Here is a 283,246-nt window from a genome sequence, read left to right as displayed (position 1 = left end):
GTCGGGAGTTTCATGAAATGGGTTTCCATGGCCGAGCAGCCGCACACAAGCCTAAGATCACCAATGCCAAGTGTCAGCTGGAGTGGTGTAAATCTCGCCTCAAGTTGGACTCTGCGGCAGTGGAAATGCATTCTTAAAATCTTGACGCTACAGTTTACAATGACATTCTAGACCATTCTGTGCTTCCAACTTTGTGGCAACAGTTTGGGGAAGGCCCTTTCCTGTTTTAGCATGACAATGCCCCATGGCAAAAAAGAAAGGTCCATTCATAAATGGTTTGTCGAGATAGGTGTGGAAGAACTTGCACACAGAGCCCTGACATCAACCCCATCAAACACCTTTCGGATAGAACGACGACTACGAACCAGGCCTAATCAAATTTTATTGGTCACATACATGTGTTTAGCAGATGTTATTGTGGGTGTAGCGAAATACTTGTGCTTCTATCTCCGACAGTGCAGTAATACCAAACAGTTTCACAACATATACCCAATTTACACGTAAATCTAAGTAAGGAATGGATTAAGAAATATATATATATATATATATATATATATATATATATATATATATATTAATTAGAGATTGACCGATTTAATCGGCATGGCATGGAGCCAAGGTAAGTTGCTAGCTAGCATTAAACTTATCTTAGAAAAAACAATCTTCACATAAACACTACTTAACTACACATGGTTGATGATATTACTGAGTTAACTAGCTTGTCGTGCGTTGCATATAATCAATGCAGTGCCTGTTAATTTGTCATCGAATCACAGCCTACTTTGCCAAACGGGGGATGATTTAACAAAAGTGCATTCCCGAAAAAAGCACAATTGTTGCACGAATGTACCTAAACATAAACATCAATGCCTTTCTTAAAATCAATACACAGAAGTATATATTTTTTAAACCTGCATATTTAGTTAAAAGAAATTCATGTTAGCAGGTAATAATAAGGAGGGAAATTGTGTCACTTCTTGCATTCATTGCACGCAGTGTCAGGGTATATGCAACATTTTGGGCCGCCATAATCATGACATAACATTGAAGGTTGTGCACTGTAACATCAATACTTAGACTTAGGGTTGCCACCCGTTCAATAATATATGGAACGGTTCCGTATTTCACTGAAAGAAGAAACATTTTGTTTTCGAAATGATAGTTTCCGGATTTGACCATATTAATGACCAAAGGCTCGTATTTATGTGTTTATTATGTTATAGTAAAGTCTATGATTTGATATTTGATAAAGCAGTCTGACTGAGCGGTGGTAGGCGGCAGCAGGCATGTTAGCATTCATTCAAACTTTACTGCGTTACCCAGCAGCTCGTAGCAATGCTTGATTCACAGCTCTGTTTATGACTTCAAGCCTATCAACTCCTGAGATTAGTCTGGCAATACTAAAGTGCCTATTAGAACATCCAATAGTCAAAGGTATATGAAATACAAATGGTATAGAGAGAAATAGTCAACGTGTCATAATTCCTGTAATAACTACAGCCTAAAACTTCTTAACTGGGAATATTGAAGAATTGGGAATATTGAGCCACCAGCTTTCATATGTTCTGAGCAAGGAACTTAAACGTTAGCTTTTTTACAAGGCAAATATTGCACTTTTACTTTCTTCTCCAACACTGTTTTTGCATTATTTAAACCAAATTGAGCATGTTTCATTATTTATTTGAGACTAAATACATTTTATTTCTGTATTATATTAAGTTAAAATAAGTGTTCATTGTTCATTAAGTATTGTTGTAATTGTCATTATTACAAATATATTATATTATAGTGTGTGTGTGTGTGTGTGTGGAATAAAAAAAATTACAACATTGAAAAATTGGCCGATTTAATCGGTATCGGCTTTTTTTGGTCCTCCAATAAGCACCAAGCACCATAAATCCAGAGACTGCCAGACTTGGATGACAAAGTTTGATGACAAAATTTGCCCACTAGAAGTACTGCTTCAAGTGGGCACAGCACAACGGTGACTCCAAAAATGTCTTGTAGTCTGCTGCATAAATGGTGTAATATGTCAGGGAGATATGTATACTGTAGACAATGAAAGTAATACTAAGTGTATGTTGTGTAATACGCTGTTAATAGCCCATGTGCTTCACCCTAATAATTTGGTGCACTTGTAGTCTATAGCCTGTTTTAGAGAAATGTCTTCATCGAATATTGTAAGACCTCTCATTGCTATATGCCCCCTTTATTTATCATATGGTTCTGATTTGGTGTACAGGGAGAATACTGTAAGAACAGCCAATTTCTGTTGCTGTACATTTTCAAAAGTGCTAAACAAATAGTTATATTGACTACGTCCATCTTCGCTCGCTCATTGTCTTGATCGAAATTACGCTCATCATTCCCTTATGCCATTGTTTGTATATGTCAATTGTCAGTAGAAGCCACATTTGTTTTAGCAAGTCAGACATATCAGCTATGTTTTTTTTAAAGGCAGTAAATGCGGCTGAATGAACTGTTTCGCTGCTAGACAAGGCTCCGCTGATAGCCAGATGTACCAGTGGTAAGGATTCACTCCATGGTGTTGAAAAGAAAGTTCTTCTGTTGGGACAGCTTTATGTAAGCCCTTACATTTTGTGGGCATCGTTTGTCACAGTTATAGTGCAGTTAATGTATTGTTTAGTGTGGTGTAGTGGCTTTGCTGGCATACATAAAAAATAAATAAAGTGACTTTAACCCACCAAGACGTACATGCTAAAATCGCAACTGCATTATCATTACACAGGCGCACCTTGTGCTCGGGACAATAAAAGGCCACTCTAAAATGTGCAGTTTTGTCACAGAACATAATGCCACGGATGTCTCAAGTTTTAAGGGAGCATGCAATTGGCATGCTGACTGCAGGAATGTCCACCAGAGCTGTTGACAGAGAATTGAATGTTAGTTTCTCTACCATAAGCTGCCTCCAATCATGTTTTAGAGAATATGGCAGTCCAACCGGCCTCAACCGCATTCCATGTGTATGGCGTTGTGTGGGCGAGCAGTTTGCTGATGTCAACGTTGTGGCAGTGGGCTTATGGTATGGGCAGGCATAAGCTACAGACAGTGAACACAATTGCATTTTATTTATGGCAATTTGAATGCACAGAGATACCGTGACGAGATCCTGAGGCCAACTGTCGTGCCATTCATCCGCCGCCATCACCTCATATTTCAGCATGATAATGCACAGCCCCATTTTGCAAGGATCTGTATTTTTTTATATATTTTTTTATATAACCTTTATTTAACCAGACAAGTCAGTTAAGAATACATTCTTATTTACAATGACGGCCTACCCCGGCCAAACCCGGACGATGCTGGGCCAATTGTGCGCCACCCAATGGGACTCCCAATCACGGCCATATGTGATACAGCCTGGATTCGAACCAGGGACTGTAGTGACGCCTCTTGCACTGAGATGCACTTAGACCGCTGCGTCACTCGGGAGCCCCCGATCTGTATATAATTCCTGGAAGCTGAAAATGTCCCAGTTCTTCCATGGCCTGCATACTCATCAGACATGTCACCCATTGAGCATGTTTGGCATGCTCTGGATCAACGTGTACGACAGTGTTCTAGTTCCCGCCAATATCTAGCAACTTCGCACATCCATTGAAGAGGAGTGGGACAACATTCCACAGGCCACAATCAACAGCCTGATCAACTCTATGTGAAGGAGATGTCAGACTACATGAGGCAAATGGTGGTCACACCAGATACTGACTAGTTTTCTGATCCACGCCCCTACTTTTTTTTTAAGGAAACAGATGCATATCTTCATTCCCAGTCATGTGAAATCCATAGATTAGGGCCTAATGAATTTATTTAAATTGACTGATTTCCTTATGTGAACTGTAAAGTTCACAAAAAAGTTCACAGAGTAAAATCTTGGAAATTGTTGCATGTTGCGTTTGTTTTTGTTCAGTATACTTCATTACATTTACAAAGATGTAACATGCATGATGCAACAATTTCTGTCACAGAAAGTAAAACTGTGTTTTAACTTGCAACTTGTCAAAAATGGAAAACAGGTTAAATGGAACCATTTTCAATTTTTTTTGACATGACCAAATGTGTTTAATTTTTGTTAGTTGTTGAGAGACTGAAGCTATCATCTTTGTCACCAAGCCAGGACCCTCTTCTGTGAAGTTGGTAGCTGTGTTCCCATCTAGTAATGCGCATCACCTGTCAGTCACAACCTTGAGGTTGTAGAGGCTTTTGAAATCAAGCAAAAGCCAAACCAAAAGCATCTATTATTAAACCATCACTTTGTGTGCATCATATGGGAATACACTGTACAATAAAGATAATGCTTATATAAACCGCATAATGTACACCGAAGATGTCCATCATGATCAATCAACTTCTGATGTTTCAACATGTCTAAGAACACTGCAAATGCAGTATACTTTTTTGCAGCACTCTTGTTTGTGGCACAGTTTATTGCACTTGTGCAACCACTTAATAATCTTGTGCAGAAATGTACATTACTTTTCACCAAATATGTATTAATTGGGCATGAGAAACAGTGGGAGTGGGGTCAGAAGAATCAACTATTTGAAAAACAAAATAAATAATTTTACCATCTTATCTTTACAGTACAAAAACCCTGACCAAAACTCTTTCAGCTGGTTTCAAGACCATTCTCTGAACACATCCTGTGCGGGTGGGTGGGAGGGTGGGATGAAGGGGTTCACACTGTTCGTGGCACAGTTGTTGGCAGGGATGCCGATGCAGCGGTGGCAGGTGAACATCTTGCGCAGCTCGGCGCGAAATCGGTTATGCAGCCAGGCATACAGGAAAGGGTTACAGCAGGATGAGCTCATGGCACACAAGTGGCACAGCAGCTGGATGAGCAAGAAGTAGCGCTTGTCGATCAGGTCAATGTCAATGTCCCGCAGTACGTTGAACACACTGATGGGCATCCAGCACACGCCGAAAGCTGCCACCACCAGGGTGATCAGACGGAAGGTCTTGCGCTTGCGGGTTCGCTGGGCCTCGGCCTGGCTCTGGGTGCGGTGGCCAGGCACCACACAGTTACGGAGCTTGACAGAGATGCAGAGGTAAGAGATGCAGAGGGCAGACAGAGGCAGGACGTAGGTAATGAAAAGTGTGCTGTATGCGTAGGCCAACCTCTCTCTCTTCTTGCCCATCCAGAACTCCTCACAGATGGTAAAGCCGTCATTCTTGAACTCCACATGGTAGGTGTGGGCCACGGCCGGGGCCACAAGCCCACAGGAGAGCAGCCAGATCCCAGATAGGAGGTAGGTACACGCCAGCACTGAGATCCGCTTCTTCAGAGGGTGAACTGTGGCATAGTACCTGGGGATAGGATCAATTTACCATGTCAAGTGTGGGTATCTTTTTCCTTTTTGATCTGACAATTGCACTGTCGTGCTTGTGTAAAGACATCTCATCATGCTTCTACTCTTGCCTCTCCATAATTTGATGTGAATGTCCCTGCAGATGATTTTATTTCCTGTTATTGACGTAAAGTATGAATCATCTATATGAGTTGAACTTTTAGAAAAGTCTTAAGGGTGCTGAATAGAGCTGTTAAGAATTATTTATGTGACAGTTGAATCTATACCTAATCATCGTTCCGGTCCAGCCACAAATACTGAAACACCATGGAGGAAATCTCATTAAAGGATAAATAATAAAAACTGTGAATGAAATGTAATTACGTAATGTGATAGAGAAGTTTACATAGAAATTTGATAATGTGCTCATTCTACTCCAAGTCTAAAAAAGTGTATTTAATGTAACCTCGACCAAGGCTTACCTGTCAACACCAATAGCAGTGAGAGTGAAGACAGACACGTAGACGGTCACTGGCTGGATGAGGTAAACCAGGTAGCACATGAACCTCCCAAAAACCCAGCCGCGGGGGTTGAAGGCATAGGCCAAGGTGAAGGGGACACAGGTGGCACACATCAGCATGTCGGAGAAGGCCAGGTTTCCAATGAAGAAGTTAGTGATGTTGTGCATCTTACGGGTGTGGCAGATGACGTAGAGCAGCAGGTAGTTGCCGAACACCCCGATCAGCACCACCAGGATGTAGCAGGGGATGATGAGCAGCTTGAAGGACTTCAGCAGCTCCACCCCCACAAACTGAGGGCTACGTTTGGACGAGGAGCTGTTCTGCAGCGCCACCTCAAACACCTGCCCACTGGTGTTCCCCTCCATGCCAGCCACACACGGCCCAGGGGAGGCCAGTTCTACAGTCAATCCACTGCCACTGCCCTCCATCACAGCACTGGAGAAAGGGCAAGAGGTGCCTAGAGAGAAAAAAGAAAGCGGAAGCTTAGCTTATCAGTCCTCTTGTTTCTGATGTGGCCAGGTCAACTTACATTCCTCATAACCAAACAAAATATTTTAACCCAAATGCCTGTTTTTATTATAGCATTGTGGTGATGGTGAACAGATCTCTGAGAGGTCTGTGTTGCCTGTATCCCTTGATTGCAATGATATTAAGTTGTTCTGGATGAGATTAACATCCACTGAATAACTTCATCAAAATGTAATGTATTATATAAACCGTTCAGGAAACTCTTAATTTCGATTTTCAAAACAGTTGGGTTGAACCACAAAAACTATGCCCTTCAGAGTCTAGAGGGAATAAAATGCATTATGTATATTTACACAGCGCATGAATGTCTAGTCACTGAAATGATATTAATAATTGTGATGCAAATTAGCAGCACTCAGACACTGACACATGAGTGGGCCAGAGAGATGCTCTTTATTTCAACAAGCCTCTAAATGTGTAATCATGCTTTCCTTGACAACAAATCGTGACCTAATCAGTCTAGAACAAAATAATTTTGCTGAAATAGTCACAGGAAAATTAGGGTATGACAATAGAATCTATAGATGACTGCATACAGTGCCTTCAGAAAGTATTCACACCCCTTGACTTTTTCCAAATGTATTGTGTTAGATAGAGACTGAATTTAGATTTGTTGTCAGTGGCCTACAAACAATACCCCATAATATCAAAGTGTAATTATGTTTATAGATTGTTTTAACAAATTAATTAATAGCGAAAAGTTGAAATGTTTTGAGTCAAGGAGTATTCAACCCCTTTATTATGGCAAGCCTAAATAAGTTCAGGAGTAAAAATGTGCTTAACATGTCACATAACAAGTTGCATGGACTAATAGTGTTTAACATAATTTTTTAATGACTACCTCATCTCTGTACCCCACAAATGCAATTATCTGTTAGGTCCCTCAGTCCAGCAGTGAATTTCAAACAGATTCAACCACGAAGACCAGGGAGGTCTTCCAATGCCTTCCATAGAAATGCACCTATTGGTAGATTCGTAAAAAATAAAAATAAAAAAATAAAATAAAAAACACACACATTGAATATCCATTTTAGCATGGTGAAGTTAATAATTACACTTTGGACGGTGTATCAACACAGAGTCATTACAAAGATACAGGCGTCCTCACTAACTCAGTTGCCGGAGAGGAAGGTAACCGGTCAGAGATTTCACCATGAGGCCAATGGTGACTTTAAAACAGTTCCTGAGTTTAATGGCTGTGATAAGAGAAAACTGAGGATGAATCAACAACATTGTAGTTACTCCACAATACTAACCGAAATGAGTGAAAATGAGGCCTGTACAGAATATTCCAAAACATGCATTGTGTTTGCAATAAGGCACTAAAGTTAAACTGCAAAAAAATGTAGCAAAGAAATTAACTTTTTCTCCTGAATAATAGAAGTGTTATGTTTGAGGCAAATCCAACAAAACACATCACTGAGTACCATTCTTCATATTTTCATGCATGTTGGTGGCTTCATCATGTTATGGGTATGCTTGTCATCGGCAAAGACTAGGGAGTTTTTTTTTATGTATATAAAGAAAGGAAATAGAGCTAATTCACCTTCTAGCAGAACAATAACTTAAAAAACAACTCCAAATACAGTGCATTCGGAAAGTATTCAGACCCCTTGACTTTTTCAACATTTTGTTATGTTACTGCCTTATTCTAAAATTGAATGAATCATGTTTTTTGCCTCACCGATCTACACACAATACCCCAAATGAAAAAGCAAGTTTTTAGATTTTTTTTTGGCATAATGTCATTTAAAAAAAAATGAAATATCACATTTACATACAGTGGGGGAAAAAGTATTTGATCCCCTGCTGATTTTGTACGTTTTCCCACTTACAAAGAAATAATCAGTCTATAATTTTAATGGTAGGTTTATTTGAACAGTGAGAGACAGAATAACAACAAAATAATCCAGAAAAACGCATGTCAAAAATGTTATAAAATGATTTGCATTTTAATGAGGGAAATAAGTTTTTGACCCCCTCTCAATCAGAAAGATTTCTGGCTCCCAGGTGTCTTTTATACAGGTAACGAGCTGAGATTAAGAGCACACTCTTAAAGGGAGTCTGAATCTCTGCAGTTTGGACTGATCCCACAGCCTTGCTTGACTCAACAACCCTGAAGCAACTATCAGCAGACAAAAAATAGAAATCACCCAAAAATAAATATTAGACACCGTTAAATCTTTCACACTGAGAAAAGCACCAGGTATGGAAGGCTTTCCCATAGAATTGTACTTAACATTCTGGGACAAAGTAGCGTTCGTATTTACTCAAATGACAACACATGTCACTCAGTTCAATGCTTCCTACTTTGGAAACCTTAAACTTTCCAGTTGAAATAATACATTAAATAAAAATATTATATGAATATCCTAAAGCAAAAATATACACAAATAATACATTATTTGCTGAATTTGCTTTAGAAAGGGGCACAGGACAGGGATGCCCTCCCCTCCTGTTTTGGACTGCCAATTGAACCAATTGCAGAAAGAATTAGACAGGACCAAAAGACAGGACCAAAAGAAAGAATTAGACAGGACCAAAACATAACAGGTATCAGTATTGGTGAACATGAGTATAAACTAAACTTATTTGCCGAAGATCTCCTGATAAATATTGAAAAGTGAATGCCCCCTTGTTAAAAATATTTTCAGAACACTGTAAAAAGGATATAATAAATGTGGAAAAAACTGAATGGCAATAGGAAAAATAAAAATAATAACTTGCAATTTACAGCAATCCTTTAAGTGGACCACAAAAAAATATTAAATACTTAAGATGCTTAATAAATGACAAACAACAAATATATAAAGATAACTTTATCCCATTATTCAACAACATGGAAGCAGATCTAATTAAATGGAACAATTTTCCCAGAAATCTTATAGGTAGAATAAACCTTTTTAGAAGGGTATGGCTCCCAAAGTTTTTAGATTTATTTTCGGTAATACCAATTACCCCACTGAAGACATTCTTTAAAAAAGTATACTTGGTCATAGCAGACTTTATATGGGCAAATAAAAAAGTTTTACATTTTCCTAAGTCTCTGAAGGTTACCATAGTAAGAGGTTATTTTCTATGGTAGAGTAGGTCAGGGCGTGACAGGGGGTGTTTTGTGTTTTTCTATGTTTTGTATTTCTATGTTTAAGTTCTAGTTTTTCTATTTCTATGTTGGTTTTTTGGGTTGATCTCCAATTGGAGGCAGCTGGTCCTCGTTGTCTCTAATTGGAGACCATATTTAAGTAGGGGTTTTTCTTCCTGGTTGTTGTGGGTTATTATATATTGAGTAGTGTTTGTTTCTCTCTGTGTCACGGTTTGTTGTTTTGTTAATTCAGTTATTTATGTATTGCAAAGTTTCACGGATTTAATAATATGTGGAACTACAACCACGCTGCACTTTGGTCTGCTCCTTTCGACAGCCGTGACAGAAGGTGGTTTTAACCTTCCGGACTTGGAATTGTGTCAACTTGCCACTGAAGGCTTTTATTTATGACATGTTAAATGCACTAAAGAGGAACAAATGGTAGATATTGAAGATGTGCATGCTCATCCCCAGAATATTTTCACGTGTCTATTTTCAAAGGATAAAGCTAAGAACATTAAGAGGTTAACAACTTCATAGTTAAGAACACTATAACAGCATGGAAGAAAATGAAATGGATATACAAAAACCAATAGCACTCCCTAAAAACACACCTTTATGGAAGCTTGGATAACTTGGAGCTTGGATAACTTTTCAGAATTAATCGATAAATTGGCCCACATGGAAAACTAAAGGCCAAGAAATCATAAATTATGTGGTAATAGGAAATACAATTATTTCCATGACAGAATTAAAAAGCAATTTTGGACTGACCAATGTAGATAGTCATTTTCAAATATATGCAACTTAAAAGTTGTATACCATGAAAGTTTGACCTGAAGGCTTTTGAACATCAGAGCAATGGGAATCCTATTTGAGTCAGAAAAATATACTCATATGATGGGTAAACTATACAAAATCTTTCAGAGAGCCTAACAAACTGACAATCTCTTTGAAAAAAAATATAAATAGACTTCAAAATATTGATATTGGCACACGATACACTGATATTGGCACACGATACACTGATATTGGCACACAATACACTGATATTGGCACACGATACACTGATATTGGCACACGATACACTGATATTGGCACGCGATCAGGGGCGGAAATCCCGGGGGGGACGGGGGGGACACGACCCCCCCATCCTGGGAAAAATATGATTTGTCCCCCCCAATATATCACTGAAACATAACTATGTAATTTAAATAATATTAATAATACGCAATGAAAGCAATTGTGCTGATTATAGACACTTAATAGCGCGTTTTTAAGTTTCAAAAGATTGCTACCCCCCCGCCCTTTGCCTCACAATGGTTTGATCCACTGCCAGTTCCTTAGCTTGCTACGTAACTGCCGTGAGGTTCATCCAGTCAATCGCGCACACACACACTAGCTGTATATGCAGAGCTAGCGCGCAAATATTAACTATTAAGCTAGCTAGTACCTATTCCATTTATGTGGCGTCGTCAAAGATGGAATCAGCATGCAGATGATGTAAGTTAGTGCTTCAAAGTCCCTGTGATAAGGTTAGCGATAAACTGAAGTCCAAACTGAACAGAACTACACTCTCATCTACCATTGTCTTAAATATATTTAATGGTCTCGTTGCAAAAGCTAAATTGTCGCAAGGGAACTTTTATTTATTTATTTTATTTCACCTTTATTTAACCCGGGTAGCAAAGATTATAGCAAACACCACTGAAACTGAATTGGTGCTCGCTAGCTTTGCAAATTCAGCTATTGTTGGAAGCCAGCCAATATGAAACAAACTATTAAAATTACAAAAGGTTGCAGCATATGTTGTGTAAATGGTGAACTCATACAGCTGTCAACTCTTGTCATTTTAATCCGTTTCACATTTGCTAGCTACCTTTTAGATCGAAGCCCATATAGAATGATTGAAGATGATAGAAGCCCATCTCCTACTGTAAATAACCTATACAATGTGTGTGTAGCCAGCCAGGTAGAAAAATGGCAGAAAAATAAAAGACGGACATCAGAGTATTTTTCAATACACCAAAACGCATAGTAAGAACCATAATATCTCAAAGACTAGTTGATAAAATGTTCATAAGAAAGAAATGAAATTCTAATGGAAATGTTTTACAATGATGTCATTAGGCAGAGCAGGCAACAGATGGCACACAGACAGCAGAGTTGGGGACAGATATGCAGGGACAGACTGGCAGAGACAGGGAGTCTCAGGTAAGTTTGTTGAGTCTTTGTTTGGCAACATTATGAAAGGTTCTCAATTTTTTTGACTCGTAAAATAGGAACATAATTGGAAAATGCCATGGATACCCCCACTTTCAACTTAAACTGGTGACTGAACTAAGATTTGTTAAAGGCAATGGTATTGCTGTTGTGATTAGTTGTGTAGTTTTGGGTACCGGTAGTTAGGAGTACGGCAAACACCTTATTTCTTTGGTTCCTCAATATACATTTACCATATTACAATGTAGGCTATGTGTTACAGCACTACTTTTGGTGTCCCCCTCAGGAATTGCTCTTGAGAAAATTTCATGTAATTGTCCCCTCCAAAGTGGATATCAGATTTTCGCCCCTGCACGCGATACACTGATATTGGCACAAACACAACTGATATTGGCACAAGATAGACGGAGTGTTGGAATTTAACGAACAAAATTACAGTTAACGAAAATGCCCGCTCAATCCAGTGTAAACTAATGTATAGAATGTATTATACAACGAACAATATTCACAAATTCTACAGCACAGCGGCAGAGTCATGTCTTAAGTGTAAAACTAACAATGACTCAATAATTCATGCCTTCTATGAGTGTTATAGAGTCCAAAACTTAGGGGCAGAGTTAGAAAGCTGGCTGTCAGAAGTTTTACAGTTTATTTTTAATCCGTCTATCGGCATGCTACAAGACATGCATATGAGGATGTGGTGAGATACCCCAATAGGCTGGACAATATTATTTTGGTCACTTATATTAAAAAAGCTATTGCTTAAATACTGGCAGTCAAATGATACTCCAACATTAAGAGAATATAAGAATCAAATGCTTTATTATTTAAATATTTCAAAAAAATCTGGCTACAGACAGAAACAACATAACACAATCTGAAGTCTTATGGGGCACAGTCTTACAAGCATTAAGAACAATATTGTGTGTTGTTACGGTGGGAACACGTGAGTCTGAGAAAGTGAGATGTCATTCATGTTTGTTCAAATGTATGTAAATGTCAAGTTGTCTATTGTTTTTGTCTATATATGTTTTTTGTTTATTCAAAAAAAATGAATACAAATAAAGTAAAATAAAACAAAATATGACCAGAAAATAGAACAGGTACACAGATGGTGTGGTGGGAAGTCATCAGTATGAGTTTGATCAACTGGTCAGATCGCCTTGTGCATTATAATGCTGAAGGCAATCACGCACTGAGGCATAAACTGTAATCACTCTCTTTCCAATTAATGTTGGCGTGAATGAGGGAGGATATTGTCTCGTCTTTTCAGTCTGCCGTGTTCATGGGAGACACTGTGCCTGTGAGGGAGGGCAAACCACCAGAGCCAAAACGGATCATGTACATAGCTGAATGTCTCTCAAATGTTTGAAACATGGATTCATCAGGAAGCATCCAGTGCAGGTGATGGACAGACATATCATATTTTAGCCCGTATTTGGTGTCTTTCTCTATTTTGTATTCAGCCATATTGTGGAGTAAAATAGGATAATGTACTTGTTGAGGTCCTCCTCAGATTGCATAGTGCTGGCTGTGCACCAACAGAAGAAAATATACTCATGACTCCTGCTGATCAGGTGGAACAGATCTGTGAATGTGACTGTGAATGTTTTATCTTTATGTCTCCTCATCACATCTGAGAACCCACAGGTCGTCTAAACACTCACCCACTCTACTGGGAGACAGACAGGGCTGGAACACTAGACAATCTATATCCCTCAGTCAGGCAATATCTGTTCTGCTAGTCTCATAACTCAACTCAGGACAGAACATATTAACAAAGAGGATATCTGATTCAATATGATACTGTATCTCAATAGCTGAAAAACACAGGATTCAGTACAATAAAGGCACATTGTGCACATGGGTTTCACTCTCTCTGCAATGAGCTGGAACAGGTATTAGCTTGGAACATTTTGGTTTAATAATTTTTTAAGCCTTCTATTTCTAAAGCGAGTGGCAACATGTTAGAATGGTTTTCAATGGCAGCTAATGCAGGTCTTTCTCTTGGTAGTGCTGATGGTTGTCAACCTGTTAAATACCCTGTCTAGGTAGAACCCGGTTATTATTAAAGACAATAGAAATACATTCTACTACGAAGCCTATTTCCATTTCCCGCATAACCCATCCACATCTGATACAGCATGTATAGAAAATGATGTGCTCCTTAAAAGAGATGTCTAAAAGCAAACATTACTTGACTGAGAGCTAATTTGTTTTAATTTGTAAACCTACTGCTATATGCACACTAAACCTATGTGTGCTGACATAATGTCCCTTATTCCATTATTTGGAAAACATTGGAAGGTAAGATTTTCTACCCTAGAAATTGTGATATTGCTAATTCCGTCCTTTGAGAAAAAGGATTGTAACATGATTTCCTATTAAGGCTAGAAAACAGGAACATTCATAGTTTAAAGCTTACCTATTCGTCGAGAGGAGCAGGTGTCGAAATTTCAATTCCTACAATATCAGCGGAGACTGTCACAGTGAATCTGTCTGTGACTGTCAACTTTACCACACTTGGAGACAGCGAAGTGCGCGATTCAACGGTCTCCACCGTTGTTTCCCGCTCCACTTAAGAGGAACAAAGTGAAATAAATACCTTTCGAACTCCCCCAAATATATTATTCTTCTGTTTTACATCATAGATTTGATAAGTTTCCCATCACAAATTTCATAACGGTACTTTGTGAAAATGTGCACCAAAGCTTCTGTGTGCGCACAACTGCTTCCGAAAACCAACCGGATTGCTAGTAGCTTGTAAGCAACAGGTATTCGACAGCGTCTGTTGCAGGCTTGAAGCCTATTTGACCAATACAGTTGGCTGTTTGTGATGATGTTATCAAATAGGTAGACAGCAGTATCATAGGCTACATTTTCTATACACTCACCATAGCTAAAATGGTTTTCTTTTTAGAAGTGGCTATTGGACTGACAGAACAACCTGGACTCAGGGGTAGACGTAACATAATACATGTAATCTTAGCCACTCCAAATACTGTTATATGAGACACTCTGATTAGTATTATGTAGTATTATACATTTTGTATGGTAGGCTATGTATTAATTTGTGGATGCCCATCATCTATTTTGTATGATATGTTATGAATTACAATGTCTGATATGTTACAAATTGCAATTTGTGAAATATGTTATGAATTTAAATTCATACAATACGTTAAGAATTTGCAAAATGTATAATATGTTTCGAATTCCAATTTGTTGAGACTCACATTATCTAGGTGGCTACGTGTTTAATGCTAACATTACCTAGGTGGCTAACGTTAGCTAGGTTAGGGTTAAGGGAAGGGTTAGCTAACATGTTAAGTAGTTGCAAAGTAGCTAATTAGATAAGATGCAAAAGTTGTCCATGCTGAGATTCAAACACGCAACCTTTGTGTTGCTAGATGTTCACATTATACACCTAACCATCCATTCCGACCAACCACACTACTTTCGTTTTTTCCTTAAGTAATCTTCTGTCATGAGTAACCATACCAAACATAACATATCATACTAATTTGAGTGCCCTCGATTTACATTTACTATGTTATGTCTAGTCTATGAGACCAGGCTGGGCAGAAAGGTTAAGGTAAAACATAGAGATCAAACCTAGTAAAGGTTATAGTAGTGTTGTAGTACGGTCTCGTGTCCGGATTTGAGACCACATATTTAGTGTCTTGGTGTTGTCTCTGTGTCAGACAGATTTTTACTCGGTCTTGACCTGGTCTCGGACAGTGAAGACTCCAAATTTTTCCCGAGACCAGCGAGTGAAAAACTCGGGAATTATCAGCTTCTATTCAGAGGAAATTGTTGGAAAGTTGCACACTCAGTAATAGTAAGGGGAGACCGGGGGAAATTATAACAGTTTTATATCTATTATAGACATGTTTGTGCAGTGGTGAACCTATTGTACCACGACTAGGCTTTACGTGTGTGACAGGCTCATGATGATGAAGGACAGCAACCGTAATACAAACGCAATGATGTAGGAGTGCACGTTTTGTAAAACACAAAAGGGACTGTGGTGTGGTGGAGGCTATACGTATAATGTGAATGTCTAGCAACCCAATGGTTGCGAGATCAGTTCTTATAAGCAATGACAACGTTAGCATTTTAGCTAATTAGCACTTTTCAACTACTTACCACTTTTTAGCTACTTGGCAACTCCTTGGCATGCAGGGTTGGGGAGTAACGGATTTACATGTAATCCGTAACATGTAAGGGTTTACAGCAAAAACTGTAACTGTAATCCATTACATTACCAGCAAAAATATTGTAATCAGATTACATATACTTTTGAAAAAGTAAATGATTACTTGGAGCATTACTTTTAAATTCAGAAAGGATGTTTGCGAAAAAAAATCGGTCACTTCTCTGTTTTCTCAATGACATTGAAATCATAATTGAAAAAGGCGCAAGTTTAAATGTGTTCAACGTGAGCGAGTCTGACCATAAATCAGAGACCACTATGATGACACACTAAATGTGTTTGATGGATCGCAGGAAAAGAGCAAGAATAGGCTTTTGTAGGCTACAGTCAAAGCTATGTCTTCCAATGGTGCGACTGCTGTCGGCATCCAAAGATTATCCAATTTCAATAAACGTTTGGAGGTAAGGATGACAGCAGTGGTGTAGTCAACGGCGATACAGATATCACGTATCTACATAGCGCATTGATGTGAATCACACTTTTGCTCTCTCGTTTTTTTTGCGCCTTACGGATTGTGTTTTTGTGGATTGCTGTTCACAAATCTAAATGTGTATTTGAACCAAATAATGGTTGAATTGAAGAAGGTTAAGTTCCCTATCAGTCATTGTTTTATAAACAGTAATTGTTTTAATCATAGGGTAGCCTGTGAAAAATGCGCTCTTGTAACAGCTGCGTAGTGCGGATCCCAGCCTATGGAATAAAAGTGCGGCTTTTATTGCTCAATCTAATTCATGCTGATAAAATAAATAAATGAATATGCCTAATGGACAAATTCTCAAACTCGCACACGTTTGAGAGACTTAAAGGAGCAATCTGTAGTTGCTACATCATTTTTTTGGACTTATAAATTATGTATATATATCCATTGATTATTGAAGAATATAAGTTATAAATGCCTCATGAGTTTAGTTCAACTATCACCCTCCTTGAGAACCCAAAATATAAGTTGTTTTTGTCCAATGTTTTGTAAACATTGTAAATGTAAACAAACACTATAGCCTCACAACATGATTCATTAAAACAATAATTTTGATATCATGGATGACCAGTCCTTGCATCCATAGATCTGTCTTTTAATCTGAGAGTGGTTACATTTCTCCAGGCCCATCGCTCAGGTTTTTACCAAAACAGAAGTGGGCAGCCGTTTTGTTATTCTTTCATTTGTGGATTTGCCCTTTAAACAGCTGCATATTATCAAGATATCAAAAATTCACCAACAAAAACGTAAACAATAGGCCTATAGAAAATGCAGCATATGGCATTCGTTTTTCACATGTAAATAGCACTTTTCAGTAGTGCTCAAAGCATGCCATTCCATGAGTGGAGCATTTATTTTTCAACTCGAACCAATTAGCCCAATCAGTTCTCCATGACAACAAAATCATAAACAACAGAGTAGGGCTGCTCAGGTAACTATTTAGCTAATCTATTCTTCCATTTTTCCAAGTCCTATTCTTGAAGATCAAGGGGTATAACATTTATTGGAATGACTGGAATTCTGATAGACTTTGGTTTTTAATATAAAGATAGAATTTAATCATATTATTATATGTAGTAGAAAGAAAGCGATGGCTTAGAAGCAGCCTACATAACCAACCCATAAAGTAAAATTTAACATCCATATATGGCTAGCTATGTAAACTTTAACATTGATTTATTCTGCAATAGATGTCCTTCAATTGGTAACATACATTTTTGTCTTCTTCTAATGCCTCTTAAGGGGAAAGTAATCTAAAAGTAACTCCATGTAATCAGAAGACGTTACTGAGTTTGGGTAATCCAAAAGTTACGTTACTCATTACAATTTTGGACAGGTAACTGTAACGGATTACATTTACAAAGTAACCTACCCAATCCTGTTAGCATGTTAGCTAACCCTTCCCCTAACCATAACCTTAACCCTTTTAGCTAAACCTTCCCCTAACCTTAACCCTTTTAGCTAACCCTTCAATTAAACTGAACCTTAACCCTAACCCCTAGCGTAGCTAACGTTTGCCAGATAGCTAACGTCAGCCAGATAGCTAACATGCAACATGCAGCAATTTAAACGATTTTACTGAGTTCAGTTCATATATAAGAAATCAGTCAATTTAGATAAATTCAATAGGCCCTAATTTATGTATTTCACATGACTGGGAATACAAATATGCATCTGTTGGTTACAGATACCTTAAACCAGAAAACCAGTCAGTATCTGGGGTGACCACCATTTGCCTCATGCAGCACGAAACATCTCCTTCACATAGAGTTGATCAGGCTGTTGATTGTGTCCTGTGGAATGTTGTCCTACTCCTCTTCAATAGCTGTGCAAAGTTGCTGGATATTGTCGGGAACTGGAACATGCTGTCGTACACGCCGATCCAGAGCATCCCAAACGTGCTCAATGGGTGACATGTCTGATGAGTATGCTGGCCATGGATGAACTGGGACATTTTCAGCTTTCAGGAATTGTGTACAGATCCTTGCGACATGGGGCCGTGCATTATCATGCTGAAACATGAGATGATGGCGGCGGATGAATGGCACGACAATGGACCTCAGGATCTCGTCAAGGTATTTCTGTACATTCAAATTGCCATCGATAAAATGCAATTGTGTTCATTGTCCGTAGCTTATGCCTGCCCATACCATAACATTACATTTGTCATTTAAAAGATGCTGTTATCCAGAGCGACTATACATTTTTTTTTCTCCCCGTACTGGTCCCCCATGGGAATCGAAACCACAACACTGGCATTGTAAGCGCCATGCTCCACCAACTGAGCCAACTAACCCAATCGCCACCATGGGGCACTCTGTTCACAATGTTGACACCAGCAAACCGCTTGCCCACATGACGCTATACATGCTGTCTGCCATCTGCCCTGTACAGTTGAAACTGGGATTTAAAAAGTGAGCATTTGCCCACTGAAAACAGTTACAATGCCGAACTGCAGTCAGGTCAAGACCCTGGTAAGGATGACGAGCAAGCAGATGGGCTTCCCTGAGATGGTTTCTGACAGTTTGTGCAGAAATTATTAGGTTACACAAACACACTGTTTCATCATCTGTCCGGGTGGCACGTCTCAGACCATCCCGCATGTGAAGAAGCCGGATGTGGAGGTCCTGGGCTGGTGTGGTTACACGTAGTCTGTGATTGAGAGGCCGATTGGACATACTGCCAAATTCTCTAAAACGACTTTGGAGGTGGCTTATGGTAGAGAAATGAACATTCCGGTCACTGGTAACAACTCTGGTGAACATTCCTGCAGTCACCATGCCAATTGCACGCTCCTTCAAAACTTGAGACATCTGTGGCATTGTGTTGTGTGACAAAACTGCACAATTTAGAGTGGCCTTTTATTGTCCCAAACACAATGTGCACCTGTGTTATGATCATGCTGTTTAATCAGCTTCTTGATATGCCACACCTGTCAGGTGGATGGATTTTTTGGCAAAGGAGAAATGCTCACAAACAGGGATGTAAACAAAAGCTTTTTCTGTGTATGGAACATTTCTGAGATCTTTTATTTCAGCTCATGGGACCAACACTTTACATGTTGTGTTTATATTTTTGTACAGTATAAATGGAGTGGCTCGAATTTACATACAGAATAATATGAAATGCTTTAAGACCAGGCTGCAGCTTCAGTGGAAAATCATCTGCAAGCAGCAAGAGCACACCGCTCTCAACTGGTTGTTGCATGGAGCAGCTCACAGAAGAACATCAGTAGCCGTTAGGGTAGGGAGGAAAGACATTTCAATATATGATATCTACCAGTAAATGCTAACCAAAGCAACAATGGGTATCCAAACCCGGTATTGAAAAAGTTTCCCCCTAAGTAGTTAGTTCAAATCAAATCAAACTGACTAGTCTCCCAGTCCCTGCCGTTGAAAATCATACCCCACAGTATGATGCTGTCACCACCATGCTTTACCGTAGGGATGGTGACAGGTTTCCTCCAAATGTGACGCTTGGCATTCAGGCCAAAGTGTTCAATCTTGGTTTCACCAGAGACCAATCTTGTTTCTCATGGTCTGAGAGTCCTCTAGGTGCCTTTTAGGAAACTCCAAGCGGACTGTCATGTGCCTTTTACTGAGGAGTGGCTTCCGTCTGGCCACTCTAACATAAAGGCTTGATTGGTGGAGTGTTGCAGAGATATCTGTCCTACTGGAAGGTTCTCCCATCTCCACAGAGGAACTTTGGAGCTCTGTCAGAGAGATCATCGGGTTCTGGTCACCTCCCTGACCAAGGCCCTTCTCCTCCGATTGCTCAGTTTGGCCGGGCGGCCAGCTCTAGGAAGAGTCTTGGTGGTTCCAAACTTCTTCTATTTAAGAATGAGGGAGGCCACTGTGTTCTTGGCGACCTTCAATGCTGCAGAAATGTTTTGGTACACTTCCCCAGATCTGTGCTTCGACACAATCCTGTCTCGGAGCTCTACGGACAATTCCTTCGACCTCATGGCTTGGTTCTTGCTGACATGAACTGTCAATTGTAGGACCTTATATAGACAGGTGTGTGCCTTTCCAAATCATGTCCAATCAAATTGAATTTACCACAGGTGGACTCCAATCAAGTTGTAAAAACATCTCAAGAATGATCAATGGAAACAGGATGCACCTGAGCTAAATTTCAAGTCTCATAGCAAAGGGTCTGAATACTTATGTAAATAAGGTTTCTGTTTTTTATTTTTAATACTTTTTCAAAAAATTCTAAAAACATGTTTTAATTTTGTCATTATGGAGCATTGTGTGGAGATTGATGAGGAAAAACATTTATTTAATCAATTTTAGAATAAGGCTGTAACGTACCAAAATGTGGAAAAACGTAAGGGGTCTGAATACTTTCCGAATGCACTGTATACCCATTTATCCAGGCACCACTTCACCACTACATCACTGCTTAGGGTTGATGGAAAGTCAGCAGTCACACACAGCTTGATGTTAAGGATAAATAGTCCATTCACTGGGACATAATAAGCCAGTAGGTAAAACACAACCATTAGGCTAAACATTTCCCAATTTAATTGTACAACTGTTACTTCCATTGCAAAAAACATTTCACAATTAGCACACAAAGTAACCGGTGATCTAAAGTTTAAATGCAACAATTTTTCACACACAAGTTATTTTCGAAGAGATGATTCCACTGTCACTCAAATTCTTTGCCCTAATACAGTTGAATGGCAGATGCTTTGGCTGACATAGCTACAGTAGCTAGATTTATATCCCCAAAGAAAATTCTAAGAAAAATCCTGATTGGATCTTTTTTTTCTGTTCAGTGTTAATCTTTTCCTTTCTAACAAAAACTGAAGAGATTAAATCAGAATGGTTAGGCATAGTGTTAATGAAATTGTACATACATTTTTAGCAGTATCATGTACAACATTGTGGATAAGCTACTGTAACTATTCAATTATATCTCCTCAAGGCTGTGATTGATGCTTCATTTATTATTGATTAGTTAAACAATCAGTCAGGGTTGATTACATTATCTTTGTTAGATACTTCAATATATAGCCTGTAGTTCTATCAAGCGTGGTTGTATTCATGGCCCATTTAGGTAGAGAAAAGCCTTCCTCTTAAGGTATCTCTCTAGGTTTTTGTTGAAAAACTCAGCAGAAACGAATTAATGGCTGTCCATGTTTTAAGGAATGACTATTGATTCTAAATCATTGGCCGACTGTGATTTAAGAAGACCATAGTTACAAGCCAGGCCTTGTGTGACCAGGAGTGGCATTCTGGTGTAGCATTCATTATATGTAAGAAGCATGGGGCTGTTCATTCTGTACCATCCTGTTGTGAGATCAATATAGGTTTATTCTTCCCTCACCTACGGGTACTAAACACTGCTCCTGGCTGTGTCAGCCACCTGGGAAGTGAGCCATAGTGACAGTGTTATTGGCCGACTGTGGTGTGAAAGCAGTCCTTAGGCAGTAGTCAGAGGTCTAGGCAGTGCTACAGTATGCACAATATATCCGGTAGCAGCTTTGACAGCTACAATTGCATATTTATGACTTACTGTGAATTGTGGGTGCTCAACATCAACAAGAAAAATGTTTTTGTTGGTCCTGTTTGGTCTGGCACTCTTGAATTTAGAAAACATTTTACAGAGGGGAGCTAACCATCGCCATCCACATACATTCCCGTTGTTCTGGCTGTGATGCCTCAGACATGTAATAGCCATATACATGAAACCTAATGAACACTGCAGGCACAGCAAGTAGGCTCAGGTGGGAGAAGAATCATTTGCAAGCACATAGCCACGAGTGGAGAAGACAACACAGTAGGGGAGAATAACAGCATGGATTCATGATTATTTCTGTCTTCTTATACTCTATAAGACAAGAAGATACATACACTGAGAGTACCAAACATTAGTTGCACCCCCTGTTGCCCTCAGAACAGCCTCAATTCATCGGGGCATGGACTCTACAAGGTGTCGAAAGTGTTCCACAGAGATGCTGGCCCATATTGACTCTAATATTTCCCACCGTTGTGTCAAGTTGGCTGGTAGTGGATCTCTATTCCGAAAAGTTTGTTCCATCTCAACCCACAGATACTCAATTGGATTCAGATTTGGTGACTGGGTAGGCCACTGCAGTAAGCTGAATTTACTATCACGTTTGTGGAACCATTCCTTGACAATCCTAGCCTTGTGGCATGGGGCATTATCTTGGTGTGATGAATCACACTTCACCATCTGGATTTGGCAAATCTGAATTTGGAGGATGACAGGAGAACGCTACCAGCCCCAATGAATAGTGCCAACTGTAAAGTTTGGTGGCTGATTTTCATGGTTTGGGCTAGGCGCCGTAGTTCCAGTGAAGGGAAATCTTAATGCTACAGCATACAATGACATTTTAGATGATTCTGTGCTTCCAACTTTGTGGCAACAGTTTGGGGAAGGCCCTTTCCTGTTTCAACATGACAATGCCCCAGTGCACTAAGCGAGGTCCATACAGAGATCGTTGTGGAAGAGCTTGACTGGCCTGCACAGAGCCCTGACCTCAATCCCATCAAACACCTTTGGGATGAATTGGAACGCCAACTGCAAGCCAGGCCTATTCGCCCAACATCAGTGCTCAACCTCACTAATGTTCTTGTGGCTGAATAGAAGCAAGTCCACCTAGCAGTGTTCCAACATCTAGTGGAAAGCCTCACAAGAAGAGTGGAGGCTGTTATAGCAGCAAAGGGCGGACCAACTTCATATTAATCCCCATGATTTTGGAACGAGATGTTCAGGTGTCCACATACTTTTGGTCATGTGGTCTACCAGAGATACCAGACATCAGAAGGTGAATGTCATAGTACACAATGCATTTTCGCATTGTCAGTAGAACCTATCTCTCTCCTGATTTCGAAAAAAGCCATGGAACATCTTTTCTCTTTTTCAGTCAACTGAGAGGAGATAATAGGGTCTGCTTGATGATTCCAGAATCCAGTGCATTATGTATTCAACCTCAATTTGATTAAGGTCTTCTTAATATTTTAGTATCTATCTTACTGAATAGAGGACTACCTCATTATTGGCTTTTTCCATGCCATCGTAGATGTGCGTGTTGTGATTTATAAATGTCAGAAAGATACCTTTTATTCATCTTAATAACCAGGTGTACTGTACAGTATTGTATGTTTTCCATTACCGTATGCTGCAGAAGAGCTTTTTGAGAAGGACTGATAATTTAGGTTTATGATTTCAATAGAGGATTACTCTGCTTACTAGTAGTTGCTAGTTATTGTTTAATATGATTTTACTACAATACCATAATATTATTGCTAATTTGATTAATCTGTAAAATAATATATGTACCCTGTCAAACCTGCTTTTGTATTATTCATTGTGTAACCTTCAGCTTGAGCTTTAGAGTTTATGCTATGCTTTACAGGGCCATCAGAAAGTATTCACATCCCTTGACTTTTTCCACATTTTGTTGTGTTAAAACCTGAATTTTAAATCTATTAAATGTAGATTTTGTGCCACTGGCCTACACACAATAGCCCATAGTGTCAAAGTGGAATTATGTTTGTAGAAATGTTTACTAATTAATAAAAAATGAAAAGCTGAAATGTCTTGAGTCAATAAGTGTTCATGTAAGGAGTGATGCCGGACAGGAGAAGCAGGTACGGGGAGTCAAACATTTAATAGGGAACAGACATAGAACACGACAGGAACAGCGTCAGCACACGGGTAAAAAAGAACATATGACAAACAATCCCGAAGCAGGGAACAGAGCTTGGGAACAGACAGATATAGGGAAGGTAATGACGCAAGTAATTGAGTCCACGTGAGTCCAATGATCGCTGATGCGCGTGACGGGAGAAAGCAGGTGTGCGTACTGATGGTGGCTTGAATGCTGGGGAGTCTGGCGCCCTCGAGCCCCAGAGGGAGGAAGAGCGGGAGCAGGTGTGACAGTACCCCCCCCCCCTCTCTATGGGCGCCACCCGGCGTCCCACCTGGGCGAACCGGCCGAGACATAGGCGTTGGGCAAGCCGGCTGGGGGAAGGGAAGGAAGAGCGGGAGCAGACGTGACAGTTCAATCCCTTTGTTATGGCAAGCCTAAACACGTTTAGGAGTAAAAATGTGCTTAACAAGTCACATAATAAGTTGCATGGACTATAATAGTGTTTAACATGATTTCTGAATGACTACCTCATCTCTGTACCCCACACATACAATTATCTGTAAGGTAGCTCCTTCAAGCAGTGAATTTCAAACACAAATTCAACCACAAATACCAGGGAGGTTTTCCAATGCCTCGCAAAGAAGGGCATGTATTGGTAGATGGATTTTTAAAAAAGCAGACATTGAATATTCCTTTGAGTAAAGTTATTAATTACACTTTGGACGGTGTATCAATATACCCAGTCACTACAAAGATACAGGCCTCCTTCCTAACTCAGTTGCCGGAGAGGAAGGACACCGCTCAGGAACTTCACCATGAGGCCAATGGTGACTTTAAAACAGTTGCAGAGTTTAATGACTGTGATAGGAGAAAACTGAGGATGGATCAACAACATTGTCGTTACTCCACAATACTAACCGAAATGACAGTGAAAAGAAGGAAGCTTGTACAGAATACAAATATTCCAAGACATACATCCTGTTTGCAATAAGGCACTAAAGTAAAACTGACAAAGAAATTAACTTTATGCCCTGAATACAAAGCGTTATGTTTTGGGCAAAACAACACATCATTGAGTACCACTCTTCATATTTTAAAGCATGGTGGTGGCTCCATCATGTTATGAGTATGCTTGTCATCGACAAGGACTAGGGAGTTTTCTAGGATAAAAAATACATGGAATAGAGCTAAGCACAGGCAAAATCCTAGAGGAAACACTGATTCAGTCTGCTTTCCAATAGACACTGGGTGACAAATTCACCTTTCAGCAGGACAATAACCTAAAACACAAGGCCAAATATATACTGGATTTGCTTACCAAGATGCCGTTGAATGTTCCTGAGTGGCCAAGTTACAGTTTTGACTTAAATCGGCTTGATTATCTATGGCAAGACCTGAACATGGGTGTCTAGAAATGATCAACTACCAACTTAAGAGTTTGAAGAATTTTCAACAGAATGATGTGCAAATATTGGGCATTCCAGATGTGCAAAGCTCTTATAGACTTACCCAGAAAGACTCACAGCTGTAATCGCTGCCAAAGGTGATTGTAAGTATTGACTCAGGGGTGTGAATACTTAGGTAAATTATATATTTCTGTATTTCATTTTTTTATGAATTTGCAAACATTTCTAAAAACATGTTTTCACTTTGTCAGTTTGGGGTATTGTATGTAGATGATGTTTATATTTAATACATTTTGAATTCAGGTTGTAAGACAACAAAATGTGGACTAAGTCAAAGGGTATGAATACTTTCTGAAGGCACTGTATGTTCAAAGGGAATCAAGGCTGGTAGTGCTCATTTGAGAACCGGGAACTGATAACATACTTCAAACAGATGACAAAGGGAAGATCCAGCATTGCCACTTCTATCCTTATTGAAGAAGCTGTAGGCAAGGCTTTAGGATTGGAGGATGGGATGTGGGGCTTAGACCAACAGTGTTCCATATGTATTCTGGGTGCACTGCTGCTGATTGCTGCTTGTTCATTGACACTTTCATCTTTACCACTGCAACAACCAGATCAAAGTTGTTCCCTGTCCCCTCAGCACCCTGCCCCCACCAGCACCCCTGCCAGTAGAGTGAGAGCTTGTTTGGGGTTACTTCGCTCAGAAATGGATCTGATCGCATGGGTATACACACTTCAGTTCAAGCTCAATATGAAGTGTACCCTCAGTTGTGGTTCTGTGGATCATCATGGGTGTGAACACCAAGCCCTCAAATGTCTCACAAACAACCAATGTAAAAAACATATATATGTGATGCTTATGTGAACATATGATATGTTGTGCTTATTACAGTTTCTACAGTTACAGTTGTTGTACTTAAATTACTTATATCATTTTTTTGTTAGCTGTGTGTCTTTCTCCAGACAAGACCCCAGAGGTCTCCCAGGGGAAGTTACCATATCTTGGATGATGTCCATCATCAAAGAAAGCTTGTAGATTCCTTTAATTTCTCTCACTGCATGACCCCACTCCAAATCTTTTCAAACACAGCATTCTAGTTTCTGATCCATTTACTGGACTGAGAGAATCTAATACTCTCTAGAGGTCAATCATATCAAAAGAATATATGATAAGTTCAGTTCCCTCTGATTCTTTCAAAGAGACTGTGCAGAGCATACAGCTACAGAATGAAGAACAGAAAAGAAGAATTGGCAGCCCCATTTATCTTATTACATTTTGACAGGGTTCTGTTGCTCTATAGAGATCTGGAGATAAGATAAATAAATGAACTATGAATGACTTGACCACATGTTTTTACTAGACCACAAAATTTAAATTAAACTGTTATTGATATAGCCTAGATAGGGGGGAATCTACAGTATGTGGGAGGGAGGTAGTCTACTTTCTGTGTTTGTCCTCATAGAGTATAGGGCCAGTAGTTTTGAATAACTTTTTGAGGCACTGTTCCCCCAAAACTGCCCCAAAATGCCTGGCCTTAGTATGATGACTACTAGTTATTGGTCTCTGCATCATTGTCGATACTGAGCATTCCCACTGCTGAGACCTGGGCTTGATGAAAGATCAATGAAACAATTTACCACAGTGGTTAGTGACCACAGGCTGTCACACTGCTCTGCGTGTACACTGAATAGTAAGTGATGTAAGCAGACTTCCTGGTTAGCTGTCTTGCTGTGTTAATTAAGGGAAGTGTTTTGATCTTGCTCAGTTCCATGAACAATCAGCTTGTCTACCTTGTTCCTTGAAGAGAGTGGTTAAGTCCCACCACTGCTGCTGAGATGGAGATGAGAGTTGGACAAGATGTCTGGTTTACTGAATTACTTGACTGGCATGGATAGAACCAGACGCCTGTCTCTACATGACTCTCTGCCAGCCAGGCCAAATCTCAATGCTCAACCATTTTATTAAAATATGAACTTTGCCTGAACCCACTCACCCTGGTTCCCTCTCACTATCCATGAAATACAGTTCAGGGGTGCTGCAACAGATGAGAACAGATTACATTTTTTCCTGTATGTGTTTTGAGAGAGAGATGTGAAAATCAAAGGGCTGTTTGACAGATTGCTAATGGCCATGCATTATGGTACTGTAGATGTTGATAATGGTCATTGTCTACCCTAAGTGCAATGGGAAGAGTGGGCCGATTGTCCATTACGTACCCTCCTAGTAATTTTTTCCCCCGGATGTTTTTGAGGTTACAGCACTGCATTTGGGCTCTGTCATTATGAATCTGGTGAAAGGGAATTTAACGCCAGACATGTTAACAGATTGTCTTTAATCTGCATGCGTTTCATTTTGAGTCGCCATGGTTTTCATTTTCTCACACTGGATTCAGTTTAACTTTTCTTATTGCATTATGAGCAAAGTATCAATCATTACATTTGAAACAGAAGAAGTTGTGAAAAAACTCAAGAGAAACATCCTACATTGTAAGAGCTGTAACATTTGATTTTCATAACCCATGGCTGCCAGTTAACATCTGCTTACACATCAAATCAGTATTGTATAGACAATGTAGGCAATGTAAAATGACCTAGATAGAAATATATAAGGCTCTTTTAATAGATCTGCCTGTATGTGAGTATTATCAGTGTCAGGAAGCATCAACAGGTATGACGATGTTCCTGCGTAGGTAATTTACTCAGTAAACCTTGTTTCTTGTAATTGGGTGCTGTGATCTGCTATGTACACAGAGTCTTTTGTCCTGGACATACAGTATATCTTGGTTTAATATACGTGGGTGATATTAATGGCAGCAGCGAGATTGTCATGGCTGGAGAGCATCTTTGCGCGTTTCAGTAAAACATTGATATATGCTTGCCTGTGGCTTATCAGCTCCAATTGTTTTCCTCAGGTTGTTTTTCTCCTGTTGATTTAACATATGATAAATTGTGTTTTGCAAGTCCCCGTGTCTAGAGGCACAGACTGATTTTTCTGCAGGCACACAAATTACATGGCAAAGCATAGGACATTTCGAATAGACTGTCTTATCTGTGATGTTAGGGATTTTGTATTAATATTACGACATCAGCTGTCTTCACAGAAAACATTCACATTTTGGATTATGAGTTATGCTCTGACATCTGTGATTGCATCTCTTATTCATACATTCATAATGTGGCTGTGTCACATTTATGATATGCTTATCCTTATAGAGGTGTAATGTATGCTTGATGAGCATACTGTAGGGCCTTACAGCTAATGCAAATCATTACCCACTCATTACCCACCAACCCAAATTTATATACAAAATACACACCAACTTGCCTGGGAAAATTGGCACGGTGTAGGACTGGGGGTTGGATTGATCTACACTGGGCTGAAACTATGTGTTATGTGAGGTGTAGGACTGGGGGTTGGATTGATCTACACTGGGCTGAAACTATGTGTTATGTGAGGTGTAGGACTGGGGGTTGGATTGATCTAAACTGGGCTGAAACTATGTTGTTATGTGAGGTGTAGGACTGGGGGTTGGATTGATCTACACTGGGCTGAAACTATGTTGTTATGTGAGGTGTAGGACTGGGGGTTGGATTGATCTACACTGGGCTGAAACTATGTTGTTATGTGAGGTGTAGGACTGGGGGTTGGATTGATCTACACTGGGCTGAAACTATGTGTTATGTGAGGTGTAGGTGTCTGCTGTGGTGGTTGTATATTTTGTCCTTTCCGCTCACATTGTCACACTGACATGTAAGGTTCAATATTAGGCAACAATAAAGCAAGGGCATTTCGTGAGGGGACGTGTTTAAAAAGAAGGGGCTCGACGAGCAGGTGTTCACATACTCTTGGTCATGTAGTGTATCTGCTGACATCTCTCTATTGGGAAAAGCCTTCAGTAACCTTTCACAAGATGGATCCTGTTGATTTAAGACTACATTATTAAGTCTCCATATCCATTTTTATTCCCTCAGATATTTTATATTGAACTAGAAATGTTATGTCTGTAATATTGTTGTGCATTTGATGCGATTCAGGGGTAAAAACATGAATGGATGTTATTTTATTTTCAAGAGCAGTTGTCAGTGTTCCCATATCAAATGCATTCGTAAATAACCCTCCCATGCCTAGGATTTAGCTTTTCAATATCTCTTATGCTCTGAATAGCTGAAATGTGTTGTTTTGTTCCAATCAATTTTGTATTGTGATTCCCCTGAAGGCACTAAAATCAGTCTGGATAGTACTGAAGGCTCCTCTCAGTAATGGATGTTGTGTTGCTCAGGGGCACAACAGTAGTTCCTTATGCACAGCTTGGAATTTCAATCCGCATCCTCTAGATACCACCTTTGCATTTGGCAAACAACTGGACCACAACATTGCCTGTCTACTGAGTCTCACGTCACCGTAGATTGCAGATTATATATTCAGAATTATTCTGAATAATACCATTGTTTCTAAGATACAACAAGGAAGTATTTTTGCACGTGCTGGCGCTGCAGACGGCTATATCGGTTGGCTAATACAGGACTATTAAAGGCCCAGTGCACTACTTTTCTTTGTGCAACCCCCTACTTCCCGCCGCTATGTTTACAAATACATTTAGTAGAAAGAAAACCCATCTATCTATCTACCATAAAAAAAACTGCAGAAAAACAACACAACAGCACATTGATCAGCAACATTTATTGTTGTCAGGGAATAAATACAGAACATTCTATGCCAGAGCAGAATTCTGCTCTCTAAAAAGATACAGACGCTGATGCAGCACTTTTTTAAATTGTCTGAAAGGTTGTCGATTGTTGCTATTGACCCGTTACTGTAGCGGCATCCTATTTATGAAAAGGGTATAACTCTAAAACATGTTAGTGCATGCCATTCTTTTTTTGGCTGAAACAACTGGACTCCAATGGGGAATCAGATTGTGAATGTACAAAGGCTGTAGTAGTGTATTCATGTGTATGACACTGAACAATTCACGTTTTAGATTTCGGAGGGCTGCTGTTCGGATTTTCTGGAAACCTGATTTACCGTGGCTAAAGATAAGGAGTTTTCTGCACATGTGCAGGATGTTTTATGCGTAGCTGCTGCTCACTCTTCTGCCTACGTAGATGCTGCTCAGTGCTACGCTGCTGCTTTCCCCTCCTTGATCGGCGATGAACGCCTTTGGTGTAAACTAAGCAGATTAAGATCAATTTCATGTTATTTTTTTAGTTGGGGAGTTAGGCTACATGTAGCTATTTACATGTTGTACACAAAAGACATGATCAACATGTTCATACAAACTCGCAGATTGTTTTTTTGCCCCAATGCAAAACTCAAGTGGGGAGTTACATGCAGCTATCTAGACAGTACATCAAACACAAGCAAAACAAAGACAGACAGTCTAATTAGCGATGTAATGTTATTTTTTAAATCATTGCAAACAATGGCTAAGCAGGAGGTAGACAAGCAGTCAGAGTAGTAGTGTTCTTTTTCAACAACTCTGGCTAGTGGCTACGATATGGCAGCAACTACAAAGACTAGCTTACATCATCACACAAAACGTAGATTGTTTTTGCTCCAATGCAATGTGTAGGGACTGCGTCCTGCTTGTGCAACTGCAATATCCGTTACAACAAACAGAAGGTTGTAGCCTTCATAATGGCCTTGAATGTTCGTTCAACTCGCCACAGGGTTTTTACTTCAGCTGTTCAGAAATATGAGACAGAGACATAGGCTACATCATCATGGTTCAGGAGAGGCTAAGTAAAGAGAGAAACGTGAAGGGAGATGGAGTATGAGCAGCAGCTGCGTAAAAAAAAAAAAGGTGAATAAAATAACACGGCGAACATGATCCAAATCCGTAGTTTTGAGAAAGAGGTTTCCAGAAGGGCGGGGTGGGCATGGGCGAAAACGTATTCGCAGCCATGCCTTTAGATTTAGGTAGTAAAAGTAACATAAGTCAAACAATCAATATTCAGGTAAACAACATGGATTTATTTCCTAATGACATGAGCACCATCTTATTATGAAAATTGGTATAGTACACTTCATCTTAAAAGTTAGGGTTTTTAGTTATTTGTCACTGCACATTTATTTGACCTTCTACCATGGAACTACCTGTATGCATTCAAAATAATATCTTTCAATGTGCCACAAACAATAGGCTACAGTATAAAATAAATTGGTCAATAAAAAACTAAAAAGGTTGACCTTAATAATTTCATGGTTACGTTATCACTACAGTTAAAATAACATGTTAAAAATTACAAAAGGGTGAAACTATCCAATTGGGCAGTGTTCTGTGAGTGTTCTGTGAGCACAAACAATAGTCATTGCAGTGAAGAGGATGAAGAATTCAAAGATTATTAAATGGCAGACTGATAGACCTACTAGAATTCGACTGGGAACTTGGCTAGGACAATCCCTCTACTACCGCCATATTGTAAGTGTCACAATAGTTGTCTCTATAAGGTCAGGATCTCTGTTTAACAACTCAACCAAAAGATGGACCCTTGTCTTGACTACACAAGAACCCTTTTACCCAACTAGGGCATTAGGATCTACTTGGACCAGAGGACAGAGTGCTCCTTACTGGACTACCACACCACAACTATATGCTGCCTACAATATTTTCCAGTTATGTAGGTTGAAAATACCATATGCCATAATTCATATTCCCTAATCCCTACCTCTAATTGAACGTTTGGATGTTACACTCTACATTCTAAAGTCAATTGTTAATTTGTTTCAATAAATGATAACTAACAGCCATTTTCCTTATGCATCCAGCCCTAATTCATTTGGTATTATATTGTGACATAAAGATGCTTCCTTCACATGATTTAGTCAAGCTGAATAAGGATTTTATGGAGACTGTCACCAGGGGCCTCATTTATACTTGAACTTAGTCGTAAGATCATTTCCAACGGTTCTGCTAACATTCGATTCATAAAAGATACCGAGCATAAAAAACCTTGCTTACACAGGTTCTAAGAAGCCCATTTTGTAACGTACTCACCTGTGATCTATAAATCTAAAATTAACTTAAAATTGACGGCACCTGAACGTGCCTTACAATCCGCGATTTCCCCTTATAGAATGCTAGCACAAATGAGGGTTTAGTCAGGAATAGCCATGGACCAAAAGAGAAAAGTTAACTTTTTGAAAGACGAGATCACGGCGATGGTAGAGGAGATTGAAGACAGGAAACACGTATTATTCGGTGGGTTGACAAACAAAGCCAAACAGGTAGCTTGGGAGTGTGTCGCCGCTGCAGTGAACGAGGTGGGGCAGCAAGACAGAACTGTGGCTGATGTGAAAAAGAAAGTGTCTGACCTTAAACTGCAAGGGAAAAAAAGAATAGCCCTACATAACCAGCAGGAAAAGCACTTACATCAAGTCTAGACTTTGCGTAGGGATAAGATAATTTCCACGTCAAAGTAAGGTTTTATAAATAACTACTTATACGTGGTTTTCTGCGTAAGTCATACTTAAGATCAAAATTGATCATAAGTCCGTTTTATAAATGAGGCCCCAGGTATTGTAATCGACATCAGAAGACAGAGGTCAATGCCAGGTGGATGGACTCAGCTACATAGTCTATGTTACGGCTGTTGATAGCACTCACATTCAGACAGCCATTGGGATGCAGGTAGATATGTCTCCTCTTTTCCAAGAATTCCACTTGTTGGACTAAAGGAGACAGGTGAAGAGATCATAATCAAAGATTAAGGACATTCAACATGGAACATAGCACTTACATAAATTACTGGTACCTACGTGTACAATAAACAGTATAGTGGACATGGACATATACTGTACAGTATAAATTATATGCCATTTAGCAGAAGCTTTTACGAAGCACGACTCAGCTTGGCTATAAGGGGTAGAATTCAGTTCAAGAAAACTGTACAACATGATTGCTAAAGATATAAAGAATATATTTCAGAATGAAGTGGATGAAAGCCAACTAGAGATGAAAATTGTGAGATAAAATTGCTGACACCAAAGGCTAGCTAGATAATGCAAAGAAACAAAATCAACTGTCTTGATGCAATGCATAAATTGTCTACATTGTTTGTGGAAACAATAAAAAAATGCTGATATACAGTGCCTTCGGAAAGTATTCAGACCCCTTGACTTTTTCCACATTTTGTTACATTATAGCCTTATTCTAAAATTGATTAAATAAATAAAAATCCTCAGCAATCTACACACAATGCCCCATTATGACAAAGCAAAAACGTTTTTATTTTACATTTTAGCAAATGTATTAAAATTATTTACATAAGTATTCAGACCCTTTGCTATGAGACTCGAAATTGAGTTCAGGTATATCCTTGAGATGTTTCTACAACTTGATTGTAGTCCACCTGTGCTAAATTCAATTGATTGGAGATGATTTGGAAAGGCACACACCTGTCTATATAAGGTCCCACAGTTGACAGTGAATGTCAGAGCAAAAACCAAGCCATGAGGTCGAAGGAATTGGCCGTAGAACTCCGAGACAGGATTGTGTCGAGGCGCACATCTGGGGAAGAGTACGGAAAAAATATCTGCAGCAGTAAAGATCCCCAACAGCACAGTGGCTTCAATAATACTAAAATGGAAGAAGTTTGGAACCCCAAAGACTCTTCCTAGAGCTGGCCGCCCGGCCAAACTGAGCAATCGGGGGAGAAGGGCCTTGGTCAGGGAGGTGACCAAAAACCTGATGGTTACTCTAGAGTTCCTCTGTGGAGATGGGAGAAACTTCCAGAAGGACAACCATCTCTGCAGCATTCCACCAATCAGGCCTTTATGGTAAATTGTCCAGACGGAAGCCACTCCTCAGTAAAAGGCACGACAGCCAGCTTGGAGTTTGCCAAAAGGCACCAAAAGGACTCTCCGACCATGAGAAACAAGATTCTCTGGTCTGATGAAACCAACACGGAACTCTTTGGCCTGAATAACAAGCGCCACGTCTGGAGGAAACCTGGCACCATCCCTACGGTGAAGCATGGTGGTGGCAGCATCATGCTGTGGGGAATGTTTTTCAGCGGCAGGGACTGGGAGACTAGTCAGGATCGAGGCAAAGTATAAAGGCACAAGGCGAGACCCAAATGCAGACACAGGAGGCAGATGGTTGGAGTTTAAGATGTTTAATAAATCCAATGGGAATAGGCAAGAGAATGGTTGTGGACCGGCAAACAGCTGGTGCATGATATCTAAGAGTATGATATCTAAGAGTATCTCATGATAAGCTGTAGACCACATTATCTACTAGAGGTCGACCGATTAATCGGAATGGCCGATTAATTAGGGCCGATTTCAAGTTTTCATAACAATCGGTGATCGGCATTTTTGGACACCGATCATGGCCGATTACATTGCACTCCGCGAGGAGACTGCGTGGCAGGCTGACTACCTGTTATGCAAGTGCAGCAAGGAGCCAAGGTAAGGTGCTAGTTAGCATTAAACTTATCTTATAAAAAACAATCAATCTTAACATAATCACTAGTTAACACATGGTTGATGATATTACTAGTTTATCTAGCTTGTCCTGCGTTGCATATAATCGATGCGGTGCCTGTTAATTTACCATTGAATCATAGCCTACTTCGCCAAACGGGTGATTTAACAAGCGCATTCGCAAAAAAAGCGCGAAAGATCAATACACAAGTATATATTTTTAAACCTGCATATTTAGTTAATATTGCCTGCTAACATGAATTTATTTTAACTAGGGAAATTGTGTCACTTCTCTTGCGTTCTGTGCAACAGAGTCAGGGTATATGCAGGAGTTTGGGCTGCCTGGCTCGTTGCGAACTGTTTGAAGACTATTTCTTCCTAACAAAGACAGCTTACTTCGCCAAACGGGGGATGATTTAACAAAAGCGCATTTGTGAAAAAAGCACAATCGTTTCACGAATGTACCTAACCATAAACATCAATGGCTTTCTTAAAATCAATACACAGAAGTATATTTTTTTAAACCTGCATATTTAGTTAAAAGAAATTCATGTTAGCAGGCAATATTAAACTAGGAAAATTGTGTCACTTCTCTTGCGTTCATTGCACGCAGAGTCAGGGTATATGCAACAGTTTTGGCAGCCTGGCTCGTTGCGAACTAATTTGCCAGAATGTTACGTAATTATGACATAACACTGAAGGTTGTGCAATGTAACAGGAATATTTAGACTTATGGATGCCACCCATTAGATAAAATATGGAACGGTTCCGCATTTCACTGAAAGAATAAACGTTTTATTTTCGAAATGATAGTTTCCGGATTTGACCATATTAATGACCTAAGGCTCGTATTTCTGTGTGTTATTATGTTATAATTAAGTCTATGATTTGATATTTGATAGAGCAGTCTGACTGAGCGGTGGTAGGCAGCAGCAGGCTCGTAAGCATTCATTCAAACAGCACTGTCGTGCGTTTGCCAGCAGCGCTTCGCAATGCTTCAAGCATTGCACTGTTTATGACTTCAAGCCCATCAACTCCCGAGATTAGGCTGGTGTAACCGATGTGAAATGGCTAGCTAGTTAGCAAGGTGCGCGCTAATAGCGTTTCAAACGTCACTCGCTCTGAGTCTTAGAGTAGTTGTTCCCCTTGCCCTGCAAGGGCCGCGGCTTTTGTGGAGCGATGGGTAACGATGCTTCGAGGGTGGCTGTTTTCGATGTGTTCCTGGTTCGAGCCCATGTAGGGGCGAGGAGAGGGACGGAAGCTATACTGTTACACTGGCAATACTATAGTGCCTATAAGAACATCCAATAGTCAAAGGTATATGAAATACAAATGGTATAGAGAGAAATAGTCCTATAATTCCTATAATAACCTCAACCTAAAACCTGGAAATATTGAAGATTCATGTTAAAAGGAACCACCAGCTTTCATATGTTCTGTGCAAGGAACTTAAACGTTAGCTTTTTGCCATGGCGCATATTGCACTTTTACTTTCTTCTCCAACACTTTGTTTTTGCATTATTTAAACCAAATTGAACATGTTTCATTATTTATTTGAGGCTAAATTGATTTGATTGATGTATTATATTAAGTTAAAATAAAAGTGTTAATTCAGTATTGTTGTATTGTCATTGTTACAAATAAATAAATAAATAAATATATATTTTTAAATCGGCCGATTAATCAGTATCTGCTTTTTTTGGTCCTCCAATAATCGGTATCGGCATTGAAAAATCATAATTGGTTGACCTGTACTATCTACCTAGAGAGTTTTCATCTGTATTTTTCGTAGCTGTCTACATACCACCACAGACCGATGCTGGCACTAAGACCGCACTCAATGAGCTGTATTCCGCCATAAGCAAACAGGAAAACGCTAATCCAGAGGTGGCGCTCCTAGTTGCCGGAGACTTTAATGCAGGAAAACTTAAATCCGTTTTACCAAATTTCCATCAGCATGTTAAATGTGCAACCAGAGGGGAAATACTCTAGACCACCTTTACTCCACACACAGAAACGCGTACAAAGCCCTCCCTCGCCCTCCATTTGGCAAATCTGTCCATAATTATATCCTCCTAATTCCTGCTTACAAGCAAAAATTAAAGCAGGAAGCACCAGTGACTCGGTCAATAAGAAAGAGGTCAGATGAAGCAGATGCTACGCTACAGGACTGTTTTGCTAGCACAGACTGGAATATGCTCCGGGATTCTTCCGATGGCATTGAGGAGTATACCACATCAGTCATTGGCATCATCAATAAGTGCATCGATGACGTCGTCCCCACAGTGACCATATGTATATACCCCAACCAGAAGCCATGGATTACAAGCAACATCCGCATTGAGCTAAAGGCTAGAGCTGCTGCTTTCAAGGAGCGGGACTCTAACACGGAAGCTTATAAGAAATCCCGCTATGCCCTCCGACGAACCATCAAATAGGCAAAGCGTCAATACAGGACTAAGATTGAATCATACTACACCGGCTCCGACGATCGTCGGATGTGACAGGGCTTGTAAACCATTACAGACTACAAAGGGAACCACAGCCGAGAGCTGCCCAGTGACACGAGCCTACCAGATGAGCTGAATTACTTCTATGCTCGCTTTGAGGCAAATAACACTGAAACATGCATGAGAGCACCAGCTGTTCCGGACGACTGTGTGATCAGGCTCTCCGCAGACGATGTGAGTAAGACTTTTAACCAGGTCAACATTCACAAGGCCGCAGGGTCAGACGGATTACCAGGACTTGTACTGTGAGCATGCGCTGACCAACTGGCAAGTGTCTTCACTGACATTTTCAACCGCTCCCTGTCTGAGTCTGTAATATCAACATGTTTTAAGCAGACCACCATAGTCCCAGTGCCCAAGAACACTAAGGTAACCTGCCTAAATGACTACCGACCCGTAGCACTCACGTCTGTAGCCATGAAGTGCTTTGAAAGGCTGGTCATGGCTCACATCAACACCATTATCCCAGAAACCCTAGACCCACTCCAATTTGCAAACCGCCCTAACAGATCCACAGATTATGCAATCTCTATTGTACTCCACACTGCCCTTTCCCACCTGGACAAAAGGAGCACCTATGTGGGAATGCTATTCATTAACTACAGCTCAGCGTTCAACACCATAGTGCCCTCAAAGCTCATCAATAAGCTAAGGACCCTGGGACTAAACACCTCCCTCTGCAATTGGATCCTGGACTTCCTGATGGGCCGCCCCCAGGTGGTAAGGTAGGTAACAACACATCCGCCACGCTGATCCTCAGCACAGGGGCCCCTCAAGACTGCATGCTCAGTCCCCTCCTATACTGGTGTCCACATCACCAACAAACTAACATGGTCCAAGCACACCAAGACTGTTGTGAAGAGGGCACGACAAAACCTATTCCCCCCCAGGAGACTGAAAAGATTTGGCATGGGTCCTCAGATCCTCAAAAGGTTCTACAGCTGCACCATCGAGAGCATCCTGACTGGTTGCATCACTGCCTGGTATGGCAAATGCTCGGCCTCCGACCGCAAGGCACTACAGAGGGTAGTGCGTACGGCCCAGTACATCACTGGAACCAAGCCTCCTGCCATCCAGGACCTCTATACCAGGCGGTGTCAGAGGAAAACCCAAAAAATGGTCAAAGAATCCAGCCACCCTAGTCATAGACTGTTCTCTCTGCTACCGCGCGGCAAGCGGTACCGGAGCGCCAAGTCTAGGTCCAAGAGGCTTCTAAACAGCTTCTACCCCCAAGTCATAAGACTCCTGAACATCTAATCAAATGGCTACCTAGACTATTTGCATTGCTCAGCCCCCCATCCCCTATTTTACGCCGCTGCTATTCTCTTGTCATTATCTATGCATTATCACTTTAATAACTCGACCTACATGTACATATTACCTCAATTACATTGACTAACCGGTGCCTCCGCACATTGACTCTGTACTGATACCCTCTGTATATAGTCTCGCTATTGTTATTTTACTGCTGCTCTTTAATTACTTGTTCCTTTTATTTCTTATTCTTATTTGTATGTTTTAAACTGCATTGTTGGTTAGGGGCTTGTAAATAAGCATTTCACTGCATTTCATTTCACGGCGTATGTGACTAATAAAAGTTTATTTGATTTGATTTGAGAGATCTTTGATGAAAACCTGCTCCAGAGCACTCAGGACCTCAGACTGGGCCGAAGGTTCACCTTCCAACTGGACAACGACCCTGAGCACACAGCCAAGACAACGCAAGAGTGGCTTTGGGACAAGTTTCTGAATGTCCTTGAGTGGCCCAGCAAGAGCCCAGACTTGAACCCGATTGAACATTTCTGGAGAGACCTGAAAATAGCTGTGCAGCAACGCTCCCCATCCAGCCTGACAGAGCTTGAGGGGATATGCAGAGAATGGGAGAAACTCCCCAAATACAGGTGTGCCAAACTTGTAGCGTCATACCAAAGGAGACTCGATGCTGTAATTGATGCAAAAGGTGCTTCAACAAAGTACTGAGTAAAAGGTCTGAATACTTATGTAAATGTTATATTTCATAAAAACCTGATATTTTATAAAAAACTGTTTTTGCTTTGTCATTATTGGGTATTGAGTGTAGATTGATGAGGGGAAAAAACTATTTAATACATTTTAGAATAAGGCTGTAAAGTAACAAAATGTGGAAAAAGTCAAGGGGTCTGGATAATTTCCGAAGGTACTGTAGGACTTGATTCAATCCGTATCCCTGAAGTACAGCGCTATAGCTCTGCGTTCGCGGAGACTACATTTACAGGAAACGCTGTATATGCCGGCTCAATGGAAATTACCTTTACATTTTAAGCGTTCTCTGGCGCTGAACTTCGGTGATACTGATTTAATTGAGCCCATAGACAGGTACAGTGCTCTACCACTGTTTGAATTGGTTGAATGATGACAAATCCTGAACTTAACATAAGCCCCATTCCCATTGGCAGTTTAAAGTCAACCCAGGTTGGGCTGGCCTTAGGTGGGCTAGCTCAAATTGCATTTCCACTGCCTCCAGAAATGAGAAATTATGTAATGTTGTTAGGTAGCCAATATGTGACTGCAGCTGGCTTCGCTAATGTTGCTAGAGAGTGTGCAAAGCTGTCATTAAGGCAAAGGGTGGCTACTTTGAAGAATCACAAATATAAAAACTTTTTTGCTTACTACATGATTCCATATGTGTTATTTCATAGTTTTGATGTCTTCACTATTATTCTACAATGTGGAAAATTGTAAAAATAACGAAAAATCCTGTAATGAGTAGGTGTGTCCAAACTTTTGACTGGTACTGTACATTAATAGGCTACTTGATGGCCAACAGAGGCAAATGTATCATCATTTTCATTGAGGACTTTTTCCCATAAAAAGAACCACGTGAAGGAGTTCCATAACTTCCATTTCAAATTTCCACTCGGGCAGCCCCCAAGAACCAAGTATGCATAAAACACTTTGTGTCACGTTCTGACCTGTAAAGGTGTTATTTGTTAGTGTTTAGTATGGTCAGGACCTGGCAGGGGGTATTTTATTTATATGTTTCGGGGATTGTTAATCTATGTGTATAGACAATGGGTGTTTGATTAGAGTGGTCTTGTAACAGCTGTCTTCAGGAATGGACCAAGGCGCAGCGGGAATGTGGATACTCATAGTTTAATTCAAAAAAGAGTAAAGCATCCACGGTGAAAAAAAACAATAAGCAAGACAGCAACAGTTTTACAGGCTATACAAACGCAGTGCAAAAACAACTACCCACAATCCCAAAGAAAAACACACCCTTCTATATAGGACTCCCAATCAAAGGCAACTCAACACACCTGCCTTCAATTGGGAGTCCCATCCCCAACACAAACCCTTAACATACAAAAAACCTGCCACATCCTGACCACAACTGATACAATACCTCCCTCTGCTGGTCAGGACGTGACAATACCCCCCCCCAAGGTGCAGACCCCGGAATGCACCTAATAAAAAGAAAACAAAACAAAATCCCCAATACCCCAACAAAACCAATAAACAATAACCCCTAAACAATAAGGGAGGGAAGGGAGGGTGGCTGCCGTCACCGACGGCACTGTGCTACACCCTCCCTCCCCAACCCACCTATCCTGGAGGTGGCTCAGGTGCAGGACGTGGACCTCGCTCCACCTTCGGCGTCGCCCACTTCGGTGGCGCCGATAGCTGTGCCGGGCAGACGGGCCACTCGGGCTGACCCTGGCAGACGGACCACTCTGGCTGGGCCGGAAGACATGCGGGCCACTCTGGCTGGGCCGGAAGACAGGCGGGCCACTCTGGCTGGGCCGGAGGACAGGCGGGCCACTCGGGCTGGGCCGGAGGACAGGCGGGCCACTCGGGCTGGGCCGGAGGACAGGCGGGCCACTCGGGCTGGGCCGGAGGACAGGCGGGCCACTCGGGCTGGGCCGGAGGACAGGCGGGCCACTCGGGCTGGCAGCTCCGGGCAGTCGGGCCACTCTGGCGGCTCCGGGCAGTCGGGCCGCTCTGGCGGCTCCGGGCAGTCGGGCAGCTCTGGCGGCTCCGGGCAGTCGGGCCGCTCTGGCGACGCCGGACTGGCGGGCAGCTCTGGCGACACCGGGCTGTCGGGCAGCTCTGGCGACTCCTGACTGGCGGGCAGCTCTGGCGACTCCTGACTAGCGGGCAGCTCTGGCGACTCCTGACTGGCGGGCAGCTCTGGCGACTCCTGACTGGCGGGCAGCTCTGGCGACTCCTGACTGGCGGGCAGCTCTGGCGACTCCTGACTGGCGGGCAGCTCTGGCGACTCCTGACTGGCGGGCAGCTCTGGCGACTCCTGACTGACGGACAGCTCTGGCGACTCTTGACTGACGGACAGCTCTGGCGACTCTTGACTGACGGACAGCTCTGGCGACTCTTGACTGGCGGGGCTGGACTGACGCACTAGAAGCCTTGTGGGTGGGGCTGGTACTGGACAGCCGTGTTCCAGCATAACGTTCGCGTTGGTTCCTCTGTCCAGCTGCCTCCACTCTCCTGAGTGCCTCAACCTGTTCCCATGGGAGGCGATCCCTTCCGGCCAGGATCTCCTCCCAGGTGTAGCATCCTTTGCCATCCAGGATGTCCTCCCATGTCCATTCATCCACCCTGTTCTCCTGTGGCTTCCTCCTCTTCCGCTGCTTGGTCCTTTTGTGGTGGGTAGTTCTGTAACAGCTGTCTTCAGGAATGGACCAAGGCGCAGCGGGAATGTGGATACTCATAGTTTAATTCAAAAAAGAGTAAAGGATCCACGGTGAAAAAAAACAATGAGCAAGACAGCAACAGTTTTACAGGCTATACAAACGCAGTGCAAAAACAACTACCCACAATCCCAAAGAAAAACACACCCTTCTATATAGGACTCCCAATCAAAGGCAACTCAACACACCTGCCTTCAATTGGGAGTCCCATCCCCAACACAAACTCTTAACATACAAAAAACCTGCCACATCCTGACCACAACTGATACAATACCTCCCTCTGCTGGTCAGGACGTGACAGGTCTAGAGTTTTGGTATATGTTCTATTTTAGGGCATTTTCTATGTTTATTCTAGTCACTCTGTTTCTATGTGCAGTTTTGTTCTTGACCTTCAATTGGAAGCAGCGGCTCCTCGTTGCTTCTGATTGAAGGTCCTATAATTAGGGGTTTGTTTGTATTGTGGATTGTGGGTAGTTGTATTCTGTTTTGTGCTTATCACCTGACAGAACTGTTAGTGTTGTTTCCGTTAATTGTATATTGTATATGTATATGTATATATATAATTGTATATGTGTTTCATTTGTTTGTATACACTTCCCTGTTGCGTCTTGGTCCTCCACACACGACATGCGTTACACTTTGCTTGATCATGTTTTCTTTAAGCAAAGTCAATGTTAGAATGCAGTTTAAACCACCTCCGAGCGAATTTATGTAATGCGCTCTAATGCACCCAAAGTCATTTTCCAGTGCTTTGTCCCCATTATTTCTTGATGTGCATCAGCTCTAGCTTATTAATACGTTTTACAGAAAAATGGTTGGAAGTAGGTGTCTCCATAATGACAATCTAAATAGACTACCTTCAACTAAAAAGTTGTCACAACGTGCGTGTGCTGCTCCCTCTCCTCTTGCTCACTCAACACACACACACCACTCACTCATTCACTCAGCAACAGCCTGCATCAATGCCTGACAGTCAGCAGCAGGTCACAGTGAAATATATATATATTTTTTTAAGAAATTACATGGCGGCCGCAGTGCAATTTAGGAATAGCTCAAAAATCCGCGACCAATGCATTTTCACCCGCGACATCATTTTCAAAGCCCAATAGCAAAAAAAAACGGGAACATGGAAACACTGTGTCAGCATCCAGCAGTGATCAGCTTGGTGGTTGCATAGTAACGGCATCACCAGTCCAAATTCTAATCGAGCTGGCACCAGTTGTGAAACGGACCCAGCTCGAATTTGGCCCTAATTTTAAGTGCCAGTGGAAACGGGGCTTAATATGGTTTGCTCACCATTCAGCCCAGTGCAACAGTACAGTCCACCTTGCTGGATCAGGTGATCCCAGCTGCCAGGACATCCAAGAAGCCTTAGCTTCTCTCTCAACCTCTCTCTGACCAGTATGCCCCTCTCCACCATACTCTTCACTCCTTCCTGCCTGGGACAAGGATTTACACAGAGGTCTATTTAACTTATCATGAAGCACTAGTTCCACGTACTGTAACCAGACTTTGTATTATCACACTTTATACTAGAGAAGCCTTGCAGACAATGCTATTGAAGCATAGACTAGCCATAATGACTTACCACTCCACATGGTGGGCAGGGTTACTGAGCACCGTGGCAACCACACGAGCTCCTCCGACAGATGGCCGGGACCACAAAGCCCTGACCTGCTTCTCGGCCTGGGACTGAACAGCTAGCAGTGTGGAGCTCTGCTTTAGGACACATAAGAGGTGTCCAACCCGCTCGCCTGCAGTAAGGACAATATAAGAAAATTCATTTCCGTACAGAGATTTACTGTCAATCTATGTCCTGGGGATCTTACAATCGTCACATTCGATGAATGTAAGAGACGTCAGTTGATAATACACTAAGAGACAAGTGAACCCTTGAATGGCTCACCGTAAAGCCCAAAGCTGTGGGAGAAGGACTGGGCACACAGAAGCTCCATCCCCAGAGAGGCACACAGACGCACTGGCCAGGCGTCTTGTTCAAAATCCCCATGGCATAGGCCCTGTGCAGGCAGTAGGAAGAAAGGGAAAAACCTACACCTCTGGGAGTGTAGAAGAGAGAAAGATGCAGAGAGAAGAATAGAGAGAGAGAGCATGAGGAGACTGAAGAGGACTACTATAACAAGTGTTTCTGCTATAGAAATGCTACTCCCTGGGATAGACTGATGCCAGGACCTCCAAAGAAGAAGAAAAAAACATTGATAAATGACTTTGCTGATAACTTCTTTATTGAGGAAAACATTTACTTACTACAACTGTAATATGTGGTTGTCTCACCTAGCTATCTTAAGATGAATACATGAACTGTAAGTCACCCTGGATAAGAGTGTCTGCTAAATTACTAAAATGTCAAATGTATAACATCTGTTACATTACTAAAGACTGTAAAAACAGTTGGGTTATGGAGCAGTACCACCATAAGCTGTGTGAGGAGTCTCCAGTGCTTCTGCGAGAGGTCTGAACCAGTAGGGCAGTGAGCAGAAGCAGACAGAACAATGACACTCTGCTCTGGAGCCATCTCCAGATCCTCCATCATTTTTTGCACACACACACCCCTCTGCTCTGTATCCCAATACCGATACCGACGGACATCCTGGATCCCTGTTGCCTCAAAGATACCAGCCAAGGAATCTGCAGAAAGGAACATGAACACTAGAGCTTCAGCACCAATATCATCAGCAATACCAATACTATATTGCTCTACCCTTGTGATTGTGCTTTTAACTATGTGCATGCTCTCCTCCCCCCGCTACTTACCATCACAGGGGGAGGAGAGATAGACTGGCCCACACCAGACACCGCTCACATTGTACCAGTGCTTCAAGAGCTCAGCCCCCAGACGAACAGCCCCAGTACAGCCCACAGTCTGCACACCCAACACCTATAGAATAATGAGCACAGGGGAGGGGAGTAAAATCAAAATAGTCACAGTCATAATGTATTATCCAATGCCACTTACAAGCTGATGTTGATTGATTACATAAAAAGTAGTGTGTGGATAGGGAAGGGGTGGCCAAATTGTAATTACATAGGTTACTCTGTCGTTGAGCTTGTGAAAGGCCTATCTTTGTGTCCAGATGGCTGTTCTTGACTGATGGCTTGGTGCAGTGCTTGTTTAAAGACAGTTTCATAACCTTGAGCTATAAATCAGCATGCCACCTACTGTATGAGAAAACTGTGAGGATCACACATGAGATCAAGTTGATCCATGGAACATACACAGTAGGCAGCAAAAATTACCCTGTTCTCCACGATGGCATGGCAGTCCCTGCCCAAAACCAATTCTGTTGCTCTCCTGGTGAATTCTGGAAGGCCAAAGGATGATGGATACTCTGGACAGAGAGTGGGGTCTGTGCAGATCTGATGCATTATTTTCCCAATGAGCGGGCTCACAGAGGTCTGACCTTCCTCGTTGAGATACTCTGAGGTCCCAAAAAATTGTTATGACAATAAATATTTGAATGCTTAGGTTAGAATAAGCTGTAATATATTACCCTAAAATAGTAACTTCACATTGAAGCTTAATTAAATAATTATAAAATATATATTATTTGATCAATGGTGATATTCTGCCATTTAGTCTAGTTGAACTCAGTCAGTGGTTCTTACTCAAAGCACAAGGACCTGACACTAGGGTCAGTGACAACAAACGCTAATGAGATGCATAGAAGTCAGCCAGCTGAATACATGAGCGAACTCACCTCTTCCCGCCAAGTACACTTTGCTGAGATGCGTGTCTTTCTTGAAGTCAGCCAATAGCTTGGTTTCAGGATTCGGTGCGGCAGTTGGAGTGTCGACGAATATGGAGAGAAGAGTTATTCCCCGGGCTTGAACATTTTCAGTGGAACCCACTCCACCATCACTATTACATGTTTGCCTCATCTTTTTAGTTTCATCACCCTGTTCTGTCAGCACTCAGCAAGCCCCCAAGCCATTGTTTATGGTTGTTGCTTAGCAACACAACATTGAATTTAAATACCGTATCTTGGCAACGTCTGTGAGGGATGGCTTCTACCGTTCTCTTATAAATATAAACGGTTTTCACTAGTTACCACAGCCATAAAGTCACATTGGCTATCGTAATAATTTCTAATAAAGAAATTGTTGCTTGTTGGTCTTAATTTAAGATTAGGGTTAGGTTTAAGTTTAGCAATATGGTTAAGATTAGGGTTAGGGTTAAGTTTAACATCTAATTTTAAGAAGATAAATTACAGAAATAGACCGGGTTTAGGATTTAGTGGTTGTGGTAACTAGTGACGACCATTATAAATTGACAGGTTTGAGATTTCGTTCTCATTGACCGCTGTGCTGAGTAGCCTTCGCATCGACACTCAGCTGCAATTTTCCTAGGTTAAAAAAATAATGTAATCTTCAACCTAGCGATTTTCCAGGAAGTGTTCAAGAACAGGTAAAGTTGTGGCGTTTGCTTTCCTTTAATGAAAGTATGTCCTTTTCACTTTTTGGCAATATAATACAGTAAAAATGTAGGCCTATGGAAACAAAAATTTGCTTTTTAAAACATGGGGCCCTGCTCCTGTTCCTCAAAACCAACTGTAGAAACCCACAGAAGAGAGGATTGAAAAATATGAATTAGGTTAAACTGAACCAAAATAATAGGCCACCCCTGTCAACAAGCTATACACTCTTTTGTGTGGTTTTAAATGTAAATGCTGCTTTTAAAATTAAATGTTTTACTCCATGTTCTAAGTACTCCATGCTCCTGATTGAACATTTGAACCATTCAAACCAAATTGGCCCTTTCTAAAGTAAGGCACAATTAAGCATTATACTCAAGGCCCTTTACTCAAAGCCCCCAGAGTCAGACTGCATTGATGATGCCGACACAGCAGTTTTCCTATTGAATCCCAGTATAGTAGCAAGTGTAGACACATGGTTTCTGACTGAAGCACCTTTTTAAGATTTGCAAGTTAGAGGGTGGAGACTTTTCAGAACTTTGCAGCTAGAAATGTAACATATAGAGCTACTGTCTCATCTCACGTTTACATTCAATGCATTGCATTTTGCATTCAACAAATGTGAACTTGGTGCACATCATTACAGAGCAAATAAAAGCTCACATTTGTGGTCACTTACAACATTTGAGGCAGATTGTTCAGACTCAGCTGTACACTAGGTGGCACTGCATGTTTAAGTAAATCATTTTTGCTCCATTTGCAGTAGGTATACTTGAGCCCCTGATTCTTGTTGGAACCCTTCTTCACGGAATACAACATGTTGGTACCCTTTTGATCTTGGGCAGTGTGAATGATGAAACTCATGTTTGTTCTCTCTTAACATTTGACCTAATTTAATCTCCTTTTGATGCCAATAGATTCACAAGATCCAATAGATTCACAAGAACCTCATCGATCATCTAGTATGCATGCATCACTGTTGCAGTTATGAGATGAATACTCCCCCTGACCTACTGTATGACTGCACTTCACTGTGTGAATACATTCTTGTGTATTATGCAAGCTGATCGCTGCAGAGAAGCTGCCTGACCTTCAGATGTATCAGATAGGCATCTCTCTCTGTACAGTATGGCCGTGTCCGACATCTGGCTGGGCTACCACTTACTTAAACTCCATACTGAGTACTAATTGTACAACATACTATTTAGAACATACTGTTTATTAAAAACAAATGCAGTAATGCTGCATTCATAACAAAGTGGGAAGGTAATTACCAGTTGTGAAGTCGTAAATACCAGTTAGATGCATTCACGTGCTTTGAACTTTGGCTAATGGCCAACCACCTGCTTCAAGCATAAATTACAGAGTTAAAGATGCATATAAACAATTTTAAAAAATAGTGACACAAGGAATAAATACACAAATAACAATAACAAATAATAATAAGGAGTAAAAATAGCATGGCTACAGTATGTACATATAGGTAGGGGTAAAGTGACTAGGCAACAGGATAGATAATAGACAGTAGCAGCGGCATACATTACGTGGTGTGTGTGTGTGAATGTGTGTGTGTGTGTGAATATGTGTGTGGCATCAGTGTAACTGGTGTGATATGGCTATCTAGTTAGCGGGGTGCGCGCTAATAGCATTTCAATCTGTGACGTCACTCGCTCTGAGACCTTGAAGTAGTTGTTTCCCTTGCTCTGCAAGGGCCGTGGCTTTTGTGGAGCGATGGGTAACGATGCTTCGTGGGAGGCAGTTGTTAATGTGTGCAGAGGGTCCCTGGTTCGAGCCCAGGTAGGGGCGAGGAGAGGGACGGAAGCTATACTGTTACATCAGTATGCATGTGTGCGCATGTGTGTATGGGTGTGGGTAGAGTCCAGTTTTTTATTTAATTTTTTTACATTTATTTCACCTTTATTTAACCAGGTAGGCCAGTTGAGAACAAGTTCTCATTTACAGCTGCGACCTGGCCAAGATAAAGCAAAGCAGTGCGACAAAAACAACACAGAGTTACACATGGGATAAACAAACGTACAGTCAATAACACAATAAAAGGCAATAAATAGGCCATAGTGGCGAAATAATTACAATTTAGCATTAACACTGGAGTGATAGATGTGCAGATGATGATGTGCAAGAAGAGATACTGGGGTGCAAAAGAGCAAAATGAAATAACAGTACGGGGATGAGGTAGTTGGGTGGGCTATTTACAGATGGGCTATGTACAGGTGCAGTGATCTGTGATCTGTGAGCTGCTCTGACAGCTGGTGCTTAAAGTTAGTGAGGGAGATATAAGTCTCCAATTTCAGTGATTTTTGAAATTTGTTCCAGTCATTGGCAGCAGAGAACTGGAAGGAAAGGCGGCCAAAGGAGGAGTTGGCTTTGGTGATGACCAGTGAAATATACTTGCTGGAGCGTGTGCTACAGGTGGGTGTTGCTATGATGACCAGTGAGCTGAGATAAGGCGGCGCTTTACCTAGCAAAGACTTATGGATGACCTGGAGCCAGTGTTGCTAACTTAGCGACTTTGTCGCTATATTTAGCGAATATTCAGACCCCTCTAGCGACACATTTTCAAAAGAATGGACTAGTGCCAAATCTAGCAACTTTTTCTGGTGTTATTGGAGGCCCCACCCCCGTCCCAAATCACTTACAGGCGGCCCAGTCCTCGCACAGCAGTCCCTCCCAGCTGCAGTCAGAGCAGGAGATGTTCACCCCTCCACATCCAGACTGCAAATGAATCGTGCATGCGGGAGGCCGTCGCTGGCTGATCCCGCCCTGGCTTACATTCAGGGCGGGATGTAAATGTAAAATGTTCTTTGTCTAAAATAAATCACAGCACAAGAATAAATCACTGTATTTGACTCACACAGCCTCAGTCACTTACTCACCTTGTCCACTGTGTGTGTGCCTCTCTGTGACATAAGCTAAACATCTAGCTGGCTAGCTCATCATGTCTCAGTCTAAACTGTACACTCAAAAATACAGAAAGGAGTGGGAATTAAACACTGAATTCAAAGGCTGGTTGAAGCCGTTTATTGGAGATGATACATGGACATACTGCCTGTATTGTAATGCTGATTTCTTTGCCAAACTTAGTGATGTAAAAAAACACATGACAACTCAAAAACAAACTCAAAAGGCAAAGCCTTATAACAATTCCACCCAAAACAAGCTGCCATTTATGGTTAAAAAAATTTACTCTGCAAAAAAGGCTGAGGCCACCATGGCATTAGCTATCGCTGAACACTGTCATGCTGGCATGTGATCACATTGGAGAAGCATGTAGAGCTGCTTTCTCAGACTCCACTGCTGCTACCCACTTCAAAGTGCACAGGACAAAGTGCACAGAAATGATTAATGGTGTTCTAGCACCATACTTTCTGAAAAAGTTGGTCGCAGATGTGGGTGACCAGCGTTTCAGCCTCCTCCTCAATGAGTCCACGGATGTAAGTGTTTCTATGTACCTGGGGGTTGTGATAAGGTACTTTAGTGACACCAAGCTGACAATTGTATCAACATTTCTGGGGCTTGTTGAGTTGGAGGGAGGAGATGCCAAATCTATAGCCCGTGCTGTTGTGTCTTTCCTCGAGAAGTGTTGTCTTAAAAAAGAGAAACTCCTGGGGATAGGGACTGACAATGCCTCTGTTATGACGGGGATTAACAATGGGGTCCATAAAATGCTGAAGGAGGAGTATGGCCTCAAATATCTGGTTCTTATTCGCTGTGTGTGCCACTCGCTGCAGCTTGCTGTAAGTCATGCTTTCAATGACACCATCCCCGTAGTGTGGAGTACTTGGTACGAGAGACTTATAACTGGTTTTCAGTGTCTCCAAAGTGCAGGGAGGCCTACAAGGCCATATATGAGACCATCAACTGTGGGGAGAAACCTTTACAGATAACCAAGGTGTGTGCCACACGTTGGCTCTCCATTGAACCCGCGGTTTCACGCATTTTGGACCAGTGGGAGGAGCTTAGGCTGCATTTCGCAGTCACCAAGTCCAGTGAACACTGCTACATGGCTGAGGTTTTATACTCCATGTACAGTGATCCTCAAAACATATTGTATCTGACTTTTTTGAAGTCAGTGCTGGGTGAGGTACAGTTGGCCATCAAGGCTTTTGAGGGAGAGCAAGTAGATCCTATTAAGCTACTTGACAGCTTGGTTATCCTGATCAAGTCTGTGAGCAGCAGGGTGCTGAATCCACTGGCAAATGTTGATGTACTCAAAGGGCCAATAGATGAATACATCAGTCCCAAACCGTACCTTGGTTACTTTTTTGAGTCAAAGGCAGCTGAGCTCCACCTTGCGCCTGAGGATGAAAGGGATGCCCGAAAGCGGTGTGTAGCCTTCACTATCTCCCTCACTAATGAGTTGAGGGTGAGACTGCCGGACAACATCGAAGCATTGCAGTACATGTCAGTTTTCAATGTGGAGGAAACTCTAAAGCACAATAAGAGCACTGGAGAAATAAAAAAAATAGCCAAGCTCCTTGGCTACTCCCCTGCAGAGATAGACAAGATTATCCAGCAATGGCGTGCCATCCATCTTAGTAAATGGAATGAGACAAAAAACACACTGGGCTTCTGGAATGAGATTTGGAAGTTTAGGGATGCAGCTGATATCAACCCATTTCAAGAACTTGCCATGGCTGCTGTGTCTGTGTTGTCCTTGCCACACTCGAATGCTGAAGTCGAGAGAGTATTCAGCCAGATGAGTGTGGTAAAAAGCAAAACGCAAACTTAGAAATCGGATGTCCTTGCAGACCCTTAACTCCATCCTGTACATTCAATATGGACTGAAGCTGTCTGGTGAGGCTTGCTATGAGCACCAGCTGCCTGATAATGTTTTGCAGCTTTTTGGCACATCAGCTGCTTACTCATTTAAGTCAGCTCTCTCAGTTGCTGAACCTGCCATAGACAGCCTTGACCAAAATGACGACGACCCACTCTTTCTGTGAGCCAGCACAGCCTGTGTGTGTGTGGAGGGGGGTCTGAAAAAAAACTATTAACCTGAATTAGGGCCAGACTAGTTACCATAATTTTCTCACATTGCCATTAACAGTTTTTTCTATTGTCTCTTTTTGGTCCATTTAGATTGTTAATGTGGATTGTATACAAAGAAATGTAAAAAATGATTTAGTTAAAAATGTTCATGTTTTACTGTGACTTGTTGTAGGTTCCTAAATGGACCATAAGGTTAAAAACCAAACCAAATTAAGAAAACTTAACTAAAAAACTAAAAAATTAAATTAAAAACTAAGTAACTCCGCCAGAGTGTCTCTTTTGGGTCACTTTTGCCGGTCCCAAGCCCGAATAAAGGAGGAGGGTTGGAATTGTGACATAAAAAAAACTAGTTAATTTGTAGTTCTAACCATATTTAGGGTGTTTTTTATTCACTTTTTGTCTCTCCCACGACATTGTTCCTCTCTCCTACAGCATCCATCACAATTACATGCACATGGCCAATTATGTAAATTAGGTGATGACATCATTTAGCGACTTTTAGGACTGCCAATAGCTACTTTCCTTACTGAGGAGTTGGCAACACTGCCTGGAGCCAGTGGGTTTGGCGACGAATATGAAGCGAGAGCATACAGGTTGCAGTGGTGGGTAGTATATGGGGCTTTGGTGACAAAAAGGATGGCACTATGATAGACTACATCTAATTTGCTGAGTAGAGTGTTGGAGGCTATTTTGTAAATTACATCGCCGAAGTCAAGGATCGGTAGGATAGTCAGTTTTATGACGGTATGTTTAGCAGCATGAGTGAAGGAGGCATTGTTGCGAAATAGAAAGCCGATTCCAGATTTAATTTTGGATTGGAGATGCTTAATGTGAGTCTGGCAGGAGAGTTTACAGTCTAACCAGACACCTAGGTATTTGTAGATGTCCACATATTCTAAGTCAGAACCGTCCAGAGTAGTGATGCTAGTCAGTTGAAGAGCATGCATTTAGTTTGAGGTGGATCAGAGAATCACCAGCAGCAAGAGCGACATCATTGATATATACAGAGAAAAGAGTCGGCCCGAGAATTAAACCCTGTGGCACCCCCATAGAGACTGCCAGAGGTCCGGACAACAGGCCCTCCGATTTGACACACTGAACTCTGTCTGAGAAGTAGTTGGTGAACCAGGCGAGGCAGTCATTTGAGAAACCAAAGCTGTTGAGTCTGCCGATAAGAATGCTGGGATTGACAGAGTCGAAAGCCTTGGCCAGGTCGATGAAGATGGCTGCACAGTACTGTCTTTTGTCGATGGAAGTTATGATATCATTTAGTACCTTGAGCGTGGCTGAGGTGTACCCATGACCAGCTCGGAAACCAGATTGCATAGCGGAGAAGGTACGGTGGGATTCGAAATGGTTGGTGATCTGTTTGTTAACTTGGCTTTCGAAGACTTTAGAAAGACAGGGCAGGATGGATATAGGTCTATAACAGTTTAGGTCTAGAATGTCTCCCCCTTTGAAGGGATGATCGCTGCAGCTTTCCAATCTTTCGGGATCTCAGACGATACGAAAGAGAGGTTGGTAATAGGGGTTGCAACAATTGCGGCAGATAATTTTAGAAAGAGAGGGTTGACACCAGATTGTCTAGCCCACCTGATTTGTAGGGGTCCAGATTTTGCAGCTCTTTCAGAACATCAGCTATCTGGATTTGGGTGAAGCGGGGGCAGCTGGGAGAAAGTGCTCTTTTTCTCCATGGATTTTACAGTGTCCCAAAACTTTTGGGAATTTGTGCTACAGGATGCAAGTTTCTGTTTGAAAAAGCTAGCCTTTGCTTTCCTAACTGCTTGTGTATATTGTTTCCTAACTTCCTTGAAAAGTTGCATATCTCGGGGGCTATTCGATGCTAATGCAGTACGCCACAACATGTTTTTGTGCTGGTCAAGGGCAATCAAGTCTTGAGTGAACCCAGGGCTGTATCTGTTCTTAGTTTTTTGAATGGGGCATGCTTTTTTAAGGTGGTGAGGAAAGCACTTTTAAAGAATAACAAGGCATCCTCTACTGACGGGATGAGGTCAATATCCTTCCAGGATACCCGGGCCAGGTTGATCAGAAAGGCCTGCTCGCTGAAGTGTTTTAGGGAGAGTTTGACAGTGATGGGGGTGGTTGTTTGACCGCGGACCCATTACGGACGCAGGATCGCTGAGATCCTGGTTGAAGACAGCAGAGGTGTATTTAGAGGGCAGGTTGGTCAGGATGATATCTATAATGGTGCCCGTGTTTACAGATTTAGTGTTGTACCTGGTAGGTTCCTTGATAATTTGTGTGAGATTGAGGGAATCTAGTTTAGACAGTGTGTGTGCATAGAGTCAGTGCAATAAAATTGTTGCATAAAGGGTCAAATTTGAGGCTATGATTAAGAAGTCGGAGCTCTTTTCTATCTGCATTAGCAAGGACAACACAACATTTAATGATTTTTGCGTGTGCAAATGAACTCAAGCTTACGGACAATATCAAATGTGATATAGCGAAGCACCTGAGTGAGTTGAGTGCGCAATTATGCAGGTACTTTCCCAAAACGGATCACACAAACAACTGGATTTGTTATCCTTTCATGCCCTGCCTCCAGTCCACTTACCAATATCTGAACAAGAGAGCCTCATCGAAATTACAACAAGTGGTTCTGTGAAAATGTAGTTTAATTGTAACGAGTGCGCTGATAGTCGGGAAGAAAGTACAGGGAGTGATTGTTTTAATAAATAAACAAAAAAATAAACACGAAACAGAAACAACGCACCGACATGAAACAGAGTCAATAACACCTGAGGAAAGAACCAAGGGGTGTGACAGATATAGGAAAGTTAAAAACCTCTCTGGGATTTGTGGGACGCTAGAGTCCCACCTCGATAACAGCCAGTGAAATTGCAGGGCGCCAAATTCAAACAACAGAAATCTAATAATTAAAATTCCTCAAATATACAAGTATTATACACCATTTTAAAGATAAACTTTTTGTTAATCCAACCACAGTGTCCGATTTCAAAAAGGCTTTACGGTGAAAGCACACCATGCAATTATCTGAGGACAGCACCCCATCAAACAAACACAGACGATCATATTTCATCCTGCCAGGCACGACACAAAACTCAGAAATAACGATATAATTCATGCCTTACCTTTGAAGATCTTCTTTTGTTGGCACTCCAATATGTCCCATAAACATCACAAATGGTCCTTTTGAGGGGTTGTTTATCCTTGTAGATGACCAGTACAGTAGGTTGTTTGTGATTAATGAAGGCTTTACCAGCCTGCCACTTTTAAAAAACCCAACTGTAACAGGAATTACCTGATAGGAATCGAGTTGAACTCCGGTCCGGATAATTGTTTCCATCCCAAGGAGTTGAAGAGATATGGATGTTTTTGTAGCATGAGTGTTTTCAACCCCACACAGTTACTGTGAGCGTTATGCGATCCCGGGCTTATTCCCCTAGAGTGAGAGACAGACTACATATATTTCTCTACAGTCAAAATTCTCTCTCTCCCTCTCACTCGCCCTCCACTGTCTGTCTGTCTGTCTGTCTGTCTGTCTGTCTGTCTGTCTGTCTGTCTGTCTGTCTGTCTGTCTGTCTGTCTGTCTGTCTGTCTGTCTGTAACTCTGTCTCACTCACTGACTCACTCTCTTTCTTTCTCTGTTTCTGTCTCTCTCTCTGCTCCCTCTCTTTCACACATTGATAAAAGTGAGAAGGATCATGGAAACCTTGTCATTTACTTCAGTTGTACAGTCATATGTTTAGTGAAAGGTTTGTAGAGGTACCAATTGTCAGAATTCATAATGACTTAGTTCATACCAATATTGAATTAATGTTCACTTTGGAAATTACATCACACTCATTCACTGCTTCACTGCTGTAAAAATAAAAAATGAACACATTTTTGTACTCGTATGACATTCTATAGCATCAACAATGACACACAATAAATAAGTTATGAGCAAATATGCTGCACGAGATGCAAGGAAGTGTTAGTAGATCTTATGGGTCAATGCAATGTCTGCAATCAGTGATGCAGATTGTTCTGCTGTGTGTACGAAGCACCATGAGGATGTAATTTGTCTGTGGGTCAGTACACCTGATAGGTGTGCTGGTAAATTTAGTGTGGCTGATGCTCCAAATCATCTTAGGTTTTCATGGATTAGTTGTCAGTCATTGCCTTACATTCGTAATTGAATGTTTAGTGCAAATGATGTCTTAGTTACATATCACTATTTCTAAAATAATATGTTAATGTCCTTGATCAGAACACTTATATTTCAGTTGCAGTTTTTAATTAGGTTGATTTGGCAGTGAAGAGGTTGACGATATGAAATCTGAATAGAAAACCTGTTGTTACGCTATGGATATTACTGGACAGTAAAGACATATGGCATAATATTCCTGTATTAAGTTGACAAGTTTTGCATTTACAGATAAAGTTAAGATATAATAAATAAATAAATAATTTGGCATTAGATAATGTACAAAATGTATTCTGATTCCCCTCTTTTGACCATACATCACACACTGTGTATTACTGCGTCACGTCCTAAGAGCTACTGAAATCCTTTCTGGTTGTCAAGGAAGAGTCTATCCTATTGTACACAGTATGCTGTGAGCGTGTTGGTGGTAGCCAATGCCAGGATAAGTCAGTTAATGATGATGATTTATTTAATGCTGTATTGCAGTGAACAGTGAGCTATCCTCACAGTCTCAGGCCTACCAACATGTGGCAGGGTGGTGTGTTAACACAGTTAGTCTTCGGGTCTTGTGATTAGCACCTTTAAACTGGTGCTACTCCCAAAGTCCAGACCAGCCAACCCAAACTGCCAGTCCAGTTCTCCTTCTCAGGGTTTTGACATCAGTCAATCTTCCTTGCCCATATTCACCAGGACCAGCTCGTCTGCCATCTCCTTTGGTTTTCCTTTGTGCAGTCTCATCTCAGCCGTTCCAATCTCTGCTCAGTCAGTTGTGAAAGTCAGTTTTTCACCCGTCCAATTCCTGTAATGTGAAACTGAGTTAATACGGAGAAATTAGTTTTTGGGCTTACTGTATTGAGTCATATTCCTGTCATACTTCATATTCTCTGACACTGTCATATTCCAGACTTTGTTAAAGCCTATGATTCACTGAGTACTAAGAATGTCATTTCGGTTTGCAAGATAATTACTTTTGAGGAATGTTGATGCCATATTAGCCAAAATATACTAAGCATATTTAACTGTAATAGTTGTAATAAAGACAAATTCAGAGACAGCAGAAAGTGGCTATTGTATCAATGGTGAAATATCGACTATAATAAAAAAAAATGTTTTCCCAGCCTTGGGAAGATGAAGAGATTTTTGCATTGATACTGTATATTCAAGACATCACCTTTTTGGAAAATATAATTTTTTTACAAAATGATGGAATGGAATTCAAAGCATTGAGACCCAACCCTGAAATTGATCCAACCATCTTATTTGATCGTGTCACTTGTCATTTACATTTAATTTGCAATATCAGACTTGTTGTTCACCGCATCCTCCCATTAAATCCCAAACACATGCTCCTTTACTGTTAAAGAATCCAGACATGAAGGCCAACTAACGGTCTCATCAGGAGATTATGTGTTTGTTTGACTTGGCAAATGCCCTTTGTGAGAGGTTACTCTGACATGGTGGGAGGAGGTTGAAATGTGTAGCCTACATAAATGTATTGAACATTGTGGGATTTGGGTTCACTTCAAACTGGGAAACAGTTTTACTGCTTATTTGAGTTTGAGCTTTTGAACACATCACTCCTGATTGATTACTTTCCATCCTATCCCCATCAATCACTTCATGGTATGTACTCTAGGGTTCTCTTTCCCCCAAACATATCCAACCAACCTTTTTTTCAAAATGCCAGAGATTCTGATCCTATCAGTTTTACAGTACATGTCTACGCAGGAAAATATAAACAATGCCCACCATTGCTTTGCTAGAGAAATCTACAGAAAAATGAAAACATTTTATGAAATATGACTCAAGTACCCTTAGCCCTTATAAAGCAAGTACTGTACTTTCACTTGGTCTTCTGAGGGAAATAATTGCCTGTGTAGTTTAAATCCTAGTTCAAATTTGGCTTTCGCTTCATCCCAAAGTCTCAGGCAGAGACATCCATCATTTGAGTTAAGTGTATTTTCTTTTACAGAACACGTCAACAGGCGAAGGTGGACTTTGTGGTCAGAAATCGAGGTCTTGCCTCTGGCAGGTATGGGGCCAAAGGGTTTATTTTGTAATCCTGTCTACTACAGTGGAAGTGCCAAATATGTTGATTTCTATGATTGATGGCACTAAAATATTTCAATCAAGTTGTTTGCAGTTTCTTAAGAACCACCTGGATGGAGCACATGGTTCCTCACCATTAAGAACATTCCAACACATAGATTTTTCTTTCCAGGCCTCAGGGCATTACTATGAACACTACAGTAAATTGGAAAGAAACAATCAATGAGATTAAGTTGATTTAAGTTACTTGCCAATTTTTTTAGCTTTATTCAGCTGCAGACAGTGCAGTAAAACATTGACTTCAACCTCCTCTCACCATTTTAAGATGTGTCCCATACTGAACTACTTACTCAACTCCAAACCACACCATTTAGGCATGCTCTATAATGCTGTAGGATTTGATCAAATACTCAGCTCTCATTGACAATGAGTGTCGAAGATTGTCATTACCATGCTTCTCTGATCCTGTTCCTAATTTCATGCTCTCTGAGGTAATATCTCTTCCTAATCCAACAAAATACTTATATAGAATGTGGTGCTCAGTTGATGGCAGTGCTCACATATTTAAAAGGAACATTTTTGTTCTGTCATGGTCGACTGTACATGAAAAGAGCTCTAGTTCAGGTAATTTCCTGGGGAAGTCGCTTCTGCTGCACTTTCTAATTGTATAGAATCCTGACAATTTTTTTTTTATACAATTCTTGTCACCTGCTGTAATCTGAAAAAGTGACCATTGTGTTAAAGATTGTACAATGTGATTTATTTGTGCCAGAATGAAAAGGCTTGCTTTCATCTGTCAACAGATCAATTTCCTGATTTATTCGTTTTACAAATATAACTTAATTGCTGCGCATATTTTCTGTAGCCATCCTGCATGCCTATAACTGAAAAGTATGTACAGTGTATTTCATTGATACCATTATAAGAAATAGATGCATAGACGAACTGTAATAATTAGCCTTTCTAAATATTGACTGGACTTTTTACCGTTGATATTGGTGATGATGACAAATGCTGTTTAACTGACAAATTATGTACAACAGAGTACAATGTTTCTGTTTATTCATAATAAGACAACGTTGCATTCCACTCTCCGGGAGAAAGGATTTAGATTTTACACATTGCTGGGTGGCATTACAAACTCAGCATGTAGCTCTATATCTAGGACTCAAGCCAGGACATCGCCAATGTCTGTTGAAAATAGTGCTGGTGTCACCTAATGTGTGTATAAATGTTTACTCAGTCATTTGGAGTAATAAGCCAATTGTGGCATGCACTCTGAGTCCCTCAGTATATTAGGCTGGGCTGCAGATGGACATATTTCCACTGCCTCTCCTCTTGGTGGATTCTCTCCAAAGCTATTTCTTGCCTGATATAGTTGCCATGCCAAACAAGTGGAAGCTGAAACAACAACACAAGTTCAGAGGGTGAAAATACAGTGTAATGTGTCTCTCTAATCTGTGCAATTCAATTTGCTCTGAACATATCCATTAGAGAGTTGTGTCTGAGTTCAAACTGCCACAACATGTTGGCCTTCATTGATTGTTGTGACACCTCGTGAGTGTTATTGCACTTAGTCCATTACTGAACTGAATATAGGTGCCGCACAGCAACTTCTTAACCCAGGACTTCTGTGGATTTAATGTAATATCCATATGATGAGAATTCTAGGAATATTTCATTTGCTGTATTTTGGGAGGTGAATTTGATAACAATGTCTGACACACTACATGTTTCTGTTGAGGGACATGGTGTTTGGATAAATATGTCTCGAGGCATTTGGCCCTGGATCACCCCAAGGGGTGAGATCATGCCTCAGTCTCAGTTGCTTGGTAGCATACAGAAAGAGAGTTTAGTCCATCAGTCATCAGATGGGCATTACTGTTCCAGGCATGTCCCACAAAGCTATTCCACTGAAAGCTGCATGACTCTGTCCGTTGGTAATATGCCAGGGCAAACACAAAGGTTAGTACCACTGAGCTAATGATTACAAAGCCATTGTAAAACAAACCTATCTTCTATCATGCTTTTATAGAGGCTCTGCCATTATTGATGCTTAATTAATATGATGATCACATGTTATTTTTTGTGATAAGGGCTTCTCTCTATTATACAGTCTTTTTGTCCCATGGAGGAATTGTCCTGTTCCATCTCAGTCTGTCTGAATTGTTAACAAAACAGGCATTCACTCTTTGCTGAATGGCTCAATTGAAGATAATGAAATAGTGCTCTAGAGGTTGAACCTGCAATCTTGATTGTGTTGGACTTGTATAACCAAACAGTATTAGGGCACATTTTAAATTAGAATGATATTTAGTTGAATTTCTATTAATTTGAAGACAAAGCCTTTTCTCAAATCTACGTCAAAGCAAATCCTGGCATTTTGCTTCGAAGAGTGGAACATTTTTAATAATCTATATGTTAAGTGAAGTGTTGACCAAAAAAATAAATCTTGAGTTTTCTCTGAAAAAAAATACATTCTTAAAAATTGGCACAGAACAAGTTGTGTTCTTCAATCATTTACTGTTTTCCCTTGCATTACAGTCTTATCACATTTCCCCTGACCCATACCGAGAAGACCACTGCAGAGCATACCACTGCTTATGAAAGAGAATGAGTATGTGATAACTATTACAAGATGCTGTAGTGCTGCCGCATCATGAGGACTAAAACAGTAGCAGCTGTTCCTCTTTAGATCTAAAAACAGTTTGATATGAGAAACTCTGAGGACATTAGCTACAGTAATTTGATTATTTTGCTGCTATGCATGCTAGTAAAAAAAAACTACTGTATAGAATGAACAAATTACACAGGGTTTAGTTAAAGATGTCACATTCCATGTATTTCTTAATGAAGGATAGCTTTGATATTTGTGATATGTATAATTTATAAAATACACTGCATGGTCAAGATTATGTGGACATCTAACTACCCCCATGTATTTCCCATGTGGCATCGACTTTGTTTGGAACAATGAATTAGCAGTAATTTGTACAAAGCTCCATTCCCTATTTAGGGCATTTTGTCATGAACAAATAGTCATAAGACTACATATAACAATAGTCATTACCCTGCTAGCACATTTATTTCGTTGGAAGTTGTGGGAACATAAGTTTTAAGTTTCCCATTGGTTCTGGGAATGAAGCCATACGTTTCCTGACTGTTAAAATTGATCGTTTTTTAAATCTTCTGAGAACGGAAGTGAACATTTCGCCTGTTCTGGGAACATAGATTTTTAGGTTGCAGGGAGGTTCTGAGAATGTTTTACTATGGTTCCCTGAAAGTTTTCCTGGGAGGCTTTATTGATGTTCTGAGAACAGAAATTATAGGTAATTTGAAGGTAATTAAATAACGTTCTGAGAACATGTTTCAATAATACCTTTAATAACACTGCTAGCTTAGTTTGGGTTAACTGTTTTGAACTCCAAGCACAGATAAGACACATTGAAATTCTTTTTCATAGGCATTAATCATGCAAACACATTCATTTTTTATTGTGGTGTGGCATCAGTGAGATTCCAACATACAGTGCCATCAGAAAGTATTCATACCCCTTGACTTATTCTACATTTTGTTGTTTTACCACCTGAATTCAAAATGGGAGAAAAAATAAATTCTCACTCTCTACACTCAATTCCCCATAATAGTGAAAACATGTTTTTAGAACATTTTGAAAATGTATTGGAAATTAAATACAACAACATCTAATTTACATAAGTATTCACACCCCTAAGTCAATACTTTGTAGAAACACCTTTGTTCGCTATTACAGCTGTAAGTCTTTCTGGGTAAGTCTCTAAAAGCTTTCACACCTTGATTGTGCAAATTGTGCCTATTTATTATTTTCTAAATTCTTCAAGCTCTGTCAAATGAGTTGTTAATCATTGCTAGACAACCATTTTTGGGTCTTTCCATAGATTTTCAAGTAGATTTAAGTCAAAACTGTAACTCAGCCACTCATTCACTGTCTTCTTGGTAAGCAACTCCAGTGTAGATTTGGCCTTGTGTTTTAGGTTATTGTCCTGCTGAAAGGTGAATTCATCTCCCAGTGTCTGGTGGAAAGCAGACTGAACCAGGTTTTCATCTAAGATGTTGCCTGTGCTTAGCTCCGTTCCGTAAATGTTTTATCCTGAAAAAATCCACAGTCCTTAACGATTACAAGCCTACCCATAACATGATGCAGCCACCACCATGCTTGAAAATATGGAGAGTGATACTTAGAAATGTGTTGTGTTGGATTTGCCACAAACATAACACTTTGTATTCAGGACAAAAAGTTAATTGCTTCTCCAAATTTTTTGCAGTATTGCTTTAGTGCCATCTTGCAAACAGGATGCATGTTTTGAATATTTTTATTTTGTACAGGCTTCCTTCTTTTCACTTTGTCATTTAGGTTAGTATTGTGGAGTAAATACAATGTTGTTAATCCATCCTCAGTTTTCTCCTATCACAGCTAATCACAGCCATTAAAGTCTGTAACTGTTTTAAATCACCATTGGCTTCATGATGAAATTCCTGAGCGGTTTCCTTCTTTTCTGGCAACTGAGTTCGGAAGGATACCTGTATCTTTGTAGTGACTGTGTGTATTTATATACCTTCCAAAGTGTAATTAATAACTTCACCATGCTCAAAGGGATATTCATTGTCTGCTTGTTCTATTTTTACCCATCTACCAAGAGGTGCCCTTCTTTGTGAGGCATTGGAAACCTCCCTGGTCTTTGTGGTTGAATCTGTGTTTGAAATTCACTGCTCAACTGATGGACCTTAGAGATAATTGTATATGTGGGGTACAGAGATGAGGTAGTCATTCAAAAATCATGTTATTAGTCCACTACGCCACCAGGATGGAGCTAGTATGCCATATTTTTTAAACTCATACAAAGCTGTTTATTTTAGTCTAGTCAAACCACAGAGATAGATAGAGGACTCATCTTTATATCTGTGCCATTATAGCGTCTTTGATGGCATGGGCAGTGCCATTGAGGCTAAAACCCATAGGAATCCCCAACCACTTAACTGCTTTAAAATGGTGGATGATGGCAATGTCTAATAGAAATGGCAATGTCCATGCTAAAACAGGTTATATCTATGATGAGTCCTCTATTTTTCACTTTGATTCAAACAGACCCTATTTCAAAGGAAACAAGCACTCATTAAGAGTGTGGCCAATTAGTGGGTGCGGCCAACACACCTGAACACACTTAACAAGATAGAGGATAGAGAGAGTTTTGTTGATGGTGAGAACAGAATGTATATGTTTTAAAATATCATTCTTAGAAAGTTCTTTGAATGTTATTAATGTTTTCTAGTGGTTTTTATGGAAAGTTTTCTTAATGTTCTGGGAACATGACTTTAAATAGAACCATGAGGAAACCTATAGAAAATGTTATGCTGAAGAACTGAAATTCCCACCTAAGAAACATATGGTTCTCAGAATGTTATGTGCTAGCTGGGTATCCTGCACAACTCCCAGAACATTGTGGGAAGGATTTATGCTAAATTACCATAGGACAACAATGCTCTCACCAAGCTCTAAGCCCTGGCTGATCACCACCTGCAGCAGACATAGGTCCCTGATTCATGCTGTGTCCTAGCCTATCCCCCCTGCCTGCCGGGGCTAATAGGGAGTTCACACATTATCACTCACATTCAATAGACTGTCAAAGCCATGGCCCGGTTTTCCTGATACACCTAATGATCTCACTGTAGTACAGTGAGCTATAGCCTTCTTACTCAGGCTGAATTACTGGACGGGCTATGCTGCTTTTAAGGAAAACTTTTATATGCTCTTAAATGGTTCCTATGTTACTGCCCAATTGATTGCATCTGTTAAAGAGCTCAGAGATTGCAACATTTCAGAAACAATTGTGACAATGCAAATGAACTGTTTAGATAATATATATATATATTGCATGTCACTGGCCTATTCATATTACTAGACTGTTGTCAGCTATATAGCTTTTAAAGTAATCTTTAGATCCAGTATTTGCATGTGTGAGAAGAATGTGCACTCATAACGATTCCTAACTGCCCCTGAAACCCACTGAACAAGATCAGCATAGATAACACAGCCTACTACCCTTCAACTGTAAACTGATGCAGTGAGAAGTCAGAAGTGAGTGAAGGCACTTGTTATGGATTAAATTGGTAGTCATTAAAAAGGTAACCTGATCCCAGCATCTGTATAGTATAAGTGACTCTCTGCAAATTGGATTGGTTTAGTAAGACACATGTTTAGCAGTCCAACCATAAACTATGCTCTAATGTGTGCTCCCAATGGCTATTTGTCTTGTAAACAGCCTCTCCCGGTGAGCGGAAGTCTTGTGGCTCAGTGATAAAGGGTTATCAGTGGTGGGCGGGTGTTGGACAGGCTGCAGAGGGGCCCTAGCAGAGGCATAAACACCATTCAACTCACTCTATTGGGAAGCTCCTCTATAACAGCTAAACGTTCATCAGCTCATATTTCTCTGCATCAGACATTCACACTTTTGGAGACTTTTAATTGGGTTTAGTTTTGACGTACAGTACTTTACTATAATGCATATTTTTTGTCATAAAAAAAGCTATATTAATTTGAAGATTTTATCAACCTTTATGTTCTAAATGGATAATTAATTGGTATTAAAGGTTCCAAGACACAGCAAGAGGAGGTGGTTAAGGGTATAGTAGAGTAAACAGCTACAGAGCACTAAATTACAGATGGGGATTTGAAATGATTTGTTTTTTAGAGAACCCTTGGAAATCTGTTATTAATTTGTATAATGTTGACATGTGCCGCATTCAAAGATGGATTACAGGTAACATAATACGGTAGCAGCAATTATAAGTTAATCTACAGTCTTGAAATTAATTACTTTGATATGGATCTACACAATGAACATTTGCATATTACATTTCACATTGCGTTATAATGTTGTAATATTCAGCTAATCTTTCAGTATGTAAGCATTGAGTACATTCATTGTTAGGCCTACATTGTTCCAGCACCTTGGTGTATTCAGAACATATCCAAATATATTGAACATGCATGCCCAGTGAGCTCTATGAAACCTGTGAGTGAAGGATTCAAAGAGATTGTTTGATTTACCAAATGTATCCCCTCTCCCAAAGGAATACCGCTAAACTACAGATATGATCCTAAACATGCCCTCTGGATTGCAGCAGTACACTCCCCTCCTGATGTCTTAGCATTGTTTCATTATTATTTTCCATTCAGAGATGTATTGAATGGTTGACAAATGACACACACACACACACACACACATAAATTGCTTAATCAACCTATGGTAGTGTATTTCAACGTTATGAAGGGAAAAGAGCAGATATCAATTAGCCTAGACTTGTAAATACAATTAGGAGTAACATTTTTTGAAGCTGAAGTAAAACATTTATACATCTACGGAATGTTAATTCTGGTACTTCTGTTGATTTTATTTTGTTCCCATTGTATTTGGTCGGTCCTTATTTTACAAGCTGAACTTTAAGTTCAGTGCTTGCTTTGGTTTACAGTATGCTTGTATATTTTGTCATAAAACTGTCATCTTTCAATTCACTTCTAAAGGGATTTTCTCTGTAAAACTTAAGTGAAATATATGTCAGTTAACTCTTTTAATTCACTTTGATACTAGAGGATTGAGAATTAGGTTAGTCGCCGTGCATGACAACAAAAAGCTTGTATAGACATGGACCATGGTGTCTTCTCAAGATAATCTATCACTACCAAATCGAGTAGTGTAAATGCTAAGTGCAAATTTGAGTTATCTGTGAAATTTAAACATAATTATCCAACAATGACCCCCCTCCCCATTTTTTTATGCATTGTGTAAAGTATTTATCATGGAATGAGAAAATGTAGTGTGCAAAATTTTAGATGATAACAATAGGAAACTTACAATTCATTTTCTGGTTTGGAGAATTCACTGAACTGTGTGTTGCCGTTGGAGTGTGGGGGTCCTGGGGAAGGCTCCTCACTCTTGTCGCTGCTCTGACTGCTAGCCAGGCTCTCGTCCCCCTCAGGCCTGGCAGCAGCAGGGGGCTTCTGGAAAGAGCTGGCTGCCCCTGCCTCAGGCGAACCCAGGAAGCAGGGGCAGTGTGTCCGCTTCTCCTTGTAGACACCTAAGGTGTTTAATCGTGGGGTGGAAAACCAGGGGCAGCCCAGCAGGTTCTTGAAAGCAGTGCGGAACTCAGGGCTCCTGCAGTAGATTATGGGGTTGAGGCCAGAGTTGATGTAGCCCAACCAGTTGAGCAGGCGGAAGATCTCTCCCGGGGGCACATTCCTGTGAAACACGTTGATGATGTTAGCCACAAAGAAAGGCAGCCAGCAGAGGGTGAAGGTGCCCATGATAATGCCCAAGGTCTTGAGGGCCTTGTGCTCCTTGACAACGGTTAGCCGTGAGGGTCTTCGCCTGGAGCTCCTCTTGCGAGCTGAGCTGGTGCAGCTGCTGCTGCCACCATGGCCCAAGGGCAAAATGTTGCAATTGTGGTTGCTCAGCTGTGTCGTCGTCGGCGCTGGCCATTCACTCTGGAAGCGCAGCCGGGTCTTGTCTATGAGCTGTACCTGTCGTGTAGCTATGAGGAAGACTTTGACATAGACAAATATCATTATGAGCAAAGGGATGTAGAATGACACTACAGAGGATATAATGGCAAAAGTGCTGTTGGTCATAAAGTCACAGCAGGCAGGGTCCTGATAGCACGCCATGGCCTCCGGGTCACCTTCTGCCCGCCAAAGCTGGTTCATGATGGGCACAAAAGAGATCAGAGCAGACACAATCCACACCACACACACTATTAGTCGGGCGCGCCACTTATTGAGCAGAACCTTGTGCCTGAGGGGCCTTGTAATAGCAATATAGCGGTCCACTGCAATCACGCAAAGAGTCTCGATGCTGGCCGTGACACAGAGCACATCTACGGAGGTCCAGAGCTCACAGGAGATGTCACTCAGCTGCCAGTTCCCCGTCACCACGATGGTGGCCCCCAGAGGGACCACCAGGACCCCCATGATGAGGTCAGCACAGGCCAGGGACATGATGAAGATGTTAGTCATAGTCTGTAACTGGGATGTGCGTGCTATAGCGATGATGACCAGCAGGTTGCCCACCACGATGGTCATGATGATGATCACCAGCAATAGTAAACTCCAGGGTCCCGCTGCAGGATGGTAGGGTCCTGTATTGTTGTGAAAGGGGTTCACAGTGGTGTTGACCGCGTAGAGCACTATGCTACTCAAGTTAAAATCCATCTTCATAAGCAAAGACATACACAAAGGTAAAATGGATTTTTCATGCATTAAGAGTAAAAAACAACATTTTGTAATAGCATTTTTAAAGTCAAACACACAACAATTTGGTCTCGCTATGTCACACCCTCGCGTTTTTGTTCATTCCAAGCAAATGTAAATCTCCCGCTGACATGTTTCACAGCTTTCATGTATCACTGGTAAGTGTCCAGAAAATCCAAACATGTATGTCTATCTCCTATGTCTCCAAACACCAAAAAAAGGCTGGTGAGAAGTTCCTCTGTCGGTGACAACATGTTGTCTTGTCAATGCAATGCATCCAAAGTGTCCAAATTAAAACCCTGAAAACAATCAGTTTTTGCTAATTTTGTCTTGGTTTTATACATCCCTGGAGAGGATAGTGAAAAAATGACAAATTCACGAAGTTAAGAAAAAGTTTTTAAAAAGGAGGCAAACCCATATTCCTCTGAAAGAAGTCCAATCATACATAGTGTAATGTTTGTCTGGAGCGCTTTTCGCTGTGTGTTATATGAGAGCGATGCCACACTGTCAGAGAGCAAGCAGCTGTGACGCTCCTGCAAGAACCACAAGAGTGCACCAAGTGGCTGCCCTCCCTCTTTGGCTGTATATCACTCCCTACCTCTCTCTCTACCCTGATCTCGCTCGCTCTCTCTCTCTACCCTGCTCTCGCTCTCTCTTTCTTTCTTTCTCTCACTCACTCCCCTGCTCTCTCTCTCACTCACTCCCCTGCTCTCTCTCTACCCTGCTCTCTCTCTCTCTCTCTCTCTCTCTCTCTCTCTCTCTCCTCTCTCTCTCTCTCTCTCTCTCGCTCTCTCTCTCTCTCTCTCTCAATTCACAATTCAATTCAAGAGCTTTATTGGCATGGAAAACATATGTTAACATTGCCAAAGCAAGTGAAGTAGATATAAACAAAAGTGAAATACACAATAAAAATGAACAGTAAACATTACACTCACAGAAGTTCCAAAATAATAAAATGATGTCTATATACAGTGTTGTAACAATGTGCAAATAATGAAAATAAATATAAATAAATAGTGTTTGTTCTTCACTGGTTGCTCTTTTCGTGTGGCAACAGATCACAAATCTTGCTGCTGTGATGGCAAACTGGTGTTTCACGCAGTAGATATGTGAATTTATCAAAATTGGGTTTGTTTTCGAATTCTTTGTGGATCTGTGTAATCTGAGGGAATATGTGTCTCTAATATGTTTATACATTTGGCAGGAGGTCAGGAAGTGCAGCTCAGTTTCTACCTCATTTTGTGGGCAGTGTGCACATAGCCTGTCTTCTATTGAGAGCCAGGTCTGCCTACGGACCTTTCTCAATAGCAAGGCTATGCTCACTGAGTCTGTACATAGACAGTTTTCCTTAAATTTGGGTCAGTCACAGTGGTCAGGTATTCTGCCACTGTATACACTCTGTTTAGGTCCAAATAGCATTCCAGTTTTTGTCTCATGATTTGGTTTGGTCTAATTCTCTCTCTCTCTCTCTCTCTCTCTCTCTCTCTCTCTCTCTCTCTCTCTCTCTCTCTCTCTCTCTCTCTCTCTCTCTCTCTCTCTCTCTCTCTCTCTCTCTCTCTCTCTCTCTCTCTCTCTCTCTCTCTCTCTCTCGTGTCTGTAACCCAGAGTGCCGGTCACCCTAGCTGTGGAGGTGCTGTGAAGTGTGCCTGCTGAGACACTGCTAGTCGGGGGAGGGGTTTGGGGGCACTCTGCTCACTACCACACACACTCAGTAGAATTCTAATTAAACCAGTCACGGGCCACTCATGCAGGACAAAACCCTCAACACTCAAAGATACTCCTACCACCACCATTCAATTTCTTGTATGAGGTAAGGTTTCACTCATTAAGATCAAGGTGTTACCTTTTAGCCTTGCCGCAGGTTACATGACTTTACTGTAGGTTAACCCATGACTTAACTGTAGGTTAACCCATGACTTTACTGTAGGTTAACCCATGACTTTGTTGCCATCAACTGATAATGCCCATGACTTGACAGACTTGTTCACTGCTGGCCATATAGAGATAGACATCTACCTTTTCATTCTGTGGCCTTTAAATGATTTAACCCATGATTCTCTGAATCACTGATACTTGCATGCTGTACAGACCTTTTTGAGTTGTTCCATATACTGTTACAGATGGTATTGGAATTGCATATAAAACATACAAACACATTCGTATTGTTTGTCACCCTTTGTCACACATAATTGTTTCACACTTTGTCACATATACCATCACTTCTCATTACTGAGGAAAGTTGACAGGTTTCTTACCTGGACAAGTGCATTATGTTGTTTGTTTACAAACTCTAACACAATTTGCGGTAAAAGTCTCACTAACAAGTGTAGACTGCAAGTCAAGACACCCCCAGCTGAAAAGGTCTAGTACGCCAACACCAAAAATAATAGATTGTTATCTTGACACAACTCACGCCAGCTAGTACATTGAGGGAGAACAATCAAGAAAATGCCTGGAATGCCATCCGCCATTTGCCATTTGTCATCGTAGTTCCTTCTATGGCCAGTTCTGAAATAGCAGTTTCCGAATGCCTTTTACTGACTCAGTGTGTATCTTTCACAATGACAATGTCATTTCCATTTCTCTGATTCATTGTGGTGAGGACAGTACAGACCCTTGCCTTTTTGTGCTCCAAAACAAAACAATGTTTACATAATCCATTGCCAATTAGGAAATTGTTCCTAGGAAATGACAACCAGCATCTGATTAGGATTTATCTTGGATAAACATTTTGATTTATGTTTGAATTAAGATCGTATTTCAAATGGTCAGAGGAATACAAACAGAACATAATGGTAATGGTAATTAATGACGATAAGAAACATCAGCCATATTTACTTATGGCTTCCATGGATCATCCCTTGTAAAACTGACTATCCTACCGATCCTTGACTTCGGCGATGTCATTTACAAAATAGCCTCCAACACTCTACTCTACTCGCCAAACCCACTGGCTCCAGGTCATCTATAAGTCTTTGCTAGGTAAAGCCCTGCCTTATCTCAGCTCACTGGTCACCATAGCAAAACCCACCCATAGCACGCGCTCCAGCAGGTGTATTTCACTGGTCACCCCCAAAGTAAATTCTTCCTTTGGCAGCCTTTCCTTCCAGGTCTCTGTTGCCAATGACTGGAACAAATTTCAAAAATCACTAAAGCTGGAGACTCATATCTCTCTCACTGCTCTGACAGCACCAGCTGTCAGAGCAGCTCACAGATCACTGCACCTGTACATAGCCCATCTGTAAATAGCCCATCCAATGACCTCATCCCCATATTGTTATTTCTTTTTTTGCTCCTTTGCACGCCAGTATCTCTACTTGCACATTCATCTTCTGCACATCTATCACTCCAGTGTTTAATTGTTAAATTGTAATTATTTCGCCACTATGGCCTATTTATTGTCTTAACTCCCTTATCTTACCTCATTTGCACACACTGTATATCGACTTTATTTCTATTGTGTTATTGACTGTATGTTTGTTTATTCCTTGTGTAACTCTGTGTTGTTGTTTGTGTCGCACTGCTTTGCTTTATCTTGGCCAGGTTGCAGTTGTAAATGAGAACTTGTTCTCAACTAGCCTAACTGGTTAAATAAAAATAAAGGTGAAATAAAAAAATTGATGCAGCAGTTTAGTTTAGTTTAGGTGCCTTGGTCAAGGGCATGCCTGTAGGATCAATCCATTGCTGATGCAGTAACTGCTTTACTGGCTGCAGGGAGAATTGGTGGATGTAATGGAATTTACAGTGCATTCGGAAAGTATTCAGACCCCTTGACTTTTTCCTCATTTTGCTATGTTACAGCCATATTCTAAAACTATTGAAATTGTTTTTTCCCCTCATCAATTTATACACAATACCCCATAATGACAAAGTATTAAAAATAAAAACAGAAATATTAATTTACATAAGTATTCAGACCCTTTACTCAGTACTTTGTTGAAGCACCTTTGGCAGTGATTACAGCCTCAAGTCTTCTTGAGTGACGCTACAAGCTTGCCACACCTGCATTTGGGGAGTTTCTCCCATTCTTCTCTGCAGATCCTCTCAAGATCTGTCAAGTTGGATGGGGAACGTCGCTGCACAGCTATTTTCAGGCCTCTCCAGAGATGTTTGATTGGGTTCAAGTCTGGACTTTGGCTGGGCCACTCAAGGACATTCAGAGACTTGTCCCAAAGCCACTCCTGCGTTGTCTAGGCTGTGTGCTTAGGGTCGTTGTCCTGTTGAAAGGTGAACCTTCACCCCAGTCTGTGGCCCTGAGCGCTCTGGAGCAGGTTTTCATCAAGGATCTCTTGTACTTTGCTCCGTTCATCTTTCCCTTGATCCTGACTAGTCTCCCAGTCCCTACTGCTGAAAAACATCCCCACAGATGATGCTGCCACCACCATGCTTCACTGTAGGGATGGTGCCAGGTTTCCTCCAGACGTGACACTTGGCATTCAGGATAAAGAGTTCAATCTTGGTTTCATCAGACCAGAGAATCTTATTTCTCATGGTCTGAGAGTCCTTTAAGTGCCTTTTGGCAAACTCCAAGCGGGCTGTCTTGTGCCTTTTACTGAGGAGGGACTTCCGTCTGGCCATTCTACCATAAAGGCCTGATTAGTGGAGTGCGGCAGAGATGGTTGTCCTTCTGGAAGGTTCTCCCATCTCCATAGAGAAATTCTGGAGCTCTGTCAGAGTGACCATTGGGTTCTTGGTCACATCCCTAACCAAGGCCCTTCTCACCCGATTGCTCAGTTTGGCCCGGCGGCCAGCTCTAGGAAGAGTCTTGGTGGTTCCAAACTTCAGACAATTCCTTCGACCTCATGACTTGGTTTTTACTTTGACATGCACTGTCAACTGTGGGACGTTATATAGACAGGTGTGTGCCTTCCCAAATCCTGTCCAATCAATTTAATTTACCACAGGTGGACTCCAATCAAGTTGTAGAAGCATCAGTTGTCAGTGGCGTGTCCAAGGAGTGACATGTCATATTCTTTTTGGGCAAACAGCATCGGATACATGAGCTTCAGACACTAAGACAAATGGGCGCTGTTTGCCTTGCTCGGATGCTTTCTCTTGTGAAATAGATTCAGTCTCTTGCGAATCGTAGACACAAATGAAAAATGGTTTATTTATTTAGCATTAACATTTTTGGAGAAGCATGGCTTCCTTTGGCATCCATAAATACACGCCACTTTGTAGGTTGAATGCCATTACACTCATGGTGTTTGTAATCGATGTCCCTTTCTATTCAGTGTACTGTTGGGATGCTGGACTTATTTTAGAATAGACGAACGTGCGCAGGTAACCTGGTTAACCTACCTTCAAATGAAAGCATGACTGGTTGTGTTCATGACCAATGGTAAAAGTACTTAAGCAAAAATACTTGAAAGTGCTACTGAAGTCATCTTTTGATATATCTGTACTTTACTTAACTAAACTCAGCAAAAAAAGAAACATCCTCTCACTGTCAACCGCGTTTATTTTCAGCAAACTTAACATGTGTAAATACTGTATTTGTATGAACATAACAAGATTCAACAACTTAGACATAAACTGAGCAAGTTCCACAGACATGTGACTAACATAAATGGAATAATGTGTCCCTGAACAAAGGGGGGGGTCAAAATCAAAAGTAACAGTCAGTATCTGGTGTGTATCAGTCAGTATCCCTCACCCTCTGATCCAACAGGTCCCAGACGTGCTCAATGGGATTGAGATCCGGGCTCTTCTCTGGCCATGGCAGAACACTGACATTCCTATCTTGCAGGAAATCATGCACAGAATGAGCGGTATGGTTGGTGGCATTGTCATGCTGGAGAGTCATGTCAGGATGAGCCTGCAGGAAGGGTACCACATGAGGGAGGAGGAAGGCCTTCCCTGTAACGTACATCGTTGAGATTGCCTGCAATGACAACAAGCTCAGTCCGATGATGCTGTGACACACCTCCCCAGACCATGACGGACCCTCCACGTCCAAATCGATCCCGCTCCAGAGTACAGGCCTCGGTGTAACGCTCATTCCTTCGATGATAAACGCGAATCCGACCCTCACCCCTGGTGAGACAAAACCTAGACTTGTCAGTGAAGAGCACATTTTGCCAGTCCTGTCTGGTCCAGCGACTGTGGGTTTGTGCCCATAGGCGACGTTGATGTCTGGTGAGGACCTGCCTTACAACAGGCCTACAAGCCCTCAGTCCAGCCTCTCTCAGCCTATTGCGGACAGTCTGAGCATTGATGGAGGGATTGTGCGTTCCTGGTGTAACTCAGACAGTTGTTGTTGCCATCCTGTACCAGTCCCGCAGGTGTGATGTTCGGATGTACCGATCCTGTGCAGGTGTTGTTACACGTGGTCTGCCACTGCGAGGACGATCAGCTGTCCGTCCTGTCACCCTGTAGCGCTTTTTTAGGCGTGTCACAGTACGGACATTGCAAATTATTTCCCTGGCCACATCTGCAGTCCTCATGCCTCCTTGCAGCATGCCTAAGGCACGTTCACGCAGATGAGCAGGGACCCTAGGCATCTTTCTTTTGGTGTTTTTCAGAGTCAGTGGAAAGGCCTCTTTAGTGTCCTAAGTTTTCATAACTGTGACCTTAATTGCCTACCGTCTGTAAGCTGTTAGTGTCTTAACGACCGTTTCACAGGTGCATGTTCATTAATTGTTTATGGTTCATTGAATAAGCATGGAAAACAGTATTTAAACCCTTTACAATGAAGATCTGTGAAGGTATTTGGATTCTTACGAATTATCTTTGAAAGACAGGGTCCTGAAAAGGGGCGTTTCATTTTTTGCTGAGTTTATTTTTGACAACTTTTACTTTTACTCCACTACATTCCTAAAGAAAAGTATGTACTTTTTACTCAATACATTTTCCCTGACACCCAAAAGTACTTGTTACATTTAGAATGCTTAGCAGGACAGGAAAATGGTTGAATTCACACACTTATCAAGAGAACATCCATGGTCATCCCTACTGCCTCTGATCTGGCGGACTCACTAAACACAAGCTTCATTTGAAAATGATGTCTGAGTTTTGGAGCATGCCCCTGGCTATCTGAAAGTTTAAAAAACAAGGAAATGATACCGTATGGTTGGCTTAATATAAGGAATTTGAAATTATTCATACGTTTACTCTTACTTTTGATACTTAAGTATATTTTAGCAATTACATTTACTTTTTATACTTAAGTATATTTAAAAACAAATACGTTTCGACTTTTACTCAAGTAGTATTGAACTGGGCGAATTTTACTCGAGCAATTTTCTATTAAGGTCTTTACTTTTACTCAAATTTGATATTTTTCCCACCGCTGTTCTTGACACATTAAAGGTAATAAATGTTTACAGTTGAATTACATGTCTTGACTATAAACATGTCTTGACTATGAATGTTGCGGTATAATTCTTACTTTGGATGGCACTTCCAAGGGAATTTACTGCTGTATGCTAATACCCTTATATAAAATACTGACCTTGAAGGCAAACATTGTATCAAGATGTATTTGAACAGGGAAATGTATCAAACCTAAGCTGAAGCATGTAATGTTTTGAACCATCATAATTATATTGCAAAAATCCACCTTGCATCTATTATGGTTCAAAATGTTATTGCCCCCCCAAACTGGGTCTGTACCCCACCTTGGCTACCCCATTTAAAATGTTCTGGACTGATTACAGTATGTTTATTACGTTGTCTTTATTAACCATAGTTTAAGAAGGGAAAAAAGGTTAATTAAATATGTACTCAGTGTTCTTGTGTCATAGTGGAAGTCTGACTGTCTGCATCCGTACTCATTTGTTACCTGCGCAATAAATGTTCTCTCTAAGGTAAATGTTCCATTAGACAGAAACTAATAGGTACCTTTTAGATGCTTAATTGAATTGTATTTAAAGCATGTACTTCTCTCTGTCATCAAGATGCATTACCACTAACTGCATGTGCCCTCTCCAGAGTGAGTCCCTCCCTCTTCCCCTGTAACCTCTTACTGTATGTCATTCTTTGTTCAAGGCTCTGTGGTGCTGTACGGCTCAGAGAGGAAGCAGGGTAGTGGGGAGGGCAGAGGGGAAAGGTAAGAGGGACAGAGCACTGAACACTGTGCTTAACCAGCTTTTTGCCGGTTTTGAATGCATCAGGGGAGAGACTGTGTGAACGAGATGACAGCTTGACAGCTACTCATTTGTCTTTGCGTGAGAAGATGCCATGGATGAATCCGGAGCTAGTGCTAGTCCAGCGGCTGGGCATGGTGACTGGCACAGTTTGAGCTGTTGATGGAGGAATGGGCCCGATAGGAGTACAGCTTTTTTACCCTTCCACACTGGACAGACTGTTGACATCATTTCTGGAGACTGCATTCCCCTGTCATGGCTGTGATTTATTTCACACAAATGCCACTTGGGCAACTTGTGGCATGTAGCCTAAGCCAAAGATAGAAAGCCTTTGATGGGTAACTGCACATGGTCTCCTAAATTTGGATCCATTTTTTTTGTGTTGACCTTCCACCTCTTTGCAGTGAACGTTTTTAAATTGGTTAATTCTAGAGACATTATTCTGAACCAACTAACTAGCAACATACTGTTCAAGTGGTGCAGTGGTCAAGGCATGGCATCTCAATGCTAGAGGTGTCACTTCAGACACCCTGGTTCAAATCCAGGCTGTATCACAACCAGCTGTGATTGGGAGTTCCATAGGGTGGTGCACAATTGGCCCAGTGTTGTCTGGGTTTGGCTGGTGTAGGCTGTCATTGTAAATACAAATTTGTTCTTAACTGACTTGCCTAGTTAAAAAAGGTTACACAGGTGCGTATCTGTTCAAGGTCTTTCTTAACGTCTACTGTATTTTTGCCCATGACAAACAAACTCTGCATCCTTGGAGATGTTAAAGAGCAGCAACTCAATTCTTCATAGGAGGGAAACCCAGTTTGCAAAATGCAAAGGTGCTACAGTAGCTGCTCAATGCAGTGTCAGCCAGTAAATCATGAGAGCTGTCAGAGATAGTTAGTTAAAGTTAGTCTTTTTTTGTCACATACACATGATATACGTGGAGTACACAGTGCAACGAAATGCTTATTTGCAGGTTCACCTCTCGACAATGCAACAACCATAGGAAAGTAATTAAAGTTATCCAGTCTCCTTTTCACATCATTTAACACCTGATTTACTTAACAAAAGGCACATCTCAACAGACATGACATGACACAAGTGCTCCTCTATTGTTCCTCAAGCAAGGGGAGGCTGATGACATCACATTTGACCATCAGATCAACTCCTTGAATGCCCTACTCCAGGGGTAGGCAACCCTGTTCCTGGAGTGTCGCAGGTACTGCAGGATTTTGTTCCAACTAGGTACCACACCTGACCAGCTGAGCTAATTGATCAGTTCAGTGATTGCCTGAATTCAACACACCTGGTCTTCCAGATTGGTTAAATTAAAAACATGAGGTGCCTGCGGCCCTCCAGGTCCAGGGTTGCCTACCCCTGCCCTACTCTTTGAAGTTTGCAGTTGTGTCTATAAACACAACTTTTTTTGCTCAAAACATATCCTTCAGTGTGTGTACTTTACTGTATTTATACTTGGGATATCGCTTTTCAACAGGAAAAGTTTAAAAAAAAAAATGCTGGTGGACCTCTTTAAGTGATTAAAGAGTATACAAAATAAAAGTTAAATGAATACAAAATGGGATAAAAAATGTGCAAAAATATAATAAGGCACTCAATACAATATATTTATACATGTTCTGGGGAATTATGCAATAGATTGTGCAATAATAATAGACATTGTGCAGTAATATGAATAGGAGTCCAGTAGCAGCAGTCATGGAGTGTGTTTGTAGTTAGTGTATGTATTTCTATGTGTGTTGGAGCCTATGTGTGAGTGAGTGAATGCATGCATGCCTGGTAGGGTGCAGGGAGTCAGTGCAAGAAACTGTTGTTGTGCCGGCAGTCTGTCCCGGTTCAAGAGTTCAGTAATCTTATGGCTTTTGGATAAAAACTATCTCTGAGCCTGGAGTTCCAGGACCCGATGCTGCGGTACCGTTTGCCAGAAGGTAACGGAGTGAATAGTCCATGGCTGGGGTGTCTGATGATGTTGCGGGCCTTCCTCAAGCACCGCTTGGAGTCAATGTCAAGCACCGCTTGGGAGCACGGCTCCAGTGAAGTACTGGGCCATCTTCACTACCCACTGAAGGGTCTTGCAGTCGTGAACGAAGAAGTTTCCGTACCAGGCCGTGATCCAGCCGGTCAAGATGCTCTCGATGGTGCTGCGTCACAATTTGGAGAGGGGTAGGGGGGGGCATGCCAAATTTCTTCTGCTGCCTGAGAAAGTAGTGCCTTGTTTATCACACGCCATTAAAGGAGAAGTTTTATGTTTTACAACGAAATCTCTATTTGCGATGTAAATGGAATGTTATAGAAGGGTCAAGACATTTTTTGGGGTGATTTCACTTGTTTTTGAGAAACTTACCCTAAACAACAAATTACTTCCTCATCCTAGTTGTGTAGTTGGCCCTGAAAAAAACATGAACAAAATCAACAAAAAAACTCCAAAGCGATCTTTTAGAAAAAAGCCATGCTCTCAGTATGGTGATGCAGGTCTTTAGATGTTGTACACATGAAGTTGTGTCATTCCACAATGTTATATTCCATGTTGTGCGACTCAAAGAGATTTACTGTTTGGGATAAATTTCACTAAACCTTGAAATCACAAAGTGCCTGGACCCTTCTACACTGAGTGAACAAAACATTAAGAACACCTTCCTAATATTGAGGTGCAACCCCTCGAAAACGTTCAACGGGGATGCTGGCCCATGGTGACTCCAATGCTTCCCACAGCTTGAAAAACCCAGCAGCGTTGCAGTTCTTGACAGACACAAACCGGTGCGCCTAGCACCTAACACCATACCCCGTTTAAAGGCACTTAAATATTTTGTCTTGCCAATCGATGTCTCAATTGTCTCAAGGCTTAAAATCCTTCTTTAACCTGTCTACTCCCCTTCATCAACACTGATTGAAGTGGATTTAACAAGTGGCATTAATAAGGGATCATAGCTTTCACCTGGATTCACCTGGTTGTCTATGTTATGGAAAGAGCAGGTGTCCTTAATGTTTTGTACACTCAGTGTATAACATGCTATTTACATACAAAATTGAGATTTGGTTGAATTTTTTTTTTTTTTATCCATTAAACAGGGTTAGAGAGCCTGTTTATTAAACCCCCTGCCCATGGCATGGGAATGTTTCCTTCATTACTATGGAAACCTTTATGATGATGTGATCCAATTAGGTAGTGCTCTCACACAACTGTTGCTGTCTCTGTTCTTAGATGACCTACTAAAGTGGCCTATTGCAATGGATCAATCAAAAGAATCTTGAAAACTTATTGGATTTGCAAAAAGTCAGCAACATAATGTCATTTAGTTCTTTTTTCACCCAACTTTTAACCTAAATCCAACGACATGGTGACATTTTTTGTTGATTTGAAAGTGAATTCACATTAGTTGACAACTCAACCAAATTGTAAATCAAAACTGGACGTTGAACTGAGATCTGCACCCAGTGAGATGTGTATTTTCATGAATTTATGAATATGAAATTGTTTTAGGCTTCCATTTTGAGCAATGTGCTTGACACAAGTTTGAGTGTGTCTGTGTTGCAATTGGACTTGAGGCATTCGCTTGTCAGCATGTTGTTGGTGAAGCCAAACTAAATAAAAACTGGTGTTTTCATACATTAATTATCTGATGGAAATGTTGTAATGGTATGCTGGGATGTACAGTACCAGTCAAAAGTTTGGACACCTACTCATTCAAGGGTTTTTCTTTATTTTTACTATTTTCTACATTGTATATTTTAGATTGTTCAAAGTAGCCACCCCTCAATTAACAGGTGTGCCTTGTTAAAAGTGAATTTGTGGAATTTCTTTGTAATGCGTTTGTCACGCCCTGACCTTAGAGCCTTTTTTATTCTCTATTTTGTTAGGTCAGGGTGTGACTTGGGTGGGCATATCTATGCTTCGATTTCTTTGTTGGCCTAGTATGGTTCCCAATCAGAGGCAGCTGTTTATCGTTGTCTCTGATTGGGGATTATACTTAGGTAGCCCTTTTTCCCACCTGTGATTGTGGGATCTTGTTTTTGTGTAGTGCCTGTGAGCACACCATTACTTTACGTTTTGTTTTCTTCTGTATTTGTTTTGGTGAGTTTCATTTATTAAATCATGTGGAACTCTATGCACGCTGCGCCTTGGTCCATTTCTTCAGACGAACGTAACAGCGTTTGAGCCAATCAGTTGTGGTGACAAGGTAGTGGTGGAACACAGAAGATTGTCCTATTTGGTAAAAGACCAAGTCCATATTATGGCAAGAACAGCTCAAATAAGCAAAGAGAAATGACAGTCCATCACTTTAAAACATGAATGTCAGTCAATGGGAAACATTGACTTTGAAAGTTTCTTCAAGTGCAGACGCAAAAACCAAGCGCTATGATGAAACTGGCTCTCATGAGGACCGCCACAGGAAAGGAAGACCCAGAGGTTCATTAGAGTTACCAGCCTCAGAAATTGCAGCCCAAATAAATGCTTCAGAATTCAAGTAACAGACACATCTAAACATCAACTGTTCAGATGAGACTGCGTGAATCAGGCCTACATGGTCGAATTGCTGCAAAGAAACCACTACTAAAGGACACCAATAAGAAGAAGAGACTTGCTTGGGCCAGGAAACACGAGCGTCTGCACTTGAAGAAACTTTCAAAGTCAATGTTTCCCATTGACTGACATTCATGTTTTAAAGTTAGACCGGTTGAAATCTGTCCTTTGGTCTGAGTCCAAATTTGAGAGAAGGTGAACGGATGATCTCCGGTCCCACCGTGAAGCAGGGTGAGATGGTGAGATGGTGTTGGGGTGCTTTGCTGGTGACACTGTCTGATTTATTTAGAATTCAAGGCCCACTTAACCAGCATGGCTACCACAGCATTCTGCAGCGATACGCTATCCCATCTGGTTTGCGCTAAGTCGGAGTATCATTTGTTTTTCACCAGGATAATGACCCAACACACCTCCAGGCGGTGTAAGGGCTAATTGACCAAGAAGGAGAGTGATGGAGTGCTACATTAGATGACCTGGCCTCCACAATCACCCGACCTCAACCCAATTGAGATGGTTTGGGATGAGTTGGACTGCAGAGTGAAGGAAAAGCAGCCAACAAGTGCTCAGCATATGTGGGAACTCCTTCAAAACTTTTGGAAAAGCATTCCAGGTGAACCTGGTGGAGAGATTGCCAAGAGTGTGCAAAGCTGTCATCAAGGCAAAGGGTCACTACTTTGAAGAATCTAAAATCTAAAATATATTTTGATATGTTTAACACTTTTTTGTTGCTACATGATTCCATATGTGTAATTTCATAGTTTTGATGTATTCACTATTATTCTACAATGTAGAAAATAGTCAAAGTAAAGAAAAACCCTTGAATGAGTAGGTGTGTCCAAACCTTTGTCAGGCACTGCATGTGTCCTAAAACATGAGGGTAATCCCTGTAGATTGTATCTTTATACTGACGTTTCCAGCAGTGCTTATTTCCCAAGGAGCCACCATCCCAAAGATTTCCTGGGAGGCTTTAGGTCAGTCAAACAAAAATGTAATTGAAATCACATCATATTATGGATTCAGTATAAACAAATAGGCCATTGGGGGAAAGTTTGTTATTCTGTCCAATTTATTTTAACAATTTCCAGCAGTTCACCCAAAATTGATCAGTAATCCCACTATAGGGATTCATTAAGAGCAGGTTCCCATGGGTTCAAAGACGGGCTTGACTTATCAGGACACTTAACTCCTTCCGCGGTTCTCGAATGCTGTGACTGCTGTTTATCTGAAGTTTACAAGTGCCCAGTCTAAGTTTGTTAGAGTTTTTTTTTTACACAGGAAATTCTCCATTAGCATGAGAAGCTAATCAAGACTACAGGGGGAAAAGAGGAAACTGCAAGTGCAAAACAGTCTGACCCTCCCACCCTGATATGACAACCACACAAGAGGCCTCTCCACTTATCTGCCATTGATCAGAGCATAATACCAGGGTCTTTGCACCACCAACTGAGAAAGCACGATAATTCTCAGTGACATATTTCTGTTATGGTTCCATATGTTAATCAGTGCTGACTTAAGATTCCTCATCAAAGTCAGTTCTGGGCCCTTGGGAGAAATGGCATGTAGTATGAATGTTCTCTCCAGCAAAGACCAGAAAGTGAATGTAACACAGCGTGTTTTGCAGTGCATTCCTAATTTTCTCGAGAAATGTTGCACAACACTCTATTGACTCATTGACAGTTTCTTTTTTTAATAGGTAGTTTTCCAAAATATCCATGTACTCTTTGGGAATTGTCACACTAGCATTTCATTTATTTAATCTGTATTACCTTCTATGACCTGTTCTTTACTATTATTGTATCTTGCATACCAAGCCCTCTGTAAGAAGCGGAGGACCCATCTTCTCTGATGTCAAGTCTAAAACTGATGCTGACACACATCATATAACACATCATATTTACTGTTCCAACAACAGACATAGACCTCCATTAGGTGGGTCGCTGTACTAGCTACGCTCTTGGTTTCGGCCCTGCTTGTGAATGGTTCTGGACAATGTTAGTGGGAGAGAACTGGCAGGTTTCCTTGGCCCGGGGTGTGAACCCTGAGGGGGTTAAAGCCCACGAGCAGAGTGGTCCTTCTAGTGAGAGCAGATGCTGAATGAGATCAGGGGGTTTAGGGGGAGTTCTGACAGAACGTTGTTTAGCCTTCCACAGCTATCAGGTCGTGGGGAAATCACGCACATTACCCAGTGAGTGGAACCACATGCTGGGGTTTCTGGAGCCCTCCATAGAGAAGACTGTGTTCCAGCGAACATTGTGTGCTCACCAATGCCCTCTATCGTTCCACAGTCCTCCCTAAAGGCAGTTCCAGGTCAAACAGCATGGTTATTATTGGGGTCATCGGACCATGGAGTTCTGATAACCACCTAAATGCATACATTTGGTTTCTCTCTGCATCATACAGTATTGTACAGTGTATTTACAGTGGGGGTGTCCTTTGAACACCTTGCACATGTCAAAGTAGGGTTTTCCTGTTATCTTAAAGAGGAATCGAATAAGACAAACAAAAGTTGACCACAGCGTATGCTTGTGTTGGACTTGCATGTATTTATGTGCATGTGTGAACTATGTGTGTGTACAGTTCGTATTTGGAGAAGGGCTGACGACCTGCCAATGAGCTGGGAAGTTGCTGTCAATCAAGTTGTAATCAACACAGGAAACCCCTTCTCCGCAGCTTGACTCCCTTACCTTCTCATTAGTGCTATAATACGTGTGGAGCTGGGCTTGTATTTTTGTTTTGAAGTAACAAGGTATGACAGGCTTCCACAGCTTCCAAGTCCAAAAGAGGCCCATGGGTAGCGCATATTAGACATAAAGCCAGTAAACACAGTCATCGTCAGGAGAAAATAATGCTGCTACACTAGTTTCAAATTAAAACTCATTCTCACAACATGTCATTTAAAACACCCAATGTGGGTAGCATTACTTGGCAAACAATGCATCATTGACCTGTAATACATTGTGATACTTTGTTCATTTCTTGATGTGGGTCGTTCCACCAATTCGGTGCCTTTTGAGAAGTGTTACTTGGTCAAAATAAATTTCACCAAATGTTTACATTCTGTCATAAAGAGCAAATGTTCAACAAGTTTTTCCATCTCAAAAGGTTATAAAAAAATACTATGGTAAGTGCCCAGTGCCAAATAAGTAGGGTTGACTTTAACAGGGTTGACCGTAACAGGGTTGACGATTTCATCTTGAATCAACCATCAATCCCCTTGTGACGGGGGAATGGAAGCTTGTTGTGTGCAACAGTGAGTGGCAATTGAATGCAAGCTCCACACCAAAATTTTTTTTTAAACAGTTGTAGCCTGTGTATCTATGGTAACAGAGTTAACGTGTTATGCTCGACCCACTCAGTTTACCACCATATAAACACCAGGAAATTGCCAAAAAGAGTAGAACAAGCTCACCTGCTTTTACACTATGATTTGACTATTGATATTCAATATTTATTTTGAAAAACAATATTTAAAAAGGAATAGTTTCACAGACGTAGAAGTCTGTCACTGGCCGCGGGCAGCATTTGGTACTTTAACGCACGCACACATTCATCACTCCTCCCTGCTCCGTTATCAGATAAGTTAACAATGTGGGTCGACACACAAGTTAACTTCTCTATCTTAGTAAATACTTTTCACACTTACGTCAGTAACCGGTTATGGTATAAAGAAATAAACAGACAAGTGTTCATATTTAATATAAGCAATATTTATTATACTTATCAATGTTATGGATGAGCGCGTTGTTTGTTTGTTCTGTTCCTCTCTCTCCATCTCTGTAGCTTCCGGGTATGCTGGATAAGGACCCGAGCTAAGGGAATTGGGCTGACCATGCAGCCCATGTATGGTTTGATTTCTAAGACATTCTAAGGTTTGTATCATTCACAACTAAAGTTGCCAAATAACTCTAAATCTAGCATATATAGGACCTGTTTCAAATGATCACTTTTACGCTCAACATTGCCACTTCATGCACCGAAGATCCCGCTCTGTAATGTTAAAAATACAGAAGAACCCGCTCTGTAATGGAAAAAATATATTTTCTATTTTATTCAGCCAAGCTCAATTATAGTCTTCTCACTATAAAATCAGATAAAATAAAATAATGGTACGGGACTTATAAGCGTATCTTGTCAGCTAAATGAACAAGCCTACAGCCAATGGCATGGAGCATACAGAGCATACAGCATACAGAGCATACAGCATATTGCTCTTCTTTACTTTTTTTTGTGTCGTCGTTAACATAGTATACAGCCAATTCTAGCTCCAAGACGGTGGCCATTTGAAAAAACAAAAAAGTCTATTGTCCTGATTTACAGGCGCGTTGAACCGTTTGGACTCTGACCTGGTTTATGAACTCTCGCCTGTCCCCAACCTGCCTTTGCCTACTCCCTTTGTTATAATACATTTCGGAGCTCTACCATCTGCTTCCTGTGTCTGCATTTGGGTCTCGCCTTGTGCCCTTATAAACTGAATCATGGCAAGCAATCTGAGTCAAGGTGAGATCCAGGAGCAATAACTTTGCATCAGGGGAACATGACAACTTAATAAAGCATGTAAAAAGGTCAAGGTAAATAAAGTTTAATTGACACAAGATGACTCCAGTGTACACTCGTGATGATAATTCTAATGTCAACATGAAACAAGGAGGGGATGAACTGAAGAAAAACATATTTAATTGAGAAGGGAAAAGAGGCAACAATAATGACATTAAACTAATGTTGGCATAGTTGTATGTGGGAGTTAACGTAGGAGGACAGTGTTCTACAATGTCAATGTTATTTTCAACAGTATTTAACAACTCACTGGTGTAATAGACAGGTGCTGTGATCAAGACAATGAAGAGGTTTGTTGGGTTCAGTGGAGGTTATTGAGACTCCAATGCAGGGATGGGCAACTTTGATGGAGGTGGGGGGCCACAAAAAATCTGAACTCTTGAGGGGCTGCAGTTGCCCAACCCAGTTCTACAGCTAATTCCCTGCAATTATACCCATTTTGCCATAGGGTGGAGAGAAATGTTTGTGGTTTCTAATATGATATCTAACTGAGATTGACTAACAAAATCAATGGGAACCCTCCTGGGCTCTAATTCGACCTTGATAGTTGTCCGCTAGACTAACTTAAAAAACTAAAACATGTTAGCTGATATGGGCCAATTGAGTGACTATCAAAAACTGTTGATGCACAACCAAATTTGCACGTTGTGCATTCTACTATTCCACCTTGAAACAGTAAGTTGAGACCCCGACTGAGTTCCCCCCCAAAAATAATAATAATAATAAATACATTTTGTATTGTTTTATATTTGTGGATATTGATACGAGGGCCTTCAAAAGGGGAGCGGCTCACGGGCCGCCAGTTGCCCTTCCCTGCTTCAATGCATTTCAGCAGAGGTAGGTCAGTGTTCTCTTCTACATGAGATCCAACTGGGTTTAAAGTTATCACGGTGGTCACTGAGAGGACACTCAGGGGATCATGGTGGTGTGGACCGACTAGAGGATTTATTGGTTCTTGCATGAGAAGGGTGGAGCAGATTTTGTCCACATTCCCAAAGGCCTGACAGTTTGCTCAAAAACATCACTACACAGAGGCCTAGTTCACAAATATCTACTTCTCAATACCGTACCATTTTAAATGGTTTTCCTCTTAGAACACATCTAAACCCATTGAACTGAGATGATCAGGCCATTGGGTATTGTTTTAGCCACAAAGTGATCAGATACGCCTGAGCAGTGAAATAACAGTTTAAGAATCTTAGACGGGATCCAACAGAATCTAAAATATGAAACATGTCCAAGATATCCAGATACGTGAAAAGGTCTAGGAATTGTCTTGTAAACACTTTATTCTTACTTATCCAGTATTCCAGATTGCCAGATAGCTTTCATGTTGTGTTCCACTGCATTTGTTCATTATCAGGTGTGTATCTTACTGTATCATGCTGTTCTGCAGAACAGCCATTCTAGACCAGTTCAGTGTTTCAGTGACCTAAGCAGGGACACACCCAATTCTCCTGCTCTCCTGCCCTGGTACGTTTAGCTCTCTAGACGTTACTGAGTCTAACACTTTGACATGCTCCTCTATAACAGGCAATGAGAGAGAGATTTAGACAATACATTTTCCAGTCCAATGTCATTCCTTAATATCGTGGAAGCCTACCTTAAAGTCTGACATCGCAATCATTCACTGCTGCCTACTGAGACTGGCCCCACCTTTACAACCATCACCACCCCTTTCTCTAACTGTTTCAATGACCCCCCTTTACTTTCAGCTCAGTTAATATGTGGGAAGCCCATAGATATAAAATGTTTGTACAACAGCAACATAAAAAGTATCTTTATTCAGGCTTACAGAGCTCCTTTTGACTGGCCTGGGTCCTGATCGATCATCCTCGCCACAGCTGTAAATGAATGTTTCCACTGACTTGGCTGGAGCTTGTGTGTCTTTTGCACAGTGCACAGGCTATAGCAGGTTAAGGTCAGAGAGTGTGTGTGTGTGTGTGTGTGTGTGTGTGTGTGTGTGTGTGTGTGTGTGTGTGTGTGTGTGTGTGTGTGTGTGGGGGGGGGGGGGGGGGGGGGGGGGGGGGGGGGGGGGGGGGGGGGAGAGAGAGACCAACCAGGTCTCAGAGCATTTCATATTATTCTTTACTTAAATCCGAGAACACTCCGTTAAGTATGATATGTTACATTTTGTATGGTATGCATTCATTTGTGGATGTCCATCATCCATTTCGAGTGAAATGCTACAAACTACAATTCATATATGTTACTAATTTGCAATATGTACAATATGTTACGAATTTGGCCAAATGCAAAATATGTTACAAATTCCAATTTGTTGTAGCTAACGCTGGCTAGGTGGTGGTAGGTTTAAAGGGTTAAGGTTAGGGGAAGGGTTAGCTAAAAAGGTTAAGGTTAGGGTTAGGGGAAGGGTTAGCTAGCATGCTAAGTAAACTCAGCAAAAAAAGAAACGTCCTCTCACTGTCAACCGCGTTTATTTTCAGCAAACGTAACATGTGTAAATATTTGTATGAACATAACAAGATTCAACAACTGAGACATAAACTGAACAAGTTTCACAGACATGTGACTAACATAAATGGAATAATGTGTCCCTGAACAAAGGGGGGGTCAAAATCAAAAGTAACAGTCAGTATCTCGTGTGGCCACCAGCTGCATTAAGTACTGCAGTGCATCTCCTCCTCATGGACTGCACCAGATTTGCCAGTTCTTGCTGTGAGATGTTACCCTACTCTTCCACCAAGGCACATGCAAGTTCCTGGACATTTCTGGGGGGAATAGCCCTAGCCCTCACCTTCTGATCCAACAGGTCTCAGATGTGCTCAATGGGATTGAGATCTGGGCTCTTCACTGGCAATGGCAGAACACTGACATTCCTGTCTTGCAGGAAATCGGCACAGAACGAGCGGTACGGCTGGTGGCATTGTCATGCTGGAGGGTCATGTCAGGATGAGCCTGCAGGAAGGGTACCACATGAGGGAGGAGGAAGTCTTCCCTGTAACGCACAGCGTTGAGATTGCTTGCAATGACAACAAGCTCAGTCCGATGATGCTGTGACACACCCCCCCAGACCATAACGAACCCTCCATCTCCAAATTGATCCCGCTCCAGTGTACAGGCCTCGGTGTAACGCTCATTCATTCGACGATATATGCGAATCCGACCATCACCCCTGGTGAGACAAAACCACGACTTGTCAGTGAAGAACACTTTTTGCCAGTCCTGTATGGTCCAGCGACGGTGGGTTTTTGCCCATAGGCGACGTTGTTGCCGGTGATGTCTGGTGAGGACCTGCTTTACAAAGGCCTACAAGCCCTCAGTCCAGCCTCTCTCAGCCTATTGCGGACAGTCTGAGCACTGATGGAGGGATTGTGCTTTCCTGGTGTAACTCAGGCAGTTGTTTTTGCCATCCTGTACCTGTCCCGCAGGTGTGATGTTCAGATGTACCGATCCTGTGCAGGTGTTGTTACACGTGGTGATCAGCTGTCCGTCCTGTCTCCCTGTAGGGCTGTCTCAGTACGGACATTGCAATTTATTGCCATGGCCACATCTGCAATCCTCATGCCTCCTTGCAGCATGCCTAAGGCACGTTCACGCAGATGAGCAAGGACCCTGGGCATCTTTCTTTTGGTGTTTTTCAGAGTCAGTAGAAAGGCCTCTTTAGTGTCCTAAGTTTTCATAACTGTGACCTTAATTGCCTACCGTCTGTAAGCTGTTAGTGTCTTAACGACCGTTCCACAGGTGCATGTTCATTAATTGTTTATTGATTGTTCATTGAACAAGCATGGGAAACAGTGTTTAAACCCTGTACAATGAAGATCTGAACTTATTTGGATTTTTAAGAATTATCTTTGAAAGACAGGGTCCTGAAAAAGGGACGTTTCTTTTTTTGCTGAGTTTAGTTGCAAAGTAGCTAGAAAGTAGTAAGTAGTTGAAAAGTTGCCATAATGCTAAAGTTATCCGTGATTAGATTCAAACATGCAAACTTTGGGATGCAAGACATTCGTGTCATATGCCCTCCTATCCACCTCGACCAACCACCCTTCTTTTGTTTTGGCTTTAAGTAACCTTCTGCCTTATCTAAGTAACCATACCAAACTTAGAATATCATACTAATTTGAGTGTCCTGGATTTACATTTACTTTGTTACGTCTAGTCTATGAGACCAGTCTGGCTAACCCGAGTGGGGCATTGTGTTTGCTTTTCCCAGCAGAGTACCCCAACTTCCCCAGTAAGTAGCCCAGCAATTACTGGCCAGTTTATTTATAATGATTGTATTGAAAGAGGCCAATGCAGAGTAACTCTACAATAACCACCTCAGGTGGGATGCCTGGTATAACCTTAAACCTTATAATGCAATGTCAAATGAAGGGGCAGATAATGTGTGGTTGACGCAGTGACTTTCATGGATCTGTGTATAGATATAGATACAGTGGGGGAGATAAGCATCTAGTATATTAGCATCACTGTATACCTAATCTGGGCACCATTCTTAACCTCCTGTAACCCAGTCTTGCCATCAGTCTGTCCAGCCAGGGGCACATGCTTCTCCTCAATCATCTTCCTCCACCCACCCGTTCCTATGTACCTCTCCATCTTCACACCAGAGCCTACCTGAATGCCCTGTCTCTGTCTGACCCCTTGGGCTCATACCACTCCAGGGATGGGCAATTCACGGGGCGCCTTCTCACAAAAACTAGCTCAGACAGTCAATAGTGTATGTTTACAACATAGTTTCTGTGTTTCTTTGAGAGTGTAGGTAATGTGTGGGTACCAGTCAAAAGTTTGGACACACCTACTAATTTAACATTTTTACATGTACATTTTAGTCATTTAGCAGACGCTCTTATCCAGAGCGACTTACAGTAGTGAATGCATACATTTCATTTCATGCATTTAAAAAAAAAAAAAAACATTTGTACTGGGTTTTTTTGTAAGGGTTTTTCTTTATTTTTAATATTTTCTACATGGTATAATAATGGTGAAGACATCAAAACTACGTAATAACACATATGGAATCATGTAGTAACCTAAAAGGTTTTAAACAAATAGATTCTTCAAAATAGTTACTCTGCCTTGATGACAGCTTAGCACACTCTTGGCATTCTCTCAACAAACTTCATGAGGAATTATTTTCAAACAGTCTTGAAGTAGTTCCCACATATGCTGAGCACTTGATGGCTGCTTTTCCTTTACTCTGTGGTCCAACTCATTCCAAACCATCTCAATTGATTGTGGAGGCCAGGTCATCTGATGCAGAACTCCATCACTCTCTTTGTTCAAATAGACCTTACACACCCTGGAGGTGTGTTTTGGGTTATTGTCCTGTTGAAAAACAAATGATAGTCCCACTAAGCGCAAACCAGATGGGATGCTGGGGTTGCCATGCTGGTTAAGTGTGCTTTGAATTCTAAATAAATCACTGACAGTGTCATCAGCAAAGCACCCCCACACCATCACACCTCCCCCTCCATGCTTCACGGTGGGAACCTCACATGCGGAGATCATCCGTTCATATACTCTGTGTCTCACAAAGACACGGCGGTTGGAACCAACAATCTCAAATTTGGACTCAACAGACCAAAGGACATATTTCCACCAGTCTAATGTCCATTGGTCGTGTTTCTTGGACAAAGCAAGTCTCGTCTTATTATTTGTGTCCTTTAGTAGTGGTTTCTTTCAGCAATTCGACCATGAAGGCATGATTCACACAGTCTCTGAACAGTTGATGTTGAGATGTGTCTGTTACTTGAACTCTGTGAAGCATTTATTTGGGCTGCAATCTGAGGTGCAGTTAACTCTAATGAACTTATCCTCTGCAGCAGAGGTAACTCGGAGTCTTCCTTTCCTGTGGCGGTCCTCATGAGAGCCAGTTTCATCATAGAGCTTGATGGTTTTTGCGACTGCACTTTAAGAAACGTTCAAGGTTCTTGAAATGTTCCGTGTTGACTGACCTTCATGTCTTAAAGTTATGATGGAATGTCATTTCTCTTTGCTTGTTTGAGCTATTCTTGACATAATATGGTCTTGGTCTTTTACCAAATAGGGATATCTTCTGTATAGCACCCCTTCCTTGTCACAACACAACTGATTGGCTCAAACACATTAAGAAGGAATATAATTCCACAAAGGCACACCTGTTAATTGAAATGCATTCCAGGTGACTACCTCATGAAGCTGGTTGAAAGAATGCCAAGAGTGTGCAAAGCTGTAATCAAGGCAAAGGGTGGCTACTTTGAAGAATATCAAATCTATAATATATTTAAATTTGTTTAACACTTTTTTGGTTACTACATGATTCCATATGTGTTATTTCATAGTTTTAATGTCTTCACTATTATTCTACAATATAAAAAATAGTACAAATAAAGAATAACCCTTGAATGAGTAGGTGTGTCCAAACTTTTCTCTGGGACTGTATGTGTAAGGTGGGTATATAGTTTGTGGATTGCTTAGTAGTTATGTGTATCAGAAATGGAGATATACTCGATATATTGCCTTTCTAGGTCCTCTAGTGAAATACTTTTTACAGGCTCTCTTTGTTAGAATGCTACATGCTGTATGTTTACATAATACTACTACAGGTAGCAGTTGGTTTGTTGTTGTTCAAAATGTCCTTTACTGATGCTGTGTGTTCCTGCAGTACTAGAACTTGATGCCCTGTGGCTTGGCAGGGGCTCGGAGGGAGACTTATCTCTCCACACTGTGTACAAGCTGATTACCAGGCTGTGTGAGACACTGTCAGGCCTCTTCTCTCACAGCAACAACACCTACACTTAGTCACCATAATCATCAACCTTAGGACTGCATGTGAATCCATATGGTGGGAAGAAGTAAATTGTATTTCTCACATTCACCTTAAAGTGAAATGCTTACTTACAAGTTCTTTCCCAACAATGTGGAGTTATTACAAAGATTCAGGCATCCTTCCTAACTCGGTTGCCGGAGAGGAAGGAAACCGCTCAGGGATTTTACCATAAGGCCAATGGTGACTTGAAAACAGTTACAGTTTAGTGGCTGTAATAGGAGAAAACTTAGAATGGCTCAACAACATTGTAATTACTCTACAATACTAACAATACTACAATACTAGAGTGAAAAGAAGGAACCCTGTACAGAATACAAATATTCCAAAACATGCATCCTGTTTGCAATACAGCACTAAAGTAAAACTGCAAAAAATGTGGCAAAGAAATTTACTTTTTGTCCTGAATACAAAGCGTTATGTTTGGGGCAAATCCAACACAACACATCACTGAGTACCACTCTTCATATTTTGAAGCACGATGGTGGCTGCATCATGTTATGGGTATGCTTGTCATCGACAAGGACTAGGGAGTTTTTTTAGGATAAAAGGAATAGAGCTGAGCACAGGCAAAGTCCTAGAGGAAAACCTGGTTCAGTTTGCTTTCCAACAGACACTGGGAGACAAATCCACCTTTGAGCAGGACAACAACCTAAAACCTAATGCTAAATATACACTGGAGTTACTTACCAAGATGACGTTGAATGTTCCTGAGCAGCCTAGTTACAGTTTTGACTTAAATCGGCTTTCTAGCAATGATCAACAACCAACTTGACAGAGCTTGAATAATTTTAAAAAGAATAATGGGCAAATATTGTACAATCCACATTTGCAAAGCTCTTAGAGACTCAGAAAGACTACCAGCTGTAATCACTGCAAAAGGTGATTCTAACATGTATTGACTGTAACGGCTGTCTTCTTCGTCAGACGAAACAGAGAAGTCATCGTCCGAGAAAGTGGACCAATACGCAGCGGAGTTAGTGTTCATCTTTGTATTTTTAATTACGTAAGAACACTTTACAAAACAAACAAGAAAACCGACAGCCAAACAGTCCTGTCAGGTGCAATACACTAAACATAAATAATCCCCCACAAAACCCAAAGAAAACACATGCTCCTTATGTGTGACTCCCAATCAACTACAACGAACTTCAGCTGTGCCTGATTGGGAGCCACACACGGCCCAAAACAAAGAAATACAAAAACCTAGAAAAAACATAGAACACCCACCCAATGTAACACCCTGGCCTAACCAAAATAAAGAACAAAAAAAACCCTCTCTATGGCCAGGGCGTTACAGTACCCCCCCCCCCCGCCCAAGGTGCGGACTCCGGCCGCAAAACCTGACACTGAAGGGGAGGGTCCGGGTGGGCCTTCTTACGGCGGCGGCTCAGGTGCGGGACGTGGCCTCTGCCCCACCCTTGGCATCGCCCTCTTAGGTGGCGCACCTGGCCGCGCCGAAGGTCTGGTGGGCGACCCTGACTTCGCCCGGCTGGCGGGCGACCCTTGTTGCGCCCGGCTGGCGGACAACCCTGGCTGCGCCTGGCTGGCGGGCGGCGATGGCTGCGCCCGGCTGGCGGGTGTCCCTTGCTGCGCCCGGCTGGCAGGCGGCGATGGTTGCGCCCGGCTGGCGGGCGACCCTTGCTGCGCCTGACTGGCGGATGACCCTGGCTGCGCCCGGCTGGCGGGCGGCGATGGCAGATCCGGACAGGCGGGCCACTCTGGCAGATCCGGACAGGCGGGCCATTCTGGCAGATCCGGACAGGCGGGCCACTCTGGCAGATCCGGACCGGCGGGCCACTCTGGCAGATCCGGACCGGCAGGCCACTCTGGCAGATCCGGACCGGTCGGCCACTCTGGCAGCTCCTGACTGGCGGGCGGCTCTGGCGGCTCCGGACTGGCGAGACCCACTGGAGGCCTAGTCCTGGGAGGTGGCACAGGACGGACCAGGATGGGGAGACCCACTGGTGGCCTGGTCCTAGGAGGAGGCACAGGACGGACCGGGTCCAGAAGATGCACTGGAGGTCTAGAGCGCACGGCCTGCACAACCCGTCCTGGCTCGATGCCCAACCTCCCCCGGCAGATGTTAGGAGCTGGGATGTAGCGCACCGGGCTCTCCACGCGTACTGGGGACACCGTGCGCTTTACCGCATAACACGGTGTCTGACCAGTACTGCGCTGCCTCCTGTAAGCACGGGGAGCTGGCTCAGGTCTCCAACCTGACTCTGCCACACTCCCCGTGTGCCCCACCCCAAATTTTTGGGGGGGCTGCCTCTCGGGCTTCCTACCCAGCCGTGTTCCCTCATACCGTTGGTCCTTTTTTCCTGCTGCCTCCACTCTTCTGAGTGCCTCTACCTGTTCCCATGGGAGGCGATCCCTTCCGACCAGGATCTCCTCCCAAGTGTAGGATCCCTTGCCTTCCAGGATGTCCTCCCATGTCCAGTCTTTTCTCTCCCTGGTCCAGGATTCTTGCTCCTCCTGGCGCTGCTCCTTCCTCCGCTGCTTGGTCCGTTGTTGGTGGGGGATTCTGTAACGGCTGTCTTCTTCGTCAGACGAAACAGAGAAGTCATCGTCCGAGAAAGTGGACCAATACGCAGCGGAGTTAGTGTTCATCTTTGTATTTTTAATAACGTAAGAACACTTTACAAAACAAACAAGAAAACCGACAGCCAAACAGTCCTGTCAGGTGCAAAACACTAAACAGAAATAATCCCCCACAAAACCCAAAGAAAACACATGCTCCTTATGTGTAACTCCCAATCAACAACAACAAACTTCAGCTGTGCCTGATTGGGAGCCACACACGGCCCAAAACAAAGAAATACAAAACCTAGAAAAAACCTAGAACGCCCACCCAATGTAACACCCTGGCCTAACCAAAATAAAGAACAAAAAAAAAACTCTCTATGGCCAGGGCGTTACATTGACTCAGGGGGTTGAATATTTATCTAATCAAAATATGAGTGTTTTATTTTCCATTAATTAAAAAAAGTCTTCCACTTTGGCATTACAGAGTATTTTGTGTAGATCGTTGACAAAAAATGACAATTAAATCCATTTTAATCCCACTTTGTAACACAACAAGTCAAGGGGTGTGAATACTTTCTGAAGGCACTGTAGGTATAGTTTCCATATTTACTGCATACAACACCACCAACATGATGAAGTTAAAAACCTGTTTTCTAGCAATCCTTTTCATTCACCCTCTCTCTGCTTTATTTGTTGTTACTCGTGAGAATGCCCTTTTATAGCCTACATTTATTCAGCTCTAATTGCCCCTACCCATACCCTATCATGCCCCATCAAAAACATTAGCCCTACTCTGAATCTATTGCAAGCCCCCATTATCACCAGCACTGCCTAATTCACTGAGGTTGAGGTCTATTACCGGTGCTCTCACTACATTTTCAAATGTCAGGCTATTTACCAAATACACTGAGGGCACAACCAGAAAAAACTGGATTTCTAGTCCGGTGCAACTACTGCTTAAACTTCTTAGTTCCTTTACTAGCTCTCTCACAATTTTTAAACGCATGATTAATGTGTGATGCTATTGCATTTTCACCGAGATAGACATTTGAAAGGAAATGAGGGCAATTTCAGATTGTGTCATGTTGCTCTCTCTGTTTATGTCAACTAAGCTCCTCAAAAGCTGATGTTGAGACTAGCATGTATTCCAATGGCAACATTGTGGGCTTTAAAGAGCGACTGCCTTTAAAAAGCAACAAATTCCTTTTAGAAAATGGCCTTTATGACATTGATATGAGTCAGAAACATTTATTCTATTGTCAAAATTGACTACAAAGTGTAAATAGGATAATTTTGGTTATAAAGTCTGTCTCATCTTAAACAGAGTTTGGAACATCTGTGCGTCACAACGGGTAAATGGAGGTTGGGTTTCGATTTGATAATGTCCATTTGCCCATTAACATGGGGTGAACAGTTACGGTGTTTGCTGTCTATCCAATAGCATAGAAAGTGAGACAGAGCTGCCCAGAAATACTGCACTAAACACCTTAGTTACAGTTGAAGTTGGAAGTTTACATACACCTTAGCCAAATACATTTAAACTCAGTTCTTCACAATTCCTGAAATTTAATCCTAGTAACAATTCCCTGTCTTAGGTCAGTTAGGATCACCACTTTAATTTAAGAATTTGAAATGTCAGAATAATAGTAGAGAAAATGATTTATTTCAGCTTTTATTTCTTTCATCACATTCCCAGTGGGTCAGAAGTTTACATACACTCAATTAGTATTTGATAGCATTGCCCTTAAATTGTTTAACTTGGGTCAAACGTTTCGGTTAGCCTTCCACAAGCTTCCCACAATAGGTTGGGTGAATTTTGGCCCATTTCTCCTAACAGAGCTGGTGTAACTGAGTCAGGTTTGTAGGCCTCCTTGCTAGCACACGCTTTTTGAGTTCTGCCAACAAATTTTCTCTGGGATTGAGGTCAGGGCTTTGTGATGGCCACTCCAATACCTTGACTTTGTTGTCCTTAAGCCATTTTGCCACAACTTTGGAAGTATGTTTGGGGTCATTGTCCATTTGGAAAACCCATTTGCGACCAAGCTTTAACTTCCTGACTGATGTCTTGAGATGTTGCTTCAATATATCCACATAATTTTCCTTCTCATGATGCTGTCTATTTTGTGAAGTGCCCCAGTCCCTCCTGCAGCAAAGCACACCCACAACATGATGCTGAAACCCCCGTGCTTCACGGTTGGGATGGTGTTCTTCGACTTGCAAGCCTCCCCCTTTTTCCTCCAAACATAACGATGGTCATTATGGCCAAACAGTTCTGTTTTTGTTTCATTTACATTTACATTTAAGTCATTTAGCAGACGCTCTTATCCAGAGCGACTTACAAATTGGTGCATTCACCTTATGATATCCAGTGGAACAACCACTTTACAATAGTGCATCTAAATCTTTATTCATCAGACCAGAGGACATCTTTGTCCCCATGTGCAATTGCAAACCGTAGTCTGGCTTTTTTATGGCGGTTTTTGAGCAGTGGCTTCTTCCTTGCTGAGCGGCCTTTCAGGTTATGTCGATATAGGACTTGTTTTACTGTGGATATAGATACTTTTGTACCTGTTTCCTCCAGCATCTTCACAAGGTCCTTTGCTGTTGTTCTAGGATTGATTTGCACTTTTCGCACCAAAGTACATTCATGTCTAGGAGACAGAACGCGTCTCCTTCCTGAGCAGTATGACGGCTGCATGGTCCCATGGTGTTTATACTTGCGTACTATTGTTTGTACAGATGAACGTGGTACCTTCAGGCGTTTGGAAATCGCTCCCAAGGATGAACTAGACTTGTGGAGGGCTAAAGAAAATTCTGAGGTTTTGGCTGATTTCTTTTGATTTTCCCATGATGTCAAGCAAAGATTCACTTAGTTTGAAGGTAGGCCTTGAAATACATCCACATGTACACCTCCAATAGACTCAAATTATGTCAATTAGCCTATCAGAAGCTTCTAAAGCCATGACATCATTTTCTTGAATTTTCTGGAATCCAAGCTATTTAAAGGCACAGTCAACTTAGTGTATGTAAATTTCTGACCCACTGGAATTGTGATACAGTGAATTATAAGTGAAATAATCTGTCTGTAAACAATTGTTGGAAACATTACTTGTGTCATGCACAAAGTAGATGTCCTAACCGACTTGCCAAAACTATAGTTTGTTAACAAGAAATTTGTGGAGTGGCTGAAAAACGAGTTTTAAGGACTCCAACCTAAGTGTATGTAAACTTCTGACTTCAACTGTAGATGTAAAATTGGGAAACTAAAACATCGTCAACAAAAAAAGGTAAAAGATAATTACATATTTCTTGATTTATTTTAGATTCATTCTGGGGACTTTGAGGATGTGAAATCGGCTTCCGCGTCTACAGTGTGTCATGGGGACAAACATCATTAACCAAATGCAGAATCAGTCAGGAAACACACCTCCAAGACTGAAATCTAGTTTTTCTAATTAGCAACAGAAAAACACAAGCGCCAATCGGCGTGGTCAGTTGCTCTTTAATCAAAGATTAATGCCCCCAACTACTTTGGGCATTAATCACAGAGGTATGTCTACCGAGCATCTACTCTTTCTATGTCTTTAGGGATTCCACAATGATGGTTTCAGCAGTTGTGGCTCTGAGCAGCATGTCTAAAGAGTTAGAGCATGTGAGGGCTCTGCCCCTGGCGCCAGGCTACGCATATTGTAATAAGGCTTAGCTGTGCTGATTGCAGATAAAGCTACATGAGGAAAATAGGAAAGGGGATTGAATTATATTAAAGGAACCAGTGAAAGATCTCTCACTTTAAAGCAACACTCTGTAATCTGTAATGAGCCTTTACAACCTTACATTATACATGTATTTTATGATAGTATATGTTTTCCCTCTCTCCCGTGGCTCTGGGAAAGCATTGTTTTGGTCTTTCTCAGTACACATGGTGATCCCAGGGGGCTTAGAGATAACGCGCGAGGAGAGAGGCTGGAAGACTTTGAGGCATCTGCCTTCTTTTGTTGTTGAATTCTTTCGCTGCACGCAAGTCCCTGAACATACTCACCTCCTTAACATGGGTCAGACTGCTAAGGAGCAAGAGACACACCTCAACATTCCTTTGTGATACAGCTTGTTGTTTTTCACCTGCATGCACTGAAGAATCTGGCCTGGGCAGTTAATGCTTGAGTTGATCTGAGGAGACAGAGAGAGCAAAATGGAGACAGAGAGGAGGGTGTCGTAAGATTGGGTTGTCTGGGGGTGGGGAGTCGACAGGCATGGCAGAGGAGGGAGAGACAGCCAAGTTTATAACCTACTGTAGGTTGAGACAGGAGGGGGTGAGAGAGAGGGGAGAGAAAACATGAGATCCTGGCCTGTGATAGCATTTCTGCAGCCCGCTTCCCTTTGCTTTGGAACATTACTCACATTGCTAATGGTATATGAAGGCTGGCGGCGAGCACAGACCTGTTCCTCTGAATTCTGAAATAGAACAGCTAGGGCTCTATTCAATCCTTATCACGGAAGTTCAGCGTTAAAGCCCAACTGAAATTTAACGGCAATGTTTCCGCGTTGACGGAGAGTATTTATTTCAAAATACAGAGTGATAGAGAGACAGTGGCCTGACATGAGCCTGTACACTCTGCAGATCAAGTCCAAATACCAGTGGGAGAAAAGGGGGTTGTAATCCCAAGGTTGAATTGCCAGTAATCACGTTTCAGGATGAATCATTTGATTGAATCCCTGACATCACTGTTCTTTGTCATTCTGCAAACTATATGTAATTTGTCCAGCTAAACAATTTTCCTTCCCATCCCGTCGGGGTGATGCAAGTGATGACATTGGGGCCAGGCACAAAGTAGTGCATTGGGACTTGGATCTGGCTTCATGGAACAATCTAGGATTACCCAATGTTCATTAAGGGTAAGAACACCAACAGTTGCAAAGTAGTAATACAATTATATGTCACTGAGACTTTCATTACTGTGTCTAATCAAGGTCTTATCAGCTGCAGACTAATTACAATGTAGACAGGTGTGCATAACACAGGTCAGCTGGTAGCCTAGGCTATTGAATGAACCAGAGATGGAAATGTGAGCGCTCATAATTTGCACCAAGGTGATCTATTGTTTCATGTAAATGACTACCCATAGCAATTTGATACAGGTTCCATCCTTTGATGCGTTTAGATGAGATTGAGGTTAAGATAACTCTGATACGGGTCTTACCATATGTCCTCTCAGTACCAAGTGAGAAGAAACATACATACACAGCTCATAATTGTAATGTTGTCGGTCTACATTACCCGTCATCTCAGTAATACTATCTGTGGCATAAAGTCAGAGAGAGAGAGAGCAGAACACTTTAGCAGACTGTTTGTTCTCATGGCTCCACCCTCGGTGGGCTGGATGCCCAGTCAGTCCCTCTCTGTCCACTGCAGCCAGACACACATCCCCGGATGTTTCCCATTGCTGCACCAGTTGTGTGATGACAGATTACACAGAGGGTCACCAGTAAACTGGTCCCTCTAAATGCACATCGTAATGATGCCAAACAGCACACAGCAAAATGCAATGTGTTCGTTGGAGCCAAGGGGAAGTTGTTCATTGAGATACGAGAGCAATTGCTTTTACTGTTGCTAGTCTGATGACTCCCGCTGTGTTCCTTGCGCTTATCAGTTTGCAGTACAAGTTTTACTGTAAAAATGTCTCTCGTGTTGTAATAATTGGGTCGTCTAAGTGATATGTTTATGCCATTGGAAATGTCCCATTCCTGTGATGTGGCCGCTTTGCCTGATTTAAAGTTGTTGTTATTGTTTTCGTTGCATTCCATGACAAAATCGTTTTGGTTCCACAGTTGGCCTTGAAAAGAGACCGAACAGGCTGTTCAGTACATGCACTCAATCAGATCTATTCAGGCAATGTGAAAAGAGCTGGAATGACTCACCAGAGTTCAGCTAAGTTGCTACCTGAAACTTTAGATTGAGTTTGGTGCTTTCCAATGTCCATCTCACTCACCTTGTTCTGGCCTCCCTGAGCTCTACCAGGGAAGAGTGGTAGGAAGTTCAACATGTGGAATATAAATCTGGGTTCTGGCCAGTTGAGATCGGACATTCAGACAGTTTCCTCCCACACTTGTCATATACAGTAGGCTTGAACAGCTCATTTATGTTCATCTATCATTCTGCATTCTGGTCAAGGCTTAAGCTCATCAGCAGACCTTTCTGGCCGGACGTAAGAGTGCACCCATGCACGTGGGTCTGTACGTGTGTGTACGTGTGTATGTACAGTATGTGTGTGTATGTGTAGGTGTGTGTGCAAAAAGCCACTTCTCCGGGAATGGTTTTGTAATGAGGGCTTATGCAGTGTTTTCATATGTGTGGGGGTGGACAAAGTGAATGATACAAGCAGACAAAGTGAAAACAAATATTTGTCCACTGGCCGGTTTTCCATCATCAGTTGAGACAGCCGCCAGTTGCCTAGCCAGGAATTGGAGAACTTGAGACGTGCATGAAGATGAGGAGGGAGTGAGGGACTGATGGAAGGATCTATCTGAGGGACTGATCTCCAGGTTTAGTCTGCCAATACCTCCTACCCAGGAACAGAGGCACTGAATTCAAATAATAAATCATTTGATTATGCTGCACTAATGTTGTAGACCACTTAGCCTCAATGGGGTGATGAGGCCAGTGCACCAACCATTACAGTTTACTGAAGGAGTGCCATAAATTGTCTTAGGAGTGGTGTAAAGGTACGAGGAGACTGGAATCATGGTGGCTCAGTAGACAAACCATTATTGTTGTTCAAGGCAAATAAGTCAAAACCAGATCTAAAATACCTACCAGGCGAACAGAAAAATAACTAGGTGAAAATCAGCTAATTGATAGAATATCAATATCACAGCATCTGGTGGTTGAAAGTCAATCTTTGCATGTTTAAGGTATTGGTTCCTAATTCGCTGTACCAGACAGTTACATAATGTCCTCCTCTATTCATTCTATATAGTAAAACGCCAAATCCCTTCAAAACACTTCATCTCGCTGCAGCTGCATGTAATTATTGCTACATTGTATCCAAAATGATGGGCCTCTTTTACGGTCTTCTTAACCTAGAGTAGTGAGGAACACTTCACCCTATGAATTCCTCAACATGAAAAGAACATTCCCCTTATGTTAGGAAAGAGGACTTGCCAACAACATTCATACTGAAGTCTCAATTCAGTGTTGTGAGATCTGTTGGAGTGCCAATGCAAGCCATACATTATACACTCTCACGCAAGTAATTTTCTCTGAAATTGATCACTTTTCCCTGCAGGGCCTTGTCTTCAGTCTAGTCTGGGAGAATGTGGTGGTAATGTATGACCAGAGTCAGATCTGTGGTCTTTTAACACAGCTTAGTGTTTATTGTGGGTTCCTTTTGGCAGGCGGTCATGTTTTCTTTTTGTCTCTTGTCAAATTATCGTGTTGCTCTTTGCTATTTTGGTGCTATGCTGGGCTGGTTGTGTTATCAGTCTCTGTCGATTTCCCTCGCACTGTCCATTAATTTGATTCCTCTTTTATCTGAAGACAGAATCACACTTCCTGCTCCTGCTACCGGGGGCTCCTGGGAACCTCAGTGTTTGGCCTGCTCCAGCATTCCCCTATCCTGCATGGCCCAATCACAGCCCCCTCTCCTCTGTCAGGTACAATGGGTCCAGACTTGGGCTGTAGCCATGAGGTGGTGGAAATAGGGTTCAATGTTATTCCGCATTCAGTCATAGAGGACTACAGTGGTTTCCCACTATCTGAGTGCTAATAGTGGGTGTATGATCCAATGTCTGTCAGAAAGAGCTCTACACTCTTTGAAGAACCCTTGTTGGTTCCGGGTAGAACCCGTTTGGTTCCAAGTAGAACCCTTTTGGGTTCCATGTAAAACCCTTTCCACCAAGGGCTCTACATGAGACCCAAAAGGGTTCTTCCTCGAACCAAAAAGGGTTCTACCTGGACCCGAAAAGGTTTCTCCAATGGGGACATCCGAAGAACCCTTTTGGAACCCTTTTTTCTAAAAGTGTAGAGATACTGATGAATGAGCTGGCCATGGGTGCTAAGAGATGAGCATATTGCTCATCAGCAGGTCTAGAGCTCCAGGTCTATCTATCAGTCATGTGAGGAATCTGAGCCATCAAGACACAGCTCAATCACCACGTATCCCTGCACATTGATATTGTAATGGTACTCTTTGTATACAGTGCATTTGGAAAGTATTCAGGCCCCTTCGCACACCTAGATTGTACAATATTTTCCCATTATTCTTTTAAAAATGATTCAAGGATTGTCAAATTGGTTGTTGATCATCGCTAGATAGCCATTTTAAAGTCTTGCCATAGACTTTACAGGGTGATTTTTAAAAATGTATTTATCCTTTATTTAACTAAGCAAGTCAGTTAAGAACAAATTCTTATTTACAATGACGGCCTACCCGGGGAACAGTGGGTTAACTACCTTGTTCAGGGGCAAAATTACATATTTTTACCTTGTCAGCTCAGGGATTTGATCCAGCAACCTTTCGGTTACTGGCCCAACACTCTAACCACTAGGCTTCCTGCCACCCTGAATTTGTCTCCCAGTATCTGTTGGAAAGCAATTTTTCCTCTAGGATTTTGCCTGTGCTTAGCTCTATTCCTTTTCTTTTTATTCCTAAAAAACTCCCTAGCCCTTGCCGATGACATGCAAACCCATTACATGATGAAGCCACCACAACGTTCAAAATATGAAGAGTGGTACTCAGTGATGTGTTCTGTTAGATTTGCCCCAAACATAACACTTTGTATTCAGGATAAAAAGTTTTTTTTGCCAAATTCTTTGCAGTATACTTTGGCGTCTTATTGTAAACAGGTTACATGTTTTGGAATAGTTGTATTCTGTACAGGCATCTTTCTTTTCACTTTGTCATTTAGGTTAGTATTGTGCAGTAACTACAATGTTGTTGATCCATCCTCAGTTATCTCCTATCACAGCCATTAAACTCTGTAACTGTTTTAATGTCACCGTTGTGAAATCCGTGAGCGGTTTCCTTCCTCTCTGGCAACTGAGTTAGGAAGGGTGCCTGTATCTTTGTAGTAAATGGGTGTATTGATACACCATCCAAAGTGTAATTAACAACTGTACCATGCTCAAAGGGATATTCAATGTTTGCTTTTTTTACCCATCTACCAACCCATCTACCATCGACTGAGGGACCGTAGAGGTAATTGTATGTGTGGGGTATAGAGATGAGTTTGTCATTTACAAATCATGTTAAACACTATTAATGCACACAGTGTGAGTCCATGCAACTTATTATGCGACTTGTTAAGCACATTTTTATTCCTGAACTTATTTAGGCTTAACAAAAAGGTTGAATACTTATTGACTTAAGATATTTTAGCTTTTCATTTTTAATGGATTTGTAAACATTTCTAAAAACATAATTCCACTTTGACATTATGGGTTATTCTGTTTATCTCAATGATACAAAATCTCAATTAAATACATTTTTAATTCAGACTGCAACACAACAAAATGTGGAAAAAGGCAAGGCGTGTGAATACTTTCTGAAGGCACTGTAGCTTCATTATTGTGTTTAATTTCTTATGTTTTTTATTTTTCTTATTTAACTCTACACATTTGGGAAAGAGTTTGTAAGTAAGCATTTCACTGTAAGGTGAATGTGAGAAATACAATTTGATTTGAGGCTGCTGCTGACTCCACCTTGACCTTCCGTCTGTCAGTCTGCTGACTCCACCTTGACCTTCCGTCTGTCAGTCTGCTGACTCCACCTTGACCTTCCGTCTGTCAGTCTGCTGACTCCACCTTGACCTTCCGTCTGTCAGTCTGCTGACTCCACCTTGATCTTCCGTCTGTCAGTCTGCTGACTCCACCTTGACCTTCCGTCTGTCAGTCTGCTGACTCCACCTTGACCTTCCGTCTGTCAGTCTGCTGACTCCACCTTGACCTTCCGTCTGTCAGTCTGCTGACTCCAGCATGTTTCACATTCTTCTACAGGTGCGTTTGTGACACAGTCGATCTCATCATAGATTGTTTGTCGTCTCCTTTCCGTATACTTCTCACGTTGCTAAATAGTTTCAGGGTTGGTCATTTTGTGCACTGTACCTGGCGGCTTTTTAGAGAGCAAGCATTTTCTTGGTGAGTAATTTTTCTGAAAAGTAACTTAACTGATCACTGCATACAAAAATCTGAGGCAATTGAACAGGACACATTAACAAACATTTATTGTAGTTGTGCAAAGATAAACAGTCTAATTTGGCTTTGAAACAGTTTGAAATGATCACATATACTATATTTCTATATTGAGGAAATGGAGCAGTTGTCACATCCTGACCCTAGTAAGATGTAATTTTCTATTGTAGAGTAGGTCAGGGCGTGACAGGGGGTGTTTTGTGTTTTTCTATGTTTTCTATTTCTGTTTTTGTTCTAGGTTTTCTATTTCTATGTTTTTTGGGGGGGGTTGATCTCCAATTGGAGGCAGCTGGTCCTCGTTGCCTCTGATTGGAGATCATATTTAAGTAGGGGTTTTTCTTCCTGGGTTTTTGTGGGTAGTTGTTTTCCGTTTTGTCAAGTGTACCTGACGGAACTGTTGGCTGTCATTTTGTTTAAGTGTCTTCATTAAAGTAAAAAAATTAGCACTCTACACGCTGCGCCTTGGTCTCCTTTAGACGACCCTCGTTACAGAATTACCCACCATGACTGGATCAAGTGGCGTGCCCGGGCAGAAATGGACACCTGGTCACATACGGAGTAGATGGAGAGGAGGAACTGGACTTGGGGCCAGGTAATCGATAGATATCGGAGCCTACCTGGGAAAAACGAGAGGCAGCCCCAAAACATTTTGGGGGGGGCACACGGGTAGTTTGGCTGGGCCAGGGGTGAGGCCTGAGTCAACTACCCGTGCTTTTTGTGGTAAGCATGTGCCTGCCTCTCGCACTCTCTCTCCAGTGCGCCTCCATAGCACAGTACGTCCTGTGCCTGCTCCTCGCGCTCTCCCTCCAGCGCGCCTCCAGAATCCAGTACGTCCTGTGCCTGTTCTTCGCACTCTCCCTCCAGTGCGCATCCATAACCCAGTACGGCCAGTGCCTGCTTTGAGCACTCGGTCCTCAGTGCATCTCCCCAGTCCGGTGAGACCGGTTCCTGCTCCACGTACAAAGCCTCCAGTGATAATCGATGGTCCGACGCCTGTAGAGATGATCCATGGCACTAAGCCTCTAGTGATGATCCATGGCCCGGAGCCTGTAGGGGTATTCCATGGCACGAAGCCTGAAGAGGTAATCCATGGCCCGGAACCTGAAGAAATAATCCTTGGCAAAAAGCCTCGAGGGATTATAACTGGTCCAGAGCCTGTAGGGATAAACCATGGCACGAAGCCTGTAGGAATAATCCATGGCCCGGCACCTGTAGAGATAATCCATGGTAAGAAGCCTCCAGTGATGATCCTTGGCGCAGAACCTGTAGAGATGATCCATGGCATGGAGCCAGCAGCAACGGTCATTAGTCCGGAACCTATTATGACGCCTCCCAGTCCTGAGCCTCCGGCAACGCTTTTCCGTTCGGAGCCTCCAGCGACACTCCTCAGTTCAGAGCCTCCAGCGACACTCCTCAGTTCAGAGCCTCCAGCGACACTCCTCAGTTTAGAGCCTCCAGCGGCGGCCTGCAGCCCAGAGCCTCCAGCAATGATCTACAGTCCGGTTCCTTCGACGATCCACGGTCAGGTGGTAATAAAGCCGAAGGATCAGCGGGTGGAGCGGGGAGTACACCCCGAACCGGAGCCGCCTCCTATGCTGGAGGTTAAGGTTATGTGGACTGCATTTGAGCCGCCATAGACAATTATCACCCTCCCTACCCTCCCTTTTGTTTTTTTTGTTTTTTTTGTTTTTTTGTTTTTTTGCATTCGGAGTCTACACCTTTGGGGGGGGGGGGGGTACTGTCATGTCCTGACCCTAGTAAGATGTAATTTTCTATAGTAGAGTAGGTCAGGGCGTGACAGGGGGTGTTTTGTGTTTTTCAATGTTTTCTGTTTGTGTTCTAGGTTTTCTATTTCTATGTTGGGTTTTTTGTGTTGATCTCCAATTGGAGGCAGCTGGTCCTCGTTGCCTCTGATTGGAGATCATATTTAAGTAGGGATTTTTCTTCCTGGGTTTTTGTGGGTAGTTGTTTTGTTTAAGTGTCTTCATTAAAGTCAAAATGAGCACTCTACATGCTGCGCCTTGGTCTCCTTTAGATGACCCTCGTTAAACCAGTACTGTAGTTGAATCTGTTTTCTACCTCTACATACTCAGTGAATCAACAGTGGTGTACAAATCTCAGCACTTTATTGATCATATCACCCCAACAGTCCCTCACTAATACTACAGTATATCAATACCACTTAACAAGTTTTGTTAATTCATAAATTACATATCTTAAGCTTGTAATTGATAGTTTCCAAACCGCAGTGAATCAGGTTTCCACACAGGGATTTTTAATCCCGCAATGCTATCATAGTACAAAGGAAATGTCCAGTCCTCCACGGCGGCCTGTTTAATGAATGGTGTGGCATATGTTTGTTCTGTGTAAACTTTGCTTGTTCTGTGGGCCCCAGACCACAGGTAGAGTCCAGATGGCAGCTGCACAACTGACCAGGCTTTGACCCCCCTCATATCTGTCTGTGTGTGTGTGTGTGGTCCAGTGATTAAGCTAGGTGTGTCTTTTCTTTGTGTTTGAGCTTGCTAGGAGAGCGAGGCTGGGCAGAGAGTAGGTAGTGTACAGTAAATGGTTGTGGGGCATATAGACTGGCACAGTGGAATGGGCTAAACTAAGCTGCCCAGGGACAGGTCTACTTTTTCCACAGTCCTTGAACAAACAGCAAGAGGTTCTCTCTTCTCCACAACAGGAACACCACACCCTATCTTCAACAATGGACAACCCTCAAACCCACCAACACAATACAGTAATTAATATTATGAAATAATTTAATGCTGTCAGGAGCGTAACTTACCGGGGGACAGGGAAGGGGGGGGGGGGACATGAACCCCACCCCAATATTAGAAACAGGTCAATTTGACCCTCCCACAATAATATACCATGATGAATTTGATGGATTGGAAATTATTTTTCCCACCGTAGCTACTGACTTTCTGTGGCTTTACACTACTACTCAATTCTTTATTTTATGATTGAATCCCCCCGCCACCAATTATGCTTGGTTTGGCCCGGTCCTCAGCGGCCTTGATTTGTGAAGGGAAAAAAAGTTGTGCAAGGCGTGCTATGAGAACGAGCAATATAAGCTACATGGCCAAAAGTATGTGGACACCCCTTCAAATTACAGCCACACCTGTTGTTGACAGGTTTATAAAATCGAGCACACAGCCATGCAATCTCCATAGAGAAACATTTGCTTTAGAGTGGCCCGTACTGAAGAGCTCAGTGACTTTCAACGTGGCACCGTCATAGAATGTCACCTTTCCAACAAATCAGTTAAACAAATTTCTGCCCTGCTTGACTTGTCCCAGTCAACTAAGTGCTGTTATTGTAAAGTGGAAACGTCTAGGAGCAACAGTTCAGCAACGGAGTGGTAGGCCACACAAGCTCACAGGACCACAGAGTGCTGAAGCACGTAAAAATAGACTGTCGTCGGTTGCAACACTCACTACCGAGTTCCAAACTGCCCCTGGAAGCAACGTTAGCACAATAACGATTTGTCGGGAGCTTGATGAAATGGGTTTCCATGGCTGAACTGACACACACAAGCCTTAGATCACCATGCACAATGCCAAGCGTCGGCTGGAGTGGTGTAAAGCTTGCCGCCATTGGACTCTTGAGCAGTGAATCACGCTTTACCATCTGGCAGTCCGACCGACAAACCTGGGTTTGGCAGACGCCAGGAGAACGCTACCTGCCCGAATGCATAGTGCCAACTGTACATTTCGGTGGAGGAGGAATAATGGTCTGGGGCTGCTTTTCATGGTTCGTGCTAGGCCCCTTCATTTTAGTGAAGGGAAATCTTAACACTACAGCATACAATGACATTCTAGACGATTCTGTGCTTCCAACTTTGTGGCAACAGTTTGGGGAAGGCCCTTTCTTGTTTCAGCATGACAATGTTCTCGTGCACAAAGTGAGGTCCATACAGAAATGGTTTGTCGAGATCGGTGTGGAAGAACTTCACTGGCCTGCACAGAGCCCTGACCTCAAGGTCATCAAATACCTTTGGGATGAAATGGAACGCCGACTGCAAGCCAGGCCTATTCGCCCAAAATCAGTGTCCGACTTCACTAATCCTCTTGTGGCTGAATAGAAGCATTTCCCCACAGCCATGTTCCAATATCTACTGGAAAGCCTTCCCAGAAGACTGGAGGCTGTTATAGCAGCAAGGGGGGGGGGGGGGGGGGGGGGGTCACGCTCTATATTCATGCTCATGATTTTGGAGTCAGATGTTCGACAGGCAGGTGTCCACATACTTTTGGCCATGTAGTGTAGTTCCTCTTTTTCCTCACTCTTTCCTTAATTCTTTGAGCTAACGTGTAACAAATAAAGAAGTACAGTCACATTTAACATGGTAAATTAATGAGCGTGAATAAGAATTATAAAGAAAAGGATAGCTTATTTTTCAAATGGAGAAGGTTTCTATTGCAAAGAGACAGATACGGATCTCATGTGTGAGTGATAATTGGTAACTGTTATATTGGGCAAAATGTTGTGAGTTCAAACACAACTTTGGTAGTATTATAAACTTTGGAACAACTGGTTTCTAGTAGGCTGCAGAATTAGAGAAGGGCTGTTTCTCTGAACCTCAGGCAGGCAGTAGGCTCAAGCAATCCTGTTTCTCTCCCCAGTCAGAGGCCTGTCTCACAGACTCTCACCAGCAGCAGCCACCTTTCCATTTTAGTAACTTAGACGCTCTTATCCAGAGCGAGTTACAGTTATTGCATTCATCTTAAGATAGCTAGGTGGGACAACCACATTTCAGTCATTTTTAGTAGCTATGAGCAATGTCAGAGCTAGTAAGGAGGTGGGGCTGTGGGATTATTTAAAATATTTTTGAAGAGGTAGGGTTTCAGATGTTTTCAGAAGATGGGCAGGGACTCTGCTGTCCTAGCTAGAGGGGGAAACTGGTTCCACCATTGGGGTGCCAGGACAGGGAAGAGCTTGGACTGGTCTGGGCCGGAGCCCAGTCAACAGCGAGTTGCAGTAGTCCAGACGGGAGATGACAAGCATCCAGATTAGGACCTGCGCTACTTCCTGTGTGAGGTAGGGTCATACTCTACGGACGTTGTAGAGCATGAACCTGCAGGAGTGAGTCACTACTTGGATGTTTGCAGACGCAAAGGTTCTTTGCACTCTGGAAGGGGGACACCGTGATGGAGAGGTCTTTGAGCGGGCAGGTCCTCAGGAGAAAGAGTGGCTCTGTCTTTTTGGAGGTTGAGCTTGAGGTGGTGGGCCAACATCCAAGGGGAGATATCTGCCAGGCACGCAGAGATGCGTGTTGCCACCTGGGTGTCAAAAGGGAGGGAAGGAGAATATTAGTTGAGTGTCATCCTCATACCAATGATAGGAGAGACTATGTGAGGATATGACAGAGCCGAGTGACTTGGTGTATAGAGAGAAGAGGACAGGGCCTAGAACTGAGCCCTGGGCGACACCAGTCATGAGAGTATGTGGTGCAGACACAGACCCTCTCCAAGATAGGAGCGGCCTGCCAGGTAGGATGGAATCCAAGAGTGTGCAAAGCCTGAGACGCCCAGCCCCGAGAGGGTTGAGAGGAGGATCTGATGGTTCTCAGTGTTGAAGGCAGCAGGTAGATCTAGGAGGATGAGAACAGAGGAGAAAGAGTCAACTTTGGCAGTGTGGAGTGCCGCAGTGACACCCATCTTGAAGCCTGATTGGTTAGGGTCAAGAAGATCAATCTGAGCGAGTTGGTCAGATAGATCTAGGAGGATGAGAACAGAGGAGAGAGTCGGCTTAGGCAGTGCCTCTAGTAAAGATGAGGTCAAGCGCGTTGCCTGCCTTGTGAGTGGGAGGAGACAGGGAAAGGGTGAGGTCAAAAGAGGCAAGGAGGGGAAAGAGAGAGTTGGAAAGAAATTAATCAAATGCATACGTCAGGAGGTTGAAGTCGCCAACTGGGAAAAATGGTGAGCCATCAGGAACTGAGCTTATGAAGGTGTTCAAGCTCATTGAGGAACTCTAAGGGCACCTGGTTGGTGATTAGATGACAACAATGTTAAGCTTGAGTGGAAAAGTGACAGCATGGAATTCAAAGGAGGAGATGGACAGGTGAGAGATGGAGAAAATGTAGTCAGAAGAAGAGAGAGCAGCTGGAGTAGCATTAATTTCTGGGGTGATCCATGTCTCTGTCAGGGCCAAAAAGTCAAGGGACTGAAGAGCAACTTAGGCTGAGCTAAACTCAACGTTCTTGACTGCAGATCGGCAGTTCCAAACGCTGCCAGAGACCAGGAATTCCATATGGGTTGGGCAGGGTACACTAAATTAGAAGGGTTGCAGCCAAGGGGTGGGGAAGTTCTGTAAAGCTTATAGGGAGAGGAGTGAACAGGTATAGAAAACACACACTCATGTCAACGCTACAAAAGAGCTATATGAGATCATCTGAAAATAACTAGGTAAGATACTCAAGTGAGAGAGTGGTTTGGAGCCTTTCTCTCTTTCCTTCCTGAGGCAACTCAGCAGAACCTTCCTAGTTTTCTGACACAAACACTGCTTAAAGACTGAAGTACTAATACTAATTGCTAATTACCTTGCAAAGGTCAAGAGCACACCTCCCGGCACTAATTGCTGGTTGCCTAGGAGAGAAGAAACCACTCCCCCTCCAAAACAGCCACTGATTACCAAAACAACAACAGTCACAGATTGCCTTGATCCTGGTTGATGTGTCAACAATCATCTGCAAGTTAATAGCGGTCAGCAATTCACACACCAAGTAGGCTCCTGGGAAGACAGGCAGCACTTAAAGTAGATGTCCCTAGGTAGCAAAAAACTGTACTAGGCAATCACAGATAAAGACAAAAATAATACATGTCACTCCTGTAGATATCAGGAGTCCTTCAGCTATAGAATGAATGTTTAGAAAACATAGGATGTTCCCCCATGATGAAAGGGGCATGAGTTAAAAGGTTTGGGAAACACTGATATACTGTAGCAAATCAAATCAAACCAAATGTTATTGGTCACACACATTTTTAGCAGATGCTATTGCATGTGTAGCGAAATGCTTGTACAGTTGCTTAGGAGCTAGAAGCAGAGCTGCCATATCTGTCGGCGCCATTTACCTACTAATGACTAGCATAACTACAGATGGGCATGCTTCAATCAGCCTATTTATTTATAGTCACTAAGATGCCTATTGGTGGACTACAGGTGATAATGTGGTAACACTTTATTGGATAGTTCATCTGTAGATGCTCTACAGACTATCGACAGATCAGTAACATTTCAACTAACCAGCGTTGGGGAGTAGTGAACTACATGTGGTTCAACTAGTAATTTTACTACATTTTGCAGGAGCTTGGTGGTAGCTGTACTGTATTCAAATGCAAGTAGTGTTTTCAGTAGTTAATTCATTATTTTGCCATGTAGCGGTGTAGCTAACTACTGGAACTACAGACACATTTTTGGCAAATAGAAAATTAAATATGGGTGAGGTAGGCAAGAATTTCCTTTCTTTTCAGCATCACCCCTTTGTAATAGATTTTTGTGTTTAATATGCTAAATTACACATTCTGTTACAATCTTTCTCCAGAGCAATCTGTTCTTACAATTTCCAGTCTATGACAAGGTGTCTAAAGCATGCCACAGGGATGCTGGCCCATGTTGATTCCAATGCTTCCCACAGTTGTCCTTTGTGTGGTGGAACATTCTTGATACACAGGGGAACTCTTCAGTCGTGAAGAGGGCACGGCAACACCTTTTCCCCCTCAGGAGACTGAAAAGAATTGGCATGGGTCCCCAGATCCTCAAAAAGTTCTACAGCTGCACCATCGAGAGCATCCTGACCGGTTGCATCACTGCCTTGTATGGCAACTGCTCGGCATCTAACCGTAAGTAGCTACAGAGGGTAGTGCATATGGCCCAGTACATCACTGGGGCCAAGCTTCCTGCCATCCAGGAGCTATATAATAGGTGGTGTCAGAGGAAAGTCCCCAAAATTATCAGAGACTCCAGTCACCCAAGTCATAGACTGTTTTCTCTGCTACCGCACGGCAAGCGGTACCGGAGCGCTAAGTCTAACAGCTTCTACCCCCAAGCCATAAGACTGCTGAACAAGACTACCCCCCCTCCATTTGTTTTGTACACTGCTGCTACTCACTGTTTATTATCTATGAATGGTCACTTCACCCTTACCTACATGTACAAATGACCTCAACTAACCTGTACCCCCGCACATTGACTCGGTACCGGAACCCCCTGTATATAGTCTCGTTATTGTTATTTTATTGTGTTACTTTTTATTTTTTACTTTAGTTTATTTGGTAAATATTTTCTTGAATCTTCTTAAACTGCACTGTTGGTTAAGGGCTTGTAAGCAAGCATTTCACGGCAAGGTCTACACTTATTCGGTGCATGTGACAAATAAAGTTTGATTTGATTTTAAACTGTTGAGCGTGAAAAACCCAGCAATGTTGCAGTTCTTGACACAAACCGGTTCGCCTGGCACTTACTACCATATCCCATTCAAAGACACTTAAATATTTTGTCTTGCCCATTCACCCTCTAAATGACACACATACACAATCCATATTGAAAATCCAAAATGGCGTAGCAGTCAGGCGTCCTTGTCTTCGTCTTGTCGTGTCCCGTGTATATATCTTTTAACTTCGCATATATTTTTTTATATTTTTCTTAACCTCAACTTCAACATACTCTCCTGCAAACCGCCTCACCCAATGTGGTATGGATCTGCTATTTACTTTACTTTAGAACCAGAAACCCGGTTAGCCAGCTAACTAGCTACTAGCTAGTAGTCATCGCAGCTAGCTAGCTGCTATGCGAGTGGCTACTCCTGGCTAACATCTCTGTCCCAAAGCAAGCACCAATTAGCCTGGAGCTAGCCTATGCTAGGCCTATCTCCCGGCTAGCTGAAGAGGTCCATCAGCCACTCCTTGGGCTACAATACCTATTTTGCCAATTGGCCTGGACCCCTTTTACTGCCGATATGGAGCCCCGCCGATTCATTACGACTGGACTACCGACGTAATCCGCCCGAGGGTGTTTCTCAACAGGCTCCTCCGTCGCGACGTCCCCTGAATGCCCATCTGCTAGCCTGCTAGCCGCGGCCCGCTAGCTGTCTAGAGCATATCGGACTGTTAGCTGAAGAGGTCCATCAGCCAATTTTTTGGGCTACTATACCTATTTTGTCAATTGGCCTGGACCCTTTTACTACACGGAGCACTGCTGAGCCATAACGACTGGTCTGCCGACGTAACCGCACGAGGGGGCTACAACAGACTTATTGCGTCTCAACTTCCCTCTAAAGCCTTTCTGCTAGCCTGCTAGCCCCGGCTGTCGGAATCGCCATGTCTCCAGCCCGCCTAGCTACTCACCCGACCTCTATGATCACTCGTCTACGCATGCCTTTCCCTAATGTCAATATGCCTTGTCCATTGCTGTTTTAATTAGTGATTATTGTCTTATTTCACTGTAGAGCCTCCAGCCCTGCTCAATATGCCTTAGCTAACCCTTTTGTACCACCTCCCACACATGCGGTGACCTCACCTTGTTTAAATGGTGTCTCTAGAGACAATACCTCTCTCATCGTCACTCAATGCCTAGGTTTACCTTCACTGTATTTACATCCCACCATAGCTTTGTCTGTACATTATGCCTTGAATCTATTCTACCATGCCCAGAAACCTGCTCCTTTTACTCTCTGTTCCAAACGTACTAGACGACCAGTTCTTATAGCCTTTAGCCGTACCCTTATCCTACTCCTCCTATGTTCCTCTGGTAATGTAGAGGTTAATCCAAGCCCTGCAGTGCCTAACTCCACTCCCATTCCCCAGGCGCTCTCATTTGTTGACTTCTGTAACCGTAAAAGCCTTGGCTTCATGCATGTAAACATTAGAAGCCTCCTCCCTAAGTTTGTTTTACTCACTGCTTTAGCACACTCTGCCAACCTGTATGTCCAAACCGTGTCTGAATCCTGGCTTAAGAAGGCCACCAAAAACCCTGAAATGTCCATCCCTAAGTATAACATTTTCTGACAAGATAGAACTGCCAAAGGGGGCGGAGTTGCAATCTACTGCAGAGATAGCCTGCAGAGTTCTGTCTTACTATCCAGGTCTGTGCCCAAACAATTTGAGCTTCTACTTTTAAAAATCCACCTTTCCAGAAACAAGTCTCTCGCCGTTGCCACTTGCTATAGACCACCTTCTGCCCCCAGCTGTGCCCTGGACACCATATGTGAATTGATTGCCCCCCATCTATCTTCAGAGCTCGTGCTGTTAGGTGACCTAAACTGGGAAATGCTTAACACCCCAGCCATCCTACTATCTAAGCTTGATGCCCTCAATCTCACACAAATTATCAATGAAACTACCAGGTACAACCCCAAATCCGTAAACATGGGAACACTCATAGATAGCATCCTAACCAACCTGCCCTCCAAATACACCTCTGCTGTCTTCGACCAGGATCTCAGCGATCACTGCCTCATTGCCTGCGTCCGTAATGGGTCTGCGGTCAAACGACCACCCCTCATCACTGTCAAACGCTCCCTAAAACAATTCAGCGAGCAGGCCTTTCTAATCGACCTGGCCCGGGTTTCCTGGAAGGATATTGACCACATTCCGTCAGTAGAGGATGCCTGGTTATTCTTTAAAAGTGCTTTCCTCACCATCTTAAATAAGCATGCCCCATTCAAAAAAAATTTGAACCAGGAACAGATATAGCCCTTGGTTCACTCCAGACCTGACTGCCCTTGACCAGCACAAAAACATCCTGTGGCGTACTGCATTAGCATCGAATAGCCCCCGCGATATGCGACTTTTCAGGGAAGTTAGGAACCAATATACACAAGCAGTTAGGAAAGCAAAGGCTAGCTTTTTCAAACAGAAACTTGCATCCTGTAGCACAAACTCCAAAAAGTTCTGGGACACTGTAAAGTCCATGGAGAATAAGAGCACCTCCTCCCAGCTGCCCACTGCACTGAGGCTATGAAACACTGTCACCACCGATGAATCCACAATAATTGAGAATTTCAATAAGCATTTGTCTACGGCTGGCCATGCTTTCCACCTGGCTAGCCCTACCCCGGTCAACAGCCCTGCACCCCCAACAGCAACTTGCCCAAGCCTCCCCCATTTCTCCTTCACCCAAATCCAGATAGCTGATGTTCTGAAAGAGTTTCAAATTCTGGACCCATGCTAATCTGGACCCCCTCTTTCCAAAACAAACTGCCGAAATTGTTGCAACCCCTATTACTAGCCTGTTCAACCTCTCTTTTGTATCATCTGAGATCCCCAAAGATTGGAAAGCTTCCGCGGTCATCCCCCTCTTCAAAAGGGGAGACACTCTAGACCCAAACTGCTACAGACCTACTGTCAAACTAACCTACCTTGCCTTTCTAAGGTCTTTGAAAGCCAAGTTAACAAACAGATCACCAACCATTTCGAATCCCACCGTACTTTCTCCGCTATGCAATCTGGTTTCCGAGCTGGTCATGGGTGCACCTCAGCCACGCTCAAGGTCCTAAATGATATCATAACCGCCATCAATAAGAGGCCATACTGTGCAGCCGTATTCATCGACCTGGCCAAGGCTTTCGACTCTGTCAATCACCACATTCTTATCGGCAGACTCAACAGCCTTGGTTTCTCAAATGACTGCCTTACCTGGTTCACCAACTACTTCTCAGGGGAAGGTTTTGAGGGAAACGTTTACATACAGTAGTATGATTTGATATGTTTTCTTATTTTTCTTAACATTTTTATCCTGTTTTAGCATATAAAAAATGCTTGGAAAGATCAGAGGTTGGACCTAAGCAAGTGTTTAAATACTTCCCTTCACATATAGAAATTTGTGTGTCAAATCGGAGGCCCTGCTGTACGTACCTCTGGCAGTCTCTATGGGGGTGCCACAGGGTTCAATTCTCAGGCCGACTCTTTTCTCTGTATACATCAATGATGTCGCTCTTGCTGCGTGTGATTATCTGATCCACCTATACGCAGATGACACCATTCTGTATACTTCTGGCCCTTCTTTGGGCACTGTGTTAACTAACCTCCAGATGAGCTTCAATGCCATACAACTCTCCTTCCGTGGCCTCCAACTGCTCTTAAATGCAAGTAAAACTAAATGCATGCTCTTCAACCGGTTGCTGCCTGCACCTGCCCGCCCATCCAGCATCACTACTCTGGACGGTTCTGACTTAGAATATGTGGAGAAATACAAATACCTAGGTGTCTGGTTAGACTGTAAACTCTCCTTCCAGACTCACATTAAGCATCTCCAATCCAAAATTACATCTAGAATCAGCTTCCTATTTCGCAACAAAGCATCCTTCACTCAAGCTGCCAAACATACCCTCGTAAAACTGACTATCCTGCCGATCCTTGACTTCGGCGATGTCATTTACAAAATAGCCTCCAACACTACTCAGCAAATTGGATGCAGTCTATCACAGTGCCATCCGTTTTGTCACCAAAGCCCCATATACTACCCACCACTGCGACCTGTATGCTGTCCTTGGCTGGCCCTCGCTTCATATTCGTCGCCAAACCCACTGGCTCCAGGTCATCTATAAGTCTTTGCTAGGTAATGCCCCGCCTTATCTCAGCTCACTGGTCACCATAGCAGCACACACCCGTAGCACGCGCTCCAGCAGTTATATTTCACTGGTCACCCCCAAAGCCAATTCCTACTTTGGCCGCCTTTCCTTCCAGTTCTCTGCTGCCAATGACTGGAACGAATTGCAAAAATCACTGAAGCTGGAGACTCATATCTCTCTCACTAACTTTAAGCATCAGCTGTCAGAGCAGCTCAGAGATCACTGCACCTGTACATCTGTAAAAAGCCCATCCAACTACCTCATCCCCATACTGTTATTTTTATTTTATTTAATTTTTTGCTCCTTTGCACCCAAGTATCTCTACTTGCACATTCATCTTCTGCACATCTATCACTCCAGTGTTTAATTACTAAACTGTCATTCTTTTGCCACTATGGCCTATTTATTGCCTTACCTCCTTATCTTACCTCATTTGCACACACTGTATATAGACTTTTTCTATTGTGCTATTGACTGTATGTTTGTTTATTCCATGTGTAACTCTGTGTTGTTGTTTGTGTCACACTGCTTTGCTTTATCTTGGCCAGGTCGCAGTTTTAAATGAGAACTTGTTCTCAACTAGCCTACCTGGTTTGTCACAGGTGTAGCCGTGTTGTATTGACCAAAACGCAGCCGGGATGTGAATGCTCATCTTTTATATTATTAGAATAAAGAGAACACGGGAAAAACAATAAACAAGAACGACTAATGACAGTTTCACAAGCTATATAGATACTTACAGCAGTGCGAAATAAACAACCCACAAAAACCAGGTGACAAACACACTCCTAATATATGACTTCCAATCAGGAACAACGATAACCAGCTGTCCCTGATCGGGAGCCACACAGACCAACATAGAAACAGAAATACTAGACAAACACATACCCAGTACTTCTGCCACGTCCTGACAACAATACTAAACAACTACTCCCTCTGCTGGTCAGGACGTGACATGGTTAAATAAAGGTGAAATAAAAAATAAATACAAAATAAATATCTCAATTGTCTCAAGGCTTAAAAATATTTGTTTTACCTTTCTCTTCCCCAAAGAATGGAGTTTGATACACCTGGTATTGGATATGAATGAAAAAGTATGTCTCACAGAGATTCATACCTGAACCACATCGTTATTTGCCAAGGAAGAGTACATGATCAGTGAATATATTCAATATACAGGCTACAATGTGGGGATCTCATGCGTGGTAATAACTACAGTACATGTGTATAGGACTTGCATCCTTGGCACAATAAAGTTATTATATTCTACTCAATCCATAGGCTTCATTAATGCCATTCAGACTTGAAGTTGATACAACAACTATGATAGCTGAGGTTCATAGATTGGTATGAATATGAGTTCAGAACCTAACGTTTTAGGGTCCATACGCAGATTGGCTACATACTGTAGCTAGCTACACATCCATAGGCATACAGTTATTTTTATCCTCCACTACACAATAAACAAGTAAATAGTTAGCTAGCTATGTTACTTCAGCTGCATTGCACGGCAAGGCAAGCTTACACAATGGTACATTCAATTTGCAGTAAATACTTTAGCTAGCTAGAATTTTTACATCCACTGTTTCCCAAGACGACAGCCTGGTTTGCTGGTTTTCTCAGGAGTCCCTAAAACATGAAACAATACGAATTACAATGTCATACTCATGTCATTACACCAGCTAGCTAGCTGACTAATGTTAGCTAGTCAGCTAACTTGCTAAATATCGATTTTCATAAATTTACTTTATGACAAAAGAATATGCACAATGGTTTGTCTCTACATTAACAAACATATTCCTCTCAGTTGTAAATGTTTTGCTTGACTCATTAGGACATTATAATTACTTACATTTGCTTCCCCCGTAATGTTTTGTCAGCCATCTTTGCTGAAGAAAGTCTCCAGGGACGGGTGGCTCATGTGAAATTCGTCATTGGAACCACTCGATATGATTGGGCATACAGTGGGGGAAAAAGTATTTGATCCCCTGCTGATTTTGTACGTTTGCCCACTTATAAAGAAATGATCAGTCTATAATTTTAATGGTAGGTTTATTTGAACAGTGAGAGACAGAATAACAACAACAAAATCCATAAAAACGCATGTCAAAAATGTTATAAAATTATTTGCATTTTAATGAGGGAAATAAGTATTTGACCTCTCTGCAAAACATGACATAGTACTTGGTGGCAAAACCCTTGTTGGCAATCACAGAGGTCAGACGTTTCTTGTCGTTGGCCACCAGGTTTGCACACATCTCAGGAGGGATTTTGTCCCACTCCTCTTTGCAGATCTTCTCCAAGTCATTAAGGTTTTGAGGCTGACGTTTGGCAACTCGAACCTTCAGCTCCCTCCACAGATTTTCTATGGGATTAAGGTCTGGAGACTGGCTAGGCCACTCCGGGACCTTAATGTGCTTCTTCTTGAGCCACTCCTTTGTTGCCTTGGCCGTGTGTTTTGGGTCATTGTCATGCTGGAATACCCATCCACGACCCATTTTCAATGCCCTGGCTGGGGGAAGGAGGTTCTCACCCAAGATTTGACGGTACATGGCCCCATCCATCGTCCCTTTGATGCGGTGAAGTTGTCCTGTCCCCTTAGCAGAAAAACACCCCCAAAGCATAATGTTTCCACCTCCATGTTTGACGGTGGAGATGGTGTTCTTGGGGTCATAGGCAGCATTCCTCCTCCTCCAAACACGGCGAGTTGAGTTGATGCCAAAGAGCTCCATTTTGGTCTCATCTGACCAGAACACTTTCACCAGTTGTCCTCTGAATCATTCAGATGTTCATTGGCAAACTTCAGACGGGTATGTATATGTATTCTTGAGCAGGGGGACCTTGCGGGCTCTGCAGGATTTCAGTCCTTCAGTGTGTTACCAATTGTTTTCTTGGTGACTATGGTCCCAGCTGCCTTGAGATCATTGACAAGATCCTGTAGTTCTGGGCTGATTCCTCACCGTTCTCATGATCATTGCAACCCTACGAGGTGAGATCTTGCATGGAGCCCCAGGCTGAGGGATATTGACAGTTCTTTTGTGTTTCTTCCATTTGCGAATAATCGCACCAAATGTTGTCACCTTCTCACCAAGCTGCTTGGCGATGGTCTTGTAGCCCATTCCAGCCTTGTGTAGGTCTACAATCTTGTCCCTGACATCCTTGGAGAGCTCTTTGGTCTTGGCCATGGTGGAGAGTTTGGAATCTGATTGATTGATTGCTTCTGTGGACAGGTGTCTTTTTTACAGGTAACAAGCTGCAGTTAGGAGCACTCCCTTTAAGAGTGTGCACCTAATCTCAGCTCGTTACCTGTATAAAAGACACCTGGGAGCCAGAAATCTTTCTGATTGAGAGGGGGTCAAATACTTATTTCCCTCATTAAAATGCAAATCAATTTAACATTTTTGAAATGCGTTTTTCTGGATATTTTTTGTTGTTATTCTCTCTCACACTGTTCAAATAAACCTACCATTAAAATTATAGACTGATCATTTCTTTATCAGTGGGCAAACGTACAAAATCAGCAGGGGATCAAATACTTTTTTCCCCAACTGTATAAAAACCTTGGGACCCAAATGCATAATGAGCGCTCTAACTCCCCCTTGTGGTGGTCTGGAACAATGAAGCCGTGACGCTGGGTATCTCTAAGTCCTGTGGTGTAAGTTCGCAACTTTTAAAGGAGGAACCACTGTACACTGATTGAAGTGGATTTAACAGGTGACATCAATAAGGGATCATAGCTTTCAACTGGATTCACCTGGTCAGTCTATGTCATGGAAAGAGCAGGTTCCTAATATTTTGTACACTCAGTGTACATTTTTATTAAGGGTTACTGTAGAGTAGCTTTACTTCTTCCAGTGTAAAGTAATTGGTAGCTTGGTAAACAATAAGTTCAGAGTAGCTTCCCCAACACTGCAACTAACTATCTACTAACCCTAACCCTAGCCCTAACCTTTATCCTAACCCTAAACTTAACCCTAACCCTAGACCTAACCCTAACCTTAACCTTAACCTTTACCTTTATTCTAAACCTAACCATAACCTTAGTAAGCAGTTACTTAGTAAGCAGTTACTTATCACCAGATTTGTTGATAGTATGACCATCTGTAAAGCATCTACAGATGGACTTTTCGGAATATCCAAATAAAGTGTGACTGCTAATGCTTATTGCTAAATAACACACCAGCTCATACAGTGCCTTGCAAAGTATTCATCCCCCTGTGTGTTTTTCTTATTTTGTTGCATTACAACTTGTAATTTAAATTGATATTTATTTCGATTTCATGTAATGGACAAACACATAATATTACAAATTGGTGAAATGAAATTTAAAAAATAACTGAAACTGAAAAGTGGTGCATGCATATGTATTCACCTCCTTTGCTATGAAGCCCCTAAATAAGATCTGGTGAAACCAATTACCTTCAGAAGTCAGATAATTAGTTAAGTAAAGTCCACCTGTGTGCAATCTAAGTCTCACATGATCTCAGTATATATACACCTGTTCTGAAAGGCCCCAGAGTCCGCAACACCACAAAGCAAGGGGCACCACCAAGCAAGCGGCACCATGAAGACCAAGGAGCTCTCCAAACAGGTCAGGGACAAAGTTGTGGAGAAGTACAGATCAAGGTTGGGTTATAGAAAAATATCCAATACTTTGAACATCCCACGGAGCACCATTAAATCCATTATTAAAACATGGAAAGAATATGGCACCATAATAAACCTGCCAAGAGAGGGCCGCCCACCAAAACTCACGGACCAGGCAAGGAGGGCATTAATCAGAGAGACAACAAAGAGACCAAAGATAACCCTGAAAGAGCTGCAAAGCTCCACTGCTGAGATTGGAGTATCTGTCCATATGACCACTTTAGGGCTTTATGGAAGAGTGGCCAAAGAAAAGCCATTGCTTAAAGAAAAAAATAAGCAAACACATTTGGTGTTCACCAAAAGGCATGTGGGAGACTCCCCAAATATATGGAAGAAGGTACTCTGGTCAGATGAGACTAAAATTGAGCTATTTGGCCATCAAGGAAAACGCTATGTCTGGCACAAACCCTACTCCTCTCATCACCCCGAGAGCATCATCCCCACAGTGAAGCATGGTGGTGGCAGCATCATGCTGTGCGGATGTTTTTCATCGGCAGGGACTGGGAAACTGGTCAGAATTTAAGGAATGATGGATGGCGCTAAATACAGGGAAATTCTTGAGGGAAACCTGTTTGTCTTCCAGAGATTTGAGACTGGGACGGAGGTTCACCTTCCAGCAGGACATTGACCCTAAGCATACTGCTAAAGCAACACTCGAGTGGTTTAAGGGGAAACATTTAAATGTCTTGGAATGGCCTATTCAAAGTCCACACCTCAATCCGATTGAGAATCTGTGGTATGGCTTAAAGATTGCTGTACACCAGCAGAACCCATCCAACTTGAAGGAGCTAGAGAAGTTTTGCCTTAAAGAATAGGCCAAATTCTCAGTGGCTAGATGTGCCAAGCTGTAGTTGCTGCAAATGGTGGCTCTACAAACTATTGACTTTGGGAGGGGGGGGGTGAATAGTTATGTGTAACCGATGTGAAATGGCTAGTTAGTTAGCGGTGGTGCGCGCTAATAGCGTTTCAATCAGTGACGTCACTGTTGACCCGGATCATTGGTTGCTGCGGAAAAGGAGGAGGTCAAAAGAGGGGTGAGTGTAACCGATGTGAAATGGCTAGTTAGTTAGCGGTGGTACGTGCTAATAGCGTTTCAATCAGTGACGTCACCCGCTCTGAGACCTGAAGTGGTTGTTCCCCTTGCATTGCAAGGGCCGTGGCTTTTGTGGCGCGATGGGTAACAATGCTTTGTGGGTGTCAGTTGTTGATGTGTGCAAGGGTCCCTGGTTCGAGCCCAGGTTGGGGCGAAGAGAGGCACGGAACCTACACTGTTACATATGCACGCTCAAGTTTTTAGTTTTTTGTCTCCAAACCCCTAAAAAAATCTATTTTAACTCCAGGTTGTAAGGCAACAAAATAGGAAAAATTCCAAGGGGGGTGAATACTACAGTATATTGTTAGGCACATTTTTTGGGGGGAAAATTATATTTTAATGGTGTCACCATAATTATATTTTCATTCATTTTGGAGTCGAAAAGTCGCCAGGGCTGCGTTCAGTACACAATAACGTAATGCAACATTCAATTAAATGGAAACGGTGCTGTTCTGAATGACCAGTTGAAAAAAGAGGAACGGGTTTGGTTATGTGTTCAAAATGCACGCAAAGTCTGTTTAAGAACGTTGAAGAACGTTTTGGGGAAAGGTGTCGTTCAGTACAAGCCGTTCCGCAATGTAGCAAATGTTCAATCACACCCCAGAACTGACTTTCTCACAGTGATTCTACAAATAAATTGCCAAGCGTGGTTACTTTCTGAATTGTTAGAGTTAGACCAACAGTTTAAAGTATTAAAGTAATACAGAAAAGATTGGTATTGTATTTCAGTTGTTGGGATATATTGACCAAATTATCAGTAACGTTTTGGATGTATTTTCCCTTCAAAATGCCACAGAAATAACCATTTCACAGCATGCCCCTGGATGCCCCTGGACACCCAGGGTGTTGAGCCCGGAACCCATTGTCCCAGACCCCCCCTCCCTCCCAATATGCAATACAATGTTACGCCCTTGCTGTCAACACGGACTTCACGATATGACATTATCAGTGGCATGTATCCATGGATGCCAAGGGAAGCCAGGCTTCCCCAAATACTGTATTTGACCAATACAAAATTAGAATGATAAAATAGTGTCTCTTTCGTCTCTCTGTGTTTTCGTAATTTTCTGTCTATTCGCAAGTGGCTAAATCTCACGGGAGAAATCATCCTAAATCATAAAAAAATCATCCATGATTTGCTGGTGTTTTTATAGTCTTTTATGTCCAACAATTTATGTCGAGCAGTGCATAGGCTACTCCATTTGGCTTGTATCCGTCCCCATATCCAAAGAGTGCCTCTTGTCCGGTGCCTCTTGACCAAAGACGCGCTCCTCCAAACATATTAAATTATTCAGTCCTATAACCATATCAATTGTAGGCATAGGCAGAATATTGCTTATTGAGAATATTTCTCACACACACGAGAAATGCAATGCGTAAAGAAAAGACTATACTCATGGAAGCCAATTACAACAATGTCGACTGTCAACACTCCAAATATATTTTTACTGTTGCTATTACTTGTTACTGTGCTATTTAATAAACGGTATTAATCCACAATGGACTAGGAAGAGAATATTCCATGCCCCCAGCTGAATTGGAGTTGATGCCAATGCAAAGACTGTCAATAACCTACAGAACTTGAAACAACGGCATGCAGTATTAAGCCATGAAGTGTGTTGATTGACCATTGAGTAGCCAAGCCTTCATCACAACTATAATTACTTTTTTCATCAAAACCCAACCCTTTTCGCACCCCTGCCAGCTATTGTGCTCATAATTCACGCAGTGAAAATATCTCAAATATATCTGACACACAACATATAGCCCTACTGCCAGTGCTAAGATTTACCACTGCATTAGGTTTGTTAAAATAAACCCCAGAATGTTAAAATTAGGTTTAATTCACCACGTTATACTACTCAAAAGGCACCTAAATGGTGGAACAACTCGACCAGAAGTGTTCATAAGTGTTCTCTTGAGGTGAGAGATGATGCTTGTCACCTGTAGTGTACAGCTGTCTGGATTGGGCAGCTCAAGCCATTGCTGTGGTCCCCCCCCTGAGCTCTGGGGAGTGACCGTTGTTTGTCTACTAGGATTAGGTGATGTTATGCTGTCAGCATCAGATGCCTCCTCTGAATCCAGTCGGACTCCATTAGATCATCTGATCCCCTGCTGGGCTTTCATTCCAAACCAGATTAACCTGTGCCTCACCTCCACATGACCCTTACCCACCAACCCATCCACCGACTCCCTGTCTGATTGCAGGCATGGTTAATGGACACAGTGCACATGCCTTACATATTTAACATAAAGACATTCATAGGTAAAGGATTAGAGCCAGTGATACTGTTGAAAAACTGATACAAAACGTATAGTCTGTTGAAAAACTGATACAAAACGTATAGTCTGTTGAAAAACTGATACAAAATGTATAGTCTGTTGAAAAACTGATACAAAATGTATAGTCTGTTGAAAAACTGATACAAAACGTATGGTCTGTTGAAAAACTGATATATGACTACACATGCATGGTCGGCTCACCATGTATTAGCATTATGCAGCAGTAGTATGTTTAAATTCCCAAATGATGTGCTCTATGAGGACTGTGATTGATACAATATGGGTAGGGGATGGCTTGGCTTGGCAAAATGTTCTGTTTCCAGACTGGAGTAACGAGGCTCAGTGAGATAATGTCTGAGCAGGGGCTTTTCTGGTGAAATGAGTCCATAATGGCTGGAAAAACAACACTGTACTTATTCCTCCAGCATTATCAGCAATTCAAGAGATATCACTGGCTGTTTCTACTGGAAGAGACAATGGGAAGTGTGGGGGGGGGGGGGGGGGGGGGGGACATTGTGAACTTGGAGAGGTCTGTGTGTCGTTATGCCAACATGATTAATCACAGACAGCCACCCATGTGCGGCCGTGGTCAATGGCAGCCTGTGGGAACCTGGCCCTAGCCAATAGGACACGTCTGTATTAATGTGCGCTTCAAGTTAAAAGGCCCCATTCCCTTGAGAGTCACAAGATTTGTTCTAAATAGAAAAATAAGAGATATTTGCCTTAAATCTATACATTTATTTATAATGCCTGTGCTGATATATTTTGGGCTCAGCTGTACTGTATACATCACTTGTGAAATGGTATTGGGTGGGACATTCCAGTCTTTTTCTCAGGCCCTGAATCTAGTCCCCCCCACTGTGTCCCCATGGGTATGTTCCTGCCACAGAACAAGCCACAGTTGAATCCAGTTCAAATACACTGTGAGTTGAACCAACTTAAAGGAATTGGAACCAGTTGTTGGAGATATTGAGAGGTCTCTTGTCACACAAATGAGGAAAAGATGCAAGCAGAGGCACGGTGTAGATCAGAGATGATAGATACAACTATCTCCCCAGGTCAGAGGGCATGCTGTGAGAATGAGCAGGTGGTAACTCTTGTTAAAGGTATAATTGGACAGGCAGGTGTTACTCTCTGTGTGATGTTACACATCAAGTTAATATTATGGAAAACTAACCGTTTAGTTTGAAGTAGTGTTTTATGGTGTAAAATGATGTCATTTATATGTTCAATCAAAGGAACTACTTTTGGAAAATATGTGATCCTGACTTGCGGTGCATAATAAACTCAGCAAAAAAAGAAATGTCCCTTTTTCAGGACCCTGTCTTTCAAAGATAATTCGTAAAAATCCAAATAACTTCACAGATCTTCATTGTAAAAGGGTTTAAACACTGTTTCACATGCTTGTTCAATGAACAATCAATAAACAATTAATGAACATGCACCTGTGGAATGGTCGTTAAGACAATAACAGCTTACAGACGGTAGGCACTTAAGGTCACAGTTATGAAAAGTTATGACACTAAAGACGCCTTTCTACTGACTCTGAAAAACACCAAAAGAAAGATGCCTAGGGTCCCTGCTCATCTGCGTGAATGTGCCTTAGGCATGCTGCAAGGAGGCATGAGGACTGCAGATGTGGCCAGGGCAATAAATTGTATTGTCCGTACTGTGAGACGCCTAAAACAGCGGTACAGGGAGACAGGACGGACAGCTGATCATCCTCGCTAGTGGCAGACCACATGTAACAACACCTGCACAGGATCGGTACATCCAAACATCACACCTGCGGGACAGGTACAGGATGGCAACAACAACTGCCCAAGTTACACCAGGAATGCACAATCCCTCCATCAGTGCTCAGACTCTCAGCCTATTGCGGACAGAGGCTGGACTGAGGGCTTGTAGGACTGTTGTAAGGCAGGTCCTCACCAGGCATCACCGGCAACAACGTCGCCTATGGGCACAAACCCAACGTCGCTGGATCAGACAGGACTGGCAAAGCGTGCTCTTCACTGACGAGTTGCGGTTTTGTCTTACCAGGGGTTATGGTCGGATTCACGTTTATCGGCGAAAAAAATTGAGTTACACAGAGGCCTGTACTCTGGAGTGGGATCGATTTGGAGGTGGAGGGTCTGTTATGGTCTGGGGTGGTGTGTCACAGCATCATCGGACTGAGTTGTTTGTCATTGCAGGCAATCTCAACGCTGTGCGTTACAGGGAAGACATCCTCCTCCCTCATGTGGTACCCTTCCTGCAGGCTCATCCTTACATGACCCTCCAGCATGACAATGCCACCAGCCATACTGCTTGTTCTGTCTGTGATTTCCTGCAAGACAGGAATGTCAGTGTTCTGCCATGGCCAGCGAAGAGCCCGGATCTCAATCCCATTGAGCATGTCTGGGACCTGTTGGATCGGAGGATGAGGGCTAGGGCCATTCCCCCCCAGAAATGTCCAGGAACTTGCAGGTGCCTTGGTGGAAGACTGGGGTAACATCTCACAGAAATAACCGGCAAATCTGGTGCAGTCTATGAGGAGGAGATGCACTGCAGTACTTAATGCAGCTGGTGGCCACACCAGATACTGACTGTTACTTTTGATTTTGACCCCCCCCCCCCCTCCCCCCTTTGTTCAGGGATGCATTATTCCATTTCTGTTAGTCACATGTCTGTAGAACTTGTTCAGTTTATGTCTGTTGTTGAATCTTGTTATGTTCATACACATATTTACACATGTTAAATTTGATGAAAATAAACTCAGTTGACAGTGAGAGGACGTTTATTTTTTTGCTGAGTTTGTTTTATCTTTATACAGAGCATTAGAAAAGGTTTGGATCCACCTTGGACCAATTTGCTGCTTGGCCTTTTTGGCTTCTGATTCATGAAGTGTTTAGTGCAGCAAAAATACCAGCATACCTAAAAGCCTCAAAATAGAGCTTTCCAGTTTTTTAAAGTTCAGAGAGAGAGAGAGAGAGAGAGAGAGAGAGAGAGAGAGAGAGAGAGAGAGAGAGAGAGAGAGAGAGAGAGAAGAGAGAGCTCTGGAGCTATGGGATTTATTGTGTTGTCTTAAATAATCTTCTCTCCTCTTTAACAAATTAGTCTTGATTGTAAAGCAAAACAACAGATTAGACTTTGTGTTTGCGTTCAGGCACACTGCTTTCAAGTCTCTGCCTGGCTTACTATGGACATAGTGCCAAGCTCACTCTCTCTTTCTCTCATTCTGTCTCTCTCTCTCTCACTCAACTCCATTGCACTGATTATCTCTCTCTTCCCTACTCTGTTTTTCTGTTACAGTACACAAACATATGATTGCTAAGTCTATATGGGGTGTTTTTTCTAATTTATAGGAAAATTCACTTTAATGTACCATAATGACGGTTTCTTTACCACAGACTACAAATACTCCATGTAGGTCAAGTGAAAGGTAACACAGCACATGACCAGCTGCTGTCAACTTAATCTGGCAATAACAGGCAACTGTCAAACACTCCACACCAAAACCACCAAAGTGGTTGGCTCTGATCAGATAAGTGCAGATATTTGAGAAAAATCTTGTCTGTGACAAATTATACGGATCAGTGCAAGTATAATTTTGCAACATACTGTAGCAATACTCAATACAATATTTTCTTGTGTTAATTTTATAGTGCAATCTTGTGGGCCAAGCAGAACACTCGCTGGGATTACATAATGCTCTGTACCATTATCAGCAAGAACAATATAATATACCAACACCTGCTTTTTCCATGACATAGACTGACCAGGTGAATCCAGGTGAAAGCTATGATCCCTTATTGATGTACCTTCTTAAATCCACTTCCATCAGTGTAGATGAAGGGGAGGAGACAGGTTAAAGAAGGATTTTTAAGCCTTGAGACAATTGAGACATGGATTGTGTATGCGTGCCGTTCAGAGGGTGTATGGGCAAAAATATTTAGGTACCTTTGAATGGGATATGGTAGTAAATGCTAGGCGCACCGGTTTGTGTCAAGAACTGCAACGCTGCTGGGTTTTTCACGCCCATTTTCCCGTGTGTATCAATAATGTTCTACCACCCAAAGGACATCCAGCCAAAACACCTTGTAGAGGGGGGAGGTTCAACTGGGGTGACAGATAACCTAGCGGTTAAGAGCGTTGGGCCAGTAACTGAAAGGTCGCTAGTTTTAATCCCCAAGACAACTAGGTGAAAAACAATCTGTCAATGTGCCCTTGAGCAAAGCACTTAACCATAATTACTCCTCTGCTAAATGACTCAAATGTAATATTAGGAAGGTGTTCTTAATGTTTTGTACATTCAGTGTATCTTGGCCGTAGTACATCTCTGCTCTCCGCTCCCGTGGGCTAGCACTTTCCCCATAGTAATTTAGGTAATTACTGAACATTTAGACGTTCTGTACTTGGTTGGGAAATGGCAGTCGCTTATTTGAGGCATTTTAAAAATGCTCTGTGATAGTGCCATTAGGGTTCCTAAATGTAGTGAACAATACGTCAACTTTTTGTATTGGTTAAAGGTCTAGTTCCGCTGTTTTAATCTCAATATCAAATCATTTCTGGATAACAATAAAGTACCTTATTGTTTTCAATTAAAATAATCAAAAATAGCTTCTAAGCAAAGAGCAATTTCTCAAGCTAGAATTTAGTTAGGTCTGTCTGGTACTGGTCTAAGTGGGGAGGGGAAAACTGAACACTAGCTGTTATTGGCAGAGAGGTTTGGAACTTTCTTTCTTATTGGTCTATTAACTCATTTGATGGTGATGTCACCAGGCAGGCCAAAACTCCATCCCAACAAAACAGGCTAAAATTTAAGGTGTTTTTTTCAAACAAGGTTTTACAATTAGAAGGGCATTATCATCATTTTCACAATTTGACAATATTATTCCAATCTTTTGTGTGGAAAATCATGTTTTTGACTGCACTGGGCCTTTAAAGCATCATGAAAGCTTTATGATTCAGTAGGGACATTTAATAGTGACTGTTGCTGATCCTGTTGCTGACCTTTTGTCAGCAAGACAAGGGAGCTGATCGTGGACTACAGGAAACGGAGGGCCGAGCACGCCCCCATTAACATCGACGGGGCTGAAGTGGAGTGGGTCGAGAGCTTAAAGTTCCTCGGTGTCCACATCACTAAAGACCTATTATGGTCTAAACGCACCAACTCAGTAATGAAAAGGGCACGACAACGCCTCTTCCCCCTCAGGAAGCTGAAAATATTTGTTATGGGCACTCAGATCGCCAAGTGCCAAGTCTAGGTCTAAGAGGCTTCTAAACAGCTTCTACCCCCAAGCCATAAGACTCCTGAACATCTAATCAAATGGCTACCCAGACTATTTGCCTTGCCCCCCTTTTACACCACTTCTACTCTCTGTTGTTATCATCTATGCATAGTCACTTTAATAACTCTACCTACATGTACTTATTACCTCAATTAGACTACCGTTTGGGGTCACTTAGAAATGTCCTTGTTTTTGAAAGAAAGCACATTTTTTGTCCATTAAAATAATATCAAATTGATCAGAAATACAGAGTAAACATTGTTAATGTTGTAAATTACTATTGTAGCTGGAAACGGCTGATTTTTTATGAAATATCTACTTAGGCGTACGGAGGCCCATTATCAGCAACCATCACGTCTGAGTTCCAATGGCATGTTGTGTTACCTAATCCAAGTTTATCACTTTAAAAGGCTAATTGATCATTAGAAAACCCTTTTGCAAGTATGTTAGCACAGCTGAAAACTGTTGTTCTGATTAAAGAAGAAATTAAACTGTCCTTCTTTAGACTAGTTGAGTATCTGGAGCATCAGCAATTGTGGGTTCGATTACAGCTCAAAATGGCCAGAAACAAAGAACTTTATTCTGAAACTCGTCAGTCTATTCTTGTTCTGAGAAATGAAGGCTATTCCATGCGAGAAATTGGCAAGAAACTGGAGATCTCGTACAACGATGTGTACTACTCCCTTCACAAAACAGCATAAACAGGCTCTAACCAGAATAGAAAGAGGAGTGGGAGGCCCCTGTGCACAACTGAGCAAGAGGACAAGTACATTAGAGTGTCTAGTTTGAGAAACAGACGCCTCACAAGTCCTCAACTGGCAGCTTCATTAAATAGTACCCGCAAAACACCAGTCTCAACGTCAACAGTGAAGAGGCGACTCCGGGATGCTGGCCTTCTAGGCAGAGTTCCTCTGTCCAGTGTCTGTGCTCTTTGCCCATCTTAGTCTTTTCTTTTTATTGCCAGTCTGAGATATGGCTTTTTCTTTGCAAGCGTTGTACGAGATCTTTAAAAATCTTCAATTTCTAGCTACAATAATAATTTACAACATTAACAATGTCTACACTGTATTTCTGATCAATTTGATGTTATTTTAATGGACAGAAAATGTGCTTTTCTTTCAAAAACAAGGACATTTCTAAGTGACCCCAAACTTTTGAACAGTAGTGTTCCTCATCTACCTTGTACTCCTGCACATTGACTCTGTACCGGTACTTGGTACTGAGTCAAAGTCGCTCACACAGGACTAATAAAGGCCCAGTGCACTACTTTTGTGAAAGAAAATTCTGATTTATTAGGGAGTGCTGCAGCACCCTCAACACCCCTTTTCCCGTGGCTATGAGTACCGGGTCAGACTCGGACCCCCCTTTGCCTCCAGAACAGCCATAATTTTTCGGGCCATGGATTCTACAAGTCGGAAGCTATCCACAGGGATGTTGGTCCATGCTGACGAGATGGCATAACGCAGTTGCTGCAGATTGGATGCCGGTACACTACCGCCACCAGTCTGTACCGTTGACAACAGTCAGGACTCATGCTTCTTACGCCAAATCCTGACTCTGCCATCAGCATGACACAACAGGAACTATGATTCGTCGGACCAGGTCATTTTTTTCCACTCCTCAGATGTCCAGTGTTGGTGATCGGGTGCCCACTGGAGCCACTTCTTGTTTTTAGCTGATAGGAGTGGAATCCGGTGTGGTCGTCTGCTGCAATAGCCCGTCAATGACAAGGACCGACAAGTTGTGTGTTTCGAGATGCCGTTCTGCACACCACTGTTGTACTGCGTCGTTATTTGTATGTTTGTGGCCCTCCTGTTAGCTTGAACAATTCTTGCCATCCTCTTTCGACTTCTCGCATCAACGAGATGTTTTTGCCCACTGAACTGCCGCTGACAGACACCTAGACACTGTCATGCGTGAAAAGCCCAGGAAGGAGCCTGTTTCTGCTGTGGTGGATCTGGCGTGCCTGGCACCGACAATCATCCCACGCTCAAAGTTGCTTAGGTAACTCAATTGAACCATTCTAACGTTCAATCGAACAGTAACTGAATGCCTCGATGCCTGTCTGCCTGCTTTATATATAAAACCACGGCCATGTGACCATTTTCATGAACGTGGTGGTGTACCTAATAAGTGTATAGCCTCGTTATTGTTATTTTTTAACGAAGCATTTCACTGTAAATTCTACGCCTGTTGTATTTGGCGCATGTGACAAATACAATTAGATTTGATTTGATCAGATAATCTTTTAATGAACTATGCCAAGTTTAAGGCACAGAGGCTTATGTTTGACTACATTATGACTTTCTGTCTCCCAATGAGATTAGAGACTGGAGGATAGAGTGAGGCAGAGAGAGATGTTCCACTGGAGTCTCCTTGGTGTCTTGACCACTGCAGGGCTGTTAAAGGGAGCCGGAGGCTATAGCCTTGGGCCCACTGCCCAATCTCAAACCTCATTAATCCTTTCCCAGCCTGACGTTGCCTGGACCCATGATGTATTGGGAGGGTCATTTGAAATAGTCACCACTTCACCCACTCATCCGAGCGGGATTGTGATTAATACGACCCAAGAACCAAGGAAAAACACTGGGAAATTGCTTCTGTGTGGTTAAGTTTGGAGAACCTTATTGACTTCTTAAGGTGCAACTCACAACCTCATCCAACCACAATGTGTTCATAGTTAGATTCAGTGTTAAAATTACTTTCCCACCTGTAGGAATTTCAGAAAGCACCTCTATCAGATTATCAGAGGCAATGCTTTATTCCATATCTCTTCTGAATAATCCCCATCTCCCCTGAAATGGGAGAAGGGATCATTGGCAAACATCTTCACCAAAACTTGGAGCCTCAGGTTAGCTATAGCCGACAAAACCATATATCACCCCTATGAATAAGTGTCACATAGGAGCCAGTAGCGTGGAAATAGATAATAGCTTCTCCAGTGCTAACCGAAATGACATAAGTAATTGTCTTTATGAGGACACAATCATTTGTTTCCTGTCTCTTTAGTAACCAATCCGTCAGTAGTCCCCTGAACCCTGCAGAAAAGTAACTTCCTTTCTGAAACGTCTGTGACACCTCTGATTAATGTAACTATCTACGCCGACTCTGCCGAGTCAGACTTTGATACCATGACAAGGCACTATGATCTCCCCAGGTGTGAGTCTACAGAAGCAGCTATGGACTATTCTCCTAAAAAGCACATGGCCTGAGATTAAATTGAATTTGTACTAGTCAGGGCTCAGAGCTCTATCACAGACTTTTCAAGACATGCCTCTCACTTCCTTACAATTTGATCAGCTTTATATGTGGAAGGAAACAAACAAGACAGTCTGAGTGAAATAATCCATCTCCAATGCAGCATGAAGATTACCCTTTCCTGACTGGGGCTCGTGCAGACCAGGTTTAGCCTATGAATGAGGTCAACCAGTAGGCTTTCAGAGGCTGGCTCTGCTGAGTGGGACTCGCTGCCAGTGAGTGAATCTAAGGATCATTACTCATCTCTGGGCAGCTCAGAGGAATCCTCTGGTCTAGAGGTCAGATCCAGGGTCAGTAGACCATACTCCTATTTGAAGGACACAACTGGTAGGTGACTGATTGTTCCTAAAATGCTATGATTGCAAGACAATAATTATAATGTAATACATCAGAAATCAGCTCCCCTGGTCCAGGTATGCCTAACAGGATTGGTACTGGGATTGATGGTAAACGTCTGGCCTTGCTCTTGAAGTACATTGCAAATACTGACAGAGTGCACACATGCTGAAGATGGAAGTATTCAGAATGTCATAAACACTCACAGCCTGACACTGAGCCTGGCACTCTTCCTCAGTTTAAGGAAAACAAAAGAAAAATTATGAAGAAGACAAGTATTACTGGCCCTCAGCAACAGAAGACATATTTCCTTGTCAAATTGTATTTCAGTCAAAACAAGCAATATGTATGAGAGAGAGAAGAATTGGCAATCACACCACATCACTGTTAACGCAGAACAAATAAAAATAGAATATTCAAATCTGAATGCACAATATTAAGTGTAAAGAATGGTGCTAAAAAGGTTTTTAATTAGTAGGCTATTAATGCACATAACGTGAATGTGAAGAAGCGTTTCTATTATACCCTTCAATGAGTTTCATTGTTTATAAGGTGCGTGGGACTGACATTATGAGACAGATGGGAAGAACAGGAAAACATATTGTCAATTAAATTGCTTTTTAGCTTTACATGAAAACAGGTAAGTAAATACAGGAAGATTTGACCACTTCTTCCTTCTTGGGGTCACACTGGTTGAGATTGATAGATACTTTCATGAAAATAGATACTGTCATTTTTTTCCCTTCTATTTGTGTTATTGACTGTACGTTTGTTTATTCCATGTGTAACTCTGTGTTGTTGTTTGCGTCGCAGTGCTGTGCTTTATCTTGGCCAGGTCGCAGTTGTAAATGAGAACTTGTTCTCAACCAGCCTACCTGGTTAAATAAAGGTGGAATACATTAAAAATTAAAAAGAAAAAAGAAAAGCCTCAAACTTGAAATGTATAGTGCACATTATGAAGTGGAAAGTTATGGCCATTCTATGTGATGACTAATGATCTAGGGAAAGAAGGGAACGTCTCTGAAGTGAAATCGGAGTGAGAAAGCACATCCTCCTACAGCTTGTTATTTCAAGTTGGAGCTCTGTTTTGTCTGCCAGTATCTTTTGTGTTATTTTTGTGAGCACAGTGAATAATATTCTAACGTGCCAGGATTGTAGTAGCATCTGCGTCATGAGTTCACAATCCTCGGCTCATTTTACAGTAGCTGGACATTTGTCTCGTGTTTGTCAACGTATGGTCCTCAGATAGGCACACAGTGGGTTCCTGCATGCAGTGAGCCTCCTCTGTGATCCCCTTCCCTGTCTGCACGTACACCTCCAAAGTGCCTTGGTGCAGTTGAACGTCTCCCATGACGCTCTTGGCCTCGTCTCTTGTAATGAAAGAAGTTCAAGCTCTGTCTGTGACCTATAGAGGTGGGGTCTCTCATGAAGGACCTGCTGCCCACACCGTTAACAGCCTGTTAGAGCATTAGGTTACTTTCTGTGCATCTACATTGTATTATAGCTGGGGATTACAGGTGTGTTTAATTATTTCATTCTCGGGAAGGATGTTTATGTTACCCACAAGGGGCACGTTAACAGAATATGTTGCCCCTACGAGCATTGCTTAGACACCCATAGGATTAGGATACAATCACATTATAACTGTTGATAAAACTACACAGATTAGTATCAACAATGCTGGTTTCCACTGTGTTTTATTATGGTTGATTGCTTGGGACAGGCTGCTATCCAGCCCTGAGGGAGCCACTACTCAGATCCATCCGGGGTCTTCCCCTCCCCACTCAATGCTGTGGTATTAGGGTCCAGTGAGGTCGGTGTATATTTGGTAAATGCAGTGTGACATGCCAAAGGATGGGATGAAAGTAGCAGGGATATCTGTATCAGTCACACATGGGAACAGGCAGCTTTATTCTGGTCTATGAGATTTCTAAGTAGAGTGGGAACTTTCCGCTTAAAATGAATTCCATTTGATCACTAAGATCCCATGGTTCTACTAGGCCTACCTCCTGACTACTGCTGTGTCTTGTGACCTTGACATGACCTTATGGTGTCATTTTCATTGTATTCAGATTTCCTGTTCTCAGATGTCTACACAAGTTTGAAGGAGTATACTAAAATGGACACTGAATTATGAGTAGGGCTGTTGTGGTGACTGTATGACCTCTAATCACTCTTACATCAATGCAAATGTGTTCAAAATTGAATCAAACACTTCATGAGAGCCCATGAGCTCATGTTGTGCAACATTTCAATAGCCTATGCAATTGCGTGAGAAAACAGAGTGATGGCCTCTACTAATAATAGGATCAGCTTTCTATAGACTAGGCCTACTATATTTATTTCTCAACTTTCCTAATATTAAGCACATTGCTTAAATTTACAAGAGGAGTATAGCCTAGCTTGTTGGAATTCAAATAAACCACAATGAAAAGCGTCCCCATCACTTAGTGCTGTGACGTCCGCCGCCCTGCAGTCGGTGCAGAAGGCCACAACCCCGGATGTAAAGCGTCAAGAATAGTCTGATGGGTGACAATATTAGCCTATCACTTGTGAATGATATACAGTTGAAGTTGGAAGTTTACATACACCTTAGCCAAATACATTTAAACTCAGTTTTTCACAATTCCTGACATTTAATCCTAGTAAAAATTCCCTGTCTTAGGATCACCACTTTATTTTAAGAATGTGAAATGTCAGAATAATAGTAGATAGAATGATTTATTTCAGCTTTCATTTCTTTCATCACGTTCCCAGTGGGTCAGAAGTTTACATACACTCAATTAGTATTTGATAGCAGTGCCTTTAAATTGTTTAACTTGGGCCAAACGTTTCAGGTAGCTTTCCACAAGCTTCCCACAATAAGTTGGGTGAATTTAGGCCCATTCCTCCTGACAGAGCTGGTGTAACTGAGTCAGGTTTGTAGGATCCTTGCTCGCACACACTTTTTCAGATCTGCCCACAAATTTTCTATAGGACTGAGGTCAGGGCTTTGTGATGGCCACTCCAATACCTTGACTTTGTTGTCCTTAAGCCATTTTGCCACAACTTTGGAAGTATGTTTGGGGTCATTGTCCACTTGGAAGACCCATTTGCGAGCATCCCCCTTTTTCCTCCAAACATAACGATGGTCATTATGGCCAAACAGTTCTATTTCTTTTTCATCAGACCAGAGGACATTTCTCCAAAAAGTATGATCTTTGTCCCCATGTGCAGTTGCAAACTGTAGTCTGGCTTTTTTATGGTGGTTTTGGAGCAGTGGCTTCTTCCTTGCTGAGCAGCCTTTCAGGTTATGTCGATATAAGACTCGTTTTACTGTGGATATAGATACTTTTGTACCTGTTTCCTGCAGCATCTTCACAAGGTCCTTTGCTTTTGTTCTGGGATTGATTCGTACTTTTCGCACCAAAGTACGTTCATCTCTAGGAGACATAACGCGTCTCCTTCCTGAGCGGTATGACGGCTGCGTGGTCCCATGGTGTTTACACTTGCGAACTATTGTTTGTACAGATGAACGTGGTACCTTCAGGCATTTGGAAATTGCTCCCAAGGATGAACTAGACTTGTGGAGGTCTACAATTGTTTTTCTGAAGTCTTGGCTGATTTCTTTTGATTTTCCCATGATGTCAAGCAAAGAGGCACTGAGTCTGAAGGTAGGCCTTGAAATACATCCACAGGTACACCTCCAATTGACTCAAATGATGTCAATTAACCTATCAGAAGCTTCTAAAGCCATGACATAATTTTCTGGAATTTTCCAAGCTGTTTAAAGACACAGTCAACTTATTGTATGTAAACTTCTGACCCACTGGAATTGTGATACAGTGAATTATAAGTGAAATAATCTGTCTGTAAACAATTGTTGGAAAAATTACTTGTGTCATGCACAAAGTAGATGTCCTAACCGACTTGCCAAAACTATAGTTTGTTAACAAGAAATTTGTGGAGTGGTTGAAAAATGAGTTTTAATGACTCCAACCTAAGTGTATGTAAACTTCCGACTTCAACTGTATTATCAATTGTGAATGATGCCCAGCATAAGAAACAATGCCTTTTTTTTACAACTTTTTCGAATTATAGTCGCACACCTCATGTAGCCCATAGGCCTATATGTTTTAATAAGGTTAGTATCACAACTAAAGTGGCCAAATAACTTCTTAAAATTAAGCACTTTAATCCACTTTACAAGGGGTGTAGAGCCTAACTGGCATACATAAACAACTCGTGAGTTTCAAGTTTGGGGAAGATCATTTTCACCATAAAAATGCACCTTTATAATAAAATAATTACACACATAATTGCATTTGCGGTCACTTTTGCTAATGGTGTTTTCCGCTAATGGAACATTTAAGCTTATTGCCTACTACCATGTGCTCACTGCTGCGCTTATAGTATGAAGAAATAGCATAATAGTTTATCAACATTTTAAGCTAAACGTGCTGATCTGTTGCTTCAGCTACATTGCGTTAAAATGTTTTTTGATGCTAGTGGTTGTATTCATTTGGGATCTATCGCATCCCACAACTGTCCCAGACTATGTTTGGAATATTTATTTATCGTACAGAATAGAATAGGTCAACCTTTGTACTATGGGGGATAGTAGATTGACATAGGCCAGTGCTTTTGCTGTTCGTTAGGCCTACTCATATTGTTGTCCGACGAAAAGTAAATGTTGACAGTTCTTCCAATATCTTCAATCTACACTTCGGAATTGGATAAGGATACGCAGTTGCGTCCCGGATGTCTGTCTTCATGTAGCCTGTGAGAAAGAGCCGATCACGTGATGGAGCATGCAGCACTCAGGGGGAAGCGCACAACCGCCACTGGCTCCAAAAGGTATGGATTCTTTTAGGGTGCGTTATGGCCACACAAGGGGATGCCGCTGTGAAATTCTAGGCATTATCAATTGCTGGTGTAGTGTGTACAGCCTGCCCAAGAAACAAAGCAGAGCTCATACCATTCAAGCAACTTTTTTCCAAGTATCATTAGAGTCGCATCATGCAGCCTTACAATGATTTAAAATCAAAACATATAGCCCAACGTTTTTAAAACAACTAAAGTTACATTAATTACTCTAAATTAATCATTTAGGAAGTTATATGTCTTTGTTAAAATGTGTGGAAGCCAGGAGATGCGACGTCTGTTTATGTTAATTAATGGTAAATTATCATGAGACCGACAGTTATTTGCTTGACAATCACAGGCTGACGAAATGTCATGACCGCCACAGACCTAATTTATAATTATTTATTTGGGGAATCATAAAATGGAGAACAAAGTGTCATTATGAAAATATGGATGCACTGTCAGAGGAAACAATTGGCAAAGCTAATCCACCATTAATAACTACTGAGTAGTGACATGGAGGACTCTTGTTAGTTATCTTGCATCACAGCATACCATCTGTTTTCACTTGATTTAACACAAATAGATGTAACTCTGTCCTTTAGAACATAAACATATGACAACATTTCCAATGAGGAGCACGTTCTAGATGTCACCCCCACACTTTTCCTGAAGCAGGGGGCACAACCTTAAGTTAATCACATTACAGTTTAAGTACACTCCTCAAAACATCAATGATATAGTTTAGTTCTGAGAATTTTATATCTTTAATACATGTTTTATCCATTTTTACATTATTTCACTACTTTGTCAATTAAAGCTTGTGTGGTTAGCTATAATGGAGGAATTTAAGATCGTGATAAACATTCCCATAGAGTCCATTGATCTCTCTGTATTGTTTTCACTACAAGAACCTTAGCAACTCAGAGACCTGCATGGCTCTACCTGTCTACCCCCTTATCTGTGCTATCAAGCCCTTTAAAGGAACTTGCAGTCAGGTGCTTGTGAAGTTAAATTCTATCTTAAACCACCTCTCAAATCCTTGCCTTCAATTATGTAGCGTTTTCACCAAACATAGACATTTTCTAAAGAGACTGCTCTCGAAGATCTGACCCTCACGATGCTGGCTCAGAATAAAAAGCCTTCATTATCTGTGATTGCAACCTAACAAAGACTAAAAGGGCTTTGTTTTGTGAGCCAGGGCTGATATTGATCTGCAGCTAGGTAGGCAGCTGTGATTGTGGAGTGGAGCTGGACTGACCTGAGCATATCAGGAATCAAGGTAAGACCCAAGTGCAGACTGTGTGAAGTAACAATGTTTATTGTAACAGGGGCAGGCAAACGACAGGTCAAGGCAGGCAGAGGTCGATAATCCAGAGTAGAGGCCAAGGTACAGGACGGCAGGCAGGGTCAGGGTCAGGTCAGGCAGAGGTCGGTAATCCAGAGTAGAGGCCAAGGTACAGGACGGCAGGCAGGGTCAGGGTCAGGTCAGGCAGGGGTCGATAATCCAGAGTAGAGGCCAAGGACGGCAGTCAGGGTCAGGCAGAGTGGTCAGGTGGGTGGGTACAGGGTCAGGACAGGCAAGGGTCAAAAACCAGGAGGATGAGAAAAAGAGAGACTGGGGAAAAACAGGAGCAGAGACAAACACTGGTTGACTTGAACAAACAAGACAAACTGGCACAGACAGACAGAAAACACAGGTATAAATACCCAGAGGATAAGTGGGGAAGATGGGTGACACCTGGAGGGGGTGGAGACAAGTACAAGGACAGGTGAAACAGATCAGAGCGTAACAGAGCGAAGCAAAGAGTGCTCAGTATAAGGCCAGGGGTAGCCTTAGTTATAATCACTAACAGAACCTGTGGCTGCAGATGGAGAACTAGGGCACCTGCTCTTTCTGTGCATGGCCAATGATAATCGAAAGACAGATGGTCTTGGCATAAGCTGATTTAAAAGCTCCTCACTCACTGTCTTGAAGAAGGATGTAAGCTGGTGTCTATTTCCAACCTGTTTGAAGGCTGTATGCTGGTGTCTATTTCCAACCTGTTTGAAGGCTGTATGCTGGTGTCTATATCCAAACTGTCTGAAGGCTGTATGCTGGTGTCTATATCCAAACTGTCTGAAGGCTGTATGCTGGTGTCTATATCCAAACTGTCTGAAGGCTGTATGCTGGTGTCTATATCCAAACTGTCTGAAGGCTGAATGCTGGTGTCTATATCCAAACTGTCTGAAGGCTGAATGCTGGTGTCTATATCCAAACTGTCTGAAGGCTGTATGCTGGTGTCTATATCCAAACTGTCTGAAGGCTGTATGTTGGTGTCTGTATCCAAACTGTCTGAATGCTCAGGTGGAGACATGAGGATGCAGTATGAGCTAAATAGTCCTGTGGAGAAGAGGGCCTTATTTGACACACACTTGCCTCTCCTTCTCTGGGCAGTCTGTTAGGAGTGCCCCACCCTGTGCTATAAGAAAGAGGCACATTCCACAGGAAGTTTACTCTTCCCCTCTTCCCTCTCTCTTCCTGTCCACTCTCTGATTTGTGCTGATTGTTGTAGACTGGGTGGGCTGATAAGAGAATGAGTTGGGGAGACCCCTGGCCTGCATACATACTGTAATGGTGTGGACCAACTGTACAAATGAGAGGTTATTGCATCAGCGGTGATACTGAAATTGAATACAGTTTTATCAGAGATATCCAATCAATTCTATCAGAAAGGAGCAACTAAATCAAAATTGATGTGATACTAGCACCTGCCAGGCTGCTATAAGTGCTTACAATAGATTTAATCGTTGTTCCTGTTACCTGTGCTGGCTTTGTCACAGAGTCCATCAACACCTTCACCTTCCTAGTTAATGCAGCTGCCACTGCTATCAGCAGCAGCAGTCCACCAGCTGAGGCTGCATTGTGTGGGGCTAACAGCTTGCCTCCAGCTTTTACTGGACATCTGTGACAGAGAGCACGTCCCTGAGCTAGATCAATAAACATGCACTGACATATTTCATTCACATACAAAATTCTTAGTGTACAAAACATGCTCTTTCCATGACATAGACTGACCAGGTGAATACAGGTGAAAGCTATGATCATTTATTCACTTGTTAAATCCACTTCAATCAATGTAGATGAAGGGGAGGAGACAGGTTAAAAATATATTTTTAAGCCTTGAGACAATTGAGACACCACCCAAAGGATATCCAGCCAACTTGACACAACTGTGCGAAGCATTGGAGTCAACATGAGCCAGCATCCCTGTGGAATGCTTTCGACACCTTGTCCATGCCCCGATGAATTGAGGCTGTACACAACTCAAAGCGTATAAATGTTTGTGCAAGCGCAGAGCTGTACGTTTATTTTTGGATGCCAAGTATTCCCTTATGCACCTTAATGTTTTTTTATATTAGGCCAGAAAACTGAAGACATAGGCCTACTCTGCTGCAAAGGAAAACAGCTGGAATAATGTGTCAATTCCCTAATGTGCTCACTTATAATTTCTGTGGGATTAGCACTCAAATGGTTAGACAGAGGAATGACCTTGTGTTGGCTAGTGAGGATTCTTTATAGTAGGCAGAACAGGACACTTAAACATCAGGGTCTTTCTTGGATAGTAGCCTATGCAGCAGGGAAATCTGCATTAGATTTTCTGCTCTGTTGATTTCTCTGTTTGCTTTTTTTGAGGTGTGTGTTCATAGTTTTGGAAGAAAAGAGACTGAAATTTGTTGAAGACAGCTGTAATAACATTAGGTTTTTCGAAGGGCACTTGTAAGAGGAATATTGTATGATCTTATCAACTGAGGCCATGTAATTGCACCATTAAAGCATGTCAAATGTTCTTCTTTAACCTCAAACACAATGTAACCATTCACCATGCCATTTAAAAGGCACCTTTATTGCAAAGTATCTGTCACAATGTCACGAACCAGCTGCGATTAGCCATGCTGTTTGCCCTCTTCCCTAGATTTCAGAATTTCTAGATTCTGGAGGAATGTCAGGTTTTTGGCTGTCTGTGGAAGTCATTAGCTTCTGACAAATTGCTTCAGTAATTATAGCTTGAACCTCTTGTAGGAGAAGCCCAACAAGTCAAGTGCGGCTGCTCAAGTATGTGCTGATTGACCCTGTCTTAGAGTGGGATGAGATCCAGATGTGGCAAAGTGACTGCTATTGGAGGGAAGGGCACTCCATCCTCTTGATTTGGTACACCATGTCTTCTCCTTCTCCCAAAGGTCTAAACATCATGTAAAATAGAGAGGCACAGTGATGAATCTCACAGAGACTCAAGTTTAATAGGATTTTGTCTTCAACGCATTCATACACACCAGTGATGGTTCAGAGTTTATAATCCAGTTATTGGAAAGAAGGAGTCCATATAAAGTCCAGCTCTTTGTTGGTAATCCCTTCTCTGGAAAGTGAGAATGACTTCTGACGTCAGCCTGGGTGAGATCACCTCTTATGTAGTGGGCCTGGCCTAACCTTGTAATTGGCCAAGGTTTGGCAGGGTTAGGGGTGATTATTGGCTTGTCAAAGGTCCCATGAGAGGTCAGAGTTGTGACCTGTAACCGGATACTTGGCACACTCAGAGGAGGAGGATGAGGCACTCCCCCACTACAGCAGATTTGCCTTAAACAAGATCTAGCTGAGAGGGGGGATAGGGTTTTCCACAACCAGCTGCACTAAAGTAATGCCTGGGGGAGCTAAAGCAAACCTCAAGATGAGAGCTGGAAGTCTGGGGCTGCTAAATGATGGTGTGAGATTTGCTTTTCAAAAATGAAAGCCCTGTTTATCAGGAATAGGAAGGGCTGCTGCAGGCTGTTTGATTTCTATTAAAAGCTCACTTACATTGGCTGTGCACCACGATTGTCTATAATTGACAAGCTACATGTAATATCCCATCTTGGAACTTGTTGCCGTGTTTAAGTCTTTGATTGTTCAAGTATTGAGTACAAAAAATGTTCTACAGGGGCAAATTGATATCAGTGCTCTGTGAATGACAACAAACAGAAAAACATTAGGAACACCTACTCTGTCCATGACATACACTGACCAGGTGAATCCAGATGAAAGCTAAAATCCCTTATTGATGTCACTTGTTATATCCACTTCAATCAGTGTAGATGAAGCAGAGGAGACAGGTTAAAGAAGGATTTTTAAGCCTTGAGACAATTGAGACATGGATCGTGTATGTGTGCCATTCAGAGGGTGAATGGACAAGACACAGTATTTAAGTGCCTTTGAACAGGTTATGATAGTAGGTGCCAGGCGCACCAGTTTGAGTGTGACAATAACTGCAACGCTGCTTGGTTTTTCATGCTCAACAGTTTCCTGTGTGAATCAAAAATGGTCCACCACCCAAAGGACATCCAGCCAACTTGACACAACTGTGGGATTCACAGGAGTCAACATGGGCCAGCATCCCTGTGGAATGCTTTCGACAACTTGTAGAGTCCATTCCCTGATGAATTGAGGCTGTTCTGAGGGCAAAGGGGGGTGCAACTCAATATTAGGGAGGTGTTTCTAATGTTTGTACACTCAGTGTACAGTATATGTCAGCAGCATCTTCATCCTATGTGGCACGGACAGGACTGTGGAGCCCTGTGAAACCCTGAGGAATTATACTTTAAATTACCTTGCATCCTGCCTTTCTCAACGTGTAAGCACTATTGCACTGAAGCATTTCATTTGCTATATACCATATAACTACAGCTGTAGAAGAAAGCATTATGATTTCCTGACAGGGAATAGGTCCCTAAATTATACTGAACAAAAATCTAAACATTTAAAGTGTTGATCCCATGTTTCATGAGCTGAAATAAAAGATCCCAGAACTGTTCCATGTACACAAAAAGCTTATTTCTCTCAAATTTTGGGCACAAATTTGTTTACATCACTGTTAGTGAGCATTTGTCCTTTGCCAAGATAATCCATCGACCTGACAGATGTGGCATATCAAGAAGCTGATTAAACAGCATGACCATTACACAGGTGCACCTTGTGCTGGGGAACAATAAAAGGCCACTTTAAAATGTCCCATCTTGGTCACATAACACAATGCCACAGATGTCTCAGGTTTTGAGGAAGATTGCAATTGGCATGCTGACTGCAGGTATGTCCACCAGAGCTGTTGCCAGATAATTTAATGTTAATTTCTCTTCCATAAGCTGCATCCAACGTCATTTTTGAGAAATTTGCAGTACGTCCAACCGGCCTCACAATAGCAGACCACGTGTAACCACGCCAGCCTAGGATCTCCACATCCGCCTTCTTTACCTGCAGGCAAATGCTCACCTTCGATGGCTACTGGCACACTGGAGAAGTGTGCTCTTTAGGGATGAATTCCGGTTTCAACTGTACCGGGCAGATGGCTGACGGGCAGTAATGGGCGAGCATTTACCCGCAACAGTGCAACGGTGCTGATGTCAACGTTGTGAACGGAGTTCCCAATGTTGGTGGTGGGGTTATGGTATGGGCAGGCATAAGCTACGGACAACGAACACAATTGCATTTTATCAATGGCAATTTGAATGCACAGAGATACCGTGACGAGATCCTGAGGCCTATTGTCGTGCCATTCATCCTCCACCATCACCTCATGTTTCAGCATGATAATGCACGGCCCCTTGTTGCAAGGATCTATACACAATTCCTGTCCCAGTTCTTCCATGGTCTGCATACTCACCAGACATATCACCCATTGAGCATGTTTGGGATGCTCTGGATCGACGTGTTCCGACATCGTGTTTCCAGTTCCCGTCAATATCCAGAAACATTGAACAGCCGTTGAAGAGGAGTGGAACAACATTCCACAGGCTACAATCAACAGCCTGTGGAATGTGCTGCTCATGAGGCAAATGGTGGTCACACCAGATACAGACTGGTTTTCTGATCCACGCCCCTACCTTTTTTTTCAGGTATCTGTGACCAACAGATTCATATATGTATTCCCAGTCACGTGAAATCCATTGATTAGGGCCTAATAAATGTATTTTTATTGACTGATTTCCTTATAAGAACTGAAACTCCATACATTTTGGAAATTGTTGCATGTTGCGTTTATATCCTTTCTCCATGTTATAGCCTACCTGATTAATAAGAATCTCTTTATCAAACATTCATAATAATGCACACAGTAGTTCCATCCAGAATGAAAAATATCTTCTTGATAAGCAGTAACTTCCAGAGCAGGAACTAGCTTAAACAGCATCAAGCTACTAAATCCTTGGTGGTTTATGGATATTGTTTTATAAGGAAGCCTTTGGCTCTCAGGAACTTGGACATTGTCGGATATCTTTTAATTAATTTATCATGAGGCTTTTTCGGGGAATTAGGATACTGAAGTGAACTTGAGGTGAATCACTTATTAATAAAGCTTCAAATAATGAATTTGGTTTCAGTTTAATTCTTGGGAGTTACAAGACAAGAATATCTAGAAGAAAATACATATTTTCATTGTCATGAACATGTTAATTGACAGTGTATACACTGAAATGGCAATACCAGTTCACTATATTTTCTGGCACACAATATAAGCCTTTCCATACCTTCCTGTTTCCCAGGCTAGTAGTGGAGTACCATGAGTTTTACTGTACCACAAATCCATTGGGCCTCAGTCCCTGACTGCTGTTTCATGAGGAGGAAATGAAATGTCAGTGCAGTGTCAAGACCTGCCACAGTCTCACAGAGGGACTATAGCTCTCCCGTGTGTTCATGTTGGGATAACAGCTATTAGAATTAGAAGTAAAGAAAATGACTTTGTTTTCCTTCCTATGACTTTGTTTGTCTTCACATTGAATGATAAGTTTGTTACCATTACATGATAGGCTATATGAATAAAGTATGTGCACCATTTCCTTTCAACATCATTATATATCAAAGGGCTTAATGTTAATTCAACACACAATCACATACAGTACACTATACACAAACACAGAGAACAGAACTCTATAACTTTTTCATATTTCACCAAAACACCACCAACCCTCATCATCTGCTTAAATCAACTGCTTAATGCAGCATTAATTACATAATGTTTGATATTGTTTATCCACACATTCTTAAGCATTAGTTATGGCAGACTAACTGTACTATATATAAACAGATAATCTCACCGACTAGATATACATCTCAGTGAGGAGAAAATAATGAGAACATTATTTGGACCAAAGAATGTCTGTTACCTGTCTGAGGTCATTTCTATGGTATAAGGAATTATTTAAACCATTTCCTCTGAATCAAGATACTTGTTCTGGTCATGTTTGCATTCCTAGAAGTGACCACATGTACAGTTGAAGTTGGAAGTTCACATACACCTTAGTCAAATACATTTAAACTCAGTTTTTCACAATTCCTGACATTTAATCATAGTAATAATTCCCTGTATTAGGTCAGTTAGGATCACCACTTTATTTTAAGAATGTGAAATGTCTGTCACGTCCTGACCAGCAGAGGGAGGTATTGTATCAGTTGTGGTCAGGATGTGGCAGGTTGTTTGTATGTTAAGGGTTTGTGTTGGGGATGGGACTCCCAATTGAAGGCAGGTGTGTTGAGTTGCCTTTGATTGGGAGTCCTATATAGAAGGGTGTGTTTTTCTTTGGGATTGTGGGTAGTTGTTTTTGCACTGCGTTTGTATAGCCTGTAAAACTGTTGCTGTCTTGCTTATTGTTTTTCACCGTGGATGCTTTACTCTTTTTTTGAATTAAACTATGAGTATCCACATTCCCGCTGCGCCTTGGTCCATTCCTGAAGACAGCTGTGACAATGTCAGAATAATAGTAGAGATGATGATTTATTTCAGCTTTTATTTTGTTTCATCACATTCCCAGTGGGTCAGAAGTTTACGTACACTCAATTAGTATTTGGCCTTCAACAAGCTTCCCCCAATAAGTTGGGTGAATTTTGGGCCATTCCTCCTGACAGAGCTGGTGTAACTGAGTCAGGTTTGTAGTCCTCTTTGCTTGCACACACTTTTTCAGTTCTGCCCACAAGTTTCTATAGGATTGAGGTCAGGGCTTTGTGATGGCCACTCCAATACCTTGACTTTGTTGTCCTTAAGCCATTTTGCCACAACTTTGGAAGTATGTTTGGGGTCATTGTCCATTTGGAAGACCCATTTGCGACCAAGCTTTAACTTCCTGACAGATGTCTCGAGTTGTTGCTTTAATATATCCACATAATTTTCCATCCTCATGATGTCATATATTTTGTGACGTGCACCAGTCCCTCCTGTAGCAAAGCACCCCCACAACATGATGCTGCCACCCCCGTGCTTCACGGTTGGGATGGTGTTCTTTGGCTTGCAAGCCTTCCCCTTTTTCCTCCAAACATAACGATGGTCATTATGGCCAAACAGTTCTATTTCTTTTTCATCAGACCAGAGGACATTTCTCCAAAAAGTATGATCTTTGTCCCGATGTGCAGTTGCAAAGTCTGGCTTTTTTATGGCGGTTTTGGAGCAGTGGCTTCTTCCTTGCTGAGCGGCCTTTCAGGTTATGTCGATATAGGACTCGTTTTACTGTGGATATAGATACTTTCGTACCAGTTTCCTCCAGCATCTTCACAAGGTCCTATGCTGTTGTTCTGGGTTTGATTTGCACTTTTCGCACCAAAGTACGTTCATCTCTAGGAGACAAAACGTGTCTCCTTCCTGAGCGGTATGACAGCTGCGTGGCGCCATGGTGTTTATACTTGCGTACTATTGTTTGTACAGATGAACGTGGTACCTTCAGGTGTTTGGAAATTGCTGCCAAGGATGAACCAGACTTGTGGAGGTCTACAATTGTTTTTCTGAGGTCTTGGCTGATTTCTTTTGATTTTCCCATGATGTCAAGCAAAGAGGCACTGAGTTTGTAGGTAAGCCTTGAAATACATCCACAGGAACAATACATCCACAGGTATACCTCCAATTGACTCGTCTCGTTCCATGTCCGTTCTATATTAAATGTTTGACTCCCCGTACCTGCTCCGTCTCTCCAGCGTCATCCCTTGTGACAGAATGCAGAAGCCATCACACGAAGCATCGGGGAGTACTGGCGTTCCGGTTGGTATGGTTGCATCGGCTCTAGTGTAGTTAAGCTACACTAAAGCTAGGCTTATAAAAATATATAGTTGACTAAACTAAAGTTACTTTGAAACTACTTGGTGATAAATTAACATATCTAAATCTGAGATGTTATAGACTATAAATTACAATAACATCACTCTTGAGTCAGATGTTAACAGAATGTGTAATTTAGCCTATTTAACACAAAAACTATTGTTCAGGTGAGAATGAGGCAGGTCTAATGCCAAAAAAGGACATTCTTGCGTATCCACACTTTATTTTAGCTCAAAAAGTATTATGTAGTTCCAGTAGTTTAACTACTGAAAACACTAACAAGATTTGAATTTAGTTTAACTACCACCAGCTACTGCAAAATCTACTTAAATTACCAGTTGAACTACATGTAGTTCACCACTCCCCAACACTAGAAGCAGTTCAGATGAAGTATCAGGAGTCCACCATGACAAAAGCAGAGCATGCCATGCACCACTGGGATTGCATCTAAACCAGAACTTCCTAAAAAAAAATAGGAATTATAGTTATTGAGCAAATCATGCAAATAGTAGTGTACTGTGTTTATGATATGGGACTCCTTAAAAACACGGCACTTCGATACAGCTATGACCGGAAGTGACTTTTCGTAGCAGGTAAGGAGAGCATTTTTACTAACCCTAACCCTTTTCTTAACCATAACCGAATTCTCCTAACCTGCTAGCCCCGCTCGTAATTCTCCTAACCTGCTGCGTAAGTTGTCCTAAAGTGCTACGAAAAAGTAACTTCCGGTTGTAGCTGTATCCAAGTGGAGTGTTTTTAGGGAATCCCTTCATGATGTTAGCTAGAGAAAAATGGCATTCATTTATTTTCTAATGTAACAGTGACCCCATGTGGAAGATTGTAATCATTAGAGGACTGATAGAGAAAATAAACACCCCCAAAATGTACTATCTCATATTAATTTCGTAGCTTTTAAATTATTTGAGCACATTGAATTAATCATAGGCAATGAGCTACAGCGAATTTTTTTCAGTGCCTCCCACGTTTAGCTTGCGTAATAGAACTCCCTTAATGTATCCAAGGCTCACTGCTGTTGTTAAGGGTCGGGTTATACCTTGTCAGAACTACATTTCCCTGGTCTCATTTAGGTCAACTTGACTCGCTCAGATCAACCTGGACTCAGGGATAGACGTAACATAATAAATGTAAATCTGTACAGCTGCAATTAGTATGATATGTCATGTTTTGTATGGTATGTATTAATTTGTGGATGTCCATCATCCATTTCGTATGATATGTTAGAAATTACAATTCAAATAAAATAAAATAAAATGTTATAGGTCACATACACATATTTAGCAGATGTTATTGCAGGTGTAGCGAAATGCTTGTGTTCCTAGCTCCAACTGTGCAGTAATATCTAACAATTCACAACAATACACACAAATCTAAAAGTAAAATAATGGAATTAAGAAATATATAAATATTAGGATGAGCAATGTCAGAGTCGGATGGACTAAAATACAGTAGAATAGAATACAGTATATACACATAAGAAATGAGTAAAGCAGTATGTAAACATTATTAAAGTGACTAGTGTTCCATTATTAAAGTGACCAGTGATTCCATGTCTATGTATATAGGGCAGCTGCCTCTAAGGTGCAGGATTGAGTAACCGGGTGGTAGCTGGCTAATTGGTATGATATGTTAAGAATTCAATTTCCTTGCAGCTAAACATTACTGTTATCGCCACCCACCTTGGGTAACCTTTGTCTTATGTATCCATACCAAACATAACATATCATACCAATGTTAGTGTCCCGGATGTACTTTAATATGTTACGTCTAGTGTATGAGACCAGACTGCCCAGATTACTATAGCTACAGTATTTATTATTATTTACCAAATGTAGCACACATAGTACATGGTACTACTGCAGTGGAGAACCAAGCTAGAGAGGCTTTCTCAGATAGCTGCCAAAATTCGTTCTGGTTGCCTTTTTCCATTGATGTTGCACGACTCACGATCTACCTGTTATGGGGAAGCAGCAACATTAGCGTCCCTGCAGCAACAAGACTTCCGGTTTTCCGATGTTGCCTTCAAAATAAAAGTCTGCAGTAAAACGCCGTGTGTATGATACAAAATCAATATTTATACTATACTTTGTATAGTCATGGTGCATAATGTTAAAATTATGTTACAAAATTATAACTACATGAGGGGAAAATCCAAACTTAAGAGAATTACTACTTACTATAAGATAAATAATATTATAAAGTGGAGCACATTGAGAAATGGCTATGTTTTTTACATGTCATTGTATGTTATGTATATGACTGGTGCTATCCTTAAAAGAGTTTCTTGAATCTTACAGATCCTATCACGGTTTTAATTAATTTTCAGTTTGCTTGAGATGTATTCCTGGATGATTATATGGCCTAGTGGTTTATGTGTTATCCTAGTAGCACCCTCTAGTGGCTTAAAAAATAATGTGTCATATCCTAGTAGCACCCTCTAGTGGCTTAAAACATCATGCGTCTTATCCTAGTAGCACCCTCTAGTGGCTTAAAACATAATGTGTATTTTCCTAGTAGCACCCTCATGGCTTAAAACATAATGTGTCTTATCCTAGTAGCACCCTCTAGTGGCTTAAAACATAATATGTCTTATCCTAGTAGCACCCTCGTGGCTTAAAACATAATGTGTATTTTCCTAGTAGCACCCTCTAGTGGCTTAAAACATAATGTGTCTTATCCTAGTAGCACCCTCTAGTGGCTTAAAACATAATACTGTCTTATCCTAGTAGCACCCTCTAGTGGCTTAAAACATAATGTGTCTTATCCTAGTAGCGCCCTCTAGTGGCTTAAAACATCATACGTCTTCTCCTAGTAGCACTCTCTAGTGGCTTAAAACATCATACGTCTTATCCTAGTAGCACCCTCGAGCGGCTTAAAACATCATACGTCTTATCCGAGTAGCACCCTCTAGTGGCTTAAAACATCATGTGTCTTATCCTAGTAGCGCCCTCTAGTGGCTTAAATCATCATGTGTCATATCCTAGTAGCACCCTCTAGTGCCTTAAAATATCATGCATCTTATCCTAGTGGCACCCTCTAGTGGCTTAAAACATAATGTCTTATCCTAGTAGCACCCTCTAGTGGCTTAAAACATCATGCGTCTTATCCTAGTAGCACCCTCTAGTGGCTTAAAACATCATACGTCTTATCCGAGTAGCACCCTCTAGTGGATTAAAACATAATGTGTATTTTCCTAGTAGCACCCTCGTGGCTTAAAACATAATGTGTCTTATCCTAGTAGCACTCTCGTGGCTTAAAACGTAATGTGTATTTTCCTAGTAGCACCATCTAGTGACTTAAAACATAATGTGTGTTATCCTAGTAGCACACTCTAGTGGCTTAAAACATCATGTGTCTTATCCCAGTAGCACCCTCTAGTGGCTTAAAACATCATACGTCTTATCCTAGTAGCGCCCTCTAGCGGCTTAAAACATCATACGTCTTATCCTAGTAGCACCCTCTAGTGGCTTAAAACATAATGTGTGTTATCCTAGTAGCACCCTCGTGGCTTAAAACATAATGTGTATTTTCCTAGTAGCACCCTCGTGGCTTAAAACATAATGTGTCTTATCCTAGTAGCACGCTCGTGGCTTAAAACATAATGTGTATTTTCCTAGTAGCACCCTCGTGGCTTAAAACATAATATGTCTTATCCTAGTAGCACCCTCGTGGCTTAAAACATAATGTGTATTTTCCTAGTAGCACCCTCGTGACTTAAAACATAATGTGTGTTATCCTAGTAGCACACTCTAGTGGCTTAAAACATCATGTGTCTTATCCCAGTAGCACCCTCTAGTGGCTTAAAACATCATATGTCTTATCCTAGTAGCACCCTCTAGTGGCTTAAAACATCATGTTTCTTACCCTAGTAGTACCCTCTAGTGGCTTAAAACAGCATGTGTCTTATCCTAGTAGCGCCCTCTAGTGGCTTAAATCATCATGTGTCTTATCCTAGTAGTACCCTCTAGTGGCTTAAAACATCATGTGTCTTAACCTAGTAGCACCCTCTAGTGGCTTAAAAGATCATGTGTCTTATCCTAGTAGCACCCTCTAGTGGCTTAAAACATCATGTGTCTTATCCTAGTAGTACCCTCTAGTGGCTTAAAACATCATGTGTCTTATCCTAGTAGCACCCTCTATTTGCTTAAAACATAATGTCTTATCCTAGTAGCACCCTCTAGTTGCATAAAACATGATATGTCTTATCCTAGTATTACCCTCCAGTGGCTTAAAACATAACAAGGGGTCTGAATACTTTCCGAATGCACTGTATATACGGGGTCCGTGCCAGAACCAAATGTACAATGTGCAGGGATCCTTGAGAGGTTAAGGTAGATATGTACATGTAGGCAGGGGTAAGGAGAAACTGTCTGCTAGCAGGATAAATATGATTATTATTATTAATCAATATAGCAGCAGCATAAGTGGTGATGAGTCTGTGTGTGTATGTGAGTGTATGTGTGTTGGTGTCAGTGCATGTGTGAGTTTGTGTGTGTGTGCGTGCATGCGCGTGTGAGTGTATGGGTAGAGACCCATGAGTGGCATATAGTCAGAGCAGATAGACCGTGGGTGAGGGTGGGCTGCCATTGCCTAGCTGTTCAAAAGTCGCAGTGCCTGGAGTCTTTGGCTGTTCAAAAGTCTTAGTGCTTGGGGATAGAAGCTGTCTCGGGGCCTGTTGGTCTGGGACCCAATGCTCCGGTACCGCCTGCCGGACGGTAGAAGAGAGAGCAGTCCATGGCTGGGGTGACTTGAGTCTTTGGACAGTTTTCCGGCCTTCCTCAGACACCACCTGGTATTGTATGTATGTCCTGGATGTCCTTATGTGCAATGTCAGGGTTCAGGATATCAGCTCCTGATATACACCAAAAAATCTGAGAACCATTGTACATGTGCAAGTTACACCACTTAATCACATCATTGCAGATTTTTCTTCTTTTGACAATGTACTTGGAAGCATTCTTTCATGGCGATCACCGTTATAGGATTCTTTCAAGGCATTCACCATTATACTCAATCAATCTGATATACACGTTCTTGCAATAATCTTTTTTCTGATAATTCATTCATTCCACAGCGGAGACTGGAGTATCTGTCCATAGGACCACTTTAAGCCGTACACTCCACAGAGCTGGGCTTTACGGAAGAGAGGCCAGAAAAAAGCCATTGCTTAAAGAAAAAAATAAGCAAACACATTTGGTGTTTGCCAAAAGGCATGTGAGATAATCCCCAAACATATGGAAGAAGGTACTCTGGTCAGATGAGACTAAAATAGATTTTTTTGGCCATCAAGGAAAACGCTATGTCTGGCGCAAACCCAACACCTCTCATCACCCCGAGAACACCATCCCCACAGTGAAGCATGGTGGTGGAAGCGTCATGCTGTGGGGATGTTTTTCATCGGCAGGGACTGGGAAACGGGTCAGAATTGAAGGAATGATGGATGGCACTAAATACAGGGAAATTCTTGAGGGAAACCTGTTTCAGTCTTCCAGAGATTTGAGACTGGGATGGAGGTTCACCTTCCAGCAGGACAATGAACCTAAGCATACTGCTAAAGCAACACTTGAGTGGTTTAAGGGGAAACATTTAAATGTCTTGGAATTGTCAATCCATTTGAGAATTTGTAGTTTGACTTTAAGATGTTTGTACACCAGTGGAACCCATCCAACTTGAAGGAGCTGGAGCTGTTTTGCCTTGACCAATAGGCAAAAATCCCAGTGGCTAGATGTGCCAAGCTTATAGAGACATACCCCAAGAGACTTGCAGCTGTAATTACTGCAAAAGTTGGCTCTACAAAGTATTGTCTTTGGTTGGGTGAATAGATATGCACGCTCAAGTTCTGTTGTTTTGTCTTATTTCTTGTTTGTTTCACAATAAAAAATATTTTGCATCATCAAAGGCATGTTGTGTAAATCAAATGATACAAACCCCCCAAAAATCTATTTTAATTCCAGGTTGTAAGGCAACAAAATAGGAAAAATGCCAAGGGGGTGAATACTTTTGCAAGCCACTGTACTTTCTCTTTCATGTTTATAGCTATGGCCATCCAATGTGCTTTTAAATTCACAACTAGCCTTCCCTGTAGCTCAGTTGGTAGAGCATGGTGTTTGCAACGCCAGGGTTGTGGGTTCGATTCCCACGGGGGGCCAGCAAAAAAAAAAATGTATGAAATGTATGCATTCACTACTGTAAGTCGCTCTGGATAAGAGCGTCTGCTAAATGACTAAAATGTAAATGTAAAATGATATTCTCAAAACGCCACTAATTGCATGCTGTTCTAGGTACCTTAGGCAGAACATTTATCCTCTCAGGACAGAGACTCTGTAATGGTTGGGTAACAAAATAATGAGATTTTACAAGTTCAAGGTACACATCAATTATCTTATCACTGAACCAATTTACATTGCTTATTGCATCAAAATTGGCTTAGGCATGTCTTTATGTTGAGAGGAATCACATTCCTTGCATTTGACAGTGCATAAGTGAATTACTTCTTTCAGACCAAAGAGGCAAAACTTTTGATTGATTGCTATTGTGTTGGTGACCAACGTAGGTTTAAGAAAATATTTGGAAGGTTATGCATAATTGGGGTGATATAAACCTATGGCAACATGATTTTAGGATACTGCCTAAAAAAAAGTGTATTTGTGTGGCCAAGCGATTGATCTGATGCATTTTATGGCACGTGGCTGTGGCTGGCAATGGGCTGATTTTAAATGTGTAAAGGAGCGCAGCCGGCTCATCACCATTAGGATTATCTAGGTTGTTTGCAGCAGGTTTTCCCAAAGGTCCAGCAAAAAATGATGTCAAACACAACCAAAACAAACAGCAAGTGCATCCAACAAGTTTGTAGAGTTGCAAGCTTGACGTAATCATTGCGTTCTAGGAATATGGGACCACATACTAAACTTTTGATGACTTTAATACACATATAAGTGAATTTGTCCCAATACTTTTGGTCCCCTAGAATGGGGGACTATGTACAAAAAGTGCTGTAATTTCTAAACAGTTCACCCAATATGAGAAAAATACCCTAAAATTAAAGCTGCAGTCTGTACTTTAACTTGAATTATGGTCATTGTATCACTTCAAATCCAAAGTGCTGGAGTACAGAGCCAAAACAACAAAAATGTGTCACTGTCCCAATACTTTTGGAGCTCACTGTACATTCTACAGACTCTACTGGCTATTCTCTACAATACTTTTACTTGGCACCTATCTATTTCATATAGAGGGATTTGCATTAGGGGCATTTATTTGACCTTGGAACAAGTTTAAAACCCAAATGTAATGAAAATGTCATTATGTCACTTAAATACGAAAAAATATGAATCATTGTTCATGTTTAGACAATTATTGTTCATATAACATGAATAAATACAGGCTATTGACACTTTTCTACTATTACGTGGGGGACTTTTATTTAGAAAACTTACCGAAATTCCGTGACCCGGAAGTACTTTTTTAGTGTCGCTGACGAGACGCTGATTGCACCAAGTTGTTGTCTACTACGGGAGCAAATCGGGCAATGAATTACTAGCTAGTAGCTAGAACACCAAAGTAGCTAGATAGGCAACTAATTATCGAATATAAACCAGGGAGGAGATTCAGGAGTCAACACCAAGAAAGAGCTCTCGTTAAACTGGTGAAATAAATGCCTTTACGCTGAAAAATGGGTGGAGATGTGTGTAAATAGAAGCTACTAACTTAGAAGGCTGTCAACGCAATTTTCAAAGCCAGATAGGTTTTTGTTGTTGATATCATCAGCTAATTGGCTAGCAATAACATTAACTAGAAATTTATAAATCGCTTAACCGTGTAATCTCGTGTGTTGATAGCTAGTTAACTATTTAACTAGCTTGCTATTATGACAGTCGAAACATTGGTAACTAGTTGCGCTTGGAAATCGAACGAGCAGGCTCTTCAAGAGGATAGCTTTAGTTAGCCTAAGTTGGCTACGGTCATTTAATTATCCAAAACTAATAGTAAACAACATCTACGCGTTATTGTGAATAGGTATTGATTGCAAACCAGTCGACACTTGGCTAACATCACCTGGACATGAAGAAGTTCTTCGATTCACGCCGGGAACTTGTGAGTTCCGGGCCTGGTTCTGGAGCTGGTGGAGGAGGCACTGGGTCCGGCAGCTGCGGTGGCAGTTTCATTGGACGGGTATTCACCATTGGACGGTATCAAGTGACCGTTGATGAAACTGTTGCTGAAGGTGAGGTAACGTTAGAGTATTTGATCTGCTATTTCATTAATTACATCCAGGCAAACTAATGTATCACTAAATTGCCCTAACTATCGCTAGTGACAATAATGCTCTTGCTTTGGGTTGGAAACAAGCTTACCCTGACATGACCTCCATCCTATGGTCAGGCATACTGTTAAATTATGATAACTGAATTCTTGATAACCCCAAGAATATATCTACGACAATTTATTTCACCATTTGCAAACAAAAACAGCTAGGCTAGCTAGATACCATAGGATGGAGGCCATTTCAGGGTAAGCTTGTTTCCAACCCAAAGCATTTGGGGCATTGGGAGGGCATGGTCTACAACTGTATCAGCTGTGAGCTCCTCAGACAGCTGTACTGTCACTGCTGGTGTCAGGATTCATTTGGAATGTGATGTCCAGACTGATACGAATAATGGAAATCTAAAAACTGGTCAGCCTGCATCCTGAAAGAGATGGGATCGCGGGTGCGGGTGTGAGGAACATGGAATTGGAATCTCACCTCGTCATGAATTACGAATATTATAGGCTAACTTTTCTAACCCCCGTTGCTCAAGGCTAGGAGGAATAAGGTTTTCATTTTAAGGCTGATCAGACATATTACATTTAAAGTCCCAGCTCTCGATGACAAATGGAGAGGGAACCAAACATATGAATTTCTGATGAGGGTATAAATGTAATTTGCTACATGGGGGAAGTCAACAGGGAGTGGGGAGGCCTATCACTTAATGTTAGCACCTGCTCCACACCATACATTATCTTTCAGATTAGATTGGGAGTGTTCTGGTGGCTAGCTGCTTGTTTCTGGTCACTGACTGATATGGGTGTGTGCATTTGTCAGTGTTGGTTGGAACATTGAGGGGATTCGATTAGTGCCCCGGGTGAACCAGGTTAGCGTTGATTGCATTCGTTTTGGAATCGGGCTTCCTCCCGGGAGTGAGCCAGGTGCCCCGTTTTGGCTGACAGCGAAGTCCTCGCAAAACAAAAATGGCACAGGTTAAGCACGTGGAGTAATGACTAGGATTCTGTGTTTTCACATGCAAATGTGATTGCTTTTGATAAAAATACCTCGTTTGCCTTCCCAATCAAACATATACAGTATACTCCCCTATATTTGAAGGTGTCATAAGTATTTGGACAAATTCACTTATAGTATATTACATTTATTTCAAAGTTAAGTATTTGGTCCCATATTCCTAGCACGGAATGACTACCTCAAGCTTGTGACTCTACGAACTTGTTGGATGCATTTGCAGTTTGTTTAGGTTATTCCGGATTATGTTGTCCCAAATATAAAAATGAATGATAAATAATGTATTGTCATTTTGGAATCACTTTAATTAAGTTAGAATATGTTTCTGAACACTTCTACATTCATGTGGATGATACCATAATTATGGATAATCATGAATAAACCGTGAATAATGATGTGTGAGAAAGTTAGAGGAATAAATATAATACCCCCCATCTGTAACTTTCTCACTCATACTTCTTCACGATTCATCATTCAATCATGCACATGAATGTAGAAGTGTTCAGAAAAATATTCTATTCTTATTTGCAATAAAAGTGACTCAAATGACACAATACATTATTTTTACCATTACCATTTATTTCTATTGGGCACAACATAATCCGAAACAACCAAAACACTGTCGCGCTGCTTGCTTAGCGACTACCACTTCCTCCTGATTCGTCCATACCTGGCTGGAACTCGGGACCTCTGCCATGCTAGCATGTGACTGCCCTCCTGAAGCGTCTTACCAGTCCACACCACGCGAAAAGCTAGCCATTCTCGTGCGCAAGTGGGGACACTTCAGGCTGAGGACTACCTTCAACCCCTAAAACTTAGTCAACAGCGACCCCAGCATTGAGCTGAGCACAACTGTAGATCTGAGTCACTTGGCACCACTGTAAAGGACATCACGCTGCTTGCTTAGAGAGTCCTACTTCCTCTTTGCTTCAAATCCCCAAGACGCGTCTCCGAACGATGGGTGACCAAGCCTTCTGCTCCCTTGCCCCCTGACCATCTGAGAGCCGTTCCATCACTCATAACTTTTAAAACGGTCCATAAAACCCACTTCTACATGCTCTATTTCATAGTCCTAGTCTAAAATGTATTTAACACCTAGCGCACTATTGCTATTTTACCTGCTGTGGCGGCAGGTAGCCTAGTGGTTAGAGCGTTGCCAGTAACCAGGAGGTTGCTGGATCGAATCCCCAAGCTGACAAGGTGAAAATCTGTTCTGCCCCTGAGCAAGGCAGGTAACCCACTGTTACCCGGGCGCCGTTGACGTGGATGTCGATTAAGGCAGCCCTCCGCACCTCTCTGAGAGGTTAAATGCGGAAGACACATTTCAGTTGAATACATTGTTGGACAACTGACTAGGTATCCCCCTTTCCCCTAAATGTATGTTGTTTTTATTCTATCTAATTAGTTTTTCCTCAGTAGAGCTCTTTGTCAGGAAAAGCACCATACAAATTACATTTATTAATTATTATTTATATTGGGCATAACATAATCCAAAACACAACCAAAAAATTCTGTAAATGCATCCAACAATTTTGTAGAGTCACAAGATTGATGTAGTCATTGCGTGCTAGGAATATGGGACCAATACACCAAATACTAAACTTTTGTCAAAATTTAATACACTAAGGGATTTTGTCCAAATACTGATTACACCTTCAAATTGGGGGACTAGATGCATAAAGTGCATTCATTTTTAAAAGGTCAAACAGACGTGTGAAAATACCCTAAAATAAAAGGTGAAATTCTGTACTGTCACCTCCATATACATTTTTTTATCTTAAATATAAAATGCTGGAGTATAGAGACAAATTCAAAGTTTTAGCTTCACTGTCCAAATAAATACGTAGGGGAGTGTATTTTATGAAAAAAGATGTTTCTGAACGATGCATCATGCTGCTTTATTGACACATGACCCAGTGGCGCATATTACTGTTCAATTTGCGAAGGGCACTCCTCCCTCACCGCTTTTGCTCATTCAAGTCACGGGCCATAGCCCAGTGCACCGCGGTTCAGCTTAATCAAACTCTATCACGAACACACCTTACCTTTTTGAGCTTTGTATGTTCTCTTTTGTCACATGACGTTGATGAGCATCTTGCATTGTCTTTGTCATTCCTACAGTTCAACACAAAACACACAGATCCTGCCTCCTCAAAAGCCAACTACTGGTAACTGTATAAGTATCTCTGACATCCCTGGACTCATTGTTTTTACTGGGTCTTTTTTAATACATTTGGTAGATTTGTGAATTTGATGAGTGGACTTACTGTAATATGCCAAATATAGGACTAGCCTAGATCATAATGTTAATGGGGTCTGTTGCACTGTCAAGATGCATGCTAACATCAGCTCTTTTGTAAAACTACTCAGTCTTGCCTAATTTGATGGATTGTCCCTATTGTTTGTCAAGATTACAGCCTCGAGCCTTCTTGGGTGTGACGCTACAAGCTTGGCACACCTGTTTTTGGGGAGTTTCTCCCATTCTTCTCGGCAGATCCTCTCAAGCTCTGACAGGTTGGATGGGGAGCGTTGCTGCACAGCTATATTCAGGTCTCTCGAGATGTTCGATCGGGTTCAATTCCGGGCTCTGGCTGGGCCACTCAAGGACATTCAGTGACTTATCCTGAAGCCACTCCTTGCGTTGTCTTGGCTGTGTGCTAAGGGTCGTTGTCCTGTTGGAAGGTGAACCTTCTCCCCAGTCTGAGGTCATGAGCGCTATGGAGCAGGTTTTCATCAAGGATCTCTCTGTACTTTGCTTTGTTCATCTTTTCCACGATCCTGTCTAGTCTCCCACAGTATGATGCTGCCACCACCATGCTTCACCGTAGGGATGGTGCAAGGTTTCCTCCAGACGTGACACTTGGCATTCAGGTCAAAGAGTTCCATCTTGGTTTCATCAGACCAGAGAATCTTGTTTCTCATGGTCTAAGTCCTTTAGGTGCCATTTGGCAAACTCCAAGCTCAAATCAAAGTTTATTTGTCACGAGAAGCCTCAGGCCTACCACTGTTGTGTCGTCTGCAAACTTAATGATGGTGTTGGAGTCGTGCCTGGCCATGAAGTCGTGGGTGAACACGGAGTACAGGAGGGCACTGAGCACACACCCCTGTGGAGCTCCACTGTTGAGGAAAAGTGTGGCAGATGTGTTGCTACCTACCCTCACCACCTGGGGGCGGCCCGTTAGGAAGTCCAGGATCCAGTTGCAGAGGGAGGTATTTAGTCCCAGGATCCTTAGCTTAGTGATGAAGTAGGCTGTCATGTGCCTTTTACTGTGGAGTGGCTTCTGCCTGGCCACTCTACCATAAAGGCCTGATTGGTGGAGTGCTGCAGAGATGGTTGTCCTTCTGGAAGGTTCTCCCATCTCCACAGAGGAACTCTAGAGCTCTGTCAGAGTGACCATCGGGTTCTTGATCACCTCCCTGACCAAGGCCCTTCTCCCCTGATTGCTCAGTTTGGCCGGGCAGCCAGCACTAGGAAGAGTTTTGGTGGTTCCAAACTTCTTCCATTTAGGAATGATGGAGTCCACTGTGTTCTTGGGGACCTTCAATGCTGCAGACATTTTTTGGTGCCCTTCCCCAGATCTGTGCCTCGACATAATCCTGTTTCAGAGCTCTATGGACAATTCCTTTGATCTCATGGCTTGGTTTTTGCTCTGACATGAACTATCAAATGTGAGACCTTATATAGACAAGTGTGTGCCTTTCCAAATCATGTCCAATCAATTGAATTTACCACAGGTGGTCTCCAATCACATTGTAGAAATATTTCAAGGATGATCAATGGAAATGGAATTTCGAGTCTCATAGCAAAGGGTTTCAATACTTATGTAAATAAGCTATTTCTGTTTTTTGTAATACATTTGCTAACATTTCTAAAAACCTATTTTCGCTTTAACATTATTGGGTTTTGTATGTAGATTGATGAGGGGGAAAAAACGATTTAATACATTTTAGAATAAGGCTGTAACTTGAAAAAGTGAAAGGGTCTGAATACTTTCTGAGTGCGCTGTATACATTCCATTCACCACTGGCCTGTATCTTATTGATCGATGCTATTGGCTCAGTGTGCTGCTGTCTACATTGCAGGGTTGAGTAATTAACTGAAATGTTGGTTATTTTTCATTTTTTAAACAACTAATTGACCGAGGTCAGTTCAGTTATTTGAATTCCAATAATTTTTTTCTTCTTCTGTGAGCTCAAATCACACAAAAGAGCACAATTGGTTAGGAGACTGCAAAACGGCAGCCATTCTCTCCGGCACCATTCTTAACAAAGCTCAATGCGCACACTCCAATGCTTTTACTCTTGCTATGTAAAAGAGACAAAGGGATATGGCATCGAGAGGGATAGAGAGCGGTTGCTTCATGGGGTATCTCTACCTGAAAATGATGATCTAAATGATTGAAAGTTGATATTCAGCAGTCATAAAAGTATGTTTTATTTACTTTGAAGAACTAATAGTGATTTTGTCCGACAGCATAGGCAGCTCTATAGAGATGAGTTGACTTGGAATGAAATAATAAAGTAATCAAATGAAACAAATGTAATGTACATAACTGAAATATTGTATTAACCATAATTTATTCACATTACTTTAACAGGTGATCAGCAGTAATGGGCAGTCACTAGGCCTACCATCATCAGACTGTTATGAATTGTTTTATCCTGTTACAGCATAATAATCTAACCGAACCCACCTCAAAAAGCACTAATAGCTCAGCACTACTACATTGTTTACTCTTCCAGACTATTACGTCATTAGGCTACTTTGCTCTCCACACCATAGCCCCAGAGCTATGCTCTAGACCAGAGGTATCCAACTCTTAGGCCTGGAGCCTGCTGGTTTTCTGTTCTACCTGATAATTAATTGCGCTCGCCTGGTATCTCAGGTCTAAATCGGTCCCTGATTTTAGAGGGGAACAATTAAAAAAATGCACTGGATCTGGCTTCGAGGTCCAGAGTTGAGTTTGAGGGCTCTAGACAGTATTGTCCCGTCAATGGGCTATCTACACCCTCACTGTGTTGTCTAGTCTGCTGAGCCAGATGTTTGTCCCGCAAGCTCGTGTTCTGCTTTAGGGACAATGCTATGCTTATCCACAAACGGTGGTCAAATTGAATGTGCCATTTTGTCAGCTGAGATGGCCTGCTGCTGAATAATGGATGGACAGAGTATGATTTATTCATCACTGGTATAGATGGGCACCATCTGTCGGTCCGCACCACGCCTGGTTAAATGCCTGGATCATAGAGTTAGATTACTTAAAGTATGATAAATAAAAACACACTATTAAATGATCTCTATGGCCTGGATATCCTCACATTTAGTCCTCTGCAGGCTTAGGACTACTCCTCTATGAAAGTGAGTGTGCTGTTCAGAGGGGACAGTGACACATGGGGGTTGTTGGATGGTACAGTCAATTCACAGTGAAACAGCTCATTATAACATTAAATTGATAACTTTCTGTATATTCTCAAACCATGCATGAACAGGCTGCTTTCTGTATGCTGATGTGGTTTGCCGGTCTGGGTTCAGTGGTGGAACCAGCTGAGCTGACTTCCTTAAACCATTAGAAATGCTCTCCATTAGAAATTGCGCATTTTGAGAAATTACAGTTGGAATGTTTTTCGGGGGACCATATTTTCTGGCTGTAGATTTGCTCTCCAGTCAGGTTGTTTGTTCAGATGGTTTTGAGGTATTGCTTGGTCACATTTGCAGGAATTTTAAAAGCAGCTTTACCCCTGTTCACTCAGCAAACCCAAAACCAGAAAGCATTTAGCTGCAACTAGGCATGTTAACCGTTCATTTGACTGGTCATGCTTATCGGTCTATAGGGTCATTTGACTGGTCATGCTTATCGGTCTATAGGATCATTTGACTGGTCATGCTTATCGGTCTATAGGGTCATTTGACTGGTCATGCTTATCGGCCTATAGGGTCATTTGACTGGTCATGCTTATCGGTCTATAGGGTCATTTGACTGGTCATGCTTATCGGTCTATAGGGTCATTTGACTGGTCATGCTTATCGGCCTATAGGGTCATTTGACTGGTCATGCTTATCGGTCTATAGGGTCATTTGACTGGTCATGCTTATTGGTCGATGGGGTCATTTGTGGAATTTAAATTGGGGTGTGTGTGTGTTTCCGTTAGTTTTCATGCGTTCTATTCATCACACATACACAGCATACAGATTGTAGTTTGAGGAGCAGAATAGTCTACCACCTGTCAGACAACTCAAGAGTAGCTCCTCAAAAGCCTGTAGGCTACTGGCGTGAAACCTGCTTTTGTAAGCCCAGCCATTGTGGAACAAATACCAATTCTAAATGCAATCGCTTGTTAAACTTTGTTGGCCACGATTAAAATAAGCTATTTTTATTTCTCAATCTCAACTCGTAATTAAAGCGCACCTCCCATTCGGGTGTATAGGCCATAGCCTGCCTACCGTTGACTACCAGCGAGTCACCCACCACTTTGAGCTTCAAGCAGTATAATTGTTTGAAACCTGAATGCTTTACTTTACTTCAAATAATGAAACATGCCTTGCTTCAAAGTAGCCTTGTGAAAATCTGTCCATAGAAACGTAGAGACAATTATTTTATAAGGACTTCCTTATGCCATTAATCAGCATTTAGCTTCTGTTCTATTGGTTTTCATATCAACTTTCTTTCGTTGTCCAAAAGCCAAAGGCACAATCTTAGTCATATTAGCAACCCATCATAGTTGTTGCTATTAAATTCCCCCTCTTTCTAAATTTCTAACAGAGATTTTAATATTTGTCACAACTGCTCACATTAGGTGAGCTGTTTAGAACAGTGTTTTCCATGAATTGCATTTTGGCAAATGTTTAAAATGTTTTATTAGCAGCTTCTTTACAGGATTTGCATGTTCAATAATAAGCTATAGCCTTCTGAACTTTAAGACGATAGTCTTGCTCTTGGTGCACCTTTGCATTAAGCTCTCAATAAAAAATGTCCGGTCCTTGTATGCATGCGTAGTATCAGAGAGGAAGAAGCAAGGCGAGAGGTTTCACAAAAATCCCAATGTGTTTCTTTGGGCCTAAGCTTCCCTTTTCACGCACTATATTCAAATGTCAGTATGCGTCCTACAAATGGTGGAATAGGCAAAGTATAATAACACAACTGATGGCAGTAGCTAACTAGCTAGAAAACCTCTATAGCTAGCAAGCAATGCTAAAGAGATTGCAAACAGATTAGCATAACTTTAGCAAAAGATAAATAAATAATTGGATTTGTGGGAGTGCTCATGACGTCGTACACTGTATGCACTTTCGGTAGCTTGATTTGCGTCCAGACTGAGGATAAATCCACACACATTGCATCCCTGACCACCTCCTGAAGTGGTAAGCCAGATCTGTACACAATCTGACCACAAACGTTTGTTTGTCTAGACGCGTCTTTTCAATGCAATCTTCGTATTCTGATAGCAGAAGTCGCATGCACACTACCGGTCGGAAGTTTTAGAACACCTACTCATTCAAGGGTTTTTCTGTATTTTTACTATTTTCTACGTTGTAGAATAATAGTGAAGACATCAAAACTGTGAAATAACACATGGAATCATGTAGTAACCAAAAAAGTGTTAAACAAATAAAAGAATAATTGTATATATTTGAGATTCTTCAAATAGCCACCCTTTGCCTTGATGACAGCTTTGCACACTCTTGGCATTATTTCAACCAGCTTCATGAGGTAGTCACCTGGAATGCATTTCAATTAAGAGGTGTGCCTTCTTAACTTTTAACTTGTGCAATTTCTTTCCTTATTAATGCATTTGAGCCAATCAGTTGTGTTGTGACAAGGTAGGGGGGTATACAGAACATAGCCCTATTTGGTAAAATATCAATTCCATATTATGGCAAGAACGGCTCAAATAAACAAATGGAAACGATAGTCCATCATTACTTGAAGACATGAAGGTCAGTCAAAACGGAACATTTCAAGAACTTTGAACGTTTCTTAAAGTGCAGTCGCAAAAACTATCAAGAGCTTTCATGAAACTGGCTCTCATGAGGACTGCCACAGGAATGGAAGACCCAGAGTTACTTCTGCTGCAGAGGATAAGTGCATTAGAGTTACCAGCATCAGAAATTGCAGTCCAAATAAATGCTTCACAGAGTTCAAGTAACCGACACATCTCAACATCAACTGTTCAGAGGAGACTGCGTGGATCAGGCCTTCATGGTCGAATTTCTGCAAAGAAACCACTGCTAAAGGACACCAATAATAAGAGACTTGCTTGGGCCAAGAAATACATTAGACCGGTGGAAATTTGTCCTTTGGTCTGGAGTCCAAATTGGAGATTTTTGATTCCAACCGCTGTGTCTTTGTGAGATGCAGTGTGGGTGAACAGTTGATATCCCCATGTGTATTTCCCACCGTGAAGCATGGAGGAGGGGGTGTTATGGTGTGGGGGTGCTTGCTGTTGACACTGTCTGATTTATTTAGAGGCACACTTAACCAGCATGGCTACCACAGCATTCTGCAGCAACACGCCATCCCTTCTGATTTGTGCTTAGTGGGACTATCATTTGTTTTTCAACAGGACAATGACGCAACACTGCCAGGCTGTGTAAGGGCTATTTTACCAAGAAGGAGAGTGATGGAGTGCTGCATCAGATAACCTGGCCTCCACAATCGCCCGACCTCAACCCAATTGAGTTGGTTTGGGATGAGTTGAACTGCAGAGTGAAGGAAAAGCAGCCAACAAGTGCTCAGCATATGTGGGAACTCCTTTCAAGACTGTTGGAATAGCATTCCAGGTGAAGCTGGTTGAGAGAATGCCAAGAGTGCACAAAGCTTTCATCAAGGCAAAGGTTGGCTATTTGAAGAATATCGAATATAAAATATATTTTAAAAAAATGTTTGCTTACTACATGATTCCATATGGGTTATTTCATAGTTTTGATGTCTTCACTATTATTCTACAATGTAGAAAATAGTACAAATTAAGAAAAACCCTTGAATGACTAGGTGTTCTAAAACTTTTGACCGGTAGTGTAAGTGTCAAATGTAGACACAACCATATATGACTGGCATTGTCATGGAGGAAGCCTGCCTGCTGCTGCACCATCACACACACACAATGCAGCCACAGGGGCATGTTAGGAAAATGCAAGGATCGAATTTAAACTGACTGCCTTTCATTTTTCTATTTACCGATGCGTATCAGCTGGTGCAAGCTGGTTTAATGTTAATGCCTACTGGAGGCAAGACTTTGCCTGTAGAATTGTCTGCTCAATGCAGGATGCAGGGTAATGCATACTCCTCAGTGAGCGTGTTTGTAAACAGTGTAGTAGTTTTTTCATTTATAGTAGGCTACGTGCTGTTACACAAGCTCCATTGCAGTGATGACGACCCTTTGTTTACTGAACTGTATTCAAAAAGTGTTCATTTGTATGTATTTGGTTGAGTGGACAACAACATATTATACTGACTGTCATCAGTGTTGGGGGGGGTATTTTGTAGCTCTTGTTGTTGACCTGTCCAGTGCAGTAAATCAGTGTGCCGGTGCATGTCATTTTAAGAAGGTTGCTAATCCCTCTAAATTCACGCAGGCACCCAAGATTAGACGGTGCGAACTAGCAGGTGCTTGGCAGGGCAAACCCAACATCAGCTGTGGCAGGACCACACACACACACACACACACACACACACACACACACACACTGTAGTGTGTACATGTTTGTGTGCTTGCCCTCGCAGTATATTCTGATGATCAATTTGATTCAGGCACTAAACAAGCTTTGCTGGATACACTATTTTGCATACATTTGCATAAATGTGTTTGAACTTGTTCATATGAGAGCCTATTTTTAAAAAACTTCTCAATGCAGTCAATCATAAATAAGCAGCATGGGGTATCTTTCAGCCCATCTTTCTCATTCTGTCTTTAATACTTAATTAGTCACCATAGGACTAAGTATTATGGTGCGGGTATGATGAATAGAAAATACAGAAGGGAGTTGATTTTAGCCTGACCCATGGGTCATACATTTACCAATACCATGTGTACGTATGTAGAATACCATTCTACTGAGTGTATGTACTATTCACACAAAGCCTCATTGGACAGCAGCAGCACCTACTGAACTGAAGGCTGTGGTGGAAAGCCTCAGATGATCAAACACACTGATCACGTGGAGGGCGCTGTCCTTGGCTTAGTGATGCGAGGCGAGCTGGATGACTCAGCCCAGGGCATGGCTCAGCGCAAACGACAACACATGGCATTCTGGCCTGGGAGAGCACGGGGCTGGCTACCCACAGGCCTCTCTGAGCAGCTGCAGCAGCCTCCTCTAGTAGGACTGACTGTTTGTGTCTGTCCGAGTGAGTAATAAAGATGGAGGCCTGTGTCCGAATGCCCATACTTGCGTCCTAAATAGTAGGCTGTTTGAGTATGTGAAAATAGGAAGTGTTATAGTATGTGCATTTTTTAAAAATCTATTGTGGTTTAAATGCCAGGATGTTGTCATTTCGGGCTTTTCATCTAGTAGAATTCGCTGCACACTTTAAAGGAATTTAAAATGTATTGGAAGAGGGGTATGCGTGTTTTGATAGCTAGATCTCTTCGAGTAAACAACTTGCAAGATGGTGACGCTTCTGCAGTGGTCTTCAAATGGAAGTCACTTTTGTTCTCATTAAAATGATCACAACTATTTTAATTTTAACATTACTTCTTTGAAAACAGATCTGCTGCCTGCCATGCCTTTAGTAAAGCTAGCTACATGCTTTAGTAGGACTCGAAGTTGCGTTAACGAGCATCAGCCATAGACTCCCAGTCATTGTGTGATCTGCTAGCATGCTAGTAGATACCCATATAATTAGTCATTGCGCTAATGTTAATTGGTATCCAAAATGGTATCCACAAGTTCATCTGACTCTGGGGAAGTAGATAAAGGGCCTCATTGCCAACATCCAGAAGTATCCTACTGTTTTTGGTGAAGTCCTTTTGTAAAACCCAATGTGGATTTCAGTTTTCTCATCAAAAAGTGTTTCTTGTTTGTAATAAATAAATAAAAATTGATACCGGTACATCTACTGTTGGTGTGTTTTACTTGCAACGTTTCAACATAAAAAAATTAACTCGCACGTCTGAGGTATCTTGTTGCAGGTGCATGGTTAAGCAATAAAGCCAGAGGGGGGTGTGGTCTATGACCAATATACCACGGCTAAGGGACAACGCAACGCGGAGTGCCATATACCACCAACCCCCGAAGTGCCTTATTGGTATTATAAACTGGTTACCAACGTAATTAGAGCAGTAAAAATACATGTTTTGTCATAGCCGTGGTATACGGTCTGGTATACCACGGCTGTCAGCCAATCAGTATTCAGAGATCGAACCACACAGTTTATAAATTGAAACAAAAAAGAAACCCGCACACTGCTCTTGCTAGTATCACTTTTTTATTGAAGCTTACGTGTTGGCCTCTTGGCCTTCGTCAGAGATTTTTGCTCTACTAAACTAAATAAGCCATCTTTTGATATAATAACTGATTATATTTCAATAGCACTTTTCATAATTTCAAAAGCAAACAAACAAGCAATACATCATGAGTAGCAGAGCTATAGTTGGCTAGTTCAACCAATAGAGGCCAAGTCTGAGTGCATGCATCCTCCAAAGATGGAGAGGGACAGTTCCTGGCTTGATCATAGGAAGGTGATTAGGGAGATGGTTGATGAAGATTGAGTCTGGTAACGATCTTGTAGAGGGCTACTCTGGGAACCGCTCTGGATAAGAGCGTCTGCTAAATGACTTAAATGTAATGTAAAAATGTTTGTAGCCACTGGACTTCTCCTTCACAATGTATGGCACCCACTTGGGTGATGCCTCATTAGCTCTGGGCACCAGTAAGCTCACCACACACAGTTCAGAGTAGTAGCCAGTCATCCTCATTATGAGCCCCCTGCTTCAGCACTGCATTCCTCCACTGCGTCTCCCATTCCTCTCAAGCTTCTGGTGACTCTTCAGTTCATACATGCGTGGCCTATGGTACACACAAGATTACTCAAAATACTTAATTCCAAATGCTAGGTACTTGGCTAATGTTAGCCCAAAACAACAAAATGAAAGGTCACTGGGTGGGGCTACAAACGATCTTGTCCACTTCATATGAAGCCATAACTGCTAAATAGTATGTGTACTACACACTATGCTGTTTAACTTAGCAGGCAAGCCAGATTGTGTACATGGCCAGAGACTTTCTGCAGGGTTGAAATGCTTTAGCTGTGCTAGCAGTAGAAATAGACAAGGAAGCAGTTGTCCAATAAAATGCTCTCAAATTTGATTTGGACCTTGCTTGTTTTACAGACTGCAGGTGCTCTGCATTCACATACACAGCCATCTCCCAGTTTGTATTCTGCTCAGAGCATGAAGGCCCCTTTTTTAAAGAATAATCTACAAGATTCATGAGTACAGACAAGACTGTTTGTTGTCTGGTGCAGGGTGAGGAGCCACTGTGAAGTGTCTGTGTTTATGGTGCTTGTGTTTTGATGCAGAAGATTGGACTCAACGCAGGGGATGTCTGCCGTTTTGCGGGCTCCTAACCAATTGTGCTATTTTGTGTGTTTTTTCTGCATTATTTGTAACTTATTTTGTACATGTTTCTGCCGCTGTCTCTTATGACTGAAAAGAGCTTCTGTATATCAGAAATGCGATTACTCACCTCGAACTGCACAAATGTTTTTCTTTAAAGAGTTGGACGCAAATTCAATTACTCCAGACACCCGACCAGGCCCAAATCCCCGTCATTGGCTGAAGAGAAGACTCAGATGCAGGTCCGGGTGCCTTGTGAGAATTCGTCGGCGAGTGGGTAACCCGCCTCTACCATCCGTCCTATTGGCTAATGTGAAATCATTGGAAAATAAACTGGATTAGCTCCGTTCAAGACTATCCTACCAATGAGACATTAACTGTAATGTCTTATGTATCAGGAATCGTAGCTGAACGACGACATGGATAATATACAGTTGGCTGGTTTTTCCGTGCATTGGCAAGACAGAACAGCTGCCTCCGGTAAGACAAGGGGTTGCAGTCTGTCTATTTGCCAATAACAGCTGGTGTGCAAAATCAAATATTAAGGAAGTCTTGAGGTTTTGCTCACCTGAAGTAAAGTATCTCATGATAAGCTGTGGACCACATTTATCTACTAAGAGAGTTCTCATCTACATTATTCGTAGCCGTCTATTTACCACCACAAACCAATGCTGGCACTAAGACCGCGCTCAACGAGCTGCATAAAGCCATAAGCAAACAAGAAAATGCTCATCCAGAGGTGGTGCTCCTAGTGGCCGGGGACTTTAATGCAGGGACACTTGAATCCGTTTTACCTCATTTCTAACAACAAGATGGAAAAAAACTCTACACCACCTGTACTCCACACACAGAGATGCATACAAAGCTCTCCCTCGCCCACCATTTGGCAAATCTGACCATAATTATTTTCTTTTGATTCCTGCTTACAATCAAACACTAAAGCAGGAAGTACCATTGACTCGCTCAATACGGAAGTGATCAGATGGCGCAGATATTAAGCTACAGGACTGTTTTGCCACCACAGACTGGAATATGTTCCAGGACTCATCCGATGGCATTGAGGAGTGTACCACATCAGTCACTGGCTTCATCAATAACTGCATCGATGACGTTGTCCACACAGTGACCGTACGCACAGTTGAAGTCGGAAGTTTACATACACCTTAGCCAAATACATTTAAACTCAGTTTTTCACAATTCCTGACATTTAGTCCTCGTAAAGATTCCCTGTTTTAGGTCAGTTAGGATCACCACTTTATTTTAAGAATGTAAAATGTCAGAATAATAGTAGAGAGAATGATTGATTTATTTCAGCTTTTATTTCTTTCATCACATTCCCAGTGGGTCAGAAGTTACATACACTCAGCGGTCTTGCTCAGCGGTCTTTCAGGTTGTCGTATTTGGTAGCATTGCCTTTAAATTGTTTAACTTAGGTCAAAAGTTTCGGCTAACCATCCACAAGCTTCCCACAATAAGTTGGGTGAATTTTGTCCCATTCCTCCTGACAGAGCTGGTGTAACTGAGTCAGGTTTGGAGGCCTCCTTGCTCGCACACGGTTTTTCAGTTCTGCCCACAAGTTCTCTATAGGATTGAGGTCAGGGCTTCGTGATGGCCACTCCAATACCTTGACTTTGTTGTCCTTAAGCCATTTTGCCACAACTTTGGAAGTATGTTTGGGGTCATTGTCCATTTGGAAGACCCATTTGCGACCAAGCTTTAACTTCCTGACTGATGTCTTGAGATGTTGCTTTGATATAGCCACATAATTTTCCATCCTCATGATGTCATCTATTTTGTGAAGTGCACCAGTCCCTCCTGCAGCAAAGCACCCCCACAACATGATGCTGCCACCCCCGTGCTTCACGGTTGGAATGGTGTTCTTCGGCTTGCAAGCCTCCCCCTTTTTCCTCCAAACATAACAATGGTCATTATGGCCAAACAGTTCTACTTTTGTTTCATCAAACCAGAGGACATTTTTCCAATAAGTACGAACTTTGTCCCCATGTGCAGTTGCAAACTGTAGTCTGGCTTTTTTATGGCAGTTTTGGAGCAGTGACAGCTTCCTTGCTCAGCGGTCTTTCAGGTTATGTCGATATAGGACAAATTTTACTGTGGATATAGATACTTTTGTACCAGTTTCCTCCAGCATCTTCACAAGGTCCTTTGCTGTTATTCTGGGATTGATTTGCACTTTTCGCACCAAAGTACGTTCATCTCTAGGAGACACGGGACCTCTATACCTGGCGGTGTCAGGAAGGCCCTAAAAATTGCCAAAGCCTCCAGCCACCCTAGTCTCATAGACTGTTTTCTCTGCTACCGCACGGCAAGCGGTACCAGAGCGCCAAGTCTAGGTCCAAAAGGCTCCTAAACAACAGCTACTCGCAAGCCATAAGACCGCTGAACAGCTAATCAAATGGCTACCCGGACTATTCGCATTGACTCCCCCCCCCCCCCCCCCCCCCCCCCTCTTTACGCTGCTGCTACTCGCTGTTTATTATTCACTTTACCCCGACCTACATGCAGATCACCGACCATTTCGAATCCCACCGTACCTTCTCCACTATGCAGTCTGGTTTCTGAGCTGGTCATGGGTGCACCTCAGTCACACTCAAGGTCCTAAACGATATCATAACCACCATCAATAAGAGACATTACTGTGCAGCCGTATTCATCGACCTGGCTATGGCTTTCGACTCTGTCAATCACAACATTCTTATTGGCAGACTCAACAGCCTTGGTTTCTCAAATGATTGCCTCGCCTGGTTCACCAACTACTTCTCAGACAGAGTTCAGTATGTCAAATCGGAGGGCCTGTTGTCCGGACCTCCGGCAGTCTCTATGGGGGTGCCACAGGGTTCAATTCTCGGGCCGACTCTCTTCTCTGTATACATCAATGATGTCGCTCTCGCTGCTGGTGATTCTTTGATCCACCTATACGCGGACGACACCATTCTGTATACCTCTGGCCCTTCTTTGGACACTGTGTTAACTAACCTCCAGATGAGCTTCAATGCCATACAACTCTCCTTCCGTGGCCTCCAACTGCTCTTAAATGCTAGTAAAACTAAATGCATGCTCTTCAACCGATTGCTGCCCGCCTGTCCAGCATCACTACTCTGGACGGTTCTGACTTAGAATATGTGGATAACTACAAATACCTAGGTGTCTGGTTAAACTGTAAACTCTCCTTCCAGACTCACATTAAACATCTCCAATCCAAAATTAAATCTAGAATCGGCTTCCTATTTCGCAACAAAGCATCCTTCACTCATGCTGCCAAACACACCCTCGTAAAACTGACCATCCTACCGATCCTCGACTTCGGCGATGTCATTTACAAAATAGCCTCCAACACTACTCAACAAATTGGATGCAGTCTATCACAGTGCCATCCGTTTTGTCACCAAAGCCCCATATACTACCCACCACTGCGACCTGTATGCTCTTGTTGGCTGGCCCTCGCTTCATACTCGTCGCCAGCCCCACTGGCTCCAGGTCATCTACAAGTCTCTGCTTGGTAAAGCCCCGCCTTATCTCTGCTCGCTGGTCACCATAGCAGCACCCACCCGTAGCACGCGCTCCAGCAGGTATGTCTCACTGGTCACCCACAAAGCCAATTCTTCCTTTGGCCGCCTCTCCTTCCTGTTCTCTGCTGCCAATGACTGGAACGAATTGCAAAAATCTCTGAAGCTGGAGACGTTTACCTCCCTCACTAGCTTTAAGCACCAGCTGTCAGAGCAGCTCACAGCTCACTGCACCTGTACATAGCTCATCTGTAAATAGCCCATCCAATCTACCTCATCCCCATACTGTATTTATTTACTTATCTTGCTCCTTTGCACCCCAGTATCTCTTCTTGCACATTCATCTTCTGCACATCCTACCATTCCAGTGTTTAATTGCTTAATTGTAATTACTTCGCCACGATGGCCTATTTATTGCCTTACCGCTCTTATCCTACCTCATTTGCACATGCTGTATATAGATTTTTCTGCTGTATTATTGTATGTTTGTTTATTCCATGTGTAACTCTGTGTTGCTTTATCTCGGCCCGGTCGCAGTTGCAAATGAGAACTTGTTCTCAACTGGCCTACCTGGTTAAATAAAGGTGAAATTAAATGTTTTAAATAAATGTACATATTACCTCAACTAACCTGTACCCCCTCACATTGACCCGGTACCCCTTGAATATAGCCTCGTTACTTTATTGTTACTCTTTTATTTTGCACATATTGTTTCTTAACCAGCAATGCAGTTTTAAGAAAAATAAGAGTTAAGGTCTTGTAAGTAAGCGTTTCACTGTAAGGTCTGTTATATTCGGCATAAATAAAATTTGATTTGAGAACTACTAATAGGATGTGAATTTCTCATTCAGATTAGTGAAACTTGATCCTGGGCCATATCTGCTTCTGCTTTGATCAGAACCCTCCAGCTCAGCCAGTGGAGGCTGTGGGCCAGCCAGATGCAGGCCAGCCCGGGAGGTGCTGAGCCTAGTGCAGCAGCCCAGCAGAGCTCTCAACCAACTCCTCAGAGCATTAGCTCACCTTCTACTAGCCTGTAATCAGACAAATCCTACCCACATCTTACAGCGCTGTGCTGCAATAACACTGTAGAGCCACCAGTCCTTCAAAACACCATATCTGCATCACCAACATAATACACAACTGTTTTTTCTCTTTGAACAATGTGAGATAATTCTAGCTAAAATACATGCTCAGTATGTTTGGTTCCAGACAGTGCTTCTGCTGAACCCTGCCCTTTGGTGTTGTTCTTTATGTAGGCAGAGCCAGCCCCTCACTGTTTGAATGGTGTGTAGATGAAAGAGACCAGTGTTGTATCACTCATGGATCACAGCAAGCCAGCACTGCCTCCTGGGTCACCAGAAACAAATGGTGTGCACAGCCAGCCACACAATCACTCATGATTTTGTGTGTCTGCATATGTCTGAATTAGCAGGCAAGAGGGAGAGAAATGGAGAGACCCAGACAAAAGGGCTGTTTTGGAGCCGTGCCGACTGCCCAATGTGTCAGCACAATGTGCCTCTAATAGTCGGATGATGGACTCTCACACTCTCCACCTTCTCCAGTCACAGTGCGGCAGCTCCGCTACCTGCAGTCTTCCTCTGATTCTCATCTCTACTGCTGACTCACCAATGCTATGTTGAGCCTTCCTTTACCACAGCTTCATCCACCCCTCCGACTGAACACAGATTTCACAGCATTTCTTCCCAGCTAGCTCTGCCACTGTTGATCTGGGGTCATACAGTGTGTGTTTATACCAGAACTTTGTATGACAGAGAGGATGAACGTTGCCAGGGTTGTGTGGTGCGCTGCTATCATGATGAGGTAATGGACAGATTGAAGGAGGCCTGCTCTGCTCTGCACACAGTCAGCCACTCGGCATTATCATCAGCTTTGACTCATCCAGGCTCACTGACCATGACTCGAGGCTAATTTAGTCACTGTTCCTGATATTTGTCGAAGCAAAGCACGTCATTTAGCCGTTTGTCTTGAGGGGAAACCAGTGTCACGAAACAAACATTTGTGTCGCTCCATATTTAGCTGGTCTCTTGTGTTTATTGTATTCTTACTGTTAGGTTAGCTGACAATGCAGTTGGTCTCAGTGGTGACCTGTGCCACTCAGTCACAGGTCAATGCTGAAATCTTTCTCTCTTTAGGAGGCTTTGCCATTGTGTTCCTGGTGCGGACCCACCAGGGGGTCCGCTGTGCCCTGAAGAGAATGTACGTCAACAACGAGCACGACCTGCATATCTGCAAGCTCGAGATCCAGATCATGGTGAGAACCGGCTCTGGGCTGGAGTTCTGCTCAGTCTGTCACCAAGTCTACCTTATAATGCACAGGCTCTCTCAGACAAATGGGCTTCACAAAGGGGGCAAATCACGGTGCCACTGCTGTAGTGAAGCTGATGTAGAACCACACAGATGAAACTACACAAATTAAAGAATAGGATTGTGTTTCTATTCTGGAAGAGGTGATATGGGAAAGAGTTGCTGACTATGGATGGGGAGGGTTGACAAGACTACTTAAACAAATATATAGGGAGGGAGGGAGCAGAAGGGTGGGTAGTAACTGAGTCATACAGTCTTCAGTCCGTTAGAGCCTGCTGCTGAATATGTTGAGTTGGAAATCATGCAGATAAACTCCCTCAACCCCTTGGGCCTCAGTTCCCTAACTGGATAACAGGGGATAACCAGACCCTGCAGCCACATCCTGGGGGGCATAATTGGTACAGGATGGCTATCATTATTGGGTCATTCCACGAAATGGGTGCCTTTTGCATCCCTTTGATATTTTAAGTAGCAATTATGCACCAATATTGAATTTTAAAAGCCGGTCATATTAAATGAAGTGCGCTATAATATAGACCACATGAATAATTCAATACATCAGATTTGTTTTATGTGAATAATGGCTTGCTAAAGTGCCAAAATTCAGCATTTTGACATGTCCCTCCATCAACACTCACTTCTAGGAAGATTTCAACTCACTTAATCCCAAAATGTCCCCAAGTTTCACCATTGTAAAAGGCCTATTTATTTTTCTGCTTTGACAGTCATTTTTGAAGGTTATTATTGCTATTAATGTGATTGGTGATGCGTTTACGTCTGTCCCTCATTTTACGGCCAACTCTATTATGCAAACAATTTATTCCTTTAAAATAATGGACCATTCCACCATGTTAAATGATTCACAGCAGGTGACATTGTTTGGGGCCTCTGAACAGCATGGTGGAAAAGGAAGTAAGTCTTGTGTATAATTCCTAATTTTATGAACACCATGTGTTCCCATGCTCTTCACCACATGAGGAGTAATGGCCGATCTTCACCTAAAACCTAAACTGTGTTATCGTCAACCCTGTTAGAGGCCCAACGGTAACTTTATCCATTTGATATTATATGGGAGTTTATTTGTACAAGGGATACTTGATCAATGAGAACATTTGGGATTTATCTCAAACATGCTTTTAAGTAATAGTTAAACAGTTACATAAGTGTCCGTAACAGGTTTGACAGACCATGTGGTACAACTGCAGATAAAATGCTCTTAGTTTATAGGATTTTAATACCTGAGACTGGAAAATCTGTTTTTCCATACACTCAACATATTCTCCATGCAATTGAAATGCTGAAAGAAGAGATATTTTAAAGTGAATTTCTTAAAAGTTTGCATGTCCAAAAGGCACCCATTTTGTGGAACAACCCTATTACTTCCAACCTTTTGGCAGATCCTCATAGTCAGCAAGCAGAAGCAGAATACACTCTGTCAGTCCAAAAAACAAACAAAGATCACCATTGTTATGGCAGCCTGTTTGGAACTTGAAAGCAAACCAGAGACCTATGAGGTTCTTTATATTCTTTGTAATCTTAACCAATTGTGTGTGTGTGTGCATGTGTGTGCATGTACAGAGGGACCTTGTGGGCCACAGGAACATTGTGGGTTTCCTGGACTCCAGTATAACTGCAGTGGGAGCAGGAGATGTCTGGGAGGTCCTCATCCTCATGGACTTCTGTCGTGGTAATTCTGCCCCTCTTTCCTTATCAATCACTTTCGTAGTTTCATTAGTGTACAAACCTCATGCCATTACAGGAGCGTATCTACTTTGTTTCCAAACCCATTGTAAGCCCTCCCTGGTTTGTTGCAGGTGGTCAGGTGGTGAACCAGATGAACCAGCGTCTGCAGACAGGCTTCACTGAGGCAGAGGTGCTGCAGATCTTCTGTGACACCTGCGAGGCTGTGGCCCGCCTCCACCAGTGCAAGACGCCAATCATCCATCGAGATCTCAAGGCACGAGCACCTAGCTTCACACACACACCCTCCGAGTCTACACCCTACTATCCTCTATCTGTTTGTCTTTAATACATGTCCTAGCTGCATATGTGTGTTGCAGCATGAGAGGTGAACCTTGAAGTGTATAAATATGTTACACACCATTCAAAAAGCAACTCAGGAGTCACCTGTCTCAGGAGTCATCTGTGTGTCTATCTCCTCTGCAGGTGGAGAATATCCTGCTCCATGACCGGGGACACTACGTGCTGTGTGACTTTGGTAGCGCCACCAACCGCTTCCAGGACCCTCAGACAGAGGGCGTGCCACTGGTGGAGGAGGAAATCAAGAAGTGAGTGATTCTGAAGAGCTTCACCTCAACTGGAATACTGAACACATGGGTGTGGTTTGATAGTTTGTCTAGTGAACCAACAAGTACAACAGGTTGGGGTGTTGTGGATTCACTGTGCCATTTGAAGTCCTTCCTAAATGAGTGTGCTCCCTCCCCATCTTAAGGTACACTACTCTGTCATACCGAGCCCCAGAGATGATCAACCTTTACAATGGCATGGTCATCACTACAAAGGCAGACATCTGGGTGAGTTGGCATACTGCTGAATCGCCATGAGAGATTATGACTGGTTTCTCTCCACTATAGAGTTATGTTGGCTTGATGTCAAGTACAGTGTAACTGACTTGCTGGGTTGCAAGTTTTTTGAGGTAATACAAGGTGTGCTGATGTCCACTGTGCTGTCTCTACAGGCTATGGGCTGCCTACTGTATAAACTGTGCTACTTCACCCTGCCGTTTGGGGAGAGCCAGGTGGCCATCTGTGACGGTAGCTTCACTATACCAGACAACTCCCGCTATTCCCCGGACATGCACTGCCTCATCAGTGAGTAGCCATCCTCCCTGTCAACTCCTACTGACTGGTCCATGCATTTGTATGTAAGAGAGTTGTCTTTCTGGCTCTGTGCCCCTTCTCGATTACACAGTGCAAGTCCTTTAGTCCACAGAGAGAAATATACAGTGCATTCGGAAAGTATTTAGACCCCCTGACTTTTTTAACATTTTGTGTCGGTATAGCCTTGCTCTAAAATTGATTTAAATAGTTTTTCTCCCCTCATCAATCTACACACAATAGCCCATAATGACAAAGCAAAAACAGATTTTTAGACATTTTTGCTAATTTATTCAAAATTAAAAACTCAGTACTTACTCAGTACTTTGTTGAATCACCTTTGGCAGCGATTACAGCCTCAAGACTTATTGGGTATATCGCTACAAGCCCGGCACACCTGTATTTGGGAGTTTCTCCCATTGTTCTCAGCAGATCCTCTCAAGCTTTGTCAGGTTGGATGGGGAGCGTCGCTGCACAGCTATTTTCAGAGATGTTCGATTGGGTTCAAGTCAGGGCTCTGGCTGGGCCACTCAAGGACATTCACAGACTTGTCCCAAAACCACTCCTGCGTTGTCTTGACTGTGTGCTTAGGGTCGTTGTCCTGTTGGAGGTGAATCTTCACCCCAGTCTGAGGTCCTGAGCGCTCTGGAGCAGGTTTTCATCAAGGATCTCTCTGTACTTTGCTCCTTTCATCTTTCCCTCGATTCTGACTAGTCTCTCAGTCAGTATGTTGCCACCACCATACTTCACCGTAGGGATGGTGCCAGGTTTCTTCCAGATGTGATGCTTCGCATTCAGGCCAAAGTGTTCATTCTTTGTTTCATCAGACCAGAGAATCTTGTTTCTCATGGTCAGAGTCCTTTAGGTACCTTTTGGCAAACTTTAAGCGGGCTGTAATGTGCTTTGTACTGAGTGGCGGCTTCTGTCTGGCCACTCTACCATAAAGGCCTGATTGGTGGAGTGCTGCAGAGATGGTTGTAATTCTGGAAGGTTCTACCATCTCCACGGAGGAACTCTGGAGCTCTGTCAGAGTGACCATCGGGTTCTTGGTCACCTCCCTGACCAAGGCCCTTCTCCTCCGATTGCTCAGTTTGGCTGGGCGGCCAGCTCTAGGAAGAGTCTTGGTGGTTCCAAACAGCTTCCATTTAAGGATGATGGAGGCCACTGTGTTCTTGGGGAGCTTCAATGCTGCAGAAATGTTTTGGTACCCTTCCCCAGATCTGTGCCTCGACACAATCCTGTCTCGGAACTCATGGCTTGGTTTTTGCTCTGACATTCATGGACAACTGTGGGACCTTTATTTTGACAGGTGTGTGCCTTTCCAAATTATGTCGAATCAATTGAAGTTACTACATGTGGACTCCAATCACATTGTAGAAAGATCTTAAGGATGATCAATGGAAACAGGATGCACCTGAGCTCAATTTCGCATCACATAGCAAAGGGTCTGAATACTAATGTAAATAAAGTATTTCTGTTTTTATATTTAATAAATGTGCACATTTCTCTAAAAACCTGTTTTTGCTTTGTCATTATGGGTTATTGTGAGGAGATTGAGGGGGGAATTATTTAATCAATTAATCAAGGCTGTAATGTAATAAAATGTGGAAAAAGTCAAAGGGTCTGAATACTTTCCGAATGCACTGTATCAGTATCATAATTACCAACCATGTTTTCTTCCATTCATCAGGATACATGCTGGAGCCTGACCCAGAGAAGAGACCAGATATCTACCAAGTGTCCTACTTCGCCTTCAAGCTGGCCCGTATCGAATGCCCCATCCAGAACATACATGTAAGTCACCTCACCATCAGTAATGACAACAGGACCAGAAAATCACCCCGGAGACAAAGGTTACAAACAAATAATTCAAAGGGTGAAAATGTAGAGGAACTTTTAACTTTATTTGAATTGTTACCTTGCCCTCCAAATGCCAGGTGTAATGTTATTTAATTTCAAATGTAAGAAGCTTCCACATTTTACTAAGAAGTTTTATTCATGTCTAATCTTTTTGGAAAACAACATAAGTCTAGTGAAAAATGCCAGAGGATGAGGGCGCAAGGAGCTTTGTGGTTGTTGCCAGTTGGCTGCCCTCTGTCCCCCAGGCCCCTTTGCTTTGCATTGATGGAGCAATGTCAGCACTCAATCTGACACAGCACATTTCAGACGTCATTCCCAGTCGACATTCAAGGCCGATTCATGGAATCTTTAACTGATCATGACATTGCTGCAGTCATGTCATGCAGAAGTTATAATGATAAAGGGTTCTTGTTGCCTCGCTGTGACAAAAGGAAAACCATTACACTAGAAATCTGAGTGAAGCTGATTAATTAAAATTGAGTAGTATATCTAAGCATACTACTGAAACTCTTCTCACCTTCACAGGACTCTCCTATTCCTACAAAACTCCCTGAACCAATCAGAGCCAGCGAAGCTGTGGCCAAAAAGAGTCAATCCAAAGCCAGGTAAGTGAGGAGCATGAGGAACAGGTCTTTTTTTTTTATAGTTACAGATGTAAAGCTCCGGCAAAGGATAATCTGGCCTGCCCTTCCTCTCCCCTCCCAGGCTCTCTGACCCTGTCCCCACAATGGAGACGTCCATCGCGCCCCGTTCACGCCCCAAAGCTGGAGGGGCCCAGTCCATAGGCATCCTGCCCATCCAGCCGGCCCTCACCCCACGCAAGAGACCCAACATGGCTGCAGGAGGGCCCCAGCCCATAGGTACGCATAAACTACCCTCTGTACTTGCTTTGTTTCTCAGTCAAAGCTTGAACCACAAGGACCTGATGATGTGGTGAGCAGAGAGCTGAGGCCTGCTAGCAGGGGAAGTCTATCTTGTAACAAAACACTCACCAAGATAGACATCCTGTATTGAGCTTGATGTATTGAACTGTTCCAAGTGTTTGGCTGACATAACATGGCCTTGTAATCCCAGTGGTTCAATTTGTCTGTCCGGACAAGGCTTTAATAGTCTATTAATGAGCCCTTGGTGACACCCGTAGTCTATCTGAGCCCTTCTGTCCATCTGCTTGTATAGAGACCGATAGTAGCTGCAAGCTTGTCTATTTTAGTCAATTGTTATCAATGTCACCCTTACAAGACAAGCATCTTTTCCCCTGTACTACAGGTGTTTTAGGCGCCGCCCAGCCTGCAGTTGCTGTCCAATTAGTCCAGCAGGCCACACCCCCACTGACTCAGACCGCCCCTTCGCAGCCCATGGCCACGCCCCAGCATCAGCAGGGTCTCTTCATGAAGCAGCAGGCTGCAGCCTTCTTCAGCCCACAGCAGCAGCCCAACCACGTGAGCATATTACCTTGTGTTTGGGCTTCTTAATATATCAGAGTATCTTTTTACCATTTGCCAATAATATATTAAGTCATTGTTTTTTATGTATATGTTTATTGCCTTCTAACTTATATTTCTTTGTGGAGTGCACTTTTAGCAGGACCTCTGAATGACCTTGTGGTTTTGAATGAAATTGAATCCAACTGAATAACTTTGACTTTCCAGGAACTCCCATCTGATCTGTTAATTCAAATACACTGACATGTCATGTTTAACAAAAGTCCAACTGCAAAAATGACAACTTTCATGAAAAACACAGGGAACAGATTAGTATTTACATATGGTGAACTTGTTTTCACTTGGCAGAGCAATAACTCATCCCAAACTGGGCAAAATGAGACAGTAGGAAGTGTTTCTCCCACCACAGGACCTGCACTTGACTGACTCTGAGCCCACGGTAACCCCCCTCTCCTCTGGCAGCCTGCTGCCTTGTGGGACAGGGAGGGCTAACAGGCCCATCCCCTCTGGCAGCCTGCTGGTCTGTGGGACAGGGAGGGCTAACAGGCCCATCCCCTCTGGCAGCCTGCTGGTCTGTGGGACGGAGGACTAACAGGCCTGCTGCCTTGTGGGACAGGGAGGGCTAACAGGCCCATCCCCTCTGGCAGCCTGCTGCCTTGTAGGACAGGGGGACTAACAGGCCCTGACTCGCTCTGTCTGGGGCCTTAGAATCTAGCTAATCACCTAACAGTGAAGACAGCCATTTCATGCTTTGCATAGTGATCAAATAGAATCAAACCAAAAAGATAGGATTCAGGCATAGGATTTCCTTTCACTGTAGTTAAAATGTTTAAAGTTGTCATGAAACGTCTGTCACTGGAACCTGTCAACACTCAGTTCTGTCTCCTTTGGGATTTATTGTTCTAAATCCAATCTCTGTAAAAAATATGAATCAATAACAGATCATCCTGGAAACCATCCATTGGTATTTTGCCACTAATTAACCATATCTTTTCACTAACCAATAGAATAGCTAATCAACTTGAATCAGCCTGTAATTTTCTTCCTTCTCTCACTGATATTGATATTTTCCTTATCTCCATATTAAACCCTTTCTCTCGCTCGCTCTCTCCTCCCAGCATCTGGCTCCTGGACGTGGGCTCCACAAGGTTGGCTCCCTGACACCCCCCTCCTCCCCAAAGATGCCCCCCCGAGGCAGTCACAGACGCATCCTGAGCGACGTCACTCACAGTGCTGTGTTTGGGGTCCCAATCAGCAAGTCAACCCAGCTACTGCAGGCGGCTGCAGCAGAGGCCAGCCTCAACAAGTCCAAGTGAGCTGAATTAACCCATCTCAATGAACTGAGGAATCAACTGTCCATTCATTCCACACACGCACTGAGAAAGGGAGCAAGCGAGAGAGAGAAAGGGAGCAAGCGAGAGAGAGAAAGGGAGCGAGCGAGAGAGAGAAAGGGAGCGAGCGAGAGAGAGAAAGGGAGCGAGCGAGAGAGAGAAAGGGAGCGAGCGAGAGAGAGAAAGGGAGCGAGCGAGAGAGAGAAAGGGAGCGAGCGAGAGAGAGAAAGGGAGCGAGCGAGAGAGAGAAAGGGAGCGAGCGAGAGAGAGAAAGGGAGCGAGCGAGAGAGAGAAAGGGAGCGAGCGAGAGAGAGAAAGGGAGCGAGCGAGAGAGAGAAAGGGAGCGAGCGAGAGAGAGAAAGGGAGCGAGCGAGAGAGAGAAAGGGAGCGAGCGAGAGAGAGAAAGGGAGCGAGCGAGAGAGAGAAAGGGAGCGAGGGAGAGAGAGAAAGGGAGCGAGGGAGAGAGAGAAAGGGAGCGAGGGAGAGAGAGAAAGGGAGCGAGGGAGAGAGAGAAAGGGAGCGAGGGAGAGAGAGAAAGGGAGCGAGGGAGAGAGAGAAAGGGAGCGAGGGAGAGAGAGAAAGGGAGCGAGGGAGAGAGAGAAAGGGAGCGAGCGAGAGAGAGAAAGGGAGCGAGCGAGAGAGAGAAAGGGAGCGAGGGAGAGAGAGAAAGGGAGCGAGCGAGAGAGAGAAAGGGAGCGAGGGAGAGAGAGAAAGGGAGCGAGCGAGAGAGAGAAAGGGAGCGAGAGAGAAAGGGAGCGAGCGAGAGAGAGAAAGGGAGCGAGCGAGAGAGAGAAAGGGAGCGAGCGAGAGAGAGAAAGGGAGCGAGCGAGAGAGAGAAAGGGAGCGAGCGAGAGAGAGAAAGGGAGCGAGCGAGAGAGAGAAAGGGAGCGAGCGAGAGAGAAAGGGAGCGAGCGAGAGAGAGAAAGGGAGCGAGCGAGAGAGAAAGGGAGCGAGCGAGAGAGAAAGGGAGCGAGCGAGAGAGAAAGGGAGCGAGCGAGAGAGAAAGGGAGCGAGCGAGAGAGAAAGGGAGCGAGCGAGAGAGAAAGGGAGCGAGCGAGAGAGAAAGGGAGCGAGCGAGAGAGAAAGGGAGCGAGCGAGAGAGAAAGGGAGCGAGGGAGAAAGGGAGAAAGGGAGAAGGGAGCGAGGGAGAGAGAAAGGGAGCGAGCGAGAGAGAAAGGGAGCGAGGGAGAGAGAAAGGGAGCGAGCGAGAGAGAAAGGGAGCGAGCGAGAGAGAAAGGGAGCGAGCGAGAGAGAAAGGGAGCGAGCGAGGGAGAAAGGGAGCGAGCGAGGGAGAAAGGGAGCGAGAGAGAGAGGGAGAAAGGGAGCGAGAGAGAGAGGGAGAAAGGGAGCGAGAGGAGAGAGGGAGAAAGGGAGCGAGCGAGAGAGGGAGAAAGGGAGCGAGCGAGAGAGGGAGAAAGGGAGCGAGCGAGAGAGGGTGAAAGGGGAGCGAGCGAGAGAGGGAGAAAGGGAGCGAGCGAGAGAGGGAGAAAGGGGAGCGAGCGAGAGAGGGAGAAAGGGAGCGAGGGAGGGAGAAAGGGAGCGAGGGAGAGAGAAAGGGAGCGAGCGAGAGAGAGAAAGGGAGCGAGCGAGAGAGAGAAAGGGAGCGAGCGAGAGAGAGAAAGGGAGCGAGCGAGAGAGAGAAAGGGAGCGAGCGCGAGAGAGAAAGGGAGCGAGCGAGAGAGAGAAAGGGAGCGAGCGAGAGAGAGAAAGGGAGCGAGCGAGAGAGAAAGGGAGCGAGCGGAGAGAGAAAGGGGAGCGAGCGAGAGAGAAAGGGAGCGAGCGAGAGAGAAAGGGAGAGAGCGAGAGAGAAAGGGAGAGAGCGAGAGAGAAAGGGAGAGAGCGAGAGGGAGAAAGGAGAGAGCGAGCGAGGGAGAAGAGGGGGGAGGAGAAAGGGAGAGAGCGAGAGGGAGAAAGGGAGAGAGCGAGAGAGGGAGAAAGGGAGAGAGCGAGAGAGGGAGAAAGGGAGAGAGCGAGAGGGAGAAAGGGAGCGAGCGAGAGAGAGAAAAGGGAGCGAGCGAGAAAGGGAGCGAGCGAGAAAGGGAGCGAGAGAGGGAGAAAGGGAGAGAGCGAGAGAGGGAGAAAGGGAGCGAGCGAGAGAGGGAGAAAGGGAGCGGAGCGAGAGAGGGAGAAAGGGAGCGAGCGAGAGAGGGAGAAAGGGAGCGAGCGAGAGAGGGAGAAAGGGAGCGAGCGAGAGAGGAGAAAGGGAGCGAGCGAGAGGGAGAAAGGGAGGGAGCGAGCGAGGAGGGAGAGCGAGCGAGAGGGGGAGGGAGCGAGCGAGAGAAAGGGAGGGAGCGAGCGAGAGAAAGGGAGGGAGCGAGCGAGAGAAGGGAGGGAGCGAGCGAGAGAAAGGGAGGGAGGGAGCGAGCGAGAGAAAGGGAGGGAGGGAGCGAGCGAGAGAAAGGGAGGGAGCGAGCGAGAGAAAGGGGAGGGAGCGAGCGAGAGAAAGGGAGGGAGGGAGCGAGCGAGAGAAAGGGAGGGAGCGAGCGAGCGAGAGAAAGGGAGGGAGGGAGCGAGCGAGCGAGAGAAAGGGAGGGAGGGAGCGAGCGAGCGAGAGAAAGGGAGGGAGGGAGCGAGCGAGAGAAAGGGAGGGAGGGAGGGAGCGAGCGAGAGAAAGGGAGGGAGGAGGGAGCGAGCGAGAGAAAGGGAGGGAGGGAGGGAGCGAGCGAGCGAGAGAAAGGGAGGGAGGGAGGGAGCGAGCGAGAGAGAAGGGAGGGAGGGAGGGAGCGAGCGAGAGAAAGGGAGGGAGGGAGGGAGCGAGCGAGCGAGAGAGAGGGAGGGAGGGAGCGAGCGAGAGAGAGGGGAGGGAGGGGAGCGAGAGAAAGGGAGGGAGCGAGCGAGCGAGCGAGAGGGAGGGAGGGAGCGAGAGAAAGGGAGGGAGCGAGCGAGCGAGCGAGAGCGAGGGAGGGAGGGAGCGAGCGAGCGAGCGAGAGGCGAGGGAGGGAGGGGAGGGAGGGAGGGAGCGAGCGAGAGCGAAGGGAGCGAGGGAGCGGGAAGCGAGGGAGGGAGGGAGGGGAGGGAGGGAGCGAGGGAGCGAGGGAGGGAGGGAGGGAGGGAGGGATGCGAGCGAGCGAGGGAGGGAGGGAGGGAGGGAGCGAGCGAGCGAGAGGGAGGGAGCGAGCGAGAGAGAGGGAGGGAGCGAGCGAGAGAGAGAGAGGGGGAGCGAGAGAGAGAGAGGGGGAGCGAGAGGGGGAGAGAGGGGGGGAGCGAGAGAGGGGGAGCGAGAGGGGAGAGAGGGGGAGAGAGAGAGAGAGAGAGGGCGAGCGAGCGAGAGAGAGAGAGAGGGAGGGAGCGAGCGAGAGAGGGAGCGAGCGAGGGAGGGAGCGAGCGAGCGAGCGAGGGAGGAGCGAGCGAGGGAGGGAGCGAGCGAGCGAGCGAGGGAGGGAGCGAGCGAGGGAGGGAGCGAGCGAGAGAGCGAGCGAGGGAGGGAGGGAGCGAGCGAGAGAGGGAGGGAGCGAGAGAGGGAGGGAGCGAGCGAGCGAGAGAGGGAGGGAGCGAGCGAGAGAGGGAGGGAGCGAGAGAGGGAGGGAGGCGGAGCGAGCGAGAGAGGGAGGGAGCGAGAGTGGGAGGGAGCGAGCGAGCGAGAGAGGGGAGGGAGCGAGAGAGGGAGGGAGCGAGCGAGAGGGGATGGAGGGAGGGAGCGAGAGAGGGAGGGAGGGAGAGCGAGCGAGAGGGAGAGCGAGAGGGAGGGGAGGAGCGAGCGAGCGAGAGAGGGAGCGAGCGAGAGAGGGAGCGAGCGAGAGAGGGAGGGAGCGAGCGAGAGAGGGAGGGAGCGAGCGAGAGAGGGAGCGAGCGAGAGAGGGAGGGAGCGAGCGAGAGAGGGAGGGAGCGAGCGAGCGAGAGAGGGAGCGAGCGAGCGAGAGAGGGAGCGAGCGAGCGAGAGGAGGGAGCGAGCGAGAGAGGGAGCGAGCGAGCGAGAGAGGGAGCGAGCGAGAGAGGGAGCGAGCGAGCGAGAGAGGGAGGGAGCGAGGCGAGCGAGAGAGAGGGGAGCGAGAGAGGAGGGAGGGAGCGAGAGAGAGAGAGAGGGAGCGAGCGAGAGAGAGAGAGAGGGAGGGAGCGAGCGAGAGAGAGAGAGGGAGGGAGCGAGCGAGAGAGAGAGGGAGGGAGCGAGCGAGAGAGAGAGAGAGGGAGCGAGCGAGAGAGAGAGAGGGGAGCGAGCGAGCGAGAGAGAGAGGGGGGAGCGAGCGAGAGAAAGAGAGGGAGCGAGCGAGAGAGAGAGAGGCGAGCGAGAGAGGGAGCGAGCGAGAGAGGGAGCGAGCGAGAGAGAGAGAGAGCGAGCGAGCGAGAGAGAGAGAGAGAGAGAGAGGGGGAGCGAGCGGGAGAGAGCGAGAGAGAGGGGGAGCGAGAGAGAGAGGGGGGAGCGAGAGAGAGAGGGAGGGAGCGGGGGAGCGAGAGAGAGAGGGGGAGCGAGCGAGAGAGAGAGAGAGGGGGAGCGAGAGAGAGAGAGAGAGAGAGAGAGGGGAGCGAGAGAGAGGGAGCGAGCGAGAGAGAGAGAGAGGGAGCGAGCGAGCGAGCGAGAGAGAGGGAGCGAGCGAGCGAGAGAGAGAGAGAGGGGGAGCGAGCGAGAGAGGGAGCGAGCGAGCGAGAGAGAGAGAGGGGAGCGAGCGAGAGAGAGAGAGGGGGAGCGAGCGAGAGAGAGAGAGGGGGAGCGGGGAGCGAGAGAGAGGGAGGGGGAGCGAGCGAGCGAGAGAGAGAGAGGGGGAGCGAGCGAGCGAGAGAGAGAGAGGGGGGAGAGAGAGAGGGGAGCGAGCGAGAGAGAGGGAGAGAGAGAGGGGGAGCGAGCGAGCGAGAGAGAGGGGGAGCGAGCGAGCGAGAGAGGGGGAGCGAGAGAGAGAGGGAGCGAGCGAGAGAGGGGGAGCGAGCGAGCGAGAGAGGGGAGCGAGCGAGCGAGAGAGAGGGGGAGCGAGCGAGAGAGAGAGAGAGGGAGCGAGCGAGAGAGAGAGAGGGGGAGCGAGCGAGAGAGAGAGAGGGGGAGCGAGCGAGAGAGAGAGAGAGGGAGAGAGAGAGAGAGAGAGAGAGAGAGAGAGAGAGCGAGAGAGAGAGAGAGAGAGAGGGGGAGAGAGAGAGAGAGGGAGCGAGCGAGAGAGAGAGGGGAGCGAGCGAGAGAGAGAGGGGGGAGCGAGCGAGAGAGAGAGGGAGCGAGCGAGCGAGCGAGAGAGAGGGGGGAGCGAGAGAGCGAGAGAGAGGGGGAGCGAGAGAGAGGCGAGCGAGCGAGAGAGCGAGCGAGCGAGCGAGCGAGGGAGGGAGGGAGGGAGCGAGGGAGGGAGGGAGGGAGGGAGCGAGCGAGCGAGCGAGCGAGCGAGGGAGCGAGCGAGCGAGCGAGGGAGGGAGGAGGAGCGAGGGAGCGAGCGAGGGAGGGAGGGAGCGAGGGAGGGAGCGAGAGAGGGAGCGAGGGAGCGAGCGAGGGAGGGAGGGAGGGAGCGAGCGAGGGAGCGAGCGAGCGAGGGAGCGAGCGAGCGAGGGAGGGAGCGAGCGAGCGAGGGAGGGAGCGAGCGAGCGAGGGAGGGAGGGAGGGAGCGAGCGAGGGAGCGAGCGAGAGAGGGAGGGAGCGAGCGAGCGAGGGAGGGAGCGAGCGAGCGAGCGAGCGAGGGAGGGAGCGAGCGAGCGAGAGAGGGAGCGAGCGAGCGAGAGAGGGAGGGAGCGAGGGAGCGAGGGAGGGAGCGAGAGAGGGAGGGAGGGAGCGAGAGAGGGAGGGAGGGAGCGAGCGAGCGAGCGAGGGAGGGAGCGAGCGAGCGAGGGAGGAGGGGGGAGCGAGCGAGCGAGGGAGGGAGGGAGCGAGAGAGGGAGCGAGCGAGCGAGCGAGGGAGGGAGGGAGGGAGAGAGGGAGGGAGAGAGAGAGCGAGGGAGGGAGGGAGCGAGAGAGGGAGCGAGGGAGGGAGGAGGGAGCGAGCGAGAGAGGGAGCGAGCGAGAGAGGGAGGGAGGGAGGGAGGGAGCGAGCGAGCGAGGGAGGGAGCGAGCGAGCGAGGGAGGGAGGGAGGGAGGGAGCGAGCGAGCGAGAGAGGGAGGGAGCGAGGGAGCGAGCGAGCGAGGGAGCGAGAGAGAGAGGGAGCGAGCGAGAGAGAGAGGGAGCGAGCGAGCGAGCGAGCGAGCGAGAGAGGGGAGGGAGCGAGCGAGCGAGGGAGGGAGGGAGCGAGCGAGCGAGCGAGCAGAGAGAGAGGGCGAGCGAGAGAGAGAGAGGGGGAGCGAGCGAGAGGGAGAGAGGGGGAGCGAGAGAGAGGGGGAGCGAGAGAGAGAGAGAGAGGGGGAGCGAGAGAGAGAGAGAGGGAGCGAGCGAGAGGGGAGCGAGAGGGAGAGAGAGGGGGGAGCGAGCGAGAGAGGGGGGAGCGAGCGAGAGAGAGAGGGAGCGAGCGAGCGAGAGAGAGGGAGGGAGCGAGCGAGAGAGAGGGGGAGCGAGCGAGAGAGAGAGGGGAGCGAGAGAGAGAGAGAGGGGGAGCGAGCGAGAGGGGAGCGAGAGGGGGAGAGAGGGGGGGAGCGAGAGAGAGGGAGCGAGAGAGCGAGAGAGAGAGGGGGAGCGAGAGAGAGAGGGGGGGAGCGAGAGTGAAGAGGGGGGAGCGAGCGAGCGAGGGGGGGGAGCGAGCGGGAGAGAGCGAGAGAGGGGAGCGAGCGAGAGAGGGGGAGCGAGAGAGAGAGGGGGGAGCGGGGGAGCTGAGAGAGAGAGGGGGGGAGCTGAGCGAGAGCGAGAGAGAGGGGGAGCGAGCGAGAGAGCGAGAGAGGGGGAGCGAGGGGGAGAGAGCGAGAGAGAGGGGGAAGCGAGCGAGAGAGAGAGGGGGGCGAGCGAGAGAGAGGGGGGGAGCGAGAGAGAGGGAGAGAGGGGGAGCGAGCGAGGGGGAGCGAGCGAGAGAGAGAGAGGGAGCGAGCGAGCGAGAGAGAGAGGGGGAGCGAGCGAGCGGGAGAGAGAGAGGGGGGCGAGCGAGAGAGGGGGAGCGAAGCGAGCGAGAGAGAGAGGGGGAGCGAGCGAGAGAGAGAGAGGGGGAGCGAGCGAGAGAGAGAGAGGGGGAGCGAGCGAGAGAGAGAGAGGAGGGGAGCGAGCGAGAGAGAGAGAGGGGGAGCGAGCGAGAGAGAGAGAGGGGAGGCGAGCGAGCGAGAGGGGAGCGAGAGAGAGAGAGGGGGAGCGAGAGCGAGCGAGGGGGAGCGAGCGAGCGAGAGAGAGAGAGGGGGAGCGAGCGAGAGAGAGGGGGAGAGAGAGAGGGGAGCGAGCGAGCGAGAGAGAGAGAGGGGGAGCGGAGCGAGAGAGAGAGAGGGGGAGCGAGCGAGCGAGAGAGGGGTGAGCGAGAGAGAGAGAGGGGAGAGCGAGCGAGCGAGAGGGGGGGGAGCGAGCGAGCGAGCGAGGGGGAGCGAGCGAGCGAGAGAGAGGGGGGAGCGAGCGAGCGAGAGAGAGAGGGGGAGCGAGCGAGAGAGAGAGAGGGGGAGCGAGCGAGAGAGAGAGAGGGGGAGGGAGAGGGGAGAGAGAGAGAGAGGGGAGCGGGGAGCGAGAGAGAGGGAGGGGGAGCGAGGAGAGAGAGAGAGGGAGGGGGAGCGAGAGAGAGAGGAGGAGAGAGAGCGAGGGGGAGAGCGAGAGAGAGGGGGAGCGAGGCGAGCGAGAGAGAGAGAGGGGGGGAGCGAGCGAGCGAGAGAGAGGGGGGGGGGAGCGAGCGAGCGAGAGAGAGGGGGGGGGGAGCGAGCGAGCGAGAGAGAGGGGGGGGAGCGAGCGAGCGAGAGAGAGGGGGGGGAGCGAGAGAGAGGGGGGGGAGCGAGAGAGAGGGGGGGGGAGCGAGGGAGCGAGAGAGAGGGGGGGGAGCGAGCGAGCGAGCGAGAGAGAGGGGGAGCGAGCGGGCGAGCGAGGAGAGAGGGGGAGCGAGCGAGAGAGAGGGGGAGCGAGCGAAGCGAGCGAGAGAGAGGGGAGCGAGCGAAGCGAGCGAGAGAGAGGGGGAGCGAGCGAGAGAGAGGGGGAGCGAGCGAAGCGAGCGAGAGAGAGGGGGAAGCGAGCGAGAGAGAGGGGGAGCGAGCGGGGCGAGCGAGAGAGAGGGGGAGCGAGCGAGAGAGGGGGAGCGAGCGAGCGAGAGAGAGGGGGAGCGAGCGAGAGAGGGGAGCGAGCGAGCGAGAGAGGGGGAGCGAGCGAGAGAGAGAGAGGGGGAGCGAGCGAGAGAGAGAGGGGGCAGGGAGAGAGAGAGGGCGAGCGAGCGAGCGAGAGAGAGGGCGAGCGAGCGAGAGAGCGAGAGCGAGCGAGAGAGAGAGGGCGAGCGAGCGAGAGAGCGAGAGAGAGGGGGAGGGAGCGAGAGAGAGGGGGAGTGAGCGAGGGAGGGAGGGAGGGGGAGCGAGAGGGAGGGGGGGAGGGGGAGCGAGAGAGGGAGGGGGAGCGAGCGAGGGAGGAGGGGAGCGAGAGAGAGGAGGGGGAGCGAGAGAGGGGGAGCGAGCGAGAGAGGGGAGCGAGCGAGAGAGGGGAGCGAGCGAGCGAGAGAGGGGGAGCTGCGAGCGAGAGAGGGGGAGCGAGCGAGAGAGAGAGAGGGGGAGCGAGCGAGCGAGAGAGAGGGGGAGCGAGCGAGAGAGAGAGAGGGGGAGCGAGCGAGAGAGAGAGAGAGGGGGAGCGAGCGAGAGAGGGGGGGGGAGCGAGCGAGCGAGCGAGGGGGAGCGAGCGAGCGAGAGAGAGGGGGGGGGAGCGAGCGAGCGAGAGAGAGGGGGGGGAGCGAGCGAGCGAGAGAGAGGGGGGGGGAGCGAGCGAGAGAGAGGGGGGGGAGCGAGAGAGAGGGGGGGGGAGCGAGGAGCGAGAGAGAGGGGGGGGGAGCGAGCGGGGGAGCGAGCGAGCGAGAGAGGGGGGGGAGCGAGCGAGCGAGAGAGAGGGGGAGCGAGAGAGGGGAGCGAGCGAGCGAGCGAGAGAGAGGGGGAGCGAGCGAGCGAGCGAGAGAGAGGGGGAGCGAGAGAGAGAGGGAGCGAGCGAGGAGGAGAGAGAGGGGGAGCGAGAGAGAGGAGCGAGAGGGGGAGCGAGAGAGAGAGGAGCGAGAGAGAGGGGGAGCGAGCGAGCGAGAGGGGGAGCGAGAGAGAGAGAGAGGGGGAGCGAGCGAGAGAGAGGGGGGAGGGGGAGCGAGCGAGAGAGAGGGGGGAGCGAGAGAGCGAGAGAGAGGGGGAGAGAGCGAGAGAGCGAGAGAGCGAGAGAGAGGGGGAGAGAGCGAGAGAGAGGGGGAGAGAGCGAGAGAGAGGGGGGGAGCAAGAGAGAGGGGGGGAGCGAGAGAGAGAGAGAGGGGGAGCGAGCGAGGGGGGGAGCAAGAGAGAGGGGGGGAGCGAGAGAGAGAGAGAGGGGGAGCGAGCGAGAGGGGGGGGAGCGGGGAGAGAGAGGGGGAGCGAGCGAGAGAGAGAGAGGGGAGCGAGCGAGCGAGAGAGAGAGAGGGGGAGCGAGCGAGAGAGAGAGAGGGGGAGCGAGCGAGAGAGAGAGAGGGGGAGCGAGCGAGAGAGAGAGAGGGGGAGCGAGCGAGAGAGAGAGAGGGGGAGCGAGCGAGAGAGAGAGAGAGGGGGAGCGAGCGAGAGAGGGGGGGGGGAGCGAGCGAGCGAGCGAGGGGGAGCGAGCGCGAGCGAGAGAGAGGGGGAGCGAGCGAGAGAGAGAGAGGGGGAGCGAGCGAGAGGAGAGAGAGGGGGAGCGGAGCGAGAGAGAGAGAGGGGGAGCGAGCGAGAGAGAGAGAGAGAGGGGGAGCGAGCGAGAGAGGGGGGGGGAGCGAGCGAGCGAGCGAGAGGGGGAGCGAGCGAGCGAGAGAGAGGGGGAGCGAGAGAGAGAGGGGGAGAGAGAGAGGGGGAGCGAGCGAGCGAGAGAGGGGGAGAGAGAGAGGGGGAGCGAGCGAGCGAGAGAGGGGGAGAGAGAGAGGGGGGGAGCGAGCGAGAGGGGGGAGCGAGCGAGAGGGGGAGCGAGAGAGAGAGGGGAGCGAGAGAGAGAGAGAGAGAGAGGGGGGGAGCGAGAGAGAGAGGGGGGGAGCGAGAGAGGGAGGGAGGGGGAGCGAGAGAGGGAGGGGGAGAGGGAGGGGGAGCGAGGGAGAGGGAGGGGGAGCGAGCGAGAGAGAGGGAGGGGGAGCGAGCGAGAGAGAGGTAGGGGGAGCGAGCGAGAGAGGGAGGGAGCGAGAGAGAGAGGGAGGGGGAGGGAGCGAGAGGGAGCGAGAGAGAGAGAGAGAGGGCGGGCGAGAGAGAGAGGGCGAGCGAGAGAGAGGGAGAGAGGGGGAGCGAGAGAGAGGGGGAGCGAGCGAGAGGGGGAGCGAGCGAGAGAGGGGGAGCGAGCGAGAGAGAGAGAGAGGGGGAGCGAGCGAGAGGGGGAGCGAGCGAGAGAGAGAGGGAGGGGGAGCGAGGGAGAGAGAGGGGTGCGAGAGGGGGAGAGGGGGAGCGAGGGAGAGAGGGGGAGCGAGCGAGAGAGAGAGGGAGGGGGAGCGAGAGAGAGGGAGGGGGAGCGAGAGAGAGGGAGGGGGAGCGAGAGAGGGCGAGCGTGCGAGAGAGAGAGGGCGAGCGAGAGAGAGAGGGAGGGAGGGGGAGCGAGCGAGGGAGGGGGAGCGAGAGAGAGGGAGGGGGAGCGAGCGAGAGAGAGAGAGGGAGGGGGAGCGAGAGAGAGGGAGGGGGAGCGAGCGAGAGAGAGGGAGGGGGAGCGGGAGAGAGAGAGAGAGGAGCGAGAGAGAGAGGGGGAGCGAGCGAGAGAGAGAGAGAGAGAGAGAGGAGGAGCGAGAGAGAGAGGGGGAGCGAGCGAGAGAGAGAGAGAGAGAGAGAGAGAGAGGGGGAGCGAGCGAGAGAGAGAGGGGGAGCGAGGGAGAGAGAGGGGAGCGAGCGAGGGAGAGAGAGGGGAGCGAGCGAGAGAGAGAGAGAGGGGAGCGAGGGAGAGAGAGGGGTGCGAGAGAGAGAGAGAGGGGGGGAGCGAGCGAGAGAGAGAGAGGGGGAGCGAGCGAGAGCGAGAGAGAGAGGGGGAGCGAGCGAGAGAGAGAGAGGGGGAGCGAGCGAGAGAGAGAGGGGGAGCGAGCGAGAGCGAGAGAGGGGGAGCGAGCGAGAGAGAGAGGGGGAGCGAGAGAGAGAGAGGGGGAGCGAGCGAGAGCGAGAGAGAGGGGGAGCGAGCGAGAGAGAGAGGGGGGGAGCGAGAGCGAGAGAGGGGGAGCGAGCGAGAGAGAGAGGGGGAGCGAGCGAGAGAGGGGGAGCGAGCGAGAGAGGGGGAGCGAGCGAGAGAGGGGGAGCGAGAGAGAGAGGGGGAGCGAGAGAGAGAGAGCGAGAGAGAGGGGGAGCGAGCGAGAGAGGGGGAGCGAGAGAGAGAGAGAGAGAGGGGGAGAGCGAGAGAGAGAGAGAGAGGTGGGAGCGAGCGAGAGAGAGAGGGGGAGCGAGAGAGAGAGGGGGAGAGAGAGAGGGGGAGCGAGAGAGAGAGAGGGGAGAGAGAGAGGGGGAGCGAGAGAGAGAGAGAGAGAGAGGTGGGAGCGAGCGAGAGAGAGAGGGGGAGCGAGCGAGAGAGAGAGGGGGAGCGAGCGAGAGAGAGGGGGGAGCGAGAGGGGGAGCGAGAGGGGGAGCGAGAGGGGGAGCGAGAGAGAGGGGGAGCGAGCGAGCGAGAGGGGGAGCGAGCGAGCGAGAGAGCGAGCGAGAGAGCGAGCGAGCGAGAGGGGGAGCGAGCGAGCGAGGGGGAGCGAGAGAGAGAGAGAGAGAGAGAGAGAGGGAGCGAGCGAGAGAGGGGGGGAGCGAGAGGGGGAGCGAGCGAGAGAGAGAGGGGGAGCGAGCGAGAGAGAGAGGGGGAGCGAGCGAGAGAGAGAGGGGGAGCGAGCGAGAGAGAGAGGGGGAGCGAGCGAGAGAGGGGGAGCGAGAGAGAGAGGGGGAGCGAGCGAGAGAGAGGGGGAGCGAGAGAGAGAGAGGGGGGAGCGAGAGAGAGAGAGAGGGGGAGCGAGCGAGAGAGAGAGGGGGAGCGAGCGAGAGAGAGAGGGGGAGCGAGCGAGAGAGAGGGGGAGCGAGAGAGAGAGGGGGAGCGAGCGAGGGGGAGCGAGCGAGGGGGAGCGAGCGAGCGAGAGAGAGGGGGAGCGAGCGAGGGGGAGCGAGCGAGGGGGAGCGAGCGAGCGAGAGAGAGGGGGAGCGAGAGAGAGGGGGAGCGAGCGAGCGAGGGGGAGCGAGAGAGAGAGGGGGAGCGAGCGAGAGAGAGGGGGAGCGAGAGGGGGAGCGAGAGAGAGGGGGAGCGAGAGGGGGAGCGAGCGAGCGAGAGGGGGAGCGAGCGAGCGAGAGAGCGAGCGAGCGAGAGGGGGAGCGAGCGAGCGAGGGGGAGCGAGAGAGAGAGAGAGAGAGAGAGAGAGAGAGAGAGAGAGAGAGGGAGCGAGCGAGAGAGGGGGGGAGCGAGAGGGGGAGCGAGCGAGAGAGAGAGGGGGAGCGAGCGAGAGAGAGAGGGGGAGCGAGCGAGAGAGAGAGGGGGAGCGAGCGAGAGAGAGAGGGGGAGCGAGCGAGAGAGGGGGAGCGAGAGAGAGAGGGGGAGCGAGCGAGAGAGAGGGGGAGCGAGCGAGAGAGAGAGAGGGGGAGCGAGCGAGAGAGAGAGGGGGAGCGAGCGAGAGAGAGAGGGGGAGCGAGCGAGAGAGAGAGGGGGAGCGAGCGAGAGAGAGGGGGAGCGAGCGAGAGAGAGGGGGAGCGAGCGAGAGAGAGGGGGAGCGAGCGAGAGAGGGGGAGCGAGCGAGCGAGAGAGAGGGGGAGCGAGCGAGGGGGAGCGAGCGAGGGGGAGCGAGCGAGCGAGAGAGAGGGGGAGCGAGAGAGAGGGGGAGCGAGCGAGCGAGGGGGAGCGAGCGAGCGAGGGGGAGCGAGCGAGCGAGGGGGAGCGAGAGGGGGAGCGAGCGAGAGAGAGAGGGGGCAGGGAGAGAGAGAGGGCGAGCGAGCGAGAGAGAGAGAGAGAGGGCGAGCGAGCGAGAGAGAGAGGGCGAGCGAGCGAGAGAGAGAGGGAGGGAGGGAGGGAGGGGGAGTGAGCGAGGGAGGGAGGGGGAGAGAGAGGGAGGGAGGGAGGGGGAGCGAGCGAGAGAGAGGGAGGGGGAGCGAGAGAGAGAGGGGGAGCGAGAGAGGGAGGGGGAGCGAGCGAGAGAGGGAGGGGGAGCGAGCGAGAGAGGGAGGGCGAGCGAGCGAGAGAGAGAGGGCGAGCGAGCGAGAGAGAGAGGGCGAGCGAGCGAGAGAGAGAGGGCGAGCGAGCGAGAGAGAGAGAGGGCGAGCGAGCGAGAGAGAGAGAGGGCGAGAGAGCGAGAGGGAGAGAGGGCGAGCGAGCGAGAGAGAGAGAGGGCGAGCGAGAGAGAGAGAGGGCGAGCGAGCGAGAGAGAGAGGGGGAGCGAGCGAGCGAGCGAGGGGGAGCGAGCGAGAGAGAGGGGGAGCGAGCGAGCGAGGGGGGGGGAGCGAGCGAGCGAGGGGGAGCGAGCGAGCGAGCGAGGGGGAGCGAGCGAGAGAGAGAGGGGGCAGGGAGAGAGAGAGGGCGAGCGAGCGAGAGAGAGAGAGGGCGAGCGAGCGAGAGAGAGAGAGAGAGGGCGAGCGAGCGAGAGAGAGAGGGCGAGCGAGAGAGGGAGGGAGGGAGGGAGGGAGGGGGAGTGAGCGAGGGAGGGAGGGAGGGGGAGCGAGAGGGAGGGAGGGAGGGGGAGCGAGCGAGAGAGAGGGAGGGGGAGCGAGAGAGGGGGAGCGAGCGAGAGAGGGGGAGCGAGCGAGAGGGAGAGAGGGCGAGCGAGCGAGAGGGAGAGGGGGAGCGAGCGAGAGGGAGAGAGGGCGAGCGAGCGAGAGGGAGAGAGGGCGAGAGGGAGAGAGGGCGAGCGAGCGAGAGGGAGAGAGGGCGAGCGAGCGAGAGGGAGAGAGGGCGAGCGAGCGAGAGGGAGAGAGGGCGAGCGAGCGAGAGGGAGAGAGAGAGGGCGAGCGAGAGGGAGAGAGAGAGGGCGAGCGAGCGAGAGGGAGAGAGAGAGGGCGAGCGAGCGAGAGGGAGAGAGAGGGCGAGCGAGCGAGAGGGAGAGAGAGAGGGCGAGCGAGAGAGAGAGAGAGCGAGCGAGCGAGAGGGAGAGAGAGAGGGCGAGCGAGCGAGCGGGAGAGAGAGAGAGCGAGCGAGCGAGCGAGAGAGAGAGAGGGCGAGCGAGCGAGAGCGAGAGAGAGAGAGGGCGAGCGAGCGAGAGAGAGAGAGGGCGAGCGAGCAGAGAGAGAGGGCGAGCGAGCGAGAGAGAGGGAGGGCGAGCGAGCGAGAGAGAGGGAGGGCGAGCGAGCGAGAGAGAGGCGAGCGAGCGAGAGGGCGAGCGAGCGAGAGAGGGAGGGCGAGCGAGCGAGAGAGAGAGAGGGCGAGCGAGCGAGAGAGAGAGAGGGCGAGAGAGAGAGGGCGAGAGAGAGAGGCGAGAGAGAGAGGGCGAGCGAGAGAGAGAGAGAGAGGGCGAGCGAGCGAGAGAGAGAGAGGGCGAGCGAGCAAGCGAGAGAGAGAGAGGGCGAGCGAGCAAGCGAGAGAGAGAGAGGGCGAGCGAGCAAGCGAGAGAGAGAGAGGGCGAGCGAGCGAGAGAGAGAGAGGGCGAGCGAGCAAGCGAGAGAGAGAGAGGGCGAGCGAGAGAGAGAGGGCGAGCGAGAGAGAGGGCGAGCGAGCGAGCGAGAGAGAGAGAGGGCGAGCGAGAGAGAGAGAGGGCGAGCGAGCGAGCGAGAGAGAGAGGGCGAGCGAGCGAGCGAGAGAGAGAGAGGGCGAGCGAGCGAGAGAGAGAGAGGGCGAGCGAGCGAGCGAGAGAGAGAGAGGGCGAGCGAGCGAGAGAGAGAGAGGGCGAGCGAGCGAGCGAGAGAGAGGGCGAGCGAGCGAGCGAGAGAGAGGGCGAGCGAGCGAGCGAGAGAGAGAGAGGGCGAGCGAGAGAGAGAGGGCGAGTGAGCAAGCGAGAGAGAGAGAGGGCGAGCGAGCGAGAGAGGGCGAGCGAGCGAGAGAGGGCGAGCGAGCGAGCGAGAGAGAGAGAGGGCGAGAGAGAGAGAGGGCGAGCGAGCGAGAGAGAGAGAGAGGGCGAGCGAGCGAGAGAGAGAGAGGGCGAGCGAGCGAGAGAGAGAGAGGGCGAGCGAGCGAGAGAGAGAGAGAGGGCGAGCGAGCGAGAGAGAGAGAGAGGGCGAGCGAGCGAGAGAGAGAGAGAGGGCGAGCGAGCGAGAGAGAGAGAGAGAGGGCGAGCGAGCGAGAGAGAGAGAGAGAGGGCGAGCGAGCGAGAGAGAGAGAGAGAGGGCGAGAGAGAGAGAGGGCGAGCGAGAGAGAGAGAGAGGGCGAGCGAGAGGGAGAGAGAGGGCGAGCGAGAGGGAGAGAGAGGGCGAGAGAGGGGGAGCGAGGGAGGGAGGGGGAGCGAGGGAGGGAGGGGGAGCGAGCGAGAGAGAGAGAGAGGGAGCGAGAGAGGGAGCGAGAGAGAGAGGGAGGGGGAGGGAGCGAGAGAGAGAGGGAGGGGGAGCGAGAGAGAGAGAGGGGGGAGCGAGAGAGAGAGAGGGGGAGCGAGCGAGAGAGAGAGGGGGAGCGAGCGAGAGAGAGAGGGGGAGCGAGCGAGAGGGGGAGCGAGCGAGAGAGAGGGGGGGGCGAGCGAGCGAGAGGGGGAGCGAGCGAGAGAGAGAGAGAGAGAGAGAGGGGGGGCGAGCGAGAGAGAGAGAGAGGGGGGAGCGAGAGAGAGAGGGGGAGTGAGCGAGAGAGAGAGAGAGAGAGAGGGAGGGGAGAGAGGGGGGGGGAGCGAGCGAGGGGGGGGGGGGGGGGGCGAGCGAGCGAGGCGGGGGGGAGCGAGCGAGCGAGAGGGGGGGAGCGAGAGGGGGAGCGAGCGAGCGAGGGGGGGAGCGCGAGAGAACCCTTTAAACACTCCCTTTTATAGCCCATATAGTTCAACACAGGAATAAACAGTCCTTTCAATCTACAAATAACTCAATAGGCTTTTTTAATCACCCATATTTGTATGCATGTTTTATATTTGGCACATACTTGTTTGTACTTGAGATGGATGGTTTCCACTGTAACCTTTGTGTTTTCCTGTGTGTGTTGTAGGTCAGCCAGCACCACCCCCTCTGGCTCCCCCTGCTCCTCCCAGCAGAGTGTGTACCAGCCAGGGGAGGGCGGTGCCCAGACAGCCCCCTCTGTACCCACTGGCAGCTGGAACCCTTTTGGTGATGACAACTTCTCCAAGCTCTCTGCAGAGGAGCTGCTCAACAAGGACTTTGCCAAGCTGGCCGAGAGTAAGACCACAAAGTCCAGTCTGTGTATAGACACCTACAGGTGCAATGGATAGATGGTAGATAGGTAAATTATCAGAGGTGATGTTGTTTTCTAATTGTGTATGTCTTTATGACAGCTACAACAGGGGAGAGGGCCAGCCTCTCCACAGAGAACCTCATCTCAGGGCTGCAGCCTGTCTCTGCTGCTGGGGCCACATGCAAGGCTTTCCCAGGTAAGACCCCACATGTTCACCAGCCTTCCTCTCTCTCCCTGTGTCATACAGACGTCATTATCCCTCTCCCTCATCTCTACATATTTCCCATGTGGTGTCCTTGTGATTTTATCTGCCGGCTTCTTCTCTGTAAATCTTTATTTTGAAGGCCGATGTTTCTCCACCTCTGTAGAATTCTTTCATAGAGAGATGTATCGGTCTGAGCTGTCAAGTGAACCTCTCCAAACTTACTGTGAGACAATTTTGTCTGCGCCCAAACCAATTACTGTTGTGTAATTTGTTCTCCTCAGCGCTGTTGTCCTCTTACATCTTGTTGACTTTCTATTAGATCAGTAACTATCATAACCTGACCATCCCGTCTTCTCCAACATCCTTCCTCCCCCTATTCTCCTGCTTTCTCTCCTTCTTTCTCTCCTTCTCCCTCTTTCGTTCTCCCTGTGTAATGTTAAGCTGAGAGATCTGCTGACATCCTGGGTTTGGATGCAGGCTCAGCGATGTTGAGTGTCCCGGACCCCTTTAACGCCCTCTCCCTCTCTGACACCACAGGTAACGCCCTTTCCCAGCATGCAGCATTGTTGTGGAATGTGTTAGAAGGTTCCACTTCTCTGTCCTGCCAGGATCCATACTTTACCATTAATCCTCCATCCAGTGTGTTTCAATTCCTGCCCATAGATGTTCCTGAGACACTCATGTTGGTGGATTGTATGTGTCCTATATCTAATGTTTAAAGCCATTGTTTAGATCATGAGTCTGGGGTGACATGGCTTTGCTCTGTAGTCCTATTGTCCCTGTCCTGTTAGCGTCATTGATTCCCTTTCAGTTCCTATGAATAGAGACCTTAGCTGGATCGCCTCACACTTGTGGACCCGTGCCTCTGACTACTGTTGCCTGGTTACCTGAAGGACACATTCTCCTTTGTTAATCGGATTGCTGTTCCTCTGGAGGTGCCTGCTTTAGAATGCCTCTGTCACTGAGAACAGTGGGAAAGTTCAGCATCACATCTGAGCTCTTCCTTCAGTTGGTAATTGATTGCTTTTCAAAATGGCTCAGGGGAAATACTCTGTCCTCAGTTTGTCTTAGCCCAGGCTAGGCTGTATTCCCTGTAAGGCCCACATAATCTCTCCAATGACAGTCAGTGGATGCCAGTGTTGTCAGTTAGTGGGGACTGAGCTGAGGGGTTAAAAGGCTGCCTGCGGCTGTTACATAATCTGGGTGTGGTTAATCTTCTCTGTCCTCTCCCCACGCACACAGTCTTCTACACAGGGCACAAACAGAGTGAGAGCACTGAGGATTTACTGGCACACAGCACTGGTAGAGCCCACAACAGGAACTGCACCCCTGTTGTTGGGATAGCACTGCACAATGTCTACAGGAGTTCATATAGCCACAGGCCAGATGTAAAGCCCTTTCAGAAGGGATGGCCATACTATCTAGTCTAGTTATTCAATTATCATATCAAATGTGAGAAGGTGATTGGAAAGAGAACCCGTTTCCTCACAGGTGCTGCTGCTGTTATATGCTGCCAAAAGAGCAGTACACCAGAGCCATACATCTACACCGAACGAAAATATAAACACAACATGCAACCATTTCAAAGATTTTACTGAGTTACAATTCATATAATAAATTAATTAGGCCCTAATCTATGGATTTCACATGACTGGGAATATGATATGCATCTGTTGGTCACAGATAGGGCTGTTGCGGTGAGCGTATTACCGCCACACCGGCGGTCACGAGTCATGACGGCAGTCAAATTCCACGTGACCGTTTAGTCACGGAAATTAGGCTTCTCCAAGCTCTGATGCTGCTGATGGTCATTAGTAGCCTACCAAACTTGCTAACTGCCTGGTACTCAGCACTCTAGTGTCCCTCTAATCACTCTGACTGACATCAATGAAAATGTATTTGAAAATCTAATCAAACAGTTCATGAGAGCCCATGAGCTAATTTTGCGCAACATTTCTATAGGCTATGCAATTGCAGGAGAAAACAGTGATGGCCTCTACTAAAAAGAGGAGGATCCCATCAGCTTTCTATAGGCAAGGCCTACTATATTTATTTCTCAGCTTTCCTAATATTAGGCACATTGCTTATATTTACAACAGGAGTAATGCCTACCTGGCTGGAATTAAAATAAACCATGATGAAAAGCATCCTCCATTTGATATTTAAGTGCATTGATGACATGTACAGTTGAAGTTGGAAGTTTACATACACCTTAGCCAAATACATTTAAATTCAGTTTTTCACAATTCCTGACATTTAATCCTAGTAAATATTTCCTGTCTTAAGTCAGTTAGGATTGCCACTTTATTTTAAGAATGTGAAATGTCAGAAAAAGAGTAGAGATTTATTTCAGCTTTTATTTCTTTCATCACATTCCCAGTGGGTCAGAAGTTTACATACACTCAATTAGTATTTGGTAGCATTGCCTTTAAATTGTTTAACTTGGGTCAAACGTTTTAGGTAGCCTTCCACAAGCTTCCCACAATAAGTTGGGTGAATTTTGGCCCATTCCTCCTGACAGAGCTGGTGTAACTGAGTCAGGTTTGTAGGCCTCCTTGCTCGCACATGCTTTTTCAGTTCTGCCCACAAATCTTCTGTAGGTTTGAGGTCAGGGCTTTGTGATGGCCACTCCAACACCTTGACTTTGGAAGTATGCTTGGGGTCATTGTCCATTTGGAAGACCCATTTGCGACCAAGCTTTAACTTCCTGACTGATGTCTTGAGATGTTGCTTCAATATATACACATTATTTTCCTGCCTCCATAATACTGTCTATTTTGTGAAGTTCACCAGTCACTCCTGCAGCAAAGCACCCCCACAACATGATGCTGCCACCCCGGTGCTTCACGGTTGGGATGGTGTTCTTCGGCTTGCAAGCCTCCCCCTTTTTCCTCCAAACATAATGATAGTCATTATGGCCAAACAGTTATATTTTTGTTTCATCAGACCAGAGGACATTTCTCCAAAAAGTACAATCTCTGTCCCCATGTGCAGTTGTAAACCGGAGTCTGGCTTTTTTTATGGTGGTTTTGGAGCAGTGGCTTCTTCCTTGCTGAGCGGTCTTTCAGGTTATGTCGATATAGGACTCGTTTTATAAGGGATATAGATATTTTGTACCTGTTTCCTCCAGCATCTTCACAAGGTCCTTTGCTGTTGTTCTGGGATTGGTTTGCACTTTTCGCACCAAAGTACGCTATCTCTAGGAGACAGAACGCGTCTCCTTCCTGAGCGGTATGACGGCTGCGTGGTCCCATGGTGTTTATACTTGCGTACTATTGTTTGTACAGATGAACGTGGTACCTTCAGGCGTTTGGAAATTGCTCCCAAGGATGAACCAGACTTGTGGAGGTCTACAATTTTTTTTCTGAGGTCTTGGCTAATTTCTTTTGATTTTCACATGATGTCAAGCAAAGATTCACTGAGTTTGAAGGTAGGCCTTGAAATATATCCACAGGTACACCTCCAATTGACTCAAATTATGTCAATCAGCCTATCAGAAGCTTCTAAAGCCATGACATCATTTTCTGGATTTTTCCAAACTGTTTAAAGGCACAGTCAACTTAGTGTATGTAAACTTCTGACCCACTGGAATTGTGATAGTGAATTATAAGTGAAATAATCTGTTTGTAAACAAACAATTGTTGGTTAAATTACTTGTCATGCACAAAGTAGATATCCTAACCGACTTGCCAAAACTATAGTTTGTTAACAAAAAATTTGTGGAGTGGTTGAAAAACGAGTTTTAAAACGAGTTTTAAGGACTCCAACCTAAGTGTATGTAAACTTCCGACTTCAACTGTATTTTTTCCGCTGCCTGTTTCGACACAGGTGTATGATAATGGTCCATTCTAAATCAAAACAAATGTCACACATATTATTTAGTGTATGTAAAGACAAGATTAAATCAAGAATCGTCTGATGGGTGACAATGTTAGCCTATCACTTGTGAATTATATATTATCACTTGTGAATGATGCCCAGCATAAGAAACAATGCCTTTTTTCACCTCATGTAGCCCGGCCTATACAGTGGCTTGCGAAAGTATTCACCCCCTTGGCATTTTTCCTATTTTGTGGCCTTACAACCTGGAATTAAAATGGATTTTGGGGGGCGGTTTCTATAATTTGATTTACACAACATGCCTACCACTTTGAAGATACAAAACATTTTTTATTGTGAAACAACAAAAAAGACACAGAACTTGAGCATGCATAACTATTCACCCACCCAAAGTCAATACTTTGTAGAGCCACCCTTTGCAGCAATTACAGCTGCAAGTCTCTTGGGTTATGTCTCTATAAGCTTGGCACATCTAGCGACTGGGATTTTTGTCCATTCTTCAAGGCAAACTGCTCCAGCTCCTTCAAGTTGGATGGGTTCCACTTGTGTACAGCAATCTTTAAGTCATACCACAGATTCTCAATTGGATTGAGGTCTGGACTTTGACTTGGCCATTCCAAGACATTTAAATGTTTCCCCTTAAACCACTCAAGGGTTGCTTTAGCAGTATACTTAGGGTCATTGTCACAGGTTTCCCTCAAGAATTTCCCTGTATTTAGCGCCATCCATCATTTCTTCAATTCTGACCAGTTTTCCAGTCCCTGCCAATGGAAAAACATCCCCACAGCATGATGCTGCCATCACCATGCTACACTGTGTGGATGGTGTTCTCGGGGTGATGAGAGATGTTGGGTTTGCGCCAGACATAGCGTTTTCCTTGATGGCCAAATAGCTCAATTTTAGTCTCATCTGGCCAGAGTACCTTCTTCCATATGTTTGGGGATCTCCCACAGGTGAACACCAAACATGTTTGCTTATTTTTTTTCTGGGAAACTCTTCCGTAAATCCCAGCTCTGTGGAGTGTACAGCTTAAAGTGGTCCTATGGATAGATACTCCAATCTCCGCTGTGAAGCTTTGCAGCTCCTTCAGGGTTATCTTTGGTCTCTTTGTTGCCTCTCTGATGAATGCCCTCCTTGCCTGGTCTGTGAGTTTAGGTGGGAGGCTCTCTCTTGACAGGTTTGTTGTGGTGCCATATTCTTTCCATTTTTTAATAATGGATTTAATGGTGCTCTGTGGGATGTTAAAAGTTTCGGATATTTTTTATAACCCAACCCTGATCTGTACTTCTCCACAACTTTGTCCCTGACCTGTTTGGAGAGCTCCTTGGTCTTCATAGTGTCGCTTGCTTGGTGGTGCCCCTTGCTTACTGGTCTTACAGAACAGGTGTGTGTATGTATGTGTGTGTTATATATATATATATACTGAGATCATGTGACACTTAGATTGCATACAGGTGGACTTTATTTAATTAATTATGTGACTTCTGAAGGTAATTGGTTGCACCAGATCTTATTTAGGGGCTTCATAGCAAAGGGGTGAGTACATATGCACGCATGCCACGGAATTATAAGCAAATCTTGTCTGCTAAATTAACTAGTGTAGCACACAGCCATTTGTCATACCCACATCAGGACCTAACATAAGGACTACTCGGTATGCTATTCTTTTATTCTAAAATAGACTCCATTTTTGTCATATCATGCTTTTTTTTAGACCTGTCTAAAATATATCATGGATTTGTGAAGGTGTAGGCTATATTACATGGATTTATTAGACTTTTTAAAATGGCCTACAAGCCATGTGTGGAAGCCAGGAGATGCTAAATGTGTTTGTTAATTAATGGTCAATTACTGTGAGACCAACAGTTATTTGCTTGACGATCACCGGCTGATGAAATTGCCTTCCGCCACAGCCCTAGTCAGAAAACCAGTCAGTAAATGATGTGAACTAGAGGTCGACCGATTATGATTATTCAACACCGATGCCGATTATTGGAGGACCACAAAAGGCCGATACCGATTAATCGGACGGTTTATATGTATGTGTGTATATGTATATGTGTGTGTGTGTGTGTGTGTGTGTGTGTGTGTGTGTGTGTGTGTGTAATAATGACAATTACAACAATACTGAATGAACAATTAACATTTTTATTTTAACTTAATATAATACATAAAATCAATTCAGTCTCAAATAAATAATGGAACATTATTATTTCAATTTGGTTTAAATAATTCAAAAACACAGTGTTGGAGAAGAAAGTAAAAGTGCAATATGTGCCATTTAAAAAAAGCTACCGTTTAAGTTCCTTGCTCAAAACATGAGAACATATGAAAGCTGGTGGTTCCTTTTAACATGAGTCCTCAATATTCCCAGTTAAGAAGTTTTAGGTTGTAGTTATTATAGGATTTATAGGACTATTTCTATCTATACCATTTGTATTTCATATACCTTTGACTATTGGATGTTCTTATAGGCACTTTAGTATTGCCAGCCTAATCTCGGGAGTTGATAGGCTTGAAGTCACAAACAGTGTTGTGCTTGAAGAACAGCGAAGAGCTGCTGGCAAACGCAGGAAAGTGCTGTTTGAATGAATGCTTACGAGCCTGCTGCTGCCTACCACCGCTCAGTCAGACTGCTCTATCAAATATCAAATCATATACTTCATTGTAATATAATAAACACTCAGAAATACGAGCCTTTGGTAATTAATATGGTAAAATCCGGAAACTATCATTTTGAAAACAAAACGTTTATTCTTTCAGTGAAATACGGAACTGTTCCGTATTTTATCTAACGGGTGGCATCCCTAAGTCTAAATATTGCTGTTACATTGCACAACCTTGAATGTTATGTCATAATTATGTAAAAGTCTGGCAAATTAATTAGTCTTTGTTAGGAAGAAATGGTCTTCACACAGTTCACAACGAGCCAGGCGGCCCAAACTGTTGCATATACCCTGACTCTGCTTGCACAGAACGCAAGAGAAGGGACGCAATTTCCCTAGTTAATATTGCCTGCTTACATGAATGACTTTTAACTTCATATGCAGGTTTAAAAAAATATACTTGTGTATTGATTTTAAGAAAGGCATTGATGTTTATGGTTAGGTACATTGGAGCAACGATTGTGCTTTTTTCGCGAATGCGCTTTTGTTAAATCATCACCCGTTTGGCGAAGTTGAAGTAGGCTGTGATTCGATGATAAATTAACAGGCACCGCATTGATTATATGCAATGCGGAACAAGCTAGTTAACCTAGTAATATCATCAACCACGTGTAGTTAACTAGTGATTATAGGAAGTTTGATTGTTTTTTTATAAGATAAGTTTTAATGCTAGCTAGCAACTTACCTTGGCTCCTTGCAGCCACAAGGTCCTTTTGATGCTGCACTCGCGTAACAGGTGGTCAGCCTGTGGATGGTTTCAGACGATCACGCAGGGGAAGAAGCTGGATGTGGAGATCCTGGACTGGCGTAGTTACACGTGGTCTGTGGTTTTGAGGCCGGTTGGAAGTACCGCTAAATACCATAAAACATCATTGGAGGTGGCTTTATGGTAGAGAAATGAACATGCAACAGTTCTGGTGGACATTCCTGCAGTCAGTTGTGGCATTGTGCTGTGTGACAAAACTGCACATTTTTGAGTGGCCTTTTATTGTCCCCAGCACAATGTGCGACTGTGTAATGATCATGATGTTTAATCAGCTTCTTGATATGCCACACCTGTCAGATGGATGGATTATCTTGGCAAAGGAAAAATACTCACTAATAGGGATGTAAACAAATGTGTGCACAACATTGAACAGAAATTAGCTTTTTGTGCATATGAAACATTTCTGTAATCTTTAATTTCAGCTCATGAAACATGGGACCAACACTTTACATGTTGCGTTTATATTTTTGTTCAGTATAAATAAGGCTCTGGAGTTCAGACTTTGTGTCATAGCAGTTTGTTATCATTGACCTGCGACCTATGACCTCTCTCCCTTAGTGAAGGGGGCAAATGGGCAGCTGTGCTGTGTCATATTCTGAGCCCCCTGCCCCAAGTCCTCTGCCCCCCTGTCTCTCCATAGCAGCCAGTCACCTGTAAGTATGTATGGAGTTTAGGTTTTGACCCAGAAGATACTTACTCACATGCATGCACCTGGTTTGCACTCAGTTTGTTTGGATGCACTAACCTGCTGGAGAGGCACATCCTGAAGGCAGTCCTCCTGATTTGTCTGTGGCACGGCCCTGGGACACCTAGCAAAGCTTATTTAACAAGGATGCTGTCAGTCAGGTGTCTAACAGTGCTGACTGATCCAACACTTGTTCAGTGATGAAAGTGGAGAAGAGACGTGTAAAGACAGTCATTGATATAGGCCTTGTCTGTGGAATGGTGCTATGGTAGCTAACCTTTTTTGTTGAGTGAGGCTGAAATTTTGCTCTTTAGTCCGTCAACTAATGAGCCAATAAAGATGAAATACTGACTAGCTGCTGTGTTTGTATTCGTCTCCACGTCATTGGTTGGTGGGAGGGAATGATGTGTTGGTGGTTTAAGGCTAGCAGTCCTTTTGAAGGCATGCTGTTTTTCTCCACTACTTGTTTGACATGAATGGTGTTACCTGCCTGAAATTAACATGTCCTCTACTCAAGCATGGTCTGTGCACTCTGTCATCACACTAGGAGTGATTTAGTTTTTCCTAACCTTTGAATGTGCCTCTGCTGAAGAGTGAAGGAAAAGACCGGTGTCTTCATATCATTCCTCATGGCAAAATACCCAGCCAATAGAATGACTTCACAAATCCAAGAACTAACAGCTGCTACACTTTGCTAAACGTTACCAACTAATTCTCAACAAGATAATATAATGATCATGTTCTCATTTGTACTTAGATGAGTCTAGCGTACATACAGTGCATTCGGAAAGTTTTCAGACCCCTTCACTTTTTCCACATTTTGTTACTTTACAGCCTTTTTCTAAATTGGATTAAATAAAACATTTTCCTCATCAATCTACACACAATACCCCATAATGACAAAGTGAAAACAGTTTTTTTTTTTTTTTAATTGTGCTAATTTATTTAAAAAAATAAACATGCCTAATTTATGTAAGTATTCAGACCCTTTGCTATGAGACTCAAAATTGAGCTCAGGTGCATCCTGTTTCTATTGATCGTCCTTGAGATATTTCTACAACTTGATTGGAGTCCACCTGTGGTAAATTCAATTGATTGAACATGATTTGGGAAGGCACACACCTGTGTATATAAGGTCCTACAGTTGACAGGACATGTCAGAGCAAAAACCAAGCCATGAGGTTGAAGGAATTGTCCATAGAGTTCTGAGACAGGATTATGTCGAGGCACAGATCTGGGGAAGGGTACCAAAACATTTCTGCTGCATTGAAGGACCCCAAGAACACAGTGGCCGCCATCGTTCTTAAATGGAAGAAATTTGGAGCCACCAAGACTCTTCCTAGATCTGGCCAAATTGAGCAATCGGAGGAGAAGGGCCTTGATCAGGGAGGGGACCAAGAACCCGATGGTCACTCTGACAAAGCTCCAGATTTCCTCTGTGGAGATGGGAGAACCTTCCAGAAGGACAACCATTTCTGCAGCACTCCACCAATCAGGCCTTTATGGTAAATTGGCCAGATGGAAGCCACTCCTCAGTAAAAGGGACATGACGGCCTACTTAAAAAAAAAATGTATTTAACCTTTATTTAACTAGGCAAGTCAGTTAAGAACAAATTATTTTTGACGACGCTGGGCCAATTGTGCACCTCCCTATGGGACTCCCAATCATGGTGAGTTTTGATACAGCCTGGAATCGAACCAGGGTCTGTAGTGGCGCCTCTAGCACTGAGATGCAGTGCCTTAGACCACTGCTCCACATGGGAGCCCACTTGGAGTTGGGCTCCCATGTGGTGGCAGCATCATACTGTGGGGATGTTTTTTGGCGGCAGGGACTGGGAGACTAGTCAGGATCGAGGGAAAGATTAATGGACCAAATTACAGAGAGATCCTTGATGAAAACATGCTCCAGAGCGCTCAGGACCTCAGACTGGAGTGAAGGTTCACCTTCCTACAGGACAATGACCTTAAGCACACAGCCAAGACAACGCAGGGGTGGCTTTGGGAAAAGTCTCAATGTCCTTGAGTGGCCCAGCCAGAGCCCGGTCTTGAACCTGATCGAACATCTCTTGAGAGACCTGAAAATAGCTGTGCAGCGACGCTCCCCATCCAACCTGACAGAGCTTGGGAGGATCTGCAGAGAAGAATGGGAGAAGCTCCACAAATACAGGTGTGCTAAGCTTGTAGCGTCATACCCAAGAAGACTCGAGGCTGTAATCACAGCCAAAGGTGCTTCAACAAAGTACTGAGTAAAGGGTCTGAACACTTATGTAAATGTGATATTTCAGTAAAAAACTTTTTATAAATGTTCAAAAATGTCAAACAGTTTTTGCTTTTTCATTATGGGATATTGTGTGTAGATTGATGAGGAAAAAAATATTCAATCCATTTTAGAATAAGGCTAACGTAACAAAATGTGGAATAAGTCAAGGGGTCTGAATACTTTCCGAATGCACTGCATCTTCCCTTGTCCTCAGTCCTACATCAGTCTCCCTTTTTCTCTCCCTGCTCATACTTTTCTTATGCACATTCTCTCTCTCTCTTCTCTCTTTCATTGCCTTCCTCCCTGTCCTCTCCTCTCATCCCCCTGTCCCTCTCACAGAGAAGCTGATTGAGGGGCTGAAGTCCCCTGAGACATCTCTGCTGCTCCCTGACCTTTTACCCTTGGCTGACCCCTTCAGCAGCTCTGCAGAGGGCAACAGCAATGGTAACAGGCTCTTCTGCCTGCCTGCCTGTCTGCATGCCTTCCTCTCCCCTTCCTGTATCCTCTCCACACATGAGATGTTTCAGGTTGTTTATGAACTGAAGTCCGTCTCATCTACCTTTTATTCTCTGGAGCTGGAGCTCTTTGGTTTCCTCTCTCTTCTCATTAATTTCCTTATCTGACCGTGTCTCCTCCTCTTTCATCAGCAGTGAAGGCTGAGATGTGTGTGGACTCTCTCATCCCGGGCCTGGATACAGTCTCAGCCAGCCTGCCAGGTTAGTGCCCTGTACTGTACCTTAGTGTTCTTGCCACTCCTTTGTGTCAGCCTTAAATAATATAGGCAATGTTATTACATTTATCACTTGGCTTGCATTAATTAATATGACGTGTGCTCTGTGTGGTGCCACAAGGTAATGCGTTATTGGGATAACACTAAGATTGAATGTTTTTTTTCTGGCACCAACATCATACAGGGATATGACTATTAGTTCAGGAGCTTGTTGCGGTTTCCTTTGTGTTAACTATTGCTTGATGTTGAAAGGACCAGTTAATTTATCAGTAACCTGCGCAAACATTCCCTGCCAAGGATAGCTGACAGGTTTGCTTGCACCAAATTAATGTTCCCTGTCGCCATTTCTTCAATGCTGTCCACTAAACTGTCTGGAACGGTTGCGACAGTGAGTGTCAAGGTTTATTGCAATGATCCGTTGCCATGACGTACTCTTGAGGGCGAACAGGAAAACATTTGCAGTGCACTGTTAATTAGAATTGCTGATTCTGCTCCAGATAACATTGAGCACAGTGTGAATATTTGTGTCATGACTGACATTCCCCAGTGAATGTAGGCTGGACCTGGGGACAAGGCCGCTACTGCTGAGCAATAGAGCGTGTCTGCTGCCCCTGAGTTTGACCTCTCAACATCACGCACTAGGCAGTTTTTCCCTCCTCTCCCACCTTTTGGTAGTAGTGTCAATCTGCTCCTTTAGAGGGCACCAATGGTCCTGTCATTGGTCCAACTCCTACATACAGCAAAGTACCACAACTAGTCTGGGTTTGATCAGGGGATATCTACTTTGAGGATGGACACACCTACTCATTCCAGGGTCTGTCTTGATTTTATTTTTGTACTATTTTCTACATTGTAGAATAATAGTGAAGGAATCAAATCTATGAAATAACACATATGGAATCATGTAGTAACCAAAAAAGTGTTAAACATATCAAAATAGATTTTATTTGAGATTCTTCAAAGTAGCCACCCTTTGCCGTGATGACAGCTTTGCACACTCTTGGCATTTTCTCAACCAGCTTCATGAGGTTGTCACCTGGAATGCATTTCAATTAACAGGTGTGCCTTGTAAAAAGTTAATTTGTGGAATTTCATTCCTTCTTAATGTGTTTGAGCCAATCAGTTGTGTTGTGACAAGGTAGGGGTAGTATACAGAAGACAGCCGTATTTGGTAATAGATCAAATCCATATTATGGCAAGAACAGCTCAAATAAGCAAGGAGAAATGACAGTCCATTATTTTAAGACATGGTCAGTCAATCTGGAAAATGTCAAGAACTTTTAAAGTTAATTCAAGTGCAGTCGCAAAAACCATCAAGCGCTCTGAATAAACTGGCTCTCATGAGGACCGCCACAGGAAAGGAAGACCCAGAGTTACCTCTGCTGCAGAGGATAAGTTCATTAGAGTTAACAGAACCTCAGATAGCAGCCCAAATAAATGCTTCAGAGTTCAAGTAACAGACACATCTCAACATCAACTGTTCAGAGGAGACTGCGTGAATCAGGCCTTCATGGTCGAATTCCTGCAAAGAAACCACTACTAAAGGACACCAATAAGAAGAAGAGACTTGCTTGGACCAAGAAACACGAGCAATGGACACTAAATTGGGGCAAATCTGTCCTTTTGGTCTGATGAGTCCAAATTTTAGATTTTTGGTTCCAACCGCCGTGTCTTTGTGAAACGCAGAGTAGATGAACGGATGATCTCTACATGTGCAGTTCCCACTGTGAAGCACGGAGGAGGAGGTGTGATGGTGTGGGGGTGCTTTGCTGGTGGCACTGTCAGTGATTTTATTTAGAATTCAAGGCACACTTAACCAGCATGGCTACCACAGAATTCTGCAGCGATACGCCATCCCATCTGGTTTGCGCTTAGTGGGACTATCGTTTTTTTTTCAACAGGACAATGACCCAACACACCTACAGGCTGTGTAAGGCCTATTTGACCAAGAAGGAGAGTGATAGTGCTGCATCAGATGACCTGGCCTACACAATCACCAAACCTCAACCCAATTGAGATGGTTTGGGATGAGTTGGACCGCAGAGTGAAGGAAAAGCAGCCAACAAGTGCTCAGCATATGTGGGAACTCCTTCCAGATGGTTGGAAAAGCATTCCAGGTGAAGCTGGTTAAGAGTGTGCAAAGCTGTCAAGGCAATTTCGTAGTTTTGATGTCTTCACTATTATTCTACAATGTAGACAATGGTGCAAATAAAGAAAAACCCTTGAATGAGTAGGTGTGTCCAAACTTTTGACTGGTACTGTATATCTGAGAGTATGAAGCTCATTCACTTTTGGTCTAAACTTTTTTTCTGTGGGGAAAAGGGTGAGCATGCTTACTAGCCCTACTGCTTTTTCTTTTTCTTTTGCTTAGGCTAATGGTCTTTCATTTTCTTTCTTTCCTTCCTCCCTCCATCTTAACCCCTGGTCTCCCCTCCCTCAGACCCTCTGGCTGGAGAGGACTCTCTGCTGGGCTGCTCTCTGCTGTCTCACACCTCCACCCCTGGGGATCAAACTGTCTGTGCACCACCCTCCTCCTGCTCCTCTGCCCCTCCTGGCTCTGCTTCCTGTCTGGACAAGCTAGCTCCAGTCTCATTTGGCACTGCCCAGACATCTGCTGGTAAGACCTTTTCTCCAGCTGTCATATATTGTATACCTGTGGTAAAACTCCTCACAGCAAGTCTGACCTCTGATCACAGTACCACAGACCTGCAATATCGCTCAGCTGTAACGCCCAGTCAGACTACTAAAATATACATGTTCAAAGCCAAGCAACCTTTGAATTGATGAAGTTAACTGGGTAGTTTAACAATCATATTACTAATATCAACATGAACTATATCATTTCAACTGGGGAATGAGATATTGAGACAGACATGTTGGCAGCCTGTATCAAGGGCCCTTTCTTTGTAGCGCTATGCAGCTGCCACAACATTGTGGGACCTTCTGCAGACCCTTGACTCATTTACAAAAGCCACATCAGATGCATGGCTTAGTACTAATGCTGTGACTGCTCTGGCTGCGTCTGTCTCTGTACTCCCTGCACTCTCCTCTCCTCCCCCCTCGCTCTCTTCTGGGCTGCGCTAACCTCCCCCTCCATCACCCCTTCACCTCCCCTCCTCCACCTGCAGACTCTGCTTACCTCATGTTGGGCTTCCAGCCGCCCGAGGCTGAGGAGAAGGGCACTGAGGACGAGTTTGACCCCATCCCTGTGCTCATCTCCAAAAACTCCAACAACCAAGGTATGTAAGGCAGGCCAGCAGTGTGTAGATGGGGTTGGATCCATGTGTCTTATTGATCCACACATGGGATCAAAGTACTGTTCTGTATGAGCTGCCTTCCTCAATCCACATAGCTGCCAGGGGACCACGAATGAGCACAGCCATTACTGAGAAACCCTAGCTAACACCTTAGTTCATCACTTACACCTGCTGAGAGTAACCATGGCTGGATGTGCTGTAACATTAACTAGCCCTTCCCATCCTAGCATGATTTCACATCAGTGGTTTTCTCATTGACTTTTCACTGGTTGAACTTTGCCAATAAGAATGGGCAGTTCCTATCAAAGGCAGGCACCATTATGCAGATGTTTTATACAGTCTGTCAGAACAGAAGCACCAAAGGCAGAGCATTAAGGCATCTTTTAAGAGTAGTGTCGTCTAGAGGTTAGGACGACATACAAGATGTCCTCCTGCCAGCACTCTTTCCCTGAAATGCTGCGGCTACATATAGATAATCTTGGCTTACATTCTCTCTTTTCTTCTCTTCCTACCCGTCTTCCTCATTCACTCCTTTATGCTCCTGTCATCCCACCCTCTCTCCTGTCCTATTCTCTTTCACCAACTCTCAATTCTTTGCTATTAACTGTCCTTTCTCCTATTCTCTCAAATACTCTTTAAATATGACTCTCTCCCGCTGGTTCCCCTTTCTCCCACTTCTCTCTTCCTTGCTCCGTCCATGTCCTCCTCTCTCTTTCTCTGTCTGGCACGTTTCAGGTGGTCACTCGCGCAGCAACAGTGGCACTTCAGAGTCCAGCATCCCCAACTTGGCCCGCTCCCTTCTGCTGGTGGATCAGCTCATCGACCTCTAGGGGGTGGGAGAGAGAGGTCGAAGGGGCAGCTTGCAGTTGTAACACGATGGGGAGGGGGCAGCAGAGGCACTTATGTAGCACCTTGCAAGATGAAATGGAGGCGCTTTAGTGCGGACTAGTGAATACTTTCTCTGCTGTGCCTCCGTGCCCCCGCCTCCATCTCTTGCTTTCTTGATACGCTGGTTTCAAACCATTCATCCTGGCCGTTGGCATTCCCATGTTGGTAACAACACGGCATTAACTCCCCGTCCTGACAGAGTGTCTGCTTCTGTCTTGGCTGTACTGTGGTCTTTATCATGCTGTCATCCATCTGTCAACATTCCTGTTTGTCCTGCCGTGCAGATTCAACCCCACGCTATGCACATACTGCCTGGCTTGCCCATAACTCCATTGGCTTTGCTGTTTTACAATGTTTGATCAGGGTTTATGCAAACGTATGTGTCCCAGGTCTGACCATGTAACACAGCAGTGTAGTACTTATATCTCTCCTAGCTATCTGTATGCACTCTTCCTGTAGCAGCTATTACCATGTCTAGTTATTAGAGCAAAGCAGATGCTGACTGAACTATCACGAGCTGCTTGTATGGGCCATACAGATGAGGACAATGAGCTGTCAGTCCTTAGGCTCCTGCCGTGTTTTTAACTTTTCTTAAACTGCTGTGGTTCACCGCTGCCCCCTGGGAATGTTTGGCTGTCTGTGGCAAATGGTTGAAGATGTCTGTCATTGTGAGGTCAAAAGCGCTGATGCAACATGCCCCGTTATGGTGGACATTTACAGGCTGTGTCTAGCTGCCCCAAAACTGCCTCTGATAGTCTGTTCTTCTACAACAACCATCTCCTTGACTGCACAACCATGTTTATCTTAGCTGTGCGTTATGTAAGAGCTACAATCTTTTGATCTGAACATTCCCTGGGATTATTGTTCCCGTGCTGTGCATTTCCTGTAGTTTAAGGTCATATTGAGCTGGTGCATTTTGCCTCTTACTGTACCTCTATAAGAATTATCTGGAATGGTTGACGCATTCGTGGTATTATTCTAAATGTGTATAATTCATTTGAATGCTCTTGTCTTCTTGATCATACTGTACATTAAGACGGGTGCTCAAGAAATGTCTCTCTTCGGCAGAATGCATGCTAACGGGTTATTGATCATGTGTATTCCAATAAGAGCTTTATCGTGGCTATTCTGTTTGATTTGGGTTTCGGTCCTCGGCCCATTGGCAAGGTTAACAGATCTACTTTTCCCAGAATGTGAGATAGAAATGAGTCCCATATTGAGCATGGATACAGCTGAGCAGTGCAATGGCCGTGTATCTCATTGTGGTTGTTTAGTGAGGGTCAGCTGATCTTTACTAGTGAGCCAGCAGAGTGAGAAGTAGGGTCAGCTGGTCTTTACTAGTGAGCCAGCAGAGTGAGAAGTAGGGTCAGCTGGTCTTTACCAGTGAGCCAGCAGAGTGAGAAGTAGGGTCAGCTGGTCTTTACCAGTGAGCCAGCAGAGTGAGAAGTAGGGTCAGCTGGTCTTTACTAGTGAGCCAGCAGAGTGAGAAGTAGGGTCAGCTGTCTTTACTAGTGAGCCAGCAGAGTGAGAAGTAGGGTCAGCTGGTCTTTACTAGTGAGCCAGCAGAGTGAGAAGTAGGGTCAGCTGGTCTTTACCAGTGAGCCAGCAGAGTGAGAAGTAGGGTCAGCTGATCTTTACTAGTGAGCCAGCAGAGTGAGAAGTAGGGTCAGCTGATCTTTACTAGTGAGCCAGCAGAGTGAGAAGTAGGGTCAGCTGATCTTTACTAGTGAGCCAGCAGAGTGAGAAGTAGGGTCAGCTGGTCTTTACCAGTGAGCCAGCAGAGTGAGAAGTAGGGTCAGCTGATCTTTACTAGTGAGCCAGCAGAGTGAGAAGTAGGGTCAGCTGATCTTTACTAGTGAGCCAGCAGAGTGAGAAGTAGGGTCAGCTGATCTTTACTAGTGAGCCAGCAGAGTGAGAAGTAGGGTCAGCTGGTCTTTACCAGTGAGCCAGCAGAGTGAGAAGTAGGGTCAGCTGATCTTTACTAGTGAGCCAGCAGAGTGAGAAGTAGGGTTAGCTGCACTTTACCAGTGAGCCAGCAGAGTGAGAAGTAGGGTCAGCTGATCTTTACTAGTGAGCCAGCAGAGTGAGAAGTAGGGTCAGCTGATCTTTACCAGTGAGCCAGCAGAGTGAGAAATAGGGTCAGCTGATCTTTACCAGTGAGCCAGCAGAGTGAGAAGTAGGGTCAGCTGATTTTTACCAGTGAGCCAGCAGAGTGAGAAGTAGGGTCAGCTGATCTTTACCAGTGAGCCAGAGAGTGAGAAGTAGGTGCAGCTGATCTTTACCAGTAAGCCAGCAGAGTGAGAAGTAGGGTCAGCTGATCTTTACCAGTAAGCCAGCAGAGTGAGAAGTAGGGTCAGCTGATCTTTACCAGTAAGCCAGCAGAGTGAGAAGTAGGGTCAGCTGATCTTTACCAGTAAGCCAGCAGAGTGAGAAGTAGGGTCAGCTGATCTTTACCAGTGAGCCAGCAGAGTGAGAAGTAGGGTCAGCTGATCTTTACCAGTGAGCCAGCAGAGTGAGAAGTAGGGTCAGCTGATCTTTACCAGTGAGCCAGCAGAGTGAGAAGTAGGGTCAGCTGATCTTTACCAGTGAGCCAGCAGAGTGAGAAGTAGGGTCAGCTGATCTTTACCAGTGAGCCAGCAGAGTGAGAAGTAGGGTCAGCTGAGCTTGGGTTTTGTCTGCTTGTGTTGCGGTGTGGTTCTACAGCCAATCACAGTTTCTCTTTTTGTTCCATGTGTCTCTGTTGTACATTTCATCCTCATCATTCATCTCCCTTCTTTCCAATCTACTCATCCATACTACACAAACACATATATACACCTTGATGTTGCTTGCCCTATATAGTGTAATGATCTGGACAAATATCCATTACCAACTCGTATGTATATAAAACCACTATTTCCTCGTTCTCCCATTGTAAAGAAGTAGTTAAAGTACACTGAACAAGAATATAAACGCAACATGCAACAATTTCAACAATTCACAGTTCATATAAGGAAATCGGTCAATTGAAATAAATTCATTAGGCCTTAATCTATGGACTTCACATGACTGGGCAGGGGTGCACCCACTGGGGAGCCAGGCCAAGCCAATCAGAATGAGTTTTCCCCCACAAAAGGGCTTTGTTCCAGACAGAAATACTCTGCAGGTATAGAGCTTCTTGATATGCCTCACCTGTCAGATGGATGAATGGCAAAGGAAAAATGTTTACGAACAGGGATGTGAACAAATTTGTGTACAAAAGTTGAGAGTAATACGCTTTTTGTGCACATTGAAAATTCGGGGATATTTTACTTCAGCTCATGAAAACATGGGACCAACACTTTACATGTTGCGTTTATATTTTTGATCAGTATACATTTTAAAGTGCTTCTTATTTAAAGACCTATCATAATATGAATAAATGTGACAGTGCTATAGAATGAATGAATGAATGAATGAATGAATGAATGTATGAAGTGAGTATCAATATGAAATATATACAATTCATAAGTACATATTATAGGTAAATGAAAATAAAGTTTATTTCTGTGTATTCTTTATGGGGCTGTATTTAAGAGTGCAAAGATATTGTGTCCCTCCTATTTGTCCAAAGTATTTTTGTCTATCCTTCTTGGTCTTGTGGGAGACTATTTCAGCGTAGGGAAGCCACTAGCCCCATGGTTTTAGCGATGTTAATTTGGTGGTGTTCTGAGAACAGCTCTGTGCTTGTGACTTGCCTTATTGGGGTATTATCTTAAACCTTCATCCTTGGTTTTCCCATAGTTTTTCCTGGTTTGATTTTCTTCCTCTGAGCTGTAGTTTATTTAACAACAGAGTCCCCTCCCTCTGAAAACAGGGCTTATGACGGAAGGGTCTTCCTGATATCTCTGTCCTTTCCTCCTCCTTTACTGTTAACCCCTAAATGCATCAAACAAGCTAAGCTATATCGCCTACCTACACGTTACAATGCAGTCTCATTTGTTGGAAACAGAACCAAAATGTGTCTTACTCTTGACACGTCTTCATCCTCCCAGCCAGCATAATCAGTGGATATAATGTACTACATTGTACCCACACTTTATTTACCTGAGGAATATTCAAATTAGATGATATAATGTTTCAAAAACTAAACTGAAATGCAACCCATCTAAGAACTCTCAACTCCACAAAATGCATTTATTCAATTTCAAAAAGTCTTGTTTCCATACTTGGAAAATAGACAAAGCAAAAATATACATTTCCATTTGAGGTGGTACTGCTAGTATCGCATACTTTAAGTTGAAGTTAATTTCTTAGTTTTTTTTCCTTTGAAATAAAAATGTGTTTTACCCCTCTCCAAACCATATATTGTACAGTAAGTTCAGTAAGTAGAAATAGGGCTGTGGCTTTTGAAAAGTGTCTGGAGAGAGAATCAGTAAAACTACTCTTGTTTTAATTCATTTTCCTCTCCGATCTACTTGTTGTACAGTTCAGTCTTTTGCAGGTTTAGGTGTGGCTAACCTATGCAATTCTACAGTAGTGCTCATATTATCCTTAGACACCACAGTGCTGTATTCAGTAGAGGTCTAGCCTTGCCAGTAGAATTTGACTTGTGTTGCTGTGAAACTGATGTACCTAGTGTGTTTGCTGGGGCAAATATATGAACACTGTTGAACTGCGTAAACAGCAGTTGTCCATATGTGAAAGGACAGAGTTATTATCTAGTGTATACCTTATATTTTTATGAAATGAGAAAAAAATATTCAAAAGGAAAGGGACATCAAATAAACATCTGAATGTAACTCTAGTCTCCTTGGTGTATTTTTCAATTCATCAGTAGGAAATGAAGTTCAATATATGGTGGTGTTATGAGATGATTGGAAGTGCAAGTATAGGTGGATAACACCTATAGTCACACCTATCGTAGTCACACCTATTGTAGTCACACCTATAGTCACACCTTAGTAACACACCCACATAATTCACTTCCCTAAAAATGTCAAGGCTCACACTTCAGACAGAAAACACAATCTGCTGTCAGTTTGCCAGTTTATGGATTCATTAATGGCTTTCGGAAGCCTTTTTCCTCCTTTCGCCCTATCATAAACACAGTATCTCAGTACAGTATGGAAATGCCTTGGTGCTAGACTGAGCACCTAACACACACTGCACTCTTACATGGGGTTTGGGTACTCTCACACACACACCTAACTTCTTGCCTTTCAATCCACTGGAAGGCTGAGTATCTTAGAGCTACAGTTCCACCTCTTCTCTTACTCACACCCTGCCCAACTCTTTGCCCTCTGGCTGACTGAACTGTGCCCTAAATGGCTGCCACTAACCCTCTCCCCCTGGAGCTGCCAGCTAACTCCTGCTACCTGCACTACCAAGGTAAGACTGCCCCTGTTTCTGCTGCCCTCTGTCTGTCTGTCTGCTCCTGTCAATCTCTCTCTCTGCTGGGACTCCAGTGAGTCCTCTCACTCTACCTTGTTTCCACGGGTCCATTTGCTCCTCATCAAGTCCCTATATCTTTATATAACTTACCAATAACGACCCTAAATCTACCAGTATTACTCTTTGTAGTGGTGCGTGGAATTGTTTTGGTGAGGGGTTGTGTGTCTGCTTAGAGGATGTTGGAGGTCTCCTGAAAAACAACAAGTGGAAACAATGTATTTTTTGTTGTAGTGATAGCGCTGAATAGTTGTCTTGTCTGTCGCGTTGTGTTCATTGTTTTGTACAGAGTAGATCATGTTGTGTTTTTGGAGTCGTGCTGGCTTGCTGCTGTTGGACCATTGTGCTGTTGTTGCTGTTTCCATGGTGTTTACTTGTTTGTAGTAGAACTGTTGTACGTGTCATCTTTGGGAGTGGCCTATTGATGCTCTGTTAGACCAAAGGACCACAGACGGTGTAGTTTAAAGCTGAGAGAGGGTTTTCAATGTAAACTAAGTTGGAGTCTTAACCACCAGTCATCTTGTCTCAGTGTACACATCTTAAAGGGCAACTCCATCATTGTCGTTATCTCCAGCACAATACTATTGTCTACATATGTGGAAACGGTGCATTTCTATATTTTGTAGAATAAAAAAATATATATAGTTTAAAAGTTCTACCTGATGACGTCATCAAAAGGTAAAACATTTTAAAAAGTGATTTTCAAACATTGAGATTTGTGGTGACGTGGGAAGCCAGAAAATACTCTCCTGGCTAGAAACTTGTTACAGGTTTTGAAAATGACAGGCTTTTCTACTTTTAATCCTGCCATGTGATGTCACAGAGAAGCATTTTTAGGGCCAAGTCTTTTTAACCACAGATCACAGAAACGTGCCGTTTTCCCATAATGGAGACACTGGTATGGTGCTGGAGACAATGGATGAGGTTGAAAAGTGGCAGAATTGTCTTTTTTAAGTCTCATCCTTTACTTTGTGTCTTCTCCCTTCTGCAGAGCTGAAAGGGGAGAGTAAAAGCCACGCTGTGCTAGACAAGGGGAGGTCAGAGATTGAGCTGCCTGAAGAAGGCCACATAGCAGACAAGGGCTGTGTCCATTCCAGTGATGAGGAATTTGAGGAGGAAGACAAGAGAAAGGAGGAGCAATGCAGGAGGGCCAGTGAGAGAGATGAGGTGGTACATGACTGCAGTGGTTCCAGACCTTTGCTGCTGGATTCAGATGAAGAGGAGGAGCAGGGGTCTGAATTACCCCTCCCACCCTCCCAGCCACGCCTGTCATACCCACAACTCTCTACTCCCTCCCACCAACCTACCCCAGGCCCACATGTCCCATGCCAGAATAATTCCCACCAGATGCCCCAGCAAGCCAGGGGGGGTGAGGTTGTCCCTGATGTCTTCTCCAAAGCCCCCTTCAGGATTGGACAGGAAGAGGCAGGCGACGTGTTCGCAAATGCCCCGTTCCCACGTCCCCTTGTTGTGACTCAACAGCATCCAGATGTCTTCCTGCAGGCCCCCTTTGTGAAGCCCAAGACCCTGCACCCTCACCCAGCTGTGCTTTACCCTGTGGCCCCTGAACCAGCCCTCTTGAGCCAGGTGGCCCCGCAGCCTTTCCGCCCACAGGCCCTGGCCAAGTACTCCCGACACTTTCAAGGCCCATTGCCTCAGCAGCCTGTGACAGCACAGAGGGTGTTGTCCAGCGTGAGCAGGCAGACTGCTGTGAGCTCAGTACCCGTGGGACCCTTACACTCCTGGACTTCAGAGGTGAGTGCAGTAGACCCCTTTGTCTCTGCGCCCTTTCACCTCAAGGCCCCGCAAGAGAAGCCCTGAAAGCTCCCATCCTTCCCTACAAAGCAGGGGAGCCAGAATTGGAGGCCACACCTGTGCACACTACACTAAAGCATACACACTGCATGCTGTCACCAGCACCGGGGCTGGACTGCAGGGTGGCATAGAACTCTTAAGATCTTATCCTTTACAAACTCGGAAAGGTCTTGAAATTGCGCAAGGTCATCAATGCACTTTTTTTGCTGCAGTAGAATAGAGGTTCCAGTCATCTCATATCATTTGGTATGCACAGAGGATATGGCAGTTGTTGTTTTTTCTGCCTACCTCAGTTTGTCCTCAGCTTTTCGATCAGAGTGAAAACATTGCTCAATTTAGAGAGCTTCTTGTCGGGGGCCAGTGTTGGAGGTTTAGATACAGACAGGACACACACACATCCCCAGTTCTAGGCTTTGCCGCTTAATGAAATTTGACCCTCTGCTCCTTCACTCAGTCCATTATCCATTGCTCTGTGAGGTCCAATAAGTATTCCCATGACAGCCCTGATCTCTCAGGGTGATGATGTCACTACTCATCCAGGGGTTATCCTCTCACAGGGGCCCAAGAAAGGCCTGTATTGGTTCCTCTACATGTCTTATATATTTCTGATGTTTTGGAAGTTATCTCATGACCATTTTAGCCCATTGGGTGGTGTATACTTTTTACGAGGTAGGTTAATGTACATCTGGCGGTGCTGTCATATTTTATCATAATATTCATCTGATGCTGGATTATGTTGCACATGTCAAACTATAATGCATTATGAGTTGACATTTTAGCATTTGTTTTGATCCAATCCTTCTTATTCACTTGTGTTTATGGTCACCTGACTCACAGTGCTGCTAAAGTCAGCCTAAGGCGTCTGTCACTTACTGTACATGCAGGGCATATAGTACAGAGCATACCTTACTGAGGCCAAAGGTCAGAGTTTCACCTTAAACTTGTCATCACTTGTGGGTGCCTCTGCTTTATGTAATTTGGTGTTAGTTTACTTTAATTTTGAACTGAGCAGGTTGTTAATGTTGTAGCAGAGAAGCCTTATAGAAGTCCTCAAATCTCACGACCAGCACTGTCGGCAAAGTCCCAGTCAGCACCTCCACTACACTCCGTCAGCATCTACTGTTATTGCTATGTAACTTTATGCACTCACATTCCACACCTGCTCATTCAATCATTTTCTTAAATAGCAAGTCTACATTCTACCTGCACTCAATTCAATAAGATTTGGAAACCTTTACAATCAGCAACTAATAATACCTTTACAAATCAGCACCCCCTGTCAGAACATATCAGAATAACTACAACCCTTGTGAAGCACCTCAAGCAAAACACACAACTTTCACCTGTGGCAAGTCAGACTCACACTTACCTACACATGCTCAAAAGACACAATTCCAAGTAAAGGGTCAACACATGGTTTCATCATAAACCCATAAGTGTTAAGCTTTTGCACTTCTACACCAGATTTTGCATTCCTTTTTTTATAGCCATATGAAATGCTGGTATTCCGCTGATTATTGTAGAATCTTGAAGCACTTTTCAATGTTTGCGATCCATTACATTACCTAGTGATGGTGTGGACCAATACAGACTTTCTCAGCTACTTGATCCAAAGTAAGAATCCCCATCTTAAAAGGAGAAATTATTCTGATTTGCTTTTTGTCATTCTTTGTGATTACTCTTTGTATAACATGTTAAATTCATCTGCCGTGCAAATGAAGACTGAACACTGCATCAGCAGCAATGATAATGTACTCTACAATTACATGTGTTGAGGTGACACAGCTTTCTGAAGTTGTTGAAATTGTTTTTTTGTAAGTCCTTTCCTGGAAAACTTAAAAGCAGCATTTTTGTTTGATTTGTCTGACTGTAATATGTTGTGTAGTAAAGTGTGGTGGCTGATTCTACAGCAAGCCTCACCTGCTGAACCCTAAAGGCACCCATATCAAAATACTTGAGTCATGCAAAGCTTGCCATTGAACACCATCATATCTTGTATGTCCTTACGTAAAGATGAAATAAATGTATGCAAAACAAGTATATCTCAGTTGTAATTTGTTGCGTTTGTGTATCATCATGAGACGCACCCATATGCATTGCATGTTATACCATGAACGTTTCCTCTACCTTGTGGTTATAGGTATGTATTACACTGAACTAAAATATAAATGCAACATGTAAAGTGTTGGTCCCATATTTCATGAGCTGACATTAAAGATCCCAGAAATCTTCCATACACACAATCTTACTTTGCTCAAATTATGAAAAACAAATATCCTTTGCCAAGATAATCCATCCACCTGACAGGTGTTTCATATCAAGAAGTTGATTAAACAGCATGATCATGACAGAGGTGCACCTTGTGCTGGGGACAATAAAAGGCCATTAAAATGTACAGTTGTCACAACACAATGCCACAGATGTTTCAAGTTATGAGGGAGCATGCAAGTTGCATGCTAACTGCAGGAATGTGCACCAGAGCTGTTGCCAGAGAATTTAATGTTAATTTATCTACAATAAGCTGCCCCCAATGTTGTTTTAGAAAATTTGGCAGTATGTCCAACCAACCTCACAATCGCAGACCATATTTAACGACGCCAGCCCAGGACCTCCACATCCGGATTCTACACCTGCAGGATCGTCTCATATCAGCCACCCGGACAGTTTATGAAACTGTGGGTTTGCACAACCGAACAATTTGTGCTGAAATTGTCTTAGGGAAGCTCGTCATCCTCACCAGGGTCTTGACCTGACTGCAGTTTGGCGTCGTAACCAAATTCAGTGGGAAAATGCTCACCTTCGATGGCCACTGGCATGCTGGAGAAGTGTGCTCTTCACAGAGGAATCTCGGTTTCAACTGTACCAGGCAAATGGTGTCGCGGCGGCGAGCAGTTTGCTGACATCAACGTTGTGAATAGAGTGCCCCATGGTGGCGGTGGGGTTATGGTATAGGCAGGCATAAACTTCGGACAACGAACACAATTGCATTTTACTGATGGCAGTTTGAATGCACAGATACCGTGACGAGATCCTGAGACCCATTGTCGTGCCATTCATCTGCCATCACCTCATGTTTCAGCATGATAATGCACAGCCCCCTGTCTCAAGGAGCTGTACACAATTCCTGGAAGCTGAAAGTGTCACAGTTCTTCCATGGCCTGCATACTCAGAAATGTCACCCATTGAGCATGTTTTGGATACTCTGGATCAACGTGTACGACAGCGTGTTCCAGTTCCCGACAATATCCAGCAACTTCGCACAGCCATTGAAGAGGAGTGGGACAACATTCCACAGGCTACGATGAACAGCCTGATCAACTATGCGAAGGAGATGTTGCGCTGCATGAGGCAAATGGTGGTCACACCAGATACTGACTGGTTTTCTGATCCACGCCCCTAACTTTTTTTTTTAAGGTATCTGTGACCAACAGATTTATGTCTGTATTCTCAGTCATGTGAAATCCATAGATTAAGGCTTAATTAATTAATTTCAATTGACTGATTCCCTTATGAACTATCGTTACAATCTTAGAAATTGTTGCATGTTGCATTTCTATTTTTGTTCAGTGTATACAGGAACCATGTTTTGGTTCCTACACAAAATGTGGTTCCAGGGAAATAATACAAGGACGGTTTCTTCCTTGGAGTTTACGGAAATTGCGTCATTGTTTAGAAGCATCACAAACATGGCGACTTACAGGCAGGTCGGGAGGTTGTTGGGTATTTCTGCAAGAATTTCAAGTCCGTAAGTTGTGCTCTGTGGTTTGTTGAACACTGACTGAGGATGTCTATCAAGCTGTAGTAATGCATGTTTTTACCTTTTCTCTCACTACGTGTTCGTCAACTAATTAGTTAGCGGCTAACCTTTAGTTAGCGGCTAACCTTTAGCTAGCTGTGTTTCATAAGATAAGGTCTGACGCAGTTTATTAGTAGTGAGGTAACGTGATTATTGTAGCTCAATCTCCAGTAAAAAGTTGCAATATGATTGAACTGGTTTAATAAAACATTTCATTTGTACCTAGCAAACTAGCTAGTTGCTCAACTTGCCTCATTGGTGAAAAATACATAACCCCACAGAGCTCAGCATGCACAGTAATATCCCTACTTGCATTGTTAATACGGTTGCGTTTGATCACAGGAATATTTTCATAATGGATTAAAAAAATTAATTGCTGCCCAGGTCTCCAACTAATTAAATTGTCAGCATGTTGTGCTCCAATAGTTTTGCATCATGTGACATCAGATTGTCAAATCTAGCGTGCGTGACTGGTAATGTTTTTATTTGGTCTGGTTGTTCCCGGTGATCAATTTACCCTATTCTTATTCTAAATTGAACTTATAAAAATGTTTTTTGTTTAGGCTTGCTGTACGTGCATATCAGTTTGCTGGACTGCATTGGACTCCACACAACATTGGTGTTACCAGGAGATGGTCACTGCCACCATTTTCAGTTGTATCTGGTAGGCATGAAAACCATGTACAGTGTATAGAAATGTCTTCAGGAGCTATCTAAAATGTGATTTAGCACCACAATTGCTAAAATTACTTTGACAGTATTGTGCCCCTCTTTCCAGCAAGGACCATGTTTATTCAGACTCAGGACACTCCCAACCCAAACAGCTTGAAATTTCTGCCTGGTCGCATGGTCCTTGAACAAGGAACAATGGATTTTACTGCACCCCGGGAAGCCTATTGCTCCCCCCTCGCAAGGTTAATGACCTAGGCTACTGAAACCATGCCTACCAATGTTGAAAATAACATTTAAACAATTAAAAGACCAAGCAGTCTGAGACATCTTGTTACAGCCCTAACTTATTTTGGGCAACATTGTAATATGTATTATTTCTTCAGGCAGCTATTTAGAATCGATGGTGTCAAGGGTGTCTTTTTGGGTCCTGACTTCATAACCATAACCAAGGTAATATTACCAGTCATTTACATGTATATTTTAAAATATGTCATGTCTGAATCATGGGTAGATATGATAAGAATTGCTCTGTTTCTGGCATCTTATTCAGACAGATGTAGATCTGGAATGGAAGTTAATCAAACCTGATGTGTTTGCTGCCATTATGGACTTCTTCACATCTGGACTCCCTGTTGTCAATGAGGAGGACACCCCTCGTGCAGATACAGGTATGGAACAGACAAGTAAACAAGCACTTTATAAGGCAGTACAAGACCGGCACTTTACATAGGATAGGCGATAGACACACACACACAGTGGGGTCCAAAATTAGACACCCTTGATAAAGATGAGCAAAAATGACTGTACTGTGCTATATTGTATGCAACAAAAAGGGGTGAAATTATACTTTTTTTGTTTAAAGAAAATGTATTCTTGACAAGTTAAGGGTAAATTATTGACACCTCTGTTTTCAATACCTTGTGTTGTATAGTCTGGAGTCCCGAAGCAGTACTTGCAGTTGAAAATGTTTTATCTGGTTTTATTCCCTTTTGTTTTACAAATCTAAACTTTAGGAGAAGTGGAACAAAAATCAAGAACAGCATTCTTTCTCCCTTGCAGGTCTGCTACTGCCATGCCAAAAACAAGATCCTTAGCCCTCACACAAGTGTGTTGAATCTGCTCATTAAAAGCTCTGGTGGGGGCCTGGGTGCGGCCCAGTTGCATAGAGTGGCGCTCTCCACTGCTGTGGGGCTGAACTTCGTGACAGCTGTTTCTCCTGCTCTTTGTTGCGGTCGCTCTCCGTGATCCTGAAAATAGTTTCTTCAGAATAGGCACATTCTCAGGCTCACGGGTTAACATGACATTCTTCATATAGTTACATAAAACTCTGGCCCGATGAACTTGGCCTTCTCAATATTCATCCATTAGTTTAGTTCATATAAATACAACAATTGACTGGGTTTCTTTAGGAGAGTGTTCGATGACATTCTTATGCTCACTGAGCGTATCATCTCTTCCTCTGAACATCTCTTTTACATGTCCCATCTTCCACATATGACGTGGGATTTTGTCTTTGTGCACAAGTGCAACATCTCCAACCTTGAATGTGACTTTGTTGTGTGCTGTCCTCAACAGCAGTTCTGAAAACGTGTCATTCGATGGCAATATTCATGGGTGTTTTTCCCCGTATGACCACTCTGCTTGTTATAGTCTGCCTCCTACACGCATAAGTCTATCTTCATCTCGGAAGTGTTTCAGGTTAAGAATTCTGGATTGTCTGTCCAGTCTTTTTCCAGCTTGTAGCTGTCTCTTTTCTTTAGAGAAACTTTTCATTTGTCAGCTGTATCCAGTTTTTCGTAGCTGATTCAATTTTTGCTGTTTTGTGCGTTATGCTCAACTCTATAATGGGTATTACATCGCTCTTCTCATTTTGTTATTTTGTAGCAACTTGATTTTGTATGACACTGATTTCTTCTTGTTTTTCTGTTCCTCCCAGATCTTGCTGTGGTTCAGTGTGAGTTTTAACCACTGCAGTCTATTCCACCCAGGGAATCGTTGGTCAACTTCTCCACACTTGTTCCTCATGTGCCTCTTTCTGCAGGATTGTCTTTCCCACTGCAGTGTCTCCAATTTCCTGGAAGTGTCAGACTATTGGGATTTCATCCACTCTGTTAGCAATGAATGGTTTCCATTGTTTGACTGTGGTCTTGATCCAATGGAGTGTTATCATTGAGTCTGTCCAGTAGTGAACTTGTACATCACTCATCTTCAAGTTGTTCTTTAGATGGTTTCTAATCTTGCTCCAATTTGATGGTTTCCTAATCTTGCTCCTATTGCTGCTTCTGGGAGTTCTAGTCTGGGTGGAGTTTTCAATGGATAACTATTGTCTTGGCTATGATTAGACCTGTAGTGCATTCTCCTTCTGCATTTGCCGTGTGCATGTACTTAGTGGATAAATCTTGTGGAAGCTCTTCATCCCATGATAGGCCCTGTTTCCACATTTCTTGGAATGGACACTTGATCCTAATGCTGAATGTGGATACAATCTGATTGAATATTCATGCAGCTGATTGAAGTAGTCCTCGTTTTGTGATCTTCTTGTCTTTCAGGAATTCAATCAAATCTGTCCTTTCAAACAGTCATCAGTATCTGATCTCCATGTTAATCCTAGTAAGCTACTTTTTATGTAGTTTGACTTTTCACTTCAACTTGTCCTGTTACTTTCTCTTTTGTCTATTCACTTTGCAGCTCATGTAAATTTGTTTTCCATTTACATAGGTTCATGCTTGCGCTGTCCATGATCTCTTTAGCCTTCGTGGTTAGATCAGAGGGTGTTCCTTTGTCCTCTGTGCCGCAAATAAGGTTGTCAACATACAAGTATTCCCTCGGTGCAGTTACCATGCCTGGATAGACCCCCTCATACCTGTTCAGATGGTGTTTGATTGTGGCTGCTAAAAGGAATGGGCATGCGGATGCTCCAAACGGAACTCTCGTCTTCTCAGTGTACATTATGATTTCTTCATTTGTCATTGGGATGTCACTTTTCCATAAGAACCTCAAAATACTTCTCTGTCCATTTCGTTTAGAGAGATTTGCAGAAATGCTTTCATGATGTCTGCCATTAGCTCTATTCTGTGCTGCCTGAACTTAATCAGAATACTCAACAGGTAATGGTTTAGATTTGGTCCTGTTAGTAAGCAGTTATTTACCAAACTTATCTATCTATATATAATCTCACAGTATATATCTATATCACGAGATATATATATATTATATATAATATATATATATATATATATATATATATATATATATATATAATATATATATATATATATATAATTACCTTTATTTAACTAGGCAAGTCAGTTAAGAACAAATTCTTATTTTCAATGACAGCCTAGGAACAGTGGGTTAACTGCCTTGTTCCTGGGCAGAACGACAGATTTTTACCTTGTCAGCTCGGGGATTCAATCTTACAACTTTTCGGTTACTAGTCCAACGCTCTAACCACTAGGCTACCTGCCGCCCCACTATATCTCTCATGCGAGGATGCATCAACCACAACTCTGAGCTTGATAGTTGTCCTCTCCTTGATCACTGTGATGTGGTAAGTAGTATACAGGGTTATCTGAATGATCACTAAGCACCTGCTCTACAATACCTTGGCTAAGATGGATACAGTGCCTTCAGAAAATATTCAGTCACCCCTTGACTTTTTACACATTTTGCTGTGTTGCAGCCTGAATTCAAAATAGATTCAATACATTTAAAAATCTCACCCATCTACACACAATATCCCATAATGACAGTGAAAACATGTTTACAGAAATCTAATTTACATAACTATTCACACACCTGATTCAATACATGTTACAATCACCTTTGGCAGCGATTTACAGCTGTGATTCTTTTGGGGTAAGTTAAGAGCTTTGCACACCTAGATTGTACAATATTTGCACATTCTTCTTTTACATTCTTCAAGTGCTGTCAGGTTGGTTGTTAGTCATTGATTGCCAGACATTTTTAAGTCTGCCATAGATTTTCATGCCGATTTTAAGTCAACTGTAATTAGGCCACTCAGAAACATTCGATATCGTCTTGGTAAGCTAACACCATTTAGTCGATAGGCTGTTGGTCGACAGGTTTATTTAGTCGAGCAGTAGCAAAAACACCCATCTGATTCGCGCCTGTTTGAGTGGACTAATCCATAGTGGAGGCCGTGGGGATGGCACAGACCATCGCTCTAAGACGTGCTACTGAAATTGTATATGGTTATTACATAAGAACAATGGTGCAACACAAATAAAAATGTTTAACAAATGAGCCTTCTCCTGTGTTGGATAGTGGTCACTGTCCGTGGTTCTGAAACACATCAGTGTGTTGTTGAACTGGCACCTTTTCCTAGACCATGTTGCTATGTGTTAACCAGCATATTGGTGTTGAGAGAAATGCGGTGAGGCAGCAGCGGAGTTAGGAGACGAAAACAGCCCTTCCTTTAATTGTCTAAGAAAAGTGAGGAGAGGATACCCCAACTAAATTAGGTGTATAATCAATAGCCCTACTGTTAAATGTGCCTGGTTTTATAAATGACAGTACCAGTCAAAAAGTAGTGAATACTGCAAAACCCATTGCAGTATTCACTACTTTGTTCAAGCTATCCATGGGAGTTTCATTTTCAGCGTTCCAGTCAATCTCATTCAATGTTTGTTCCTTTGTAATGAATTGTTCCATACATTCCTCCAAGATATTCACATCAGGGTTTTCCTCTCCCAGTACCTGATCAGTTCTGTTCAACAGCCTTGTTGCCGTCCTTGTCGTTCCCCGACTCTGTTTCAGTCATGCAAGTTCCTTCAAGGTTTCTCCTGGTTAAATCCACGTTTCCAATATAATCCTCAGTATCACTTTTTCTTGTAATTGTCTTTGAGGAATCCTTCCCTCATGGGTTTTGGCATCAACTTGTGGTGTATAGTCAGGAGTCCTGAAGTATTACTTGCAGTTTTAAAATAAATCAGGTTTTATTCCCTATTGTTTTTCAAATCTTAACTTTATGAGAAGTGGAAGTGGACCAATAATCAAAATGAAAATGCCATTATTTTGCCCTTGCAGGTCTGCTCCTGCCAGGCCAAACACAAGTTAGGCATGGCACCTGTAACCCAGCACAAGTGTATTGAAATTGCTCATTAAAAGCTTTGGTGGGGGGCTCGGCGCTGTTCAGAATGGCGCTCTCCACTGCCGTGGTGATGAACTCTGTGGGGTTTCTCCTGCACTTGCTTGCAGTCACACTCCGTGGTCCTGAAAATGTATTATTCGGAATAGGCACCTTTGGCTCGGGGTTAACATGACATTCTTCATATAGTTATAACATACCTCACCAACGAGAATAACCGCACTGAACCTTTTTCCAAGTTGGAGAGCTCATTGGGAGTGATTTTAGACCATTCCTCCATACTGAATCCTTCCAGATTCTTGATATCCTGTGCTTAAGAACTGCCCTCTTCGATGCAAACCACAGGTTTTAAAGTCCAGAGATTGCCATTGCAAAATGTTGATTTTTGGGGCCAATTAACCATTTCTTTGTGGATGTTGATGTTTGCTTGGTCTTACGGTCTTGCTGGAAGATCCAAGTTTCCACTTCCTGGAAAAGGTGGCCTCTGGGTAAAGTTCACGATGCCGTTGACCTTAGCAAGGGATCCAGGACCAGTGGACTCAAAATAGCCCCATAACATAAAAGATCCACCACTGTATTTTACAGTAGTTGTGGGGTTATTCTCTGCTCCTGCATTATTATTTTGATGCCTAACCCACCACTGGTGTGCGTGGCCAAAGAGCTCTATTTTCATGTCATCTGACCAAAGCACCGGTTCCAATCCAAGTGCAGTTTAGCGAACTCCAGGCATTTACATTTGTTGGATGACATGAAAATAGAGCTCTTTGGTGGGTTTGGCGTCGAAATGAGTGGCATATCAATCTGCCATTTTCAACCCGTATACAAATTACGGGATGTGAATGGAAAGGGCTACCTATTATATTAGATGGTTGCATTTATTTATTGTGTTAAATGTTAAGTACTGTAAGCATAATTTTGCATGAACTGTTCCTTTTGTCTTTACAGCACCATCAGATGATGACGATGAGGTGATTGCTATGATCAAAGAGCTTCTGGACACCCGAATCAGGTATCATTACTGTAGTTATACATAGCCTTTAGCTGATATCGCCCTCCCTCTTATCAGAAGTGTCTCTCTGCTCATTGCAGTATCAGTATGAATTAAATTATTAACTCATGTGGCTTCCCCCAGGCCCACAGTGCAGGAGGATGGTGGAGATGTCCTGTATTGTGGCTTTGAGGATGGCATTGTAAAGCTGAAGCTGCAGGGCTCCTGCACCAGTTGCCCTAGCTCCATGGTCACTCTGAAGAGTGGCATCCAAAATATGTTGCAGTTCTATGTCCCTGAAGTGGAAGGGGTGGAGCAGGTTTGTACCCTGTACAAAAGTGTGCAGAATTTGAGATGGTTGCCTGTTAGGTTCGTCTTGTGAAATCGAGAATTAGACTAATGTGTTGTGTACTTTCCCAGGTGAAGGATGAGCAAGAGGAGGTTGCCCAAGGCTGAGTCCAATGGAAACTACTCAGACCCTATAGACATTCCTCTTACCCTCTCCCCTCCTGCAGCCACTCCTGACTCTAGTATAGCTGATTAATCCGCATCGTAGAGGCTTGTCTAAAGCACAGCAGTGACGAAGGAAGAACTTCGCTGTTATTTTGAGAGATTTGTCATTGGACTTCATAAGTTCCCAGAGATTGTCAGCTGTCAACCTTTATGGCTATGGGACTCAGTGTGTAAGAGAGGACCCTGCCTTGTCTTGAGTAGTGTCCTTGTCCTGCTGTTTGCTTTGGAAGGATTCCAGGCTGATCGAGTCTACTAACTTTTGTCTGACAATGTATTTATTGCAGTATCTCTTATCACACCATAAAACTCAGTAAGTATTGGTTATTAAAAGAAACAACTCCATCTATATACAACACAAATGTGCAAACTGTATAATGTAAATAAAATAAAGTACATTGAATTAAGTGTATGAAATTATTTTATAGAATGCCCTGAATATTGGCAACCAAATCCTTTGTCAATCTGATGGGAAAAAGTGCACATGTTGCACGGATAGAGGATGCTCCTTTTGCCACTATGGTCTGGAGGAAAGCTTTGAGTTTGCATTTCTTTCTAAGTCTGTTACCATTATTGTACATTTTAAAGAAGTAATTAAAGACACACAATTTATACATTTTTGTGTGATTTTTAATCGTCCACAAACCCTGTCTCTGCAGTCAACTATCTGTTATGTAACTTTTTGGGCGATCCAACCAAATTCACATAAAAATGTGATTTATAGATCGGTCATTCTCTGAGTATGTTCACATGCACAGTAATTTAATATTGAACTGTTTATGGCAGTAGACAGAGTATGGAAATAGTCATGTAAACACCTTACTCTGCTTATCTTAATCGGCATAAGGTCAGAAACAAAGCATACGTATATTAAAAGACCTGGTTTTCTGAGTACTTGAATGAATTATCAGTGGCGTGTATTCATGGATTGACCAAGAAAAAAAACATATTTTGTGTCTTTTGTCTCTGTTATTCATGAATTTCATTCAATTCACAAAAGGCTTACTGTATCTCACCAGAGAACGCATCCGAGCGAGCGAAACAGCGCCCCCCTTTCTCAGTATGTGTAGCCCATCTATCTGATGCTGTCTGGTCAAAAAAATAATGACATTGTTGCCGCCGTAGCATTGAATGCAACGGAAGCCAGCGAGCATTTGGCCTCCCTTGATAAAAAAATATACAATAATAGCCAATTAGTGTTGAGCTAAACTGAGTGCGCTCTGCTGTGAATGGTCCTGTCTCAACAAAAAATGTAAATCTTGAATTGTTGCATCTCGTCATCTTCCTGTGGGTAGCTAGCTAGCTAAAATAGTCCTTTTCATAAATTAGCCATGGATGGAGATAGGGATTTGGACTTTTTACTTAATTCTCGATACTGGCTAATGATTATAATGGTGATTCCGATCCTACTATAAATGCATACAGTGCCTTCGGAAAGTATTCAGACCCCTTGACTTTTTCCACATTTTGTTACGTTACAGCCTTATTCTAAAAATTATTAAATCGTTTTTTTCCTCATCAATTTACACACGACCCCCATAATGACAAAGCAAAACTGTTTTTTATAAAATTGTTGCTAATTTATTAAATATAAAAAACTATCACATTTACATTAAGTATTCAGACCCTTTACTCAGTACTTTGTTGAAGCATCTTTGGCAGCGATTACAGCCTAGAGTCTTCTTGGGTACGATGCTACAAGCTTGGCACACCTGTATTTGGGGAGTTTCGCCCATTCTTCTCTGCAGATCCTCTCAAGCTCTGTCAGGTTGGATGGGATGCACAGCTATTTTCAGGTCTCTCCAGAGATGTTCCATCGGGTTCAAGACTGGGCTTTGACTGGGCCACTCAGGGACATTCAGAGATTTGTCCCGAAGCCACTCCTGCATTGTCTTGGTTGTGTGCTTAGGGCCGTTGTCCTGTTCGAAGGTGAACCTTCGCCCAATGTGAGGTCCTGAGCGCTCTGGAGCAGGTTTTCATCAATGAGCTCTCTGTACTTTCCCTCGATCCTGACTAGTTTCCCAGTCCCTGCCACTGAAAGACATCCCCACAGCATGATGCTGCCACCCGTGCTTCACTGTAGGGATGGTGCCAGGTTTCCTTCAGATGTGACGCTTGGCATTCAGGCCAAAGATTTCAACCTTGGTTTCATCAGAACAGAGAATCACAAGTAAGCCCACGCGGTTTCTCAAGTAAGCCCATGCCTTCCAAGCTGAGTTCTGGATAAGCTCTGTGATCATCACCAAAGCTAAGATGAGTTTTCATTAGTGTAGTTCGACCACTGGGAATGGCTTTCATCACATAAATAATCTCTCTGAAAGGTATTGGATACTCATTCAATGTTAAAAAAAATTCATATATGAAAGAATATTACCCCTGTTGTTGAAAACATCAAGAACAAAGTTAATATTCCTCTCATGCCACCTAGGCTACAACAATTACTTATTCCTTACAGTTATGTCTGAATTATTCCACAAAAGAGCTTAATCTGGGGAAAAGTTATGCAGGAAACATATTTTCCAGGACATTAAAGCTTGTTGGTGAAACCTGGCCAATTTAGCAGGTAATTTTTCAGGAATATAATTAAATTTCATAAAAAATTGAAGACCTCCAAACTTATTAAACACATTGTTTGGAATGAAATACAAAATTGATTCTGTATTGACCAAACATATTTTCAACCAATTGATCTTGAAAGTGTTATTTGTCAACAAAATCCAACACTTCCAGAGCTTCAGATCTTAGTTTTCTTAATTTTAGGAGAGAAATTCCTATGTTGTCTAACTGTTTTTTTTGTTGATAGATGTATTCCTAAATATTTAACAGTCCTTTACAGGAATATTTTATATTTCTTTATCAGTCATATAAACAGAAGATTTCACACTTAGAAATATTCAGTTTTAATCCAGACGCAATAGTGAATGCAGTGATAGCATTAAGGGCATGCACGACCTGGTCTTTGTCTTTTTAAAAATAGAGTAGTATCGTGAGCCAGTTGGGATATTTTCATATTTCTGTTAATAAAATGTATAAACCATGCAGATTTGCATTATTCAGAATATCTATAGATAGAAGTTCCACTACCAAAATGAATAAAATGACAAAATTGGGCATCCCTGTCAGACACTTCTGTTGATACTGAATCTTTTGGATGTATTAAGGTTAAGTATCACAGAACTAGTTATATCTTTGTTAAACATGCGAATGACTTTGATAAAATGTTCACCGAAACCAAAAAGTTTGAGACCAAAAGAGAAATTAATGTTCAGTTGAGTCGAAGGCTTTACAGAAGTCTAAAAATAACAGCATCTGTGTCAATTGCATCTGAATAATCGAAAAGGTCCAAGGCTAAACGAATGTTGGAACTTATGTGATGGCCCTTCATAAAGCCTGTTTGAGTCTCTTTAATAATGGTATCTATTCTTCTTTAATATTTTGGAATAAACCAGAGCAATCCGTTTGTAATCAGTATTGAATAAAGTAATTGGTCTCCAACTGTCGATGAGAGAAGGGACTCTATCAGGCTTCGGAATCAGTGAAATAAGGCCCTGTTTCATGGTGGAGACCATTTCACCATTTTCAATGCAATCTTGAAACAAAAAATAGGGTATTCTAGTAACTCCCAAAACTTTTTTCATTGAATTCCATTTTTTTAATTGAATTCAGAGCCTCTCTCATTTTCTTTATTGACACAGGTGATTCACAAACTGATGGGAAATCCTCCCCAATCACAGGGAAATCATTCTGAATGTGGCAAATGTAGCTTTCACAACAATCTTCCTGAAATTGTGAGTTGTAAAGGTTTTCAGAAAGGGAACTGACAAATGTTGATATTGTAATGGGATCTTTGCATAATACATCATTAAGTTTGAGTGCCGTTATATATTTTCTTTTGTATATTCTCTTTTCAAGCGCAAAGAAATAACTGGTGTTTCTTTTCCACTCTTCAATAAATTTTGCTCTTGATCTGACAAAGGCACCCTTTGCCAGATTTGTGTGAAACTGTTCTAATTCTAGTTGTAAAGACTTAAATACAGACTTCTTGAGATAGATTATCTTTCTTTAGAAAGCTGTCAAGCTTGCTCATGAAATATTTTTCTCTACGGTTCTTCATGTGCTTCAGCTCTTTGGATGGTTTAATGGCTACAACTCTGACTTGATATTTGAATAATTCTCATCTACTTCCATGACCTGAGTTTTTTCTTGCAAAACAATATCTTTGGCTAACAATTTGATGTTTCCAATGAAAATAGGATATTTAACAAGTGTGTTGTTTAATTTCCAATATCCTCGAATACCCTTTGATTTTTTTTGCATTTTTTTTTTTAATCAAATGATGATCAGAAAAGGGAGCCAACTGATGATCTACATCTATAATGACTTGTAACAAAAGAGGGAAATTAGGAATAAATCTAATCTAGATTTTTGTGACATAGTTTTGTTGGTCCAGGTATAGCTCTTTGCATCCGGATTGAAATAACGGCAGGCATCGTCAATAGAGAGTTTCTTGCATAACAACGTTATAATATTTATTTTTTGTGAGCTTTGACTCATTCTAGGAGAAAAACGATCAGCCTCTGAGTATTTGTTGCATAAATCCTGTAATTTTCTGGTAAACTGGGCAAAAATTGTCTTATTTGGAGCATGTGTGTTATGTCCATACACATTATAGATGAAAATAGTGTGATGGAAAATGTTATGTTTATGCTTTTCTATCCGCAATTTGGGAATACACCCAGAACCTTGTTTTGAGAACGAAAGATATCTCAGTTTCAAGGTCTCTTAGAGAGAAGAAGCCTTGTGAGGTATTGGTCTGTCACATGCATGACCCAGTATAGGTCGTCACATGAATGAAACAAACGTTAATGATGAATTAATTATGAATGATGAATAAGCTAAATTATGCTGTAGAGCTCAGCATTGACATGATTGGTTGACGTAGGTGGGGGCGGGAGGTCCTGTATAAACACAAGCTCACTTCCTTGGCAACTAAATTCACAACAGCTCTGCACTGCTCTGTGAAGCCAAGAAGTATGAATGCCCTGGCTTCTGCAGAGGCCAAATGCAGATGTCCGACTGATCATGCAGCTCCTTTCATTGTTACAAAATTTGGGAGGCGGTAAGGAGCTCGATGTGGCTTCTGCATCCTTCCGGAGACTCTGCTTTTGAGTCACACCCTCCATATGGAGCCTTCTATTACATTTTCGGATCAAGCATAAAATCACATTTATGCCTATATATGGCTTCCCCGGTGATTTTACCCACGCACCACTCTTGCGAAATTGGGAATTGTTAGGACATGTAAACAGTCTAATCGGCGTTCCAGCGGTGGATTTCATCTGCGCATGTGCTAGCACCGGTATTAGAGTAAGGAAAAACATGTATGCGTCTTAGAAATAGTCTTCACAAACAAACGGTATATGTCCAAACTCAGAATCAAATAAAAATAACATGGTAATTGTGGTTGAACGTTTATTTTGATTGGCGATGTTCAACATTAACAAAAGTCCCATCAGTAGCCTGATTTCATATTTGTCCATTTAAACTGGATTATTAGGGAAATCGTTATTGCAAAACATGTAAACGTTTTAAATGAACTATTATATATTCTGACTATCCACAATAATTGTATTATTGTGTGCTGAAAGCATGTCCAAGAAGTGGTAAATCTGTTTTATGTGCACTATTTCTACGCTTCTTACGTTTAGTTTTTTTGCCTATTTAAATAAAGGTTAAATAAAAATATAGTTTTTGCGCCCTATTTTACTTTCGGTTTTGTACAGCAGTTTCAAACAGGGGAAAAAATGGTAATTGAAAGACAGTTCACGGCGGTTTAGATGGTACAGTGATTTTCTACACTATACTTGCTTGTTGTGTCACATAAACTGAAATTAAGCCAACTTGTACAATGTTTGCAACCAGGAAATGGCGGAGCGAGTCCTGTATAATACATCTTTAAAATTTGTCAGATATAAAGTAATAAACGAATATACTGACAAAGACCTACATACATTTCATCATAAACTCTGAATAAATATTGGTTGGTTGACACTTTATAGATATGCTTTCCTTCCCCTCTAGCGCATACGGATATCTCCATCCTGTTGCCACGTCAGGGCTGTCTGAGTTGGCAGGTAGAAGAAAGAGTGACAGCCGTTGCACCAATAGAAGAAGCGTACTGAGGGGAAACTTAGTTCCCATTCAATAGAATTGTAGGGGGGCAGGACCCTCTATGACTGTAATCGTTAGATGAGGAACTGAGTCACAGTTAGCTGTAGTTGGCAATCGAGGCGCAGACATGTGTGGTGAGTATTTCATGAGAATACATTTAATTATTGTACGTTTGCAACAATCTACGAAGATTATGGAAATTGTACATAGTTGTGAGATTAACACAACTGGTTTTGGAGAAGTATGTGTCAGTATTTGTTGCTAGCTAATGTGGACACACCAGCTTCCATCTCAAATCAAGAGAAAGCTACTAACGTTATAACCTTAACCACACTGATCACCTTATGGCTAATGGCTAACCTTACATTTTTTACCATATATCCAAATTTGACTTTGGCTGTGTTATCTAGTGGAAACCCTTGCCAGATGAAACAAGTTAACCTATAAAATGATTTATTTAATATATTTTAAATGAGCTTGTAAATTGGCTATCGGATCATAGATAATGTTTTACAGCTAACAATGTTATCAGACAAATTGAGGGCGGCTAAACGTTTTGATGTTTATTAGCAGTGTGCTACACACCCATATAATCCATTGCTTGCTACTTGATTGACGCTGTGTTATCGCTCCATAATTCCTGTCATTGATGTTACCGTTTGGTATGATTTCGTCACGTTTTAATAGGCTCTATACTCGGATTTATTAGCAACCTTTTCACCAGTTTACGAACTAGCTTGGTTTTGTCTGATGAGACAGAACGCGCGCATTGCGCAAGTCGTACTGTTTCATTCATTCATTCATTCATTCGATTGCTAGAATAAATAGATCAACGCTGAAACTGATGATAGTCTAAATGCCAGTTCCACACTGATGATCCCACATTGATTCGAATGAGTTACGAGGTCATTAGGGTGATACAAAATTATAGGTAGCTAAACTATCTGTCTGTCTGAATCACTGTCTGAATGGTGATGGATTAGTTCTCCACTCTTCACCTCTCATCTGCTGACTCTACACCTGGTTCCTGAAGCACACAGTTGTGTTTTGAATAGTCAACCAGTATAAATAATTTGATTCCTTCACTTTTGGGGTGGGGGGACACTTGGCACTATTAAATCCGTTAGTAAAGAAGGAACACTGTCTTCTCTGTGTCACTTGTATCTGAGTAAGGACAAAAATGGCCAAAATACATACTCATACTGATCTGCCACAGACTAATTCCTAAGGAAGGAATAATAAGATTGACATGCACTGAGATGTTATGAGGGCTCCTTATTTATCCTACTCTATGCTAGGTAACCCTCGTTCTAAACAAAGCTGAGCCTTGTGTGCTCCCACCTTGCCTTGCCCATTCACCCCCCCTGCTACCTTCCTCTGTCGCCCTGTGCCCAGCTGCTTTCAATGGATGCTCTGTTGCACTGCTTCCATGGCACTTCTCGGTACATAGTCACTCTTTATTTTATCACAGCCCCTCTATATCCTCATCTTATTAGGAATTTATGTCAGTGTTGTATTAGCCTAAAGAATAGCTACTGTCTCTTTGCTTTCATAATTTAGGCTAGTTTTATTTGACTGGTTTGTTTAAACCCTCTGCCATTGTTCTTGTTGTGAGTTAATGTATGTGGGTTGTTGATGGCAATGGGGCTGGGCAAAGGTAAAGGGGCGTATGTAGGCAAACCTCTTTTCATCCTGTCATTTTTGGAATAAATGTCACTGTTTTCAGTTGGTATCATATTCCTTTCAGATGAGTTCTAAACTTCACAGAAGCATAACGTAGAGCAGCTCCTGTGTAATAGTAGTGTAGTACCCTCCACCTGGTCCTTCTGTCAACATATTGCCCCAACACTAGAACGCCCTGTTCCACTTTCCACTGAGTCTCCCACATCTCAAGGTGACTTCCCATGTAAAACCTTTCTGGTAGCCTAACATCCAGGGCAGGCTGTGCCCTCAGCAACTGATAGGTGTGTGAACTACAGTGTAGATCCACACAAAACTGTTTCCAATTAGGCCCAACTACCAATCCTGAAACAACATCCCAATCCACAGGAGGTTGAACAAGTCTGACTGGTTTCTGTTCTTGTTTGTTGATTTACTGTCAGTGTGTCGGTAGTTTCAGGTCACTGCTAAACTGCAATTCCTACAAGATGACTGACTCCATAGCTCTTCTTTATTTTTTACTTGCGTTAATGTTTGAGAGTTTTCACCTGTGGAAATTCTTGGGGTAGTTGTTGTTTTTAAGGTTGCTGTGAATTTTAATGAGCCAGTCATTGAACAGCCTGCATATTCCAATCAGCTAGGCTAACTAGTCAATGGAACTGTCAGCGTCTCCTACACAGTACTCCTATATGAAAAGAAAGCATGCATATTGTTTTTAGTTTTATTGACCTAATCACAGACCACCAAAAGCAAACCACTATTAGGCTTTGTTCACTTAGTCCCTTAAAACAGTTGTGAAATTCCTTTGCTGTATATTTTGTTTGTGTTCCCTAGTTGAAATCTGTTTCTCTGTTCCTTCCTTCCCGTCAGGAATTTTTGCCTATCTGAACTACCATGTGCCACGGACTCGCCGGGAGATCCTGGAGATCCTCCTCAAAGGCCTGCTCCGTCTCGAGTACCGTGGCTACGACTCTGCCGGTGAGCTGATAGAGGCGGCTTGTGTCAACACACTGGCTGCGTCTGTCTCCATGTTTGTCTGCTGCCTTTCCCTGTCACTGTAGGCCCGTCGGCAGGCATCAGTTATTCTGCTGCTTATCTACAGGAGTCATGTTTTTGTTCTCTCTCCTAATGTTAAAAACAATGATTGTCCGTTGGCTTCACTGTATGCCCTAGTCTTGAGCAGGACTATCCAATCTAATCACAGTTACATTTGTGCTCTGTCTGCTGTCAGACTGTAGCATGTGTAAAATAACACAACAGAGGCATATTTGAGTACTCTGTGGAAATACAATTCTCTCTCCTTGCCAGGTGTTGGAATTGATGGAGGGAACGGCAAGGAATGGGAGGCCAATGCCCGGTCTATTCAGCTGATCAAGCAGAGCGGAAAAGTGAAGGCTCTTGACGATGAGATCACCAGTAAGACTACATTTTATGTGTCTTTGACGGCTTATCTCTGTTGTCAGCATTTGTAAGAATGTTTACTGATTAGGTTAGTGGATTTGACTGAAATGAATAGAAGGCATACAGTACAATGAAAATGGCTCAAACCTACTTCATGTAGGGTGTATTTTGAATTGATTTATGAAGCTTGCCTTTCAACAGTGTTTGTGTTGGTCCCACAGAGCAGCAGGACATGGATATGGATGTGGAGTTTGATGTCCACCTTGGCATCGCCCACACTCGCTGGGCTACCCATGGTGCCCCCAGCCCTGTCAACAGCCACCCACAAAGGTCTGACAAGAGCAACGGTCAGTACTACAGACATCCCCCAAACTTGTAGTTAAATCGAAGGCCTCTCTTCGGTGTAGGCAACACATTCTGCTAGATATTGACTGACTATATAGAGTAAATAGGGATTTATTTTTTAGTTATTTTTTAAATTGAATTTTACCCCCTTTTTCTCCCCAATTTCGCCCTTGTCTCATCGCTGCAACTCCCCAATGGGCTCGGGAGGTGAAGGTCGAATCATGCATCCTCCGTAACATGACCCGCCAAACCACGCTTCTTAACACCCACCCGCTTAACCTGGAAGCCAGCCGCACCAATGTGTCGGAGGAAACACTGCTCAACTAACAACGAGGTCCGCCTGCAGGCGCCCGGCCCGCCATAAGAAGTTGCTAGAGCGCGATGAGCCAAGTAAGGCCCCCTGGCAAAGCCCTCCCCTACCCCTGACGTCGCTGGGCCAATTGTGCACTGCCCTATGGGACTCACGATCACGGCCGGTTGTGATACAGTCTGGGACCGAACCCAGGTCTGTAGTGACTCCTATAGCACTCCGATGCAGTGCCTTAGACCGCTGCGCCACTCAGGAGGCCCAAATAGGGATGTTTTTATTAAAAAGGTGTGTGTGTGTATTGTCTTTTTTCTTTAGAGTTCATTGTCATTCATAATGGAATTATCACAAACTACAAAGACCTGCGGAAATTCCTGGTGAGCAGAGCAACATTTCAACATATTAAATGTTTTGCCTAAAGCAGTCTGTTTCTTTCATTAATCAAGACTACCAGCAAGAGTTATCAGACTTCCATGACTGACATTCTACCATTCCACAGGAGAGCAAGGGTTATGAGTTTGAGTCCGAGACCGACACAGAGACCATTGCCAAGCTGGTGAAGTACATGTATGACAACCGTGAGAGTGAAGACCTCAGCTTTGCTACTCTGGTGGAGAGAGTGACCCAGCAGCTGGTAAGAGCCTGTTCCTCTACAGAGCTTCTCCTAAAACTGTCCAGAGATCAGGTCTCGTGACCCGTCTCGTGATTAACACTGTTCTATCTTATCTCTTAGGAGGGAGCTTTTGTCCTGGTCTTCAAGAGTGTCCATTACCCTGGGGAGGCAGTAGGCACTCGGTACACTGCTACTACACAACTAGTTACTCTTTGAATTGTAAAGGAATACTATCCAGTCACGATGCATCTTTCATTTTCTGTAATGATTTTAATTGTTTGTGTTTCTATGTAAATAGGAGGGGAGGTCCTCTGCTTATTGGGGTGAAAAGTGACCACAAGCTGTCCACAGATCACATTCCTATCCTGTACCGATCATGTACGTTATTAAAGTAACTGCTCTCAATGTCAGATTGGAAGAGCAGGAGCACCCCTGAGGTGTTGTGTGTCTAACATACTGTATGTCCCCAGCCGGTAAGGACAAGAAGGGCTGCCCCACCCTGCCCAGGATGGAGCAGGACACCTGCCACACACTCTTCGCTGAGGACAAGAAGTCTGTGGAGTACTACTTTGCCTCTGATGCCAGGTCAGACTCCTCACTCTTTTACTCTATAGTAGTGAGATCCCACTCATACAATGTTAGGTTTATTTTAGAACACCCTCAGAATCAGTCTAGACAATTGTTTGGTGAAGGTCTCCTCCTAGGAAAGTGGGATTTAACAACTTCATCACATTTGCATAACAACTAATTGGTGTTGACTGTTGCTCTGTTGTCATGGCAGCGCGGTGATTGAGCACACCAACAGGGTGATCTTCCTGGAGGATGATGACGTGGCAGCGGTGACGAACGGACGACTCACCATCCACCGCATCAAGCGTACAGCCGGAGACCACCCTGCCCGCGCCATCCAGACCCTACAGATGGAGCTGCAGCAGATCATGAAGGGTGAGGGGAAGGTGGAGCCTAGGGGGACAGCACTGTCATGGGTCACCCTCTGTAAAGACGATGATGTTACTGAGGAATTGATTATTATCATTGTCAATACAGTCACAAATGGTACAGTATACAAGGGTGATATTTACTTTGGCCTCTACTGCACTCTACAGTAATAATGTAGCAACAATGCATGTTATTGCAACACATAGCACACACACAATTTCCCCTGCCTCGACCAAGTATCTAAGGCCATATGTGTACAGGTATACCACAATATTCTGTTTCAATATCCTGCCCTGTAATTTTAGTCCAGGAGCCTGTTTTTACTGTGCAGCTGTAAATAACAGCAGGTTTCAGATCTGTTGTACTACTGAGGTGGCTCTGAGGCCTACACACACACACACACACACACACACACACACACACACACACACACACACACACCCCCCCCCCCCCCCCATCTGGGTGTTTATGGGGCTTCCTGGCTGACTCTGGTTCCCAGGGAAGAGGCCTGCATCAAAGGTAAGGGCTCAGACACCCTGGCTCCATCGCAGAGATCACACCAAGCACTTCCATATTGAGCTCACTGCTTGGAAATATCAGTTTCCTGTGTAGTAGACTGTGACTAAAGCTTTCATGTCAGATCTGAATTCTCAGTGTTCTGCTGTAAAGAGATGATTTTCCTCCTGAAAATCAGATTTCTCCCACTTCTCCAGCAGAGGATGCTGATACACTACCTGTCAGTTTCAGGAGACATTCCTTTGAGGTCCTGTCATTTAAGCCCCTGCCTCTCTCTCCTAAGCCTCCATTCCAGGAGCTCTGCTGAAATAACCTAATTTGCATGACCTAAATTACGGTCAGCGCAAAAGCAGGCTGCAAAACATTCTCGTATTTCATTGTCACAAAGGGTGGTGCAAGGAAACCGCCATTTCCCTGTTGCCTCTTGTTTATTTTATTTAGTGAAGACATGACTGATGATGGAAGTCTGCATTTTAAAGACACAAGATCATTGTCATTTATCTCCTGTGTTGTTTAACTCCCAACAGCTATAAAAGGCTCAATTAGAGCAGCAAAACAACATGCTTTCCAGACTGGCTTACTTTAGTAATCATTATGTGGCAACAGGAACCTTTACAAAATATTTTTTGTGATGTTGTTGAAGACTCTGAACCAATGTTTTTTGGAACGCTTTTCAGGTAACTACAGCTCCTTTATGCAGAAGGAGATCTTTGAACAGCCAGAGTCTGTGGTCAACACCATGAGAGGAAGGGTCAACTTTGATGACAACACGGGTGAGATGACAGTTCCAGTGTAATACACAATGTCTGTCATTATACCCATCAAGGTTGTATCCTCATGATCAACTTCTATCTGAATACATACCAAGGAAAGGGATATTTGAATACTGTATTTTAATTGGCTGTTTCTGTTTGTGTCTGTAGTAATCCTGGGTGGACTGAAGGATCACATTAAAGAGATCCAAAGGTGTCGACGGCTCATCCTAATCGCCTGTGGCACCAGTTACCATGCTGGGGTGGCGGTGAGTACCAGATTCCCTCTTATAAGGCAGCAATATTAGGTCACTGGCATAAAATCGCGCCGACTAGAGCCTAAGGCTTCAAGATAGGGAAAAACAACTATACAAACAGAGACGTAAAAGTAAGTTATTGCTCTGAGTTGTACATGGAAACCTGTTTTTCAGTGTGGATGTCTTGTGTGATCCAGTGCTGATGAACAGTGCTAATCTTTCCCTCTAGACTCGCCAGGTACTGGAGGAGCTGACTGAGCTGCCTGTTATGGTGGAGCTGGCCAGCGACTTCCTGGATAGAAACACACCAGTGTTCCGTGACGACGTCTGCTTCTTCATCAGCCAATCAGGTGGGAGGATCGGCATAATCTGGAAGTGTCTCTTTCTCCAGGGACCTGAACATTGTCACGGTGTCTGTCTTTGTCTGTACACAATATGGCTTATCTCATACAAGCGATGTCTCATTCAAGTAAGTGCTCAGCCCTATGCCAATGCACCCAAAGTAATTCCTTCATCTCTTTACTGCTAACTTCATGTGTTGATACTGAACATATCGGCTTGACGATATTCAGTATTCTTGTCTATAGAACCTGATATTGTAAGCAAGATCTACACATAGTCCAGGTAGTGGTAACCTCATAGTATCTATCCTGAGTGCTGATTGCATTGCTACCATTGTGTGCAGGTGAGACAGCAGACAGCCTGATGGCCCTGCACTACTGTAAGGAGAGAGGAGCCCTGACGGTGGGCGTCACCAACACAGTGGGCAGCTCCATCTCCAGAGAGACCGACTGTGGGGTGCACATCAACGCTGGGCCAGAGATAGGAGTGGCCAGCACCAAGGTGAGGGGACAGAGTCACTGCTGCTCATAGCCTAGCATTTCTCCAGACTGATGACTTTCCCATTGTTCACATACTGTCCTGTAGACACTCTGGCTGTTGAAACAGGAAACCTTCCCTTCACCATCCTCAGCTCTGGTCCAAAAAAAATTACTTCTATGGTGGGAAAAAACACAGGCAGGTTTTTATTTTACCTTTATTTAACTCGGCAAGTCAGTTAAGAACAAATTCTTATTTTCAATGACGGCCTAAGAACAGTGGGTTAACTGCCTTGTTCAGGGGCAGAAGGACAGATTTTTACCTTGTCAGCTCAGGGATTCGATCTTGCAACCTTTCGGTTACTAGTCCAATGCTCTAACCACTAGGCTACCTGCCGCCCCAGGTTGAAGTGTCTGGGGAAACTCTCCATCTAGGGTAGAGTGTTAGTATTCTCTCAGGGTGGGGAAAATCCTCCTATCCAGCTCCAGAGTGTTTCAGTTGGTCAGACTGCATTAAGGTTTTTGGAGATGAATAGAACTCACTACCGAGTTCCAAACTGCCTCTGGAAGCACCGTCAGCACAATAACTGTTCGTCGGGAGCTTCATGAAATGGGTTTCCATGGCCGAGCAGCCGCACGCAAGCCTAAGATAAGCATGTGCAATGCCAAGCATCAGCTGGAGTGGAGTAAAGCTTGCCGCCATTGGACTCTGGAGCAGTGGAAACGCATTCTCTGGAGTGATGAATTACATTTCAACATATGGCAGTCTGACGGACGATTCAAGTTTGGCGGATGACAGGAGAACGCTACCTGCCCCAATGCATAGTGCAACTGTAAAGTTTGGTTGGGGAGGAATAATGGTCTTGTGCTGTTTTTCATGGTTCGTTCTAGGCCCCTTAGTTCCAGTGAAGGGAAATCTTAACGCTACACAATACAAGGACATTCTAGACGATTCTGTGCTTCCAACTTTGTGGCAACAGTTTGGGGAAGGCCCTTTCCTGTTTCAGCATGACAATGCCCCCATGTATAAAGCGAGCTGCATACAGAAATTATTTGTCGAGGTCAGAGTGGAAGAACCTGACTGGCCTGCACAGAGCCCTGACCTCAACCCCATCAAATACATTTGGAATTCATTGGAACGCCCACTGTGCGCCAGGTCTAATTGCCCAACATCCGTGCCCGACCTCACTAATGCTCCTGTGGCTGAATGGAAGCAAGTCCCCCCAGCAATGTTCCAACATCTAGTGGAAAGCCTTCCCAGAAGAGTGGAGGCTGTTATAGCAGCAAAGAAGGGACCAACTACATATTAATGCTCAAGATTTTGGAATGTAATGTTCGACGAGCAGGTGTCCACATACTTTTGGTCATGTAGTGTACTTATTTTTGCAATAACAGGATGTTTATGCCAATATACTTCACTGTTGGTTTTCTGTATAGTTAATTCAAACCCTGACGCACTTGGGGACTAATGTCAATACATAGTGCATGTACAGTTGAAGTCGGAAGTTTACATACACTTAGGTTGGAGTCATTAACTCGTTTTTCAACCACTCCCCAAATTTCTTGTTAACAAACTATAGTTTTGGCAAGTGGGTTAGGACAACTACATTGTGCATGACACAAGTCATTTTTCCAACAATTGTTTATAGACAGATTATTTCACTTATAATTCACTGTATCACAATTCCAGTGGGTCAGAAGTTTACATACACTAAGTTGACAGCGCCTTTAAATAGCTTGGAAAATTCCAGAAAATTATGTCATGGCTTTAGAAGCTTCTGATAGGCTAATTGACATCATTTGAGTCAATTGGAGGTGTACCTGTGGATGTATCTCAAGGCCAACCTTCAAACTCAGTGCCTCTTTGCTTGACATCATGTGAAAATCAAAAGAAATCAGCCAAGACTTCAGCAAAAAAATTGTAGACCTCCACGTCTGGTTCATCCTTGGGAGCAATTTCCAAACGCCTGAAGGTACCACGTTCATCTGTACAAACAATAGTACGCACGTATAAACACCATGGGACCATGCAGCCGTCATACTGCTCAGGAAGGAGATGCGTTCTTTCTCCTAGAGATGAACGTACTTTGACGCGAAAGTGCATATCAATGCCAGAACAACAGCAAAGGACCTTGTGAAGATGCTGGCGGAAACAAGTACAAACAGTAAAACGAGTGCTATATCAACATAACCTAAAAGACCGCTCAGCAAGGAAGAAGCCACTGCTCCAAAACCGCCATAAAAAAAGGCAGTCTACGGTTTGCAACTGCACATGGGGACAAAGATTGTACTTTTTGGAGAAATGTCCTCTGGTCTGAGGAAACACAAATAGAACTGTTTGGCCATAATGACCATCGTTATGTTTGGAGGAAAAGGGGGGGAGGTTTGCAAGCCGAAGAACACCATCCCAATCGTGAAGCACGGGGCTGGCAGCATCATGTTGTGGGGGTGCTTTGCTGCAGGAGGGACTGGTGCACTTCACAAATTAGATGGCATTATGAGGAATGAAAATGATGTGAATATATTGAAGCAACATCTCAAGACATTAGTCAGGAAGTTAAAGCTTGGTCGCAAATGGGTCTTCCAAATGGACAATGACCCCAAGCATACTTCCAAAGTTGTGGCAAAATGGCTTAAGGACGTCAAGGTATTGGAGTGGCCATCACAAAGCCCTGACCTCAATCCTATAGAAAATGTGTGGGCAGAACTGAAAAGGTGTGTGCGAGCAAGGAGGCCTACAAACCTGACTCAGTTACACCAGCTCTGGCAGGAGGAATAGGCCAAAATTCACCCAACTTATTGTGGGAAGCTTGTGGAAGGCTACCCAAAACATTTGACCCAAGTTAAACAATTTAAAGGCAATGCTACCAAATACTAATTTAGTGTATTTAAACTTCTGACCCACTGGGAATGTGATGAAAGAAATAAATAAAAGCTGAAATAAATCATTCTCTCTACTATTATTCTGGCATTTCATATTTTTAAATAAAGTGGTGATCCTAACTGACCTAAGACAGAATTTTTACTAGGATTAAATGTCAGGAATTGTGAAACTGAGTTTAAATGTATTTGGTTAAGGTGTATGTAAACTACTGACTTCAACTGTAGTTAACCCCTCTTTCTCTTGAAATGAGAACTTCCTCAGAAGTTTCTGGATCCTTTCAGAAGAGGTTATTTGAAACGGCTATATGCCACTGCCCTACACAGAACACATAGTGCCTGATATTATTATTATCTTTACACTGTAAAATGTAGGAATCCATGGTTCCCCTCTACTCTGAGCAGTGATCCCACAGTTTGCCGGAGTGGATTTGTAGATGACTGGAGCGAGTTCCACTCAGCAGTGGAGTCCCAGCTGCAGAGAAAAAAAGAGGCAGGTCCCTCCCTTCTCAGGCTTGGCTCAGGGACCCTCCAGTAGGTCCAAGTCTCCAGCACAGAGCAGAAAGCCTGCAGAGCACGTCTCAAAGACGCCATCCTTTACTGCTTGGCTGGCCCAGGCCCACACACCCAACCCAGAACAGCACAGCTCATCACGTCAGAGGAAATGAAGTATTTCACCCGCTGCTCAATACATGCTCCCGCTGTCTCCGTTCGTGGTAACTTTTCATAATAATAATATTATTCAGAATAACTTTCTGGGGGTCATTCAACTGAATGCCTCTGGTGACGTCTTGTTTTTATGATTCGTCTCAGAATCGAGGCTGTCCTCAGAACTAGGCCTGCTGAACAATTTCCGGGAGAATGAAGGGGGTGGCTTTGCTCAGCTCCACACCTCTTGTATATATTTCACCACTCACTTTCACCCTCTTAGCCAAACAATGGGGATTGTGGGAGTGAATGTAAGAAAATGAGAGCCTACTGTGGTCTTTGTCCAAATAGAACATTTGGAGCATGCTTGTACACTTAAATATTTGATTTAACTGCTTGTCATGCTGTATTGCCTGACATGAGGAGGAATGCTGCAGCAGATTGAGGCCTCTGGGACACGGTTGTGTCAGTGTGTGACAGGCTAGCATGTGGCGTGAGCTGCTTTTCTCTGTCGACATTCTGAAGAGAGTGATGGGGGCTATAACATGGTAGAGGACCATGGCTGTGGCTTTAAAATATGGATTAAATGCACTGCCACAAATCTGAGTGGATGGTGAGGACTGTCAGAGTTGTGAGGCCCTGTGGTTGCAGTGCTGTCAATGAAAATAGCTGTGTGAATGTTTTACAACCATGCCCTTGGGCCTTGGCTTTAGATGCTGGCACTCCTGTGTCCAGGGGTCCCGTCAAATGACTTGGCTCCTCTTGAAGAACATTGATTTAAATCTCCCAAACGTGCTCAGCGAGCCTTCTAACATCCTCCCTCTAAGAGTGGGAAGGAAGGATGAAGGCTTGGGCTGAGACTTGTGAGTGGTAGTGCCATTTTTCAGAAGCATAAACATGAAGCGCATCATGGTTACTCTTCAGTTCTAGTTAGGGCCAGCTGTTTCTGTGCTGTTTGTTTTTCTGTTGTCTTATTGTCAGGGGATGTGTTCATCGGTAGCATTGCCAGATTGTGTGCTCATAATGCTAGCTAGCTCTCCACTGTCCTGTCCTGCAGTAAAGCTCCTATCTGTGTAGGCCTATCGGTGTCCAGCCCAGCTCTCCATCCACATTTCATCAGGTCCACATTATTATTGTGGCGCTGGAGACCAGCGCTGGCAACCAGAGCAGGCGGACAAGACGCTACAGCTCCAATAACTGTTCTGCAAAGCAAACAACACCCAGGCGTGTTGCTGAGCTCAGGGTTATGTCAACTCTGGCCCAGGATAGAGAGAGAAGACTGTAAGGATGCCTTTTGTTTAAATCCAGCAGCCCTAGATAGGTGAGAATCACATTTCTGAGAGGGAAAGGCAGCTCGGCGACACCTGGGACCTCAAGCTTTCTGTACTGTCTGATTCCTCCCGGAGCATTAAATGCATTATGTCTGTGTTCTGTTGTTTTGCAGGCCTACACCAGTCAGTTTGTGGCCCTGATTATGTTTGCGCTGTTGATGTGTGATGACAGGATCTCCATGCAGCCACGGCGACGTGAGATCATCCAGGGCCTGAGGGTTCTGCCAGGTAGGCCAGACCACATCTACCAAGACATTGCATTGTACTGTTCATGACCATAAACGCTAATGTCGGTGTGATGCTCACAGGGATGTGCAGATTCTTTGACACACTTGTTGTACTGACCTACTGTAATATAGACAGCAGCAGGTAATGGTTGGGGTCGGGGGTACAGTGGTTCCTCCTTTTAAAAGTTGCGTCATACTGCAGCACACCTTGCGGGCTGCTGCAGCATTCTATTTAATTGTCAGTCATTTTTACCATTAATGCTAGTTAGTGCTAGTTTGACCACCAGAGGGCATCTTTGAGAAACAGTTGATAGTCTTCAATATTGGCATTACTAGAGAATTTAAAAGCTTTTTTTGTACGAACATAGTATATGGGATTGATTTTAAGGAATGTTGCTTAATTAATTTGATTAATATTTTGGTGTTTCTATTCCAAGAAAAAACGAAAACCTTAGGGTTTCCGTTAGGATGGAACGGAAAATATGGCGCCGTACAACGTGATGGTCGGGTGTAGGCTACAGTTCTAAGAACATAAGAGGATTGGAGGATTCTAAATTAATATCTAAGGGGTATAACATTTCCACACCCTAATTGTAGTGTAACCAATACCCAAGCGGAGATTCAGTGAAAATAAGAATCTCATTGATTTATCAAGACCAGTCCCCATGCTTGTCTCAGAGAAACGATGCTGAAATAGTTATTGTTTCAAATCCTATTGCTTCTAACTTCAATATGCTTTTTAAATAAATTAGACCTACATAAATTAGACCCACTTAACAGCACATTACTCAACGCTAGTGAGACTCATTTCGCCTATTGTAGGCTTACAGTATATCTAAAAACAAAATTATGTTTCAATGACATGACTCTGCCAATAGTTACATTTAGAGGATTGGAGGATTCTAAATTAATATCTAAGGGGCATTTTTCATTAGGATCTGTGAGAAAGGCCATTCTTGAACATGGGGTGAAACATTCTCACTAATTTTGTAAATAAAGCAAGTTTGTTATTTAGAATTATATCTGGAGAAACCAAAAGCCGCCTCATGGGTCTCCCGGTGGCGGCCAGCACGAGTATCGGACCAGCATCTGTAGCAATGGGGTTTGCACTTCGATGCAGTTTCTTAGACTGCTGCGCCACCCGGGAGGCCCCATGCACAAAGTTTTTAATGCTGATCAATTGCCTTGCACAAAGTATCAAAATACAGAGAGGTGTTGGTAAAAGTATATTGATTGTCCTGCTAATAGCTCATAATGGAGTATTATAATACTGTACATGGTGTCCAGGTCAGGATAACCAAAACCATTTCTTTATTAAAGACTATCAGAATGAATGTTGGTACTTATCTATTTTGATCCAAAACCATGAATGAGTGAGTCACTGAGCTTTATGTAGGTGCCAAGGCTATATGATTGTGCCATCAACTTGATTATGTATAACGATATTTTTAGATTATTTTGTTTTCAAAAAAACGAAAGTGAGCTCTTTGTAATCTGAAAAAGGCCAAAATAATATTTGTAAAGGCCAACACATTTATTTCTGTTTTTAGAGGGAGAGAAACCCTGGGACAATTGTGCGCTGCCCTGTGGGACTCCCAATCCCGGTCAGATGTGAAACATAATAATACTTTTCCCCTTCCACATGTTAAAGGTTCCAATTGATAAATGTGTTTTTATCAATTAGAATATTTGAGTTTAACCACAATATTTGTTCTGTCTTTTCTGGTGGATTAAACTGAAATTGCAACCAATCACAGCCGGTTCTGATACAGCCAACCTAACTAAGAAATACATTTGACAATATAATTCTCCCCCTACCCTCCTAGGCAATTCTATTGTCCTGCTAATAGCCAAAATGGTGCTGTACAACATGACCGTGTGTTTGGAAGAGTATTTTCCAGTAAGCAACAATTTAATTTACTACCTTCATTAGCCTACTTTGTTCCAATATTTCTGTCATTCAGTGATATTTATTCCCATAGTAATTTGATATTGATCCGTAAGGAAATAGACATCTGTGTTTTGAAAGAGTATTTTTACCATTTTATTAACGAAAGTATAAAGATGCTGATGAAGAAATGCAGTACTGTACAGTATATGCTTTAGCTGAAATTTTGAGGTTGCAAAAGGTCGCCCTCACGCACTTTAAACATTTGGATAAAACATTTAAATAATTTTGAAGATGGAAGCCATCTGCATTTGTTTATTAGGCTACTGTGCAGTCTGACAAGTAATCTAGAAAAAAGAAACGCACACCTATAAAGGCGAGGTGCTGGCTAGCGGAGTAGAACACTAGAAAATAAAGGAAAGCCGCACACTCTAAGAGCTCAGATGCAAAAATGTAATAACCAACGTTTCGACAGCGAAGCTGTCTTCATCAGGGTATCATCACAAACACTGCGAGATGAGTCATTTATAGTGTCAAGAGACACACAGGTGTTTGTAATCATGGCCAAGTATGGCCTAATATCATTGGTTAACTCAAATATTTTTTTAAAATGGCATACAAAGAACATACAAAAAGACAAACAAATGGATAGCATACGATCATAGCATTTGTAGTCTAAAATGTTTTTTTAGTTTCATTGTTTTAGTTTGAATGTGCAGACAGGCACTAAGAATAGCGGGAACGTTTCCCTAGTCAGCGCTGTTATTAATGCAATGTCCCTTAGTGTTGCTTTGTGCTACCCAGTGGGGCGGGTGAATTAATAATAATAGATTTGTTTTAAAAAATAATGATATTTTGGAGATTTCGTTTTCAAACGTAAGGTGAGCGACGAGAGGCCATTCTTGAACATGGTGTGAGACATTGTTTCTAATTTGTAAATAAAGCCAGTGTGTTATTTAGAATTTATTTCTGTTTTTAGAAGGAGAGAAATCAAAATCCTACCATCACCTCATGGGTCTCCCGGTCACAGCTGGCACGGGTATTGAACCAGCAGCTGTAGCAACGCAGTTTGCACTGTACAGTACTATAAGAGCAAAATAATCCTAACATTTCCACACCCTAATTGTAGTCTAAGTTTGTCTTAGAATAAAATCCTTAGTAATACAACAGTTTTAGTAAGTAATACTGATGAGTAATAACAAAAAAATTGTGTTTTTCCAGGTGTGCTGCAGGACAGAGGAATAGCAATTCTTACACTATTGTTCTAAATTCGTTCAGCACCTTCATCATTCAGTTCATTGAAATTCAATTTTGAAGTCGTGCACAATTATCAGTTTTCGTGTGGTTTATGTCGCCCGTTCATTGTCAGTTAGAGACACATTAGTGCTTTGGGACCCAAAAGCATAATTGGTGCTCTAACTCCCCCTTGAGCTGGTCTGGAGCAATGAAGTAGTGATGCAGGGTACTGTAATAAACCACAAATGACCTCTAAGTCCCGCAGCATAATCGCAAACCTTTTAGTTGAGGACCACTGTAATGGTCGGAGTCAGGCAGCCAGAGAGAAATGGGGAAAGGACATTCATGTTCGTAGGCCTCCTGGGTCTGTCTCAGTTATCTGGCAGCCACGTCGCTCCAACTTTACTGTTTTTGTTTGAGCAATGTGCTTTGATATCAGAGAGCTAATGCAAGGGCTGGGCTGTGGAGGCTTCCTCAGGGAGAGGGAGAGTACAGGAGAGAGGGAGGAGGTTTGAGCAGCTGGGTCAGTCCTGGCTGTTTGCCCTGGCACACTCCTCTGGACCCAAAGCCTATGATGGGATCGGGTTTCCCTTATGGTAAGCTAATTTGGTTCGGAATGCCACACTGCTCTTTCCCTCTCCCCTGACCCAAGCCCCCATTGACCCCAGCCTCCAGGACCTGTTAACAGTGGCTTGCTGGACTGTGCCATAGGCTGGGTGTTAGTACTGTAAACTGTCTCATCCAGGGGGTTGGTGTGATAATCTATTTTCTGACGTGTTGTTTGAAGGCATTCAGCAGATCATTACGTTTATGTTTCTCCCAGATGTATTGGAATATTATCAGCTAATATGATCTACCTCCTTTTTGTCTGTTTGTACTTGTCTATCTTTGTGTATGCCTTCTCTTGTCCCCTCTCTCACTGTGTGTGTATATGCCTTCTCCTGTCCTCTCTCCGTCTCTCTGTGTGTGTCAGACCTGATCAAGGAGGTGCTGAGTCTGGATGATGAGATCCAGAGACTGGCCGCAGAGCTGTACCAGCAGAAGAGTGTTCTCATCATGGGCCGAGGCTACCACTACGCCACCTGCTTGGAGGGAGCACTGGTCAGCACGCCTACCTCCATCTCCCCTTCGTAAAGCTATCATAATGTGTCTTCTGACATGAATTCTACTGGAAACTCCATTCTCAACTCCTAAATGAGATTATCATCACTTTCTAATAGCCCACAATAAGCCTCTGCACAGCTGTGTAGAAAATGTTCTGCCCCAGCATCACGCGAGCCCAAGTGGAGCCTAGCCTGCAGGAATGTCTGCTGAAGTGTTTTGGATCACAGCAACTAATTAGACTGATCTAGAAACGTCTCTCTTGCATAATTGCAACAACACTCCACATTATTTATGGATTCTTAAAGTACTATGTATTGCCAATCCTCCAGTATCTCAAAAAGAGGCACACAAATGTGAAGGGAAATTGTTGGCTCAGTGTGCTGTACTCCTCAGTCTGTCCTAGTGTTCCCAGGCCAGTCTACTGATCCCTTTAGAATTAAAGATAAAATACTTGGGTTGTGTGTCTTTGGTGTTTATGGGAGTCGCAGTGAGTGGCTTCCTATCTGACTGAGGTGTTTGTGCCTCTCTCCTCTCCAGAAAATCAAGGAGATCACGTACATGCACTCAGAGGGCATCCTGGCTGGGGAGCTGAAGCACGGCCCTCTGGCCCTGGTCGACAAACTCATGCCCGTCATCATGATCATCATGAGAGACCACACCTACACCAAGTGTCAGAACGCACTTCAGCAGGTGGTGGCCCGCGCGGTAAGAACTGCCAACACACGTAATATCTCGAAACACACGACTTAGCTTTCCACCCCCCAACTGTTTGAAGGTTGGAACCACAGTAAACCATTGCCAATTATGTTATTTGGTTGTTAAAATGGTAGATTTTTACTACCTGTTGTAGTGACCACTTACCTTCCAGTGTAAAATAAATATGACTCAAAGACGACATGGATATTAAGTGCTTTATGCACACATACTTTACACAGATGTTTTTATAGTAATATCAAAAGGACCTCACAATTCCATTCACCACAAAGTGGGAGGAGTTATTTCACCATGACATCACCACTCTCACTAATCTACCACAGATGTGGACCTGAGCTTTGGGTTTGCGACATGAAGGGAAGGACATAACTATCACGTTCACATTTCCAAACTGAACTCCAGGTAAAAGGAACTGACGCGGCGTTGTCCTGGAAACATGCCATTTGTTTGGTTTACAGGGCCGACCCATCGTGATCTGTGACAAGGATGACTATGAGACTGCCAAGTGCTCAAGCCGCACCATCAAAGTGCCGCACTGTGTGGACTGTCTGCAGGGTGTTCTGAGTGTCATCCCCCTGCAGCTGCTCTCCTTCCACCTGGCTGTGCTCAGGGGCTTTGATGTGAGTACTGCACGGTCACTGAGTTGGGTTCTTACTGTAGGCCTTCATAACAGGTAGTCTATTTCTTAGGGTTATAACATGGCAAATTTAGAAATGTCTAACTCTTCTCCCAATACAGGTGGATTTCCCAAGGAACCTGGCCAAGTCTGTGACGGTAGAGTGAAACAGGCCATTTGAAGCCCCAAAAACCCATTTCACCTCACATGCATACATGCATACATACATGCATACACACACACACTACGCAGGAACAGCTGTCACATGGATACCAAGAGAAGCAGAGAGAGCACACTTTCCTGTTTTATGTCTTGTGTTATATTTTTATGCAATTGTTACTCTTGTACTCTAAGCATTCTGTATCACTGTCACTTCTCTCAAAACACATTTGAAGGCATTGTTATGAATTGTATTGTTTGTTTTTTTGTCAAGTGTGGTAAGGTAAGGGTTGGCAGTAATGTTGTCATTTAGAAGCTCACATCGGTTACTGGAGTGTATGCAGTTAATGATCCAACTAAAAGAAAGACGGGGGGAAAAAATCTATTTTCTAAAGGAAAGACGGAGCTATTTTGGATGATACCCAACAGTGCTCATAGCTGAAATGTGCACATCTTTTCAATGTTGAGTACTTGCAGCTGTTTTTTCAGTTAATTCAGCTGTTTGTTGGCTGAAGTTAAGAGTCTCTATATGAAAATCTTACTGAAGTTACTGGTTCTTTTGGTGTTTCATTGGTGCAATGATTTTTGGTCTATTGAGATCCGTTTTCTTTGGCAGCTAGAACATCTATAACCGTCATTTGAAATGTTTCTGTTACTTTTGTGTATGTTGAGTGAAGTCTTAAATCATTCCGAGTCATATTGTAGTCCTGACTCTAAAGCTGAAGTGCTTCCAGGAAGAAAGTGTCTGTTAAGTCATGCTTTAGTCTACTGACCTGTTCCAGAGGCTATTGAGAACTCCCACGTTGTTTTCCTCCGAATGCCATAATGACAAATTATTTTTCATTTGTAACTTGTAAAAGTTTTGAATGTTTTATAGTACAATAAGAAACTTGTAACATACTTCCTTGTGTATACTATTCTGTAACGTTTCTTAGTTTTTAGTCATTGGTTAGGTTACAAAAGCAACTTGCAGTGATACACTCCTTGTGGTTTGGCAGACCTCCTATAGGATAGTTAACAAACTCTTGCCTAAACCATGTTGAGCATCTGAATGATTGACTGTCCTGCCATAATAATCATGCTTTTAAAATTCTAACGGCTACTGTGTCTGAGTGACATGATTTGAATCATTTACCCAATCATTTGAAAGATGGCACCGTACAATGTTAGAAATCTACAATGAAGACTAGTGAAATGATCACTTATCTCTAAGCCTATAGGTTACTGTCATTGTGACTTGGTGGAAGTGTAGCAATATTCAAAACTCTTCAATTTCACTGGTCTTGTTGACCTATTTTCTGCCTTGTTGCTGAGGCGGCTCACTTTGGGTCTCTGGTCTACAATATAACTCTAAATAGAACAAAAATAACCAAGTGAAATGAAGTTGCTGCTCAGAGCACAATTTGCACCAACATTTTGCCTACCCCATGCCCTGCCGCCATACTGATTTTAATTGCAATATTGGGACCATTTTTTTTTTTTTTTCTTACTTTCTATTAATTTGTATGTTTCTCATTTTGTTTACTTGGTAGAAAGCTTTTTTTTTATATATTATTGAAATTATTATTTGATCTGAATGTGACTGACGTTCGAGATGTCCCCTGTACCCAAAAAAGGTCACTGTATTTTACAATCGGTTATGCAGTCAGAAACCAAAACACCTTTTCTATGTTCATTTTGCTTTGAGTAACCAAAGGTATGGTTTTAGAGAATGTTCATAGGGGTTTGTGTGTACTGTAAGTGGTCTGTCCAGAAGAGGCCTACAGGGCAGTACAGCAAGCTTGTTAAAATATGTAGCTGCTATTTTAGATGGAACTCAACATGTCAGCTGTGTGCTCTCCCAAATGTCTAATAAATGAGTCTTTATAAACCAAGGTTGAAGCAAAGCAGATACACTGGTTTGTATGTAAAATCACAGAGAAGAAAAAATACTTTCTAAATAATGGGCCATTTATTTTTTTGTATTTCACTTTTCACCTTTTCAGTTTAAGATCTTTGTCTTGCTGTTGCAATCAAGCCTTAAAATTTTACTTTTTAGGCAAATCACCTGAAAAGTGGTCTCTATTCAGCCTTTGCATCTGTTTCTTCTTAATTGTATTGCATTTACTGAGCCAGTGTACTGTATGCGCCCACATTGACTAAAGACCCTAGCAAAGACCCAGTTTTAAACTGGACATGGTGCTATTAGAAGTGATTTAGTAACCCATGTAAAATTGCAGGTGTTTGACAGGTTTTTAGACTTGAAGTATGGACAAGGGAACCGCTTTAGGGTCTTTCTATAAATAACGGGGCCAATGTGTGACATTGGGATCAAACATTTCTAAATGGTTTGAAATAAGGCTTTTCATGCAGTTCCACATGTGTACTTAAAGGAATAAAAGTGAATATATGCAAATTGACTCAACTCCTATACAACATGGGCCTAGGACTATACATCCTTTAAGCAAGGTTCATACAGACATTGGCAAGTTCAATTCAGGTCTTTCAGGGACTTTTTCAAGCACTTATTTGTAATTTTCAAAGACCTTTATGTTATACAATTGTATAATTTTATATAGTGCCTTCAGAAAGTATTCAAACCCCTTGACTTTTTCCACATTTTGTTACAGCCTGAATTCAAAATGGATTAAATAGATTTATTTCTAAGCTTGCCATAACGAAGGGGTTGAGTACTTATTGACTCAAGCCATTTCAGCTTTAGAATTGTTTCTATTTATTTGTAAACATTTCTAAAAACAATTCCACTTTGACATTATTGTGTGTGTGTGTGTGTAGGCCAGTAACCCAAAAAAGTAATCTACATTGAATCCATTTTAAAGTTCAGGCTGTAACACAACAAAATGTGGAAAAAGTCAAGGGGTGTGAATAATTTCTGAAAGCACTGTAATTGTACATATAGGGCCTAATATAGAACCCCCCCCCCCCCCCCCCCCCCCCACACACACACACACACACACACACACACACACACACACACACACACACACACACACACACACACACACACACACACACACACAAAAGCATGCCAAAAAAGTGTGCCAATGCATTGATATTCAAATTATTATTAATACAATTCTAAAATATGTGAGAATAATGAGGACATTGCCTGACTAAATAGACTGGATGCATGCATGGTGATTTTGATGTCTTAATAACATGAAATAATTGGCAGATAATCATCACTGACTTATCAACAGCTGTAACAAGTTGTCCACTGCAGGAAATCCTCAGTGGTACACTCCTTTAGAGTTTCCCAAACTCGGTCCTGGGTCCCCCCCTGGGTACATGTTTTGTTTTTTGCCCTAGCACAATACAGCTGATTCAAATAGTCAAAGCTTGATGATGAGTTGGTTATTTGAATCCGCTGTGTAGTGCTAGGACAAAAACGTGCACCTGGGGGGGCCTCATGACCTAGTTTTGGAACCCTTCTTTAGTTTATAGAAAGACCCATTAACATTCAGCTCCTGCAACATATGTTGGAAACTGTTGTGGGAGTGGGGCACTTTATGATCTGATTTACTAGAACTAATGTAATAAAATAAGTACTTCTCTTTCAGTGTCTGTTTTTAGAGTCTTTAATATTGACAGTGGGTTTAAGTACTCCCAGAAGTATGCCCCTGGAGTAACAACTTCAAATCCAATTTATTTCTAAAGCCCTTCTTACATCAGCTGATATCTCAAAGTGCTGTACAGAAACCCAGCCTAAAACCCCAAACAGCCAGCAATGCGGTATAGAAGCACGGTGGCTAGGAAAAACTCCCTAGAATGGCCAGAACCTAGAGAGGAACCAGGCTATGAGGGGTGATCGGTCCTCTTCTGGCTGGGCCGGGTGGAGATTATAACAGAACATGGCCAAGATGTTCATAGATGACCAGCAGGGTCAAATAATAATAATCACAGTGGTTGTCGAGGGGGCAACTGGTCAGCACCTCAGGAGTGAATGTCAGTTGGCTTTTCATAGCCGATCATTCAGAGTATCTCTACCACTCCTGCTGTCTCTAGAGAGTTGAAAACAGCAGGTCTGGGACAGGTAGCACGTCCGGTGAACAGGTCAGGGTTCCATAGCCGCAGGCAGAACAGTTGAAACTGGAGCAGCAGCACGGCCAGGTGGACTGGGGACAGCAAGGAGTCATCAGGCCAGGTAGTCCTGAGGCATGGTCCTAGGGCTCAGGTCCTCCGAGAGAGCGAGGAAAAAGAAAGAAAGAGAGCATTATAGAAAGCATACTTAAATTCACACAGGACACCGGATTAGACAGGAGAAATACTCCAGATATAACAGACTGACCCTAGCCCCCCGACACATAAACTAGCCCCCACACCACTAGAGGGATAGCTTCAACCACCAACTTACCATCCTGACACAAGGCCGAGTATAGCCCACAAAGATCTCCGCCACGGCACAACCCAAGGGGGGGTGCCAACCCAGACAGAAAGATCACATTGGTGACTCAACCCACTCAAGTGACGCACCCGTCCTAGGGATGGCATAGAAGAGCGCCAGTGACTCAGCCCCTGTAATAGGGTTAGAGGCAGAGAATCCCAGTGGAGAGAGGGGAACCGGCCAGGCAGAGACAGCAAGGGCGGTTCGTTGCTCCAGTGCCTTTCCGTTCACCTTCACACTCCTGGGCAGGACTACACTCATAGGACCTACTGAAGAGATGATTCTTCAAGACTTAAAGGTTGAGACCGAGTCTGCGTCTCTCACATGGGTAGGCAGACCATTCCATAAAAATTGAGCTCTATAGGAGAATGCCCTGCCTCCAGCTGTTTGCTTAGAAATTCTAGGCACAATTAGGAGGCCTGCGCCTTGTGACCGTAGCGTACGTATAGGTATGTAAGGCAGGACCAAATCGGAAAGATAGGTAGGAGCAAGCCCATGTAATGCTTTGTAGGTTAGCAGTAAAACCTTGAAACCAGCCCTTGCCTTAACAGGAAGCCAGTGTAGAGAGGCTAGCACTGGAGTAATATGATCAAATTGTTTGGTTCTAGTCAAGATTCTAGCAGCCATGTTTAGCACTAACTGACGTTTATTTAGTGCTTTATCCGGGTAGCCGGAAAGTAGAGCATTGCAGTAGTCTAACCTAGAAGTGACAAAAGCATGGATTAATTTTTCTGCATCATTTTTGGACAGAAAGTTTCTGATTTTTGCAATGTTACATAGATGGAAAAAAGCTTTCCTTGAAACAGTCTTGATATGTTCGTCAAAAGAGAGATCGGGGTCCAGAGTAACACTGAGGTCCTTCACAGTTTTATTTGAGACGACTGTACAACCATCAAGATTAATTGTCAGATTCAACAGAAGATCTCTTTGTTTCTTAGAACAAAGAGACCTAGAACAAGCATCTCTGTTTTGTCCGAGTTTAAAAGTAAACAATTTGCAGCCATCCACTTCCTTATGTCTGAAACACAGGCTTCCAGCGAGGGCAATTTTGGGGCTTCACCATGTTTCATCGAAATGTACAGCTGTGTGTCATCCGCATAGCAGTGAAAGTTAACATTATGTTTCCGAATGACATCACCAAGAGGTAAAATATATAGTGAAAACAATAGTGTCCTAAAACAGAACCTTGAGGAACACCGAAATTTACAGTTGATTTGTCAGAGGACAAACCATCCACAGAGGCAAACTGATATCTTTCCGACAGATAAGATCTTAACCAGGCCAGAACTTGTCCGTGTAGACCAATTTGGGTTTCCAATTTCTCCAAAAGAATGTGGTGATCGACGGTATCAAAAGCAGCACTAAGGTTTAGGAGCACGAGGACAGATGTAGAGCCTCGGTCTGACGCCATTAAAAGGTAATTTACCACCTTTACAAATGCAGTCTCAGTGCTATGATGGGGTCTAAAACCAGACTGAACCGTTTCGTATACATTGTTTGTCTTCTGGAAGGCAGTGAGTTTCCAAGCACAGGAAGCAGCTCTTTCAGTAGTTTAGTTGGAATAGGGTCCAGTATGCAGCTTGAAGGTTTAGAGGCCATGATTATTTTCGTCATTGTGTCAAGAGATATAGTACTAAAACACTTGAGTTCTCCCTTGATTCTAGGTCCTGGTAGAGTTGTGCAGACTCAAGACAACTGAGCTTTGGAGGAATACGCAGATTTAAAGAGGAGTCCGTAATTTGCTTTCTAATGATCATGATCTTTTCCTCAAAGAAGTTCATGAATTTATCACTGCTGAAGTGAAAGCCATCCTCTCTTTGGGAATGCTGCTTTTTGGTTAGCTTTGCAACAGTATCAAAAATACATTTTGGATTGTTCTTATTTTCCTCAATTAAGTTGGAAAAATAGGATGATCGAGCAGCAGTGAGGGGTCTTCGATACTGCACGGTACTGTCTTTCCAAGCTAGTCAGAAGACTTCCAGTTTGGTGTGGCGCCATTTTCGTTCCAATTTTCTGGAAGCTTGCTTCAGAGCTCGGGTATTTTCTGTATACCAGGGAGCTAGTTTCTTATGACAAATGTTTTTGTTTTTAGCATCTAGGGTATTGCGCAAGGTTAAATTGAGTTCCTCAATTAGAGTATGACCGTGGCAGTGAGTAGGTCCGGAGATATGTTGGACAAAACCCACTGAGTCGATGATGACTCCGAAAGCCTTTTTGGAGTGGGTCTGTGGACTTTTCCAAGTGAATATTAAAGTCACCAAAAAATGTAATATTATCTGCCATGACTACAAGGTCCGATAGGAATTCAGGGAACTCAGTGAGGAACGCTGTATTTGGCCCAGGAGGCCTGTAAACAGTAGCTATAAAAAGTGAAAAAAAACCTGTCACATCCATAAGATGTTTAGCCATTATGATGGCAGATACTGTTTAAAAACAAGCTGGAACTTGCCAAGGTTTCAAATATGCGGTTAGACAATGATTCAACAATTTTAAGTGTTTTTTAATGAAACAATCTGGCAATTCAATAAATCCACTGAATGAACTCTTGAAGTGAAGCTATAGTCCTGGGATGCATGGTTCCTTTCAAATAAACTGTAGTAAAAGGTTTAAAAATGTACTAAGAAAAAAAACATGGCTTTAGTTGCTTTAATGGAGGTCAAGTCATATTAAAATAATGTTAATTCCAAGACAAAGGGGCCAAGTTAAGATGCATAGAGCCTCCTCGGACACAGAAACAGGAGTGATTCCTTAGAAGCAACCGCTGAGACGAGCACTTCCTTGAAGCAATGACTCAGGTCTCAAATGATGGCAAGTGCATCTGCACATTATCCAGTGAGAGTCCTGATGGTGAAGAACATTGGTCTCATATACCCCTGTAGAACCAACATGACGGAGAGAGTTGGTGCAATGCATCCTCTGAAAGCCAAGATGACCGAGCAAACGGACAGGGAGCACTGACCAAGCGCTGAACAAACATGCAATTGATTGTGTTGTCTTAAAGCCTTTCTCAGTTAGGCCAATTTTACAATATGGAGTCAATATGGAACCAATAGCCTTTGAGGTGTAGCAGCGGTCATTGGTACTTGAACACATGTTCACCGTCCTGGTGGACACTGACAGCTAACAGCATTTTCCTAAAGGCTGTGTTAAACTTCAGTATGGCTGAAATAAAAAGTGCACAACAGTTGGTAAAAACAAGAGTGGCCTCCAGAACTTTTCCGCTGCATTGGCTTAAAGCTGCAATGGCCTCTAGTGCAGGAGTTGTACAATCATGAACGGCAACCATAGCCTTATACACAGAGCCAAAGAGTCTCGATCCTCTAAGCACTGAACATTGCTGAAAATATAGATTTTAGTCCTTTGTTAAGAGCTTTCACTGTTGAAAACAAGACAGCAGGCTATGTAAAAGTAATTTTTGTACTGCAGATGAGGGAATCCGTTGTTTGTATGCAACATTTTAGTGGCATTGAATAATTTCCCTCAAGCACTCCATTCAGTTCTCTGGATTGATCATTCCTCAGTATGAACTCTTCTTTGTTGGGGCTTATTGGCGGTTGGCATCCAACGTTATGCTCCATTACCACCACCTACTGTACTGGAGTGTGGGCCGGAGACAGGGAGAAACTACAGCCTCGTTTCTCTTTAAAAAAGATTACAATATTTGAGACTGTATCTAATGACATTCTACTCAATATACTCTTTAAACTAATGATCTGTATCCCCTTCTCCATCATACTATATTTCAGCCTCTCTCTGCCCACACTATCAATACATGCTCCACTGTCTCTGTTCCCTGCCAATAATCACACTCCCCTGCGGTGTACTGTTATCCACTAGGTAGCTGCCTGAGACTTCCCCACCTTCACCTGGATAGACCTTCCAAACAGGAAATCCTTTATCCAGTTGTATGTTCTTCCTTCTACCCTTTTTCATCTCTGCCATGGTAAATGGTGTATTCAACGCATTATTTACATCCTGCCTCCTATCCAGCACTCCAGGGTGCTCCTCTCTCGTTCTTTCTCTCCCCCTCCATGACAAATTTTCCGAGCTATGCACTTGGACAAACGCTTTGGCCATCATCATCTCTGCCTTCTCATCTGTTACTGCCATGTCCTCCCCACTCGTCAACACTGGATAATCCCACTCCCTTCTGACCCCACCCATCCTCTTAATCATCCCCTACAGGTGTCGTCCTTCCAATGGTGTCAGAGAACCGAAGCCAACATTACCTTTTTGCCTGATGGATAGTTCTCCTCACAAGGGCCTGGGCCTGCTTAGACTGAATCAGATGTTGTAAATTATACGTTCTTTTCAGTTCTCTAAATGCCCTGTTACTAGTCCTCACCATTGCCCCGCACTCCTCCGTCCACCATGGGACTGCTTTCCTCCTCCTTCTCCCTGAACTCTTAGGTATAGCCTCAGTAGCTGCCCCCACTAACGCTGTTCTCACCCAGTTATTCATACTATCCACATCCCCTCTCATATCCACTCAAGCCATCACCTGCTCACTCAGCTCCTGAAACTGATCCCACTTTGCCATTCCAAACACCCACCTGCCTACTCCATCCACTGACACCTCCTCCTCCCTCTGGACTACTGTGCATACTATGGGTTAATTAGCACTCTATCCTGTTGACTCCTCCCATATCTCCTACTCACAGATTTCTGCCATCGCATTAGATACCAGAGTGAGGTCCAAGGCAGACTCTTTCCCTGTGGCTTCATCAATCCTGGTCCCTCGGATGTCATTCAGACACACCAGATATTTCATTTCTATCAGATTTTCCATCACTTGGCCATTTCCCTCCATCCGTTTCCCACCACAAAGCGTGTTTTTGGCATTAAAATCCCCACACCACATTACCTTACTACTATCCTGTCCCTCCACCCTCTCCAGCACTTCTAGGTCTAATATCTGACAAGGATTATAGTAGTTCGCAGGTCACAGTTGTAAATGAGAACTTGTTCTCAACTAGCTGACCTGGTTAAATAAAGGTGAAAAATAAAAAAAAGTTCAGTACCAAGTCGGTTTGAGGCATGTTTCCTGCACACAAATCACATCAGGCTTAGCTGGCATATCCACAATGAACTGCTTGATCTCCTGCTCATTAGGAAACAGGCTCCGAGCATCCCATTGTTGTATTACCACCATAACTAAGATCCAATAATACATGACTCCCGCCAGGGCTGATTAAGGTAATCTCGAACCTCTTCCCATGTCAACCCTGTCATGCTCAGATGTCTCCCAGACTCTTTCACTATTAGCTGAATCTTCTCTGTTTTACGCTACTTTAGCAGTGCTATTGATAGCTCCTGCTACGAACGTCTCCAGTTTTCTCTGTGTATTCCATATCGCTGCACACCTGCCCCGTAATCCCCGGTCTACATGCTCCTACCCATCTCTCCCTTGGACCTGTATATCCCTGCCCCGTAATCCCCGGTCTACATGCTCCTACCCATCTCTCCCTTGGACCTGTATCTCCCTGGACCACCCTCACTGCCTCAGCATATGAAACTCTTCTCTCCACTCTCACTTGTTGCACCTCCACTGCCTGCTTCATTGCCTCACACCCACCATATGCCACACTATTAACATCCCCACAGCTGCAGCATTTTGTTTGTACACCATCCCCACACTTCCCATACTCATGCTCCACTCATCACCTGGCACACCTCTTTTTCTCTTTATAGGCTGTTGACACATGCCCAAACCTCTGGCAGTTATGACATCTTAAAAACGTATACGGGATTGGTGTCCCTATACCGGGATGGTTGAGCTAATGTGCGCTAATGTGATTAGCATAACGTTGTAAGTAACAGCAAACTTTCCAGGATATAGACATGTCTTATATGGGCAGAAAGCTTAAATTCTTGTTAATCTAACTGCACTGTCCAATTTACAGTAGCTATTACAGTGAAAAAAGACCATGCAATTGTTTGAGGGGAGTGCACAACAACAAAAAACTTTTATCACAGCAACTGGTTTGATACATTCACCTCTGAAGATAATGTACTTGCATTCAGTAATCTTGTTCTGATTTGTCATCCTGAGTGTCCCAGAGATAGAATTTAGCATAGTTTTGTTTGATAAAAAAATATTTATATTCAAATGTAGGAGCTGGGTTCTACAGTTTGAACCCCTGCTGTCTTTGGCTCCACACTCACCCTGCCCAGCCATCTAGATGTGTAAAAGTTAGCGTATAAGCTTATGATCCATCAAGTATAACATTCCTGGGAGTGTGTAAACTTACAAAAACGATATGGTAATACAAAATGTATGTTCTTTATAGTTATGTACTTGAAAATGTATCAGTTGACCAATTCGGCACATTTGGGCAGACTTAATATAAAAAAATATTGTCCAGTATTGCAATGCTTCACTGGAATAATCTGAAACTTTGCAAACACAGTGCTGCCATCTAGTGGCCAAAATCGAAATTGTGCCTAAACTGCAATATTATATTATGGCCTTTCTCTTGCATTTCAAAGATGGGACAAACAAACAAAATAGAAAACACATGTTTTTTTGTTTGTATTATCTTTTACCAGATCTAAATGTGTTATTCTCCTACATTAATTTCAAATTGTACAAAAATTACAGAAGAAGAAGAAGAAGATGACGACAACTATTGTGTAGTCCATTGACAGTTTTAGTTGTGTGTTGACTGTTGATGCCTGCTCCTATCAGTTTACTGACTAGGTGTGTTCAACCAAGGTGCTTAACAGAGCATATGTCTTAGAGCAGTGATCAGTTGGCTTTTATTGCAATTGGAGAATACTTGACTGTTAGCTTCCCAAAAGGAATTACCAGATGTTTTTTTCTGGATTCACCAGATTCTGGATTATTTTATGAAAGACAGAGAGACAGATGCTACCATATTTTTTCAAAGTGTGTAGGGGGAGCCAAGAATGAAAATAATTTATCAAAAGGTTGAATTGTACAAACATTAAGAACACCCCCCCCCCCCCACATGTTGCCCACAGAACAGACTCTACAAGGTGTTGAAAGTGTTCCACAGGGATGAACAATTCAAATGCCCCATATAATTGGAAAGAGACAACAAACAGTCTGCTCTACATAACAATATCATAAGCAATTGATATGGGGGGGGGGGGGGGGGGGGGTCCAATTCCTCACTAAGCCCTTGAGGGTGTAGAGTTACAGACTCGGAAGAGACTCGGGAGAGGCGAAGGTCGAGAGCCATGCGTTCTCCAAAACACGACCCTGCCAAGCCGCACTGCTCGCTTAACCCGGAAGCCAGCCGCACCAATATGTCGGAGGAAACACCATACAACTGGTGACCATGTCAGCGTGCATGTGCCCGGCCTGCCACAGGAGTCACTAGAGTGCGATGGGACAAGGGCATCCCGGCCCGCCACAGGAGTCACTAGAGTGCGATGGGACAAGGACATCCCGGCCGGCCAAACCCTCCCCTAACCCGAACGACGCTGGGGAAATTGTGCGCCGCCACATGGGTCTCCCGGTCGTGGCTGGCTGCGACACAGCCCAGGATCAAACCCGGGTCTGTAGTGATGCCTCAAGCACTGCGATGCAGTGCCTTAGACCGCTGCACCACTCAGGAGGCCTGGTGTAGAATTTTTAAGTAGAAGATCCATTGGGCTTCTCACTAGAGAAGGCGCTCATCCATATTGTGGCATCTGCGGCTTGAGAAAACATTGTCAATGGCACACCGAGTACTTAAGATCAGTCACAGCATGATTAACCTCATGAATGTCTGGCCACTGGTGGTTTTAGGTAATTTCTTCGGATGGCACTGCGATGCTCGTTGATGCGTAAACGTAGTTGTCTGCGAGTAATACCAGTGTATTGCAAGCCGCATGGACAAGACAGCAGATACAATACATTGTTAAAACCTCAGGTAATTAATCTATTGATGGTGCATTCTTTATTTGTGACGAATACCTGTCCAGGCCACACAAGTGCCAACAACGCCCCCAGATAGGCACTCCAGGTGAGGGAGAAGCTGACCACCTACTCCTCATTCCCAGCAGGTGAAGTTCCATGGCAGTATGCCCTGGAGTGAAACGGCTCTTTTAAGAGCCTCCTAACACAAAGGTTATTTTATGAACCATCCACCGTTGTCCATAAAATAGCATTTTTTCCTCTGAATTTTTTATGTCTCATTGTCTCTCTTCATTTGGAAGCTATATTAAGTGAAATTTGTGAGTAAAGACCATACCTTAACCCCTTCCCTCTCCCATTAACATCAGTATTATACACATCTTGCATGGTACCTCAGGTGAGCAGGATCTCTAATTAAGGTTAAACAACATACTGTTAGTATTATAACAATGGGAAAGGGTAACCTAGGGTCCATACAAATAGTACAGTTTTCCACCATCTTCACTGGTCTGACAAAATGCAGGTGGAAAAAAAAAACGAATTAGGAAGAGAATGGGTTTTTACTTTCATCTTGTCTTAGATCTGCAAAGGTGTAGGAAGGAAATAAGGAGATATATATTAGATACTAATAAACAAATGAAACAACTGACTATGACATTTGTTTTAATTGAATAAGTATTCAAGTACAGGAAAGAACATGACAGATATGTGTGTTATAAAAATTTTACAAAAAATAAAACAAGTATTGAAAGAGGTGTGTGTCTGCATTTATGTGCGTGTAAAAATACAAAACTGTATGTGTAGCTAAATCACATGTAATCTGTAAGCAGAGGCGGAAATCCCGGGGGGGACGGGGGGGACACGACCCCCCCATCCTTGGAAAAATATGATTTGTCCCCCCCAATATATCACTGAAACATAACTATGTAATTTAAATAATATTAATAATATGCAATGAAAGCAATTGTGCTGATTATAGACACTTAATAGCGCGTTTTTAAGTTTCAAAAGATTGCGATCCCCTCACCCTTTGCCTCACAATGGTTTGATCCACTGCCAGTTCCTTAGTTGGCAAGGTAACAGAGGGGTCGTATCATACTGTCTGAAAGGCACTCAATGAACGTAACTGACGTGAGGTTAATCCAGTCAATCACGCACACACACTAGCTGAATATGCAGAGCTAGTGCGCAAATATTAATTATTAAGCTAGCTAGTACCTATTCCATTTATGTGGCGTCGTCAAAGATGGAATCTTTGCTATCGTCAATTTATTCCAAGATCAGCATGCAGATGATGTAAGTTAGTGCTTCAAAGTCCCTGTGATAAGGTTAGCGATAAACTACACTCTCTTCTACCATTGTCTTAAATATATTTAATGATCTCGTTGCAAAAGCTAAATTGTCGCAAGGGAACTTTTATTTATTTATTTTATTTCACCTTTATTTAACCCGGGTAGCAAAGATTATAGCAAACACCACTGAAACGGAATTGGTGCTCGCTAGCTTTGCAAATTCAGCTATCGTTGGAAGCCAGCCAATATGAAACAAACTATTAAAATTACAAAAGGTTGCAGCATATGTTGTGTAAATGGTGAACTCATACAGCTGTCAACTCTTGTCATTTTAATCCGTTTCATATTTGCTAGCTACCTTTTAGATCGAAGCCCAAATAGAATGATAGAAGATAAGATGATAGAAGCCCATCTCCTACTGTAAATAACCTACACACTGTGTGTGTGTAGCCAGCCAGGTAGAAAAATGGCAGAAAAATAAAAGACAGACATCAGAGTATTTTTCAGTACACCAAAACGCAAAGTAAGAACCCTAGTAGCCTAATATCTCAAAGACTAGTTGATAAAATGTTCATAAGAAAGAAATGAAATTCTAATGGAAATGTTTCACAATGATGTCATTAGGCAGAGCAGGCAACAGATGGCACACAGACAGCAGAGTTGGGGACAGATATGCAGGGACAGACTGGCAGAGACAGGGAGTTTCAGGTAAGTTTGTTGAGTCTTTGTTTGGCAACATTATGAAAGGTTCTCAATTTTTTTGACTTGTAAAATAGGAACATAATTGGAAAATGCCATGGATACCCCCACTCTCAACTTAAACTGGTGACTGAACTAAGATTTGTTAAAGGCAACGGTATTGCTGTTGTGATTAGTTGTGTAGTTTTGGGTACCGGTAGTTAAGAGTATGGCAAACACCTTATTTCTTTGGTTCCTCAATATACATTTACCATATTACAATGTAGGCTATGTGTTACAGCACTACTTTTGGTGTCCCCCTCAGGAATTGCTCTTGAGAAAATGTCATGTAATTGTCCCCTCCAAAGTTGATATCAGATTTTTGCCCCTGTCTGTAAGAGTCTTTTTGACACCAATGCAGACAGATACAGGGACTACTCATGCAGCCTAGACATAGTAGGGGACTTCAGACATGGCCATAAAGAGAGAGAGGGCGGGGCACTGGAGATCTGAGGTGCAGAGAGGAGTGGAGGAGGAGTGTGTCTGAAAAAAATAAAAGTTAATGTGTAGCCAACATTTAGGTCAACACAAATTTCACCTTTAGTTTCATAAAATAACAACAAGAGTATCTGAATTCTCCGGTGTGTGAGTTTTAATTCAGTCAATTTTCATGCAATCTATGTACAAGTAATAATGAATGCTATCCTACGTATTGAGTAACTATTTACATTATGAATTCCATGAATTTTATACTCAAAAAGCCTACTAACAAGGACATAGGTAAGGTATAAGGTAAGGTAAATTGGAAAATCTCAATTGAGGTCATTTGGAAAATCTCAGTTGCATTTCCTTGATTCCTCGGGTCCTCTCTCCTCACCTCCTGCTCAAAACCAATTGGAGGAGGTCAGTGTGAATGAACCTGACATTCCCTCTCTCTAACCTTTTCCTCCAATGGTCTTTGAGAAGGAGGCGAGGAGAGAGAGGACATGAGGAGTCAAGGAAATACAGTTTGTATTACTCTCTCTCCAAAGGAGAATCTAGACAGTCAACACACCCCATCACCAGTCTGCCTGTCTTCTACCCTCTACCTGCATCTGCTCCATCCCTATGGTTAGCCACCACCATTCATCTCAACAGCTACCTCAGGCAGAGGCAGTTAAAAGGGAGGGGCACTGAAAATGTGAGGTGCCTCGAGGAGAAGAGCAGTGTGCGTGTGTGTCTCTGTCTCTGAAAAAAAGAAAAGAATGTGTAGCCATAACACAGCTAAACAAACAAATGGCCCCTGGACGTCATGGACCAGTCGATGGAATGAATTTTCAGGTGTGTGAGTTTTAATTCAGTCAATTCAGAAACCTATGTAACACTAATAATGAACGCTATCCTAAGAATTGAGTAACAATTTACTTTATGAATTGACTGAATTGAAACGGAATTGACACGTGTGTGAAAGGAAAGGGAGAGTGATCAAAACATAAACCAAACAACTCCTCTTCTCTGCTTGTCCTTCCTGTGAGCTGGTCGGCTAATTTGACTCCATCTCTGGAATGGAAGAGAAAAACAACACATACAAGCATTACATAATATAACACCATAGAAGGTGAGATTTATGTTAACTAAATACTGCTTGTATAGTGTAGTTAGTGGCATAAATATTGGAACAGTGTGGTAAAGTTGGGAACTCTTGCTGTTTACTCATGGAATTTGTATTTCAGATTAAAAGATATGATAGGCAAATATTTAGACAGAAAATTGTTGTTTCAGGGTATTTTCTAATCCAGAAACAACAGCTATAAATTTGCCTCATATTATTCCTTTGTACAGTGCATTCAGAAAGTATTCAGACCACTTTCCTTTTTCCACATTTTGTTATGTTACAGCCTTAATCTAAAATGGATTAAATAAAAAAAAATCCTTATCAGTTGACAAACAATATCCCATCATGACAACGTGGAAAAAGTTTTTGGGAAATTTTTGCAAATGTATTAAAAATAAAAAAGCAGAAATACCTTATTTACATAAGTATTCAGACGTTTTGTTTGAGACTCGAAATTGAGCTCAGGTGCATCCTGTTTCCATTGTTCATCCTTGAGATGTTTCTACAACTTGATTGCCTGTGGTAAATTCAATTGATTGGACATGATTTGGAAAGGCACACGCGTCATCTATATAAGGTCCCACAGTTGACAGTGCATGTCAGAGCAAAAACCAAGCCATGAGGTTGAAGGAATTGTCCATAGAGTTCTGAGACAGGATTGTTTCGAGGCACAGATCTGGGGAAGGGTACCAAAAGATGTCTGCAGCATTGAAGTTCCCCAAGAATACAGTGGCCTCCATCATTCTTAAATGGAAGAAGTTTAGAACCACCAAGACACTTCCTAGAGCTGGCCGCCCTGCCAAACTTTTAAATTGGGGGAGAAGGTCCTTGATCAGGGAGGTGACCAAGAACCTGATGGTCACTCTGACAGAGCTCCAGAATTCCTCTGTGGAGATGGGAGAACCTTCCAGAAGGACAACCATCTCTGCAGCACTCCACCAATCAGGCCTTTATGTTAGAGTGGCCAGACGGATGCCACTCCTCAGTAAAAGGAACATAATGGCCTGCTTGGAGTTTGCCAAAAGGCACCTAAAGGACTCTCAGACTATGAGAAACAAGATTCTCTGGTCTGATGAAACCAAGATTGAACTCTTTGGCCTAAATGCCAAGTGTCACGTCTGGAGGAAACCTGGCCCCATCCCTACGATGAAGCATGGTGGTGGCAGCATCATGAGGTGGAGATGTTTTGCAGTGGCAGGGACTGGGAGACGAGATGAACGGAGCAAAGTACAGAGATATCCTTCATGAAAACCTGCTCCAGAGTGCTCAGGAGCTCAGACTGGGGGGAATGTTCAACTTCCAACAGGACAATGACCCTAAGCACACAGCCAAGACAACCCAGGAGTGGCTTCGGGACAAATCTCTGAATGTCCTTGAGTGGCCCAGCCAAAGCCCAGTCTTGAACCCTATCGAACACCTCTGGAGAGACCTGGAAATAACTGTGCACCCCATCCAACCTGACAGAGCTTGAGAGGATCTCCAGAGAAGAATGGGAGAAATCCCCAAATACAGTTGTGCCGAACTTGTACCACCCAAGAAGACTCGAGGCTGTAATCGCTGCCAAAGGTGCTTCAACAAAGTACTGAGTAAAGGGTCTGAATACTTATGTAAATGTAATATTTCAGTATGTAATTTTTTCTAATTGTGCAAAAATGTCTAAAAACCTGTTTTTGCTTTGTCATTATGGGGTGTAGATTGATGGGAGGAAAAAAACGATTTAATCATTTTTAGAATAAGGCTGTAACGTAACAAACTGTGGAAAAAGTCAAGAGGTCTGAATACATTCCCAAATACACTGTATACTTCCAAAATTACCCACTTTACTTAACTGTTGCAATACCAATCACACTACCTGTGTTGTGAAAAAAAAGACCATTGAATGACCAGCTGAGGAATTTTTACCTTGACCGCTGCTTTTCTTGCTGAGACAGTTTCTTCAGGGTTGGCACCAGGCTCATGGCAAAAATTGGTCTCTTCATCCTCCTTTCTGTGAGGATCAGATCCAGCTGCATCTCTTTCGACGGCTTGGAGGAGCCTCTGCTGAAATTAGTTGAGTGGATCTTGGGGCTGGTACATCCGATGACGCCTGGTGGGACGTTGTTCCTCTTAATTTCTCTCCACGGCCGCATCCTGTTCAACGAGGTCCTCAGTGGTCACTTCCGTGAGGGCCATATTAATCTAACCGGGTCCTAGATCTAGAGGTGCTTCCTCCATTTCAGTGTCTTCCATGGCTGCACCGGTGGTGGTCATACTTGTGGATGACCTATACTTGGTAGAGGGCCTCACTGCACTGGTGGATGTGGTGGTCACACTTATAGATGACGTAGAGGGTCTTGATGCACTGGGGGCGCCCACATTTGTGGATGACATAGAGGGTCTGGCTGTAAAATTGCCACTCGTTGCTCTGTGCACAATAAATGGATCCAGAAAAGAAAAAATGTGACAGAAACGCCAAGGCTGCTGGCCCAGACATTTTCTTATTTTTCTCTACCCTTCTGTGACGTAGAAGTCCGTCACTGGCCGCGGGCAGCATTTGGTACTTTAACGCACGCCCACATTCATCACTCCTCCCTGCTCCGTTATCAGATAAGTTAACAATGTGGGTCGACACACAAGTTAGCTTCTCTATCTTAGTACATACATTTCACACTTCAGTAACCGGTTATGGTATAAAGAAATAAACAGACAAGTGTTCATATTTAATATAAGCAATATTTATTATACTTAGATGTTATGGATGAGCGCGTTGTTTGTTCTGTTCCTCTCTCTCTCCATCTCTGTAGCTTCCGGGTATGCTGTATAAGGACCCGAGCAAAGGGAATTGGGCTTACTTTGTAGTGCCTGTCCGGAATGGCTCATTAATGTAAATAGGCTTATTGGAAGACACTGAAAAGTAGTGATGTAATTTTGTAAATGTTATATTGTGATGTTGTTTCATAAACGTGTTGCAATGTATATATTTTGGTATGTTTAGATAAATGGAAACTGTAGGTTGAATAGGTAATTGCTTAATTAATTAGTGTTAATTGTTCTGAGGGGAGGTGCAACCCCTACAAAAGGAGCCTCTCTTCTCAGTTCATTGAGAGGCATTTTGGATTGAGCTGTGGATGGGGCAGCATTGTTTTTAGCTGTCCCATAAGGTTTACGTTTGATGGCAGTACTGTTGCTTTTGTTCCCGGAATCACTATGTAAATAAACACCCTTGCACAGAAGAACTTTTGCGGCTCCACCATCTTTTTATTTTTATGGAGGTTAGGTTTTCCAGTTCAGCCTTCTGGCCTACTCTACGTGACATATGGTGGCAGCAGTGGGATGGCGCATCGCAAATCAGTGAATTCCAACAAGAGAGGTAAAGGAATGCGTACAGGATTGCGTTCTCAGCAGCAGCATCAACTGTCAGAAAAGGTAATTGAAGTTGAAACGGGGTGCAATACCATGGAATCTTCTGGTGAAGAAGAGGTTAATTATGAGAAACTAGGAGCCGACCAAGGGGCCAAACACAACCAGAACTGTTTGAGCTACTGGTTGAACCAGCAGATACAGCCATAAGAGACCAGCTGACTGGAGGAGCAGTTGGGGGACCAGAACCACACCTAACCATGGTAGCCCTTTTCCAGCAACTTTTCACCTGCCTTGAGAAGAGGGACGAAGACCTCAAGCAGGAGTTCCGGGGCCTACGCCAATCTATCCTCACAACTCCTCACCAAGCGGAACTCGTCAGTGAGAGCCCAAGATTGGGTCTGCCAACACCAGGACGACAAAGGCTCGACGCAGCAGGGAATTCAACTCCACAGCCGGCTCCCCAAGCAGTAATGAGGCCAGCCCCAGCACCCGGAGACCAGTCCAGCAGTGTTAACGTTCATCTTCCAGCATTCCTGAGGAAGGAGCCAAAGATGCCCTCATACCAGCAGGGGGAGGACATTGAAAACTACTTGCTGAGGTTTGAGCGAATGGCCAAGACGTGGCAGTGGCCGGAGGTAGAGTGGGCCTGCAGGCTTGTCCCATTGCTCACGGGCAAGGCCTTAGAGGCTTACACAGCAATGGATGAGGGGCTGTCCAATGTCTACAAGGGCTTGAAGGAAGCGCTGCTGGTGAAGTTTGACATCTCCCCGGAGACCTACCGTCAACGCTTTAGAGCTGCATCGACGCCATCGGGTGAGTCGCCGACAGAGACGTACCACCGCCTCAAGGGTCTCTACCGACGATGGGTTCGACCGGAGGAGAAGACAAAGGACGAGATCGGTGAGGTCATCATCCTCGAGCAACTTCTACAAGTTCTACCACACGACATTCGAACCTGGGTCCGAGAGCACGAGCCCAAGGACGGGCTTATGGCGGCCAAGCTTGCGCTGCAGTACCTTAATGCACCTAAAGGGGGCCCACCACGACCTGCAGCACCCGCTCCAAGGAGTCTCCGAGACAAGGGACATCAGAGATGCCAGAGATGGTGGAGGTAACTCTGGGGGTTATGTGTCTGGGAGGAGGGAGGTAAGGGATCATACAGTTCGCTCTGAGGGGAGGGGTCTGACCTGTTTTTACTGCCGACAGCAGGGGCACAAGGCTTCAATGTGTCTGCTACGTAAATCCAAGCTCTCAGGTTACTGTTATGTGCCCAGAGAGGGGGATGGTGTTCAGAATAGACAGACTGGGGAAGGGTCAGTCTTGGTACCTGTAAAAGTGAATGGTAAAAGTCTTACTGCAATGATTGACACCGGCAGTTCCCTGTCGTTGATCAGAAAATGTAATGTACCTGTTAATGACATTGATTACGGTCACCAGACACTGATCCAATGTGTCCATGGTGACCAGTCACAACAGCCCACAGCTGAACTCACAGTGGAGATTCAGGGTCAGAAATACCTCCTCAAAGTTGGGGTAATGGAGAAGCAACCTTTTGAGATGATTTTGGGGAGGGATGTGCCTGTACTCTCTGATCTGTTGGGAAGTGTGGGGGGTCAGCTATATGAGCAGTCAGTTTGCCAGTCTGATGTTCAGTTGTCACTCGTGCCCAGGCCAAAGCTGGTTTACAACCTCTGCCTGACTTGTGTGATAGTCTGTGTGAGGGGGGAACCAAAGGGCCCAGAAAATCACGCTGCCAGCGGCATCTTGAGAAGTATGTGGGAACCCCTGTACCTGTTGCTGACGTGTCTGGGTTAGAAGTGCAATGGGATGTTCCACAAAATGTTGCTACACTGCAGAAGTCTGATGCCACCTTGAAAGGTTTATTTGATAAGGCCTTAGCTGGGGACAGCCAATCTTCATGTGGGGGAATATACACAGTAGACAACCACATACTCTACCTTGGGTCAGAAGCAGATAGCAGGAAGTTAGTGGTGCCATCTACATGTAGACCACTTGTTCTCAACCTTGCACATACAGTTCCATGGGCAGGCCATCTAGGGCAACATAAGACCTATCTTAGGCTAGGCTCCCGTTTCTTTTGGCCCTCCATGTATACTGATGTACAAACATACTGCAAAACATGCCCCACGTGCCAGAAAACCAGTGCTGTCCGTAGGTCTGACCAGGCTCCTCTATGTTCACTGCCAGTGATCTCTAATCCATTCAAGAGAATTGCAATGGACATTGTTGGACCCTTGGAGAAGAGTAGTGCAGGTTACAAGTATATATTGGTGATCTGTGACTATGCCACCCGGTTCCCAGAAGTCTTCCCACTCCGTTCCATAACCACTCCAAAAATAATCAGTGCTCTTGTTCAGCTCTTCTCTCGTGTAGGAATCCCAGATGAAATCCTGACGGACCAAGGCACAAACTTCACTTCACGACTGATGGTTCAACTCCACCGACAGCTGGGCATTAAAGGCTTGAGGACCACTCCCTACCATCCCCAAACGGATGGGCTTGTAGGGAGATTCAATCAAACGCTCAAGAATATGCTGAGGAAGTTTGTGGCTGACACTGGTAAAGACTGGGATAAGTGGTTACCCTTTCTGCTTTTTGCTTACAGGGAGGTGCCTCAGGCATCGACAGGTTTCTCGCCATTCGAACTCCTCTATGGATGGCCAGTACAGGGACCACTGGACCTGCTGAAGAAGTGCTGGGAAGGTTCCCCAGTAGCTACCTCAGGACAGGGGATTGTCCAGTACGTTCTCCAGATGCGAGACAGGCTGGAGCGGTACCGAGAGGAAGCTAGGGCAAACCTTCAGCAAGCCCAGAAGGCCCAGAAGAGAGGGTATGACCAGCACGCTCGCCACAGAGAGTTTGAGCCAGGACAGAAAGTCCTGCTCCTCCTTCCCTCGTCTACCAGCAAGCTCCTTGCGCAGTGGCAAGGGCCGTACCTAATCGGGAGGAAGATGGGCCCGGTGACCTACGAGGTGCTGCACCCAGACAAGGGTAAGGAGAAGCAAACCTACCATGTGAACCTCCTCAAGGCCTGGGAGGAGAAAGGGGAACTCTCCAAGGTAAAGTCCTTTCTGGTCCGCAGAGTAGAAGAAGAGGACGAATCGGATGGGGTCACAGAGGCATGGAAAGGACGAGCAGAGGTCATAATGGCTCACCTAGAAGAAGGCAAGCAAGATGAGCTGAAGCAGCTGTTTGGCAAGTATCCGGCCCTCTTCAGTCAGAGGCCAGGAAGAACCAAAGTCCTGGACCACGTCATTCGTTTGAAGCCTGGCCAGAACCCTGTCCGCCAGCATCCTTACCGTGTGCCTGAGAGGCTGGTGGTAGCCCTCAAAGAAGAGGTCCACACCATGATAGAGATGGATGTTGTCGAGCCATCATCAAGTGAATGGAGCAGCCCTATTGTCATTGTCCCAAAGAAGGATGGCTCTTTGCGTGTCTGCATGGACTTCCGTAAGGTGAATGCCATCTCCCAGTTTGATGCCTACCCCATGCCCCTGCATTGACGACTTACTGGAGAGAATCGGTAGAGCTCATTACATCACCACATTGGATCTCTGCAAAGGGTACTGGCAGGTGCCCTTGGACGAACAATCCAAGGCCTACACTGCGTTCCGGACGCCGATGGGCCTGTTCCAGTTCAAGGTCATGCCGTTTGGCCTTCATGGGGCCCCTGCAACTTTCCAGAGGCTTATGGACAAGGTCCTCCAGGACTGTGACGATTACTGTGCTGCTTACTTGGATGACGTGGTGATCTACAGCCACTCCTGGGAGGAGCACATACAGCATCTTAGCAGAGTCCTGGGGAAGATCCATGATGCAGGCCTCACGCTTAACCTCCTGAAGTGTGAGTGGGCAAAACAGGAGACAAAGTACCTGGGTTACCAGCTGGGTAAGGGTGAAGTTCGACCTCAGGTGGACAAAGTGGAGTCCATCAGGAACAGCCCTCAACCCAGAACCAAGACACAGGTGAAGTCCTTCCTAGGTCTGGCAGGATGGTACCGGAGATTCATTCCGCAGTTTTCGACCATCGCTGTCCCTCTGACCAACCTCACTTCAAAGGTGGCCAGCAACCCTGTGAAGTGGACTGAGGAGTGTGAGGAAGCCTTCAGGATACTGAAAAAACGACTGTGCTCATTCCCTGTTCTCCAGACCCCTGATTTTCAGAAGAGGTTTCTCGTGCAGGTGGACGCTTCGGCTGTGGGAATTGGAGCTGTACTGGCTCAAGGGGAGCCAGGAGAAGAGCTTCCTGTGCTGTACCTGAGTCGGAAGCTGTTGCCGAGGGAAACCAGGTATTCGACAATCGAGAAGGAGTGCCTGGCTATAAAGTGGGCCCTAGATAGCCTCCGTTACTACCTTGGGAGGGAATTTGACCTGCACACAGACCACAGAGCACTGACCTGGATCCAGACCATGAAGGACCGGAATTCTCGTGTGACCAGGTGGTATCTGGAGCTCCAGCCCTTCAGGTTCTGTGTCCGTCATAAGGCAGGAAAAGAGAATGTCACGGCAGACTACCTATCCAGGCTCCCGAACCTGGTCACTTCAGGAGAGGAGGAAGGTAATGTGACGTAGAAGTCCATCACTGGCCGCGGGCAGCATTTGGTACTTTAACGCACGCACACATTCATCACTCCTCTCTGCTCCGTTATCAGATAAGTTAACAATGTGGGTCGACACACAAGTTAGCCTCTTACATCTAGACGTTCCGCTAGCGGAACACCTGCTCCAATGATAGGCGTGGCGCGAATTACAAATTCATCAAATCCAAAAACTTCAATTTTTCAAACATATGACTATTGAACAGCATTTTAAAGACAAGACTCTCCTTTATCTAACCACACTGTCCGATTTCAAAAAGGCTTTACAGCGAAAGCAAAACATTAGATTATGTCAGCAGAGTACCCAGCCAGAAATAATCAGACACCCATTTTTCAAGCTAGCATATAATGTCACAAAAAACAAAACAAAAAACAAAACCACAGCTAAATGCAGCAATAACCTTTGATGATCTTCATCAGATGACACCCCTAGGACATTATGTTATACAATACATGCATGTTTTGTTCAATCAAGTTCATATTTATATCAAAAACCAGCTTTTTACATTAGCATGTGACGTTCAGAACTAGCATACCCCCCGCAAACCTCCGGTGAATTTACTAAATTACTCACGATAAACGTTCACAAAAAACATAACAATTATTTTAAGAAGTATAGATACAGAACTCCTTTGTGCAATCGAGGTGTCCGATTTTAAAATAGCTTTTCGGTGAAAGCACATTTTGCAATATTCTGAGTAGATAGCCCAGCCATCACGGCTAGCTATTTAGACACCCACCAAGTTTAGCCCTGACCAAACTCCGATTTACTATTAGAAAAGTTTGATTACCTTTGGTGTTCTTCGTCAGAATGCACTCCCAGGACTTCTACTTCAATAACAAATGTTGGTTTGGTCCCAAATAATCCATAGTTATATCCAAATAGCGGCGTTTTGTTCGTGCGTTCAAGACACTATCCGAAGTGTAAATAAGGGTCACGCGCATGACGCATTTCGTGACAAAAAAATTCTAAATATTCCATTACGGTACTTCGAAGCATGTCAACCGCTGTTTAAAATCAATTTTTATGCAATTTTTCTCGTAAAAAAGCGATAATATTCCGACCGGGAAAGCGTGTTTACGTACAAAAGAGAGAAAATAAAAGCATGGGATCCCCTCGTGCACGAGCCTGAGTCTCACAGTACTGTGACTGGCCACTATCCAAACGCGCTAATGTTTTTCAGCCAGGGGCTGCCTCGATATCATTCAGCTTTTTGCCGCCTTCTGAGAGCCCATGGGAGCCGTAGGAAGTGTCACGTAACAGCAGAGATCCCCTGTATTGGATAGAGATAATCAAGAAGGCCAAGAAATGGTCAGACAGGGTACTTCCTGTACAGAATCTTCTCAGGTTTTTGCCTGCCAAATGAGTTCTGTTATACTCACAGACACCATTCAAACAGTTTTAGAAACTTTGGAGTGTTTTCTATCCAAAGCTAATAATTATATGCATATTCTAGTTTCTGGGCAGGAGTAATAATCAGATTAAATTGGGTACGTTTTTTATCCGGCCGTGAAAATACTGCCCCCTAGCCATAACAGGTTAGCTTCTCTATCTTAGTACATACATTTCACACTTCAGTAACCAGTTATGGTATAAAGAAATAAACAGACAAGTGTTCATATTTAATATAAGCAATATTTATTATACTTAGATGTTATGGATGAGCGCGTTGTTTGTTCCGTTCCTCTCTCTCTCTCCATCTCTGTAGCTTCCAGGTATGCTGGATAAGGACCCGAGCTAAGGGAATTGGGCTTACTTTGTAGTGCCTGTCCGGAATGGCTCATTAATGTAAATGGGCATATTGGAAGACACTGTCAGTAGTGATGTAATTTTGTAATTGTTATATTGTGATGTTGTTTCATAAACGTGTTGCAATGTATATATTTTGGTATGTTTAGATAAATGGAAACTGTAGGTTGAATAGGTAATTGCTTAATTAATTAGTGTTAATTGTTCTGAGGGGAGGTGCAACCCCTACAAAAGGAGCCTCTCTTCTCAG

At 43.8% G+C, this 283,246-nt stretch overlaps 6 protein-coding genes across 15 annotated transcripts; 3 read left to right on the top strand and 3 right to left on the bottom strand.

The window, feature by feature from the left end:
- Positions 1-4,640: 4,640 nt before the first annotated feature.
- LOC106580212 (prolactin-releasing peptide receptor-like) lies at positions 4,641-6,284 on the bottom strand. Its single transcript, XM_014161040.2, has 2 exons — positions 5,792-6,284; positions 4,641-5,328 (listed from the first exon to the last, which is right to left on the bottom strand). The coding sequence occupies exons 1-2, from the start codon at positions 6,256-6,258 to the stop codon at positions 4,641-4,643; spliced, it is 1,155 nt and encodes a 384-aa protein (XP_014016515.1). The 5' UTR covers positions 6,259-6,284.
- A 25,103-nt stretch (positions 6,285-31,387) lies between these two features.
- On the bottom strand, positions 31,388-45,977 carry got1l1 (glutamic-oxaloacetic transaminase 1 like 1). Its single transcript, XM_014160110.3, has 8 exons — positions 45,732-45,977; positions 45,271-45,452; positions 44,788-44,911; positions 44,444-44,661; positions 43,922-44,072; positions 43,604-43,769; positions 43,312-43,454; positions 31,388-33,065 (listed from the first exon to the last, which is right to left on the bottom strand). The coding sequence occupies exons 1-8, from the start codon at positions 45,910-45,912 to the stop codon at positions 32,926-32,928; spliced, it is 1,305 nt and encodes a 434-aa protein (XP_014015585.1). The 5' UTR covers positions 45,913-45,977; the 3' UTR covers positions 31,388-32,925.
- A 9,162-nt stretch (positions 45,978-55,139) lies between these two features.
- adb4c (Beta-4C adrenergic receptor) lies at positions 55,140-67,537 on the bottom strand. Of its 2 annotated transcripts, none has more exons than XM_014160049.3 (2): positions 65,568-67,537; positions 55,140-56,438 (listed from the first exon to the last, which is right to left on the bottom strand). In XM_014160049.3, the coding sequence occupies exons 1-2, from the start codon at positions 66,965-66,967 to the stop codon at positions 56,411-56,413; spliced, it is 1,428 nt and encodes a 475-aa protein (XP_014015524.1). In that variant the 5' UTR covers positions 66,968-67,537; the 3' UTR covers positions 55,140-56,410. The 2 variants fall into 2 exon arrangements, with proteins under 2 accessions (XP_014015524.1, NP_001133926.1); NM_001140454.1 differs by having other exon boundaries at positions 55,813-56,425; positions 65,568-67,449.
- Positions 67,538-155,504: 87,967 nt separating this feature from the next.
- LOC106579842 (AP2-associated protein kinase 1) lies at positions 155,505-223,853 on the top strand. Of its 9 annotated transcripts, none has more exons than XM_014160111.3 (20): positions 155,505-156,247; positions 175,524-175,642; positions 177,274-177,382; positions 177,510-177,652; positions 177,862-177,983; positions 178,148-178,229; positions 178,394-178,526; positions 180,223-180,326; positions 180,918-180,997; positions 181,098-181,252; positions 181,659-181,831; positions 182,953-183,146; positions 199,092-199,279; positions 199,396-199,491; positions 199,942-200,037; positions 210,057-210,161; positions 210,365-210,433; positions 212,888-213,064; positions 213,576-213,686; positions 220,993-223,853. In XM_014160111.3, exons 1-20 carry the CDS (start codon positions 156,085-156,087, stop codon positions 221,820-221,822), a joined length of 3,249 nt encoding a protein of 1,082 aa, XP_014015586.3. In that variant the 5' UTR covers positions 155,505-156,084; the 3' UTR covers positions 221,823-223,853. The 9 variants fall into 9 exon arrangements, with proteins under 9 accessions (XP_014015586.3, XP_014015597.3, XP_014015587.3 ...); XM_014160122.3 differs by lacking the exon at positions 220,993-223,853 and adding an exon at positions 214,440-219,352; XM_014160112.3 differs by lacking the exon at positions 199,942-200,037.
- Positions 223,854-225,452: 1,599 nt separating this feature from the next.
- nfu1 (NFU1 iron-sulfur cluster scaffold homolog (S. cerevisiae)) lies at positions 225,453-233,299 on the top strand. Its single transcript, XM_014160124.2, has 8 exons — positions 225,453-225,561; positions 226,176-226,276; positions 226,391-226,526; positions 226,668-226,734; positions 226,835-226,952; positions 232,340-232,403; positions 232,527-232,701; positions 232,803-233,299. The coding sequence occupies exons 1-8, from the start codon at positions 225,503-225,505 to the stop codon at positions 232,836-232,838; spliced, it is 756 nt and encodes a 251-aa protein (XP_014015599.1). The 5' UTR covers positions 225,453-225,502; the 3' UTR covers positions 232,839-233,299.
- Positions 233,300-239,178: 5,879 nt separating this feature from the next.
- On the top strand, positions 239,179-259,347 carry gfpt1 (glutamine-fructose-6-phosphate transaminase 1). Its single transcript, NM_001140266.1, is given in 19 exon segments — positions 239,179-239,197; positions 241,593-241,700; positions 242,031-242,138; positions 242,345-242,470; positions 243,094-243,152; positions 243,275-243,409; positions 243,509-243,570; positions 243,687-243,766; positions 243,859-243,973; positions 244,170-244,333; positions 245,521-245,616; positions 245,767-245,864; positions 246,082-246,202; positions 246,538-246,695; positions 251,643-251,757; positions 255,854-255,981; positions 256,522-256,689; positions 257,157-257,318; positions 257,437-259,347. Coding segments are annotated over 19 exon segments (2,055 nt in total). The 5' UTR covers positions 239,179-239,190; the 3' UTR covers positions 257,482-259,347.
- Positions 259,348-283,246: the final 23,899 nt, after the last annotated feature.

This window comes from Salmo salar, chromosome 20, assembly GCF_965601325.2.
Source record: "Salmo salar chromosome 20, fSalSal1, whole genome shotgun sequence".
NCBI classification, from domain to species: domain Eukaryota; kingdom Metazoa; phylum Chordata; class Actinopteri; order Salmoniformes; family Salmonidae; genus Salmo; species Salmo salar.
The sequence above is the reverse complement of the archived record's forward strand: the minus strand, read 5'-3'. Positions and strand labels throughout refer to the sequence as shown.

Bases quoted from the DNA above. Each gene is read 5' to 3' on its own strand.
- got1l1 (XM_014160110.3), bottom strand. From the start codon at position 45,912: ATGAGGCAAACATGTAATAGTGATGGTGGAGTGGGTTCCACTGAAAAT. The intron at 44,073-44,443 runs GTACTGCTCCAT...CTACACTCCCAG, and splicing joins TCCTCACACAGCTTATGGTG to AGGTGTAGGTTTTTCCCTTT. The intron at 43,455-43,603 runs GTAAGTCATTAT...TCCTTGTCCCAG, and splicing joins CCTGCCCACCATGTGGAGTG to GCAGGAAGGAGTGAAGAGTA.
- LOC106579842 (XM_014160111.3), top strand. From the start codon at position 156,085: ATGAAGAAGTTCTTCGATTCACGCCGGGAACTTGTGAGTTCCGGGCCT. The intron at 177,653-177,861 runs GCACGAGCACCT...TCTCCTCTGCAG, and splicing joins TCATCCATCGAGATCTCAAG to GTGGAGAATATCCTGCTCCA. The intron at 177,984-178,147 runs GTGAGTGATTCT...CCCCATCTTAAG, and splicing joins GTGGAGGAGGAAATCAAGAA to GTACACTACTCTGTCATACC.
- nfu1 (XM_014160124.2), top strand. From the start codon at position 225,503: ATGGCGACTTACAGGCAGGTCGGGAGGTTGTTGGGTATTTCTGCAAGA. The intron at 226,277-226,390 runs GTAGGCATGAAA...CCCTCTTTCCAG, and splicing joins ACCATTTTCAGTTGTATCTG to CAAGGACCATGTTTATTCAG. The intron at 226,953-232,339 runs GTATGGAACAGA...TTGTCTTTACAG, and splicing joins CACCCCTCGTGCAGATACAG to CACCATCAGATGATGACGAT.
- adb4c (NM_001140454.1), bottom strand. From the start codon at position 66,967: ATGCATGAAAAATCCATTTTACCTTTGTGTATGTCTTTGCTTATGAAG. The intron at 56,426-65,567 runs GTAAGTTTCCTA...TTCACATTACAG, and splicing joins TCCAAACCAGAAAATGAATT to GAATTGGACGGGTGAAAAAC.
- LOC106580212 (XM_014161040.2), bottom strand. From the start codon at position 6,258: ATGGAGGGCAGTGGCAGTGGATTGACTGTAGAACTGGCCTCCCCTGGG. The intron at 5,329-5,791 runs GTAAGCCTTGGT...TCCTATCCCCAG, and splicing joins ACTGCTATTGGTGTTGACAG to GTACTATGCCACAGTTCACC.